The sequence below is a fragment of the Podarcis melisellensis genome (genome assembly GCF_964234715.1).
Source record: "Podarcis melisellensis genome assembly, chromosome: 17".
Taxonomy (NCBI): Eukaryota; Metazoa; Chordata; class Lepidosauria; order Squamata; family Lacertidae; genus Podarcis; species Podarcis melisellensis.
The window spans coordinates 32,030,431-32,266,574 of NC_138534.1; the positions used below are offsets into that span (position 1 = coordinate 32,030,431).

The 236,144-nt window shown below is 45.3% G+C and overlaps 6 protein-coding genes and 2 long non-coding RNA genes across 15 annotated transcripts; 3 read left to right on the forward strand and 5 right to left on the reverse strand.

Moving 5' to 3' along the window:
* Positions 1 to 6,708: 6,708 nt before the first annotated feature.
* ZYX (zyxin) lies at positions 6,709 to 36,568 on the forward strand. Of its 2 annotated transcripts, XM_081894090.1 has the most exons (10): positions 6,709 to 7,087; positions 14,928 to 15,209; positions 26,532 to 26,719; positions 29,277 to 29,375; positions 30,309 to 30,821; positions 32,306 to 32,456; positions 33,035 to 33,204; positions 35,553 to 35,731; positions 35,873 to 35,993; positions 36,091 to 36,568. In XM_081894090.1, the coding sequence occupies exons 1-10, from the start codon at positions 6,724 to 6,726 to the stop codon at positions 36,199 to 36,201; spliced, it is 2,178 nt and encodes a 725-aa protein (XP_081750216.1). In that variant the 5' UTR covers positions 6,709 to 6,723; the 3' UTR covers positions 36,202 to 36,568. The 2 variants fall into 2 exon arrangements, with proteins under 2 accessions (XP_081750216.1, XP_081750217.1); XM_081894091.1 differs by lacking the exon at positions 29,277 to 29,375.
* Positions 36,569 to 41,925: 5,357 nt separating this feature from the next.
* Positions 41,926 to 123,673, reverse strand: EPHA1 (EPH receptor A1). Its single transcript, XM_081893917.1, has 18 exons — positions 123,328 to 123,673; positions 110,906 to 110,973; positions 82,560 to 82,835; positions 76,014 to 76,404; positions 64,303 to 64,458; positions 62,918 to 63,256; positions 60,416 to 60,540; positions 59,413 to 59,572; positions 56,060 to 56,153; positions 55,889 to 55,944; positions 54,155 to 54,277; positions 53,874 to 54,059; positions 51,923 to 51,984; positions 50,700 to 50,909; positions 48,989 to 49,138; positions 47,341 to 47,534; positions 45,807 to 45,962; positions 41,926 to 42,862 (listed from the first exon to the last, which is right to left on the reverse strand). Exons 1-18 carry the CDS (start codon positions 123,422 to 123,424, stop codon positions 42,784 to 42,786), a joined length of 2,922 nt encoding a protein of 973 aa, XP_081750043.1. The 5' UTR covers positions 123,425 to 123,673; the 3' UTR covers positions 41,926 to 42,783.
* On the reverse strand, positions 63,395 to 177,502 carry LOC309360063 (olfactory receptor 6V1-like). Of its 3 annotated transcripts, none has more exons than XR_014163934.1 (2): positions 149,296 to 152,023; positions 63,395 to 63,551 (listed from the first exon to the last, which is right to left on the reverse strand). XR_014163934.1 is itself a non-coding variant. In XM_081894617.1 (2 exons), the coding sequence occupies exon 2, from the start codon at positions 150,303 to 150,305 to the stop codon at positions 149,361 to 149,363; it is 945 nt and encodes a 314-aa protein (XP_081750743.1). In that variant the 5' UTR covers positions 150,306 to 150,330; positions 176,885 to 177,502; the 3' UTR covers positions 148,880 to 149,360. The 3 variants fall into 3 exon arrangements, 2 of the variants coding, with proteins under 2 accessions (XP_081750743.1, XP_081750742.1); XM_081894617.1 differs by lacking the exon at positions 63,395 to 63,551 and adding an exon at positions 176,885 to 177,502 and having other exon boundaries at positions 148,880 to 150,330; XM_081894616.1 differs by lacking the exon at positions 63,395 to 63,551 and adding an exon at positions 153,919 to 154,221 and having other exon boundaries at positions 148,880 to 150,330.
* Positions 115,595 to 121,116, forward strand: LOC309360384. Its single transcript, XR_014164082.1, has 3 exons — positions 115,595 to 118,535; positions 118,739 to 118,994; positions 120,743 to 121,116. It is a non-coding gene; the product is annotated as an uncharacterized lncRNA (long non-coding RNA).
* Positions 125,175 to 132,246, reverse strand: LOC309360273 (uncharacterized protein). Its single transcript, XM_081894953.1, has 4 exons — positions 131,935 to 132,246; positions 128,864 to 128,916; positions 125,402 to 125,797; positions 125,175 to 125,301 (listed from the first exon to the last, which is right to left on the reverse strand). The coding sequence occupies exons 2-4, from the start codon at positions 128,865 to 128,867 to the stop codon at positions 125,279 to 125,281; spliced, it is 423 nt and encodes a 140-aa protein (XP_081751079.1). The 5' UTR covers positions 128,868 to 128,916; positions 131,935 to 132,246; the 3' UTR covers positions 125,175 to 125,278.
* LOC309360096 (olfactory receptor 10AC1-like) lies at positions 135,105 to 142,934 on the reverse strand. Its single transcript, XM_081894679.1, has 2 exons — positions 142,607 to 142,934; positions 135,105 to 136,201 (listed from the first exon to the last, which is right to left on the reverse strand). Exon 2 carries the CDS (start codon positions 136,181 to 136,183, stop codon positions 135,206 to 135,208), a length of 978 nt encoding a protein of 325 aa, XP_081750805.1. The 5' UTR covers positions 136,184 to 136,201; positions 142,607 to 142,934; the 3' UTR covers positions 135,105 to 135,205.
* Positions 177,503 to 183,842: 6,340 nt separating the features above from the next.
* Positions 183,843 to 207,682, forward strand: KEL (Kell metallo-endopeptidase (Kell blood group)). 5 transcript variants are annotated; one of them, XM_081894098.1, is made up of 19 exons: positions 183,843 to 184,000; positions 184,295 to 184,441; positions 186,388 to 186,520; positions 186,910 to 187,113; positions 188,754 to 188,878; positions 189,734 to 189,880; positions 190,919 to 190,984; positions 193,107 to 193,295; positions 194,888 to 195,033; positions 195,392 to 195,521; positions 196,103 to 196,213; positions 198,395 to 198,493; positions 199,715 to 199,792; positions 201,263 to 201,366; positions 202,387 to 202,497; positions 202,843 to 202,910; positions 204,508 to 204,674; positions 205,976 to 206,071; positions 207,069 to 207,682. In XM_081894098.1, exons 2-19 carry the CDS (start codon positions 184,424 to 184,426, stop codon positions 207,243 to 207,245), a joined length of 2,169 nt encoding a protein of 722 aa, XP_081750224.1. In that variant the 5' UTR covers positions 183,843 to 184,000; positions 184,295 to 184,423; the 3' UTR covers positions 207,246 to 207,682. The 5 variants fall into 5 exon arrangements, with proteins under 5 accessions (XP_081750224.1, XP_081750228.1, XP_081750227.1 ...); XM_081894102.1 differs by having other exon boundaries at positions 193,128 to 193,295; XM_081894101.1 differs by having other exon boundaries at positions 188,757 to 188,878.
* Positions 207,683 to 209,919: 2,237 nt separating this feature from the next.
* LOC309360321 lies at positions 209,920 to 212,754 on the reverse strand. The gene is made up of 2 exons (XR_014163980.1): positions 212,298 to 212,754; positions 209,920 to 210,267 (listed from the first exon to the last, which is right to left on the reverse strand). It is a non-coding gene; the product is annotated as an uncharacterized lncRNA (long non-coding RNA).
* Positions 212,755 to 236,144: the final 23,390 nt, after the last annotated feature.

Genomic DNA, 236,144 nt, shown 5'->3' on the forward strand with positions numbered 1-236,144 from the left:
AACCTAGCAATTCGAAAGCATGCCAAAAAGTGCAAGTAGATAAATAGGTACCACTCCGGCGGGAAGTTAAATGGCGTTTCCTCACGCTGCTCTGGTTTTGATGTTCTGTTGCACCAGAAGCAACTTAGTAATGCTGGCCACATGACCAGGAAAAATTGTCTGCGGACAAACACCAGCTCCCTCAGCCTGTAAAGCGAGATGAGCGCTGCAACCCCAGAATCGTCTGCAACTGGACTTAACTGTCAGGGGTCCTTTACCTTTACCTTTTACAATGGGCACAGTCCTTTGAAAGTGGGTATTTTGGAGAGCTTATTTGTTTATTGCGATGCACGAGTCATTCTCTTGAAATACAGGCATGGGAAAATATGGGAGAATCGTACGTTGAAAAGGTTGTCTATAAGACTAAAAGAAAATTATTATAAATTAGTTTGGAGATGGTATTTAACACCAGTCAGATTTAATCAAATATACAAGGACTATACTGTGTTGGAGGAGATGCCAGGTAACTGGAATTATGTTCACATGTGGTGTGGATGTAAATATGTACAATTTTTCTGGCAAAGGGTGTTTAAGGAGATAACAGAAACCACTGGGTTAAAGATGACCGAAAGTCCAGAGGTAGCATTATTATCAATTTACAATGGGGTGGAAGGTTCGCAGGCTATGAAGGACTTGCTCACATTTTTTTTGACAGCTGCATGAATTACGATAGCTAGGAAGTGGAAGGGGCAAGGCGAATATAAAATGGAAGAATGGTATAAAGAGGTGTGGGATATAGCTATTAATGATGAATTAGAGTGTGCCATTAAGGCAAGACGGGGAATACGCAGGAGAAATTATTTTGAGGAGATATGGAAGGTGTTTGCAGAATTTGTACTGTTAAAACAGAAAGGGGTCAAACCATCGAAAGAGGTGTTGAAATTCTGGGAGGTTAGATAGTTACAATGGAATGGGCTGCACATTTTTATTCTTATTTTTTTTTTATTATTATTACTTTGTCAAAATAAAAAGGGGGGAAATACAGGCATATGCTGTAACACATAATTTGGGAATTATTGCTGTGCAGGATAGTGTGCATTGCAGCGATAGCCAATGTGGTGCCTGTCAGACAAATGGTAGACTACAACTCCCACCAGCCTCAGTCAGCATGGCCAATCGGCAGGGATGATGGGAGTTGTAGTCCAAAACCTAGGGAGGGCACTACCTTGGCTACACATGGTGTAAAGAATTCTGCTTTTATTCAGAACTGTTTGCCATCACACTATGGCAGCTGACCTTAACTGGGGAGGTGGTATGCTGCAAAGCATGGTTTGCGATCCTTCACTAATGGCTAAGGTGCTTTAGGAGGCAGCAGGCATGGCGCTTTGCTGACAGAACGCAAGGTTTGCTGGCGCCATAAGAAATACGCTGGTGGAACAGCACAGACAGGGCCGAGTTGCAGGTGGGAAGACCAAGGGAGGGGCACATTTATGCCACATCCGATACCCCTTCAGTCAGCACCTCCGCTGCTAATTCAACCCCAGTCCCAGCACAACAAATTTCTCTCCCATTGATTTCAACAGAAAGGGGATTAAAAGAAGAGGAAGCCCCACAACTGACTCACGTCATCACCACAGAGCATAAGATATGACACAACACCCACTTGCAGCACACCACTATAGACCCCACACAGAGAGGGCAGAACTTAGATGATAGAGCGCATAATAATAATAAAATTATTATTTGTATCCCGCCCTCCCCAGCCCCGAAGCTGGGCTCAGAGCAGCTAACAACAATAAAATGATACAACATTCTAAAACCATTTCATTATAAAATCAGTTCAGATCAGATTAATGGCAACCATTGGGCTCTGTGAGGATTGCCAAAGGAGGTTGTGCCCTGGCCAAAGGCTGGTGGAACAGCTCTGTCTTGCAGGCCTTGCGGAAAGATGTCACGTCCTGCAGGGTCCTAGTCTCTTGTGACAGAGCGTTCCACCAGATCGGAGCCATAGCCGGAAAAACCCTGGCTCTGGTTGAGGCCAGCCTAACCTCTCTGTGGCCCGGGACCTCCAAGATGTTTTTGTTTTAAGACGGTAAGGTCCTCCATGGCAGACTTCCTCAACCTCAGCCTTCCAGAGGTTTTGAGACTACAATTCCCATCATCCCTGACCACTGGTCCTGCTAGCTAGGGATCATGGGAGTTGTAGACCAAAAACATCTGGAGGACCAAGGTTGAGGAAGCCTGCTCCATGGGACATACCATAGGTACGAGGGTCCTAGGCCATATAGGGCTTTAAAGGTTAAAACCAGCACCTTAAACCTGATCCTGTACTCCACCGGGAGCCAGTGCAGTTGGTATAATACCGGCATAAAGCTGAATGACATAAAGCTGCATATCTCTCTGACATCTCTCAGGTTGCACAGACTCAGAGCTCATGGGGTGAGGAGGCTGCGGAGAAGGGACACTATGGAGAAAGGACTTTGCATGAAACAACATGGCCTCAGAACATACCTGAGCACATTGCTAACCCTCTGCTGCCTAGAACCCTAACAGGCACCTCGCTTTGGACTCCAGACACAAACATCCAGCACCAAATTCCGTTCCCAAGCGCTGAGGGTTCCTGGGAGGAGTACGCAGAGAAGTAAACAAGGGAAGGGGAGGGACACACTTTATTCCGCTCTAGTTTGATACTGATATCCCTGCCAAGCTGTTGCACAGGATTCCAGAGGTCTTGGCCCTCAACCAGGGTCTGTGCTCCTTTGGAGAATTGAGATACGGCGGAGGCTGTTGTAGCTTTAAGAAATATGTTTTAATTACACACATTTCCACTTTCAGTCTTCATGGAGGGAGTCCAGATCTTACAGCATGGTCATCTCAAGAGGGGCTTGTTTTCCCCAGCAGTTCAGTGCTGGAATCCAAGGCATCTCTCCCAGCCAGCCTTCAGCCAGCCTGCCCAAGATGGATCCCAGTCCTTCTTCTTCCCAGCAACTCTTGCTCAAGACTCTCTTTTCCTGTCACCTCACACTCAGTTACCCCGACAAACTTCCAACCCGCCAGACTTTGTTCACATCTCAGGACAAGGGGGGGGGGGAGGACAGTTCTCTTGCACTGCCAATGGCCTCAATGGCCCTGGATTGTTTCTTAATGGTCCAAGCTTGGCCAGGTCGTTTTACATAGGCTAGCCCATGAATTCCTCTGCAGCTTGTATCTCTCCCTTCACATAATCAATATCCTAAAGGTAAAGGGACCCCTGACCATTAGGTCCAGTCCTGACCGACTCTGGGGTTGCAGCACTCATCTTGTTTTATTGGCTGAGGGAGCCAGTGTACAGCTTCCAGGTCATGTGGCCAGCATGACTAAGCCGCTTCTGGTGAACCAGAGCAGTGCACGGAAACGCCGTTTACCTTCCCGCCAGAATGGTACCTATTTATCTACTTGCACTTTGACATGCTTTCGAACTGCTAGGTTGGCAGGAGCAGGGACCAAGCAACGGGAGCTCACCCCATCACGGGGATTCGAACCGCCGACCTTCTAATCGGCAAGTCCTACCATTTATTAATTTATAGGGATTTGGGGGATCCCTGCAAACCTATAAGAATGTGATTTTAAGAGTGGAGGGATGCAGTCCAGGGTCCTTTCTCTCTCTGGCCACTCAGGTTTTCTAGATTGCGATGGGATAGGCCTCTGGGGGTGATGCTGCCCCCAGAGGCCGTGTAGGGAGGAGAGGGACAATGAGGGAAGGATACCATAGGGGAATGGCATTTGGTGGGATCATGCTGCCTAGCAGGGCTGGCCTATGAAACCACAGAGCAGGGGAGGTGGACTGGTCACATGAGCTGTCATGGGGGGCCAGCAGGGCTAGTTATTGGCCTATGCAGCAGTTTTGCTGACTGCATCAGGTGTCCCCATTGTGGTGGTGGGGGGGGCAATGCCTGATTTAGGACAGTGCAGGAAGTTCCCCTGCACAGGGCCCCGAGCCAAGAGGGTACAAAACAAGAAGAAGCAGCCTATATTTATACGGGTACCTACTGAGATCTATAAAAAGCAACGGTATCTATGGGAATTATTGTGAAAACAAGAAATTTTTAGGGGGGTGCATGTCAAATTTTGGTGTGTCCAATTACCAAAGGGCCTCACCTCTTTCCTGTTGTGGATTTGAAATAGCAACATGGCGGCATCATCCAGATGTTGTTGGATGCCAATTCCCATCAGTCCCAGCCAGCGTGGCCAGCGGTCAGAGATTATGAGAGTTGCAGCCCACAACATCTAGAAGGGACCACATTGGCTATGGCTGCTGTGAAACATAAGCTGCTCCACCCACCTAGAGATTCTTTCGCAACCCCTGCAGAAGATCCTCAGGGTGTGTTTTGATCTCTGTGTGCTGCTGTGGCGGAGTGGAGCTTGCGGTGCCCCAGGAGGAGATCACCTTCTTTTGCCCTTGATGGGACTGTTCTTTGCAAGGCATTTAATAGGGGGCATTTCTTCCCTTTCCCCGGTGGAGGCTTCCAAGTCCTGCTTCCCAGCCCCAGGCAGAAGGCCACTGGAAGTCCATGTAGTCCATGTGTGTTGGTAGGCTGCTCTCCTTGCCTCTCTTGCCCCCCCACTTCCTTGGGCCGCTTGCCATGACTGTCGTTCCCACTCCCAAGTGGCTTTTGAACCCTTGTCCCAGGAGGACTGGCTTCCTTTTGCCCTGGAAGCCACGTGGGTGCCATGTTGTACCGGCTCCCCTTTAGATGTTGTGCTCAAAAATGGCAGGGATTGGTGTCAAGGGATTTGAGCCAAATCACTTACTAGCTGTGCCGGTGGGAGCATGAGGATTTCTGCATGTTGTGGCAATTCTGAGGACATGTCCCTATTACTCAGTTCACTGGCTGCCACTGTGTCCACACGACATGTTGACACAGAGGCAGTCTGGGCTGGGTGTGTTGGTTATTTCCCCATTTCTATATATTTTCTTGGTGTTGCATTTCCCCTCCCTCACTGAGCAGGTATTGGGAGTCTTTTGTCTCTTGTAAATCACATAGAAGTCTTTAATTTGTGTAGACACTGTAACTTTATTTATTTTATTTTATTTTGCTTGCATAGCAGTGTTGTATCTCCAGCACAAGCTAGGAACAGGATTTCTCGGTCTTTATTAGTCACCTGAATCGTGCAAGACAGACAAGGTTGTACAGTGGTACCTCGGGTTACATATGCTTCAGGTTACAGACTCCACTAACCCAGAGAATAGTACCTTGGGTTAAGAACTTTGCTTCAGGATGAGAACAGAAATCGTGCTCTGGCGGCAGCAGGAGGCCCCATTAGCTAAAGTGGTACTTCAGGTTAAGAACAGTTTCAGCTTAAGAACGGACCTCTGGAACGAATTAAGTACCTAACCCGAGGTACCACTGCAGACCTCACAGACTCCATCAGCTAAAATTAAAGAGACAGCATTGCATAGGTGAATTCTTCGTAGGGGAAAAAATGAATCTATACCTAAGGGGGTCCCAGAAGCAAACCACAAATAGGGAATGGGAAAGAGACGACGTCTTGTGGGCTGCAGTCCAGGACGGAGAAATACCACAGATATATTTGGAGAACTGTATCCCTCCCACCCCACCCCCCTTTGTGGCCCTCATGTCAGGAGACCTCCATCATTCCTGATGCTTCTGAATGGCGCCATTCAAGTTAGGAAGGGAGTTCCTATTGTACCCTGAACTCGAACTCCAGGCTAGAGAGGACAAAAAGAACACACACACACACAAACAAACAAAAAAAAAAAAAACCCCATGTTGGGTCATGATAACACTGGGTTTTTTGTATGTGGAAAGAACAAACTTCCTCACAGTTTTCTAAGAGGAAATTCTGAGTCAGATGCTAGCCTTGCAGCTGGTTGGGGCAGGGAGGGGAGGGAGTGGGTGGGTGGTTGGAGTAGAAGCCAAGGCAGACCCTGACTCATCAAGAACAGCTTTTTGGAAGGGGGGCGCGCGCCTCCAAAGGAAATGAAGTCATTCCTAGAGGGAGAAAGGGAGTGAGGCTGCAGGAGGCGAACTCAAGATGTGCATTAAGGGGGGGGGGGAAACACACCCAGAGTCAAGGTGGTTTTGGAGAAGGGGTGAGGGGAAGAGATCAGCAAAAGTATGAAGGAAACCATAAACCTCACCAGGGCCTTGAGCTGAAGGCCGTGGGGGGGGGGGACAGGGGCCACGAAAAGGGCTGGGGGAGGAATGAAACACCTAAGGCTGGCCAGAGAAACGGAGGTGCATTAACCTGTGAGCGGCCGCCTTTCCCATTCCTTCCGGACTGCAATCTTAACGCATCCTTAAACTACTGAACTCTTGTCTCGAGGCTTCCTTCTCAGCAGTTTCTTAGGCTTGGGGCGCTAACGTGGCGAACTTTCACCTACTGGGAAAAACACTGAACAGATCCTCAATGGGGGATCGAGCAGAACACCAGGCCTATGGCCACTTTACTGGGGGCTAGTGAACTCGGGGAGGCGGGCGCCGCTTACTTCCGAGGAAGCCCAAGGAGGAGGGCGTTGCGCACGCGGTTAGTCTTAGGAGGCGGCCCCCACACCGCATCGGGCCGCCGGGCCCCACAGAGCAAAAACATGCCCAGGCTCGGACGCATCGAGGGGCTGCAGCCTTTTGGGAGGGGAGGAAGCCCCCTCCTCCTTTTCTGCGTGGTCGCCGTCAGCCTCCCCTCCTTGCCACATTCCCCGATGAGTGAGCTCAGCTGTTCGCTCCGAGCAGCCTCTCTCCTTTTATGGTCAAACAGCTTGGGCAGAGCGAGGCTCCCTTAAAAAAAAAGAAAAGAAAAAGTTGCGATCAGCTCGGAAGTGTCGGGGCTACAGCAGCTCCTTTTTCCTCCGCCCCCTCCGAGCTTCTTCAACACCCCTTCTTGGCCAAGGCAGCTTCAGAAAGTTGCGCGCGGGCCAGGCGAGCACAACCCTCCTGGCCGCGGGGAGGAGTCGCGAGGAGAGGCTGCGATCCTCAGCTGCTGCAGCAGCAGCGCGCACAGTCCTCGTTCAGGTCCCCCGGGGATCCGAGGGCAGCTCCCTTTCTCTGCGCCCTAAAGCTGCGCCACCCGCCGCCGCCGCTCCTGCTGGGACCAGACCATTGCCCTCTAGGTAAGGCTGCCTTCTCCTTGGAGAAACCTTCCGGGCTTCCCTCCACCTCCCCACCCTCCGGAAACTCTACTGTTGTTTTAAGAGCTTTTAAAACGTGTGCCTGGTGCTCGAAGGGAGGGCTAGGTGCCCCTACCTCCTCGGAGGCGCAGGCGGGCCGGATGGATTCTCGCGCGGGCCACTTTTGCGCACATCCCCGGGCTTGGCTGAGTGCGCGTAAAAGTTTACGCGCGCGTAAAGTTGCAGCGCCGGAGGCATTTGGGAAAAGAGCGAGAAACTAGGGGCGCGTTTTCTCGAAAGTGCCTTGGATCGCGGGGCCGGGGGGGGGTTTACTCTCGAGGAAGTCTAGGATCGCGATAGGGTGGTGGTGGGGAAAACGCTCCCGTGGGCGAGAGATTTGCAGGATTGCCAAGCGCCCCTCCTCCTCCTCCTCCTCCTCGGGGGAAACCGTGACGAGGCGCGCCGCGCCGTTGCCGTCCGGTCTCTCTGGCGAGCCCCCTCCCCTCCTGAAGGGAAATACCTCCGGCAGTCTCCTCCTTTCTCTTGTTAAAGGGTTGGCAGCGGCTGAAAGCGGAGAAGCGGCCTGGGAGTTGCTCCCTGCCTGCTTTGGAGCTGCAGGAAGGGGTGTGCGCCCGCCGCGGCCCGGAGCATTTTTCCAGATGTTTTGAGTCGAAGTAGCGGGAAGAGTCCGCCAGGTTCGGCAGCGGGGAGTGGGCGACGCAACTGGTGCGATATGTCCGCGCCCTTTACAGGGGGTCTGGCTGGCTGGCTGGATCAAGACTTCCAGTCCACTTCTTTTCGGCCAGACTTTTCCCCTACTTTCAGCAAATAAAAGGGGTGTGGACGTGTCAGCCGCTTGCACTAGACTGAGTATAGGCCGCACTGTTACTTCTATACACGCGCGTTCGCCAGCTTATTACGGTCTACAAAAGAAAGTACTTTTTACTGCTTTTTGATCACATAGCAGAAAAGAAGCGCTGAGATCTCTAGAAACAAGTGGATCCCTGCAGGCGCGGGGGTGGGGAGAGGGAAGGAATGATATAGCAGGAATCTTGCATCCTGTTCCTGAGCTGGTTGGGTGTTTGCCAAGCTAGCACTGGAGAACCTCTCTGTTCAGAAGCAGTCTACCTTTAAATGCCAAATGGTGTGCACAGCCCACAGGAGAAGGCTGGTGCATTTATTCACGCCCTAAAGAACTTAATTCAGCGGCCCCTGCTTCAGAGAGGACGCTGGAGGAAACTTGGTTTGATCCGGCAAAAGAGACTCTTGCCTTTGGGTGATCCTGGACAACATTACTGGTTTAAAAGCTCAACCAGTGAGTTTGCACATTATGGGAGAAGGAGGGAACTGAAGTTATTTTGAGCAGCCATCACAGCCTTTGGAAAACAGAACTGAGAGTTTGCTGTGTTAATTTCTCAAAGTTCTGGTATGACTCTCCATATATATGTGTGTGAGATGGTTGGACAGTGTTCTCGAAGCTGCGAACATGAGTTTGACCAAACTGTGGGAGGCATTGGAAGACAGGAGTGCCTGGCATGCTCTGGTCCATGGGGTCACGAAGAGACGGACATGACTACACAACAGATATTTTCTACATCAGTGGAAGATCATGTCAACCTTTTCACTGGACAGACACAGAAATGATACGCAGTGGGTTTTCCTTCAGAACAATCAGTATGCAATAACAGAAAGGGGTGTGGTCTAGGGTTGGGAGAGATGTTGCGGGCTGACTTTTAACGGTGCTACAACTAGCTAGTTTCACTTCCCTGCTGGCCATAGTTCATGAGCTGCCTTTATGCCTCAAATGCTAAAATGCTGGGCCGTGTTAAACAGACCTGCTAAATTCAGAATGTGTGTGGGCTGCGTCTCTTTAGGGTTAGATGAATGCACAAATCTGTGCAGTTCATCATCTGATTCTAGGGTAGGCCTGCTATTATTTAAGACACATTTAAGACACACCAGCCAAGCTGCTAGACCACAACCGAACAGGAAACTCCTGACTCCACCCAGATGCTTTAATTAAGCCCAGTGCCACCTAGTGACTAAACTATATGATGGCACATACACGCACATACCTGCCTAACCTGTGACCCACCAATCGTAGCACAACACACAAGCCATTATTTGTGGTTTATGGGCTTATAGAAATTAGAAGGGAACTTGGTGTTCTCTACTCCAACCCTGCTCAAGGCAGGATCTGAGATCTTATGATGAAGGGCAAGGCAGACATTTCTTGTGTATTTCCAGAGCCTGATTGGGAATGGCAGAAGCCAAAAGATCTATATGGCCATTATATACAGTCAGCAAAACCAAACGATAAAGCTTTTTGCAGGACTGTGAAACTTAACGCACTGCAGGTAGTACGATGGCATTTCTGAATTCCTCCTAAGAAAACCCTCCTGCACTTAGACAGCTAGCACAGAAGGGAAGGCTAGGCTGAGCACAGCTGTTTTTCTAGGCTTAGAGCGCTGCCATCAAAGAACATTCATTCTTCACCCACTGCCTGAAATGGTGCAGTCCATGAAAAGCTTCACCGTTTGTCTCTGCTCAGTGTATAAACTGGCTCCCGGTCAACGTTCCTCCCCTCTGTCAGAATTCACTCTGCACCAGCTCACACGAGCCTGGTGCTAATCCCTTTATTGAGAGGCCTACAAAAGCCAGATTATATCATAATTTGTATTTAACAGGGCTCGTCCATCATGCCACTGATTGCATAGTCCCTAAAAAGTTTCTGCAGGAAATCTCGCACTTAATAGGCAACAGCTTATTTGCTAAAATTGTTCCTTATCCTACATGGATGCAGCACTACAGTTCCTAACTGTTGTTTTCCCGTTGGCTATTTAATTGCAGAAGGTTCAGTGGGTGGGTGCCAGTTGATTTGACTGCGTGCCTAAATCGTCAAGAGATGCACTGTGATAACTGCATGCAACATTAATGTCTTGCAACCAATGAAACTGATCTGTAGAAAACACAACTTGAAAAAAGATTGCACGTATTTTTGTAAACTAAGAAATATTTAATAATAATTAAAAAAGAAATGCACAATGAGATTATAGTTAACTGGCAGAAACTGTGGTGGGCAATATTATCAGACTTCCTGCCCTGCAACACCCCAGGCAGAAATACTTGGATTGTGAACATATCATGAGTGTTTTATTTAAAATGTGTTTTAACGTTTCCAGCAGCTCCTAGTGACCACCACCGACAATAAACAATATACAGTGGTACCTCAGGTTACATACGCTTCAGGTTACAGACTGACTCCGCTAACCCAGAAATAGTGCTTCAGGTTAAGAACTTTGCTTCAGGATGAGAACAGAAATCGTGCTCCAGCGGTGCGGCGGTAGCAGGAGGCCCCATTAGCTAAAGTGGTGCTTCAGGTTAAGAACAGTTTCAGGTTAAGAACAGACCTCTGGAACAAATTAAGTACTTAACCCGAGGTTATCACTGTATATGCTTTCCTTTCAGAGGCTCTCAGGGTGACTTACACATAAGAGCTATAAAAGCAATCTGACATTTCACGTTAAATACTGCACGTACACCTACAAACAGGTATTCCCTTTACAATGGGCCAAGGAACACCTGTTTTAACTGGTCTTCAAATCCTTGCAATAGAAATGGTCTGGTGTGGTTCCCTGTGAATAGAATTCTCTAAGGAAGGTGCCACCACTAAGAAAGCCCCGCTCTTTGCAGCTGCCACCGGCCTCTAATGCAGAAATCTGAAGGGTTTCACTTGTATCTTTGGGAAGTGTGAGAACATGACCATAGGAATAAATGTTTCTTGAGTATAGGCTGCTTAAGAATGATTCTCTCCCTAAAGCAGCCTTCCCCAACCTGGTGCCCTCTAGATCCTGTTAGACTACAGTTCCCATCAGCCCTGATCACTGGCCGTGCCTACTGGGGCTGATGGGAGTTGGAGTCCAGCCAGCATCTGAAAGGCACTAGGCTGTTGTCCCAAAAACATTGTCAGGGCCATCTCTGCTTATTGGCAACAGCTTGGCTGCTTTACACCCCAATCCCTCTCAAATAACTGCAAGATGAGGTAGTGCCAGAGCTGTCCTGGAGTCCAGGAACATCTTCTTCCCTCTGGGCAAACTTGAAAACTCGTTGGGGCATGCCCCAGTCTTTCCTGTCCATGTGAACAGTGGGTGTGTTGACTGCACCTCATAGCTCTCCCATTTGGTTTCTGATATGCGATACACATGTCTTGAGTTGTGTCCAAGTGTTTCTCAATGGCTCCCATATCTGGATTCTTTGAAACCCTGTTCGGCTCCCTTTTCATCTGCGGACACTCCATTTCAAGTGTCACTTAAGGAACTGGCTGCAAATCATAAGAAGGAGTGTTGACTTCTCTTGGGTTGGAGCTGGGGATGAGCTCACTAGCAAGGGAGAGAAAGAGTAAGATGAGCAGGGCAGCTGCTTGAGAGCAAGTGGGGAAACTGCGTTGTCCTGAGGTTGAGGAGATGGGAACAGCTGCCCGGTCTCTGCAATTCAGTGTCTCCATGGGGCGGCTGACTCTCTTGCCTTCGAAACTATGTTGTGCTCTTCCATTTTTTCCTCCTTTTGGTTAATGCACCGAATACAAGCTGCAAATTTAAGAGAACCAAAACCTTTTGCCTTTAAACCAGCAAAGGGATTTTAAAAAAATCACTTGAGATTGAGGTGAACTGGCCTTAACTCTTGCCAAGGGCAGAATGTAGCAGGAAGCTGCTGAATGCTGGGAAAGTCAGAAGGCCTAATGGGAAAGTCCTGTGTGGGAAACAAGGTATCTTGGTGCATTTCTTTGCAATGGGATTTTATGCTGGAGAGATTTGGCAGGCTCCAGAGTAGGCTGGTTCCAGTCTTGCCACATGTAGAAGATGCCCGTGAACTCATCAGTAAATTCTGCCTTCTGTCCAAGCGGAAGCTTTCAGTGATGTCGTTCGAGGCCTTGGCTCTGCCTTCTCACAACTTGGTGCCCTGCAGATGTCGTTGGACTACAAATCCCATCATCCCTGAGCAGTGGCCGCCCTGACTGGGGATGATGGGAGTTGGGCACCAAGTGTGTTGGTTTATTTATAACATTATTGACACACCCATATCATAAAATATTTTTTGGGAGGGTATTAAAGGGGGGGGGGAGAAGTAAAGCACAATTAGAAACAATAGAGACAATCATAAAAGTGACCAGCAAATTAAACAGCTGCAAAGGGACACCTGAAAATCTGAAAGGAGGGTGCCCGCTGTCTCTCTGCTGGAAGTGTGTTCCACAGCTTGGGCCTGGCGACATGAAAAACTTACAGAACTCACTCTCACAGAATCATAAAGTTGGAAGGAATCCCAAGGATCATCTAGTCCAACCCCCTGCAATGTAGGAATATGCAGCTGTCCCATATAGGGATTGGACTTTGGTAATAGCAGCACCGTGCTCTAACCAACTGAGCTATGTCTTGTAGTGGAGGCCAGTTGGGCCTTGGGACAGCTCAGTCGGTAGAGCATGAGACTCTTAATTTCAGGGTTGTGAGTTTGAGCCCCATATCGGGCAAAAGATCCCTGCATTGCAGTGGGTTGTACCACTAGATCAGGCATCCCCAAACTCTGCCCTCTAGATGTTTTGGGCCTACAACTCCCATCATCCCTAGCTAACAGGACCAGTGGTCAGGGCTGATGGGAATTGTAGTCCCAAAACATCTGGAGGGCCGAGTTTGGCAATGCCTGCACTAGATGAAGCTTGTGGCCCTTCCAACTTGGCAATTCTGTGAATCATGAATGACTGTGAATCTCAGTGATTCAACTGGCAGGTTATAGAGAAGGACTGCATTGGAGGAGGTCAGGAAGGGTCTTGTATGATGTTGGGACACCCCCCCCCACCAGGCGGCGATAGACTTCCTGTTCCATTTTGTTTGGGGGTCAACTTTGAAGCACATTGGAAGTTGATGGGTGCCATTGGCAAGCTTGAATTGCTCAGTCAGCAAGAACCTTGGAAATGGGTCCCAAGGTTGGGGTGGGCTGTGCTGACCCTCCCAATACCTCTGTTTACTTTGAGGGGAATGTCAGTGGCAGAGGACTCGTTTTGCTGGACTGCTCTCTCAACCTTTGTAGAGCCCAGCGTGTTGTGGAAGTACCAGTAGAACAAGATATTTGCAATCCTTGGTGGGTAAAATTCTCTCTCTCTGTGTGTGGGTGGTTGGTGGCAAGGTGGGAATGGAGACCATGCCGAGGCCTCTTGAAATATGCTAACGAAAGTAAAATCATAACACGCAACGGAAAGAATGCATACCATTTATTGTTGACTGTGCGTGTATGCTGACGTTCAAAAGAAACATATACAGTGGTACCTCGGGTTAAGTACTTAATTCGTTCTGGAGGTCCGTTCTTAACCTGAAACTGTTCTTAACCTGAAGCACCACTTTAGCTAATGGGGCCTGCTGCTGCCGCCGCGCCGCTGGAACACGATTTCTATTCTCATCCTGAAGCAAAGTTCTTAACCTGAACCACTATTTCTGGCTTAGTGGAGTGTGTAACCTGAAGCATATGTAACCTGAAGTGTATGTAACGCGAGGTACCACTGTATAAGGCACATGCCTCCAGTGTTGGAGATAGTGGGGCAAAGTGTCTTATCTAGGATTTTGCATTTTGTTTCTATATTCTTGTATTGCTAGGACTCTCTTTTTTTGCCTGTTTGTACAATTCCGGGGATTCTGGGCTGCCCTTTCCCAAGTCAGCTTCTCTTTTAATAAAGCGCCACTTTATTAAGTGCCTAGAAGGGGTCTTTTATTTTTTTGCTCCCCCCTCCTGTGCTGTGCCTCTGGTTGCCCCTGCGAAAAATGGGCGGTCTCTCTCGCCTGTGTGTGTGTAGCTGGAGCTGGGAAAGGAGGCGGGTGACTCCAGGAACGTGTCAGCGAGCCTGGCTGAATCCTGGAGTTGCTTCCTGTGCAAGTGGGAGGGAGAGAGGGATGGAGGCGGCACAGCAGAGCAGGCAGAGATGCTGAACGGAGATGCTTGTCTCTGGCCACAGTGACAGAAGAAAAGGGGACAAACCTCTGGCAGGAGGAGGGTGTGTGTGTGTGTGTGTGTGTGTGTGTGTGTGTGTGTTTGTGCGTGCGTGTGCGCACACCAAGGGGCTCCCTCGCTGAAGACACCGCCATGGCATGGGTTCCATCGCCAGGTTTCCTTTTGTTCTGCTCCAGCTGCAAACGGTCCGCGTTGACCAGCCGGGGCCAGGGGCCTTGAGGTAACACAAAAGCAGAGGTGAGGGGGGTTAGACGGAGATGTTTTAAGGGGCGGGGTATGCATGTGTGTGTCTGCTAGCCTGTGAGCGAACCGTAGCCATGCTGAAAGCTCTGTGTAGCAGACCACCCCCTCCCCAGTTGCTTTGCAAAGTCGAAAAGGAATGCTCCGGAGTCGCTCTTATTTTTATTTTTGAAACGCGGCCTTGGAACGGCTGTTTTGGCTACTGAGAATTCTGTCCCCTTTCCATCTCCGGCGCTGTGGGTTTCTTTTCTCCTGTAATGTGTCTCTCTCCCCCCACCCTTAGATCCTCTTCTCTCTTTCTCCTCTGCCGCTCCCAAAATAGAGCTTGCATTGCTCCAAAGTGTACACAGGGAAGAAGTTGGGGCCTGGCCTGTATTTTGCCATTTATTGCCCCAGAGGGAGGAGGAGATTTTCCAGGTCTTTGGATCCAGGTTTTTAATATATGCTCCGTGCTTGCTTGCAAGAATGCATGCATGCACAATCCCCCCTACACACACACACAAAATGCCCCTTTGCCACCACCTTTACAGGCTCTCCACAAAAGATCCTGCCCTGTTTTCATCTCTCCCACTTGCCTGCTCTTCTCTGACGGCACTCTTCCTTTCCATAGGTCCCGATCCACTCCGCGGCAGGATGGCCTCGTCGGGGGCCCCGGGGACTCGCATGACATCCACAGTCAGCATAAACATCTCCACCCCGAGCTTCTACAGCCCTCAGAAGAAATTTGCACCCGTTGTTGCCCCTAAGCCCAAAGTGAACCCCTTCAAGGCTGGCGGATCGGCTCCGGAAAATGCTTCTGAGCAGACGTTTCCGCCCCCTCCGCCGGGGGCTTGTGCCCAGATAGGGAAAGTGGGGGAGATCCCTGCAGCTGTGACTCTTTCCCTCTGTGAAGGTAAGTGCTCCTTCAGTTCCACTTGGGACTGGGGAAAAGAAAAAGCTGTGCCCGAGACCAGCGTCGGAAAGACAGAGGTTCTCCTTGGGATTCTAGTTAGTTTGTGCCTGCTGGACCAGCTCAGTCCTGCACAAAGCCCTTAATCTTAAGGTTGTGGGTTCAAGCCCCATATTGGGTAAAATATTCCTGCATTGCAGGGGGTTGGACTTGATGACCCTCAAGGTCCCTTCCAACTCTTATGATTCTGTAAAATGGGCATTTGTGTAGAATTCTGGTCCTGCTCAGTATAAACAAATGCAATGATCTCTGTGTTATGTGGGGCTGTCAGAATGCTTTCACCCCTGGGAGGGATTAAAAAGCACTTCCAGCGAAGGGGTTTGTCTTCTTGCGCCCTGGTAATTGACTTGAATTCAATTGTAACTGGGCCTTCTAGAATGCCACATGGCTCAGTGGAGCCGCTCGCGATTTGTGTGAGGAGTTCTTCGGCTGCATAAAAGTTCCTTGTTAGCAATAAGGACTAGCTTTTTGGCCTGGAACTCAAATAAGTACCCTTAAGCAAGCAAGCCAAACTGTCTTTAGCCTGGGTGTGCCTCCTCTTGCAGCAATGGAAGTGTGCAGGTACAGGCAGGAACTGGGCAATGATGTAAATTTAGTGGTGGCTTGGAGTTCCAGCATAAATTAGCTTTACCAAACTTCATATGTATTTATTTTTGGCACTCTGTGTTAGATTGCTATCAAGGGACATAGAGACAAGGCTTAGTTTTTAACGTGGGAGGTGTCGGGGCAGAGGCCTGTATGTAGGATCCCTGAAGGAAGCCTTGTTACTTAATTTTAAATATGAGGCTGGATTGCAGTGGCTCACCATGAGGTGGAAGGCTCTCTGTACATGTTCAGAGGTACTACTTGTGTTAGAATTTATATTTGAAAACGGTGGAGGGACTTAAATCCTGTGGGATATTTTCCCACTTAACTTCTCCCTTTAAATGTGTAATGCCACATCTGCATTGCACATTTAAAGCAAACTGTTTTATCCCTTTAAGCAGTTGTGGTTTCTCCCAAAGAATCCTGGGAACTATAGTTAACTGTTAAGGGTGCTGAGAGTTTTCAGGAGACTCCATATTTCCCTCACAATTCCAGAGTGGTTTAAAAATGGATTCCTCCTCCCAGGGAATTGTAGCTCTGTGGCAGTTCTCAAATGACAGTTCCCAGGATCCTTTGGGAGGAAGCCATGATTGTTTAAAGTAGCAGGATACTGCTTTATATGTATGGTGCAGATGTGACCTTAGTTTTGGACCAAGTGCTTAGTTGGTCTGTCTTTTTGTCTGTGTGTTTTTAAAAATTGCATTTAACCAGAGAGAGAGAGAGAAAGAGGGAGTCTTCTTTGTTCTTTTGCTCCCAGAGCTCCCAAAGACATAGCTTTAATATTTTCACCCTGTTACAGCTGGCTGCTATTCAAGGACTCCACGGTGTCCTTGACTTCACAGCAGAGCTGTCAGAATGTTACAGCGCTTCCCTCTCAAGATATAAAGAGGAAGTGTGCATACATTTTTTAAAAATCTCCTTTGAGGTAAACCCAAGAAAATGTGTCTCAGATAAAAGCCCTGTGTCTCCGTCTGCCCAGCTATGAGGAAATTATTTTGAGGTCCTGGAGCCATTTTCAAGGCCGGATCCCAACTTTGCATTACACTGACATCACACTGGAGCCAATTCTATTGGGGATGGATCAATTAGAGCAGCATTCTCCAACCTGATTGTTCTTGCGATGTTGTGGTCCATTTGGAACTATAGTCCAAACCATCTCAAGGGCACCAGGTTGTGGAAGACTGATATCAGAGAATAATCGTGTTGCTTCTGGCTTCATAAGTTTACCTAGTCCCTTAACTGAATTTTAGCAGCCTGATCATTGAACTTCAGCTAGCATTGAGACTGACTTCTCCATGACAGAAAGTGAACTTCCTTCTTTCTAGCCCAGTAGTTCCGCAATTTTCCCCACCCCAGGGCAGTTTTTCTGCCTGCTGTAATTGTAACGCGCCATGCTAGATGCTGTGTGATTTTAAAATGGTATTTTGTAATCACTTCTTTCATTTCATATTTATCTATCGCGTTACAACTTGCATTGCGTGGAATTCAGATCATAATGCAATACAGTGGTACCTCAGGTTACATATGCTTCAGGTTACAGACTCCGCTAACCCAGAAATAGTGCTTCAGGTTAATAACTTTGCTTCAGGATGAGAACAGAAATCGTGCTCTGGCGGCAGCAGGAGGCCCCATTAGCTAAAGTGGTGCTTCAGGTTAAGATCAGTTTCAGGTTAAGAATGGACCTCGGGAACGAAATAAGTACTTAACCCGAGGTACCACTGTAATAAAATACAGTGCAAGTAATAAAAGAAGCGAAAACAATACAGTCAAAATCGCTAAGAAGGTTTAATGCAATGGAGCCTCATTTGCAGCTACCCCGTCCACAGACACTCAGGCAGTGAAGCTTGCAAACCGCTGGTGGCTTGCAGACCACAGTTAGGGAAGCCCTCCTCTTTCTTGCTGTGCCAATTTTCCAGCAATGGCTGTTACTTCAGAGTAGGTTGCTCCTGGCTTTTTTTTTTTAACCATCCAGATACTTCTTCGAGTGCCGTTCTGCAGGGCTCACGTACGCAGAGTAGCTCTGAGCTTTCCAGCTTTGGGGACCCCAGATGTTCTTGAACGCCCATCATCCCTGACCATTGGCTAAGCTGGCTGGGGATTATGGGAGTTTTACTCCCAACAGAGAGAGTAACAGAGAGAGCCAGTGTGGTGTAGTGGTTAAGAGCGGTAGTCTCATAATCTGGGGAACAGGGTTCGCTTCCCCGCTCTTCCACATGCAGCTGCTGGGTGACCTTGGGCCAGTCACACTTCTCTGAAGTCTCTCATCTCCACTCACCTCACAGAGTGTTTGTTGTGGGGGAGGAAGGGAAAGGAGATTGTTAGCCGCTTTGAGACTCCTTCGGGTAGTGATAAAGCAGGATATCAAATCCAAACTCTTCCCTGGGGAGCCAGGGTTCACATACATTGGAGTAGGGCGTGGCAGTGCCACCCTGGAAATTCAGATAAGTCCTCTCCCTGCCCTTGCCAGCTTGCTGCCATCCTCACGGGTGCAAGGTTTCCCAGCCAAGCTGCTCAGGCTTGTTCTTCCCATAGGCTTGTTCTTCCTAGGCCTTTACGTGTCCTATTTCTTGCTCTCTCTTTTCTGGTACCCACCTAAATAGAGGAGGAGGAGGAGGGGAGTTTTTGGAAGGGAAGGCCTGGTTTGGAATGACTTGCCTGACCGCACTATCGCCCCACTGGGTCCCTGGGCTTTGCTGGATGCCCTGTTCTCTTTGGGAAACTGTGGTGTACCTACAGTTTCCGCACTGCATGTTACTTGCTCTTGACACCACTGTTTATAATTCTTTCCCTCTGTGTGCATAATACCCAGTTGGTATCCTCCTCCTCCTCCTCCTGCTGCTGCGAAGGATTATTTTACATGCGCCTAAGCTCTGATGTAATTGTTACAGGCCGGGCTTTTGCCAGGGATTATTTTACATACATTTAAGCTCTGATGTAATTGCTGCAGACTTGTGTGCTTGTTTGTTTTTGGATCCCATTGCCATCTAACTCCACATTATACATTCCCACCCGTCTCCTTTATACACGGGGGTGGGCTGGGCTTTTTCAACCTAAGGGCCGCATTCTATCCCATGCATTCTTCTGGGGGCCACTTGCCAGGGGTCCGGGGAGGTGGAGGCAAAAGTGAACAGGGCCATGGGTGGGACTCCTTCCTTTTGTAATCCAAGCCACTCCGAAGTCAGAGCTTTGTATGTACATCCTTAGTGTCGCCATCCTCCATCCAGGCAGTACCTTAAATGCAGTGGCGTAGCGTGGGGGTGCAGGGGAGGGCCCGGCCGCACCGGGCGCAACTTCTGGGGGTTAGGGGGCGCAAATTACTCGCCTTGCCCCGGGTGCTGACAACCCACGCTACGCCACTGCTTAAATGCACATGCTTGCTAGGCAAATGCGCCTGAGGTGGACATACAGCAGGGATGAAGAGAGAGGTGGGGGGCCCAGAGGGGCCAGGAGGGGTACATTAGCCCTTCCCCTGACCCCTGCTTTGTTCCCATGGGCAAATGGATATTTGGCAACTGTAGATCACACTCTGTGCATCTAATGCAGTGGGCTCTAAACCATGAGAACTTACGCCAACACCATAAAATAATTTGTTGGTCTTTAAGGTGCTAGAGACAAGGGACGTGGGTGGCGCTGTGGGTTAAACCACAGAGCCTAGGGCTTGCCGATCAGAAGGTCGGCGGTTTGAGTCCCCGCAACGGGGTGAGCTCCTGTTGCTCAGTCCCTGCTCCTGCCAACCTAGCAGTTCGAAAGCACAAAGTGCAAGTAGATAAATAGGTACCACTCCGGTGGGAAGGTAAGCGGCGTTTCCGTGCGCTGCTCTGGTTCGCCAGAAGTGGCTTAGTCATGCTGGCCACATGACTCGGAAGCTGTCTGCGGACAAACGCCGGCTCCCTCAGCCAGTAAAGCGAGATGAGCGCCACAATGCCAAAGTTGGTCACGACTGGACCTAATGGTCAGGGGTCCCTTTACCCTTACCTTTAAGGTGCTAGAGGACTCTTGGTTGGTTTTGGTGCAACAGCCTAGCACAACTTCTTTGAAGTTCTCATCCTTGGACGCATTATACTGCCTTAGGACCTTTTAGTCATTTAGGGATCACAGAATTTTGGTTTTGTTACAGCCACCCTTTTGGCGCTCTGTTCATTCTACCTCTACCTTTCCTGTGAGTAGGAAGAGTTTTTAAAAGATGGAGAGGAGGGAAGCGTTCAAACATGATCTTACCCGCTTGCATTAAATGGCGCAGTCCAGAAAGGCTGGGTCACATGGTACTTCTTAGTGTAATTTGGCTCACGATGGAGGGACTTGGTAAGCCTTTTTTTTTGCGTTGTTTCCTAATAAATCTTTTAAACAACCTGAAACGTTAAACTCTGAAGTATCAAAAGTCTTAATGTTGCTCGTTGAAACTGATGAATGGAGGAAGAAATAAAATGGTAGTATAATCCTATGAATGTCCCAAGATTAGTAATCAGGGAGGGAATGCCTCCTCCTCACCCTGTAATGAATACAGGACCTTTTTGATTCATATCTCAGGGCTAGGCTGCACACACGACAGATCAGGTGAGGAAACTGTTCCTGGGCTGCATCAGTTGAGACGGCAAGGTGACTTCATGGCTGAATGCTCTTGGTGTTCTGATGACTACAGAAGGGTTTAGTCTAGCCTACTTCCTGACCTGCAAGGTTTCTAAGAGCAGATCCACCCCCCCCTGCCCTGTGTGGGAGCCATTCAGATTTCTGTCCCCTGCTCCAGAGTGGCACATTCCAAGAACACTTGTACCATGTGCCCTGTTCTCTACTTTGGCCATACAGGAGATTGAAAGGGTCCGACATCTCTTCTTCCATCAGGATGCATGAGTAAAATTGCAATGCACATAAATTGCTTTGCCTCCCGATGGGTAGGGCTATAATCCTAAACTCCGTCTCAAGCAAGGCTCCTCTTGAGACATGGTTCCTGGTCAATAAATATAGAACTCTACTATTTAAATATTATTATTATTATCATTTGTTATTGTTGTACTTTCATTGTGTTGGAACTTTTTTAATTTAAAAAAACAACCTTTGCTTGGAACGGTTTTAGTGCCGCAACGTGCAAAGTATCTGCTTCAGTGTGTTGTTCTTCCATCACTCAGCACCCACGTTAGACAAAAAAATAGCTGTTCCTGTTCCTATGTTCCTCCCTGCCACCTGCCATCCATGAGGGAAAAACATTGGTATAAAATCCAACTAATTCAGTAACATGCTTCCAGCACCTTCACTGTTTCCTGTATCGATGCTCGTGGCTTGTACGTTCAAGGACTTGCTCGGACGCAGAATATACCGTATTTTTCGCCCCATAGGGTGCACCGGCCCATAGGGCGCATCTAGTTTTTTGGGGGGGAAATAAAGGGAAAAAAACACCCCCGGGGCGCGGGTCTGGGGCGGGGGAAGCCCGAGCTTCCCCAGCCCCCAGAACAGGCTGCTATCCGCAAGCCTAGGGAGCCCGGCGGGAACTCCCGTGGGCTCCCAAGGCTTGCGGATAACTTCCTGAAGCCTAGAGAGCTCTCCAGGCTTCAGGGAAAGCCTGCATTCTCCCCATAGGATGCACACACATTTCCCCTTCATTTTTGGAGGGGGAAAAGTGCATCCTATAGGGCGAAAAATACGGTAACTTGATTCTTGGCCAGCTGTTCACTTGGACAGTGGTGTTGGGATCCTCAAGAGAACACTGTTCCAAGCATTTTTGTGTTTTGTGAGAATTTGTAGGATTAGCTGGGAACTGCTAGACAGTAAATGGGAAGCATCACTTAACTCTTGGATTTCCTGTTGGTCCTGCAAAACATTGCAGTGGATTCCCCAGTGTGTTCTCCAGTCCATCCCATGTTGCAGTGCTCTCTCTGTGTCTCCTTGTTTATACTTCTCTCCCTCTTCCCCTTTGTATGTACCTGTGGATTCTGCAACTGCCTCTTTCCTCTGCCATGCATCCCAGTTCTGTTGCTGTGCATGTGTTCCTTGGTTGTTGTTGTTCAGAATTCATGTATATTCCAGCTGCCCCTTCTTCTTCTTCTTCTTCTTCTTCTTCTTCTTCTTCTTCTTCTTCTTCTTCTTCTTCTTCTTCTTCTCATTTCCCCCCATCACCCACTCTCAAGGCTGTGGCTTGGCTGAGACAGAGCCTTGCTGGGCTGCATGTATGTTTACACTCTCTCCCTTCTCTCAGTCTGTGTTTTATGCCTGTGGAGTCTTCACAATTATGTGTGCCTGGTAACTTTATTTTTTAAAATTGCATACTTTTATGTTCCTCAGAGGGATGCGGCTGGTGCCTAGGACAGAGCCTAGGACTTGCCGATCAGAAGATCGGCGGTTCGAATCTCTGCGATGGGGTGAGCTCCCGTTGCTCGGTCCCTGCTCCTGCCAACCTAGCAGTTCGAAAGCATGTCAAAGTGCAAGTAGATAAATAGGTACTGCTCCGGCGGGAAGGTAAACGGCGTTTCCATGTGCTGGTCTGGTTCGCCAGAAGCGGCTTAGTCATGCTGGCCACATGACATGGAAGCTGTACGCTGGCTCCCTCGACCAACAAAGCGAGATGAGCACTGCAACCCCAGAGTTGGTCACAACTGGACCTAATGGTCAGGGGTCCCTTCACCTTTACCACGTTCCTCAGAGTGGCCTGGTTGGGCTCTGAATGGCCAAATGAACCTTGCCTCACATCACTCACCTGCAAGGTGAAAATTGTGTCACATCTGTGGAACCTAAAGCTTTGTGACTCATTCTGAGGACTTTGGAAGGCAGTTGGTGAAACATAAATCTCTTTTTTTTTCCCCCAGAAAAGAAATGAGAAAAAGAGTGAGGACTGGTAAACCCAAGGATTGTTTTTTTTGGGGGGGAGGGGGGCATTTTGGGAACCTAGGCTTGTGTGTTTTGATCTTATCAGTTTGCAGGGATGATAAAAGCTGTCGCTAGTATGGTTGCACCAACCACTCACAAACATGTGTCCTTCACACCTTGGTCAAACAAAGCTGGGAAACTTCCATTTGTCTTGGAGTGTTAGCCGAAGGAGCCCTCACATCTGAGCAGGACAGCAAGGCCAAGAAGCTTTGCATTAGTCCCTTCCCCCCAAAAAGAAGAGGGCTGCTGTCATTTCTGGCAGACATAGTCCTCTGCCTGCTCACTTCCGCTGTCCTCATTCCCTGACTCTCAACTCCAATGGAGGGATTTATAGCCTGAGGGTTGTGTTAGCAGCCATCGCAATCTCCAGTCCCATGGACTCCTCCTCCTGGCTCTGCTTTTTCTCCTGAGAGTTGATGCACGGACAAAGGCATTTTTAACACCCCACCCGCTTCTACCTTGGCGCTCACGCTCCTTTTAATGGCTGTATTGTTTAGTGAGGCTTTTCAGAGGGGAAAGGAGGGGTTTAAAAGAGCCCTCTCTGCTTGCCTGAGTGGATGTGAATGCATCAAGTTGATCTTGTTGGCTTATCTGCCCCCCCCCCCCCCGTTCAAATCAGAATGCTTATTTTTAAGGAGACATGCAAAATTCTAGTCACCAGGGGCTTTAATGGTTCTTGTAGAAAATATTAGGGATGCCTTCATACCATACATTTAAAGCCATGGCTTTCCCCAAGGAATGACCGTATTTTTCGCTCTATAGGACTCACCGGACCATAGGATGCACCGGACCATAGGAGGGGGAGAACAGGGGATTTTTTTTCTCTTGTTCTCTCCCTCAAAAACAAGGTGCGTTCAAGGTGCATTCAAGAGCAGGTCACGGAAGCAGCGCAAAGGCAGCGCTGCGCTCCCCGGGCTTCGGGCTGCAGACTGCTATCTGCAAGCCTTGAGAGCCCGTCGAGCCCGGCTTGCAGATAGCTTCCTGAAGCCTGCATTCGCTCCATAGGATGCACACACATTTCCCCTTCATTTTTGGAGGGGAATAAGTGCATCCTATAGAGCAAAAAATACATGTCTATATAAGGGCAGGCACACCTTTGTTCTCGGTCCTCCGTCCTCCTGCGTGTGGGGGGAGCACCCTGTTGCAACAGCTTTAACAAAGATCAGGCTTACTAGCTGCTTTGTTTCTCAATATGCTCTGACTGGCCTCTGTTGTTTTCTCCTACCAATAGGGAACCCATGTAAGGACTCTATACGGGCTCTTGGATACCCCATAAGGGAAAAAGGTCAGATTTTGTTTACAACAAAGTCTGTATCACAATATCGGTTTCATAGCTTTTGACCTGGCAATATATTGTGAATCATGATGTGTGTGTGTGTGTGTGTGTGTGTGTGTGTGTGTGTGTGTGTGTGTGTTATGCAACAATCACAATGCAGGGAAAACTATGAAGCCAGCCAATGCCTCTGCGTAGCTCCATCCTTATTTCAGACATCCTGATCGATCTGCATATCAGGATGTTTAGCTGGTGATATATTGCAGTGTTGAAATCCAGATATCGCCCAGCGCTACTCCCGGCAATTAATTGTTGGGGGTTTCCGGTTGGTTGCTTCTGTCACCCTGAAACTCTGTTCTGCAACTTTGCACCGATCCTGCATGGGATAACTCCTTCACGGATCATTCCACGCAAGGGCTCCAGAACACAGCATGCAACCGGTGGCCGTGCCACAGATGATGCCAATCAGGTTAATAGTGCCAGGTGCAAAACGATCTAAGCCACATGGCCACAACAAAAGCCAAAGGTAGTTTTAGTATCTTTTAACTAGATGAAGAAAGCTCTGTTTTTTCCTCCCTCTTAATTTCTTGCCTCCGATAACAAAAATGTTCCTCAAGGTGAAAGGAAATATTTTTTAAAAGATACGATGGAACGGCAGAAATGCTGCTGTGCTGTATTCCAGTTTTCTGTAGGATAAGGCTTGAAATTACATCAGCTTCTAATCAGCTTTTTCTAACTGTAGGAATTTTAACACCCTGTCTGGGAGCCTGGCCGTAAAATGCCTTAAAAAAAAAATATCCCCCCTGCAACTGCCATAGTATGCCCAAGTGTATGCATTCATACACACACACACACACACACACACACACGCACACACACACACGTATCTCACACTTCTTTGCCCAAGGATGAACTTATAGTTGCTGCTTGGTCAACCTGAGGTTAACTCTTGTCATGCCCTTTTCTCCCCAGCAAAAATACAAGTCAGGGGAACATGAGAGTTGGTGTAGTTTAGTGGCCTAGAGGTGTGAGCCAGGAAGCTCTGGGGTTAAACTTGGCCTCAGTCACAAACTCGATAGGTAGCCTATAGGCCAGGCATCCCCAAACTCTGCCCTCCAGGTGTTTTGGGACTACAACTCCCATCATCCCTAGCTAACAGGGCCAGTGGTCAGGGATGATGGGGATTGTAGTCCCAAAACATCTGGAGGACCAAGTTTGAGGATGCCTGCTATAGGCAAACCAACGTTCTCTTTGCATTTCATCAGCAATATAGGAATGAATGCTTTACAGTGTTCCTGAAAGGATTTCTGAAACAATGTATATGAACACTCTGAATACGCTATGTTAATGTTGTTGTTTCTTTGGTTTTGCATGATGAGGGAGAGTGGGAGAGAGCAAGGGGGATCTGTTGTTGTTGTTGCGGCCCAGATTCTTACATGGATAGAGTGCCTTCCCTCTGTCTGTATGGCTGTAATCCTTTGAGAGTAGGCAGGGTCAGTATTTGTCCCCAAAGGCCAAATGCTGAGGTCCCCCCCCTTCCTCCCAGGATGATACAGGAATGCAGCAGGTCTTGTTTTGTGCTGCTGGCGCGGTCAGCAAAGGATATGCTGCTGGCTTCTTGTTCTTGAGTGTGTGACTTGGTTTCCTCTTTCAGATTTCAAACTAGGTATGCCTAGTTACCATTTTGGGGCCAGACGGCTCGAAGGTCGTATTTTTCCAATACTGTGTGACTTTTGGGTCCCTTGAAATTCATCCTAATTGTGCAGAGAAAATATAACTAAGCCCTCCAGCTGTTTTGGGACTACAATTCCCATCATCCCTGGCCACTGGTCCCGTCCTGTTAGCTAGGGATGGTGGGAGTTGTAGTCCCATAACTGCTGGAGGGCCGAGTTTGGAGATGCCTGATATAGCAGATAAAATTCTACAGGATGTGTTGACCTTTAAAGCCCTAAACGGCCTCGGTCCAGTATATCTGAAGGAGCGTCTCCACCCCCATCATTCTGCCTGAGGTCCAACGCCAAGGGCCTTCTGGCGGTTCCCTCACTACGAGAAGCCAAGTTACAGGGAACCAGGCAGAGGGCCTTCTCGGTAGTGGTACCTTCCCTGTGGAACGCCCTCCCACCAGATGTCAAAGAGAACAACAACTACCAGACTTTTAGAAGACATCTGAAGGCAGCCCTGTTTAGGGAAGCTTTTAATGTTTGATGCATTACTGTATTTTAATATTTTGTTGGAAGCCTCACAGAGTGGCTGGGGAAGCCCAGCCAGATGGGCGGGGTATAAAAAATATTATTAATAGTGAAAACAGTTCAGATCCAAGGATTCCCTAGGCATGCGCCTCCAGATGGTGGAGACATCGGGCGCCATCCTGACACCTGGGCATCTTCACTTGGTCACAAGTGGCCGATAGCCAGTTGCAAATGGCGCCTGGAGATTTTCAAATGCTGGTTTTAACAGGGTGTGTTCAAGGGGCGCTGTGACGGAAATAATAATAATAATAATAATAATAATAATAATAATAATAATACATGCCCGTTTGTTGTTCCCTGCAGAACTTCCACCCCCTCCGCCTCCCCCTCCTGGGGAAGAGATGGTTGTCTCCTCAAACAGCGCATTCCCTCCCCCGCCTCCCCCATTCGAGGAGCCGTTTCCCCCAGCGCCAGAAGACGTCTTCCCTTCGCCTCCTCCACCAATGCTGGAGGAGGAACCCGTGGCTTTGAGTGGGCTACCTGCCCCCCAGGTGAGTATTCATATAGGTTAATGCTGTCAAGGTGGGCAAATGGCAGTGGTTGGGGGGGAGTGGAAGGTTTATTGGGAAAGCCCTGTTTTGCCATAGTTGTCCTGCATGGGCGTAGCTGGGGGGACGACGACAGGTGCTCTCCCCCCGATCAAGTAAAACAATAGAAATACAGTCGTACCTTGGATCCTGAACGCCTTGTGAGTCAAATGTTGTGGTTCCCGAATGCCGCAAACCCAGAAGTGAGTGTTCTGGTTTGTGAACCTTCTTTGGAACCCAAACGTCTTCCGTGGCTTCTGATTGGCTGCAGGAACTTCCTGCAGCCAATCGGAAGCCGTGCCTTGGTTTCCAAACGTTTTGGAAGTCGAACAAACTTCTGGAACGGATTCTGTTCGACTTCCAAGGTACCACTGTACTTAACTAACTGACCAATCATGTTGGTTCTGCCCCCCTTAACAAAAGTCCAGCCCCCTCAACTAAGTCCAGCCCCCTCCTCCAAGAAAAACCCTGCCTACGCCCATGTTCTCCTGTTCCCATGATGTTTGGATGTGTGGCCCATAGCGGTGCTGAGGTGTGGTCTAGACCAGTGTTTCCCAACCTTGGGCCTCCAGATGTTTTTGGCCTACAACTCCCATCATCCCTAGCTAGCAAGACCAGTGGTCAGGGATGATGGGAATTGTAGTTCAAAAACAGCTGGAGGCCCAAGGTTGGGAAACACTGGTCTAGACTGCATGATAAGCAAGCGATCAGGTGGTCCCAAGAATGGGATGGTGGTGAGAAAACTGCCGCCTCCTTCTGGCCTTCTCCAGGATTGCAGGTGTCCTTCACATTCTTCGTTAGATTAAAACTTCGCACCAAGAGATGGGGAAATAACAGTGGTACCTTGGCTCTTGAATGGCTTAATAGTTGAACAAATCAGCTCCCAAACGCCGTAAACCTGGAAGTAAGTGTTCCAGTTTGCGAACATTTTTCGGAAGCTAAACGTCTGATGCAGCTTTCGTGGCTTCCGATTGAGTGCAGGAAGCTCCTGCAGCCAATCGGAAGCCGCACCTTGGTTTTCGGGAGTCAAACGAACTCCCGGAACGGATTAAGTTTGAGAACCAAGGCACCACTGTAAGTAAGCCATACAAATGAAATGATGTTGCACACCAATCCAGAAAAATGGGTATATGGTTGAAGAGGGGTTAAGGGATATTTTCAAAAAAATGTTTTATAAGTTCTCCTTGTTTCTCAATTGGATCCTTTTGCATGGTTTTGCGGTATTTTATGCATTGTGACTTGCCGCTATTTTTATTGATTATAGTTTCCTTATTCTTTATTGTAATTGGTAAATGTAAACTGCTTAATTCTTATCTGCTGATATTTAATTTTACTGTTTACTATTATATTCCAATGGATTGTTGAATATTGCTTTATTTAAGTTGTTTATTTTGAAGTTGTGACTTCTTTGTATTGGATCAGATTGTGTGTGAGAGAGATCTTTGCTGACGATTTAGTTGTTTCTTCAGCTGGTTAACCACCTTGTTTATAGTAATATAGAAAGGCAGTGTACAAATTAAAAGTGAAATGAACTGAAATGGGAACATAGGGAGCTGCCTTATACAAAACTGGTCTAGTACAAATCAGAGGTTGGATGGCCATCAGTCATGGATGTTTCAGTTGAGATTCCTGCATTGCAGGGGGTTGGACTAAATGACCCTCGTGGGTCCCAAATCCACAATTCTGTGATTCTTTGACTGGCTTATCTGACTCAGCATTGTTGACAACATCTCCCAGGGCTTTAGACAGGGATGATCTCCCTGGAATTTCCTGGAGATGCTAGGAATTTAACTGGGACTCTTTACCTCCCCAGCACACTGAGCTATGGCTCTTACTTGGAACATAATTCTGCAATATATGCTGCAATATATATATGATATATTTTATACTTCACTGTGTTGCACATTTCTGATTCAGTGGCTCGGGGAGGAGCAAAGGTTTATGTTTTGCATGCGCTGAGCAGTGGCGATACATCTTAAGCCAATCATCTGGCTTCTGAGATTTCACCAGGCGTTGCTCACACACTTCTGAGCAGTGTTCGAAATTAGCCAGGGGCCAGGCGCATTTTGCACCTGACTATTGGCTACTTGCAACCAAGCGAAGATGCCTGGGTGCCAGGATACACGCCTGACATCTCCACCATCTGGCTGGCTAGTGCACAGCAATGTTTTTTTGCTGCTATGCTATGGCGTGAGTCAACTTTAGCCACAGCTGACAATATACACAATTCATTTTCAGCCTTGCAATCTTGCAAAAATAAGGGGGAAAGGCGAATAGCTTTTCTATCTCAAAGTGCATCCTGGCGGCTAGAAGCTCCCTTTTTGAAAACACAAACCACAGCAGCCAAGATTCTCCCACAATTCAAAGTTCCAGCCCTTTGCTCTGCGCCCTTCCGACACGTTGCTCTCCTACTAAGTGCACTAACCAACGGATGTGAAAGGCTGTTGTTGACGGACAGCCTTCAGGACGGGCTTGGTAACCCTCTCTAACATGTAACTTCCTTTCTTCTCCGTGACGGAAGGGGCAGGCCCGTGGAAAGATGAGCAGCATTGATTTGGAGATTGATACTCTGTCCTCAATGCTGGATGACATGGAGAAGAATGACCCCTTCAAACCGCGGGTGAGCTGCAATAACAGGGTAGCATGTCCAAGGCCTCGTTCTCACTGAGGGGGCCAGCCTGTGCCTGGTCACTTCAGGCTACAGCTGACGGCGCCAAGGACTGAAGAGCCCCTTCCCCATGCAAAAAGTTCTTGAAGGTATATCCATTGCTATTTTTCTAGAAAAAGAGGTGCCAGAACTCACCATTGTTCTCTTAGAATGGCAATTCACAAGAACTGAATTCTGGATGGGAAAAAAGCCCTGGGTATATCTATATTTTAAAATATTAGCATGTTAAGAAGACTTGAGTGATATTCAGCTAAGTTTCACTTGGAGGAATAAACCCACTGAAATTAACAGACCTAACTTTGTCATGTTCATTCACTTCATGGGTCATCTTTGAGTAAAACTTAGCTCAATGCCACTATAGGACCCTTTTGCCTGACATGCTAGCTTTCTGTGTGAAGAGAACTTTTTTATCTTTTAAAAAAACAGAGCACTCGGCCAGGCAAGCCCCCACTGGCAGCCGCAAGTGGTGCAGCCCAGTGATAGGTTGACCCCCTCAGTGAGTACTGGGGACCAACTATGGTTTCTCCAGGAGAGACAGAGGCTGGAGCCAGGCTCACCATGCTTGGATTTGGGATCCAAAGCCTGCTTTTGTTAAGGACAAAGCTAGTCTCTGGACAAGTTACTCTCCGGTGAGCTTTCTCACCCTGGAGTAGCCAAGCCTCTGTATCTGCTTGCCAAGGGATAAGGAGGATTTTACCACGCTGTGGGGTGCAGGTGTGTGGACAAATGTCTGGCTGCAACAACCCCCTCTTTCCTGTACTCCCCCCAAATCTCCTCTCTGTTCCTCTTCTCCACACTGAGAGCAGATTGGACCAAGATGGGTCTGGTTTGGATGCTACGTTGTTGGCCTCTTCTCCCCTTTGATAACCATGTTTATTTCTGCAGGTATCTCCGGGTTCCATGGCTCACGTAGGCCTGGCTTCTGGACCCAAAGCTTCCCCAGAAACCATCGCTCCACCTAAGGATGTTTCAGCTCCTGTTTCCTTCCCTTCCAACGCTGCGTCCAGCCCCAGCGCAGGCTACGTGCCCAAAGCGCCGAGAGAAACGGCTTCTGTTCCTCCACCGTGGGTGAAGCAGAATAGAGACTCGCCATCGACACAGCTTCCAGGACCACCGGCTCCTCCTCCTCCTCCTCCAGCTCCATCAGCCCCCAAATACACTCCACCCCCCGTTGCCGTGGCCCCCAGATTTGTACCCAAAGCAGCTGCAGGAATCCCATCCGGCTTCCCGCGCCAGGCGGCCGCCACCCCTCCGCAGCCTCGATTCCCACCCGCTTCTGGCACAGGACCAGCCCCGAGGCCACAGCCGCCTGCTTTCACCTATGCACAACAGCGAGAAAAGCCACAGGTTCAGGAGAAGCCACGTCCTGTTGGACAACCGCCTGCCCCGCGAGACGTGGTGAGTGGGGAATAAATCTCAACTTGGGGGGCGGTGGAGAAACAAGAGAAGTGTGCAATGCTGGATGGACTTTTCATTCAGGATTTATATATAGGCAGATAAATGAGTAGAGTAGAGTAGAGTAGAGTAGAGTACAGTGGTACCTCGGGTTAAGTACTTAATTCGTTCCGGAAGTCCATTCTTAACCTGAAACTGTTCTTAACCTGAAGCACCACTTTAGCTAATGGGGTCTCCCGCTGCTGCCGCACCACCGGAGGACAATTTCTGTTCTCATCCTGAAGCAAAGTTCTTAACCTGAGGTACTACTTCTGGGTTAGCGGAGTCTGTAACCTGAAGCAAATGTAACCTGAAGCGTATGTAACCCGAGGTACCACTGTAGAATTATAGAGTTGGAAGGGACAGCGAGAGTCATCTAGATCAGGGGTCAGCAAACTTTTTCAGCAGGGGGCTGGTCCACTGTCCCTCAGACCTTGTGGGGGGCTGGACTATATTTTGAAAAAAAAAATAATGAACGAATTCCTATGCCCCACAAATAACCCAGAGATGTGTTTTAAATAAAAGCACACATTCTACTCATGTAAAAACTCCAGGCAGGCCCCACAAATAACCCAGAGATGCATTTTAAATAGAAGGACACATTCTACTCATGTAAAAACACGCTGATTCCCAGACCGTCTGTGGGCTGGATTTAGAAGATGATTGGACCTGTTCCGGCCCCGGACCTTAGTTTGCCTACCCATGATCTAGATCTTTTGCCAAATGTGGGGCTGGAACCCCACGACCCTGAGATTGAGAGTCTCATGTTCTGCCGACTGAGCTATCCCAGTCAGCAATAAATCAAATCTGGCTGGATCCCACATCTGTTGCTGTAGTTCCTAGCGGCCATTTTAAAAGAGAGGCCTCAGTAAGATTTGTGGGTCGGTGGGCTCCCAGAAGGATGAAGCTACATTCTTTCTCTTCCTCTGTGCTTGTATTGGTAAGAGAGATTTCCCCTCTGCCAGCTTAACAACTAAGCCCGTTATATTAAGGACAGTTGCAAAAGAGCACTGGGCACATGTACTTTTTTCTCTCACTAGTTTTATAGAAGAAGGAATTTAAAAACAAACAAACAAACCCAGAGGTAAAATGGTGTCTGTTGAATCTTTCAATTCAACAAAACCATTGCAAAGCAAATGGAGGACAGAAGTTCCTCAAAAGGAAGTTTCTTCATCAATACAGTTATTACAGGAAAAGGAAACTTTTCAAAATCTTGTGAGCTGCAAGGTGGTGTCTCAGCAGGGAGAAGGAAGGGTACAGGCTAGATAACGGGGAAAAAACCATGTGTGGACAGGCAGAGGAATATCTGCATTGCAGAACAATGTTAAAGGATGGCTTGGCCATACTAAGCGATCTTGAGCGTATATCTGTTCCCTGGAATATGTGGCGTCTGAGAGGCTAGCAGGAGGGACGTTCCGGTCTCAGTGACTCTTGATTTCTTTGTCCAGCGTAACCCAGCGCCCTTTGCGAACACTGGATCAGACCCTCCCAGGGGCAACTCTGTCCTGACCATGAAAGAGGTTGAGGAGCTGGAGATGTTGACCCAGAAGCTCATGAAGGACATGGACCAGCCTCCTCATGCAGAGGCCACCAATTCTGGTGTGTGTGTACATTAAATATTTTGCATGTGGCGGTGATGGAGAGTGAATGGGATTTCGGTCTACTGTTACCACCCCCCCTCCTTTCTCTCTGCTACGGTGCCTTCATCAGAAACCAGACGCACAGAGGTTTGGGGGTGGGTGGGCTGACGTGTTTCCCTCCACTCAGCTCTCTGCCGCTGAATGCTACAATCTTCTTCTTATGGAGATGGTAGCTGTGTTCAGAGAGCCAGTGTGGTGTAGTGGTTAAGAGCTGTAGACTTGTAATCTGGTGAACCGGGTTCGATTCCCCGCTCCTCCACGTGCAGCTGCTGGGTGACCTTGGGCCAGTCACACTGCTTTGAAGTCTCTCAGCCCCGCTCACCTCACAGAGTGTTTGTTGTGGCGGAGAAAGGGAAAGGAGAATGTTAGCTGCTTTGAGACTCCTTAAGGGGAATGAAAGGCGGGATATCAAATCCAAACTCTTCTTCTTCTTCCCCTTTCTTGCCTGGAGGCGTAGATACGTATGGCGTGGAGATATGACCTGCCAGCAGCCTCTCACGGTCCTCTTTTCTCTCCCCCTTCTCCCTGCCACTGCAGAGTTGTGTGGCCTGTGCCACAAAGCCCTGTCGCGGACGCAGCCGGCTGTCCGCGCCCTAGACAAGCTCTTCCACGTGGAGTGTTTCACCTGCTTCAAGTGTGAGAAGCAGCTGCAGGGACAGCAGTTCTACAATGTGGACGAAAAGCCCTTCTGCGAGGAGTGCTATGCGGTGAGTGAAATGCAGAGGGGCAAGGGCGCCGCCTTGAATAAAATATGGAGGGGGCGGGACACAGGTAAGCTCCGCCCCACCTAATTTTTTTTTAAAAAAATGATATTTATTGAAGTTTTCAGGCAAAAGAAAGTTACAGAATAAGAAAAGAAAAAGAAAAAAATACAAAGAAAAATACAAAATACATGGAAAATAAAAAAACAGTTAAAAACAGATCAATCTTTTTGTGTCTTATATTTCATTTACTTGTTTCCTGACCTCTTCACACCTCCCTTTTTTGCATTCCAGTTCACATAGTTGATTCAGCAAATCCTTTCCCTCTTTGTTTTTATCTTAATTCTATGTCTTAACATATTAAAACTTCGTATCTTCATCTGATTATCAATCCATTTTTACATATTCTTTTTAGCTTTGTTGCTAAAGCCATTTCATTTCAATCCAACATCATTTTAACATTCATTAATTTTACAATATTTCTGTAGATAGTTTTTAAATTTCTTCCAATCTTCTTCCACCAACTCTTCTCCCTGGTCTCCGCCCCACCTAATCAATCACATGTCACAGTGAACACACACCATTTCAGTGGTACTGCCTATCAATGTTTGTGGGGGGGGGAGCAAATACTTTGTTGTGGGGGGTCCGAAGAGACCTCAGCCCCTAGGAGTTGGCTCCTATGCAGGGTGGCCAATCACAATCATCAGGGCATTTTGGAAGGAGCCATGCTCTGGCATTACCTCAGCAACAGAGGGCTTGTTTTCCCCAAGCGAATTTTGGAATGTCTTAAAATGGCCGCCACATCTTGCTTCGGCAACCAGCTAGAGTTCTTCATCTTTTTTCTCTTTTAATTCGTCTGGTCGGAATTTCATTATTTGGGCTAGTTTCCCGAACGAAAAAGTTGCCCTATTTCCTATACTGACATTGTTCAGAAGAAACCATTCAGAAGTTCATTATGAAAGGAAGCAACTTTCATTAAAAACAGCCGTTCTTCACGTGTTCAGGTACCTCAGATATTAGTCCATTTGTTGGGTCAGGTGGTCAAGGTGGGGTCAATTCATCTTGAGATGCTGGTATTTTTGAACACCACAACCTCTTGACTCCAGTCTCCTAGTGTGGGAATAAATCATAATTATTTGTTCACTTAATATACCACCCTTTATCCAAAGAGCCCAGGGCGGTGAAGTTGCCAAGCTCACGGTGGAGTCTTGGTCTGCATTACCAGGTCAACCCAGTGTGGATCTGTGCCACGCAACAATGGCTCTGTGCCACAAAAGTTACATCTGAACTGGCTTCAACAGTCTCTTTCGGTGGCGTCGCAAACATACCACCGTGTGCTTGTACACTGTGGGTGTGACCAGGCATTTGCCTGAACATGCAGAAGCTCAAAGTGTGGACGGGGGCTTATGCATGCAAGCAAGCCCCCCCTTCAGTGTCCTTACACTTGTCGTGCTCTCTGCCTCAGCTTCTGAAGACACCCAGTTCATGGCTGGTGTAAGATTTGATTAAGGCTGCCTTCTTCACAGATTTCTTGTTTGCTAAGCTGCCCAATCTTGGTCTGCTCAACATTGTTAAAGGGCAATTGATGGGTTTCAAAAGAGATCTTGAGTATGCGATCCTGGAGAGACATTATGCTCTGTATTGTTTTGGGAGATTGGGAGGTTGGATGAGAATTGTTTAAATTTGCCTGTTTTCTCCCATTTACATCCTTAAGATATCAATGGCTTCCCTTCTTCTCTTTCCATGGTTAACTATACCAATCACTATTCCATTATTGCATCCATCAAAACTTATTTACACTGTTGAATTTATCTTAACGCTGCCAGCTTTTTCAGCTGTGCACAATTATTTCCCATATATTTAGTAAACGTTTTCCAAACCTCTTTAAACCTATGTTCTTCTTGTTCTCTTATTCTGTATGTTAAGCCTGCAAGTTGTGCATATTCTGTCAACTTAGGTTTGCGTTATTCTTTAGTTGGGACCTCACTCATTTTCCATTTTTGGGCTAACAAAACACAGGCTGCAGTAGTAGCATACCGAAATAACCTTTTTTGACACCTGGGAATTTCAGTCTGAATTATCCCCAACAGAAAGGACTCTGGGTTTTTTTGGGAATGTACATTAAAACATCCCCCCCTCAATTCATTATGGATCATTTCCCCATACATTGATATCTGTTCTGTACGTTTGTCAGTGTCACACCTTAAAGTAGGGAACATTCATGAGGCAGCCTGTGCCCCACAGCTCAGGGACTGAGTGCACCCTATAATCTCTTCCTCTGACATGTCTCTACAAATGGTTCCGTTTCTGGAGGGCCGGCCTCCTTCATTTCTGACCCTGTTTTTGTTCTTCAGGGCACCCTGGAGAAGTGTTGTGTGTGCAAGCAAACGATCACAGACAGAATGCTGCGAGCCACGGGCAATTCCTACCACCCTCAGTGCTTCACCTGTGTGGTGTGCCACAAAGCCCTCGAGGGAGCTTCCTTCATTGTGGACAAAGCCAACCAGCCACATTGCGTGGACGACTATCACAGGTGGGTGACCTCCTCCTTCATTTCCTGCGTCGTCTTCCTCCCACTTCACCTGGGACCTTCGTGACTTGACCGGAGCAAGTCTGGCCTAGGAGTTTGAAACCGAAAGTTCGAGCCCTCATACCGCCTCTTCTGTGCTTGCAGAAAATATGCCCCACGATGCTCTGTGTGTGCTGAGCCCATCATGCCAGAGCCCGGAAAGGATGAGACCGTCCGCGTGGTAGCCCTGGAGAAGAACTTCCACATGAAATGTTACCGCTGTGAGGTGAGCCAATTCCCTTCTCCCCTTCCCGCCAGTCCCTCGTTGACATTTCTGCCGCCTCAGTGGCGTTGATTCTCCCTTTTCTTCCTCACTTTTTCAGGATTGTGGGAAGCCCCTTTCCATCGAAGCAGATGACAATGGCTGTTTCCCCCTGGACGGGCACGTGCTGTGTAGAAAATGCCACACCACACGCGCCAAAGCTGCGGTCTAAGGACCTTGGATCAGGATGTGTCCTTGATGTGCTTCCCCGTCCCCACCCAGCCCAGTCAGTGGGCCTGATTTTCCTCTGTGCTGTCTCTGGTCATTCCTCTCCCCCACTCCCCTCAAAACCCACAATGCATTTTTACTTAGAAAGAGTCTGTCTGGCAATATCTTCTTCCACCTAAGGACTCTTCCCACTTCCCATCTGTGTTTCCTTTTTCCTTTTAACCTGCCCCTTCCAAGACTGGGTGTTCCTTAACTCCTCGCCTAGTCTGGCCACAGTATATTATTCTAGACTTTGCAGAAAGTGAGGTGGAATTGCTATAAGCCCTGCAGTCCTTTTACTTACTAAATAATAAAGTAATCTTAGAGGAAAAGTCTGGATCCTTACAACCTGCTATGTCCCCTGGCCCTGCAAAATGCTGTCCTCTGTTCAGGTATCGAACACGACCCAACTAATGGGATTATTTTTTTAAACCCTTACTTTTGGCGATGGACAGAGTCTGCTCTACAGGATGATGATATAAATGAATCTCCTTCTTCTGTACTGGACTTGTGTGCCTGAATGGTTCTCCTTGCCAGCAAGGAGTTTATGGACCAGTTCCCCCAGACCCCAGAATTATGGTGGCCCCAGTTATTTTTTACCTCTGTGGTGCTTTGGCCTAGCAACCTCTGCATAGCAAACTATCCAAAGGACTACTCCTCTGTTTACAACATGTTTTGTCGAACTGGGAGTGTGGTGTGACCGGGAATGGTCCCGAATTGATGCTGAGAAAGGCACCCTCATCAGAGTTTCTTCGTTTGCAGCCTACATGTGATGGGTGACTTTGCTGGTGTGTGTTTTTGGCACAGTCAATGGAAGAGAGCCTCAATCCCTGGGCTGGACTGAACAAGCATCTTCAATATTGTCTGTCCCAGCCACTGTTTGCATTAATAAAATTTGTGTTGGGTCCCCCCCCCCATTATAACTTCAGCCTTTCTGTGGTGTGTGTTGTGGCTGGGGTGGGTCAGAGAGAGATCATTGCTAAACTACCCAGCAGTGAATCCATTCTCCCTCCATCTCATTTCAGCGGGTTGGACTAGATGACTCTCAAGGTCCCTTCCAATTCTATGGTTCTCTGATTTTCTTTCCTAATGATTCCTAGCATGGATCTTGCCACTGCACACTGGGTTGACATCTTCATCAAACTATCTACCATGACTCCAAGATCTCATTCCTGGTCTTGTCACTTCCAGTTCAGCTCAATAGTATATGTGAAGTTAAGATTTTTTTTGCCCCAACATCACTCAACCCTTGTTTACATTAACTTCCATTTGCCTTTTTACTCTCCATTCATTCTGTTTGGAGTGGTCCTTCTGGAGTTCTGCAATCCTTTTTTTTTTGCCTCTGTATCCAATTAGATGCATCATTTGGCAGAGAGAAAATTGATGCCTCTTGCTAAGCTTTTCTCCTGCTACTGCTCTTCCTCAGTTTGTTGGCAGTGTTCTCAGTGGTGTTTCCTGTCTATACAGTGGTACCTCGGGTTAAGTACTTAATTCGTTCTGGAGGTTCGTTCTTAACCTGAAACTGTTCTTAACCTGAAGCACCACTTTAGCTAATGGGGCCTCCTGCTGCTGCCACGCCGCCAGCACGTGATTTCTGTTCTCATCCTGAAGCAAAGTTCTTAACCTGAAGCACTATTTCTGGGCTAGCAGAGTCTGTAACCTGAAGCATATGTAACCTGAAGCGTATGTAACCCAAGGTACCACTGTATATTCTTTTCTTCATCTTCAAAAGAAGTCATCATTTTGTGGATCTCAGCTGCATCTCATCCCCTACTCTCATTGAGTAATACAGTGGTACCTCAGCTTACAGACGCTTCAGGTTTACAGACGCTTCAGGTTACAGACTCCGCTAACCCAGAAATAGTACCTCGGGTTAAGAACTTTGCTTCAGGGTGAGAACAGAAATTGTTCTCCGGCGGCACGGTGACAGCGAGAGGCCCCATTAGCTAAAGTGGTGCTTCAGGATTTTCAGCCGCTGTGATTGACGTCCACGTCCAGCCCTCTGAAGCATTGCTGGGCTAGAAAAGCAGGTTAGCTTTGCTGAGTGGCACATGTGGCCAGGACTGCAACCCCAGGGCCACTCCCTCTTCTGAGAGAGGGAAGTTAAACACCAAATTACTATTGGTAATGTCTGGACACTAGTTGAATGAATACAGACTGAATAGTCATGGGCTTAAAGATAAGGAAGGCAAAAAATGTCATTACCTTTTTTAAAAAGCAATGCCTTTGGTGATAACCAAGTCCCAGGATAGCTCAGTTGGTAGAGCTTGAGACTCCTGGTCTTGGGTCATGGATTTGAGCTCTACGTTGGGCAAGATTCCTGCATTGCAGGGGGCATTGAACTAGATGGACTTTCATCAATAGAAATGTGAATTATGCCGATTTGTAGTACAGTAGATCTACTTGGAATATGACTCGTGAGTTGATACTTTTAAATCAGTGGACTTGAGTGACTGAGTGTGCTATAGTTTGAGATCGCCCATTTACATATTCTTTAAAAATTGGGGCGGTTAAGTATCCTTGTTTTGATGAGGGCTATTAACATGCATGACCCTACAAAGCGGAACTCCAGCAGTGCAGAGTAGCTCACCAGTGGCTCTTGGTTTTTGTTTTAAAAAAAACCTGTTTCTGCTGCTGACCTAGGACTACATTTGCTTGCCTTCTCCACAGAGGCTTTAAGAATCCTGTAATAGTATATGTTGTTAAACTGTGGGCTCTAGTGTAGCACTGATTTTAGCCAGGGCAATGTTTATTCCGCCCCACCACCACCCTGTTTTCCCCCCCGCCATTTGTGCAGAAAACACACAGCTTGCAGAATTGGGCTTTCTGCGAGGACCCAGTTTATTTTAAAAGAAAAACAGGTTTCTAAATCTCCTGACGTTGATGCCAGAGTAATATGCAGGCTCAGAAACTCAAAAAAAGCCAAACTCTGCACTCTGTAGGCATATTTTGCATGTTTGCAGACATCTATTGAATTTAAGATATACGTCCAAGCACACACAGCCCTCGTAATTTTTTCTGTCTTTGGTACTGGATCTGGGTACAAGAAGTTTAAGAGTTAAAAGGCTGTGCTCTAGCCCAAAGCCACGCACCACCTTCTGCATGTACTTGACATCTAACACAAATAGCAAAAGTCCAAAGTGGAGGAGCCTGGCAAATGTTTGCACAGTGTTTAGCTTGTTTGTTCAGGTGAAGTTCAGTTTCGTTCAGCAGCCCCTTGATCTCTTTGTTTCTTAGCTGCCTGCGTCTTGGGAGCTGAAGAGACCCTTCAGATAACTTGACTTTAATGCACTGAGCCTGTGTCCCGACTGAAGGCTGCTGCGGGAGACAGCTCTCTGCAGGGGTGAGATTACTCTCCCCAGCTCTTTTAAGGCTCCTTGGCTCACACCACCAGGCTCTTCCAACTTTGCTTTGAGATGGAGGTTTCTTCCATGGTCCTCCCATTCTTTGGGCAGCTCATTATACCTCTGCTTAATCTGGAGTCCTTCAGCATAGATAACTCTGAAGGTTACAAGAAAAGAAACCATACAGCCAATAAAAAATAAAATATGGTAGCTTGGAGGAAATGAATGTTCGTATTGAAGGACAAGTTTCTTGTTTTGGAGGCTGGGAAGGGAATTGGTAACAGAAGCCATCTGCTGAGTGGGAGGCCTAATGCTGCTAACACTTAACCAGCTGAACTTTGCTCTCTGACATGATCTTTTGAGAAGGAAAGATCCCTAGGCCTGATCCCTGGAGGCATTTTCATACTTCTGCTTCAGGTCCTGTTAGTAGGTGTAGTTTTGGAAGAGTTATGCAGATGGTAAACATGCTTAACAATAGTTTTTGTACTGATGGATAGTACTTGTTTCAAGTTGACTCCAGCAGAAGCTTTTGATGATTCCCTAAGCTGTAGGTGGTGGTGGGTAGACACACTGTTTCAGTAAGACCTTTCTAGTTCAACTGCACTGGGTATGTTACATTGGGCTGATCTGGTTTCTGCAATCTTTCTTAATTGACATCAATATATAAAAAATGTCCCAAACTTGCCCGGCCTAGTGTTCAAAGTTCACAGACTTGTGGAGGAGTTCAGTAGGTGGAAAACTCATTTTTCTGTAGGTCCAACAATGTAGGGCATAATGTTTATGGACAAGGTGATGAGAAACCAGTTCTATGGTACAAAATGTTACCCTTAGGCTGCTGCTTGAGTCTTGCAGTTTGATTAGTACCACATCTTAAAAGCAGTGAATGCATTTCAGGATTCAAGCAATGGACATTGGAGTGCCCATGGGGCATGGGCATTGCCACTCCTTGCCAGATCAGTGCCCAGTCCGTAAGAGTGCCTACTGAAAAGCTACAGTACCATATTGGGATGGCTTGCATTTCTAAAGTGATAGAACTATAGTCCTTTATATACTACCCTTGTTAAAACTAATTCAGTGGGCATGCAATTCTGAGGAACGTGTCATTTTGGACCTGATCCGAAGGCTGGGAGAGGAGGAATGTGACTCAGTTTTCAGCCACATTGTAGGAAGATGCTGCAGGTTACTGTATTTTTTGCTCTATAAGACTCACTTTTCCCCTCCTAAAAAGTAAGGGGAAATGTGTGTGTGTGTGTCTTATGGAGCGAATGCAGGCTGTGCAGCTATCACAGAAGCCAGAACAGCAAGAGGGATTGCTGCTTTCACTGCGCAGTGATCCCTCTTGCTGTTCTGGCTTCTGAGATTCAGAATATATTTTTTCCTGTTTTCCTCCTCCAAAAACTAGGTGCGTCTTGTGGTCTGGTGCGTCTTATAGAGTGAAAAATGTGGTATATGTTCAGTTCAGTAAGTTCCTGTTTGGTAAACGATTATCTACGTTCAACCGGAAATCATTCGCTAGTAGACAGTATTACCCCTCCTCTACCCCTTTCTCTTGTTTTTCCTTGGATGCATAGAGAATAGCTATCCTAATATGACTTTATAGAGTTTGATCCTATAGGTATGGCAGTTACACAGTCTGGTTACTGCTTTGTTAAATTCCCTTCTTATCTTACATACCCTACAAGGCTACTGCTTCGACTGTGCTTTAAATTTCTTCTTTGCAGCTGGAGCTGGTCATTGGCTTCTGAACAACATTAAATACTGTACTGACTGATTTAGGGCTTCAACCTTCAGGACACTGTGTGACTTACTTCTGAGTAAGTACAGAGTTGGTGTCTATGTCAGGTTCTTTATGCTCTTAACATCTCTCTCACACCCTGCACATAACTGGTGCTTTGCATATAAATGGTAACAGTGCCTTTATTTTAAATGTATTTTGACTCCTTTTTACCAGTTCTTCCTTGCCTAGGGGCTGTTGTGTCATGTCTTGGCTGGATGGGGGAAAAGGTCCTGGGCTCTGCACTTTGATTTGCATGACAAACAATGCTGTTAACTTTTTCTCTTCAACACAGCCACTAAAAGGTAAAGGATCCCTGCACTCTTTTTCATCTGATTATCCAAGGTACTCAGATGCTTTTCCTTAACCTTGAATATTTCTTTGAAAAGGAGCAAAGGTAGCTATCATTTTGTTTCGTTTTTAAAAAGCTGTAATCCTATAAGGGTAACTTTATGTTAGAGGTAGTTCTCCCTCCTTTGAGAAGACAGCAAGTCCTGCTTTTAAGTTTTGTGGAACCCAATAGACAGCTGACTTAATAAGGGGCTGATCTGTATATAATAAAAGCAATGGCACAGATTGGATACTTTTATTTACAAAACCATATATACAGCACACAACCCCAGGTCCGGGTTTTCTTTCTCAACTCCCCATCCTGCTATTTTAAATATATATAGGCAACATCCTCAACTTGAGGAAGCAAAGCTCTCTGGAGCATGTGGTGCCTAACTGTAAACAAGCCATTTTTGCTCTTAGGACTGGGCTCCAGGAGAGAAAACAAGACACATAAGCAACAAGGGGAGCAATATAAATTTGATCTAACGCTGTGTGATAAAGGCAAGTCCAGGCCACTGAGCTAAGGTACAAGGTGGGCAGTCTTGGCCCCAGGAACTGTGCAAACAATGGCAAGTCCAGTCCCCTCCCCAATCCCTGAGTCTTCAAACACAACTTTTGCATTTGAAGGGACCCCTTATTGCTAGATAATGGCTTTGCCGGCAGAATGGTTTCAGCTCTGCTTATAATTTTAAGTACACCTTGCTTCCTTAGTCACTATGAAATGCGACGGGCAGAGTGGCTGCTGCGGGAGTAGAAACACAAGAACGAAACGAGAGGTGGCGAGACAGAAAATGAGAGAGAAGCAGGGAGTTTGCAATTTAAGCGCTGGCCACTTCTCTGGCGTTAGTATCTGCAGGGAGCCTCGTGGAGTGTTGCTTTCTGCATTGGGAAGCGCAAGTCCCAACCTGTGCGCTATGGGGCACAAGGAATGCTGGTGGTGCACATGTTGCAGACTCTGCCATCAGCTCTCAGAGCCCCAGGCCAATGCTTGCTGCGCCACTGCAAGATCGCCTCAGTCTGTTCCCCTTCTCTTCTCCTTGTTCTGCTGGGCTCTGTGGCGTTGGGTCCAGTGACAGCTTGGTGATGCGAGACCCCATCACTCTTTGAAGCCTTGGATGCTGCACAGAATACGCTTCTGGTGGCCAGGAAGAGTCACACCCATTTGCTTCAAGTCCCTTGGAAAAAACAGGAGGGGAGAAAGATTAGCTGCCTTGTTTAGCAGGTAAGGGACGTGGGTGGCACTGTGGGTTAAACCACAGAGCCTAGGACTTGCCGATCAGAAGGTCGGCGGTTCGAATCCCTGCGAAGGGGTGAGCTCCTGTTGCTCAGTCCCTGCTCCTGCCAACCTAGCAGTTCAAAAGCATGTCAAGTGCAAGTAGATAAATAGGTACCACTCTGGTGGGAAGGTAAACGGCGTTTCCGTGCGCTGCTCTGGTTTGCCAGAAGCGGCTTAGTCATGCTGGCCACATGACCCGGAAGCTGTACGCCGGCTCCCTCGGTTAGTAAAGCAAGATGAGCGCCACAACCCCAGAGTTGGCCACGACTGGACCTAATGGTCAGGGGTCCCTTTACCCTTTAATTTTACCTTAGCAGGTGAAGAGATTGAGACTGCTAGACAAGCAGAGGGTTTCATAAAGCTGTAGCACCTTACGAAACCTCTGTCCCCTTTCCCCACCACTTGTTGGTTTTTTTATTAATAAATTTTATTAGTATTTTCCACACAGCAACACGAAAAATATTGAAAAATAACAATACACAAAACACAAAGACCAACATACAAAAAACCCACAAATCCATATCTTACAAGTTAATAATATAAACACTAAAAAGAAAAAGAAACATGGTCTTTCCCCACCACCTGTTATGTGTCCTACCAAAGTCCATTCCTAGAAATTCAGCTGAGCTCAAGGCGCAGGCCCAGCTCAGAAATATCACCATTTCCAGTTGCTGTCTCACAAGGTGCATCTGGCAAAACTGTCTGCAAGTTGGGAGTCAGACAACGTATTTTAGAGCGCTTGGAGGTGTTATGACAGATCCCAAAAAAGACATGTTAATTCACTGGGAAGGTGATAAAAGAGCTTCAGGAAGCTGAATTTGTAGGACGGCAAGCACAACGCAAAACTATGGGCAGAACCTGCAAAAGTGTCACTCTGCTAAAACATAGTATTCCATCCGTAAAACTAAATCTACTAAGATGCACAAATACAATCTTACACAATGCAGCAATTCCTTAGCAGTGTGATGGATGCCAGCAGTTATCTTAACTGTCTCATGTGAATTTTGGTATGCTGATGCTAATTCCTTGGTTCCATATGATTATTTTCATATGTGTCCAGTATTTTGGTATGCGTTAGTGATTTTATCTTATGCTCTTAATAGAAGGCCATGCTTATTACTTCTACAAATATTTCTTACATATCCAGCTTGCCAATGAATCCTATGCCTGCTCACTAGGGCGGAGGTCCCATTGAAATCAGTTCTTGAGTAAACCTTTGCTAGGATCTTTTTTATCTTGCTGACGTCTCTGGCCAGCTTTTGCAGATTTTTGATGCCTTACAGAAACCTATACAGTGGTACCTCGAGTTACAGACGCTTCAGGTTACAGACTCCGCTGACCCAAAAATAGTGCCACGGGTTAAGAACTTTGCTTCAGGATGAGAACAGAAATTGTGCAGCGGCAGCAGGAGACCCCATTAGCTAAAGTAGTGATTCAGGTTAAGCACAGTTTCAGGCTAAGAACGGACCTCCAGAACGAATTAAGTTCTTAACCTGAGGTACCACTGTAAAACCTGTTTCACCAGAGTCAATTGTGAGGCAGGAGGGAGTAAATGAATAGGTAAATTGCCCTATTCAAACCACCTTCATTTCTGAAGGCGGGGGGGGGGGGGGGGAGAACCACCCTGCTTGTTTTCAGCCTCACTACCAGCCCACGTACAAATTGAGATTGTGATGGAGATGGCTCTAGCTCAGAGCTGGGGAACCTTTGCCCCCCCCCCATGTTGTTAGACTCTCAACTCCCATCACCCTTGTTGATGCTATCTGGGCCTGACAGCAGCTGGGAGTCTGACAACATCTGGAAGGCCAAAGGTTAACCAGGCCTCTTAACTCACATATTCTCTGCTCTCCAATAAAGCATTACTGTGACTCTTTCTGATTATGCTCTGACTTAAGCTGTTGGTTCTCTGCCTGCTTTTCAACCACAGCAAAAGACTCCGTTGGGCAATCATGAGCTAGATAGAAGGATCTATCTCACTCTTGGTCTTTACAAGCAGCAGGAGAATGTCTGTCTCTCCATCTTCTGGCCAGGATTTTGGCCTTTTATTGGCCCTCCTCTCGTCCTTGAATTATAGCTTAACACAGAGAAAGTGAGCACATGAAACCTTTTCCTGGTCACTCGGCCTCTGCACCAGGAAAGGCTGCGGTATCTGCTCAATGTCTGCACGGAACCCAGCTACAAGAGAGCAGGGTGAGAAAAGAAGCTGTCAACCCTAAGAACAGCTATAATGAGAAGTGCTTGTAGAGGGGCACAAGCTTGGTAGTTAAGGAATCAGCGGACAGGCAGAGAGATAGAGAGATTCTTTTGCTGATCCTGAGCATATGAATTTCTTTGTAAAGGTAAAAGGACTCATGGATGCTTAAGTCCAATCAAAGGCAACTATGGGGTTGTGGTGCTCGTCTCGCTTTCAGGCCGAGGGAGCCGACATTTGTCCACAGACAGCTTTCTGGGTCATGTGGCCAGCATGACTAAACCGCTTCTGGCGCAACGGAACACCGTGACAGAAGCCAGAAAGCACAGAAATGCCATTTACTTTCCCGCCACAACAGTACCTATTTATCTACTTGCACTGGTGTGCTTATGAGCTGCTAGGTTGGCAGGAGCTGGGATGGAGCAACGGGAGCTCACCCCATTGCGGGGATTCAAACCACTGACCTTCTGATAAGGAAGCCCAAAAAGGCTCAGTGGTTTAGACTACAGCACCACCCACGTCCCTGAATGTCTTTGTAAGCTGTAGGGAGGTGCAATAGACACAGTGGCACCTAGCTGCATGTCCTCCCTTCCCTCTCCTCTCTTCTGCCCTGGAAGAGCAGAATCCCAAATTCAGGGTGCCCAATGCTTACTCGGCAGAAAGCTCCAGGACGGATTCCATGGTGTTCAGGCCGGCAGTGCGGAAGTTGATGATGTAGCGCTTCATGCGGATGGATTCCAACCACTCTGGGATAGACCGATAAGGAATCCCATCGGAGCCACTGCAGCTGGGGAGGCGGAGCGTCACCCTGGGGATTGATAGGCATTTTCAGACCTGATGGAACACTTAAAATGAAGACCAGTGCCCCCCCCCCCACTTCTGATGGAGCTGGAGAGAAATGTCTAGCCTTTACCCAGGGCGCGTTTATGGCATCCCATAGACTAGTATGGGGAAGCCGCTGTGGCACTTGACGCAACCCAGGCTGGTACTGATGCCACGAACACATTGAAGGGCAGGGTACAATTCTGCAGAAGTGCTCCAAAAGCACAGAATGCGAGGGGGTGTACAGAATTCAGCATGCAGGGAATAAGGCCAAAACAAAAGAGATTATCCAGCTATGCATAATTGGACCTGGCAACATCTTTATCCAGTTTTAGGTGCCAGGAAAATCCTTTACTCCTGAGCTTTGGCCCCTTAATTTGAAGGGTGGCATTGCCTCTTCTAGTGGGGCGGGACCTCTGGTCCTCCCTTTGTGTTTTTAGGTTTTTAATGTTGGTTTTTAATGAAAGCCACTTTGAATTAACTTGGTAAGAAAAGTGACTAACAAATAATATATATAAATACAGTGGTACCTTGGTTCTCGAACTTAATCTGTTCCAGGAGTCCATTCCACTCCCAAAACTGTTCAAAAACCAAGGCGCGGCTTCCGATTGGCTGCAGGAGCTTCCTGCACTCAAGCAGAAGGAAGCCGCGGCAGATGTTCGGCTTCCGAAAAACGTTTGCAAACCGGAACTCTTACTTCCGGGTTTGCAGTGTTCGGGAACCGATTTGTTCGACAACTAAGCCTTTCAAGAACACTGTAAGACCGCATGCAGAATTTAGCTTTTTTATTTTATTCTTCCCCTGTGTGTGTGTGTGTGCCCGTGTGCATGCACACAAATTTACACAGCTCTGTCCCCTAAGTATTGCCCTGCATATCACTTGTTGTTGTTAGTCGTTTAGTCGTGTCCGCCTCTTCGTGACCCCCTGGACCAGAGCACGCCAGGCACTTCTGTCTTCCACTGCCTCCCGCATTTTGGTCAAACTCATGCTGGTAGCTTCAAGAACACTGTCCAACCATCTCGGCCTCTGTCGTCCCCTTCTCCTTGTGCCCTCCATCTTTCCCAGCATCAGGGTCTTTTCCAGGGAGACTTCTCTTCTCATGAGCTGGCCAAAGTATTGGAGCCTCAGCTTCAGGATCTGTCCTTCCAGTGAGCACTCAGGGCTGATTTCCTTCAGAATGGAGAGGTTTGATCTCCTTGCAGTCTATGGGACTCTCAAGAGTCTCCTCCAGCACCAGAATTCAAAAGCATAAATTCTTCGGCGATCAGCCTTCTTTATGGTCCAGCTCTCACTTCCATACATCACCACTGGGAAAAACATAGCTTTTACTATATGGACCTTTGTTGGCAAGGCATATCACTTACCTGGGGTCAAAGTCGGCTACAGTTCGAAGCAAATGTGGACTGGAGATGAAGTGCTCTAGCTGAGCGAAGATCTCCCGGAAGCGGGGCCTCCGGGTCCGGTCATATGACCAACACACCTTCATGATCTCGTAAAGGACGGATGGGCAGTCCACAGGTGGGGGGAGCCGATACCCATCCTCTATGCTCTTCATCACCTGTTCCAGGTAAAACACAAGATCACTGTGAACAGGGCAAACATTCCTTAGAACACAGCTACCTAAGAAACTGGAGTCGAGGGCCACTTTCTCAGGAGCATAATGTCTAAATATTGGGAAATCCTTTGGAATTAGAACTGCCACATTTAATCCATTTGATTAATTTGTTAAAAACGTATAAGCTAAGGAGGTCACCACATTCTTCTGTTAAGAGTAATTCCGATACAAGTTGAACAGCAAAAGTTATGGATGAGTGGCATCTTAGAAAATGCATCTGTTTCTGCATCTTTGAGAAGGAGAAATACTTCTTAAAGGAGAGATGCTGCTACTGTGATAGATGCACGTCATTTGAAAGCAGTGTGTGAGGTTCCCTTCTAAACTGCTGGGTCGTATCCAAAACTTGAGCTTTGCTGGTAACAAGAGTTTCCTCTTCCTCTCAGAGCTTCACACTTTTTCTTTGCTTTTTCCAGGGACTGTGTCCGAGTACACAATTTTCCTCTGGAGCTCTTTAAAACTCATTCAGAGCAAACAGGAATCCACAGAAAGCCCGAATTGACATTTGCTCCAATTGAGCGCTAAAGAGCAGGCTTTTGAGGTGAAAGCTTGGGGCAAAACAAAACCACACTCAGACACTGAGCTTTTAAGCACGGACCTGTGACTGGAAAGAGCAGAGGGAAAGTAGATAAGCCCCCTGTCCTCTCCAGCCCCTAGTAAAGGTAAAGGGAGCCTGACCGTTAGGTCCAGTCGTGGCCAACTCTGGGGTTGCGGCGCTCATCTCGCTTTATTGGCCGAGGGAGCTGGCGTACAGCTTCTGGGTCATGTGGCCAGCATGACTAAGCCGCTTCTGGCGAACCAGAGCAGCACATGGAAACGCTGTTTACCTTTCCGCCAGAGCGGTACCTATTTATCTACTTGCACTTTGACGTGCTTTCGAACTGCTAGGTTGGCAGGAGCAGGGACTAAGCTACGGGAGCTCACCCCGTTGCGGGGATTCGAACCGCCAACCTTCCGATCGGCAAGTCCTAGGCTCTGTGCTTTAACTCACAGAGCCACCCACGTCCCCACCAGCCCCTGCATGCCCCCAAAATCATCTTCAGGGGGTTGGGAGATCCTCCAAAGTGGATTTGGTAGTGTGTGGAGAAGAGGAAATGGAAGCCCTGCTGCACCCACAGATTTATGCTGGCAGAGCACTGGACGTCAACCCAATGTTTTTTCTCCTATGCAGATTTAATCAAATTGGTTAATGTACTGAAACTCATGACTAATGGATCTCAATTGGGCTGCCCAACTATGGCTGCTCCCTTCAGGAAAGTAGGAAACGGAATTTTGGGCCATGGGGAAATCTGGAAACGTGTTCTTTATTCTTTATTACGATCTATTCTAGTTCAGCTCCAGCTCTGCTAATCCAGGAGGCGGTTTCCTTGCTCAATAAGCGTTTCCCTTGACCCTCTTACCTCCTGATTGGTCATATCCCCATATGGCTTGTCGCCATAGGACAGCACCTCCCACATGACAATGCCAAAACTCCAGATATCACTGGCTGAGGTGAAGATTCGATGGGCAATAGCTTCAGGCGCTGTCCATCGGATAGGGATCTTGCCACCCTGTTGAAAAAGAGGTTGCAACTGTGAAATGGAAACTACGGTTTGGCTATTCAACTGCAATCTAGGAGCCCACAAAGCCACTCTCTGCCTCCTTCCCTGGGGTAGAAAAAATATGTGAAACGCACACACATAAGTAAGCAAGCAAAATGTGGCATTGCCAGGAGCTCAAGCTGGTCTTCCTTGGAACCTTGGATCATAAAGTTTCCATTTTGTTTGAATGTAGCAGGAAGTAATTTATCAAGATGCAGAGGGCAAAATCCAGGTTTGTTGACAAAATTCTCTAATGACATAGAGAAGAGAGTAGCCCCCAACCCAGCTAGACTTGGACCTCCTGAGAAGGCAAATGCCCAAGCTCCCTTGAGGTCCAATATTATCAATTGCCTACTTAATTAAAGAGTAGGATATTAGTAGTACTGGGAAGCATTAAACCTCTTTTAGTTCAAACCTGGAAATCACTCTTCCAACATCATCCTTTCATATCCATCAAGCCCCTCCCTTCTGAAGTCTATAATGTTCCTGGCCCTATTTGAGTCTCCAAGTCCCAGTTCTTTAAAGTATGTTAGATTTCTGGCAGACATCCCAGCCAGGGTCCTGTTGGCTGCTCATCTTCATACCCTTGGACCCTGGTGCCCATTCTCCGACAAAACTGAAAAGGACTGGTGAAGTTCTCCTCCTCTCTGACTACATTTCAGATTTTAATCGTCTTCTTCCTTCTTCCTCTTGACACCAAAGTCATGTTGTACAGCCCCTTCTTCTTCTTTCCCTCTCAGTTCCTGGAAAGTTTTCCACTGTTCAATTACCATTTTTTTGTACTTTAAAAAAATAAAACTTTATTTCTGAGAATGCTCTGACTTGGTCTGTGTTACTCCCTTAAGTACCGTATTTTTCGCTCTGTAAGACGCACCAGACCACAAGACGCACCTAGTTTTTGGAGGAGGAAAACAAGAAAAAAAATATTCTGAATCTCAGAAGCCAGAACAGCAAGAGGGATCGCTGCGCAGTGAAAGCAGCAATCCCTCTTGCTGTTCTGGCTTCTAGGATAGTTCTGGCTTCTGGGATAGCTGCGCAGCCTGCATTCGCTCCATAAGACGCACACACATTTCACCCTTACTTTTTAGGAGGGAAAAAGTGAGTCTTATAGAACAAAAAATACGGTACTTTATATAGGCATTTCACCATACCCAGTCTAAACAATCAGAAAGTTACCTGCCGTTTGGCTCATTGGAGTTCTGAGTAAGTGTGTTAGTTTTGGCCCAGCTCTAGAAGAGAAACAGCAGCCTGTCTTCTGCTGGCACAGAGCCAAGTTCACATGGGGGGAAAAGTTGCCTTAATACAACAACTGACCTAAATGTCCCAGTTATTTGTGCGTCTTGATATATCACCAGCTAAACATTGCTGTGATTATTGTGTAGCACACACACACACACACATCAATATACTACCAGGTGAAAAACTATGAAACCAATATCACGATATGGACTTCAAACCAGTTTTGGATAATATATTGATACATCGCCCAGCCCTACTCCCTACTTTATTTATCTTGTTTTCATAATTTTACCTTCGTTTCGTAAGTTCCCTCCACGTCGTTTTCTAATATCCGAGAAAGACCAAAATCTGAAACCTTGCACTGAAGGTTATGGGACACCAGAATGTTGCGGGCCGCCAGGTCCCGGTGCACATAGTTGCGGTCTGACAGGTAGGTCATTCCTGAGGCAATGCCCTGCAGCATTGTCACAAGCTGCACCGAACTGAACTTGTCCATGTTCTCCTGAAACACAAACACAGGCACAAAGAAAAGTCTTCTCACTGTGCTTAGCCACTTGTTTCACAGTGAAGAATGCAGTTTCGGAATTGTCATGACAATGAAATGTTATAAAGGTAAAGGGACCCCTGACCATTAGGTTCAGTCGTGGCCGACTCTGGGGTTGCGGCGCTCATCTCGCTTTACTGGCCAAAGGAGCCGGCATATAGCTTCTGGGTCACGTGGCCAGCATGACTGAGCCGCTTCTGGCGAACCAGAGCAGCGCATGGAAACGCCGTTTACCTTCCCGCCGGAGTGGTACCTATTTATCTACTTGCACTTGACGTGCTTTCGAACTGCTAGGTTGGCAGGAGCAGGGACCGAGCAACGGGAGCTCACCCCGTCGCGGGGATTTGAACCGCCAACCTTCTGATCAGCAAGTCCTAGGCTCTGTGGCCACCCCAGCCTGTGTCCCACCAAAAAACAAATACAGTGTGCAAAAGTCATGGACTGTGGCTTGCCAGCCCTTTGCTGCTTAGTCCCAGATAGACCACAAAATCTGGGGGGGGGGGGGGTCTGGAGTTCCTGATGGGCTGGTGGATATGGCTGATGGGTCTACATTCAGCCCAGTCAGTTACAACTTATCCAGGCATGACCCAAGATACTCAGTTCCCAAGAATATCCAGCCATTCAAGGTAAGAGATTCCAAGGTGGCTATCAAATTAATCTAAAACAACAACATCAACCCCCAATAATGCTAAAAGAAAGCTGCAGAAAAGAACTCAGGCTCCATCACTTCGTAGTGACATTGGGGAATGACATGGCTAAATACTCCTCCATGCAAAAATAAAAAAGTGTGCATATAGAAAATGATTTGGCATTGGGACAGGTTCTAGCTGACCCTTCTCTCTCCAACGTGCTCATTTTCTTAGGTTGAATTTCCTTTTGCATGGAGTCTCCACCTGCAATCTGAATTAATACAGCTCTGATACAGCTTTACCAACCGGCGATGCCTAAGTGACTGACGAAAAAGGACTCACCCGTAAGAAGGTGTCCAGAGCCCCATTTTCCATGTATTCTGTGATAATCATCATTGGATGTCCTGGGAAGAAAAAAGAAAAGAAAAGAAAATTACTTGTGCTGCCCTCACCTTACTTCCCATCGGCTGGTAGTGGCTCTCTGGGCTTCCCCCCAAAATCCAAATGGAAAAGTCATTTTAACCTTTTGAACACATGAAGCTTCTGGTCGCTCTTGCCCAGTTATTGTCTGCTACGTAGTCCTCCAAGCTCACAGGGCAGGGATGATTTCTATTATTATTATTATTATTATTATTATTATTATTATTATTATTATTATGGAATAAGTATATAAACTTTAGAAGACATCTGAAGGCAGCCCTGCGTAGGAAAGCTTTTTAATGTTGGTGTTTTATTATGTTTTTATGCATGTTGGAAGCCACTCAGAGTGGCTGGGGCAACCCAGTCAGATGGGCAGGGTACAAAAATTATTATTATTATTATTGTCAGGGGTTCAGAAGGAGAGACACAGGAGGGGGAGCAAATGGAGAGTGAGGAGGAGGAGTACGAAGGGGGAGCAGGCAGTGACAGCGGCCAGAGTCACTCCACAAGCCTCTCTAGCGAATCGGAGGACTCACAGAAGGGAGCGCCAATGGCCAGAGCGAGGGGGGTTCCAGGGGGGAAGCCCCAGGAGGGAGGGGCCAGCGGGGAGTCCCTGAGCAGCAGTTGGAAATCAGGACCAACTTCCCCACCAGAGCGCAGTGGGGAGGGGGAGTCCCAGGAGTCGGGACCAGTGCTCTCACCACCAGCGGGAGGAGAGGAGTCAGGTTTGGCAACGCCCACATCAGGAAGCGGGGAAACGGTCAGAAGGAAGGTTACCGGCTGGGCGCGCGCGCCAAGTTCAAATGTACAGGCGAGCGGCACAGCAGGGAGTCCTGACAGGGAGCCAGGTCCTAAAGCCCGCCGGAAGGAAGGGCGAGACTCAGGGGGGTCAGCGTCAGAAGAGTCCAGGAAGGAGGAAACCCCAGGGGGCAGAAGGACCCAGCGAAGAAAGGAGCAGCGCAGGAGGTGGAGCCGGGCTAGGATCTTAAACTGGTGTGGGGTCAGCAGTGAGTCAGAGGGGACTTAGCCGGTCTAGCGTCAAGACGTGGGTCTGCGCGCCCAGAACTTGGAAATAGAGACTAAACTTCAATAAAGACTTTTGTATATAACATCCACTGGGCGTTGGTCCTCTGTGAGCTAGGACTTAGCGGCAGCCCTGACAATTATTATTATTATTCTCATTGGAGATGCCAAGGACTGAATCTGGTAGCTCCCACATGCTGCTCCAGTACCTTCCACAGAAGCCTCACAATCACTGGTGATTCCATGTAGTGCAAACAGTCCCATTCCACCACCAGGCGCTCCTGCCCCATCACGTTACCTTTGAAGGTGACCCGGAAACTACAACTAATCCAGAACGCGGCAGCCAGACTGGTGACTGCGAGCGGCCGCCGAGACCATATAACACCGGTCTTGAAAGACCTACATTGGCTCCCAGTACGTTTCCGAGCACAATTCAAAGTGTTGGTGCTGACCTTTAAAGCCCTAAATGGCCTCGGTCCAGTATATCTGAAGGAGCGTCTCCACCCCCATTGTTCTACCCGGACACTGAGGTCCAGCACCGAGGGCCTTGTGGCAGTTCCCTCACTGCGAGAAGCCAAGTTACAGGGAACCAGGCAGAGGGCCTTCTTGGTAGTGGCGCCCTCCCTGTGGAACGCCCTCCCACCAGATGTCAAAGAGAACAACAACTACCAGGCTTTAGAAGACATCTGAAGGCAGCCCTGTTTAGGGAAGCTTTTAGTGTTTGATGTATTGCAGTATTTTAATATTTTTTTGGAAGCTGCCCAGAGTGGCAGGGGAAGCCCAGCCAGATGGGCGGGGTATAAAAAATAAATTATTATTATTATTATTATTATTATGGCTGAGCCCTTACGTTTTGTAACGACTCCTTCCAAGCGGACAATGTTGGGGTGATTGAACTGGCCCATGATCGTCGCCTCACGCAAGAAGTTCCACCATGTTGAGTCTGAGTAAGTTGACTTCAAGGTCTTGATGGCCACCACGACACGTTCCTTCCCTGGGAAACGCAGGTTCCCACAGTAGACCTCCCCAAACTCGCCTGTGAAGCATTCAGAGGAAAGAAAAAGCGGGTATTAGGGATATAGAAAAAGGGGATCTCCTGACCAGAGAGAGCAGAACCCTCATGATACGCACCTTCACCAATAACAGTCTCCATGGTGACAACAGATGGGTCTAGCTCTTTTGTGAATTCTAGGACTCCCCTGCTGGGATCGTCATAGGGCTGGAGGTCAACGTATGGCTTCAACCAAATCTCATCTGTAATAAAGAGCCATCTGTTAAGTTGTGGGTGAACATATCAGATGACACAGCGATTCTTCAAACAGCTCTTGTTTATTCACAGACCAGAACAGAACTGAACTGAAGGGTTCAGTCAGCCTGCTTATATAGAGCTCCAGTACAACGTAACTGTAACAATTTTCTAAAACTATCCAATCACTGAACGTCACTTTCGATCCCTTATTTGCATAACTATCTACAGTATCCCCCTGCTGGCCCAGGGTGAGAACTTCAGTACATAACACCATCACTGTAAATGATTTCTGCACAAAGGTTTTGCGGCTCTTTCGGTACAGTAAGACACAAGAATTCCCCCAGCCAACATCACAGCGCTAAACGTATTGGCTTGGGAAAGTAAATCTCACTGTGTAAGGTTACAGCCTAAAGCTACTAGAGCAAATGTACTGAAGCTGAAGGAGAACAGGAAAAGTTGCCAAGTTTTAAAAGCACTGAATTTTGCCTGCAAAGGAAGAAACAAAAGCACACTTGGGAGTGTGCTCCTAATTCTTCCTTCGAAGCACCTGCGCCTTGAACTCTCCCATGCCCAATGCCACATGCGACATCAGGTGCTGGAAGGATGAGCATGGATCGCCCAATCTCCTAAGATCTGAGGCCCTAACTAGGCCTGAGTGCTGTGGTTTCCCTATGACCGTGCTAGGAAAAATATAGAAGAGGACTTCAGATGGACAATTGTGGGGGAAACAGAGCCATGGATGAAAAGTAAGGTGGAAATTCGTTCAAGGTTATAGACACAGGGAGAAGTGGGCTGTGGTAGTGGTGGCGGTGGTGAATGAGCAATAATATCCCAGGCTTCTTGCCTGGATATTCAGCTTTAATTTTATTTTAAAGATTTTAGAACAGGGTAGTCCAACAAGCGAGGTCTTATAGTGCGGTCCTCAGCAACATTTGACGCATCCCCAGTCCGTGGCTAGGCTTGGGTAGGAGGCGTGAGGGCTCTGGCAGGATCCTGGAGGGGAGGAGGTAAGTCCTAAGATGCGGAAGACTCTTGTTTGATTCTAAAATTTAATTGTGTTAATTGTGAGATTTATTTTGCAAAACCAGTAAAAATCATTTTTTAAAAAAGAGGGGGCCTGTCGTGTATCGCGTGTGTGTGATGTCACAGTGTGATGTCATGCTGCCTGCAGGAGACCGAGTATTCTGAAGGAGCCAGCTGCTGAAGCTGCAACACGCAATGTGTGTGATGGCACATGCCAGGCCCCCTCAACACTGAGCTGTCCCGGTCTCTTTCCAACAAATATTGAAGAGGCTGAAGACAAAGCGGCCCCTTAGAGTTGGTGGGCCTGAGTGTGAGCTTGTGCTTGGCAATATGTATCTGGACTTCAGACTGAGGGACGTAGCATGGAGGAGGGGAGGAATTTGGAGCAGAAGTACACCTGCTGAGGAAAAGTTAATTATCACTCTCCCTGCACACACAAGCCCCCTAAAAAACCCTGCACTATTGACCATCCCCATCAAAGCGGCTTTTGATATTCTCAAATGCTCGTCTCTTCTCAAATGTTACATGTAGTTTGGGGCTCTGAACTCCTAAGCCTTTCACCTCCTCTGCCTTTCCTGACTCCAGGCACTCACCTCGGTCGTAGCCGGATTGCTTGTGGCATCGCCGGGCTCCGCGTCGGTAAGAGTGCCTAAAACAGATAAGGATAAACTTCAGAACAGAGATGGTATAACCACCCAGAGCACAGAACAAACCAAATAACAATGCCTAGGATTCCCCCCACCCTCGTGAACCGCCATCTCTACCTTCGGCAAACAAGGAGACCGACAACCAGACCGATAAACAGCAGAACTCCAAAGATTATGCTGACAATCACTCCTCCGGAGGGCATCCCAGTGTCTGCAAGAGCAAAACGCAGGTTATAGACACTGGTCCAGCGCCAGGCCACCCTAGCCAGAGCTCACCACTCCTGAAATATATATGGATTTCCATAGGGATTTAGAGTAACTGTATGCATAGGTATGTGAAAGCATGGGATTTGTTTCAACCATATGTAAGGAAAAGTAATGAAGAAGTGCCATTTACGCTTAGAGCCCAATGTCCAATAACGCACCACCTTTGCCTCCGATTTTGCAGAGTACAGACCACAAATTATTTTGTCTATTTTGTGCATATAAATGCTACTTACATGTTTCCTACAATGTATATAAGTGAGATAACCCCATTCCCCCCAGTAGTGATGTATGGAAGTGAAAGCCCCAGTAGTGATGTATGGAGGTGAAAGCTAGACTATAAAGAAGGCTGATTGCCGAAGAATTGATGCTTTTGAATTATGGTGCTGGAGGAGACTCTTGAGAGTCCCATGGACTGCAAGAAGACCAAACCTCTCCATTCTGAAGGAAACCAGCCCTGAGTGCTCACTGGAAGTGTCCACCAGATCATGAATCTGAGGCTGCAATACTTTGGCCACCTCATGAGAGGAGAAGACTCCCTGGAAAAGCCCCTGATGTTGGGAAAGATGGAGGGCACAAGGAGAAGGGGACGACAGAGGATGAGATGGTGGGACAGTGTTCTCAAAGCTACCAGCATGAGTTTGACCAAACTGCGGGAGGCAGTGGAAGACAGGAGTGCCTGGCGTGCTCTGGTCCATGGGGTCACGAAGAGTCGGACACGACAACAACAACAACAACAACAACAACACCATTCCCTAGGCAGGCACGTCAGCCCCAGGCAAACACAATCCTGATACTTTTTGTGCTTTAATATACACAGAAAGTGAATGAGTATTAAACCCCAACGCAAACAGTGAGCACCCTGGATGTTCTCTTGCTGCCCTATTTATCAAAACTCTTTATCTATAAATACCTGATCTGAGAGGTCATTGGAAGGACTTGAGGAGCTGAACTGTTATGAAGTGTATGCTCATGATGTCAATGCCAAATTTATCCCAAATGCTTTCTTCATTATTTACATTGGGTATGGAACCACTAGTAAGTGAGTGGCTTGGCTGGATCCCAATTACACTTTCAGTACTGAGTGCTGTGTGGATAATTTTTTAAAGTGCATTTTGGTCTTTTTTTCGAAACAATGGTTGGCGTTATCCTAAGTTCTGGTTTCCTAAAATGCCTTTGCTGACCTTATTTATCTCATCCAAGGGCCACAGTGGGGAGTGGATGGGTTTCAGAGAAGTTTCATACAGCCATTGTTCTTAGCAGATTTTGTGGCATGTTTATGCCACAGCAAATGTGACAACAGACCCTCTCAGGTGTTAGGACCAGCAGAGAGGGCCCTCTTGGTAGTTCTACTTCCCTCAGAAATTTGGGGGTGTGGTGGCCCAGGATAAAGCATTCTCTGTGACAGCCTCTACATTCCCTGGTCCTGAATGGGGTAACTATGCCCCTGAAGGACCAGGTGCGCAGCCTGGGCGTCATTTTGGACTCACAGCTGTCCATGGAGGCACAGGTTAATTCTGTGTCCAGGGCAGCTGTCTACGAGCTCCACCTGGTACGCAGGCTAAGACCCCACCTGCCCACGGACTGCCTCGCCAGAGTGGTGCATGCTCTAGTTATCTCCCGCTTGGACTACTGCAATGCGCTCTATGCGGGGCTACCTTTGAAGGTGACCCGGAAACTGCAATTAATCCAGAATGCGGCAGCTAGACTGGTGACTGGGAGCAGCCACCGGGACCACATAACACCGGTTCTGAAAGATCTGCATTGGCTCCCAGTACGTTTCCGAGCACAATTCAAAGTGTTGGTGCTGACCTTGAAAGCCCTAAACGGCCTCAGTCCTGTATACCTGAAGGAGCGTCTCCACCCCCATCGTTCAGCCCGGACACTGAGATCCAGCGCCGAGGGCCTTCTGGCGGTTCCCTCATTGCGAGAAGTGAGGGAACCAGACAAAGGGCCTGTTCCACAGGCACCATGCCCACCCTGTGGAACACCCTCCCTTCAGATGTGAAGGAAACAAGCAGCTATCCTATCTTGAAAAGACATCTGAAGGCAGCCCTGTTTCAAGGAAGTTCAAGGAAGTATTTAATGCTGTACTGTTTTTAACACTTGATTGGAAGCCACCCAGAGTGGCTGGGGAAACTCAGCCAGATGGGCAGGGTATATATAATAAATTATTATTATTATTATTATTATTATTATTATTATTATTATTATTATTACATTGTGGAATTCTCTCCCCACAAGAGGTGTGTCTAGCTTCTTTACAGCTTTGGGTGGATGCTGTCAATGTGCCTCTTTATCCTGGCCTCTGATATCTTATCAGCACCCAACCTATTCTTGTGACTTGTCTTAACTGTTTTTTTCTTATGAATTTTAAGTTGTTGTAACCTGCTCTGGGACCTATGGGTGAAGAGAAAGTAATAAATATAGCAACAAGAGACACTAGAAAGCCACAGTAAGAAGGGTTTGCAGGTTCATTTCTCCAGGAGTTTAGGCACATAGACTTGCCCCACACAGTTTATGCATTCATTGCAGAAAGCTGGTGTAACGAAGAGGGGAGCAAATACGACTGCTGCATGAAACAGCTCTCAGTCTCCAAAGGGAAGTTGTTTGCATTTAGTTTTACAATGCAGATCTGAAAGCATTTCTAATTACCATGCCGAAAAACCAAACAGTATATTAGTAAAACAATTTAAAAAGGAAGCTGCGACAGTATCTGGATGCCTCCTAGAAACTTATATATTGAGCACCCATCCTGATTTGTTTGTACAGAGACTATAAGTAAACTGTTATCCTACACTTTATAATGCATTTCCACATCACTTTCCTAACAGAAAAAAGTATGATCTCAAGTGTTTTAGAGCCCATTGAGTAAAAAAGATTGCTACCATATAATGCCTGGAAAAGTTGCAAGCAAGTGTGCGTATGTATGTATGTATGTATGTATGTATGTGTAAGTTTGTTCCATTTTCCTTATCTTCCTTATGAAAATCCACATATACCAGTGGTGTAATGGTAGGTAATGTCACAAACAGCAACTTCAGGGATGGGGTGATTTCCTTTAGAAAAACAGCTTGTAGTGGGTGGAAAATTACCGTAGCTTCCTACACTTGCAACACTGAATTGTTCCTTGCATCTAGTTTAGTCCCAAATCCATTAGCAAGATTCCCTCCTTTACAAACAAAGTGGGGCATCAAGGGGTCTACCTTGTGGAAGAGTGCGGAATTCCTGTTCCTGGGAATATGGCCCAGCTACAGAGTCTGTGATGGAGCGCACGCGCATCAGGTAAGCTGTGTCAGGCTGCAGATTTGCCAAAGTTACTTGGGGTTCCTGGAGGTGCTGGACAGTGTAGTGCTTCTCTTCTCCCTGCAAAACAATTACGCTGTGCTATAGCAAGGGTTAGGGACGTGGGTGGCGCTGTGGGTTAAACCACAGAGCCTAGGACTTGCCGATCAGAAGGTCGGCGGTTCGAATCCCCGCGATGGGGTGAGCTCCTGTTGCTCGGTCCCTGCTCCTGCCAACCTAGCAGTTCGAAAGCATGTCAAAGTGCAAGTAGATAAATAGGTACCACTCCAGCGGGAAGGTAAACGGCGTTTCCATGCGCTGCTCTGGTTCGCCAGAAGTGGCTTAGTCATGCTGACCACATGACCCGGAAGCTGGACGCCGGCTCCCTCGGCCAATAAAGCGAGATGAGCGCCGCAACCCCAGAGTCGGCCACGACTGGACCTAATGGTCAGGGGTCCCTTTACCTTTATAGCAAGGGTTGGGAACCTTTCTGGCCCAGGAGTCAAGATCTTTAGCACCCACCTGTCCATCACCTGAATTCATAATAATGGCATCAGGTGTCTGACAGGTAGGTTATCCCACCCACCTGCCAAAGTTGGTCCATGGGGGTGCGGGGAGAGGTAACAGCCAAGCAGGTCTCAACTCCCCGTGCTTCAGCTGATGTGCAGGGAAGGGAGTTCAATGGTGCTTTCTGAAGGGACCACCTGGGTGAGCAGCTGATCCACCCACATCTCTACCTGCCCCACACCTAACGTCACATATGACATCAGGTGTGGTTTTGGGGGAAACAGCCTGGCAGGCAAAACTGAATCCATGGGCCAGAGGTTCCAAACCCATACGCTATAGGACTTGAACAACTTGTGAAATGGAAGGAGAACATTGATGAAGTTTGCAGGTGTTGAGCAAAGGAAGAGCATCTCTCACCTTCTCAAAGTACATAACCTCGTAGTTCACGGAGCTACGGCTGCGATGTCGTGTCGGTGACCAAGTCACAGAGAGGCTGCTGTCATTTCGCCTTGCCAGGATGAGATCAGTCACCTTGCCAGGGACTGTACATAAAGAGAGGAGAGATGGTCAAAGTGTAACCTGCTCTTTGCAATTCATCCCACACCCCCATTCCCTTAGTGAAAGCTCTGGATCTCATTGCTTTTCCTGACTCTGCCCAGTTAGCAGCAGATTGGCTAAACCTAACAAATTCTGCACAGAGCTTGCCCTTCTCTGAGCCAAAGTAAGGCAGCTGTCTCTAGGGCCACATTTGGGCTGCCATTAGAGCAGCAGACCAGGAGACCCATGGGGCAGAACTTGCTAGCATCCTTCACACATACTTTCGCTCCTATTTGACTTCACTTCCTTCCACTTTTTGGATACTGCTTCTTGTGCACAGAAATGCATTTCTAAGAATGACACAACGCTTAAAGGCATCTTGAGGCACAAGGGTGTGAATTTCCAACATCACTTTTGTTTCTGGGAAGCCCACAGACTTCAGAGAAGAAACCATAATGCTATCTGTGCCACAACCTGCCTTAGATACGTACTGGATTAACTCTGCATTCAAAAAGACCACCTCTCTTTATAAGTTGCTTTCTGCAGCATAAAAATCTGACTCTAAAAACACACACACGTGCACACACACACACACGGTAGAAGGAGCAGTTCATGTGTTTATGATGGCACCAGGGAACTCAAAACAAATTTTGCCATTTTGCCTGGCAACTCTTAGACTGAAGAATCAACTTTCCTTTCACTGATGAATCCACAACAAAGGTTTTGCAGATTAAATACAGTGGTACCTCGGGTTAAGAACTTAATTCGTTCCGGAGGTCCGTTCTTAACCTGAAACTGTTCTTAACCTGAAGCACCACTTTAGCTAATGGGGCCTTCCGCTGCTGCCGTGCCGCCAGCGCGCAATTTCTGTTCTCATTCTGAGGTAAAGTTCTTAACCCGAGGTACTACTTCCGGGTTAGTAACCCAAAGTGTTTGTAACCTGAGGTACCACTGTACACGGTTTGTGATAGTGGCCACCAATGGGGATGGAAAGGCCTGACAGGGATATGGGAAATGATTTTGTTAGCTTGGGTGAACACAAATAAGCTTCTAATTCTGTTGCCTTCATAAAGCAAACAGAACGATAAGAGTTCTGCCAAGAGTGACTAGGATGCATAAGAGGCTGAAGAGCATCTACGTTACAATAATCTGTTTATTAAATTAGTTTTCAGACCAGCGCAACAGGCTTGCTACATCTGCCAAACTTCTCTAGAGACCAGCATTCCACCCCCACCCTAGACAATAAACCACTGAGCTTTAAATACTGGACAAATGTCATATCCGGTACAACAGAGAAATTGTGTTGACAAAATACAGCACCCTGCTCAGCAATTACGTATCTCTCCCCTGAGCACTGCAAATGCTTTACAGTCATTACCTCAACATTCCTTTCACCGGAGGTGGGGAGCCTGTGATAAGATGTTGATGGACTACAACTCCCATCATTCCTGGCTGTTGGCTAAGCTTTCTGGGACTGACTGGAGCCGGAGAGCAGCAGCAATTGGAGCCCCCCCCCATTCTGCCGTACACCAGCCCTTTAAAGCAGGACTATGATTCCCATACTGTCGTGTGGGTAGGGAGCTGAGGCTGACAAAGAGAGTGGGAAGCCTTAGTGCTGCCTAATGTAGACCCTTCAACATTTCTCCGATGAAAATAGGGATGTCCTGTTCCATAACAATAATAACAACCCATCTGACTGGGTTGACCCAGGCACTCTGGGCGGTTTCCAGCATACACAAAAACATAATAAAACATTAAACATTTAAAAACCTCCCTGTACAAGACTGCTTTCAGATGTCTTCTAAAGGTTGTATAATTACTTATCTCCTTAGCTCAGGGGTTGCACAACTCCCATACCCTCCAACATTTCTCTGATGAAAATAGAGGTGTCCCGAGGAAAAGCGGGACATTCTGGGATCAAATCAGAAACCAGGATGGCTTCTGCAAATCTGGGACTGTCTCTGAAAAATAAGGACACTTGCGGAGGGTCTGCTAAAAAGTTCATGGCTGGAACATGAAGAAAGTCAAGGACTCCCTTGCTCACAGCTCATACTTTTAGCCCCTACAGTACCTCAGATTTCGTCAGGATCCAAGCATCTAAGACAGTTATGGCCAAACGGCCTTCCAGCTGTTTTGGGACTTCAATTCCCATCATCCCTGACCACTGGTCCTGTTAGCTAGGGATGATGGGAGTTGTAGGCCAAAAAACAAAGGTTTGGCCATCACTGATCTAAGAACTGTAAATTTGACCCCTGCACACACTCATTTGCAATTAACTAATCAGTGCAGTGTAAGGGGAAATGCAGCTCGGCTGCTGCTACAACTTTTATTTGCTTTGGCTGTGCTCACTTCCTCTTCCCCATATACGTCGCAGCGACTCACCTGCGTGGCCCACCAAAACCCGGACAGGAGAGCTGGTGCTGCTGCTGTGCAAGGTAGGGCTGAGCTCTGACACACCATTATGAGCCCGAACAACGAAGCTGTAATTGGTGAAAGCCTCCAGGCCGCTCACAACCACACTCTGCTGGGTGAGGTCTAGGGCGCCGGGAGAAAAAGTCACGCTGCTCTCGCAAGGTCTGCACTTTGGGGAACTGCAACGCTGGCAGGAGACGCTGTAGGAGAGGTCTTGGCGCCCACCCTGATCCGTGGGTGCCTGCCACGAAAGGGTGACCTCAGTCCCCTCAATAAGCACAGTGACATTGTGAGGAGCCGAAGGGGGGCCTGGAAAGGCAAAAGGAGGCAGCGTGTTAAAAGTACAATCCTGCAAAGAGATTCTAACCCTATCTGTACCTACCGTATTTTTTGCTCTATAAGTCTCACTTTTTCTCTCCTAAAAAGTAAGGGGAAATGTGTGTGCGTCTTACGGAGCGAATACAGGCTGCACAGCTATCCCAGAAGCCAGAACAGCAAGAGGGATTGCTTCTGAGATTCAGAATTTTTTTTTCTTGTTTTCCTCCTCCAAAAACTAGGTGCGTCTTGTGGTCTGGTGCGTCTTATAGAGCAAAAAATACAGTACCTTAAAGCTTATAAATATAGTGCGCTGTAGGGGTCTATCTAGATTTCATTTTCTTTCCTTGCAACTGGGGACAGGTACAGTGGATATAAATATCTTCATTCCAACTTATTATTATTATTTCCATTTCTATACTGCTTTATGTTTTAAATTTTAAAAATCTCAAAGTGGTTTTACAGCACATTAAAACATCAAATGAAACAATCCAGAATAAAACCATTTCAGGCTTCAAGGGAAATGTTTCAGATCCTTCTCTTAAGTGACATTTTGCTTTTCCCATATTTATTTACTTACTTAATGTTTACGGCTGTCCCATGGCAGAAATACTCTAGGAAGGCAGTGTGGTGTAGTGGTTAGTGTGTCGGACTAGGACCGGGGAGATCAGGGTTCAAAATCCCGCTCAGTCATGCAGGTCACTGGGCAGTTCGGAACCTCCAGATCAGTTTGGTCCACAAGGCCGTTTTGGGCAGGCTGCAGCTATCCTGCCATTTGCATGACATCAGGTGCAGGACAGGTAAAGCCACAGCTGCAAAAGAACAACCAGGAGCCTTTGCATGCACTCTTAATTGTTCCTTTACAGCTGCAGCTTGCATTCAGCGCCACTAAAATTTAGAACCGAATGCCACTTGCTCTCCTTTTGGCAGGAATCAGAACCACTCTGGAGCTTTCCTATTTGTTGAGTAGGTGCATTTTTCAAGTAGGTGCGTTCCACCTGCTCATCTGGGGGGCCACAGGACTCCCACCCAGGACTTACGAGTACAAGGAGCAGTTTCGTCCTCAGCGGGAGTCCGAAAGAAGTTTTCGAGGCAGGGGCAGCTTGTGGCAGCAGGAGAACTGGAGAAGCTGTTTGGAGGGCATTTGAGGCACTGGTCGGTCTTCAGCGAGTGACGATAGAACCCTGGCTGACAGGCTGTGGAAAGGAGAAGCAGATTAAGTCCCAAGCAGCTAACTTAAGCGGATGCAAATAACCATACATTTTGGCTATACCCATTTCTTTTAAAATCCAGTTTAGGAATGCAATTATTTAGGAATACAAGCACCCAGCAAGAGGTGCAGAACCTCATCCCTCAAGATGTCACCATACATGGGACATATCTTGTTTCTAACTTCACAGAGGAGTTGGAGATCTTCATTTCTTGTCAAGGAATAACATCATCTCATACTTAAGTCCCCTTTGGATAATTTTCAATATCTATTCACCACCACTTCTCTGCTCTCCCCATACTCTCTTCTTCATGCCTATATTCTCACCAACACCACCCAAAATGGATGGTCTGTCTCCTGCTACACTTTTACCCACCCAATTCTGGCTAGGTTTACACTTGGCTTTGTGCGTTGAGGTAGCAATGGGCTGCCGCTGGGAATTCTCAGCAGGAAGCGGAGCTCTGATTGGCTGGGTGTTGTGCACCAGGAGCCATGTCGGCTTGAGCCAAGCAGGAAGTTGTGGCTTTTAAGTGTCCGGGGGCTCAGGATGCCGTTCCATCAGTAGGTGAGAAACATAGGGAAACTCAGCGTTGGTGGCAAAAATTTGGGCTCCGTTTATGCTACAATTCTGCTGGAGTGCCGGAAAAGCATATAATATGGTACTAGAGGCTAACTAGAGGGCCAAACTAGAAGGGGTTTGTCCTGTAGTTATTGTCAGGAGCTCAGCCTACACTGACAGGGACACATATCCGACTGGCATGTTCGCTCCCTCCTGGTTGATCGTTTGGGAGCTTCAAAAGATTTATTCAGCCCAAACATCACAGAGACCGATGCCAACTGACACCGGCACACTTAAGGATCCACAGAGTTTGCGCATCATGCGTAACAAACCTCAGCAACTCAGCATTTAGGCTAATCTACTTTATTTACATATAAACACACACGGAGCATTGCAACATGGCTCCCTCTCTCTCTAGCATCAGACAGCAAAGAGAATGAACAAAGGACAATAGTCCCACTTCACGGAACACAATAACACAAACATCCTGTTTCCGTCACTTCTCACTCTGTGGAGTCAAAACATATACAGTCACATGATAGATAACAATCCCATGACTGCAATCACAGAGCAGGAATTTTAACAGTTATCCCCTGATGTGCATTTTGAAAATAAAAACAAACACCTTGTGTCTGGTGAGCCACCAAAACAGAACCATCAAGTGTATGCCTGCAACTTTAACAATTTGCCCTTGCCATGGTCTCAGATAGAATTGGGAGTCTCTGCATCTTCCATTTGTAATGGGGATTAGAATTCTTACGGCTGCAAGTACATGCTTGGAAGTTTATGGGTAACGAAACTGCTGAAATCTTAGAAGCCACAGTAGTGGCTGAAAACAATGTCCATTGATTTGGAGGAGTTCTGTTGGAAGCTGGGTTATACCAAATGCAGAGGAAATGAGTAGTGGCACTGACACTTTTCTTGAGGTGATAGATTTAGGATGGATATGGCATTAATCTTGTCTTTGAATCGTGTGCTTAGGATTCTCGCCCCCCCCCCTTTAAAAAGTAAGTGTTGTTAAAGAAGAGGAGAATGATCCATAACAGGACTTCAACCCACCTTACGTCTCTGTGGGAAAGAGGTGGGCTACAAACAGTGTTCAAAACTCCCATTGTTCTAGGTGCATTTTGCGACTGGGGATTTCATTAGCGCGAGCAGTTTCTGAGTTCTGGGTGCAGTACTGCCCCTAAGATTTCAGATTAAAATTGCAGAGTGGAAGGAAAGGAGGACCTTTTTCTGCCTCTCCACTTCCAGCTACTCTCTCAAGACTGGAGAAGAGACCCTCTAAAGAATATTAGGGGGATGGACAGGGGAAGGACCAGACCATCTGAAAAATGAACACAAAATTTTAGCTGCAGTTCATTCATTTCCAGCTTTGTATTCTTGTTATAAAAAGTGTGCCTAGACATTCCGCTTTGCACCCATAACCTAGGTTTAAGGTGCCATTTAGCTCCTAGCTTTCATATCTCAGTTTCTAACACTGGCTACAAATATAATGAAATAAATACAATAATGCTGTATTGGTGCAAGGTACTTTTAAGTATATTGTAGGGCAGCAGTAGCCAAGATGTCACCCTCCAAACGTTTTTGGACTACAACTCCCATCCTCTCTTGACTATTGATCATGGTGGCTTGGGCTGATGGGAGCTGGAGTCTAGCTACATCTGGAAGACAGCACATTGGCGATCACTGCTGTAAGGATCCCTTCGGAGTATAAAAACATTCAGCGAAATGCTGAAAAGCAGCTATTCATTTATACAGAAAAGAGGTTCCCCTTGGGGACACACCTCTGAGATTTGAGGTTAAAAGTTGCTCTTTTCCCTAGTGACTACAGTCCCTGCATCTCAAACCTGCTCCTGCATCTTCACAGTCCCATCCGGCTCTTGGTCACACTAAAGTGTGACAAAACATTCAGAACTGAATTTCATATATCAACACTGATCCCCCCCCCCGAAAGCAGCTCTGTGCAGGAAGAATCAGGTACCCAGTCTCTTTAAAGCAATTAAAATCAGCATGTGTCCTCGCATGAACATCAATGCGAGTTCCAGTGGAACAGACCCCCCCCCCCGGGAGGTGGTGGACTCTCATTCCTTGGAGGTTATTTTAAGCAGAGGTTGGAGGGCCATCTGTCAAGTAGGATCTAGCTGAGATTCCTGCATTGCAGGGGGCTGGACTAGATGACCTGGGGGGGTCCCTTCCAACTCCAAGAATCATACTTTTGTCTCCACCTCACTTTCCCCAGTGCTTTGCCCAGTCCGTGCCCATAATTAGGAGGTCACCTCTCTGCAGCCTCATTTTTCTGGGGCACTTTTCCTTACCCTAAATTCCCCAATGTGTTTCTCTGCCACTGTGCATGGCAGAGAACTGGTTCTTACTTCCGCAGACATGAAAACAGGGCGGGAAATTGTGTGGGTGTCACAAAGGGAGTGCTGCCGACCTGGGGAAGGAGCAAAGGTGAACTAGGAATGCAGGCAACAGGCGCCAACAGGATTATGTCACCACAGGGAGGGAATGGAATGGAAATCGGGCAAGAATTTGTTTTTTAAAAAACAACAAAAACTATAAGGTAAACAGCAGGTGGCAGCACCCACTGTTCTATGAAAGCAGATGCTCCCTTCAGAGCCCTTTGTCTTCTCCAGAGTGACATAAATATACCCATTTTTCCCCCAAGCCGCACTCAACGAATTTGCCAAGGTATTCTGATATTGGGTTAATTATTCCCCACCCTAATGGAATGCAGATTCACCACATGGTGGCAACCAATTGAAGCTAGATCGTCCGGCGCCAAGTGTAAAGCTGTCTCGGGAGGACTATACCACTTCGGAATGCGGTTGGGAGATTCCACAGGGTTGAATACTCCCTCACAAAGAAAGTAGGATTCCTGCACATTAAAAACAACAAGACTGCCAGCAAACTCCAACTTCTCCATATTTTTCCTTTGCACCCATATATACCTGCGGACTGAGGATTACATCAGATGAAGTAGACTACAGTCCACAAAACCTTACGCCATAATCTTTAAAGTGCCACAGCGCCTTATGTCATTTTTGCTGCAACGGACTAACGCGGCTGTGACGTTACCAGATATGAGAGAGTGCTGGAGGGGAAATAGCTAAATAGGTTGCACAGACAGGACCCAGAGGGGTGGAGTCAGTGGGTCTATAAAGGAGTTCTGGGAGTTAGTTCATTGGGAGCTGTGGGTGGGTAGTTGGTTGGTTTGAGTGGGTTGGCTGGTTGGGAAAGGCAGTTGGTAATAGAGAGACAGGGCAGTTGGTCCTTGAGTGTGGGGTGGTAACAGAGAGAGAGGAACATAAGACTTAGAAAGTAAAGAGGAACACTGTTTGGAATGCTATAATACAGTGGTACCTCGCAAGACGAATGCCTCGTAAGACGAAAAACTCGCAAGACGAAAGAGTTTTCGTTTTTTGAGTTGCTTCGCAAGACGAATTTCCCTATGGGCTTGTTTCGCAAGACGAAAACGTCTTGCGAGTTTGTTTCCTTTTTCTTAAAACTGTTAATACCAGGGTGCATCCGTGCTTCGCAAGACGAAAAATTCGCAAGACGAAGAAACTCGCAGAATGAATTAATTTCGTCTTGCGAGGTACCACTGTAGTTTTAAGTCTGAAATAAAATACACTCTTCTTTATGAATTGAAAAGCTGACTGAGACTGAAGTGATTTTACCAGGGAGGACCTGGTTGGTGGCAGCGGATTAGTGGTGTACGGGTCAATAGTCCGTGAGACGACCGGGGTCTCCGTACAAACGCCACAGCGGTTAGCCCCTCTGGAAATCTTATCCTCCTCCCTGACCTGCTAGCTTTCCACACAGAAATTTATTTTCTGCTGGACCGTCGAGCATTTGGCTGTGTAAGCCCTCGTTCGCTGTCTGAAGCGGTATAGTTCAGACAACAGACAAAGGTTTATCGCCTCAGCGAAAACAAGATCTGAGGGATTCCTTTCTCATATGCAATGAATGCAGATGACTATACACTTTGAACCTACAGGAAAAGCGGAAGCATGCTATGTGCTGGAGGCCATCTGTAGTTCAACTCCTCCTCCAATGCCACCCACCTCTCCACCCCCAACCCCAGTTTCTGGGATTGTTCTACCTTGGAATACAGGAGCTAATTACTTCTGATTAAACTGGGATGGATTAATTCAGAGCAGACAGGTTTATTTCCTCGGAGGAACACATAAATTGCTGGGTGTTGTGCCTATGCTCAGTCAGTTTGCCCTGAGGTGAGCATTGCCTCTTACAAATAAGGCGCTCGGGTGTGTTTTGTGCATTATGCAGTGACCAACTCAGGTTTCCCACAGAAAGTACACCTGACAACAACAGTGTCGTCTGGGGTTTAGTGTCAGGTGTGACAAATAAGACCAAATTCCCCACATGGCAAGACTCCGTCAGAGGAACCCCTTCACAGAGTGTCACAGGGAGCCTTAGCCTATCAATGTTTTTCACCAGGGTTTTCCCCACCAGCCATAACTCATGGGACCTCAGTTCCAGCACCTCTCAGGTGGGCGCTGTTGCCATTACAGACCCTCCAAGTGTCCTTATTTCCCAGGGACAGTCCCAGATTTGCAGAAGCCGTCCTGGATTCTGATTTGATCCTGGAATGTCCGTCTTTTCCTTAGGACAACTCTATTTTCGTCAGAGAAATGTTGGAGGCTATGGAGTTATCTGACCCCCAAGCCATCTGAAGGCAGCTTCCCTGTATAGGGAAGCTTTTTAACGTTTAATGTTTTATTACGCTTTTATATATGTTGGAAGCCACCTACAGTGGCTGGGGCAACCCAGTCAAATGGGCAGGGTAATAATAATAATACAGTGGTACCTCTGGTTGCGAACAGGATCCGTTCTGGAGCCCCATTCGCAAAATGAGCAGAACGCAACCTGCATCTGCATGGGTCACGATTCGCTGCTTCTGCGCATGTGCTAGATGTCATTTTGAGCGTCTGCGCATGCGCGAGTGGCGAAACCTGGAAGTAACCCTTTCCGGCACTTCCGGGTCACCGTGGGACGCAATCTGAAAAGACGTAACCTGAACTGAACGTAACAAGAGGTAGGACTGTAAGAAGAAGAAGGAGGAGGAGGAGGAATAGGGTGTTCCTATTTTTATTGGAGAAATGTTGGAGGGTATGCCATTATAAGAGGACAAGGGAGGCCTTCATGGTGAGTTCCGGCACCTGTTTTTCGAGAAAAATAGCACTGCAAAAACCTACACCGAATAGGGAGGGTCACAGGTTCTTTTTGTTCTGCAGTAGCTGCAGGGACAACTGGGCCCGATCCTGTGGCTTGCCAAGGGACCAAGCTCCTTAGGCAGACAGGCAGACAGGAAATCGGGTGCAACCTGGGAAGGCTAAACATCAGGCAGAGACACCCCTCCCCGGTGTGGGGGTGGCAGACAGTGGCACCAGCTCAACCACCACCACCCAGCAATTATCTTTAACGAGGCCTGTATGGGCTCATTAAATGGAAGGAAGAGAAGGGAGCTTCCCACCTTAGCTCACTTAGAGCAGCAGAGCTAAGGTTCCCCGTTAGGGAAGGGAAGAACTTTTTCTGCCTAACCCCCATGCTGCCTCTGTGCCCCCACAAGCCAGAGGTTCCCACCTCCACTCAGACACGGCGTGTTACGACTCAATTGGTTGGAGCATGGTGCTGATAATGCCAAGGTTGCAGGTTCGATCCGCGTAAGAGACAGCTGCATATTCCTGCGTTTCAGGGGGTTGCACTAGATGATCCTCAGAGTCATTTCCGACCATTCTATGATTCTATATGCAGGGTGGGGAGAATTGACCTTTCCCCTGGGTAGGGAATCTGTTATCAGAGCTAAGCAGGTCTCAGCCTTGTCAATGCTCTGAATTGGGGGACTCCCCATCGCAAGCTGCTCTAACCTTCCCTACAGATAAATAAAGACAAAAATGTAATTACAGTGCTACCTCTGGTTGCGAACGGGATCCGTTCTGGAGCCCCGTTCGCATCATGCGCAGAATGCACGATTCACCGCTTCTGCGCCTGACGTCATTCTGAGTAGCTGCGCATGCGTGAGCGGCGAAACCCGGAAGCAACCCATTCTGTTACTTCCGGGTCGCCGTGGGACACAACCTGAAAAGACGTAACCTGAACCGAACCGTAACAAGAGGTACGACTGTAAATGCTGCATATAAATTCACCTCTTGTCTCACAGTTCCTTATACTCTTTTAGGGGTCAGCACAATCTGCCATTTGAAAAAAGAAAGAAAAAAGAAATTTACATCTGTATCCGAGACCAAAAGACACTCACCCCAAGGAAGGAGTCAACATTCCCTTTTCAAGAGCGACACCACAGAGGCACTGACTCAATCCCTTGTTGTCCTCCCCTGTTCTTTTCTGTACCCACAGAAAAGGCCATGGCTGTGGTTGCATCTATTCTGTATCAAGTACGAAAATGCCACACAATGCGCCAGGGGGCTCCAAATTCAGCTCCCCGAGAACCCCAGACTTCATTTTAAACGAACAAAGGGCACATTTCTAGCGTTTACGCTTGCAAAGAGAAACTTGAAAGCAATACCTCGTGAAACCTCCAAAGTCTAAGGAAGCTTCAATAGAACACCCATCACCGTAACTTTGAGGGGGTCCAATGTGAAACAGCAATAAACCTTAAATAGCAGTAATCTTCAGTTTTAATAAATTGCTAAGCACAATTTTGCCAAGGGTTTGTCAGTTATCCCAGTGCATTAATTGACCAGAGCACCAGAAATCAGGGGCAGATTTATTACTTCACAGAAATATTGCTTATATTTTTTTTTAGCCTGAAAGTAAAAAAGGGTACAGATTTGTTTTTAAATTTTTAAATTGAAGCTGAAAATTCAGAGAAGAGGCTCAGAATACGTCTGAGATTATTAAGGATAGACCTGTAGGTCAAGCCTATGATGAAAGCCTGGCTCAGTATGGCTTTCTGCGTTCAAAAGAAGGGAGTTGTTGCTGTTGCTGTTTTAATTTATATACCACCCTATACCCAGAGGTCTCAGGGCGGTTCATAGAACAAAATCCAAATATAAAACGACAAAATATATAATCAAAATCAAAACAACAACCCAATAACACCCCCCCAAAAAACCCCACATTTTAAAAGGGCATAGGATGTCAATCAAATCAACCAAAGACCTGGTTAAAAAGGTATTCTAGCTCTGAAAAGCTAGATATCTGCCTCTTCCCAATGGTCAAGCTGATGCAAAATAAACTATGCAAATTAAGTTTGCATATAGATTGCATAATTTGGGCAGGTTACACAGAACCCTGTGTCCAACAATTAATTTTTTTAACAAAATGTATATCCTGCCTGAATGTCATAAAACCACTAGGCAGTTTACAAAGAAATATTAAAATTATCAGTAAAAACAGATCAAAACATTTTAAAATAATTAATAATTTAACACGTGTGTGTGTGTGTGTGTGTGTGTGTGTGTGTGTACACACCCTAAAACGATTATGTGTCTGGAATCTCAAGACAGGCTCACTTAAACAAAAATGTTTTAAGTAGGCACTGATAAGAGTACAGCGAAGGCACCTGCCTAATGACTACAGGCAGAGAGTCCTGCCACACTACAAGACCCATTTCATACAACTATGGGATGAGTATTATGTGGCACCAGTAACAATGCCAATTCTGCAGATCGAGGTGGTCAAGTGGACACATGTGGCATAAGGCAGGCATGGCCAAACTTGGCCTTTCAGCTGTTTTGGGACTACAATTCCCATCATCCCTGACCACTGGTCCTCTTAGCTAGGGATGATGGGAGTTGTAGTCCCAAAACAGCTGGAGGGCCAAGTCTGGCATAAGGCAATCCTGCAGGTACACTGTTCTCAAGCTCTTGAGGGCTTTAAATCCCAATAGATACACACCGGATTCATCACAAACTGCAGTTTCCGGGTCAAGCACAAGGAAAGCCGCACATAAGAGTACATTTATGCAAACGTTTTAAAATTTTATTTCTTGAAAGTTCAAGCACAGAACAGACAGCAGCTATGATCACAGCTAGCTAGCCTTATTAGCTAGATCTGCACCTTCCTTTCATACGGAGGCAGCCGTGTGCTCACCCTCCACGGCAACCCAAATTAAAGTCCAAGAATACTTCCCTTAGTATTTCCATCTTCTCCGCCCACCCCAAGTCAGAGCAAAGGTCAGAGCTGTACAACCCCTTCGCGTCCCGTCCCACACTTCAGCTCTTTGTGTGCTCCTGTTTGGAAGTGGCGCCTCCCTGATCCTGGAACAAAGGCCAAAAGGAGTACCTCTGGCACTCTGCCAACACTGGGTGGGTCCAGCAAAAGGTTTGGATCCAGACCTGATCTTAGAAGTGAACACTCAGGTCTAATGCCAGCCTGAGACACCTGGGACAGACGGAGAGAGATACCAGGAGAACAGCCAAATCTGCATGCCTTTTATTGTGAGTCCTTGGGAGCTGGCAAGAACCCTTTCTGAACAAATGAAACCATTTCCCATCACGGCGTGGCGGATGGTTTGAAAAGGCGAATGTGGACAGCATCATGAAGCACCATCTTAAAAACTGTGTACGACTGCTCACACACATGTGCATACATACAAATGTGCGCATGTGTGGGGAAACCCTCTTTTTAGAAAGATGCTAGCTAAATGTCAACCATTGTGATTGACAGCCTATCTGTATAACACAGAGATCGTATGTTGGATTGCCCTGTGCAGAAGCCACATATTGCTGCCCACTATTGGTGGGAGATAAACCACCCACCATTTTGCGCTTTTCAGGGGCAAATAAATATGCAATAGATCTAGATTGTGTGTGGAATAGATGGGGGGGGGGACAAGTACCGTATATTTCGCTCTATAAGACACACTTTCCCTCTCCTAAAAAGTAAGGGGAAATGTGTGTGCGTCTTATGGAGCGAATGCAGGCTGCGCAGCTATCCCAGAAGCCACTGCTTTCACTGCGCAGCGATCCCTCTTGTTGTTCTGGCTTCTGGGATTCAGAATATTTTTTTCTTGTTTTCGTCCTCCAAAAACTAGGTGCGTCTTGTGGTCTGGTGCATCTTATAGAGCGAAAAATACGGTAGTCCATCTCCATTGATTCTAGAATAAAACGCTGTGTGTGCACAGCCTAAAACCGGCTGTTCTCATGTGTCAATTGCCATTGTTCCATGTGCCTTTTCTCTTCAGGAAGGCCTCCATTTTTATTTTGCCCTCCAAGTCCACTAACTCATCCCCACAGGTTTGAGAAACAGGGACAATTCCTTTGTCTTGGCCTGAACTGGGTAAGGGAGTAGCTTGTGTGTCAGCTACTACCTAGGCGGGTGCAGAGAGGACCTGCCTGGGCAGGATGTTTCCCCGTCCCATTCCAAGGGACGGCTCCCAACCCAGGAGGGTGGAATGAAAGCAGTAATGCTAGCAACTAAGTGGAAAAACTGGCTGAGCTGTGGAAGCAGAGGGGCAGGGAAGGGTGGATGTCTGGAAATGTTTCCCAGTTCTTCAGCTAGCAAGACAGAGAAGTGCAAGGACTGCCAGGCCTCAAGCGGTTGCCCTGGAACTTCCTAGTGGTGCAAATTCCTTTTACAGGACAGAGCAGCCTAATGAGAAATCCAAAGAGGAACACCCTGAGGAAATCTTGTCAATATATATTACCTTCCCTACACCTCATCACTGTGAATACTAGCTCTTAGCTGAAATGTTGGGAGAGAGCAGATTGCAGACTAAAGAATTAGGCTTAGGCGGAAGTCATTTTCTGTCGTAAGAGAGGAAGCCGCCTTATAACCAGGTTGGGCTTTTTGTCTGCTTAGCCCAGTAAAGGTAAAGGGAACCCTGACCATTAGGTCCAGTCGTGGCCGACTCTGGGGTTGCGGCGCTCATCTGGTTTTATTGACCGAGGGAGCCGGCGTACAGCTTCCGGGTCATGTGGCCAGCATGACTAAGCCGCTTCTGGCAAACCAGAGCAGCGCACGGAAACGGCGTTTACCTTCCTGCCAGAGCGATACCTATTTATCTACTTGCACTTTGACATGCTTTCGAACTGCTAGGTTGGCAGGAGCAGGAACCGAGCAACGGGAGCTCACCCCGTCACGGGGATTCGAACCGTCCTAGACTCTGTGGTTTAACCCACAGCTCCACCCGTGTCCCTTTTGCTTAGCCCAGTATTGTCTACCAATTGTACTGGCTGGTGGTGGCTCTCTCTGCAGAGCCCCCAGGTCTTGCATGATGCCTGATCCCTTTTTTAAAGTGAAGATGCCATGGTTTGAACAAGGAATCCTATGCATACACTCATCTTCCGAGACATATCCCCTTGACTTAGATGCACTAGTTGGTACTTCAAAAGCAATTTGAGGACCAGCTACATTTTTTACAGCATGCTTGTTGTGTGTGTGTGTTTATAGTAGACTGTTTTGGGCAAACAAATATTTCATTGGCTGCCTTTAAAAGTTTGTGACTGTGTTCCCCTTTGCCGTTTTTCTCATGGCCTCTGGTTGAAACAAGTAGAAAATAAGAAAAATATATCCTACTAGTGCTGGGAAGGAGAGTTGGGATTTCCTGCCTGATCTTCCAAAACGCTTCAGGACGGCCCTGCAGATACAGGTGGCCTATATGGCGATACCACCCTGACCCAACTCCTATGCCCCAGAGGTGCTCAATTTAAAGAACTGGAAGACACTCATCGAGTGAATCAGTCTCAGTCACGCACTTCCACGTCCCAGAAACTGGCTCCAAAACTTGGAAGGAAATAAAAAGCAGGTGGAAGGACAGGTATGTCAAACTAGTCTACTTACTTTATAGTCAGAGGGAGAGTGAAACAGAAAGACAACCTGGGAGTTGCGCTTGACGTATAAACAGCAATGGGAGTCAGATAAGCTGATGCGCCCCAGTGAGTTGCGTGCAATGAGTAAACCTTCCACACCTTCCACCCTGCGAACTCTGGCGTGCTCCTATTCCGAGATCTCCTCAGGTACCCGCCTCCTAGCTTGCGCCATTATGTACTTACCAACACACCTTCCTCCATCCTCCTCGAAGCCAGCGATGCATACGCAGCGGCCCACCAGAACCAGCCACTCCCCATCGGGACTGCAGTGCATCTTTGGCGGAAGCCCTCCGTCCTCGACTGCGTTCTTTAAGCAGACACCAGACACTTCTTCCAGTCCCCCCGAAACAGCTAGCTTCTCTGGGAAGTGGGCCAGTCCGCGCACAATGTCTGAGCAGGTCTTGTAGTAAACTCTCACGGAAACCAAGGCAACGCAAGCCCCCGAGTTCTGAAAGGCCAGGTAGAAGCCGCGTTGCTGCAGGTTGTCTATGTGGCACACTTCCATGTTCAGCTGCATGTCACGCGTCATGATGTCCTGCGCTGTGAAACTCCGGTCTCCTGCCACAGTGTTGATCTGCAGGAGGAGAAAATGGGCATGAAGTTTGTACATGTTCAGCAGAATCAATTTTAAGTGCCAACTTCCCCCTGTAATATACGACTTAGAAGAAGAAGAAGAAGAAGAAGAAGAAGAAGAAGAAGAAGAAGAAGAAGAAGAAGAAGAAGAGGAGGAGGAGTTTGGATTTGATATCCCGCTTTATCACTAGCCGAAGGAGTCTCAAAGCGGCTAACATTCTCCTTTCCCTTCCTCCCCCACAACAAACACTCTGTGAGGTGAGTGGGGCTGAGAGACTTCTGAGAAGTGTGACTAGTCCAAGGTCACCCAGCAGCTGCATGTGGAGGAGCAGGGAATCAAACCTGGTTCCCCAGATTACAAGTCTACTGCTCTTAACTACTACACCACACTGCAGGTGAAGGTTTCACAAATCTCAGTGTTCACCTATATGCAAAAACTCCCACTCTTTGTTTATTATTTATTAAATTAATGTACTGCCCTTCATCCAAGGACCACATGGCAGTTTGCAGTATGAAAAGACAAAAATACATAATATGGTAACAAACTAAAAACAACCCTCTCTCCAGTTTTAAAGACCCAGGGTTTCCCAGATCTCTAGCTGTTGTTGGACTACAATTCCCATCATCCCTAAATACTGGTCGTGCTAGCTAGGTATGATGGGAGTTGTAGTCCAAAAAAAACTGGAGACCCAAGTTTGGGAAACCCCAAATTTGCCCAAAGACTGGGAGAAGGGGAATGTTTTTGCCAAATTGTATTAAATTTAAGTAATTTGGACGTATTTGTAATAATTTGGAAAACTAATTAAAAAAAAATATACAAGCACATCCAGGTTTATTCTAGCCAATGCGTAGGGAGATTTCTGTTTCGTGTGGAAGATCACTCAAATATGCAACAGCAACACTGAAAATGATACACCCCAAATTCACCAGAAATCAAACGATATAAAATGGCTTCTGAACCATACAAAGATAGCTGTATCACCCACACACCTTCCCATTCATAACCATCAGAGTGAGGAATTTGGCTTAACCAGTAAGTATTTCCATCTTTCTAAGGTTCAGCCTGGTTTTTGTGCTAAGCCAGATAGGAGTAATTCATGGTCCTCCAGCTGCTCTTGGGCTACAATTCCAATAAGCGTCTCATGGAATGGTGAGTGGTCAGGGATGATGTGAGTTGTAGTCCAACAACATCAGACAAGCCACAGGTTCCTCATCCCTGGACATTCCCTTCCATTCAGTATGGTTCATAATGGGACTAATGGAAGATTTTTAAAAACTACTTGCTAAATGACTAGAGTATATTAGAGTTGCACAGCAACATTGAATCACATGCACGTATTTGACACAGAAATGAAAGATGGCTAGAGAATGCTAAAAAAATTCCTTGATGCTGCATCTAACTCTGAATTAACTGAAGCGTGATTGACTACTTTCCTACAGCAAGACTACGTAGCGAAACCTGCTGGGAATAAAGAACAATTCATTCAACTGCTATCTCTCTGGTTTGGATGCACTGTATTATATTTACATAAGGATCATAAACGTTTCAGAGTATGAGTCAAAGAAAAACTGGTTTGAAAACTGTATCGCAGGTCAAATGGAATGCAAATAATAATTCATAACATTATCAGCAAGTAGATAATAAGCACACATAGGATATCTGAGCCTATATCATCCTTTAAAAAAAAATCAAGAAAGAAGATCTGAAGTTTACATAATTGGTTTGTCAGACCTGTGTCCGGCAGGTTCTGACAGGTACTTTTAATTATATAATGGAAATATTTAGAAGAAAGACACCAGCAGGATCACTCCAGACGAGTGAGACTTGCCCATACTTGTTGCACTCTAGATTTTATTGGCTAAAATCCAGAGTCCATCAAGTCCAGCGTCCTGTGGTCAGCCAGATTGCCTCCAGGCAATCCACAAGTAGGGCAGGAAGGCAACGTCGCTGGAGTTTGTCCTCCAGCAACTAATATACAAAGATGCACTGCCTCTGAACATTGAGGTTCCATTTAGCTATCATGTCTAATGGTGTGTTCAGTTCTGCACAATCTTCTAGAACAGGCTGATAAACAGCTAAAGCTGCAATCTTACATAAGTAACCTCTGCTGAAAACAAAGAGACTTCCTTCGGAGCAGACATGCATTGGATTGCACTAGGAGGCTGTTCTGACAGGTTTTTTTTAGAGGGAGGAGAGAGGAGGGGGTTGAGTTGCCCTGACAATATACCCAATATGCACAAGCCATACAGAGCCCACTATGAAGCTGTGTGGAATGTGGCTCTTGCACAGGTAAAGGTAAAGGGCCCCCTGACCATTAGGTCCAGTCTTGACCAACTCTGGGGTTGCGGCGCTCATCGCGCTTTATTGGCTGAGGGAGCCGGTGTACAGCTTCCAGGTCATGTGGCCAGCATGACTAAGCCGCTTCTGGTGAGCCAGAGCAGTGCACGGAAACACCGTTTACCTTCCCGCCAGAGCAGTACCTATTTATCTACTTGCACTTTGACGTGCTTTCAAACAGCTAGGTTGGCAGGAGCAGGGACCGAGCAACAGGAGCTCACCCCATCGTGGGGATTCGAACCGCTGACCTTCTGATCAGCAAGTCCTAGGCTTTGTGGTTTAACCCACAGCGCCACCCACGTCCCTTTCCACAACCCAAATACAGGAAAGCGTAACGCTGCAATGAGAGAGGCCCAATGCTTAGATCAGTGTTTCCCAAACTTGGGTCTCCAGCTGTTTTGGGACTACAACTCCCATCATCCCTAGCTAGCATGACCAGTGGTCAGGGATGATGGGAACTGTAGTCCGAAAACAGCCGAAGACCCAAGTTTGGGAAACACTGGCCTAGATCCATCTCCTTAGCTGTGGGGGAACGACCCCAAAATGCTAAAACATGAAGAAGGAGTGTAGGAGGCACCATAACTTGGAAAGAGCTTGCATGGAAATCAAGGCAGAATACTTCCCAGGTGAAGGTGTTTCTAATCAAATTATCAAGCTAACATTGGTCAAAAAGGGGCATCAGAAAAAGTTGTCAGACCCCAGCTCCCAACAGCTTCAATCAGCTTAGCCAATAGTTGGGGGTGGTTGGAATTTGGCTGCAACAACATCTGGAGAGCCACATGCCCCCCTCCCCCACTTCTACTTTAAAGTATTATTTTCACAGAACTGTAATGAAGAGAGACTTGGCTGCACAACCTTCACCAAGACGAAAGGAGCTAAAGTGGTACCTCGGGTTAAGAACTTAATTCATTCTGGAGGTCCGCTCTTAACCTGAAACTGTTCTTAACCTGAGGTACCACTTTAGCTAAGGGGGCTTCCTGCTGCCACCGTGCAATTTCTGTTCTCATCCTGAAGCCACGTTCTTAACCTGAGGTACTATTTCTGGGTTAGCGGAGTCTGTAACCTGAGGTACCACTGTACACAAGAGGACAGTCTTGCTTTTGTACACCACTCCTTCATTTCAGTAGGGCTTGTGCAAAAAAGACTTCCCTACTCCTTTTTAAAGCAGGTGTGCCTAACTTCTGGCCCTCCAGATGTTGTTGGACTACAATTCCCATCATCCCTGGCCATTGACCATGCTATGGCCATTGAACATGTCCTATGCCCTTTAAAAAATGTGGCTCTTTTGGGGGTGGGTTATTGGGTTGTTGTATTTATTTTGATTATATATATTGTGGTTTTTATGTTGATCTTTTCTGTGAACCGCCCTGAGACCTCCGGGTATAGGGCGGTCTATAAATTCAATAAATAATAATAATAATAATAATAATAATAATAATAAGAAGAAGAAGAAGGTAGGGCTTTTTCACACAACTGCAGAGTTGGAAGGGACCACGAGGCTCATCTAGTCCACCCTCTGCAATGCAGGAATCTTTTTGCCCAAGGTGGGGCTCAAGGTGGGAGTCTCACGCTCTACCGACTGAGCTGATGGTAGCTGGGAGTCTAAAGAAATCTGGAAGGCCACAGGTTAGCCACCTCCATTTTAAAGCTCTGCCTGAGCCCCTAGCATAATTTATCTCTTCTCCTTGTTTGGCTTCTGCAGGGTAAGATCTCGCATCTTTCCCACCTTTGCTCTTCAAATCAAATGACGCACTTATTTGCTTCACATTGACCACTAATTTCCTTGCCTGACTGGCTTCTCTTTCCACAATTCTTATGGGCCATCCACCTTCCAGGTGTTGTTCTTTCTTTGATTATAGTGCTGCCTGCAGTGTTAGATAAGTGCTATTTGCTCATTTAACCCATCCACAGGGACAGGTTGGTTGGTTTGTTGTCTTAAAAAACCAAACAAAAAACTAATTATTACGTTTAATCTGAAAAATGCTCCAGGCAGGGAAGGAAAACCTTATCATGGTGTCTTGGGAATCCAGCACATCAGCACTCAGCCAGAGGTGGAACCCAGGGGTGTGTGCCAGCAGCAGTATGCGTCCCAGAGGAGTGCGCTGGCAGCCGGGAGCATCCCAGGGGGGTTGGCCGGCGGTGGCGAGCGTCCCAGAGGGGCACCACCAGCGGTGATGTCACCCCCCCCAAGGATGACATCTGGGGCGCACTGCCCCCACCTTTCTCCGCCTCTGCACTCAGCACAGTCTCTTCTGCTTCAGATTGACAGGACTCGCTCCTTCCAGACTTGATCCTCAAGAGAAGAGGATCTCTTGAGTGAGGAGAAGATTGTACATTTGCCCCAGTTGACAACAGCGGCTCCTGTTTGTAGGAGGGCAAGAGTGGCCTCTTTTCGGAGAGGTATTCCATGCCGCCTTCTATAAAAGGCTTCCCTGTCTTTGTGGAATACCTGACAATCTTGAATTGTGGTCAAATAATATGCAGTCAGAACCAGCCAAATGAAGAACAACTGGTATATTTTCCCTGTCTGAAAACTGTCTGCCTCCAAGACGCATTTCTTTTCTTAATCTGACTGAAGAGCACATTGGTGCAAATAGCTCCCCACTTGTCCATCTGTTTGCAAGGAAGCTGTTAAGAGCATCTGATCACTGCGGTATTTGCACTTTTGGATGCTCTGATTCCCAAGGATTTGGCTTTGCTCCAAGTGTCACTGGAATTCAGGGGTTTCCACACTGAAAATGCTCCTGAAAACCTTGGCTAAGGGCCCCTTCGCATGGCAAGTTTTAAAATGCAAATCTAAGATCTTTTAAATATACACATAGAATGTGACTGTGACAAATTAAAGCGTACAGAAACAGATTATCAAAAGACATAGCCGTCAACTTTCAGATTTGAAAATAAGGGATCAGCAGCCTCACCTGTCCCGGAGACTGTCTACGGGATATCTAACAATTCGGGATAGCAGCGGGAAGCAGGGGGAAACGGTGCTGAAATAAGGGAATTTCCCGCAAAAAAAAGGGGAAGGTTGACAGCTATGTCAAAAAAACCTGTGACTGGCCATAGCTCCTTGCTGTGTACACTCTGTGTCAAACAAAGGTCGACTCATGTGTAATGTGTAAAAAGATCCTCAGGGTTTGTCCATACTTCTGCTTGTCCCAAGCCTATAAAGGATGAGTCCGAGTGGTTTTCTGCTTAATCCACACTTTCTAGGAAGGGTCCAAGTGGTTTCCCCCTTTCCCCTGCTCCTTTTCGACTGTAAACTCCTTTTTGGTGATAAAACATGAATTGCTGATTGCTCCAATTGAGTGCATAAGAGTGGTTCCCCCCGCCTCGCAGGGAAAGCCACAGAACAAGAGGAAATGTGGAAAATGTTGTACCAAGTGTACACAGACAGCATTCCCCACCCCTTTCATTAGAAGGCTCTCCTGTTTGCATCACAGCTGAAAACTGGAGCTTTGGGGAACAGAAATCCAAGGGGCACTGCTACAAGGGCAGTGAGCTCAGTACTGTCTCCAAAGAGTGTATCATTCCTGAGAAAATTTATCTGGGTGGGCCCATATAATGTCTACTTCCACACCCTGTACAAGCTTCACGGCCTTGCTCCACCCTGGGGTTTTTTTTTGGGGGGGGGGGTTGCTTGCTTCCTGCCATATCCCTACCCAAAGCCTTTACTCTTGCAACTCAGCCACCCAAAGGACTCCTGTTCTGCTCATTCTCATCTCTCCTTCCCCTCTGCTGTTGTTTAGACTGGACGTTCCTTCTGCTCTTGAGTAAGCCAAGTTTTGAAAACTTTCTGTAGCTCTGCAACCCCTGCTGACCTTGGTGAAGAGAGCACGGCGGAACTGGATGCCAACATCTTGCTCCGACTCCATGTAGTAGAGGTTGAATGTCTCCTTGCAATTGACCGCCTCTCCTTTGAAGCTCTTGCAGTCCCGGATGGTGAATTTCAGCTCCACGTAGATGCGGGAAAAGGCTTCGGCTCGGAATATCCAGTTGGTCCGCAGCCAATGGTCAGTATCGCCTTCCGAGAGAACGCTGCAGTCTTGATACATGTACATCGGAGTGCCATTTACGATCTCCTGCACCTCACTCCACTATGGGGGAGAGAGAGAGAGAGAATGGGGGAAGAGTCATGTTAGCCGAGAGTTTTATCAGGCTGTCAAAGAACTCATGCTTTTTTGTTAGTCCTATGATGTATGCCAATGGAGTAATGTAAATACAAAGAATGAATTAAAAATATAAGGCAAATAATCTTACAATACTACGCAAGAACCAGTCCACCACACACACCCTGCACTGTTTAGCCTCCCTGCCATCTCCCCCCACCCATGCAGTCAAATTTTAGAATGCAAGTTCCTTCCTGCCATTTTAGAATGCAAGTTCCTTGGGGGCAGGGACCTACCTCTTTGTTGTCATCCTTCTAAACTGTCATGCAGATTAATGGTAAACTATATATGTAAATCAGCAGCAGGTGGATACCAACAGTACAGTGGTACCTCGGGTTACAGACGCTTCAGGTTACAGACTCTGCTAACCCAGAAATAGTACTTTGGGTTAAGAACTTTGCTTCAGGATGAGAACAGAAATCGCACGGCGGTGGCGCAACAGCAGCAGCGGGAGGCCCCATTAGCTAAAGTGGTACCTCAGGTTAAGAACAGTTTCAGGTTAAGAACGAACCTCCGGAACGAATTAAGTTCTTAACCAGAGGTACCAGTGTACTAAAATAAGTACCATGCCCATATAGCAGCAAGAGACAGTCATCAGATCTCTTGGAGTTGTTACTTTGTTACTTGAACATAGCTGGGTGAGTGGGGCAGGGGGGGCTAACAATTTGAGGAGAGCAGCAGCTGCTGAGCAGACCCAGTGCAAGGAGGACAAATGGCAGGTAGTTTAATTCTTTGTTGACAAAGCACACACAGTTGATCCTAGGGTGCACAGAACATGCACACGCACACTTCTGATGACTAAGGAGCTGGCCTCCCCTCCCTAGGTTTGTGCTATGAACTCGATGGTTGGAGCAACAGTGTAACCATGGCTCTACGCATGGGCAGAACCGACATGATTGGTCAATTAGATAAGTATTTCTATTGTTTTACTTGATCTGGGGGGACAGCTGTGGCCCCCTGGCTACGCTCACCCAAACTTAAGAAGGCTCGTCTGATGGGGTGCGTGCAAGCAAGCTGCGACTTCTCCTACACAGAAGTTGCCACTGTGCCTGTCTCTTCAGTAAAAAGGTAAAGGACCCCTGGATGCTTAAGTCCAGTCAAAGGCGACTATGGGGTTGCGGTGCTCATCTCACTTTCAGGCTGAGGGAGATGGCGTTTGTCCACAGACAGCTTTCCGGTTCATGTGGCCAGCATGACTAAACTGCTTCTGGTGCAATGGAACATTGTGACAGAAACCAGAGCACACGGAAACACCGTTTACTTTCCCACCGCAGTGGTACCTATTTATCTACTTGCACTGGCGTGCTTTCGAACTGCTAGGTTGGCAGGAGCTGGGACAGAGCAACGGGAGCTCACCCCGTCGCGGGGATTCGAACCGCCAACCTTCTGATCGGCAAGCCCAAGAGGCTTAGTGATTTAGACCACAGTGCCACCCGCATCCCGTCTCTTCAAGCCCCTCCTGGTCCTGGGGGACAGAGGGGATTCTACCACCTCACTCTCTCAGGACCATCTCTTCCTCCGCTTCTGGCACATCCTGCCCTTCCTCCAGTCCCGGCTCCTGCCCCACATCCTACACCCTGTTCCCCATCTCCTTCTGGCTCAGACTCTTCCCCTCCCTCTAGCCCTGGCTCCTGCCTTGTGGGAAGCACAAAAAAGCACCCCATTCCCCTGGGTGAACCTCTGGCCATGCAGCCTTTGCCGCATTCTCAGCTGTGGTGGCTATTGCTCAGAAGGAAACCGCAGAGAACTCCTGCTTCTCCCCCTTTCACATTTCCAGGCAGGTCATGGCTGCTTCAAGCCGCTTCCTACAACCCCTTTTGGAGGGGCAGGACCCTTTTCCCCTGCAGGCCACAAGCCTATCGCTCACAGCACCTACAACTGGCTCCCTGCCAACAGAAGGGTGTGCATCTAGCGCAACTCTCCAAGCCTTCCAGTTCTGAGGTGCTGGATTGCTAGTCACCCAGCCTGCCCTGCAGGAATCGACAAGGTCTCTTATCTATGAATCACCAGTGCTTTCCTGAATTAAGAAGTTCAGAAAGAGGAAGTTCTTCGCAGGGTGTGGGAAAGAGCGTAAGTTTTATATAGGTTTATGTGGGTGGCTAAGTATATCCTCTTTGTGAATTACTGCATTAATCTAAGCACAGAAAGCAAATTTCATTGAAGAAATGAGTGTTTGTGTATGTGTGTGTTGCAAGTTGAGATACACAGGTTTTCGACTATCTGTATACCAAAGGCACATACTGTGTAGCATTGCTGTTTTTAATTAGAGCTATAGATTTATTAGAAAAGACAAGATCAAGCCTCCTTCTTCTGGGAGAAAATTTTAGTCTAAGTACTGTGTTTAAAGCGGGCATCCATGCGGGGGGAAAATCCATTTAAAATGCAATCGCAGGCAGAAAAAGATACAACAATAACAATAACAGCACAACATATTTATTTCCTGTGTGCCTTCTCCTTCATATTGGCTCCCACTGGAGACAAACAAGTTTATTACGAATGCTAGCATTGCCAAGCCACAGTTGTTGTCCTTGCCAGAAGGAAGAAGCTGGATTCCAGGGCTTATTGCCACTACAGATTCATATTTGTTGGTTATGGCAACCCTGAAAAATCTGGGGGGTTGTAATTCGGGGATTACGAGACTTCTCTGTTAGAACTCACTAGCGCCTCTCGTGCAAATGAAAGGAATTACTATTTAAATAGTCTGAAGAGTGTAAGGTAAATGTAGCTGTCTGCATATTACTTTGCCACAGTGATAGAAGCTGCTTCAATATAAGACAATGGGCCAAGTTATAATTTTGTATTCTTCCGAGACCTTTGAGAGAACCCTACTTCAGATTGAAGTAATCAAGCAAAGGCACTCCCTTGAAAATTACTTCTCTGGTTCTATTTCAAAAGAGCTTGTGATTTAAGACCACCACCCGCTATCAGGAATTTTGTAATTTTGGCACAGCCCCTAAAGGGTTATTTTAAAAGGGAGCATTAGGCAAATGAACTCTAAATTGTGCAATTGCTGTCTTTTGATGAACTTCTCCCTGCATGCAGAGACAACATCTGTGGTGTTTGGGGGGCCTGCTAACAGACAGATGAGCCGTGGTGACTCTGTGGAGTCACTTCTGGATATTACACCTCACTTGTCTTTCTTCCACAATCCCAGTCTAGAGTGAGAGCACACTGCTTCTCTTAGGTAACACAAAAGCAAGGCAAATGATACCTGATAGGGTTGATAAAGTTATGGATGACACGTCAAGGGAAGCTGGAGAAGAATTTGTTGGCAGGATAAGAAACAGATTAACCAGGTTGGTTATCCCACTCAACTCACTCAATATGAGCTCATTTGCTTAGCTGCTTCCTGTAGAAAGAATCACCTGCCCTTAATGGCTAAGGCTGAAGCATTAGATTGATTCATATCAGAATGCACAGCAAGGCAGGGCTTATAATCTGGCAGCAGAGCACATCCTGAACATATAGATGGCGCCAGATGAAATCACAGGTATTTCTAAGTATAGCCTTTCAGGTAGGAAGGCTGGGAAAGAAGTTTGCAGCACACCTTGGATTTACAAAGTGCCTTTTCCAGGAAAAGGATTTAACGATCATTTCCAGGAAAAGGATTTAATATATTTGTAATGGTTATAGGGGTTGCTCGTGCGTAAGTTGCCGCCACTCCTGGCCAGGTTACCTGGTTGAACCCTTTCTGTCTGGACAGCCCTTCCCTTCGTGGCTGTCTCAGTCGCTGGCAGAATCCGTCAGTGGGCGTTTCTTGAACTTCTTCCAGCAAATAAGTTCTTTGACGCCAAGTCTCCTCCTACTCCCCCTGCGCGGAAGTCTTCTGCGCAGGGAGGGTGTGGGCAGCGGAGCACCCGTGCTCTCTCCACTGGTCTCCGGTGAAGAGTCCTGGAGCCTTCTCTCCGATTCCCCCATCTGCCCCCCTTCTCCACTGGTGTTACGCTGATTTCCTTCCCCAACAGATAGCCTGCCTCTCTCCCTGCTGGGACCCTCTCTGGCATCCCTCTGGAGCCTTCCCTCCGCCTCTAGCTCCGATGTCAGTTCCCTGACAATATTTATCGTTTATTTTTATTTAAAGTATTTTTAATAGCATCCTCCAATAAAATTCCCAGGACAGTTTACAAGAATGAATGAAAGAATTGAACTGTAGACACAAAGGGCTATAGTAGGCTTATAAAACTTATAAAAGCGGCACAAAACAATACTCAGTATTAAAATCTGATGGTAAAATAAAAAGGCATTTGCTAGACACGAAAGAGACAACAAGGAAGATGCCAAGCAAGTCTTTCTAGGCATATCTTTCCATAACTGGGCCACCAAAACTCAGTAGCCCATCTAAGAGCCACCCATCTCTACTCAGATGGCAGGGGCACCCATAGGAGAACCTAGATTAAAGTCCTTTGTGTAGGACAGTGGTTCTCAAACTTTTTATCTGGGCCACACTTTCAGATTAAAAATTTGCTCGTGCTAGAGAGAATTTTTTTACTGATAGGAAATACATTGAAAAAAAAGAAGAAGCAATTCCCAGCAGTGCTTGACTTATAACATAGAACACATCAGGCCTCAACAATTCACCCAACAGCTCAGGACCAGACAGAATTACGGACATTTCCACAGACTGATCTATTTCAATTGTTGCATCCATAGAATAGCGGGTATGAGTGATTTTTTCCTTCTTCAAAGTGTTTTGCAAACATGTCATATCAGAGAGCCTCAGAGGGTTCCTTAACATCAACAGATGGACCAGATTCCAAAAGCTTTTGGAAAAGCTTAGCTGGGGCTCCTGCAATGCAGTAGCACCAGAGTGTGGTTAAGACTCAGGAATTTCCCTAGTAGAAATCTCACCCTGGTCATTCTCTTAGGTCCTGCTTTGAGACTTCCCACATGCATCTGGTTGGTCAAATGTGAGAACAGGATGCCCAACCAGATGGACCACTTGGTCTTATGTTCTAAATCTTAAAAAAACTGAGTGGCCTTAGACAGCCACTCATCTACAGTAATGCAAGTACAGAACTGCCTGCCTTACAGTGCTAAGAATTTCCTAGGTGATGTTTTTGAATTTGAATACTCTCTCTGCATAAGCATAATGATGCTTTCCTGCAAGTGATAGTTATCCTTTCAAGTGCAGTCATAACTAGGGCTGCAAGCTGCAATTCATTTAATCAAGAGATTAATCAACCCAAGGCTTAGCGGCTTGATCAGTGGGAGCCAATTTCAATTGACGAGGGAAATTTTAATTGATGGATCTGCAGGTTTGAGGAACATATCTCTTGTCACGTCACGCCCCCAACTCCTTTTGAGGCCCCTCTTGTGTTACTGTTGTGTTACTGTAAAAGGGAATGAGAATTTAAAATGTAACGATGACCCTTCCTTCTAACAGTGAGATTTTATTCATTAAATTGCTAGTTATTTTACATTTCGTTCAATATCTCAAAAGGCTCCTACACTGAAATAGTGGCAATATGCATGCTTTTAAAAAAAAGTAACTGATGAATCATTTATTAATTTTAAATCAACTAAATATTATTTAATTGGTTGACAACATTAGTAATAACTGCCAAGGTGCACAAAAGAGTTAATATGTGTCTTATGGATCATGCATATGAAAACCACATCCTGTTACGGTGGTGCCTCGCAAGACGAAAATAATCCGTTCCGCAAGTCTCTTCGTCTAGCGGTTTTTTCGTCTTGCGAAGCAACCCTATTAGCGTCTTAGCGGATTAGCGCTATTAGCGGTTTAGTGGCTATTAAAGGCTTAGCGGCTTAGAAAAAAAGGGGGGGAATCGCAAGACTCACAAGACATTTTCGTCTTGCGAAGCAAGCCCATAGGGAAATTCGTCTTACGAAGTGCATCGAAAGACGGAAAACCCTTTCGTCTAGCGGGTTTTTCGTCTTGCGAGGCATTCGTCTTGCGGGGCACCACTGTACTATTTATTTACAGTATCTAGAATTCCAACAACTAAAAACAATTACTACTGGGTGTTAATGTAAAGACTGCTTACGCTGTATCACTGCCTCCAACGGTGGCCTAGCAGATGTTCTTGGAAAGCACAAAAGCAGAGCATGAAAAGGAAATTATTGTAAGTATTGATGAATGCCATAAGAAATGATATTAAAATAAAAAGTATCTCATTAGGGGGATTTATGAATCATGTCATAAGGAAATCATTATATAAAACAAGGACAAAATATAAGGATCTTCTAGAACCGAAAACACCATGGGGGGAATCACCTCTAGAAGCAATTACAATAAAAAAAGGAAAACATGGAATTAGAATGGGCCACATATAAAGATCTGATCAGGGGGAAAGACAATAAATTGGCAATTAAAGATTATGAGGAAATTAAACAACACCTTACGGGTCGGATCCTATACCATCAATTGCATGAAGTGTTCAGGACAGATAAGAAAAAAGGTTTCTCAAACGAACCTTCATTATTAGAAAAAGTGTTATTTCAAAAGAAAACCAAGTTAATATAAAAAATGTATGATACCTTATTAGAGTGGGAGATCAAAGACGAAGAGGTCAAGGAGATAATGATCAAGTGGGCTTTAGATATTGGGAAAACCATTAACTTAACAGCATGGGAAGAACTATGGAGAAAGAACTGGAAATTTACAGCCTGTGAAGTATTGAGGGAAAACCTAACATGTTTTATAGATGGTACTTAATACCTACCAAAGTAGCTAAAAAGTATAAGACAAAAACAAATCTGTGCTGGAGGTGTGGTAAAACAGAGGGGACATTTATACATGTTTGGTGGACCTGTAAAAAATTCAAAAGCTTCTGGAACACAGTGTATGATGAGATTAAAAAAATGTTTAAGTATAACTTTATGAAAATACAGAAGCTTTTCTACTAGGGATAACGGACACTGGTATAGCAAGAGAAGATCAGAAAATATTCCTCTATGCCACAGAAGCGGCAAGGATCCTAATTGCTAAAAACTAGAAAAAAGAAACTGTGCCAACAAAAAAGGAATGGCAAGACAAACTGTTGGAGTATATTGAACTGGCTAGATTAACAGAGGCAATTAGAGATCACACTAGACAAGAGTTTCAAAAAGCATGGGGGAAATGCAGAGAATACTTCGCAAAACAGTGCCCTAAAATACATACCTGGACTTGTTTCGATTAATGTCTGCAGGAGACTTTGTGGATATTTAAGTTATAATTAGAAAAATCTTAATAATTATTCATAAAGGAAACAGTTTCTAATAAGTAAATAAGGAGGCCAGATAAAGGATAAAGGAAGTCTTTTATTTGGTTGTTTGTATTGTTGTATGTTATGTTCACTGTATGTTATGTTCACGTTTAATGAGGGTGGATTTGTGTATTGGGGGTGGGGGGTTTGTGTTATGTTGTAAATAAAATTCCAATAAAAATTTAAAAAAGAAAAGGAAAGCACAAAAGCAGAGCATTAAAAGGAAAAAGGAAAGCTATCTCAGGTCGCTCCTCCCTGTTAACTGGTATTCCAAAGTAGTGTGCTTCTGAACATAGCTGACACATGAGTTAAGACACTAGCAGAATCCACAACCTATATGGAAGCTAATGATGTGGAATGAAACCACACTAGAGGAGGAATGTAGAATAAGCCCCCTCATCCCCCCCCCCATTTTATTTAGGAATCTGAGATTGCTAAGCAATCAGCTCAGGTCCTTAGAGCCTGCCAAATTGCATTGCACTCCTTGTTGATTTGGTGACCTGCCCGGAATACAATGGGTGAGGCTTGGCTTGCTTACTTTGAACTTCCAGCCTTTCCTGCTTCTCAAGTGTACAGCAGAACAACGATGCAAGCCAAACCTGCTGAGCTATTAAAGTCTGGAGTATCTAAATTGAATAATGCATGTCCCGAAAACAGGGCCATTAAACTGGTAAGTTACAGTGATGACAAAGTAATAACCCCAACTAGTCAATCTCTTGACTTATCTACATAGCTGTTATCCTGTCCCTAAAACACCATCATCTGGCACACACAACACTGTCTGCGAATGCTGAAGTAGTTACTCCTGACTTGGTGGAGACACGTTTTCTGCTTCTCAGTATTTTGGTTCAAGCCCCCGGGTGGGATCCTCTGCCAGAAGGAAAGAAGCTGCATGGGGAGTCCACAGCTGTGTGCCAGAGAGCACACCTTGCACACATAAGAACTGGTGTGGTGGTGAAGCGATTACAGATTCAAACCCAGTTTCAAATCCACACTCAGCTGGGAAGCTTTGGCCAGCCACTGTCTCTTGGCTTAATCTATTTCACAGAATTGTTGAGAAAATAAAACAGGGCTGGAGGAGAACCATGAAAGTCACTCTGTTCTTCTTGGGGGGACAGGGCGGGATTAAAATGTACAAAGATCCCATGTTCAAACCCTGGCATTTCCAGTCAAGAAGGATCTCGACTAGCAGTCCAGAGAATGAGCTCTTTCCCTGAAGACTTAAGAGAGATGCAACTAAAGGCTGCATTGATCCTTGGCATGCACTCTGGGGAAGGCCTACCAGAAATGGATGTAGCCAGGGCTTTTTTTTCCAGCTAGAATTCGCCAGAACTCAGTTCCAGCACCTCTCAGGTAGGTACATTGCCATTTTAAGAGAACAAGGGAGGTGTTCATGGCGAGTCCTAGCACCTCTTTCCCTAGAAAAACAGCAATGAGTGTGGCAGAAAGTGTGTCTGAACACCCCACATTCTTGCACTCAAGCATGTTCCGGTACACGCCTCCTCCTCAGGTGATCTGTGTTATCATCCCCTTTCCCACTCATCAAAGGATATATGAATAGGGGGTGGGCGATTTGCATCTCTATCAGGGTGCTGGGTTGTTAAATATCACTGCCCACTCCTGAGTGGTGCCTCTTTAATTTTTTTGTTGTTTCTCTTAAAGGTAAAGGTAAAAGGACCCCTGACAATTAAGTCCAGTCGTGACTGACTCTGGGGTTGCGGCGCTCATCTCACTTTATTGGACTGGGAGCCGGTGTACAGCTTCCGGGCCATGTGGCCAGCATGACTAAGCCGCTTCTGGCGAACCAGAGCAGCGCACTGAAACGCCGTTTATCTTCCCGCCGGAGTGGTACCTATTTATCTACTTGCACTTTGACGTGCTTTCGAACTGCTAGGTTGGCAGGAGCAGGGACCCAGCAACGGGAGCTCACCCCATCACGGGGATTCGAACCGCCGACCTTCTGATCGGCAAGCCCTAGGCTCTGTGGTTTAACCCACAGCGCCACCCGTGTCCCTCGTTGTTTCTCTTAGCATAGGGTAAATTGGTAGGACAGGGGAGGAGGCCAGAAAAATTGCTTTGAGGGGCTGAATCAGGCCCCCAGACTGGGGGTTAGCCACCCCTGCAGTAGGAGCAGGATTCTGACCACTGGGGCAGGTGGGGCGGAGGGCAGGGCAGCCAACTGCAGGTAGAGGTAGTGGTAGCACTAAGTCGCAATTGGAAGAGCAATTACACAGACACAGAGTTTAAGCAGAGAGGGAGAGACTGGGGAAACAGAGGTTATGGGGGAAAAGACTAATGGGTCTGGGGGAGTGTTGTGCTGCAATAAAGGAAGTCTTTTTTATCAGCACAGAAACCAAAGCATCTCGCCCTTCTCCTTCTTTAAACTAAAGAAACACAACCTGATTGGTGTTGCTTCCCTCTGTCTCTCTCCCAACAGAACAGCAATGTGGCTAGTTCAGAGCATCCTGAATACATGCTGATTTGGCCCAAGGCTGCCAACAAGAGTAAAATGAGGGAGAATATCCTAAATACGTGCCATGGATTAGTCTTGGGTGTTGATCTAGAACTAACCACTTGCTGGAACTTCAGCAAGTATACCTACGTGATGCTGATTAGCTAGGTATTTGCAAACTCAATAAAATAAGGTTATCTGAAGGACCAGTAAATCTTGTCATCCTACGTGAACTGCCTCTTTTTATATAGGAAATTGCTTCCAAAAAAATCTGGATTTTCTAATGTTCAAAGTATCTGGATGGGAGGGCCACAACTGTACATTATGGGCAGGCATCTAAGAGTGTTGGGAGTTTAGACTCCACACACATACACACATCAAACACTCAAATTATTAATACAGTATCTGTACAACACAATCACTGTGCATGATGATGCTGTACTGCAGAATAAAAGAGCAAACAAACATGAAGAAATATTGAAGCACGCCTATAATTTCAAAGGATGAGTGACTGTATTGAAACAAACAAACAAATGGAATGGTGCCTTTAGAAATTCCACAGAAATTTCCTGTAGGAGAAAACTATTTAAGTCAATTACCAATTGCTAAATATAAAATTTGCAAAAGAGATGATGACTGTGTTATGTTTGGCAGAAGCTCGATTGAGAAAATGCATCTCTTCTACTGTAGGTGAATCATCTTCAGATGAGACGAAATTAAACATTGTCATGTTCTAGCCCAAACCTGTTTACCTGTTCTGGCAGCTGTGAACTTCCCCCGTGTCAATCTTGGGCCTCCGCAAAGCACCCTAAATGTACCCTTATCCCAAACCTTACAGGCGTACCCTCTGCCTGGAGTCAGAGATCTCACAAATCAAAACACTTATCTACTTGATGATAAACAGATGTTACTTTAATAGTGTGATTAGTAACCATGGCTGTTCTTTTTTAAAAAAATAAATATTAGGTATTTGCAGGAGTGGGTGGTTTATTGTGTCTGCAGCACATGAGGAGAGGCAGTTTAAACTAAAAAAAAATTGCCCCATCCCCATGCACCAATTAGACACAGGGGGGGGAGGTGATTCCCATTGGTATCAATGGGATTTCTACATGCGTGTGTGTATTTGGAAATAATTGTTTCCTGAGGTCATATGTAGATCTCAATGAACTTGGAATAATTGGAAAGAATTTGACTATTTGTGCAGAAAGCTTTATCTGTGGCCAGGAAGGTGGAGGGAGGAATGTAATGAAAAATAGGTGTGTCCCCTGCCTTTTTGCAAAGAGGAGCTGGAACAGAGTTGTGGAGCGAGAGAAGATTAGGAATAGTCTCCCCCACTGTTGGGGAGGGTGACAAGAGGACATTTTGGTTGCACAGCATAGTGGCAAAGAAGGCAAGTTCTAGGCAATTCGGGCAGAGGTTGTGGCTCTGGAATCTATTCTCCCTAACTTGAAGGGTACAGGATGCTGTTTCAGTGATGAAGTAAAAGGCATTTTGCATATCCTCAAAGACAAATTTTAAGTCCCACTGATTTCAGTAGGTCTAAGCGTGACTAAATTATGACTAAACACAACTAAATACTTGGTTGGAATTCCTACATGGTCTGTGCATGTGCAGAGTTCAAGTTTCAGCAAATCTTTTATTCCATCTTTTGGCTAAATTACCATTTGAATAAAGGAAGGGAAGGGTAAGGAGTATATTTTAAAATAGGGTTAGATTTAAAACGAAAAGAGAAACTCAGCAATTCAAGTTTTCACCAAAACCAGCATTAGAAGTTGGTCAAATTAAATTTCTGTTAACTCAGTTCTAAGGGATCATGTCTCCTGCAGCAAAGGGAGTACTGTTTTCTTTATGTACAGGAAATTGGGGTGCAGGTCTCTACAGTGGTACCTCGGGTTACATATGCTTCAGGTTACAGACTCCGCTAACCCAGAAATATTACCTTGGGTTAAGAACTTTGCTTCAGGATAAGAACAGAAATCATGCTCCGGCGGCACAGCAGCAGCAGGAGGCCCCATTAGCTAAAGTGGTACTTCAGGTTAAGAACAGTTTCAGGTTAAGAACAGACCACCAGAACGAATTAAGTACTTAACCTGAGGTACCACTGTATTAAAAAATGTGGGCTATCATTATTTTGTGTGCTCCCTCTCTGGTCATTTGCGGAACATTTCACAAGGTAAAGGTAAAGGGACCCCTGACCATTAGGTCCAGTCGTGACAAACTCTGGGGTTGCGGCGCTCATCTCGCTTTATTGGCTGAGGGAGCCGGCGTACAGCTTCCAGGTCATGTGACCAGCATGACTAAGCCGCTTCTGGCGAACCAGAGCAGCGCATGGAAACGCCGTTTACCTTCCCGCTGGAGTGGTACCTATTTATCTACTTGCACTTTGACATGCTTTTGAACTGCTAGGTTGGCAGGAGCAGGGACCGAGCAACAGGAGCTCACCCCGTGGTTTAACCCACAGCACCACCGGCGTCCTTAATCCCTTAAGCAATTCCTTAATTTTTATTTTTTAAAAAAACATCTGGTTGTGTCCTACCTAGTGCATCACAGGACCGAAACAACCTCTGTAGAATTCTACACCAATCCCTTTCTCCCAGGCAGCTGCACAAAGCTGTCCCTTCCTCAAGGACGCCTCCTGGAGCTACTAAGGCCCACTGTTCTTTGCAAAAAATGAAGCAATGGGGCAAACAAACCCACTGGGAGCACTTCCTCCTGTCCCATGCACACATTGCGCAGACAACCATTCTTGTCTGCTTGCTCTTTTTGCAGGCTGATTCCTAAGGAGTTATCCAAAGCTTGCCAAAATGACTTTGTGGCACCCACACTGCAGCTGCTCTTGTTGTTCTCCAAAGTAAAGAGGTGAGTAAGGTGAATGAGACAAAAGGAGGTAATGACTGCCCTTACATGCAAAGCAAGCAAGGTTAGTTGAAGCTGTAATTGCGTGAGTCACAGGCTGCATTCGGGTTTGGGGATCACATGTCCCTCTCTGTACAAAGGGAGCTGCGATGGATCACCTGAAACAAGCCTCTGTGGGATTGCCCTCATGATGGTACATGTCGCCCAGATGCGGGTATTCTTGCAGAGTCTGTCACCTATAAACCTCTTTTGTATAGAGCCAAGCCATGCAATCTGCAGCTTGACATGACAAATCCTTTGCTGTTGACTGTACTTCAGATTGCAAGTGAGAGGTTGACTATTTGAGCGCTCCCACACATTAAAAAAAAACAAAAACAACTCTCCAGACATATAAAACTAGTGTGTCAGGGAGAGCATTCTCGCCCACCTTCTTGCTTGAGCAACAGCTTTTGTTATGAGGGATTAAAAATAAAATAAAACAGAAATGGGGAACTTTTGAAACATTCAGTTCCTCACCTGCAATCTGAAATGTGGCAGCCTGGAAATTGATGCACCATGGGAGGCAGCTGCACATGTGTCTCTTAGTGTGGTGGCCTCTGTTCACATTACAATTCCTTTGTACAGTGGTACCTCGGGTTAAGTACTTAATTCGTTCCGGAGGTCCGTTCTTAACCTGAAGTACCACTTTAGCTAATGGGGCCTCCTGCTGCCTCCGCGCTGCCAGAGCACGATTTTTGTTCTCACCCTGAAGCAAAGTTCTTAGCCTGAAGCACTATTTCTGGGTTAGCAGAGTCTGTAACCTAAAGCGTATGTAACCTGAAGCGTATGTAACCTGAGGTACCACTGTATGTCCTGGGATATCCTTACCACCAACTCAGATACCATTGGTGAACATGTGGAGTTAAGATTTTTTGCCCCAATATGCATCAGTATACATTTCTTTACACTGAACTACAACTGCAATTTTAATGCCCACTCGTCCGCAAAAAAAGATATTTTGAGCTATTCTTGCACAATCCTTTTTTGTTTTGTTTTTACCACTCTAAATAATTTGGTGTCATCAGTAAAGTTAGGCACTTCACTGCACATTATTAAATCCAGATAATTTATGAGCAAATTAGAAAAAAAACGGGTCCCATGGGGCCTCACTTTTTATATCTCTCCATTGTGAGAATGGGCACTTATTCCCACTTTTCTGCTTCCTGTTCTTTAATCTGTTACCGATCCACAAGAGGACCTGTCCTCTTATCCCATGGCTGCTAAGTTTACCCAGGAGTCTTTGCTGAGGAATTTTAGCCAAAGCTTTTCGAAAGTCCAAGGAGACAATTTCTACAGGATCACTGTTGTCCATGTGGTTAATGACACTTTCATAGAATTGTAAAAGGTCAGTCAGGCTTTCCAGAAGCTTTGTTGGTTTTTCTATTGCAAGATTCGTTCTTGATAATTTACCTTTAATCATGCTTTCCACCAGTTTACGCAGAACAGCTTGTAAACCAGATGAACATTTATTAAGAAACAACATTAGTGATAACTGCTAAGAACTAACGCTGGAAGGAGAAAAGCCAAATCTGTCTCTGTGGATCGCTGACTTCAGGGAAAACAATGATATATTAAAGTGCAGCCCTGCCAAAGTACCAGGTGTCCTCATACTTGGTTACATTGGCAAGAGCTGCGTCTCAGTTGTATGTACTTTGCCTATATATGGTCCTGGTACAACTTCTGACACCCCCAGTTGAACTAGTAGGGATTACTATTATTTATGAGATTTCCTACCCACCCTCCCCATTCCAGGGTGGGTTACATCAATGTAAACATACAGTATTAAAATAGTTTAAACAATATATAATCGAAAGAACAGGGTGCGTCCTAAAAACATATATATCAAGTATCAAGAGTCAAGGTAGAGGTGTGTCATCAGCATTATGACTAAACCTACACAATGAACGTGCCTGATTTTCCCTCTGTGGGGAGGGATTTCCACAGCTTAGTGGCTCCATAAATAATGCCCTGTCCTGGCTGCCACCCCTCCAAGCCAACTTCTGAAGGTGGTGAAAGTACCAGGAGGGCCTCCTCTGTCAATACAAGGCTGGGTAATACCACTCTCCCTGGCAGGGTTGACAGACTGGGATACAGAGATCCTGCCTGATTGTTTGAAATGTCCAAAACAGTGAAAGAGAATGCATTCACTGAGTCTCCAGTCCCATTCCTCTGACAGTTCCTGCATCCTCTTTCACCTTCCTAATGTAGCAGTCAGGATTCCTGCTTCCCGAAAGCAACAGATCAAGAAGAAGTGACTAGTGGAAGATCAGTCGGGTACAATTCCCCATGAATTCTTAAAGGAATGGGCACTATCTCTAGGTTGGAATCTGGCAACCCATGTGTCTTCATGTCCCAGGTACCAAAGGAGGTTTATGTGGGTCCAGCTGAGATAGAGCAGTTGGGTGACTGCAGGAGCCAGGGCCCAGGAACCCAGCTGATAGGTAACCAGTAAGCCCTGGCAAAAGCTGAGAAGGCAGGAACAAGAACCTTCTACTGTCAAAGGAATACCAGTTGCTGGAAACAGCAGGAGCAGTTCCCATCTGGTTGGCCACTGTAGGAACAGGGTGCTGGACTCAACTGGCCAGAGCCATCAGGCTCTTATTACATTCTCGCAAAAGGTTCCCATTGCAATTCAAAGGGAGGACCAGAAGTTTCTGAGGAAGCAAAGGCTTCGGGCAGCCAGGCTAACAAGGACTGAACACGTAGTGCCAGTTGCAATAGTGTGCTTGCAGACCTTACCTAAAAGTCTAAGATTGCAGAACCACCATCCTGACACCCATGTCACTCTGACTTATCTGGACCTAAGCTGGGGCAGAGTGGCAGCAAAGTTGAGGTTCAGCAGTTGCACTGACAACTGCGCCCCTGCTAATCTGGCACTTCCATCAGTACAGCCATGCAACCATGACCCCACTACTGCTTCGCTTTACCCCTGGTAGGCAGCAGCTTCAAAGTTTCACACACACCCCATGTGCTACAACTCAAAACAGGGCCAGCCCCAAAGGAGGGGGCCCATTTACAAGACCCCTCCAGGACCCATTCCCCCCCTTCATCACGGCAGCCTACTTGTTCACGCACCGCTTGCTCAGGGTCAGGCAATGTTGGTGGTGAGAAGTCTTGGAACTTATGCGCAGCTTAACATGTAAGCTTGGAATATGAATTGTGGTGAAATTGTTATGTGCACAAAGATGGAAAGATATAGCCCTACTATGGAGGAATGGCTGATAAAATTATTAGACTTAGCTGGGATGGCAAAGTTAATGTGTTTAATTGGAGAAAAACAATTATTGTCATTTTTTAAAGGATTGGAATCTTCTTATGGACTTTTTGCGTGAAAGGGATTTGAAGACGGAAAAATTATTGGCTTATAGAAAATGGAATGGTTGGATGTTAATGAGTGGTACTATATTTAGCTGACAGAGAACTAGAAGTGTTTTATCTTTTCCCATTTCTTTCTCTTTATTCTTTTCTTTCCCCTTCTCTTTTCTTTTGCTCTTTTTTTAGATTAGATTTTAAAAGTGTAGTATAAAAAAATACTCTGTATTGGGTATAAACTTTTGTATATATTTTGATAAGTATAAAAAAGTAGGCCTAAAAATAGGATTTGAACTGAGTACTGAATGGTTGCTGGATAAGCACACCTAGCCCTTGGCCATAACTGAGACTCTGCGTTCAGGAAAATAAAAATGCTAACTTTATTAAAGGGAAGACATATTTGATAGGAAGGTTCCTAGTTCTAACAACGAGCCATGCCTGCCCTTTGGTATCAGCAGGAGACACAAACAGAGATGTATCTTCTCCCAAGGCTAGGAGGAAGAAGGAAATATGCAACTCAGAAAGTATCAGCCTAGCACCTGAAGCAAGGTCAGGACAGGTTAAAGGACAGTCTAGGGAAGTTCCTCTCTCATGCTACTTTATCCAGCGAAAACCCACAAGTCTTCAGTACAAGCTGAGTTGCATCCCAACACCTCCAACAACAAGAAGGAGCAGGAGACGCCATTGCCAATGCCACTTTGCTCACCGGCAAGCAAGTGGGTGGCGCTGTGGGTTAAACCACATAGCCTAGGACTTGCCGAGCAGAAGGTCGGTGGTTCGAATCCCCACGACGGGGTGAGCTCCCGTTGCTTGGTCCTTGGTCCTGCCAACCTAGCAGTTTGAAAGCACGACAAAGTGCAAGTAGATAAATAGGTACTGCCCCGGCGGGAAGGTAAACGGCGTTTCCGTGTGCTGCTCTGGTTCACCAGAAGAGGCTTAGTCATGCTGGCCACATGACCCGGAAGCTGTACGCCGGCTCCCTCGGCCAATAAAGCGAGATGAGCGCCGCAACCCCAGAGTCAGCCACGACTGGACCTAATGGTCAGGGGTCCTTTTACCTTTAAGCAAGTGGGTAGTAGCAATCATGAGGAAAAGGGGCTGCAGTAGTTGGTGACAATGGTGGTGAAGAGGTAGACTCGCTGAAGGAGGACTAACTGAAGGAGGGGTGCCCAGGAAATATGTCTTATTACAGCTCAAGGGTCTTCCATACATGGAGACTGCACCCAACAAGAATAAAACCTGCATTGTACAAAATAGACATTTGCAATACAGATGCCTCAGTTCCACCTTCTGTTCCACACCAACCATGAGCAGAGGCACAGAGGACCTTTAAGCCTTGTGTACGAAACACTTTTAGATAAGCAATCCAAGGCCGACACTTAAGACTATCTGATAATGAGGGCAGGAGATGTACCCTGTGTCCACAAAAAACATAAACTCCATGCTAAAATCCTTACACCATAATGTGCTGCTTTGGGCAGCTATTGAGTAATGACTGTGAAAACGGTGTTCAAAGGGTCACAGAGTTCATTGCCACCCAAGGGAAACATCTGCATTAAATTCCTTTCCACAGCATCAGGTGGCCACTCTGACTACTTATCAGGAACACACCAGCCCCAAGTCTCAGTGGGACGTGAAACTTGATTTTGTTTACGAATTCGAAAATTTCACAAATTTGAATTCTGAACTACGGTAATCAAAGAAGCCACTTTTGAGGTCCAAGATCACAGAGGTGATAAAATAGATCCACTATTTGTGAAATAGTGTGCCAGAAGGTATTGCAACCCCTTCAGCAGCTTACAGAGGTTAATGTATTTGCATACATAGAACCATAGAATTGAGGAGTTGGAAGGTCCCCTGCAATGCAACCCAAAAGATTTGCATGTAATACTTTATAATTTGGAATTAATGTATATATATTTACTCTCTATAAGCCTTTGGAGGGGCTGCAACTCCTGCTACACTATTTCACATAAGGGAACATGAGCATAGCCGGGGGGGCAGCTGCCCCCCTAAATCAAATAAATAAATAAAAATACTTAACTAACTGACTGATCACATCACAGATAGCTCGGTTCTGCCCTCCCCCATCCCTCCATGTAAGGGAGTTCTGTATTATGGCCTTAGTGTCATCAGATCTTGTCTTTTTCGGTCCCATAATGATGGAACTACGGTATTTCTTTGGTTAGTGCAGTACACTCAGTGCTGGTTTAATACTGGAAAACTGAAAGCACACTGGAAAACTTTGATCTTGTGAACCAACCTGAGATCTTCGGATGAAGGCAGTACAGTTGTACTTTGGTTTTCATCACAAACCCAGAAGTGTTCCAGTTTGCGAACTATTTTGGGAAGCTGAACGTCTGATGGGGCTTACGCAGCTTTCAATTGGCTGCAGGAGCCGCACTTTGGTTTCCGAACGTTTTGGAAGTCAAACGGACTTCCAGAACAGATTCTGTTCGACTTCCAAGGTATGACTATATATAAATTTAATTAGTTAGCAGCAGCAGCAACAGCAACAACAGAAAGCTATGCAACAATAGCTGCTGGTTACTTGAGGCTGTGGCTTGGAGGGCAGTGAGGAAAAACTCGTCCATAAAATCCTGCTCTCATGTAGGAGGATTGCCATACCTGATAAATCTAACTAATTGATATCCATTTGTCTCTCATATTGAAAATACATCTTATTCAACCAGCTGTAAAAGATAAGAACATAAGAAGAACTGGATCAGGCCAATGGCTTATCTCGTCCAGCATCCTGTTCTCACAGAGGCCAACCAGATTCCTGTGGGAAACCCACAGTCAGGACCCAAAAACAAGGGCCCTCCCCTGCTAGTGGTTTCTTGTTGGTCTACCTGTTTTTTTGTGATACTTAACATAACAATTATTCCTATGCCTGCTTCTCCATTTGTATTCTTCAACATATAATTAGTTTGTTTTTCAGCGGTAGGCATTTCTGTTTCGGAAGCATTTTAATTTTGAAACAGTAAACATGGAAATCTTTGGAAAGATTTTCTGAGCTGTGAATTTGGCACCGAACGCAACACGAAATGCTGGAAACGCGCTGCAGATTTAACATTTTGGATGAATTTAAGCCATATTCCGAACTGCATTTGAGAAATGGTTGGTGACTGAACATGAGAATTATAAGACAGATGTAATTAAATCCATCCCATCACGTAAGGCGGGGCAGAAATTTCCCAGAACATTTTCTGCTGCTATATGTTTCCACAGAAAATGTCCTTTTAAAATATGTGTTGCTCCATAAAATTAATTAGCAGCATAATTAATGGATACGGTTATCGGTTAAATGGAGTGGTTCTAAAGTTGTAATTAACTTTTTCAGGTGACTGACCCTAAGAAACATGTAAATATAAATCCATAGTTATTGATGTGTGTCAGTAGCATCTGAACATATTTCTTTCTCCTTCTTTTACACAATTTTTGTTATTTCATTAAACATTACAAACAACAAATAAAACCACAAAAAATTATTTCAGTTACAAGTTTGTACGTAGCCAAGCATAGTACAAAAGCAAGGAAAGTATTCACCAGTGTAATATTATGAGAACTCTGCTCTCATGCATTTAGAGATTTGTTTTGTTGGATCCTGTGCCTTATGCCTCAATGGAGGATATAGAGTACAGTCATACCTCGCGTTATGAACGCTGCGGATTGCACATTTTCGGGTAGCAGACCACGCCGAACCCAGAAGTACCGGAATGGGTTACTTCCGGGTTTCGGTGTTCGTGCATGCACAGAAACGCAAAATGATGTCACGCGCATAAGCATAAACACCAGATATTCCCAAATATGGAACACTCTGTGGAACTGTCCCATCAACAAATATACTAAATACAAATCAAACAAGCATACATCCTAAATCAGATCCTAAGCAGCTGAGCTCCCTGGGCTTTTTGAAAGATTTTACGTAATTGAACCAGAAGAAGGAATGAAAAACCTGCTGTACACTCCGAGGTCTACACAACTCAGTTAAACCAGACAAGCCCCACTCTGCAGGAGAAGGCTGAGAAAACTTCAACACAAAGCAGACACACCGTAACAAAGCAAAGATCTCTTGAGGAACATTTCCCCCAGCCAGAAATGCCTGGAGTAATAGGTACTGAGCATGAATAGGGATTGCCAAGTATCAAGGCCAGCCCAAGAGAGATTTTGCTGCCCAAGGTGGAGCAGCAAATAGTAGTCCTAACCACGAACAGAACTTGCCTTAAATAAATGTTTTCTTTCATTTCAGAAAATAAACCAAACAAAATCTGCACCAATATTCTGCCTGCCTCCCATGCATGTGGAACCTTACTTTGCAGCACAGTGGGCGGAGCCTGGAGGCACTTTGTGATTTATTTATTTTTTTAAAAGTACAGATTTCAAGCATCTTCTCTCTTATCTCCAGTGCTGATTCATTCCCTCTCTATTCCTCATGTGTGCCCAGATACATTGCCTATGCCAGTTTCAGTAGTGTTCTCCTTGCTGTTGCTCTCTTCCACAGAAAAAGAGCAAAAAAAATACCAACACCAAAAAATAAAAATAAAAATAAAAATAAAACCTGTTGTAAAAAGAAAGTGGTTCATTTTTTTAAGCACTGGAAGAGAAGGCTGAGAGGAAGTCCTGCAGAAAACAATTTGCCTTTTTGAACCCACCTTCTTACCCTGAGATTTAGCTACTTTTCCTGGAGAACCCAAAGGAAGCAGAAAACAACAACCCTGAAACATTCGGTCAAAATCTGAATTTTGGCCATTTTGGAGCAAAATCCAGCTACAATATCTCATTAGGGAAACTTTACTGAGTTCACCTTTACCCAGTATCTATTACCGTTTCTGAGAAATAGCTAGCTAACAAGAAATGTGTATGTAAATGGGTGGGCCCTTCCCACTTCCCTGATCTCTTTCCCAACCGCTCACTCTTGGTGATTGCTAAATTACGAGAGAGGTGCCAAGAGGTTTACCATCTCAGTGAGAATTGATTACATTCAGATTTTTCTGGCAACATTTCACAGCACGTTCATTTTCATGTTTTAACCGCAGGCATCTTTGAGTCATTTTAAAAACTCTCTATTTTCCTCGATATAGTTATACTCACATCTAGGAAGCCTAACTATACACAGGGGAGAGCCTACAGCTCAGAAGAATATCGCAGGCTTTTAGGATGGCAATGCATCCTACTTTACAGAGGTTAGCCCTCGGTTTGAAGGTGTCTCCTCTTTGAGGGCTGCCCAGTCCAATGGTCAGTTCCTCCGTCTGACTGTATGGCTTTGCTCCTTTCAGGGTGGCATCAGATGGTCACAGTTGCCCTTCCTCTTTTCCCCCTGAAAGGGCAGCTCCGGGTTACAAGTGCCCTAGCCTTTACCCTTTACTCACGCCAAGGCCAGTCGACGACGTGTAAACAGGCACACAAATATCAAAGGCTAACGTCAGGCCATGGACTCTTTCTCTTTGTCTGCAAGGAAATAATTGACAAAATTTGCGATTGGGGCATGCCTGAGGCTTCAGAGCCAGCTAGAATAACGGGGCAAAGAAGCATATTGCGCAATGTTTGTTGAGATGGTTGCCTGGCTACAATAGCCAGTAATTACATGAATGGCTAGATAGTGACCCTAACGCACCAGGAACCACATTGGCTGTCAGTCGCTCCCTGTTGCAAAATAATGCTTAATGTTGATTCATCATAGCGCTATGAAGCATACATGAGAAAGCCTTGCCGCTGTCAAGAGTGGCCTAGCTGAGAGAACTACTCCATTGCCTGCCCATCGCTCTGAAGGCTAAATTTAAGATGTTGCTTGTGTTAAAAAATTCTTACATAATTTGGGGACTAGGACACCTTAGGAAATACTTCCTCTGATATGAACCTGCTGAATTTAAGTCATCTAATACAGTACAGTGTTTTTCAACCTTTTTTGGGCAAAGGCACACTTGTTTCATGAAAAAAATCACGAGGCACACCACCATTAGAAAATATTTAATATTTTTTTCTTTAATGGCAAACAAAAACGTTGCGGACCGTTCTCTGCTCAGCAGGGATCAATCCGCTGATCCCCGCTGAGCCGGCGGGTGACAGCTCCGTCTCCGCACTGTGTGCGGAGAGGGAGATGTCAGAGCCCCGCTGCTCTCTATGGGGAATCGGATGAGAGCGGACCGCCTGTCCGCTCTCATCCGATCCCATCCGATCTGATCCCCACCCAGCACAGATGGAAAATAGGGTGGACACAGTCCGGTGCCCGCCTAGTGGGCGAAAATTTGACATTTTTTTTAAAAAAAAAATCTTTCGGATTTTTCAATTTTTCCCACGGCACACCAGGCAACAACTCGCGGCACACTAGTGTGCCGCGGAACAGTGGTTGAAAAACACTGATCTAATAAAGCTCTGTACCAAGTGTGGTTTGTGACTAAACCAAATCTGACACCTACAAGGAGCAGGGCTTTCACTGTGGTGGCACCACAGGTAGAAAACCTGCTCTGTTGAAACATGCCTTGCTAGCTCCTTTCTGGGCTTCAGAAACCTGATGAAACTTTGTACATTCCACCAGGCCTTTGGGGATTGCAACCACCCCATTTTCTGTTCCATAATCATCTTGATGTATAAAATATTATTTTGATGTATAAAATATCGTCGTGATTAGACACACTGAAGACCCAAAGTTGGTTATAACATGGTAGAGTGAGGCCTATGGTTCTTCTAGCCCTAAACTGCTGATTACTCCCTAACTCAATAAACTAGAATACTCTCCAGGTGTCCCCATTTTCCAGAGACAGTTCCAGGATTACAAAAGCCACCTCAGCTTCTGATTTGATCCCAGAATGCCCCTGTTTTCTCTTCCAGCACCACTGTTGTAGAGCTTGGATATGCGCATGAGCCTGTGATTGCCCTGAGTGACAGTGGTGGCAGAGGCAGCTGTGAGGGAGCATTTCGTTGCCTCCCCATGGCTGCTGCTGCCGACTTCCTTCCTTGGCAGCAACGTCTAGGCAATACAATGACCATGTACATACGCAATAGACAATCTTTATAGAATTCCTTCAAACCATAACAAATACGAAATGAAATCTTTAGTCTCAAAGTCTCTGTAAATCTTTAAATGAAGTGAGCTACCAGACTGTGTACGGATATTGACTACATGAGCACTGTTCCACAGCATTTGATATTTTCATTTACATACATTCATTCGAAATAAGATGGGTTTATGAAGCAATTCCATATCTTCCCACCACGCTGACAAAGAATTCTACGAAACAGTAGTCAATATCCGGAATCACTGTTCAGTGTTGGACATCATATTTGATGAATACACAAAGCTTCATAGCTTGTGAATCAGGCTAGCCAGAGGAAAACAGAGACCGGCTACTATTCCTTTGGTGTTACGGACCCAATATTAGGCTAGCACTGCCCATCTGTGTGCCTGCAATGCATGTACCCATGCTGCTCAACCTCTCAGTTATAGTTGTAAATAAAAAAGGAATTACAAAATCACCATAAGTCTCCAGAATGCTCTTGAAACTAACCCCATAAAGCACACTCATGTAAAAAGAAAGACTTTGGGATTATTGCTCATGGGAACTGTATGCATCGACCCCTTCCTCACCCTTTTCCATAGGTTGAGGGCAGGGCCAGATTTAGCTTTGAAGAGGCCCTAAGCTACTGAAGGTAATGGGGCCATAGCTGTCAACCTTCCCATTTTTTGCAGGAAATTCCCTTATTCCAGTGCTGTTTCCTGCTGCTATCCTGGATTGTTAGATATCCTGTAGACTGTCCCTGGGACAGGTGAGGCTGCTGATCCCTTATTTTCGAGGCTGCTGATCCCTTATTTTCAAATCTGACAGCTATGAATGGAGCGCTGTATATGTCCAGCTGTCCTTTGTCAACAACAAATTGTTGCTGTTTTTTGTGTTGAATATATGCTACATGGTAATTTATGGACAAATTGTTGCTGTTTTTTGTGTTGAATATATGCTACATGGTAATTTATGGACCTAATAGGTATCTAAAGCCATTTGCACATAACAAAATATGTATTTTATCAAAGTAATTGTTGAATTGAAATACATTTAAGAAGAAGTATATTAATAGTGCCTGGTGTGCTCTGGTCCATGGGGGTCACGAAGAGTCGGACACGACTAAATAACAAATATTAATAGTGAAACACTGTTGCTGTGTGTAGGTTTTATTTTATTTGTTTTTTATCTTATATTTTGGAAATGTACCTCCAGGTTTTTTCCTTTAATTTTTTTGGGGGCCCCCAAGAGAGTGGGGCCCTAAGCTATAGTTTGTTTAGTTTATACGTAAATTCGGTACTGTTTGGGTGGCACACACACACACAAACCCTCCACACTAAACTGGGAGCAAGTGGTAGCAATTTGGAATGCTCAAGGTTAGCACGCTGCGTTGCAGGAACATCAAAAGGGAAGCTGAAATGTATGTGACAATCCCCGGGGGCAATGGAGATTTACAGTGCATTCCAAAGAATGTTATAACCAGGTAGTCTTCCACAAACTTTAAAAAAGAAAAGAAAAAAGGCTGTGATCTGCTCAAAAATTTCATTTGGGAAAATCTCTTTAACAGAAACTGTGTAACATTTCCAGGGTGTTACATTATAGGTTTCGGAACTAAAAAGATAAAAACTCAAGGCTTTGAACAATTAACATAATTAATTAACATAAAAGGGGTTGTGTGTTTTCCCCCCATCCCCACACCCCCCACTGAATCCAAAAAGGATAAAGAAATACAAAAAGCAAAGCTTCTTAAAGAAGAAAACCAGAAAACACAAAACAAATAACAAATACTAATAGCCAGTGGTTTTTTTTCCTGGAAAAAAAAGATGGGGGAACTCATCAATCAATCAATCAATCAATCAATCAATCAATGTCTATATAGATAGAGAGATTGCGGGCCCAGTTGCCATGCCACCCCCAGGCAGTGGCGAAATGTAAGATATTATTAATAAACCCAAGCAGACAATGATCTAGGTTAGAAATGGCCACAACTTTATTGATTACAGTGGACACTTGGGTTGTGAACGTGATCCGGGAGGGAAGCACGTTCACAACCTACAGCGTCTGCAACACGCAGGGCCGCAACACGCAGTGCCGTGTCTGTGCACAAACGGATTGCGATTTGGCACTTCTGCGCATGCGCAAAGCACGATTTAGTGCTTCTGTGCAGGCGCGACCGCCGAAACCCGGAAGTAAGCCATTCCGGTACTTCCGGATTTCGGCGCGTCCGTAACCTGAAAAAACACAACCTCAAGCGTCTGTAACCTGAGGTATGACTGTAGAGATGCAGACAGATTTTTGGCTTGGACATTGGGTATATGTTTATCTGTTTATCTGTTCCAGCCGCCGCCGCCCCCCCAAATAATTTTAAAAATTATTGTGCTAAAAAACTACAACCCTGCTTCCTAGTAAACATGGCTAGGCTTGCACTGTGACTTCAGATTCCCAGTACACACCCTTCGTTAGGTGTCTGTTCCCCTGCTTCTTCCACCTTTGCTGAAACCTACAATCCTAGACTGAAACCTACAATCCTAAATTGACTCTGACTTAAGTCCCACTGGAGTGTGTGGGATTTACTTCTGAGAAGACATGGTGAGGATTGCGGACAGTGTCCTGACATAACTCCCTGTCCCCTTCTCATTCATCCCATTCTTGGTTTTGTCTCAAGCCCCAACCAATTTACTCAGAACAGTGGGCCAAAATAATTATTAATGGCAATATCTCGGAGGAGTGTAACATTAGTAAGGGAACCAGGCAAGGATGCCCCTTATCCCCCCTTATTTTCATTATGGTAATGGAGGTATTGAACAATCAAATTCGGGAAGATCAATCAGTCAAAGGCACCATCCTGGGCAACAAAACATACAAGCTCAAAGCCTTTGCCGATGACCTGATTATTATGAGTGAAAACCTTAAAGAAAGCTTGATAAGAGTGCTAGAAGTGATTAAATACTTTGGAGAGGTGGCAGGTTTCGAGTTGAATACTACCAAAACACAATTATTAGTTAAAAACGTATCGAAACAAGAAAAAATTGAATTAGAAGAAACACTGGGATTGCGGATCTGCCAGAAAGCGAAATATTTGGGTATTTGGATCACCCCTAAAAATATTAATTTATTCCAGGACAACTATACAAAAACTTGGCTAGGAACTAAAAGGAATCTTGAAACCTGGAGCAGATTGAGACTAACATTCCTGGGAAGGATTTCAATCATTAAGATGAACGTACTCCCAAAACCAGTTTTTTTATTTCAAATGATTCCAATACTAGGAGACGCAGACTTTACAGTTTATGGATTATGAAATTTACATTAATTCTTTATGTAGGGCGTGACTGACGGTATTCTTATTATGGTGTAATTTGTCTTTTTTTGTTAGGTGTTGAGCAAATAAAATAAAATAAACATTTAAATAAATAAATAAATCCTTGATAGAGTTCTCTCCCATTTTTGAGGCAATCCTAACTTTTGAATGTGTTTAGTTTTCTGCCCACAGAGTTGCTTTAAAAGAGAAGTGAAGGAATTTGGAAGTGTCTTTGCAGTGCAGAAAAGCTGACTTGCTGTCTTGAGAAGTCCAGAGGAGGAGGAGAGAGAGAAAGCTGGGAGTGGAGTTGGAAGTGGAGCTGCCTGAGAATGGGAGATGATCAGGAACTGTGACAGATGAGCTATAAAAGCCAAGTAAGAGCCATGTCTGTGGGTTAAACCACAGAGCCTAGGACTTGCTGACCAGAAGGTCGGCGGTTCGAATCCCCGTGACAGGGTGAGCTCCCGTTGCTTGGTCCCTGCTCCTGCCAACCTAGCAGTTCGAAAGCACATCAAAGTGCAAGTAGATAAATAGGTACCACTCCGGCGGGAAGGTAAACGCCGTTTCCGTGTGCTGCTCTGGTTCCCCAGAAGTGGCTTAGTCATGCTGGCCGCATGGCTCCCTCGGCCAATAAAGCGAGATGAGCGCCACAACCCCAGAGCCAGCCACGACTGGACCTACCTTTAAGAGCCATGTGTAGAAAACTCAGGCCTGGAATATAAGGCTGGGCTGATGTCTGGTTACAAAGTGAAGCTACCATTCTGCATCAAAAGCATGCAGCCCTAGATCTGACGGGTTATTTCAGGTCCAAATATCACCTTCAGCTTTCCTCACATCCGTAGCTCTTGTCCATTTCCTCCCAGCTTTCCTTTCTTTGTCAACCCCCACCTTTTTCTCTTCATCACCTCCCCACCAGTAGACCTTCAGATCCTCCTGTCCCAGCCACAAATCATTGCTTCCTTTGACTTGTTTTCTCAACTCACCCCTACGTAGGGTGGCCACACAACCTATTTTACAGAGGACAATCCTTGCTCCCAAATGGCTGTCAGTACAGTGGTACCTCAGGTTAAGAACTTAATTCGTTCTGGAGGTCTGTTCTGAACCTGAAACTGTCCTTAACCCGAGGTACCACTTTAGCTAATGGGGCCTCCTGCTGCTGCAGCGCCACCGGAGCACGATTTCTGTTCTCATCCTGTAGCAAAGTTCTTAACCTGAGGTACTATTTCTGGGTTAGTGGAGTCTGTAACCTGAAGCGTCTGTAAACTGAAGCGTCTGTAACCTGAGGTAACACTGTAGTCAGTCCTATATTTGAAGGTGCCCTCTGTGTGAGGGATGTCCATTCCAGTCTAAGTCTGGTTTAAAGCTCAGGAACGGAAAAAAATGAGAAGTTGCCCATCAATAGTCAGCAGACTGAACAGGCATCCAAGTCACCTGGCATCTTCCCCACTATTGTGAGATGTTTTGCATTTCTATTTAAATTCTAGCAGTTATTTCTACATTTGTGCATACATATGAATACATATACGCATAAATTATCATGCATAGAGTTTATGCAAATTTATGTCTTTTTTTTGGTCTGCCAATTTTTTTTGGCAAAGCATAACGGGCTATCTTAGCTCACCTGATCTTTCCTAAGGCCTCTGTCTCTTCTGCCTCTCATTCTCTGTAGACCTTTACCTGCATTGCCCCTCTCTGACATCAGAGAACCTCAGCCAATGGGAACCTATTACAGCCAGAGGTATCACTACCACAGCCACAAAACACCTCCATGCATTTCAATATAAAAGTAGATTGCTTCCAGTTCTCTTTCTGAACATGAACTGACTACTCACCCCGTTTTCTTGAGGATGTGGCAACCAACCCAACTCATTCTGAGCAATGCTTGTGTCAAGAAGGTTCACTGAAAATCAGAAAACAAAAATTAGGACATGCAGCAAAATATCGGATTTCAAGTCACCATGTAATGGGTCCTTACTGTACAGGCTATCCTTTATGCCAAAAGAAGGCAGCTTCATTGAAAGTCACTAGTGGAATCATAAAGGTATGAAGGGACCTCCTGATAGCTCAGTTGGTAGAGCATGAGACTCTTCATCTCAGGGTTGTAGGTTTGAGCCCCACGTTGGGTGAAAGATTCCTGCATTGCAGGGGGTTGGAACAGATGATTCTCATGGTCCCTTTCAACTCTACAGTTCTGTGATTCTGTGACCTTGAGAATCATATGGTCCCAGAGAGCCAATCCTGTGCTGCCACTTGCTATACAGCACCAAGATCTCCTGTTGTTCCTCTACTTCTCACAGGTAGATGCACATGTGTCCTACTTTACCGAATCATAGAATTGTGAGCTGGGAGGGACCCCAAGATTCATCTAGTCCAACCTTCTGCAATGTAGGAATCTCAACTAAAGCATCCATGACGGATGGCCATCCAACGGCTGCTTGGAAACCTCCAAGGAAGGCAGAGTCCTCTATTTGAATGTGTCCTCTATTTGAGAGGTGTGCAGATCAAGAAAGGTCTGAAGATCCCCCATCAATACATAGCAACACCTGCACAGCAGACTGGGAAGACACACGTCACCTGGTGCCAGTGGCGTAGTGTGGGTTGTCAGCACCCGGGGCAAGGCAAGTAATTTGCACCCCCTAACCCGTGGATTTGCGCCCCCTAACCCTAACCCCCAGATGTTGCGCCCGGTGCAGCCGGCCCCCCTGCACCCCCACGCTACGCCACTGCCTGGTGCTTTACCCACTGTGGAGAGACGTATTGCACATCTGTTTAAATTTTGCCAATTGCACCTATACTACACTTATAACTTCTCATACTCAAATGGATGTCCTCTTTTTTGGTTGATGCAAATTATCACCTTTGGGGATGCATGACTGCCACCCTACATAGGGACTGGACCAGGGGTCAGCAACCTTTTTCAGCCATGGGTCAGTCCACCGTCCCTCAGACCATGTGGTGGGCTGGACTATATTTTGGGAAAAAAGTATGAACCAATTCCTATGCCCCAGAAATAACCCAGAGATGCATTTTAAATAAAAGGACACATTCTACTCATGTAAAAACACGCTGATTCCTGGACTGTGTGCAGGCCAGATTGAGAAGGCGATTGGGCCGCATCCGGCCCACAGGCCTTAGGTTGCCTACCCGTGGACTGGACCTTACCAGTCTTTGGGACACCTGGGCACCTGGAAGCTGTACCACAAAATAAAACACATCCATTTTAAAGAGAGACTGGTAGTGAGATGTGGACAATGTAAACAAGGAATGGGGAATCTCAGGCCATGTGCCAAATGTGGTACCCCAGGCCTCTCTGGCTCACGACAGGATTCATCCCTATACTTCACACTGTCCTCTGGTTCCTTTACATGGCTGAAAGGTCTCCCTTCCTCTTTCCACACAATTTCATTTTTAAAAAATTGGGGGGGGGAGCACAGAAGAGGAGCCCTTGTCCTTTCTGTATTCCATCCATTTTGCAAGCAATAAAATGTCTGAGCCAACAGTTAATGGATCTCAGCCACACCAACCTGATTTCTGAAACCTACATCTTAAATCACAGAACTTGCAGCAGCTGAGCTGAGAGAATTACTGACTCATACTTCAAGTTCCTCTCATGAACAAATGACTCCCAGAAGAAGTCACCATGATTTGTCTACTGCTGTGGCAAGTAAAGTGGCGAAAAAGAGCCGTAACATTATCTGGGGTTTATTAGAATGGGAAAGGGGTGCCTTGACACTTGCAGTCATCTCTTCAGCACAGAGGAGCTTGACCTAACAAAAGGATGAAAAGTGACAGGGACAAATTACCAGAACAAAAGATCAATTAGTGTTGCCTCAGGGAACTAACCAGAGACAGGAATGACAGGCCAGGGGATCATGGGAGTCAAAGATGCACATGCAGTCACTTTTTTGAATAAAACTGTTTAACAGTTATGTGATCCCCATTTTGGGCTACTGTATGTACAGTGGTACCTTGGGTTAAGTACTTAATTTGTTCCGGAGGTCCGTACTTAACCTGAAACTGTTCTTAACCTGAAGCACCACTTTAGCTAATGGGGCCTCCTACTGCTGCTGTGCCGCCAGAGCACAATTTCTGTTCTCATCCTGAAGCAAAGTTCAGGACTATTTCTGGGTTAGCGGAGTTTGTAACTTGAAGCGTATGTAACCCGAGGTACCACTGTACTGATATGACACATATGACATATGACACATAAGAAAGACTGAATGTCTGTTAAACAAAACCCCCAACCTCCAGTTGGCAATCTTATTTTTGGCCTGATGCAAACGTAAGATTGGTTAGGGGATTAGAGCACCTTATGTGCCCCACACTCTCCTTCCACACCCACCTCGCCTCTCGTATGGGCATGCTTTCCGTTTCGGGGCTATAATTAGAGTCAAGGGCTGCACCTGTGCTTTCCCTAATCTTAGCCAGCATCAGACCACAGTTTGGAACCATGATTAGAAGTGGATTTGCAAGCTGTGGTTTGGGCTGACTATGGCACACGTTAGACATTACAGCCTCCCGGTGGAAGCTGCTTTCCCACAGGTTCATGCCAACAGCACGGCTACAGCTTCTAAAGCCCCACAATTATGTGGGTGAGGCCAATTGTGCAGGTCTTTCCTATTCTGTAAACCTCATCCCTCGTTCCCTACAGCTCATCTTCCTTCTCCTCTCTCCCTGCCCTGGTTGTGAGAGGTTGGGTTTTTTGTTGCTTCCTAGTTCTCTTTCCCAACTCCTCCTTCAAATTTCATTCTGTTGATTCTCTAACTCCTTTTAAGCCCTTTTGTGTGCATCAGCCCATTATTTACTCCTGATCTTTTAATATCTTGAATTGTGCTTTCACTCCTTTCTCCTTCTCCTTTAATCTCTCTCCTTTTTCCTGTGTGTATCTACCAATTAGTAACGTTTCGTGAATCTGATGACATCTACTCTAGTGACTAGTCCATGAAAGCTTATCCCATAATAAATTTGTTTGTCTTTAAAGGGCTACAATACTTTTGTTATTTATGCCACTATCACATTCACTTTTTTTATCTTACATATTTCTTTACTGCTTTTCAGCCAAATGGCACTCAGGGTCGTTAACAGAGATAAAAAGAATACAGGCAACTCCCAATTTACATGGGGGCTATGTTCCAAGGTCCATTCTGAAGGAAATCAGCCCTGAGTGCTCACTGGAAGGACAGATCCTGAAGCTGAGGCTCCAAGACTTTGGCCACCTCATGAGAAGAGAAGACTCCCTGGAAAAGACCCTGATGTTGGGAAAGATGGAGGGCACAAGGAGAAGGGGACAACAGAGGACGAGATGGTTGGACAGTATTCTTGAAGCTACTAGGATGAGTTTGACCAAACTGCGGGAGGCAGTGGAAGACAGGAGTGCCTGGCGTGCTCTGGTCCATGGGGTCACGAAGAGTCGGACACGACTAAACGACTAAACAACAACATGTTCCAAGGCACTGTGTGTTTAAGTGAAATCGTGTATATTTGAAACACCATTGAAAAAGCCTGTTCAACCACTGTTATTTTCTGTGACGTTTTTGGGTCACTTCCGGGTTTGGCGTGATGTGCGCATGCGCAATCATGCCTAAAATGCTCACTGCCTGTATATAAATGTTGTTATTAATTTAAAAAGCATTACATGCACACATCTGTGTTACTGTGATGACATTGTGCTTTTTCTTATTACCACCCAAGCCCTGCTTTCACTATCTCCACAAATCAGTGAAGTCTGTAAATCAGAGCATGTAGTAAGCGCATGAGAGAAAATCCCCAATGAAGTAACCTCCTGCAGTCTCTTCTTCTGTCCTGTCTGAAGAATCCTTATCTACTCCTCTAATGAAGACCTAGGGTGATAATAAAGTGCTCTTTTAAGTTTGGAGCATCACTGACCCACACAGTAGTAACATCTAACAGATAAGAAGTGGAACACTCTTGTGCACTTTTAGCACCAGTGCTATCACAGCAAGGATCACTACCGGAGGCCTCCAAGTGTTAAACATCGCTTAAAGGCTCTTCTCAGCTGCTTTGCAATAGCCCACCCATCACTGATTTAAAACACCATTGTCCTATAATATGATACTAGTATAGTTAAAGCTATGGTTTTCCCAATAGTGATGTATAGAAGTGAGAGCTGGACCATAAAGAAGGCTGATCGCCGAAGAATTGATGCTTTTGAATTATGGTGCTGGAGGAGACTCTTGAGAGTCCCATGGACTGCAAGAAGACCAAACCTCTCCATTCTTAAGGAAATCAGCCCTGAGTGCTCACTGGAAGGACAGATCCTGAAGCTGAGGCTCCAAGACTTTGGCCAGCTCATGAGAAGAGAAGACTCCCTGGAAAAGACCCTGATGCTGGGAAAGATGGAGGGCAGAAGGAGAAGGGGATGACAGAGGACAAGATGGTGGGACAGTGTTCTTGAAGCTACCAGCGTGAGTTTGACCAAGCTGTGGGAAGCAGTGGAAGACAGGAGTGCATGGCGTGCTCTGGTCCAGGGGGTACGAAGAGTCGGACACGACTAAACGACTAAACAACAACAACAAACAGTTTAATCTGAATGTCGCCGCCTGAAGTGTGTGAAAAGAGCTTCTGCCTATGAGGTGCTTCAATGTTAATGAGCTTGCATTCAGTGTGCATGTGCACTACGGTGAAGATGCATACACCCTGCACTCTGAGATTTAACTTCTACAGCTGGCTTCCCCAACCTGGTGCCCTCCAGATACTTTTCCTTGGAGTAGAGCAACAATGCTTGCAATTAGTTACATGAACTGGGCAGAGAGGGCAGTGTTTATAGGCCAAAAAGGCAATCTGTTCTTGCCTCACACACTCTTTTCTAGGAAGTCCTTTTTGGTAAAGCAGATTACTTCTGTTCAGGCTTCTACTTCCTTCCTCCTTCGCCAAGTTAGTCCAGGTTAGCGACAGATTGAGTTAGCATGCGGTTGTAATGCTCACGTATTGGCTCCATCTTGGCCACGTGCAAAACAGGTGCTTAGCATGGCCTTGTTTGCTGTGAGTAATAAACCTTAAGTCTTCTTTATTCTTTCAACTTGAAGTCTTACCAGACCGTTTACCTGTGCAAACCACTGCAAAATATTTACCCGACTCCCAACCACATCGGATTAGAACTACCACCGATTTCAGCCAGCCAACCGAGAGGTGGTGCCGGAAACCAGAAGATAGGGAAAAGGAGCAACTCACAACTCTGTTTTAAAGCTGCTTCCGAAGGGCAACACAAGGGAGTGTTTTACTATGGCCAGGAACAAAAAGTGAAGGAAAGTAGGGACAGCGGGAATAGATTTTTGCTCATATAAAACATTTAGACTCTGCTTCTTAACTACAGGAAGTCTCCTTAACAACTCTTACTGACGGCGGTTCTCCATGTTTGCAGACTACAAGATAATAGCATCAGGGGCACCATCGGGGTCATCCAGTCTACCCCCCCTATAATGCAGGAATAGTTTGCTCAACATTGGGCTCGAACCACACCCCTGAGATTAAGAGGCTCAGGCTCCACCAAATGAGCTGTCTCAAGCCCAGCCCTGCTGCTGGAGATCCTTGTAACTGGAAATACCAGGACCTGAAAATTGAACCTTCCAATTCTGCCCAATATTGCCTATTGCCCTGATACGGATGTTCAGCAGGGCCTACAAACCTCTGGGTAGGCTATGCCTAGGGTGAGTGGATCTGGGGAGGCTTTCCTTGCTACTCTTCTCCCTGGATGACTGCTTGCATTTTGGCATGTGCTGAGGATCTGATCTGTACCGCCCATAATGTTAATTTATCCATGTTGGGTAGAGGGGAGGCCTATGTCTGAAGGATCCTTTTCTTTCATAAGTTTTCATGGAGTAGGGGAATGGGTCTGCAGGTACAGAAGAACGCACAAGAAACCCGCTTTGAAATTTCCAAGATGAGCAAGTTGTTTTTCTTGCTACATTACCCACAGTTTGTTCCACTTTCTTCATTCTGACACATCTCAAATGGATTTCTGTATTGTGCTGCAGACTAATAAGAGGCTAGAATGACCATTAAGGCCACAGTGACTCATTTTCAACTCGGTGCTTAATAATTTAAGCTGCCGTGCTGAAAATTTCTTCTGCGGGTTAAAACAAACAAACATTCTCCATCAATTAATGAGATGGAAAAGGCATTAGAAACTTTTCAAAGGGGAGAGAAAGATTTGAAGGGCTGAAACTCTCATGGTAGGGTTTTTGTTGGGCTTATCTTACTTTTGAGGTGGCCAGAGTGTGTTTTGGTTCCTCAGTGTCTTTTATTTCATTCTAGAAATCCTCTCAGCTGGCACTTTGCAGCCTTCCCAGGTGCCCATGTGTCAGTTAAAGCCCAGGGGAAAACATCATGAGGTAACTCCTTCCATGGGCCTTTTTAATATCATGGTCAGCTGGGGAGGCTGCAAATTGCTGGGTAGATGTTTACAGGAACAGGTAGCACATGTGCCACCCTTGGCCATCTCATGATGATAAAATAAGCTCAAAACCCCACAACCACTCATATTTTAAAGAAATTCTAAAACAGCCTGAGAATGTGAGAGAAAAACGGGAACCCTTTTGCTGAGGAGGAAAAGGTTTGAGAAACTGGGGGGAGAAGTATCGGCACTAATTAAAACAGTGGGACTTGATAGCTTCCCAAACCATCTCCTATGACATCCACTAATACAAAAAAAATCTGGATTGTCCAGATCTGGTCTCGAACGTTGTCCTGCTGGCCCAGGTGTCACTTTAGACGGCTTTAAAATGGCTGCTGTTGTTTTTCAATTGAAACGTGTGATTGGAATTTGTGGTTCTTTTAGGTAAGCTGCCCTGTGAAAGCTCTGCTCCAAAATGTGACCTATTTCACATTTTCAAGAAATATTTCAAGAAGAAACGAAATGAAATCTTGCCACACTAATGCTGCAGGCTGAGCACAGCTCACAAGAGGGGTTCATAATATATTTGCTGGAATTGAGAGGGTAGGAGACATTGCCCCCCCCCCAGCTGCACTATGCATTCAAATCAGTATCATACCACTTTAAACAGTGATGGTTTCCTGACAAGGATTCTGGAAAATGCATTTTTAAGGGTGCTGAGAGCTGTGCGGAGAACCACCAACACCCCCCATTCCCTAGACAGAGCTGCAATTCATATATTGATTTAACCGTCACTCCCTCTTCCCAGGGAACTCTGAAAATGGTTTCTCTGTGAAGGGAATAAGGGTCTCAGCACTCTTAACAAACTACAGTTCCTGGGATTTTGGGGGGGAGAAAGCTGTGATTGTTTAAAATGGCACGGCTCTGCTCTGAATGTATAGTGCGTTGCCAGAAGTGGGCAGAATACAACTCAATAAATCACCCACTCAAAAAAATGCTTCAGTGAGTCCGACTCAAGCAAACCCCCATGTCTGACACAGAGTTTCTTTTCTGGGTGCTATTCACTGGTACCCTCGATCTAAATCAATCCAGGGGGGTGGGTGTTGCCAGTGGCGTAGCGTGGGTTGTCAGCACCCGGGGCAAGGCAAGTAATTTGCGTCCCCTAACCCAGGTAGGGGCAGAGAGCTGCGAGTGCGAGCGCGCCCCCCCAGATGTTGCGCCCGGTGTGGCCGGCCCCCCCTGCACCCCCCACACTACGCCACTGGGTGTTGCAGAGAGAGAGAGAGAGAGAGAGAGAGAGAGAGAGAGAGAGAGAGAGAGAGAGAAGTAAAATGTATTTGGCATAAAGTTATACGGAAATGAAGGGTTACAAAGCATAGCAACACTTGTCATCTGCAGCCAGCACAGTAGCAATAGGATATGTTGTGAAGCGACGTCCTTCTTGCCAGACCTGCAAGCTATTCACTAATTAGACCTATCATTTCATTCCCACAGGAGATTAAATTCAATTTAAAAGATTTCTTTCGCACTTCTCCTTCTCCAAGAAAATTCTGGGCAGAATCTTCAGAGTAAGTTTTCTTGAAGAAGAGAGAACCAGAGGCATAGGGTGATGTAATAATGTGCTCATTTATGGCCATTCCTTCTTTTCTCCCTTCATGTGTGTAACATGTAAAGTGGGATCAAGCAATGGGGTTAAAGTAATCAGGTTCTGGACAGCTACACACCTTGACAGCTTGGTTTGATGCAGGCCAACTTGCCCATGGAAATGCAGAACATCGGCTCCAAATACATTTTGATACTAGTTAAAAGCAGATTATCGGGACGCGGGTGGCGCTGTGGGTTAAACCACAGAGCCTAGGGCTTGCCGATCAGAAGGTCGGCGGCTTGAATCCCCGTGACGGGGTGAGCTCCCATTGCTCGGTCCCTGCTCCTGCAAACCTAGCAGTTCGAAAGCATGTCAAAGTGCAAGTAGATAAATAGGTACCACTCCAGTGGGAAGGTAAACGGTGTTTCCGTGCGCTGCTCTGGTTCGCCAGAAGCGGCTTAGTCATGCTGGCCACATGACCCGGAAGCTGTACGCCGGCTCCCTCGGCCAATAAAGCGAGATGAGCGCCGCAACCCCAGAGTCGTCCGCAACTGGACCTAACGCTCAGGGGTCCCTTTACCTTAAAAGCAGATTAAGAGTTTCGGATAAGGGCACCCATCTTATAATAAAAACAACTACTATAAGCAATTCATACAAGGAGCCCGTTATTCGAAACCTTCATCAGTATCACTGAGTTAGATAAGGAGAAGGTGCCAGCCAGACAGAGCTAGAGGCCAAAGAGGAAGGGCATAAAGGCCGTCAGGGTTTTCATGAGATGTTGAAATACTGAAATCAATATTTGAAGAGCACTTATATACGTTCAGCTTCGAAGTTCTCATGAGTTTTGTGAACTCTGCACCTGCAGTGTGCAGAGCAAATATATTTATCACTTTATAAATTCCCCATTTGCTAATGTCACTCTAACCCAGTAATTTCACCCATTGGTTATGCCATATTTCCGTAATTCAGGTTTAGAGATTGTTCTGATATAATATATCAGACACGATGATGTAAACTTGCTTGGTCTGCTGACAAACTGGTGAGACTAAAGTATTCTGATTGAGTGATTTTAATCGCAGTCATTTTGACTTACAATGTCAATTATTACCAAGACTTCCCTTCCCTTCACACTAATCACCTGTGAAGTCTCTGGGCCATATTTACATCACACCATAGTCTTAAGTTGGTTTAAATGTCCTGGGACCTATAGCTGTGACAAGTGAAGTAAAGAGTGGATTGGCAGGGATGGATCCCTAGGAAAGAATTCACAGTACCATCATCAATCCTGCTATGGTCTCAGTCAGGATAGGTGTACAGCAAGCATCAGAGCATTGATGCGGCATAATGCTTTTCTTCTGGTATCATCTCCTCCTCCTGTCTTTCTCATTTTCCCTGTGCCAAATTTTCCTTTCCTTACAACTTCAAAAATACAAGTAGAAATTATATGGGGGAATGTGTGGATAAAAAGCATCAAAGGTCATGTGATTTTTGTACGCTGAAAGAAAACTATATGAAAATGATGTACCAGTGGTATTTGACTCCTACTAAATTATCTAAAGTGTACAAGACAAGTTGAAATATCTGCTGGAAGTGTAAAGAAAAGGAGGGTACATGTGGTAGACATGTAAGATAACAAAATCCTTCTGGGAAATGGTATATAACGAACTTTTAAAAAATTGTTTAAAATAACTTTTGTCAAAAAACCAGAAGCGTTTTTACTAGGAATTCTAGGTACCGAGATTCCAAAAGATCAGAAAAGACTTTTTATGTATGCGACAACAGCTGCACGGATGTTATTAGCCCAAAGATGGAAAGAAGCGTCAATCCTAACAAGGGAAGAATGGCAAGCCAAAATGCTAGACTATGCTGAAACAGCAAAACTAACAGGGAGATTCAGGAATCAAGTAGACAAGGACATTAAAAAAATGGGGGAAATTTATAACTTACCTAAGAGACCATTGTAATCAAATTAAAACCCTAGCTAAACTCTAAGATACACTTGTAAAGTAACAAAGATTACAGATAATTTGGAAAAATGAAAATTATGGACAACATACTGATATGTAGTTTTAAACTCTGTTTTAAGGACCCATGTAGGCGATGGGGAAAAGAGAATCTCACAAAATGATTACCGGTACACAAACTGTTTGAATGTAAATTTTTAATGATAAAAATAAATGTTAACAAATTCCAAAAAGGCCCAAAAATGGAAGCAAGAAGAATTACCAACGATGGAAGAATGGAGGATGAAATTAATGGATTATGTGGAACTCTACAAACTAACGGGAAGGATCCGAAACCAGTGCGACCAGAAATTTACCGAAGACTGGAGTAAATTTGCGGATTATTTGAAAAGTATATGTGATGATCAGACGACGTTTGTAGGTTTGCAAGAAGTTCTGTGAGGGATAACATTGGAAATATTTCAGTTACAGATAGGTAGCCGTGTTGGTCTGCCATAGTCAAAACAAAAAAAATTCCTTCCCGTAGCACCTTAAAGACCAACTAAGTCAGTTCTTGGTATGAGCTTTTGTGTGCATGCACACTTCTTCAGATATTAGAAATATTGTAAAAATGGAGAAGGAGAGATGATATGTTATGAGATCTAAAGGCAATATTAAGTTAGGAAATGCAGAAAAAGCGTTTAAGACGGAGGATTATCAGAGGTGCTGAAGGAAGTCCAATAATGAATGTATTTGTGATAAATTGTGTGGTATGTTTTATAATTTTGTATTTTAAAAACCAATAAAAATATTTAAAACAAATAAATAAAAAATTCCAAAAATGTCATGTGATTTATATAGTGCTAGCTATTCAAACATTATTATGTATTTCCCTCTTTTCATGTTGGAATAATCAGGAAAGCTTGGTGGAATGCCAGATGGTAGCATGCTAGGAGGCTTAGCAAGGGCAGCTGGTTAGACAGGAAGGGGGAAATCATTGAAACTTCTCAGTGACTCCATGCCACAGAAGCTCATTCAGCTGGCTGAAGGCTGGGGTTGGGAATCAATAGATATATACCCTTGGGACAGCAATAGGCAGAAATTTTATTTATTTTTAATGTCTATTTCATTAAGCATTCTGTCTTGCTTAATGAGAACTTTGAATTTCAGCAGTTATCCTTAAAGGTCCATAAACATTCTCGACCTTCCTCATTGTTTATTATTTACTCCGTACAGGGATGAGTTCAGAGAAAACTACTGCTTTGTTTGCTTTTTACGTCTTGCATGTAATCTGCCTGATTATAATTTTTATTCTTTTGTAGTACTGTGTCAGGGTGGGTAGGAGAGGCATAGTATTGAGAACCATCTCCAGGCACAGAAATTACAAGCTACAGACTGTCTGCTCCATGTAAGCGGAATATATGTGTGATTCAGGTTAGCACTAAGGTTTTAAAGTAATATGCTCTATAAAGTTCTTGGAGTCGTATCATTTGCCTACAGCTCGCTTATCAGGGCATTTCACTGTTCCTAATATATTTTTATTTTTCAAAAAAGAAAGGTTTTTTTAAAAAAACAAAACACCAAGACCTGGAAACCTAAGTAAAAACAAAGACCCTCTTTTTCAAGCAAAAAAAACTAGAGCTTAAGACTAAGCATATGTTATTTTAAGAGATTTTTCACGTATTGGGGATGCCACTCTTCACTTCAATGCTACTTTCCAGGTAAGTAAAGCCAGCCTCATGACGGGCAGAGATGGTTCAGTGAGCTTGCCAATCAAGGCCTTTTTAAGCATCTCTTTACCACCTAGGGCTGTTTCACACACAACACAGCAGTAATTCCAAGTTTGCCACTTGGTGCCACAGCCAACCCAGCGCTAAGCACACCTGTACGAACACAGGTCCACCACATTCATGCTTTACATTCTTAGGTGCACACTTAAAAATCACAAATGCGTTAGGAGGCTCTTTCCTAATTTCTCTTCTGCCAGAACTCAACACACATTGCAACTTTTTTTTTAATAAGCTGTTCCTAACCCACAGTGGCGCAGCGTGGGTTATCAGCACCCAGGGCAAGGCAAGTAATTTGCGCCCTCTAACCCATGGATTTGCGCCCCCTAACCCGTGGATTTGCGCCCCCTAACCTGTGGATTTCCCTAACCCCCAGATGTTGCGCCCCGGTGCGGCCGGGCCCCATGCACCCCCCTGCTAACCCTGCTATGCCACTGCTAACCCAAGACTCCCTATAAAATGCTCCAGCAGTTTTCTTTTTGCAGTTTTTGCCTGGAAAACGAAGCTTCCGCTCCTTGGTACCTTCCAAGGAGTTTGTCCAGTTTAACCGAAAACTCCACGCCCATCTTTCCCAAAGTGCCCTTACCTTCTTTACTGAACACCTCAGGAGGAAGAGAAGCCCAGTGCAGGAAAAGGAGCTCAAAGGAGAGAACTGCCTTTGACACAGTACATCTCAGATCCATATTCCCTGTGGAGGCACTTCTGACTCTTTGCAGCACTCCTCCTCAGCTCTGGCAGCCTGCAGCTCTCTTAGTTCCTTCTCCAGAGGCCTTACACATCTGGGCAACAGCGTGGTGCCCTTTGCACGAGGCTCTCTCTAGAGCCAGATGACGGACTGGGGCTCGTGCATTGCAAAATCTGCCTGCCTGGCCCTGAGTTATGATGAAAGACTCAGGCAGAGGAGTGGTGAAACCAGTTCTCTCCCAATCAACTCCCTTGCTTTACTAGCTTGAAAGGGGCTGTCCCAGGACTTCCCATCTGGCAGACAAATAAACTCACCTTAAAGGTAGCTACCTTTTCCTGGGATCCTCCCTCTGTCTTTTCCGTCACTTACACCCTGTGTATAGCTTCAGGGTGCCACCTGGTGGGTCGGTGCTGACATTTTTGGTCTTCTTCCAGTTAGGCTTTCCACAGAAGTTAGGCTTTCTGTGTTTGTGGACTCCAGAGCTGAAAGAAGCCACTTGGATTAGTTCTTTTGCAAGATTCCTCCTGCTCTGGAGGGTAGGATGCAAACCAATGGCTTCAAGTTACACGGAAGGAGATTCCACATAAACATCAGGAATAACTTTCTGGCAGTAAGAGCTGTTTGACCGTGGAACAATCTTCCTTGGGAGGTTGTAGACTCTCATTCCTTGGAAGTTTTAAAGCAGATATGATGATGATGATATTAATAATAATATATTATTTATTATTTATACCCCGCCCATCTGGCTGCGTTGTTTATTGCCTTCTGCACATATGCTTCTAGGCAATGCACAAAACGCAATAAAAAAGCTAAAGATCAGTTTAAAAACAGTACAGAAAATATCAGCGGGTCAGTTTTAAAACAATGCTTAGTAGACTTCCATGGAAGAGAACTATTAATCCAGCTGAGACAGCTTGGTGGAACCAAAATGTCTTCAATTATTTCCAGAAAGTGCAGAAAGTGGGTGTCTGTCATATCTTGACAGGAATGCTGTTGCACAGAGCAGGGACACAGGGACAACCTCCCTAAAAGTCCTACCCCGAGTTATCTTCATTGCTGAGCAGGGATTCAAATTCACCTCTATCTCTTCCCAGTCCCATACTCTAGCACAGCACATGGGCTCCTTTACATGCTTCTATGGTTAACAGCACAGTGTGCTCACCCAGCACAGAATTATGAGAGGGGTGATCTCATTGACAAAGTCAGGAATTAATGCAGGATTTGTAAACATTTTTTCCTCTGTGGCTGGGCTGGCTGGGGATGATGAAAACTGTGGTCCAAAACATCTGGATGTGTCCTTTCCCAGAGCCATAAATAAATGCAATAAGATGGCTCATGGGGCTGCAAAACTAGTGTATTGGGTAGCGAATAAAGCTGGGGGACCAACGAGCAGAGAGGAGAGAGAAAAAAGTTGATGGCAGCTGTCAATATGATGAAGAGGTTATGGTTAAATAATTTGGTACAAACAATAATTGCTATACTCCGAGATTTAAAAACAAAACGCAAAGCAAGTAAGACAATCAGTTTTGTTTGATTTATGTTGATGTTTAGTATTTGTTAAATTTCCTTACTTCGGACACATGGTATGCAAGAATCTGGTCAATTGCATTAGCAGAAAAATTGACTCATCAAGTTAGAGCTGCTAAAGGCAAGTCAAATCCCTTTCCTTTTACAACACCTGGCTGGCCAACCATTTATTAATTACATGAAAATAGAAGACAGTGAAAGAACACCACCACGCTCTCATCTGAATTTTTGGAATGATTTATTGAACGGAGGCAATACAGATGTTGGTAACTTTTATTCTTGTAGAAGGTTGTGAAGCCCAATATGTTGTGATGTTCTTTGTTGGTTATACTATGCTGATCTGTTGACCTAAACGTGAATAAAAACATTTTGTTAAAGCCTTGGCTAAGCTTCCATATTACACAGAAGAATTCATGTAGCAGAATGGGGGAAAATAGCTAATTCTCACTGTTGGCAGGTGGTTCAAATTTGCAGTAGTTTCTTTCAGCAGCACCTTCTTGGTGTATCCCCCTTTCTTCAACTATCCAAGTGCAATCCAGTGGAGTTGTACATGTAGCAACATAACCATCCACCTTCCTTCGCACGGTAATGTTATAAAGTCTCCACCCCCAGCTTCCCAACTGGTGAGTGATCATATTCCAGCTGGTCACCGTATTTACTTTCTTTTTAGCTTTTGGGCCAACGTCTGTGGTGGCAATGCTGGACCAAAGCCATTGCAACCAGAAGAAAACCACGTTGCCATCCAGCAGTTTGTATATTGGCCTGGCACTGACTGCAACCGTGACATCGTCGTAACCCTGGTTGTGGACCAGGATAGTCAAGTCATTCGTTTTCGCTTCCAGCTCTGAAAAAACAACAACAGGTAAATACAGATGATATTATTCATTTTCCTTAAATTTCCAGAGCACTGCAAAGAAGGCAAAGGGCAATGCTAAGCTGAGGATTTGGTGCTTATTAGCCCGACTTTTCCCTGTGCCTACTGCTACTACGTTGGCTTCTTTAATTTTTTGTTTTGTTTAACAGCCAGCCTGTTGTACAGTATAATAATAAGAAATCAATGTACGCTATAAAACGCATAGGGAAAGGCCTTTTCTCTTAATGCTGTCTTCACCCATTTCCTGACCAGCAGTAATTTCTCATCGTGATCTGATGTACAATGGCCTCATCTCTCTCATGATCCTCTACAACACAAAACACCCTCAGGATGAAACATAATTAGCAACACCCTTGTGGTCCTGGGTCCTAAGGAAGTTAGATTAGCTTCAACCAGAGCCAGGGCCTTTTTAGCACTGGCCCCGGCCTGGTGAAACGCTCTGCCTCATGAGACCAGGGCCCTGCAGGATCTGATTTCTTTCCGCAGGGCCTGTAAGACAGAGTTGTTCCACCTGGCCTTTGGCTTGGAGCCAATTTGATTCCCTCCCCCTCTTTCTTTTCTTTTTCCTTTCTCCTCCTGTGATGAGGCTGCATTTTAATATTTTAATGTTTCATTATTTTAATTGTTGTATTTTAATCTTGTTTTTAAGTTGTATTCATTCAACTTGTTTTTATTATTGCTTGTTAGCCGCCCTGAGCCCGGCCTTGGCTGGGGAGGGTAGGGTATAAATAATAATAATAATAATAATAATAATAATAATAATAATAATAATAATAGTAATAATAATAATAACCCCTTAGTGCATGCATCAAGTTTTACTCTATGGTTTTTATCATTTGTAAATGTGTTAAAATGTTTCCCCAACAATAAACTTTTTAGGCCATTGCGTAACATGTTCCCCTACCCCACCTCACCCTGGAACTATGTCCTAGTTATATAGGACAGTCACATCCAACGCCCAAGAGACTACAATCTAATCCCAGTATTAAAAAAACTGGCAGTGATCTACCCTTTGGGGGGGGTAGGCCAGAGTTCTTGAGCTTTTTTTAGGGGGGCCAGGCAAGAGTTGTTGACCATTCTTTAGGGGGGGAGACACCAGAGTTATAGAGCTTTTTAGGGGGGCAGGCCAAAGTTGTTGAACTTTTTTTTTAAAGGGGACAGAGCATAAATTGCTCACCATAGACAGAAGCAAGCAGCAATTACTCCAAATTTTGTCTTCCCAATTGTCTGCAGAAGACGGCAAAAGAACCACCATTTTGCAAGACAGAAAAACACAGCGAGGGGGCCAGGGTTGGATACATTCATTCAACAGCTCCCCCCTGCCCCCGATCACAAATGAACCCAAGATCGACCACGATCGACTGCTATCACCAGGGGATCTACCTGTCGATCACGGTCGACTGGTTGGACATCCCTGATATAGGCTGTTTCAAATCCTATATATATTTGCTTGTGGTTAAGTGCCACACTGAATTTGCATAGAATCAGAATCAGATCTCCAATGTACCAGAGTGATTTGTACTGAATGCTAAAATTTTGATTTCCCATACCAACTATTCTGATAAATGTGTTCCTAATATACAACCTGAGTACACTTCTAGGCAGAACGGAACTTTTCTCTGAAGAGGAATTTGTGATAGTGCAGAGAGAATATGCTTAACTCTTTTGAGGACCTCACTTCCTCCTGTTTAATAGCATTCCCACCTAACCATTTCGGTGGTCATGTGCACATTCCTTCATTTCACAACAGCTGGGCTGAGGAATTCAGTATTGAGTTAACTAGTATTTGAGTGGGCAGACTGACAATCTGAAACACAGGTTCATTCATTTGAAATATTTATACGTTTGAAATATCAAGTGTGAACTTAGCTGGAAGAAGCCCCAGCATGTTCCAACATGTTCATCACCGTTTAGCTCACTTGCAGGGCTTTTCCTTGAAAAGCGTTGTAGAAGAATTTGTGGCTTCACAACATCCCTGATATTTCCAACTCTACAAATTCTATGATTCATTGATACTGTCTTCTTTCTTATACAGGGGTACCTAATCTCCACATGTTTTTGGAATACAACTCCCATCTTCCCTTGCTGTTCGCCACACTGGTTGCATCTGACAGGAGTCAGCATACAGTGGTACCTCAGGTTAAGAACTTAATTCGTTCTGTAGGTCCGTTCTTAACCTGAAACTGTTCTTAACCTGAAGCACCACTTTAGCTAATGGGGCCTGCCACTGCCACCGCGCCACCGGAGCACGATTTCTGTTCTCATCCTGAAGCAAAGTTCTTAACCCGAGGTACTATTTCTGGGTTAGCGGAGTCTGTAACCTGAAGCGTATGTAACCTGAGGTACCACTGTAGTTCAACAATATCTGGAAGGCTTCAGGTTACCTACCCCTTGTTTTTACAGATAGTACATCTCTAATTCTTAGCAAGTTAGAACAGCCCATTTTAAAAAATGTCAGAACAGAAAGACTGGTGTTTGAAACATGTTGAGAATTAAGAATCCTTTGGGGAATAAAAATATGTAAATATATGTACAAGGACTGGGTAAATTAAAGATGGTTGCAGAACCTGCAGCCCTTCTGCTCTTGCTTGGCTACAACTTTCACCATCCCTGACCATTCACCATGCTGTCTGAGGCTGAGGAGAGTCTAGCAACATCATAGAGGACCACACAGTTTCCCAAATCTTGTTTTAGAACATACAGTGGTACCTCGGGTTACATACACTTTAGGTTACATACACTTCAGGTTACAGACTCCCCTAACCCAGAAATATTACCTCGGGTTAAGAACTTTGCTTCAGGATGAGAACAGAAATTGCGCAGCAGCGGCACGGCAGCAGCGGGAGGCCCCATTAGCTAAAGTGGTGCATCAGGTTAAGTACAGTTTCAGGTTAAGAACAGACCTCCAGAACGAATTAAGTTGTTAAACCTGAGGTACCATTGTACTCCAAAGTCCTCTTCAGCACCCATGAGTTCCCCGGAGGCAGAATGTTTTAAAATCAAGACATTTAGAAAGTGCAACATGAGATCATATACCCATTTTCTGAGGGATATTTCTTCTCAAACACCGGCAAGTCGCTGGCAAAGATCTGAAAAAGAGAGAAACGTATCTTTTTCAGAACATAAAGGATCTTTCCACTGCACCACACCTCTGTGTCCAAATAATGCTCCAAAAACTTGTACATTGACAATGGCCTCTCCGGGTATTCCTCCTCTCTAAAGAATATGCCTCCTTTGTGCTCTTAACAGGGATGCAATCTACATCCCATCTGCAAGATAACTTTAAAGTAGTATCACACAATTTTAAGTGGCAATGACTTCTCTCAAAGAATCCTGAAAGCTGCAATTTGTTAAGGACCCTGAGAGTTGTTAGGAGACCCCCCCTATTCCCAGAGTGGCTTAACAATCAATCCCTCTTCCCAGGGAGCTCTGGTAATTGTAGCTGTGAAGAGAACAGTAGTCTTCTAATAACACTCAGCATCCTTAAACTGTGGTACATGGGATTCCTTGGGGAAAGCCGTAACTGTTTAAAGTGGTGTGATACTGCTTCAAATGTACAGTGGTAACTCGGGTTACATACGCTTCAGGTTACATACACTTCAGGTTACAGACTCCGCTAACCCAGAAATGGTGCTTCAGGTTAAGAACTTTGCTTCAGGATGAGAACAGAAATCGTGCTCTGGCGGCGCAGTGGCAGCAGGAGGCCCCATTAGCACCAAAGTGGTGCTTCAGGTTAAGAACGGTTTCAGGTTAAGAACAGACCTCCAGAATGAATTAAGTTCTTAACCCGAGGTACCACTGTATAGTGCAGATGGGACCTAAACCAGGAATAAGGGCACGTTTTCTTAAATGTGGTATGATTACCATTTATCGGCGTGTGTTGGCACTGTTCTCTCTGTGTGTCCTATCTTACAGTGTTGAATACCACCAGCCACAATGAAAGGACTCCAAAGGCGTACAAAGAGAAACCATGTTTCTCTTTTATTCTGTGGGATTTGTGTGTTCCTGTTAATGCTCAAGTCACTAGAATCTGTTTATACTTTCCATTACTGTTTCTCTGTTTCGGCAGCGCTTGACACAACAAGAAATCTGTTTTGCACCTAGTAGAGTCTAATTTAATTACCGTAAGTCTGCCTAATGCCTCCAGCATTCTCTGTTCAGGGCCAAATTAAACGTGTCACCACCATTCATGCAACCAGCAATTATTATTGACTAAACAACATGTGTGAGGCCCCCAATCCGGATCAGGGCCTTGGGGGAAGGCTAAGCAGATGTTAGCCTTTGTTTCGTCACCTCATCTGGATTGAAAGGAAACCTCCATTGCCACCAATCTGGTGGAATGCAATGAGTGTGTGGGGTTTTTTGGGGGGTGGGGTGGTCTAAAGCACCCCCAATCCCCCCTGCCAGGGTACTGATCCATAATGCACTCCATGCCTGATATTCTCTGTAAAAATAATTCACGGAGTTGCCGATTGTGTGAATGGCATTACACCTAGTTTTGCCCTAATATGTTTACAAACCGCAGACTTTGGGGCTTTCCGAGTTTCCCACCACCACCGCCCTCTTCCCCTTTCTCTGTCTTGATTGTTAATGTTTGCGCAGATCGAGTCGGAACGAGTTTAAACTTGTGAGGAGCTACAAAAGGATTCCAGCAAACGGAGCGAATGTGTGGCAAAACAGCAGCAGCAACTATCATTACTATTACTATTATTATTATTAAGTTTCTTTCCCTCCCTTCACCAGCAGGTCCCAGGGCAGGTAATTGGTAGGGCGGGTAGAATAGTATAACTTATCTCTACAGAAATGCAGAAATACCAGCACGCTAATGGCATCAGACACAAAAACCATTTCCTTATACCATCCCAGAGCTAATGGCGTACCTGGGAGAATAAAGAGATGCTTTGAAAGCCCTCAGAGTTTGCAAATAAGCAAAGGGCACTGTGGGAATAAAAGTTATCACAAGGGGTATCCTCTGCTAACACTCTTAATAATAATAATAATAATAATAATAATAATAATAATAATAATAATAATTTATTATTTGTACCCCGCCCATCTGGCTGGGTCTCCCCAGCCACTCAGGGCGGCTTCCAACAAAGATGAAAGATACACTAAAATGTCACATATTAAAAACTTCACTGAACAGGGCTGCCTTCAGATGTCTTCTGAATGTCAGGTAGATGTTTATCGCTTTGACATCTGATGGGAGGGCGTTCCACAGGGCGGGCGCCACTACCGAGAAGGCCCTCTGCCTGGTTCCCTGTAACTTGGCCTCTTTGTGAGGAATATCACTTTTGGGCAGAGGACACAACATTACAGACTGTGAACAGTCCATCCCTTTAAAGCACATTCAGGGCACTTTTTTCTCCTCAAAGAATTATGGGCACTGTAGTTTATCCCTCAGAGAGTGACAATTCCCAGCAACTCATAATGAACTACAGTGCCCAGAAGTCTTTGAGGGGAATTATGTGCTTCAAATGTGCTTTAAAGGTAGCGTACACAGCCAGAGATTGTGCCCCTCCATCAACCAACCACTTTTCCCTCTTCCCCACAGCTGCTGCCACCTTCATTTCTCTGCCTCTCTCTCCCACGTTCCCTCTTTCTTTTACCTCTGCCTTAGCAGCGATGGCACTGGTAGTTTGTTCCCTTCCTCTAAGGAAGTGTCAAAGGGGTCCTGTCAACCAAAATGAGACCAATCACCTGTCCAGCACTCTATGTTTGAGACAAGAGGCATCTTAGTTCTGTTTCTTTCTGGTTTCTGCCTGCCAAATTTTTTCATGCCATGTTTCCATTATGATTTTCTGTATTGTGCGATTTAATAAGCTGTGAGCTAGTTTCATTTTAATTACGGGCAGTTCCACTGATGCAGTATTAAAAACATTTTTAATTTACATATTTGCCCATTTAGCATCACATAATTATCTCTTCATTGAAGTTTTCTGCAGTTCTTAGGGTGTGTGCCTTTTGTAATTAAATAGTGATAATTTAATTTTAGGCAGTTATCTAGAGGAGTTAAGACAGCACATTTGATTGTTTCAGTGTTATTTAACTATCACACTCCATCTGTTACTATGACAGCTGCACCCCATAAAAACAATGTCACTTACCAATCTTAGTCAGTTCTCCTTAACAGCAAAACGAAGTTGAATGAAACTAAAGCTGAAGTAGGGCAGGTCAGATAAAGGGAGGAAATCTTAAAGAAAAGAATCTGGAGAAATGAAACTGAAACTGTTGCCATTTTTAGTAAACGAAATGCAAATGAACAGAATTTGTATTCAGAAAAGTGGCTTTTGTGTGCCTCCTTGTGGACTTCTACTGACATTTCCTGTTTTCAATGGATTCCTGCAGATTCTGTAACTTCCACATCTGCATGGACAGAATAGGTTGGGCTTCGTGCATGAAAATAGGCAGCTGCGTTGCAATTTATGTGGGGGTTATTCAAACTCTGCACCTTCTGTCTGCATTGTCACATGCAGAACAAGCCAACACTCCCTTTCCTGCATTATATGTGTGAAATTATGATATCTGAAGGTCATATGATAATTACCTTAGGAGTTTATTTCTGAAGATGTTTTCTTTCTGTTTCTGTATGTCAATGCTGGGGTCTATGTTCCTGGGCTAATAAGCCCAGATAATGTACATTTCCTTTTTTACTTTTCCTAGGCGAGTAGCTGCATCATACTTTGAGAGGTCTGCCAACAACTAAATCATCAATGAGTGAGAACTCCTCCCCACCCCCACCCCAATGCCTGGTTTTATATAGACTTCCATGTAATTCTGTTACTGGGATTCAGCAAAGAAAAAACACTTTATATGCATTGTTTATGCATTCTAACACTGTGACACCAGATGGCGCTGTGGAGTTCCACTTTTCCTAACCCAATTTCTCATATAGAGTTTGCAACACGTTTAACTGAAACAAGTCTTTGATGGGTCTAGATCCAGCCCTGGTTTCTAGTTAGTTAAGCCACAGGCATATGAAATCTCTCCTAGGTGGCTAGTTGCCAAATAATTTCTCTTTTTGCTGAAATTCAAATGGTTTTTGCTTTTTTAAAAATGAAAATTCAGGGGGTTCCCATTTTGGCTCATAAATAGAGCTTCAGACTCTTATCTTGGAATGTGATTGGTATAGATTCACCACAATATGCTTCCAGGCAGTTTGGGTCATTCTGCACTTAGCTAAGTGTTTCTGTGTCCAGCAATACTGCTGCCATGGGCTCCTTTGGGAGGGTGGGTGAGAAATAAATTTATTTTTTAATAATCATCATCAGTGCTTTTTTTCTGGGGGGACGCAGGGGTACGCATACCCCTAAACATTTTGTGACTCTAAGTTTGGCCACATTGAGGGGCATTATTTCAATATGAGTAAGAAAATGAGAGTAAAAAGGTAAAGGTAAAGGGACCCCTGACCATTAGGTCCAGTCATGGCCGACTCTGGGGTTGCGGCGCTCATCTCGCTTTATTGGCCGAGGGAGCCAGCGTACAGCTTCCAGGTCATGTGGCCAGCATGACTAAGCCACTTCTGGCAAACCAGAGCAGTGCATGGAAATGCCATTTACCTTCCCACCAGAGCGGTACCTACTTATCTACTTGCACTCCGATGTGCTTTCGAACTGCTAGGTTGGCAAGAGCTGGGACCAAGCAACAGGAGCTCACCCCATCACGGGGATTTGAACCGCCAACCTTCTGATCGGCAAGTCCTAGGCTCTGTGGTTTAACCCACAGCACCACCCCTGTAGGTCACAATATGTGCAGGGCCCCTCAAGAGTGCAGTATGCAACAAATGTTTCCTATTAGAATAACTGGAATCCTAGACATGCCTACTTGGAAGTAAGCCCCCTTAGGTTCAGTGGAAGTGACTCCCAGATTTGTGTGTATAGGACTGCAGCTTAAGTGGCTGGAGACGGAAAATAGTTTTTTAAGAAGGGTGGAAGCGGCTCAAGATGGGCACCACTTCTCACAGTGTGCATTTTTATTTCTTCTGTCCCGTTGTGCCAAATAGGTTTGACAGATTTGGGAAAGGAAAAACAAAAACCTGCAAGAACAACAATAACAATAACAATATTTATTACAGCCGTAGGCCCATACCGGTAAAAACAACACATAAATAACAGCTTGAGCACGTGGGGGGAAAAAACAGCCGCTAAAACACCACTATAACAATAAAATACTATAAGGTAGAATGGCATACTACGCCTTAGTTAGCTTGTAGTGCTCCTTGGCGTCGCTTTTGGGTAAGGACAGCGACCAGGAACCTAGCCACTTTCAGGGTCGTATGAGTATCCTTATCCTGCAAGATTTGGGCAAGGTGGAATTTTGGTGGGGTACCCTCTAGTTTCTGTATGACTGATCCCAACAAATTTGCCCGTGGCACGTTGAACAGGGGGCAAGTGAACATAATGTGCTGGAGCGACTCCGGCGTCTCCTTATCACATTCGCACATGGCGGGGGCTTGGCCCTTTGAGAATCTATGTCTCAGGACGTTGGAGGGAAAAACGTTGAACCTCGCTTTGGTAAAGGCCAGTCTATGGGCAACAGTCGAAAGGGAGGAGAGGTATGATGGAACGCAGTAAGTTAAAGTGATACCAATGTTCTGGGGCGGAACCTGCAAGGACTGTTCACCAGAGAGAAAAATTGGGTGATAGCTAGAGACCAGTGAAGGTCTTGCAAGTACTGGCAAGGCATGTTCCCACTGACCGGTCACCACCTGGTAGCTGCATTTTGAATGAATTAAACTTTCCAAAATACAGTGGTACCTCTGGTTAAGAACTTAATTCGTTCCGGAGGTCCGTTCTTAACCTGAAACTGTTCTTAATCTGAGGTACCACTTAAACTAATGGGGCCTCCCGCTGCTGCCGCGCCGCTGAAGCACGATTTCTGTTCTCATCCTGAAGCAAAGTTCTTAACCTGAAGCACTATTTCTGGGTTAGCGGAGTCTGTAACCTGAAGCGTCTGTAACCCGAGGTACCACTGTACAGCCCTACACATAACACATTACAGCGGTCAATTCTAGACATCACAGCATGTATAACTGTTGCTAGTAGGAGCCTTCAGCTTTCTGGTAAAACTCTTGTCTCTCTTTAGCTGTTTATTATTATTATTATTATTATTATTATTATTATTATTATTATTGCTTTTTCCCCTAAGAAATATGTTTAGGGATACTCTAATTTAGAGGGGAAGGTGGGAAGGTGAGGATCTTCTGTCCTTGCAACTGCCTCATCCGAGCAAGACCTCCTGGGAAGAGTTGCAGCGATCAGTAGGCCTGAGCTGTTTTGGTTTCCTTGAATAAAGAGTTCACTTCACTGATACTGGCTGCTTCATTGCTGACCTGCGCCTCAATCCAGCTCCTGACAATACAGCTGCATGGCCTACAAATTACGCAGGCCTGCCCTTGAAGGTGTTGCAGTGTGGCTGAGCTAACGTTTTCTGCAGCAGCTTCCTCACAGCTCCTTTAATTTCTTTGTTCCTGAGACTGTAAATCAGAGGGTAAAGCAAGGGGGTGATGTTGGTGTAGACAAGAGACACCATCTTGTCCCGGTCTGGTATGTAGCTGGACTTGGGCCGGACGTACATGAAGGTGGCACAGCCATAGTGTAAGACTGTGACGGCCAGGTGTGAGGCGCAAGTGGAGAAGGCTTTGCCCCGGCCAGCTGAGTCCCGGATGCGCATCACAGCCATTGAGATGCACATGTAGGACGTGAGGATAAGAAGGAAGGGGAACAGGAGGAGGATCACGCAGGCTGCAAGGAGGGGTAGCTCACTGACGTAGCTCTTTGTGCAGGCCAGGTGGAGCATGGCAGGGACATCACAAAAGAAATGGTCAATGCGGCGGGAGTTGCAGAAAGGCAGGCAGAAGACAGCCACGGTGAGGCCCAGTGAGACCACAAAGCCCCCGAGGCAGCAGACGATAGCAAGCTGAAGGCAGACACCCTGGGTCATCATTGTCATGTAGTGCAGGGGCCGGCAGATGGCCACGTAGCGATCGTACGACATGGCTGCAAGGAGGAAGCATTCAGCGCCACCCAGGGCCACAAAGAAATGCATTTGGGTCGCGCACCCCACAAAGGAAATGGTGCTCGCCCCTGGGCTGGGCAGGTCAGCCAACGTCTTGGGAACAATGACGAGGGTGTAACAGAGCTCGATGGCAGAGAGCTGGCAAAGGAAACAGAGCATAGGAGGGCGGGAGGGTTCGGCAGCCACTGCCAGGAGGATGAGGAGATTTCCTGCAAGGGTGACCACATGCACCATGAGGAAGACGTAAAAGAGGAAGGTCCTCAGCAGGAGCAAGTCAGAGAATCCGAGGAGCAGGAATTCCATAGTTCCGCCAGATGAAGTATGGTTACTCCTCTCCATGCAGTTTCCACATTATACCTGCAGCAAAAGGAATGAGAAGCCAGAGCACAAAACCTAAGACGAGAGAAGCCAACAGCTACTGCCTTGTCCTGTTTGCAGTAAACAAACCCGTATGTTGCAAAGAGAACATCAGCAATGTCTAGGCAACAGGATGACAATGTACATACAGAATAGACAATCTTTATAGAATTCCTTCAACCCATAACAAGTACAAAATGAGCAGTGACTACATTATTACATGAGCACTGTTCCACAGCATTTGAAATTTTCAATTACATACATTTATTTGAAATACAGTGGTACCTCGGGTTACATACGCTTCAGGTTACATGCACTTCAGGTTACAGACTCCGCTAACCCAGAAATAGTGCTTCAGGTTAAGAACTTTGCTTCAGAGCCAGTGTGGTGTAGTGGTTAAGAGCAGTAGTCTCGTAATCTGGGGAACCGGGTTTGCGTCTCCACTCCTCCACATGCAGCTGCTGGGTGACCTTGGGCCAGTCACACTTCTCTGAAGTCTCTCAGCCCCACTCACCTCACAGAGTGTTTGTTGTGGGGAAGGGAAAGGAGAATGTTAGCCGCTTTGAGACTCCTTAAAGGGAGTGAAAGGCGGGATATCAAATCCAAACTCCTCCTCCTCCTCCTCCTCCAGGATGAGAACAGAAATCGTGCTCCGGCGGTAGCGGGAGGCCCCATTAGCTAAAGTGGTGCTTTAGGTTAAGAACAGTTTCAGGTTAAGTACGGACCTCCGGAATGAATTAAGTACTTAACCCAAGGTACCACTGTAAGATGGGTTTACGAAGCAATTCTATATCCTCCTACCAGGCTGACGAAGAATTCTACAAATCAGTAGTCAATATCCGGAATCACTGTTCAGTGTTGGACATTGTATTTGCTGAATACACAAAGCTTCACAGCTTGTCTTTCATCGTACAAAGTCTGGTACCTCGCTTCATTTAAAGATTTTCAGAGACTTTGAGACTAAAGATTTCATTTTGTACTTGTTATGGTTTGAAGGAATTCTATAAAGATTGTCTATTGCGTATGTACATGGTCATCGTGTTGCCTAGACATTGCTGATGTTGTCCTGTTTGCAGCCAATGGACCCTTTCTGTTGCCAACAGTTGTTGTCCATGAAACCCCCTTTTGCGTCGGCTCAGTTGTGTCCTCAGTGAGAGCAGTTGCCATGATTCCCAGGTAAATGTCACATGACATTCAAGGACAGTCTAAATTTCTTTAAACTGGGCAATGCTTTTGACTCTAGAGAAGAGATGGGCATTGAAATTCTACTCAATATTTATCCAGAGCAGATTCCAGTGTATAGTAAGCAGAGTAAAAACTTAAACACGTTGCAGGATTCCCCAAAAATAGACCAGAGGCATTTCATCCAGCAGAGCTTTACTGCTACTGAAGGCAAATGGGCATAATGGTCACAAATCCAATGCATTCAGGATTGGCAATGTCCAGTTGCAGAAGACTTAACAAACTCACAGTAACTTATAACAAGTCTAAACCTTAACACTACACCAGAAAGAAAAGAGAAAGAGAGAGATGGAAACCCAGGCTCCTTCTGGCCTCACTATTATAGTCAGTATGACTTTGACACAAAGAGATAACAGAACCAGTTTAAACCAGCTGTGCTCAGCTTCTCTGAAGGAATAACCCAAACATCATGTAACCTTCTTTCACACAGAGGAGCTTCCAGAACCCTCTTGAATTAAGTAGAATAGGAAAGATCTCTACATATCAGATCAATACTTTCTGTACTAAGAAATGCAAACTGACACTATTGGCAACCAATGGCAGCATCTAGCCTCTGAAACAACCTAACACGTTCCTACCAACTGTTAATTTTCATATAGGAAAAGATTTTGCCCAATTCCCTTTGTAAGGAAAGGAAGTACAGTAATGAGAACCCATACTATTTTGAAGAAATGTTTTGTTGTTATTACCTCACAGGTATTACAGAAAGGCAACAGGCCATGGCCATGGGGCCTCTTCAGAAGGTCTTTCAGGAAGACCAGGACTGTCTCAAATTAAAAAATGCCAGTTCATAGATTGGCTGTTTTGCTTTCATTATATTCATATATTATTTGTGGGGCGAGGCTAAATTATTTTGCAGGAGGAGACTCTGAATGGCTGCCACTGTGTTCTTCCAAGAAAGTCCTGTTCTGAGGTGCTTTTTGAGCATCGGGGAAATAAAAAATGTCTGTCACTCATCTACACTTGTCTCCTGCCTAGAAATCATGGGTCTGAGAGGTGTTCTGCTAATCCCATGCTTTCTAGGCATGGGTCTGAGTGGTTTTCTGTTTCTCCCATTGCTTTCCCCAAGAAAACCTGCTCTTTACTGCTGAATTGGAGCAAATGTCAGTCCATGGAAAACCCAATGGACATTTGCTTCGACTGAGTGGTAAACAGCAGGTTTTTCCAGGTGAAAGTGGCAGGGCAAGTGGAGGCATGGACAAGCCCTATTATTGAGGTACACTATTATATTGGACAGCAGTTCAATCTACACATAAAATAGGGTAAAACTCCCGAAAACTGCAATCTTAATGCCTATCTACTCATAAGCCTTTGAGATCAGTGGTGAGACTTAACTCCTAATTAAACATGCTGATGAATCAGTGGAATTATTCAGCAAAACAACACTGGGGACAATGTGGGAGGAGATAATTGCATGAAAACATTTCTACCCATTAATTTCTGGGTAGATTTCAAGAATGTTGGCTGAATCGTTGTTTTTCAGAGTTTTTAGAAGCACATTTGTTCCTCAGCCTCCTGTCAATTGATGAAATCATACCATCAAAGCACATATGCTTTGATCTTGTTTCTAGCTTTAGGACTAATATAGTGGCTTCCAAATTTTAAATCCCTGGTCTAGAGGTCGCACGTAGCGTATTAAATTTACCTGTGAATGGGAACATACTCAAAAATATTGCACAGCAAAACCATAACAATATCACAGGTAAGGTATTACTGTATTCAATGAACCCAAAATTTAAAAGGATTAAAAACTGCAGAGTTTCACTTTTTAAAAGAAAAGCAGAACTAACTAAACAAAAATTGCCCCCTCCCAAATTCTCCACACTACTTATGGGTGTTGAAATGGTGAAGGGGATTTCACGGAATATTCTCTAGAAAAGGACTGACATTCTCTTTGTTTATTATTATTTATTAATTTTTATTAAGTACAAATTAGAAAACATACATATTTACAACAAAAGAAAACACAAAAGAAAAAGAAAATATATATAACCAAGGAAAAAAATTAGAAAATACTTTGTCTCTTTTCATATTTACAGTTATTTATAACTCTATAAAATGCTATTCACAATAAAGGAGTGAAATGAAAGATAAGATATCAGAAAAAAGAACAAAGAAAAAATAAAGAAGTAAAATAAAAGGATCATAGGTTAATTATATATATATATTTAAATTAACCTATGGACTGACATTCTCAAGCAGTTCAAGTGTAAGTGTGTGTGTGTAATATATAGAATGATGTTCTAACAAATCTCTTATTAGTAACACAGGAAACCAGCCCAGCAGCCTTCAACATCACAACATCCCCATGTAGAGATGGATCAATCTGCCAATTTTGATTCCTCTTAGGTTCTAATTTTTTAATCTTAAATTTGGTTTGTCTCTTATCCACATCAGGTTGCCATTTAAAAAAAAACTTCTCACAAAAAAATTGCCAGCATTTTAGTGTTCATTTATCCTAATATAAACATATTAAAGTTTGGGTATGTGCCTATTTGTGTACTGACATGTTCTTGTATGTTATTTTCACCAACCTCGCTCAATATATGGATTTTTGTACACATTTTTGGGTTGGGGGATCCCATCACAAAATTTGGAGAAGTATGAATTTCGAAGTCTCTCTGTGTTTTGGGGGGGGGGTGTGTGTGTGGGATGTATGAATGAGAAGGGTTTCCATTAAATTGTTAACTGAACCAAATTACTTCCCCATCCCTATGTCACAATCTCCCTCTTATTCCCTGACATATAAACTTTAGACATAGTCAAATGTTCATAGAAACAACTTCCATGTTGGGATTCTCAGGGTGCACAATATGGCTATACAACATCGCGTTTGAATTAAGTGCTTTGCCTGTCAAACACTGACAGACATTTAAACAAAAGATACCTGTATCTAATAAAGCTAGTAATTATACACATATTCAAACCCTCTTCATTGTCTCAGTGTCAGTTTCTCTTCCCATGGGGGAGGCATGGCTTTAATCACTAGTCTCCTTTTAAAAATCATGTTTATAATGATATAAGGCAGATGGGAAGGATACAAGGATACCACAGCAATTAAAGCTCTCCCTGCTTCATAGGAACTGACATAAGGGCAATGTAGGGGTTATTCATAAACAACCTTCCAGGTTCAATTGGTTAGAAAAAAATAAAATGGCCAGTAGGACCTGCAAACAGGAAACTTTTAATGCATATTTGCTTAGGTAAAGGTACCCCTGCCCGTACGGGCCAGTCTTGACAGACTCTAGGGTTGTGTGCTCATCTCACTCTAGAGGCTGGGAGCCAGCGCTGTCCGGAGACACTTCTGGGTCACGTGGCCAGCGTGATGAAGCTGCTCTGGCGAGCCGGCACCAGCGCAGCACATGGAAATGCCGTTTACCTTCCCGCTATAAAGCGGTACCTATTTATCTACTTGCACTTAAGGGTGCTTTCGAACTGCTAGGTGGGCAGGAGCTGGGACCGAACGACGGGAGCTCACCCCGCCGCGGGGATTCGAACCGCCGACCATGTGATCGGCAAGTTCTAGGCACTGAGGTTTTACCCACAGCACCACCCGCATCCCTGCATATTTGCTTAGTGGGATGTATTTATGAGTGCAAAGATTATAGAAGAATCCTGGCCATGAGCAAGGATATTGATATAACACTATATTAAGTGCTGTTTGAAATCTTCAGTTTGATTCCACTTTCAGCTAGTTAAAGAAAAGCCACACCTTAGCAGAGTTAACGGGGTTTTGTGTAGCAGCAACCTAAACTGGTCCTGGTGAAGAGATTAATCTGGCTCTACATGCATTGGGTTTTCTGTAATAAGCTTTGTTTTCTATCTGTCACCCACTTCTGTTTTGAGTCCCATTCTGCTACGTTTGGTAAACGGTAACCAACCAGTTCCTAACTGTGGGGTGATAGATTTTTAGATAGGCATAGCAGCATACTATCCCAAACTGGTCCTGATGAAAAATTTACTCTCGCTCTGCATGCGTTATTGGGTTTTCTGTAGAATTGCAGAGTTGAAAGTGACCGCAAGGTTTATCTAGTCCAAACCCCTGCAATGCAGGAATTTTTTGCCCAACATGGGGCTTGAAGCTACGACTCTTAAGAGACTCATGTTTTACTGACCGAGCAATAGGCTGTAATAAGCTTTGTTTTCTATCTTTGTTTTCTAACTTGCGGGTGTCAGATTTTGAGAGAGGCTTAGTAGCAGACTATTTAAAGGAGAATGGTGGCCAGTCCAAATATGGCGGAGCAGCCATGTGCATAGGACATGACGCACTCTCTTTGGTGCCATGGAACCACACTCCTGACACAAGTTTTGATGATGCCTAGATGGGGCTAGAGCAGGTTTTGGGCAAGCTCAAAGTCAGTATGACTGCATCACTGCCAACCCCTTGCTCCAGGGGTCAGCAAACTTTTTCAGCAGGGGCCTAGTCCACTGTCCCTCAGACCTTGTGGGGGGCCGGACTATATTTTGGAAAAAAGAAAGAGCGAATTCCTATGCCCCACAAATAACCCAGAGATGCATTTTAAATAAAAGGATGCATTGTACTCATGTAAAAACATGCTGATTCCCAGACCATCCGCGGGCTGGATTTAGAAGGCGATTGGGCCGGATCCGGCCCCCGGGCCTTAGTTTGCCTACCCCTGCCTTGCTCCCATTGGTGCAACATGTGGCCCTGACCTTGCTGCTGCCCCATCCAGGTAAACCAGCAGCAAAGAGCAGCGTCGGAAGGGCAGCTCTGCAGCACTTTCCCTTCATGCATGCCAGTACTGCTCACATCATCTCTGACCATCGGCCATGCTGGAGGGAACTGTTGAGAGGACCACAGGTCCTTAATTTTGATGGGAATTATCCGAATCCCTTGTCTGCGTAACTAATTCTTCAGGTAAGAAAAACAGTGCAGGCAAGAACACTCAATGGGAAAACAAGGGAGCTAAGTGGCAACTTCTGCCCAGTTCAAAAATTACGTGTAATACAGAAATCTTGTTATAATATCTCAGCTTCTGTTTTGCCTATGAAGAGCAGCTGCAGAGGGGGGCAGTGATTTTCAGTAGAGAAGCAGTAACTGTGATTTGTGGAGGGTTGTCTTAATCTTTCCCCACCTACTGCCTTTTTCGCTGAAACTCCCGCTATCCAGGTCCCAGATGTATTTTGTGTTTTTGGCCTTACCTTAATCATATCTCATATGCTTTTCATTCAGTTGTGCTGAGAAGGTTTGGGTCCACAACCTTGACCCCTTTCTCCTCCCGTAGTTTCATCAGCAGAAATATTATTCTTTCCACAGCAGCAGCCACACCTTTCTTATTACTCTTACTTTCGCCTTATATCCAGTGTGCAAAAGAGGACCTTCCTTCCCCGTTCCCCTGCTTTTCCTGCCCTCCCCTGAGAACCCCCAGAAGAACTGCAAAGCTACTTCAAAGTATTACAAGTTCCTTGTAATAAGCTATGAGGCCAAAAAAGTTATTGAGAGACCCAGTTTTTCAGCCAGTGGAGATTGTGCTCCGTCTTCATTAAAAAAATAAGTAAATCTGAGCTGAGGCTGTCCTCCTGACTCCTGCTAATTTGGATAAAAACGCCTATTTTTGTGTACCGTGGTGGTTGTTTTTAAGCTTGAAATGAATGAAGCGAAAAACTGTTTTTATTTAACATCCACTATTTTTAAAAATGTTTATTAGAAACTGATAATCAGTTCACACAAAGCATGAAGTGCACACCAAGATTTTCAATAAAAATATCAAGAGTTAAAAACAGGTTGACGTAAAAAAATAACTCAAGTATACATAAAATCAGCAGTTCAAAATATACATTATTTTAAGAAGAGAAATTGCCTTATTTGTTTACAGGTATTCCTGATTTGCTGGCAGGGTATTTACATGTATTCGTGTTAGTCATTAATTTGTGCCACACTTTTCAATTGCCCATTTTTAACAAGTGGATTTGTTTTGATTTATTCATTTTTAAATTGAGGTGTGCCCAGTGATGTCATGGGAAGAATCAATCTTGGTTGCTGTGTATTACAGTAGTTTCTGAGGAAATAGCAAAACAAAAAAATATTCCAGAGTTTTCATCAATATTGACTTGACTACCGCCCGGAATTTGTATATAAACTCCCCTGATGTATGGTATTTGTTAACTTCATTTATTCATTTCACTGATATCAGTACCAATTTCTACTGATATATAGTGTCCATTTAACCCTTGGGACACATGAAATTTATTTATTGATATACAACCTTTGCATTGTTTATTACTTATGTCACTTACTGTTTAGTGCCTCCATTATATATAGCTTTCATATTGGTTATTGGCACTTAGTCCTGTACTGTTTTGTAACTTCATTGATGCATTGGTTGTCACAAATATTTGCATTACACTATAACACATTGTCTTGGGGGTTTTAGTCATCCATTTTATAAGTATCACAATATTAATTTTATATTATAATCTTTAAATTTATTGGTCTGTGAAATAATAATAATAATAATAACAATAATTTATTTCTTCCCCAGCCACTCTGGGCGGCTTTCAACAGAACATTAAAAACACAATAAAACTTCAAACATTAAAAACTTCCCTAATCAGAACTGTCTTCAAATGTCTTCTAAAAGTCGGGTAGTTGTTTATTTCCTTGACATCTGGTGGGAGGGTGTTCCATAGGGTGGGTGCCACTACCGAGAAGGCCCTCTGCCTGGTTTGATTACCTTGTTTGTATTACTGATGGAACCCACACTCTGATTTTGCTATAATTATTTCAAGGCACATAAATTACAAATGCATTCAGAGTTTAAAACTGTCTTCCTAGTCCTATCCTGGCAGTCTAAAGAACATGTGAGGGCACAAACTATGCAGGGATCATGAGACCATGTGCACTTGCCCTCACCCCCAGTTTCCCTATTCCTCAGATGAGAATAGGGACATTTCTCACTTCCTCCAGTTGACTCTCCTTGACCCCCCATTTTTCCTCCCCCTGCCCACAGAGCATTTCCTATCAGAAGGCTGAGTGCCACCACCAGTGCACCAATGGGACAAAGCACAAACTGTTATGTACTGAAGTTCTCACCCTGGGCCAGCAGGGGGATACTGTAGATTGTTTTCACTCAGGTCCACATATGCAAATAAGGGATTGAAAGTGACGTTCAGTGATTGGATAGTTACAGAAAGTGTTACAGTTGCATTGTAGTGGAGCTCTATATAAGCAGGCTGGCTGAACCCTTCAGTTCCGTTCTGTTCTGGCCTGTGAATAAACAAGAGCTGTTTGAAGAATTGCTGTGTCGTCTGATATGTTCACCCACAACTTAACACAAACCCTCCAGCATCCTGAGAAAAACCCTTGATCTTGATCTTATTTTATTTTATTCTTTGGCAGATTTACCAAAGAAAAGAAAAACACACACCAATGAACAAATTTTTAGAAAGGGGCAAGATTAGATGTGGACCCACAAAGGTTTTTTTTTTAATAATAATAATTATTATTATTATTATTTATTTATTTGTATCCTGAACTCCCTGGCTGAGGCCGGGCTCAGAGTGGCTAACATCATAAAAACAACACAATAAGCATAAAAACAGGCATCACTTAATTAAAATACACCTTAAAATTAATTCAGACAAGTTGAAATCCGGGCAGGTGGCAATTATCAGGGTGGAAATGAGAGTGGTTAATAGCTGCCAGGACCAAGTGTTTCCACTGACTCCTTGTGCTCTGCTCCCCCTTTCTTTCCGCCCAGGGCGCTCTGCCATCTCCCTGCCCCTCAGAGCTGGTGCGTCACTTGGGGCTAGGACTTGGTGGTGGCAGTCTCTCCTTCTCCTTGTCTGCTCTCCAGCAGCTGCTATAATAAATAATAATTAATGTTATATCCCCCCCATCCCTGGCCAAATCCGGGCTCAGGGCGGCTAACACCAGTAAAATTACAATAGAAACATAATAGGAGGGGGGACAACAACCCCAATTTAAAATACTAGTTAAAATGCAATTTAAAATGCGGCCTCATTTTAAAAGTAGCCCATAGATCAAAACCGTAAGGGGAGGGAAGACATAAGGGTCAGACTGAGTCCAAACCAAAGGCCAGGCGGAACAGCTCTGTCTTGCAGGCCCTGCGGAAAGATGTCAAGTCCCGCAGGGTCCTAGTCTCTTGTGACAAGAGCGTTCCACCAAGTCGGGGCCAGTACTGAAAAGGCCCTGGCCCTAGTTGAGACCAATCTAACCACCTTGCGACTTGGGACCTCCAAGCTGTTGTCATTTGTGGACCTTAAGGTCCTCCGCGGGGCATATCAGGACAGGCGGTCCCATAGATGCCCAAGGGAGGAGGCCGACAGCAGTGGCCCTGGGGAGGCATCGAGATACTCCCTTGCTATCACCACTGCTCAGGACAAGCACTGGCTCATCCTCCTCCGTGGCAGCACTGGCATAGGAAATAGGGACATTCTGGGATCAAATCAGAAACTGGAATGGCTTTCGTGATTCTGGGCATGTCTCTGGAAAATTGGGGAACTTGGGATATATACTCCACCTCCTGACTTTCCTACATCAGATGCAGAGGTCTGAAGCGAGTTTCGGCTGAATGCGCTTAGAATCCTCCCTGTGATAGGGAACTGAACACAGAAACGAAAAAAAAATGCATGTACAATAATCCTTCGACCTTCCTACCCAATGCAGGAAGGTTGGGTGTGGGGGCAGCCAGGGCCAACACACATGGGGACATTCTGGGCAGCCACACAGGTCTGGCACAAGGCCCCTGCACCCCCTACACAGTTTGTTCCCCATTGATAAGATCTATAGATAAATATGAACTAGAGGAGTGACAGTGTCATTGCTCAGAATCATGTGTGGTTTGTGGATACTTACCTGTCAACTGTCCTGCTTAGAGCGGGACATCCTGGAATTACAGATGGCACCCTGGCTTCTGACTGTACTGTTCTGGCTTCTGCAAGAACGTGAGCCCGAAATATATGTGCCCTGATTTCCCTCTGCGGCATGTTGGTGGAGCCTGGCGGGTCCAGTGATAAGCTCAAGAGCAAACAATATTTGACAAGCAGTAGCAGAAGAGAAGACTCCCTGGAAAAGACCCTGATGTTGGGAAAGATTGAGGGCACAAGGAGAAGGGGGTGACAGAGGACGAGATGGTTGGACAGTGTGTGGAAGACAGGAGTGCCTGGCGTGCTCTGGTCCAGGGGGTCACGAAGAGTCAGACACGACTAAACGACTAAACAAGAACAGCAGCAGGTGGAGCGGCATAGGTGGGGCTGCACTACTGACCTGACCTCCTTCCTAATGCCACATATCACTGCCAGTTACTGGATGGGGCAAGGCAGCAGGGAGCTTGCCATCGTGCTGGCATGACAGTGGAGCCAGCATCAAATTGAACTCCCACTGCCTTCTCCTCCCCACATCCTCAGCAACCTTCAGTGACATGCACAGACCCTCCAAGTGTACCTATTTTCCAGGATCAGTCCCAGATTTACAGAAGCCATCTTGGTTTCTGATTTGATCCTGGAATGTCCCGCTTTTCCTTAGGACATCCTGATTTTTGTCAGACAAGTGTTGGAGGGTGTGACCCCTCAGCCAAGGACATAACTAATAATATAACTTTTAGAAAACATCTGAAAGTGGCCCTGTATAGCTTGATTATGTTTTTATATCTGTTGGAAGCCGCCCAGAGTGGCAGGGTCTAGATATGATGATGAGGCTGATGGAATAGGACGTCCCTGTTTTCATTGGACGCAGGTGGCACTGTGGGTTAAACCACAGAGCCTAGGGCTTGCCGATCAGAAGGTGGGTGGTTCGAATCCCCGCGATGGGGTGAGCTCCCGTTGCTCGGTCCCTGCTCCTGCCAACCTAGCAGTTCGAAAGCATGTCAAAGTGCAAGTAGATAAATAGGTACCGCTCTGACGGGAAAGTAAACGGCGTTTCCGTGCGCTGCTCTGGTTCGCCAGAGGCGGCTTAGTCATGCTGGCCACATGACCCGGAAGCTGTACGCCGGCTCCCTTGGCCAATAAAGCGATATGAGCGCCACAACCCCTGAGTTGGCCACAACTGGACCTAATGGTCAGGGGTCCCTTTACCTTATTTTCATTGGAGAAGTGTTGGAGGGTATGTATGCCACAGTGGGAAGCCAGGTCAGCAATACAGCTCTGCCTGTGCAGTCTGCTACTGCTACACGTTATATATGTTAACCATCTGATTCATGTTGCTTGCCAGAATGTGCTTTTCACAGGACAGAGCAGTGAATTACTGGCTGATTGGGGTCATAGCGCCACATGTCCATATTTCAGCCTAAAAATGGCTTGCTTCCTGCCCCCACCTCCCCAAGCTAGGCTAGTGTAGTTTGTCATTTAGTTTGTTATTAATCTGCCCAATAGTGACTATTTTGGGCCTGGATGTTGTGCTGGAATGATGACAATGAGCCCAGAATTCTCCAGCGGGTGTCGCCAGTATTTCAAAAGGTTGCCATTAGCTCAGATGTGCCTGGTGAAATTATTTTTAAAAGGGACCAACCGAGATCAATTAAGAAAATGTCATAAAGTCCTTCTGGGTCTCATTAAAAAGTTTGTCTATTAAAACAAAATGGTAATTGCAAATTAAGGGCTCGATTTGGATAAGTACCAAGTCTTTTGTAGTCCTCACTGAATTGGCAACCGCTAAGCTGCTTCACTTCCAGGATGGAAGGCTCCAGGGTCTTGTTTAGAGCAATTGAAGTTGAAGTCTACAAATGGTACATTAAACCACTAGCCCTTCCTCTTCTCCCAGTATGGCTATTGTCGGGGGAGCCTCAATCTAAACTTTGCTTTCAGGAAGTCGCTGTGGATACTGCACTGAAAGCATCAGCCCAGTGTATCCACTTCTGATCTATTATCTATTTTCAGGTGGGATTCAGTCAGGAATCGGCAAATTCAGGCTGTGCAACTATAGCTGACTGGGGGTCTTGCACAACAAACCTGCTTCCTCAAAAGATCAGACTTTTTTGCAATAAGGAAAATGATGGGAAGGTGCCCTAGAAAGTGTGAGATAACACTTGCTTTGACACAACATGGTCTAACCTTCCTGCAAGCAAACAGAAATCCCAAGGAGTTCTTTCCCACTCTGCTTCAATTTTAAAAATTCATTCTGACTGGCAAGAGTGGCTGGGGAAACCCAGCCAGATGGGTGGGGTATAAATAATTAAATTATAACAAAAAAAAAATTCCTTCCAGTAGCACCTTAAAGACCAACTAAGTCAGTTCTTGGTATGAGCTTTCGTGTGCATGCACACTTCTTCAGATACCAATTCCTATCTGAAGAAGTGTGCATGCACACGAAAGCTCATACCAAGAACTGACTTAGTTGGTCTTTAAGGTGCTACTGGAAGGAATTTTGTTTTGTTTTGACTATGGCAGACCAACACGGCTACCTATCTGTAATAAAATTATAATTATTCTAAGACCAGAAGCCTCCAAGGTGTGCATTTCCACCAAGGGGCTCTCTGTTGGAAGCCCAGAAAAGACTACAAAGTCTATACTCATCCAGCCTTTATTGGTATGATTTGGATAATAAAAATCATAAAATATAAAAAGTATATAAAAGACAAAGCAGGATTTTTATGTGACGAAGTTGGTCTGTGTGCCAAAGACGGCATTCGGTACAACAGGCTAAAAATATTAAAAGAAGCAAATATCCATAGGCCAGTTGACTATCCCCAGAGGTGCAGAGAAATTCTGAAACCTGTCGCTATCTCTGCCAACTGCTATAAGCCATGATAGCTACAATGAATTTCCATATACATCTGAACACCAGGTGCTGTGGAGGACAATAAATAATGGTCAGCATTTTCATGCTCTCTTTCTGAGTGTCCAGAGAATCCTTACTGGATACTGTTAAATACTTTGCTAGACCAGATGGACCTTGGTCTGAACCAGAAATGCAGTCCTTTTTTATGATTCTCACCAATCACAGTTTTGTTCTCTGTAAACCTCTTAAATTCCCCAACCAGTCACTGAAGACCTCCTTGACCTTCTGATTCCTCAAAGTGAAAATGAAGGGATTTAGGAATGGGGTCACTACAGCCGTCAAGAGGGCTACCATTTTGTTCATATCTGTGGAGTGGCTCTTGCCAGGCCTCACGTAGATGAAGATAACAGTGCCATAACCGATGCCCACCACAGCGAGATGTGAGGTGCAGGTTGAGAAGGTCTTCTGCCGACCAGTGTTAGAGGGGATCTTCAGAACGGTGGAGATGATAGCGACGTAGGATGCTATTATGACAACAAAAGAGCTTAAAACAAACAGAATCGCAAGGAGGAAGTCCCCGAGCTCAATGAGGCGGGTGTCCGAGCAGGAGAGTTTGAGCAAGGGTGCGTTATCGCAGAAGAAGTGGTCAATCTGGTTAGAGCTGCAAAAGGATAGCAGGGACCTTAATATGGTTGGGGGAATCATGAAAAGAAAGGGAATCGCCCAGGATCCAAGGGCAAGCTGGATGCAAACTCTGCCGCTCAGGATGACAGAGTAATGCAGAGGATGGCAAATGGCCACGTAGCGGTCAATTGACATTACAGCCAGCAGAAGGAAGGTTGTGGATCCCAGTGAAAAATAGAAGTAAAACTGAGCCAGGCACCCTCCAAAGGATATAGCGCTTCTTTCCACCATTAGGCCTGCCAACATTCTGGGGACGACAGTGGATGTGACCAGAGTCTCTGCCACAGAGAAATTACACAGGAAGAAATACATAGGTGTGTGAAGACGAGGATCCAGACAGGCCATTGTAACAATAGCAGTGTTTCCACCTAACAAAACCAGGTAGAACGCCAGGCATGGTGCAAACAGAACATTCTGCAACCACATTGTTGTTGAGAAGCCTATCAGGATGAATTCTGCAGTGTGTGTTTGGTTTCTCATCACCCAGTTTTTTCCACTCTTCTCTCTGAAGGACAAGTAAAATAAGCAGATTAGTCTTTGCTGGATAAAGGGGTGGTGGTGGCATCTCCCCCCCTCCCCAGCTTTCTCCTTGTGTAGGCCATTGTCACGTTGCCTCATAATCATGCACAACCTATTGAGAGAACGAAAAGGGCAGTGGGGAGAACAAGCACATTACCAACCCCCAAAAGAAGGGTAATCTGAAGATAAAACACTTGCGCAGACAGAGAACCAGAAAGGTTAACCCCATTCATAGGTAAGAAGACAATAACAAAGCTTCAGAGCAGGGGGTCACCATATGTTGCTGTGCTATAATTCCTATTATCCCTGACTATTTGCCATGATGGTCGGGGCAACATGAGCTACTCTCTGTCCTAGCGCTACTGAAGGAACGAAGAACTCACTGCGATCAATATGGAGTTGAAGATTTTCATGATGTCTGTCGTTTTTAGTTTTGATGCCCCACTTGTATCCCAAAGGGGTCAGGAAAAGGCTACCCTGTTAAGTAATATTGTTTAGTTTACTGAAATGGGAATGGCTATGTGTATTAATGATTGTTGCTAACACGGGGATTTTCCATGCGGCTGTATTGAAAGCTGGGGCAAGCACTTTTGAGTTCTTGCTAACTGATTGTTGTTTCTCTGGTAGCTAACATGTGAGTGGTGTAACCTTAGATCATGTGATAAAGGTATTGGGTTGCTTTTGAGTCGTTTCAGACTCAGTGAAGATGTAAAATAAGCTCCTCAGAAGGGAGAGCAAACCGTCTGGAGGCTGGAATGTAGGCTGTGAATAGGGAGACCTTTGCTTATAGGTCTGTTTGGATTATTTCATATTTTGTAAGATGATGAGCCTGGCTAGACAGTGTGCCAGGGCTCTCACTCGCCCGGCAGGCTTCTATCCCAGCTTCCCTTTTAGAATCAAGAACCACCAAATTAGATGGGAGCCACCCCCTCCCCACCCAAAGCACACTGTGATTTATTTGCCAGTGCATTCGTACCCTGCCAAAAAAGCTCTCAACGCAGCTTACAAAAACCAGTTCTTCAGTGGCTCCCATCCTCAGGCTCACAATCTAAAAAGACATGACACACAAGAAAAGAATGAAAGGGAGGGAGGAGGGAAAAGCAAGCTCAGGCCCAAGTCTTTGAGTTACAGTTCTGGAAGGTACAGCAGGTGTCAGTGGTGGTTCTGGCTTTCTTGTCCTTGATAAAGAACAGTCCCTCCCTCCTCTCTTCTCCCCAAATCATATCTTGGAGCAGAACTGCTGACTAATCCATAACCATATTTTTTATTAGCTCAGGAGGGCTACACTCCTTCGTTACCCAACACTTTCTTTTTAACCGATTATCTTTTAAATGCCTTTCCCCTGAACACTCCATAGCAGGTCCCCTCTTCATTCTCTCTGCTGCATCCCTCATATCATCTTGCCTCTCCCCTTAGTACTTTCTTCCCTCTCTGCATCCCATATCACATTTTTGTTCCTAAATTCACAAGTCTTTCTCTACCTTCTCTTTCTATGTTCCACAGTTGTCTTTGCTCTCCATTTGAATGTAAGAAAAGATTTTCTTAAAATCAGATGTTTCATCTAGACCAGCCTGCTGTTTCCAACACTGGCCAGTCAGATGTCTCGGAATAAGGAAGCTCACAAGCTAAGGATAGATAAATTACCCTATTTCCACTTCATGACAGTTTTGAATGGTCTGTCCCATCCACTTTTTCTAGATAAAAAAGTAAAAAAAAACCCCACACTTCTAAATTGTATGTATTTTATACACATTTTGTATACGTTCTTCTCCTTAAAGGCACCTTTGTGTAAGATTTTCAATTCATTTCCCCTTTAAAAATGTGCTTTGTGCATACTGCACAAAATATGCATATTTGGGTTGCATTTTTTGAACCGAAATCACATTGTGGTGTCACGTTGTTTTGGAAAACACAATCAGGTGTCCAGGATTTCAGAACGATGCTAATAAGGTAACACTGGAGATCTATCACAGAACAACCAAAAAAAGAGCAGACTGATGTCCAGTATAAATCTGCCACTAACACACCATTGTTGTGTCAATGATATGTTGCAAAATACAGACACAAAAAAACCACTTGTCTGGAGAGACCCTCTGAAACTTGAATAGGATTTTTGTAAGCATCCTCATTCACTCCAATAAGCATAAAAAGGTAAAGGTAAAGGGACCCCTGACCATTAGGTCCAGTCATGGCCGACTCTGGGGTTGCGGCACTCATCTCACTTTATTGGCCGAGGGAGCCGGAGTACAGCTTCCGGGTCATGTGGCCAGCAGGACTAAGCCGCTTCTGGTGAACCAGAGCAGCGCACGGAAACGCCAGAGCGGTACCTATTTATCTACTTGCACTTTGACGTGCACTTTCGAATTGCTAGGTTGGCAGGAGCAGGGACCGAGCAACGGGAGCTCACTCCGTCGCGGGGATTTGAACCGCCAACCTTCTGATCGGCAAGTCCTAGGCTCTATGGTTTAACCTACAGCGCCACCCGCGTCCCAACAAGCATATATGGTACTTATTTATTGAGAAGACGAGCTTGTTTTGGCCTGCAGAACATCTGTCCCCCCCCAACCCATCCCAACCTCCCTTTTTTTAAGTGAACCCATTTGCTTGAGAAATGTAAGGTGATTTTGCACAAACTCCCCCACCCAGAAGCTAACAATGGGCATTACTAACTCCTGTGGGAATGAGATCCATAGTATTAATAAGTATTTGTTGAGTGGGGCCTCTATGAGTGTCTGGTTGCTAAAAAAAAATCCTGCCCTGAGTGCACCTTTGTCACTTTGTATTTTTATGTTGCTCCTATTTACTATGCATGTTCTTGACAAGGCATATTCTTTTTTTATTGCCTGAGTAACTTGCATTACATTGAAAACTTTCAACAAATATGTAGAATTTTAAAGATTTGGGCTTCCTGGTTTTGCACAAGCTTGGTTTTTTTAACCAATCTCATCTTTTAATTTAAGCTGCCCCCTTCTATTTTTTACCCAATTTAGCAAAACAGCTCAAGGAAATCACAGAAGTTTTAAGGGTGGGGAAACGGTGGGCACCAGTTGGAGAGGCTTCATGTAATGTATCCCCCCCCCCAGGTCACTTTATTATCCAAATGTGGTCCAGGGGCTTCTCTACATATTTTGGGTTACCTAGGGTTGCCATATTTAAAAAAGTAAAATTCCTGACACCAGCAACAGGACATGTCAGGAGTTTTCCTGATGTATAGTAAGCCTAGAGTTGCCTGACCTTATAATAAAAGTCTCTAAGTGCCACCCATTGAGAAATTCCATGCAGGACCCAAAGGAAATGTAACATTATTGGGTTGAATAATGTGATGTTTGAAAGCAATTTTCTTTTTTCTTTTGCCTTACAAGTGAAACTATGAGTAATGCATTTTAAACACGCCGTAATTAAAGTTCGATTGGGACAGTGTGAGCCAAGCAAAATAGGTTCAGGAGCTGGATCCAACCCACAAGCTTCCTGTTGGTGTGGTACCTCTTGTTTCAGGGCAGGTAGTAAGACTGGAGGGCCCCAGAGCATCCAGTGGAATAAATCAATGGGAGAGTAATCTTAGGAAATTACTTACAGTGCTGTGAGTCTTTGGAACACAGGCTAGATACGAAAGCAAAAGATTCTTCCATGTGTAGAGAAGTGAGGCAGGCAGCTTAGGGTTGGATTCACACAGAGAAAGCAATTTAAATGCCTGCTTGTTTTGATCTCCTCAACATCTATTTCTCTCTAAGATCTCTCCCCCCCCCCCCCGTTTTTAATGAGCACAGTCATGCCTTCTTTTCTCTGGTACAAGATCCAGAAAAACCCAGAAGTGTGCATTGATCTAGAAAGAGCATCTTAGTATTTTCCAGACAACTGCATTTGGAAGAGATTCTCTGTTCCTGATTTCTTCCACATTCAGAGTGCTGTATGTGATCAAGTACTTTTATAATAAAAGTTTTATTTGCAGCCTGTCTTATGCTCCCAGGAGACTGAAAGAGCTTCAAGGTGGGTGGGGTGGAGCGGGAGGGAGCTGTGATCCACAGGGGTGCTGAGAGTAACATCAGAATCTTGCTCTGCGCCGTCTCTTTTTGAGAAGGCGCTCTGAAAATCCACGTCTGGGGAGAAAAGACATCTCTCTGCAAGGCCTGTTCCCACCTTCACTTCTCAGCCACGTGGTCTCCTTCCACCTGCTGCAGAAAGAATAAATCATCTATGCTTATTGCAGAATGTGGAAGGAGCAAGGCAAGCGATTTGACAGTGTCTTAATTGCTCTGTGTGGTCCATGGGACCAATGTGAGGGAACTGAGCACCTTATTCCTGACCGACATGTGGTGACCATCCTCCTCTTCCACTGGGTGTATTTTGTATCAGGGAAGGAAGCAGCCTTCCAAACTGTGCTTTTCGTTTCACAACTATGTGCCTTAAGTCTGAAAGTGTGTACAGTGGTACCTCGGGTTACTGACGCTTCAGGTTACAAACTCCACTAACCCAGAAATAGTGCCTCGGGTTAAGAACTTTACCTCAGGATGAGAACAGAAATCGCTCAGTGGCAGCAGGAGGCCCCATTAGCTAAAGTGGTACCTCAGGTTAAGACCAGTTTCAGATTAAGAACAGACCTCCAGAATTAATTAAGTTCTTAACCCAAGGTACCACTGTACACATTAGTTAGCGCTTTGAAACACCAGGAGGTGGTTTCTCCCTGCTTTTTATTGTTGCCGTTCATATCAGAAAGGGAGCAGGGATGTTCCTCATCTGATGCCCATTTCGTGATTTGTTTCCCTGCACTGAACTTAATGAATTCAATGAAGCTGTTATCTGCACATGCACAAGAGCTGAATGCACACACCTCCTCTTAACAGCAGCGTCTGCTTTCTAACTGGAGGGAAGCTGGTTGGAGGGAAAGTGTGTCAAGAAGGAGTATTTCTCAAGAAGCGACAGGATACCTATGGATCGGGGCTAATGTCATGTGCATTCAGCTACAAACACCACCAGTGGGGGAGCACTGGAGCCAGAGTAAGCAGTAACGTTCACACATAATGAGTGTCCTCACACATCAGAAATTGCAGGCCCAGACATTGTGCCCCCAGACCCCAACCCCCATAGAATTAGAAGACCGCTGAGATTGGTTTGTATTGAAACAGGCCACAACTTAATTGAAGGAGGTTTGGTTTGGGCATGGGGCAATCAAAGAATACTTCCGGTCCGTCTGCTGGAAGTATTGCGTAGGTAAATCCGGGCAGGGGTTCTTAGGACTTACATCAAATAGGGTGACCCCCACAGGAACTGCGGTCTGGGGGGGAGTGTCATTGACCCTGGACCCCAGCTGGGTATGAGGACAGGACAATTCCTCGTGGATCCCTTTAACAGGATACCCCAGTGTTTGGAGGGACAGGCGGTGTTAGAATTCCTGCTCCATGATTGCAGTCACGGGACTTTTGTCTTTCACATGACGGTATGTGTTTTGACTCCATCGAGTGGGAAGTGACGGAGACAGGATGTTTGTGTTACTGTGTTCCATGAAGTGGGATTATTGTCCTTTGTTCTTTTTCTCTTTGCTGTCTGATGCTAGAGGGAGAGGGAGCCATGTTGCAGTGCTCCGTGTGTGTTTAGATGTAAATAAAGTAGATTAGCCAAAATGCTGAGTTGCTGAGGTCTGTCATGCATGATGCACAAACTCTGAGTATCCCTAAGTGTGCCAGTGTTGGTTGGCATGGGTCGCTGTGATGTTCAGGCTGAAGAAAGCTTTTGAAGCTCCCGAACAAAAGACCAGGAGGGAGAGAACATGCCAGTCGGGCATGTGTCTCTGCCAGGGTCCTACTCGAGTGTAGGCTGAACTCCTGACAGGCGGAGACTACAACCTCTCCTCCATCCAAGACAAGACATTGCCCCAATGCCTAACCAAGCTGTGACAATTGCTATGAGGTAGCCAAAACCACCAGGCTGGAGCCAATATGCCTGGTGGACAAATTCCTACCCGGCCCCAGAATACAGCGACCACTGTAGCTACAGCAAGGTCATTGACCATCAGCTTGAACCAAGGGTTGGTGGGTGGGGAACCCGGCGAAGGAAAAACAGGTAGCTTCCTGCTCTGTTGGCTCCACCGCCCGGCCCAGCCCATGACCAAACCTGCACCCCCATTTACCAGTCCTGGGTGCAGGCTCGGATCCAGCTCCTGATAGGCATAAGCCAGTGCCACCTATCCCGACAGGACACTGATGCTGCAATTTCCTCATCAGGGCCTTAAGGGAACCTCTGCCGTCCCACAGTGCTGCCACACCAAGAGGGTGAGCAGACTTAGAAGAAGGAAATTTTCAATCAAAGAATAAATTATTATTATTATTATTATTATTATTATTATTATTATTATTATTATTACAACAATAACAACAATTTATTATTTATACCCCGCCCATCTGGCTGGGTTTCCCCAGCTACTCTGGGTGGCTTCTAACAAAGTATTAAAATACAGTGGTCTGTTAAACATTAAAAGCTTCCCTAAACAGGGCTTCCTTCAGATGTCTTCTAAAAGTCTGGTAGTTGTTCTTCTCTTTGACATCTGGTGGGAGGGCGTTGCACAGGGCGGGTGCCACTACCAAGAAGGCCCTCTGCCTGGTTCCCTGTAACTTGGCTTCTTGCAGTGAGGGAACCACCAGAAGGCCCTCGGTGCTAGACCTCCCTATACTGCCTTTAGTGCTGGTATCTCTCCCCACCCCCACCCCATTAAGTGCTAATGTTCCGCTGTCCCACATACCTGCTAAAACAAAAATTTCTGGGAGGTCCACCCAACTTCCTTTTTGAAACAAGATACCACGGGACTGAAATCTTACAGCATCTTTTGCATTAAGGTCTAAATTATTCCATCAAACCCATGATTAGCAAGATATTAATATGCAAACTCAAACCGACAATTGGACAGATATGTGGAAGGCAGTTACTTTGACAGGTAAGTGTCAGTTATATGATTTGTGCACACAAAAACAGAAGGCTGTGTTGGCAGATTGTGAACAAGTACTCTCGTTTGCAAAGGCTGGACCTTTTTCGAGGAGAGAATGTGGACTTACATTTTAAACCCCTAATAAGTTTTCTACTTGAAGCAGCCAGGCTAATAATAGCTAGATTTTGGAAGAACCTTCAGGGAGCATCTCCAACAAATTGGTACAATAAAGTCTGGCAGACTGTGCTTATTGAACAGTTGACCAATAATTTGAAGTTGGCATGTTGGAAAGGAACACAGGGACTCATTTCCCATCTGCCTTCGAGATCTTTTGGTTAGTCTGAACATGGAATTTTTCTTTATTTATGAGCCATCTGGAATGAGAACAAGCAGTGGTTATTGACTTGAATTTTTACGGCATGCTGCATCTTGAGAGGAGTTGTCCAGGTGGCTCAGGGAACTTCCTTTGTAAATCTCAATCAATCAATCAATCAATCAATCAATCAATCAACCAATGCTATTTTAAAAATCCACTCTCACGTGAGAAAATAATAATAATAATAATAATAATAATAATAATAATAATAATAATAATAATAATAATAATATATTTGTACCCCGCCCATCTGGCTGAGTTTCCCCAGCCACTTTGGGCAGCTTCCAACAAAGATGAAAAATACACTAAAATGTCACATATTAAAAACTTCCCTGAACAGGGCTGCCTTCAGATGTCTTCTAAAAGTCTGGTAGTTGTTGTTCTTCTTGACATCTAGTGGGAGGGCGTTCCACAGGGAGGGCGCCACTACCGAGAAGGCCCTCTGCCTGGTTCCCTGTAACTTGGCCTCTCGCAGTGAGGGAACCGCCAGAAGGCCCTCGGAGCTGGACCAAAGGTGATGCCAGGAACTCTAAGACCAATTTGCACGCACACAAAAAATGCAAAGTGTGTGTGGGGGGGGGGAGCACTTCCTGGGAGGAATTCAACATTGGGCTAAGTTCTCCCTGCAAAAAAATAATAATCATTGGGCTATGTTGAATGTTCTGTTAGAACCAGAATGAACACACATACCCTGGCTCCTCCTTGCATGCTTCTAGGAGTTCTCCCGTGCCCAAGTCATTTGCGGGATGTGGCATGGGGGCACACAGTGGGCAGGGGTGGGGGGAAAGCCCTGTTGTAGAAGCAGGCGACCTTGTGGAAGGCTTCCACTGACAGGACTACGTGAATCCTACCCTCACCTTTCCGTGCTCATAATTATATGGACGATCAGCAGTGAGGGTAAAAAGACAGTCACCTCAGAAGACGCAACTTCAATCCTCTTTAAGCAACGTATGAAATTTTATGGAAGCGGCAATAAAATGGCAAAATAGGAATATCTATACCTCCCTCCCTCTGGTGGCTATAACAAACATGGTTATTCAGCCAACAATTTTCCCCAGTGTCAATATAGCCATTGAGAAGTCAATGCCACCGACATTGTTCTTTGAGCTCAAGCCACACAGGAAGGGATTGAATAGGTGCAATACGTTCATTTTTACTGCTGAGATGGGACCTAACCATGTGAAATGAATGCCTTTCCACCATTTCTGAAGCCAGCCATCCCTGGGGCTTTCAGTCTTTTCAGCTTTTTGATAACCTGCTGCATTTCCTCTTTATCTACTGGACCATTAAGAAACACCATGTGTTCATGAGTCTTACCAGTGCTGCATAAACAATAATTGTCCTGACTCCCAGTGGATGATGAAGATTTCAAATTCAGAGTACAGTTTCTGCCCAAACTCTTTAATGCTCAGATCCAGTATGGTTCATAGACAAAACAGGGTTCAAACGCACAACAGATGCTGTGCATGGCAAACTAAGCTGAGATTTTGATCCAACAAATGACACATTTCCTTATGTCCCATTATATTGTAATGGGGCAGGCAAGTTGACTATCACCATCTTTGGTGTGCGGTTAAAATATTACTGCACTCCAAGGAAACACGATTACAGTTTAAACTTGAGAGTCGCCTGCATAAGATTATAGATAATTCTTGATTAATGTGGAGTCTTGGTATAGACAATAATAATAATAATAAAGGTACCCCTGCCCGTACGGGCCAGTCGTGTCCGACTCTAGGGTTGTGCGCTCATCTCGCTCAAGAGGCCGGGAGCCAGCGCCATCCGAAGACACTTCCGGGTCACGTGGCCAGCGTGACGAAGCTGCTCTGGCGAGCCGGCACCAGCGCAGCACACGGAAACGCCGTTTACCTTCTCGCTATAAAGCGGTACCTATTTATCTACTTGCACTTAAGGGTGCTTTCGAACTGCTAGGTGGGCAGGAGCGGGGACCGAACGACGGGAGCAAGTCCTAGGGACTGAGGTTTTACCCACAGCACCACCCGCATCCCTTTAATAATAATAATACATAGGTCTATATTATAATTTCATTGGCAATGTTACAGGGATTATTTTCCTTTGGAGGAAAGAGCGCTGGAAACTTGTGTCATCTTTGTGACATTTGCTTTATTTACAAATATGCAAGCAGAGCATAGTGAATAGATGATTTGTGTATGCGGGGACACATCATGGGTCTCAAGAAAATACTCTCCCCCACCCCCACAGAATCCTGAAACATATATCAGGAAATTGAACAAGATTAATCGGAGCGTTTTTTAAAAAAAATGTGATCAATGCCGTAGTTCATCACAACAAGCTGAATAATATTTGAGATGTTGCAGCTATTTCTGAAGCCAATTGCTGGCTCACAAATACATATGAGGAGTTATTAGAAATTGGACAAGCTGACAATAATTAGGGAATGCTCTCTTGAAGCCTCCGTGGAGCTAATTAAAAAGTTTCTGTTTGGAAAACGTAACTTGTAGACATGAGCCTGATTTAGATGGATGCTGAGTTTCTCTAGCTTGTATTAAATTTGAAGGGCACCAGCTCATTTCTTCCACTTCCAGGATGAAACCCTGAAGACTCCAGGGCCTTGTTTATAGCTATGGATGTTGAAAGCCTTGATGTGATGCGTTACACCATTAGCTTCTTAAGCAGCTCCCAGTGCAGGCTTGCCAAGGGAGCCTCTGAACTCTGAGAAAACACTGTTTTGTACCCTGAAGACATCATCTCGACACAAAACAGCATTCAGCAAGGGGTGCAGAAGGTATAAGATTCCTCAGAAAGTGAGTGAAGATGGGGGGGAACACATCATCCTCTCCCCGCCCCCCGCAAAGAGTGGATTGATATATTGAAGTCTGTGGGTTTTCTTACATCCCATCTTGAAAGAGTATAGATGAAATGGGAAAAAAAAGCAAACCAGGGCAGATTGCAGGGACACATGCGGGTTGCTTAAGAGGTTGGTGCAAAGGGACATCAGCAAAGAGAAGAAGGCTGTGAAGATGACTTACTAGTGATGGGATGTTGTTGTTGTTGTTTAGTCATGTCCGACTCTTCGTGACCCCCTGGACCAGAGCACGCCAGGCACTCCTGTCTTCCACTGCCTCCCGCAGTTTGGTCAAACTCATGCTGGTAGCTTCGAGAACACTGTCTAACCATCTCGTCCTCTGTCGTCCCCTTCTCCTTGTGCCCTCAATCTTTCCCAACAATAGGGTCTTTTCCAGGGAGTCTTCTCCTCTCATGAGGTGGCCAAAGTCTTGGAGCCTCAGGATGTAGACCATGTCATTCATGTACTAGAAAAATTATAGATTGCTTTTCTTCATGAGGTTACCCAATGTGCTGAATCCTACGTCAGTGCTAGGAACTGGGCACTGCACTGATCCTGAAGGAGATCAGCAGGATAATTATAAAGGTGGACAGCAAAGGACACGGCACACAGCTGAGCAGCACCACTGCCTCCTAGCATATGCTGCCTGAGGCAGTCAGCTCACCCTGCCTAATGGTAGGAGCAGCCCTGGGTAAACTACAATACCCAGAATTCTTTGAGAGAAAGAACGTGCCTTATAGGTTTAGCGTATTCTGGGTGACACCCAGGTGGTTGTGTCTTCACAAGCAAAACTGGCCCTATCTTTTTGGCAGCCCTGACTACGTTTGTAGATGCAGATCTTGAGGGGGAAAGGCAGGGAAGATTTCTGTTTGAATCCAAGGCTGCAGCTGTGGGAGAAACAAGACCCTCTTGGGGTGTTAATGCTGCAAACCCCTTCATCATAGGTTCAGGTTGTATATATGTGTGTAGATAAACCGTATATCATAAAGGCACCACAGTCTCTGCTGTGCCCCATTTCTGAAAGAAAACGTGACTCCTGGGTGAACGCCTGGAACCTCTGGAATCTCGCACCACTCAAAGATTGGAGTGGAGTGCAACAATATTCTAGACTCAGGGTTATTGTGTGGTTCAAGTGTATCTACAATTTATTTATACGCAAGCTTGGAATTAGGGGTCCCCCCCTATTTGCTGGGAGGAAGTCTTGGAAAAGCTCACATGCTTGTCCCCCAATCTAGCAAGCCCAGTATGTGGAACTAGACTTTGACGTATGCATCCCTGTCTTGAACCAGTTCCCCCATGCAGAAAAAGCTGCTCTGTGCAGGGAATGATAACTAGCAGCCAAGAGTGCACAGAAATAGCTCCTTATCAAGTTGGGCCTGGAAGGACACCCAGTGAAATAGATAGCTGTAGCTGTTAGAGCGGATCCCTTATCTGGGGACTCCAGTTCCATTTTCCATTTCCAGTTTCCTTTCCAATGAGTGGCAGTTTTGGCTTTCATTTCAGTGCCAAGATCCCTGCACACAGCATGGCTCAGTGCTGCATATATGAAACCAGCTGCCTTTTGGCCCCTCCCATTCCATTCACGCTGGTCATTGTAAGTTTAAGTATCTGATTAAGAACTGGTGTCTAATCTGCTTGTTTTTCCTCTACCCTTTCTGTTCCATTTTCCTTTTGTGTCATGTCACTCAGATTCTAAGTGTACTTCTGTGGTGTTCGTACGGAGCCCCTGGTCATCTCACAGACTATTGACCCGTACACCACTAATCCGCAGCCATCAACCTGGTCCTCCCCGGTAAATCACTTCGTCTCAGTCAGGTTCTGAAGTTAACAATGAAGATTGTAGTTTATTTATTGCAAACACAAATAAACTTTAAATGCATTCGAAACACTGTTACCCTTTACCCTCTTAGTTTGACAGTGGTACCTTGGGTTACATACGCTTCAGGTTACATACGCTTCAGGTTACAGACTCTGCTAACCCAGAAATAGTACCTCGAGTTAAGAACTTTGCTTCAGGATGAGAACAGAAATTGTGCGGCGGTGGCGCAGCAGCAGTGGGAGGCCCCATTAGCTAAAGTGGTGCTTCAGGTTAAGAACTGTTTCAGGTTAAGAACGGATCTCCGGAATGAATTAAGTATGTAACCAGAGGTACCACTGTATTTTATTCTGTCTCTAACTCTTCTACCTCCCCTCACACAAGAACCAACTGCACTGTCTCTCTATTTCCATCTGTCTGTCTGCCAACTGCTTTCCCAACTGCCTTTCCCCAACTAAACCTCGGGCTAAGCCCTTTTATAAACAGGTAGGCTCCGCCTCTGACTTTTCTATTGGTCTACCAATTAACTCTTTCTCTCCCCATGTACAGACATTTTCAAAAGAATGGGCAAATGCTACAACTTCTTTTTAAACTCACAAACCCTCATCATAGCCCTGATACAGAGAAATAGTTTTTTTAGCCTGGAAAAGAGGAGATTAAGAGAAGAGAGGATAGCCACCTTCAAATATCTGAAGGGCTGTCATATGGAGCAAGCTTGTTTTCTTATGCTCTGGAGGGCAGGACACGAACCAATGGCTTCAAGTTACAAGGCAGGAGATTCCAACTAAACATCAGGAAGAACTTTCTGACAGTAAGAGCTGTTTGACAGCAGAACAGACTCCCATGAGAGGTGGGGGCCTCTCCTTCCTTGGAGGTTTCAAAGCAAAGGTTGGATGGCTATCTGTCATGTATGATTTTTTTGAGATTCCTAGATGACCCTTGGAGTCCCTTCCAACTCTATTATTCTTTTTCTTTCTGCTGCAACCCACTATTTTTTTTTAATTAGACGTTAAAAAAATTAGAGAGTTGTGGTCAGACGGATGCCAACAAACAACAGCATCAACAATAACAACAACAGAGATTGGTGGTCTTCCCAGCAGAGGTGAGTTTTTGAAAGCTGCAAGGAGGAAAGAGAATAAATTTGTGCATAAGTGAATGAACATGCCTGCCCAGGTCACAACCACTGCTAGCCAATTCCTCACCTGGCAAAGAAGAAGAAGAAGAAGAAGAAGAAGAAGAAGAAGAAGAAGAAGAAGAAGAAGAAGAAGAAGAAGAGAAGAGTTTGGATTTGATATCCCGGGAAAGGAGAATGTTAGCCGCTTTGAGACTTCCCTTCCACCCCCACAACAAACACTCTGTGTGGTGAGTGGGGCTGAGAGATTTCAGAGAAGTCATGTTCAAATATATAAAAGGATGTCACATAGAGGAGGGAGAAAGGTTGTTTTCTGCTGCTCCAGAGAAGCGTACACGGAGCAATGGATCCAAACTACAAGAAAGAAGATTCCACCTAAACATTAGGAAGAACTTCCTGACAGTAAGAGCTGTTCGACAGTGGAATTTGCTGCCAAGGAGTGTGGTGGAGTCTCCTTCTTTGGAGGTCTTTAAGCAGAGGCTTGACAACCATATGTCAGGAGTGCTCTGATGGTGTTTCCTGCTTGGCAGGGGGTTGGACTCGATGGCCCTTGTGGTCTCTTCCAACTCTATGATTCTATGATTCTAAGTGTGACTAGCAGCTGCATGTGGAGGAGCGGGGACACGAACTGGTTCACCAGATTACGAGTCTACCGCTCTTAACCACTACAACACACTGGCTCAAAGGTTGCCCATCCCCTGTTAGGCAAGACTAGCCTGACAACTTCTCCTCATGCGTCTCTTCACAGCACTCAGACTGACCAAAGACAAAGTGAGCATTTTGTTCCAGTGACTTGTGTTATAGCTACTGCAACTCCAGCCTCCTTGATGGCTCTTCATGCCATGAAATTCTACTCAATATTTATCCAGAGCAGATTCCAACGTATAGTTAGCAGAGTAAAAACTTAAACACGTTGCAGGATTCCCCAAAAATAGACCAGAGGCAATTACTATGTCATCCAGCAGAGCTTTACTGCTACTGAAGGCAAATGAGCATAATGGTCACAAATCCAATACATTCAGGATTTGCACTGTCCATAAGAAATCCAGTTGCAGCAGACTTAACTTAAATTTACGGTACAATAATTTATAATATGACTAAACCTTAACACTAAGCATGCTATGTACAGAAACCACACCAGAAAGAAAAGAGATAGAAAGCAAAAGTGAAACCCAGGCTCCTTCTGGCCCTTCTTTTATAGTCAGCATGACCTTGACAGAAGACATAAGAGAACCAGTTTAAGCCAGCTGTGCTCAGCTTCTCTGAAGGAATAACCCAAACATCATGCACCTTCTGCTTGTTTCACACAGAGAAGCTTCCAGAACCTCTTGAATTAATTAGAATAGGAAACACCAGATCAATACTTTCTGCACTAAGAAATGCAAACTGACACTTCAGCTCCGTGAAATCTACTGTGATTATGAATGTATCTTCAGTTCTTTACACTGCACAAGGCAAACAATTGTAACCCAATTCCAGGAGCCAAGATGCCAACATATAACAAACACATTTACACCCTTCTCTGAACCTGAGCCCCTTCTAGGAATTCATTGGGAAAGAAGCTGATGGATTTATCTGTCTATCCACCTTCCTGGCAGGAGCCCCAGTACTCTGTCAAAAAGAAATCCGCAGATCATTACCTGTAACCCTGAATGAAATCACTATTTGGAATCTCTGCCTCTTCTCGGTGATGCCAGAACTCTTTAATTACCTGCAGATGGCCCCATCACTGCATCGATTTGGATTTGAAGGAAGCGTACAACTTGGTGCACATTTGGAAAAAAGGAGGCAGGGCTGGCAAATAGAAAAGTCCTTAAAACATGATATAGCCTTGTCCTTCTTTCTCTGCAGTGCTCTGGTAGTCTTTCAAGACTTTACGAACGGCATGTTCCAAGACGTGCAAGATCAATTCATAATCATCTACTGGGATAACATCTTGATCTACCCTGAGATATTCCAGCAACATAAAGAAGCCGTCCATTGGGTCTCGCAGTGGTACCTCGGGTTACAGGCGCTTCAGGTTACAGACGCTTCAGGTTACAGACTCCACTAACCCAGAAGTAGTACCTCGGGTTAAGAACTTTGCTTCAGGATGGGAACAGAAATCATGCAGCGGTGGTGCAGCCCCATTAGCTAAAGTGGTGCTTCAGGTTAAGAACAGTTTCAGGTTAAGAACGGACCTCCAGAATGAATTAAGTTCTTAACCCGAGGTACCACTGTATATGCCAAATTGAAGAAATGCACATTTGATTTGGTCACAGTCAAATGCCTTAGCCTTGTGTTTTCCCCCCACACCCCATCTCCCATGCATGAACCTTGTTGGACTGGCAGATACCATAGATACAGAAAGATCTGCAGTGGTTTCTAAGTTCCACCAATTATTACCATTACTTTCTTTAAAACTTTCTCCACTGTTGCACCACTCTTGAGAGCTCTCCTGAAAACCGGCCAGCCAATCCCATGAGGCCTTATTACTGCATTAAGGATTAGCAGGGCAGAACAACAGGTGCTTGCTCAGGAAAACTCAATGTTCATTTAAAATTTTCTTTATCTCTTGGGTTTTTCTTCTTCTCAAAAATTAGTAAATAAGAACCACACACAGTAACTCAACTCCTAAACCAAAGTTAATTGCAAGGCACTGTTAGTTACTAATATGAGACTAGTAAGAGTTGCTTTCACAGTTACTTCAGTCTTTAGCTGCTGGCTTCACTGAGGGCGTTCACTCTTCCTTGCTGCAGACCCTCCAAGTGTCCCTATTTTCCAGGGACAGTTCTGGATTTACAGAAGCTGTCTTGGTTTCTGATTTGATCCCGGAATGTCCTGCTTTTCCTTAAGATGTTCCAATTTTCACTGGAGAAATGTTGGAGGGCATGGAGTTATGCAACCCCTGAGCCAAGGAGGTAAGTAACTAGTCATACCTTGGAAGCCCAATGCCTTACAAGTCGAACATTTTGGCTCCTGAACACCACAAACCTGGAAGTAAATGTTCTGGGCGGCTTCCACAGAGTAAATGGAAGTAAATGTTCTGGTACACTGGGCGGCTTCCACAGAGACCAAAAACACACTAAAATGTCACCCATTAAAAACTTCCCTGAACAGGGCTGCCTTGAGATGTCTTCTGAATGTCAGGTAGTTGTTTATCACTTTGACATCTAATGGGAGGGCGTTCCACAGGGCGGGCGCCACTACCGAGAAGGCCCTCTGCCTGGTTCCCTGTAACCTCACTTCTCACAGGGAGGGAACCGTGAGAAGGCCCTCGGAGCTGGACCTCAGTGTCTGGGCAGAATGGTGGGGGTGGAGACGCTCCTTCAAGAACTGGTTAATTTCCACTACCCACAGTGCAAAAGCCTAAGGCTGCTGAACTTGGGGGCTAAATGAATAACTTCCGGTTCACCTATTCCCCAAACTCAGCAATTTTCTACTGTTTAGCACAATAGCCCAATAAAGCTGACGGCTGAGGTTTGAGGCTGGGTTAGCAGAGATCCAATTCTGATTGTCTGAGTCTGGTGCAGGAGGGTATTTACTTCCTTCTCCTCCATCCTATGCTGCAGTGAAAGCTGGGGGGATAGTTAAGGTCTGACACATCTCAGGTGTATCTTCTGATTCTATTTTCACCTCTCTCATTCCAGAATACTTCTAGCTACGTGGGGCTTGATGAGGCCACTTCTCTCCTCCTATTCCTTTTTCTTTATTTACCTGTATAAACACCATACATTTAATGCATCTGCCAGGAATCCTGGGAGCTGTACCTCACCCCTCACAAAGCTACAATTCCCAGAACTCTGAATAAACTTCAGTTTCCAGGATTATTTGGGGTGAGTCATGCACTTTAAAGGACTTCAAATATATGGTACGTGTACAGAGCCAAAGTTCTTCAGTTGATGTTTAGCTGTTCTCAGTGTTGCATGCTCAGTCCTCCACAAGCTGTTTGGGTCCACTGCTCCATTATAATTTTTTTACATTTACAAGCTAATATTTTTCTACATACCTGGGTGCCCCTTAAATATATGCAACCCCCTACCTTTCTTGCTTGTAAGGTGCCCCATTTGACTGCATTTGATAGGCATAGGACTATCAAGTTTAGTATGAGGTAAATGATGATGATGATGAGGATGTCATAGGAAACATCCACTGGGTGGCAGCACAGCTCTGTAATATCAGAAACAGAAAAATGGCAAGACAGCCTTCGCTACAGGTCAATAACTAAGAAAGCATGCTTGTCCTGTTTCAGAGGTGAACAGGGCCAAATAATGGCACAGGTGCGTGTTATCAACAGTTCAACATGGAAAAGTGGGAGGCATCTACAGAAACTGGTGTGGCTGCATAAGGAGCTTACAGATGAGCTGAGATTTAAGATGGGCATGTATAAGAAATGGGGAAATCCCAAAGGAAGAGTATACATAAGTAGCCAACAGTTGCAGGGAGAAGATCAGGTGGGCCAAAGCTCAGAATGAGCTCAGGCTTGCAAGAGAGGTCAAACATAATTTTAAAAAGGTTTCTTCGGCTATGTTCAAAGCAAGAGGATGAACAAGCAAGTAGGAGGTCCTTGGCACGGAGAAGACTAAGAAATGCTACTGGGTGACAAAGAAAAATCAGAACTGCTCAACACCTACTTTGCCCCTGTCTTCACCCAAGATAAGAAAACAGGTAGGTAGGGAACACTTAAAGGTAAAGGGACCCCTGACCATTAGGTCCAGTCGTGGCCGACTCTGGGGTTGCGGCGCTCATCTCGCTTTATTGGCCGAGGGAGCCGGCGTACAGCTTCCAGGTCATGTGGCCAGCATGACTAAGCCGCTTCTGGAGAACCAGAGCAGCGCATGGAAACGCCATTTACCTTCCCGCCGGAGCGGTACCTATTTATCTACTTGCACTGGTGTGCTTTCAAACTGCTAGGTGGGCAGGAGCAGGGACTGAGCAACGGGAGCTCACCCTGTCGTGGGGATTTGAACCGCCGACCTTCTGATCAGCAAGTCCTAGGCTCTGTGATTTAACCCACAGCGCCACCCGCGTCCCTAAGGGAACACTTAGCTACTTTAAATGAATTCAACTCTCCAAGACCTGATGAGCTGCACCCAAGGGTACTAAAGGAGCTTGCGGGTGTAGTCTCAGAGCCTCTGTCTATAATCTTTGAGAATTCTTGGAGAACAGCTGAGATCCCCGCAGACTGGAGGCAGGCAAATGCTGCCCCCACCTTCAAAAAGGCGGGAAATAAGACCCAGGTATCTACTAACTGCTGAGCTTGACATCAATACCAGGAAAGGTCCTAGAACAGATAATTCAACAGTCAGTCTGTGAACTTAGAAAAGAACGCTGTGATTACTAAGACTCAGCATGTGAAACGGATCTAAGGATTTTAGCAGAACACAAACATAACACGAGAAAACAGTGTGATACTATTTAAAAACTATTGCTGTTCAAGGCTGCATCAACAGTAGTGTCCCCGATCAAGGGAAGTAATTGTACCGCTCTATTCAGCCTTGGTCAGACCATACCTGGGGTACTGTGTCCAGTTCTGGGCGCCACAATTTAAGCAGGGTATTGACAAGCTGGAATGTGCACAGAGGAGAACGACTACGATGATAAAGGGATATGTGCCAGATACTTCTAATCTGTTAATTAAGCCAAGTTTTAAAAGCTAATCGTGAGTTAGAAGCTTAGGGTAGGCAGTGGAGAAGCAGGTAAACAGGAGGTGCAGCGCAATGGCTGATGTCTGTTTGAATCCAGGGATGCAGCTATGGGAGAAGGCAAGAGACCCTCTTGGAATGCGATGCTGGGAACCGGCTCAAGTTGTAAAAAGGTAAAGGTAAAGGGACCCCTGACCGTTAGGTCCAGTCGTGGCCTACTCTGTGGTTGCGGTGCTCATCTGGCTTTATTGGCCGAGGGAGCCGGCGTACAGCTTCCGGATCATGTGGCCAGCATGACTCAGCCGCTTCTGGCGAACCAGAGCAGCGCACGGAAACACGGTTTACCTTCCCGCCAGAGTGGTACCTATTTATCTACTTGCACTTTGAGGTGCTTTCGAACTGCTAGGTTGGCAGGAGCAGGGAGCAAGCAACGGGAGCTCACTCCATGGCGGGGATTTGAACCGCTGACCTGATCAGCAAGTCCTAGTTGTAGATACATGTAAATAAACCATATATAGTAAAGACACCACAGTCTCCCACTGTGTCTCATTTTCCAAAAGGAAACACTAACTGAGTAAGTGTACCTGGAACTCCCTGGAATCTTGTACTGCTCAGAAATTGGGGGTGGCATGCAACAATATTGTGGTGACCAGTTCTGATTTTTTATGACTAGCATAAATATTTTAGCAGTATTTAAATAAAATAAATTATGGACACACTTATAAAAGCTAAAGTCAGTATCTTATATTCTGAGGCCCTTGGGAGCTTTTAGGGCCAAACTGTATGTGATGTCCCATCACATGTTTTAAAAAAGAACAACTGGTTGTTTTTATTTTGGAGGGGAGAAAGAACTGGAGAACCTTTAATCTGGAATGTGCTCCTGATCTAAGTAGACCCTGCACTGGTTTTATGTTAGAAATCACCTCCTACCTGACTGCTATTTGCCCATAAATGTGCTGTTATTTTCATAAGAAGGTTATATAGAAAAGAGTTGGACTGTGCCCAAAATCCGAACAAAATTTAGGGAATGATTAGATAAGCTTTCTTGGGGGCAGGGAACCGTTGCCTAAAGACAAACACATTTCATCTATGTCATAAATTGCCTCTGGAAGAGCAATCTCTCTCACCACTGTGCTGGCATGCAAGCATTCAACAGGATGGCACATGATTAAATTAGGATTGATTGGCAAGAATTTGAAACTGTTGCCTGCAGCATAACAGCTCAATTAACTTTCATTTTTGTATGGAGTGAGCAGCTGCATGAGGAATACAAGATGTGCTTCAAAATCAGCGGACGTTGTTATTCTCCTTTTGAGTGTAATTTATCAGGAAGTTTTCTCTGGGTAAACCCTGTCCATGGATTGTATTGGCATTGTTTAGAGCACCTGTGGGTTGCGACCCCTTTGGGGATCAAATGACCTTTTCACAGGGGTCGCCTTAGACCAGGGGTCAGCAAGCTTTTGGGGGAGTGGGCTCCTCTGTCGCCAACAACCTCTGCCACTCGCAAGGGCAGGCACAGGAGCCGTGCTTAGCTGAGTGGCAGCGACACGGGTGGTGGCAGCACAAGCGGTGGCAGCAAACAGCTTGCTCCGATGAGGGACTGCTGGAAATGCGATCGGCCAGCTCAGCCCAGCCCCCTTCCTCCTCTTGGCCACGCGCAGTCGCCGCTCGCCCATTGGCCAGGGCCTCAAACCTTGGCAGGCGATTGGCTACACTGGAGGAGGGGGAGGTTCTGCTGCGAGGAGGGAGAGGAGGGAAAATGTCAGCGGGGGGGGGGGGGACAGTGCCTGTGCCACAAAAAAACAACAACCATGGATTCCCTCGTCAATCCACGGACCCGGCCATGGGCTAGTTCCGGGAGGCTCAAGGGCCGTATCCGGCCCATGGGCCTTAGGTTGCCGACCTCTGCCTAAGACCATTGGAAAACACATATTTCCAATGGTCTTAGGTACAGAGGCATCGCTCCTCTATCCGTCTCCAGGCGGGTCCACCCACAGGCAGATACGCCCACAACCGAGTACCCAGCGTGATAACATCATCATAGCTGTCAATGTTTCCTTTTTTTAAGGGAAATTTCCTTATTCCGAATAGGATTCCTTGCAAGAAAAGGGAAAAGTTGACAGCTATGGACATCACCATGCCAACCCCATCACATACACCCCGTACAAATACGGGTGTATGTGATAGGATTGGCGCCATAATGTACTTCTGCGGACCCGTCACAGCTACTGTGTAGAACAGCTACTGAGAACAGCTACTGTGCAGAGAGCAGCTGCTGTGTTGAAAGCAGCTACAGAGGTACCTCAGGTTACATATGCTTCAGATTACAGACTCCGCTAACCCAGAAATATTACCTCAGGTTAAGAACTTTGCTTCAGGATGAGAACAGAAATCATGCATCTTTGTCATCTTGAATGAGTTAAATTTATCACTGCAAGGACCAAATTCAACATGCCTCGATTTGTCTGAAAAGATCTGATCATTCCAAATGAAACTCCAGCTTTGGCAAAAAATAATAATGGATGAAAATAAAATTAAATGTTGCCTACCTTATCTGCTTTCTTTGAGGAACATGACATTGAACCAGACAAAAGGATTACGGTGATAATTTCTGTGAAAGAACACTTGCACATGCTTGCAGGCAAAATTTCATTGAACGTTCCAAATTTACCTGACACCCCATTTGCATTTGTCAGAAGCCCATTCACAGTCAAAGTTGAAGGTGTTCCTGAGACAGTACAAGAGGAGATCATTGAACTTATTAACAGTGATGCAGTGAGAACTGATTTCTCTACAATGCCAGTTACAAAATTCAAGTGTTTGCAGTCATATCCTGTTCTGTCTGAGACTGTGTTGCGCCTCCTTCCATTTCCAACAACATATCTTTGTGAAACAGGGTTTTCCAGCTTGTTGGTTATCAAGTCTAAATACAGAAGTAGACTTGTTGTGGAAGATGATCTTTGTTGTGCTCTTGCAAAGATTGCCCTGAGAATTTCTGATCTGGTGAGAAAGAAGCAATCTCAACCTTTGTACTGACGTTGGCTTTTTACGCATACTGTCACAAAATGTAGCAATGTAGTTTACTGTTGTTATATTAAGACTGTTACCCATGCTACACCATGCTTCAAGACAAATTTTCATTTATTTGTAATTAGAAATAAATATTTCACAATTTATAATTACATATTGTTTTTGTGATTAATCACTATGCTTTAATTATGTTCAATTTGTAACGATGAAAATACATCCTGCATATCAGATATTTACATTACGATTCATAACAGTAGCAAGGGCAGATTTGAGGGTAAACCATATACAGCACGGGTCTGTCCTTGTGGCTCGTTGGAAGTTGAAACTGCTTCACATGTTCTATTACGTTGCTGTCTTTATGAGGATATACGTTTGACTTTTATTACACCTGTTTTGCAAAAGTCCAGGAAAGAATCGGAATACCGTAGTTTAAAACTACTGCTAGAGGACAAGAATCCCAAGACTACACTAAATGTAGCTAAATTCTGTGCGTCTGCAATCAATCGCAGGAAGCAAGTGGTATCCCATAATGCATAAACCCCTAATTGCTAATTACAGGGGGCATGCTAACAATTAATTTTAATTTTTATATTTAAATCCTTGCTATATTCATATTGTCCCTTGTATTTCTGATATTTTTTATGATCTGTAATATTGTGTGTGTTGACGCTGGTCTGTGACTGTATTAATAAATTCATTCATTCATAACAGTAGCAAAATTACAGTTATGAAGTTGCAACGAAAATAATTTTATGGTTGGGGGATCACCACAACATGAGGAACTGTATTAAAGGGTTGCGGCATTAGGAAGGCTGATAACCACTGGTTTAGAGAAACACAAACAGTGCCGTCATATGCATGTTCATACAAACTATGTACCATGGAGATTATTCCCAGGTGAGTGCACATTGGATTGTGGCGAAAGGTGCAATCATATGCACACTTACTTGGCAGAAAATTCAGTGGGACTTAACTACTAAGGGGGGAAATGCACAGGTCTCCATGAAATACATTTCAGTCTCTCTTGTTCTTTTTTATTTAATAGAGGAAAGAATTCAGAATAGTAATCAAATATCTGCTGTTGGCAGTCAATGTCAGGTTTACATTTGTATTGGCGGCTTATATAATGCAAAATCAATATACCTAGAAGGGGGATGAGCTGGAGAACATAAAATTCACTGCATCCTTGATGTTTTATCCCTCTTTTATTTAGTAATCACCTCCTAGGGTGTTGTTTTTTTAAAAAAACACACACCCTAGGAGGTGGTGTTTTTTTTAAAAAACACACCACATGTATTTCTTGAACCTGAGCTCTTTTATTTAGGAACGTAATACAGTTTGTTGCTCAGATGGAATACGTATTATTCTTCACTGGACTGAATCAAATGGGCCTTTTCAAGTTCTACAAGGAAATAGTTGGGATTGAATCTGGGATCCTTTGCAAAAGCAAATCACATGTTCTCCTACTGAGCGATAGCACGTACTGCTGTTAGAACATCTTCTCTAGCAATTAAATGTCCAAAATTATTTAATGTTGGCTATGTCAACTGATGACTATGGCCACCTATGGGCTAGCTTCAGCAAGTTTCCCCTTATATTGACAGATGCTGATTTCATTGGCCTTCCCACCCACCAATATATTGTTACAAAAGTTGAGTACCACCCCTGCTCTCTGCTGAGAGGTAGGAAGATTCCAGGGGGTTCCAGGCACTCAGCCAGGGCCTGTGCTCCTTTGGAGAACTGAAGGCGAGACAGAGACTTCTCATAGCTTTAAGAAATAGGATTTATTCACATCTTTGCACCTTCAGCCTGCATGGAGGGAGTCCCAGATCCTACAGCATGGTCATTTCAAGAGGGGCTTGTTCCCCACAGAAGTGCAACACTCAATCTCTAAGGCATCTCTCCTGATTTCTGCTGTTTCTAACAACTAAGCCTGCTTCATTCAGTTGCATTTTAAAGGCCAGTCCTTTTGATGCTTTGCAGTACTAATAGTTAATCTCCCCAGGTCCTCATTGAAAAAAGGAGTTCCGGACTTCATCAACACTTGTTGATTGACTAGGATTAAAGACTGGTACACACTCAAGACATTTGCCTAGGTTAAGTAACTCTTCCCATGCTAATTGCTGATCCTCAGAAGTAGGTCCAGACATTCCAATGCACATGGATCTTGTTAACATTCTCAAGGTCTGACACACAGTCTTCACACATCAACACGAATTAAACACCTCACACCCCTTGCATAACTCCCTTTCTAATACACATAGAGACTGTCTTATAACGTATCCCAGTTATACAAGTTCTAATTGAATCCTAATGTTTACTAAACCTAAACATTTAGCACAATATATCCATTATATCATCGTTCCATTTTTAAATGTTGTAACCTGCCCCTGGGACTTTAAGATGAAAGGTGGGTAGTGAATAATAACAATAAGAATAATTCTAGAATCTAAACCTTTTGAGGACTGAGTTTTCTTGCAATATTTGCTCAAAGGGTATAAGTTGTCTAAGAGCATTTAGTATTTTATAAGTAACAAACTTGATGTACATTCAGCCAATTTATCTGTATTCCTTGGAATGGACCCCAATTCTTATGTTCTTGTTCTTGGTTTTGCAGCTGGCTAAAAATCTGACATTATCTATCTATACATGCAAACATAGCACTAAATCTTCTGCAGCGTGGAAAGTCCATTGCCTTTCCACTTGTCATTTATAGCAGAGGAGTCAGGATTGGGTAACATTAAGAGGTGCTTGCCAGGAAGAACCCCATCTCTTCTCAGTGCCATCCCAGGACATATTGCTGCCTGGAATGGAGCCCAAATGGCTAGAGGCACTACTAGAGGCACTACTGTCAAAAGTGTCTTTGCACCTTTCAGATTTCAGCACCTGCCTTCATGTATCTCCCCCCTCCCCCAATGATTCTGCCTGAAGCAGGTTACTTGCTTCACATTCTGCAGCATAGCAGTGCTGGCCATGCCTGTCTTGGGAGCTTGAAAAGACCCTAAGCCACCACGCAAAAGAGCTGCCATCTGCAGTTTACTGATAAAGACTAAGTCAGCTGATAACAGTTTTTGTGACGTCTCTTTCACTGCTATACCTCTGGTCCTCTCAGTGGCTAATAAAAATTCCCAGGGGGAAATAAGCTTCTAATTTGGATTTGCAAGCATTGCATATTCTGTTACCCATTATTATCAACTCCAGACCATGGCAAGATGATTTGCAACTGGAGACCATATATTGTTTAAGGCATGCAGCGGCTATCCATTCTACATCCTGTTTTAGTTAAGGCAACAATAAGGAAATGTTTCAACTCCCTTCCTGCTTAAAAGTTAAAACTTACAGAAGAACAAGTAGCTGTTAAGTACATTTGGCGGGAACCAAAACACACAATAAGGCAATACTTTTATCAGGGTCAACTGAACTGCCACAAAATAGTGAGCAAGTTTTCAAGTTCTCCAGAGCCCTTCATTAGGTAGAATGTTAAAAAGCAAGGAGCTAGGAGGGGTGCAGTCGCTTTGAAGCCTGCAGTTTATAAGCATATTAAACTGGAATACAGATCTTTTGCAGTCATAATTGGATTTGCCTCTTAAGGTGCATTGTAGAGTGTAAGGACATCCTGGGCTACTGGGACAAAAAATAAAATAAAATAGATCCTCTGTTTTTAAGAGCCTAAAAGATAGTGGCTATTTGGTCCTGGAAGTGCAGAATTATATTACAGTGGTACCTCGGGTTACATACGCTTCAGGTTACATACGCTTCAGGTTACAGACTCCGCTAACCCAGAAATAGTGCTTCAGGTTAAGAACTTTGCTTCAGGATGAGAACAGAAACAGTTTCAGGTTAAGAACAGACCTCCGGAACAAATTAAGTACTTAACCCAAGGTACCACTGTAGTAAGTTGTATGAATGGATCACATGGGTGAATCATTCTTTGAGACATTATACGGACACATGACACTCAATTTTAAATGGCAGGAAAGAACTGTATGCCAGTACACTGTCCCAAATTTTGTCAATGCAGGATTTGGTGTAAACTGTACTAGTTGATCACAAGATATACCGTAGCTTGGGGAACAACCCGGTGTGACTGCATAATCAGTAACAGTTCCCACCATTCACTCCTGTTTCTGTTCATTGTCTTAGTCTGAACCACTTCATATTTCTTTTGCCTTAAGAAACAGATGTATTTGTATTTTTGCATCAAAGCATGAACTAGGTAAAGATATGTTCTCTGGGTTTTTTGCACAAATAAAACTTTTTTTCTTTTACAGAACGTCAGTCACTCAGTTCTAACCCCAATATATGAGGAAGACAGGATGGGAAAGAGAGATTGACCAAATGTTTGATTAAGGGCTTAACCACATTTCCTAGAAAGCATGGGCCTGAGTGGTTCTGCCTTTGTCCCGCTGCCTTCCCCTGTAAAACCGCTCTTTAGCGATAAATCAGAATAAGCAGCAATCTGCAGGAAACCTTATTGCTGTTCACTCCAATTCACTGCTAAACCATGGGTTTCCCTGGGGGAAAGCAGGGATGTCATTAAGCCACACATCATTGCCAATGACGTCAGACAGGTAACCTGAACATAAGTGCTGTTTGGATGCCATATCACCCTTCCACCTATAGCCTCTCCTTTGCACCCGATTGTGTGGTTAACCTTGTTGATTTTTGAGGGAGCTGGGATATCCCACCACTGACATCTCTCCAATAGTTTGGAGCAGCAGACGGTCATTTGGGGGGTAAAATCCATTAAGAGAGCCCAGTTCTGCAACGATGGCCCAGATGAGGCCTATGCCCTTCCTAGGACCAAGGTCATTCTCACCTTTCTGGATGACTAAGAGATCAGGTGGACTGGATGCCTTGATTTTGGATGGCAAGAGTGGCATCAGCTGCTCCCATCGCATACCCCTGCATCTGAACCATGTAATCTGGACATCTGAAGGCAAACTGAGTCCATGGCCTCGGGAGGAGAATGAAACATGGGCCCTTGCCCAGTGAACGATCCTGTGGCTGCGTATCCAACTTCTTTTGGGTGCCATACCTGAAAGTGAAGAAGTCAACAGGACATACTGAGTGATGGAAGGGGAGTGTGAATGTATTGCCTGTTGGATTCAGAGAGCCACCTGCCCAAAGCGTTAATTTCATCCCCTGGCAATCCGTGAGTGGATGCTATTGTTGCAGCACTGATTCTGAAGGAGTGGGGGGCAAAGTTGGCAGGAGGGAGGCTGCAAGCTGCTATGGCTTTACTGAGGATCCGAGAGAATTGGTGCCCGGCCAGTAGGGCCGTTGTCAAATTCTCTCTTTACCATCCTCACTTTCTCCTGACTGGCCATTTCTCCTTCCTGCCATGATTAGATGATGACTCGATGCTCTGTCTGTCACAAACGGATGCACAATATTCATGAATATTTTGCAGAATATGGATGCCCATCAAAGCAATGGTTTACACGGATATGGACCAATAGGTGCTGCATGTTTGCAAGGAATCTCGGTAGTAGGAGGACTGGATTGCAGCAGGGGTAAACAAGCCCTTACACCACATTAGTTTGTCAGGCTTTCCAGAAGATATAACATTAGCAGGAACATGAAAGATACTGCTAAAGGAAAGGGCAGGGACATGCAGATTGTTTTTCTTTTCCAAAATGTGTGTTACTCAAGGGCAACCATTGCCACAGTAACCAAAAAAACAAACAAACAGCCATTTAAAAACTATATAGCTACAAGACAGCTAACTTTAGTCATAATTAAGTGCACTTGGTGGTTGGGCAGTGTTCTCGAAGCTACAATCATGAGTCTGACCAAACTGCGGGAAGCAGTGGAAGACAGAAGTGCCTGGCGTGCTCTGGTCCATGGGGTCATGAAGAGTCGGACATGACTAAACGACTAAACAACAACAAAGCGCACTTGGAAATCATAAAACTTAAAGTTACAGTGGTACCTCGGGTTACAGACTCCGCTAACCCAGAAATAGTACCTCGGGTTAAGAACTTTGCTTCAGGATGAGAACAGAAATTGTGCAGCAGCAGCAGGAGGCCCCATTAGCTAAAGTGGTGCTTCGGGTTAAGGACAGTTTCAGGTTAAGAACGGACCTCCGGAACGAATTAGTACTTGCAACTAACTTGTTTTTGTGGGACCCAGTGATGGAGGCAAATGCTGGGAGGTTGGTTTTTCAGAAGCATTCTAGCAGCAATAGTTCCTGACTAGAAGTGTGTGAAAATAGCTCCTAGGTTGTGTTACTCTGGGGGTGGCTTCTGCGTTGATCATTTAATATAATATTTGAACTTTCATATATAAATCAGTCTTCCCAACCTGATGCCATCCAGATGTTTTGGGCTACAATTCTCAGCTGCCCCTGTTAACATTTATATATGTAAAAAAATGTATTCTTTTTGCTTCTTAAAGGCATTTCTGTTTTGTCTCAAGCTTCAAGAATTCCTGCTTTATCTCGAAGATCAGCCCGCATAATTTGTCAGTTTACTTCTTCAGGAGGCTTGAGTTCCAAATCCACATAAAGGTTGCTGGAGCTGTTCTGCTTTTTTCTTTTTTTATTAATATCTATTCGAACAGTGAATATATTATTGATTTTAAGTTGTCCTTTGACTAGTTTTCCTTTCTGTGTTAGGTTTTTTTGCCATTGCTAAGATACACAATTTTGAATGCTATTGTCAACTGTTGTTCCTTTAAAATCTTTCCAAAGCCTTGATATGATTAAGCTTGCTGTTGTCAACATATGATTAATTCTTTAATTTGGATATCATAAGTATTTATCAAACTGGTGATAAATAATACATTTTGTGAAGTAGTTTTCTTTCCTGAAACACCTTTTCCTCAAAATAAATAAACATTTGGACACAGCCATCATATGTGGTAACAGGTACTGCTGTTATACTCACACATCCAAAAATAAGGAGTTATTTATATAGGAAAACTCCTGCATTATACCACCTGTGGATGCATTTTAAATATTGTTTTTCATGTAGGTAAATAAATTTAAAATATTTATTGTCCCAGATTGTTTTCCAGTCTTTTGCGCTAATTTCAGTTTCTAGATCCAAGTCCCCTTTTTTAGACTTTCCAGTGTACCTGTGTGTGGTATCTATGTTTAGATATTTGTCTTTCTTCCAGTACAGTAAGTTGAGTTGCTTATCAACTTGCTCAATTATGTATACCCTTGTATTACATAAAAACCATGGGTGATAATTCAGTGTTAGAGTAAATCCATTGAAATAAATGGATTTGAGACACACAATTCAAGGGGAGGAGCCATAGCTCAGTTGTAGACCATGCGCCTTGCATGCAAAAGTCCCCAGGTTCAATTCCTGACATCTGCAGGGAGAGAATCCTGTCTGAAACCCTGGAGGGCTGATGCCAGTCAGTATCATTGGCACTGAGCTAGTCGGACCAATGGTCTGACTCAATATAAGGGAGCTTCCTGTGTTCTTAACACCACAATGGTTGTTAACCTTAAAAAAAACAACAATCAGGAAAATAATTCTGGCCTGCATACTGTTTTCACTTGCAGTTTTCTCAGTAAGTTATATGATCCATGCTCATCTCTATTTTTAGCAGTCTATGCTAGGGGTGTGTGCTGGCTGCAAGATTCAACTTGCTTTGGGAAACGGCCTAGTTTGTTTCTTAGCTGCTCTGTGCCCAATTCAGTTTGTTAATAGGGACTAACTGCATTAGAGCTGTTAAGAATTTAGCTCTGTTCCCTCCCCATTCTTTATAATGGGGAGTCTAAAAGCAGTTATATATATTTTTCCTTTTCAGATAAATTTTTGATATTTGAGGGGATAGCAGCAGAGGCAAAGTCTGTATTTCATTTTCTACCAGAATTTGATGCAATTTGCAGTCATTGTAACCCTTTCTGGGGGAATATTCATGCATATCAAATTTCAGAATGATGGATGCAGTGGTCCCTAGGGAAGAACTCTGCTACCCCCCAGAGGGCCCCTAGGTGGCGCATCGGAAGATGGCTGACAATAACATCTCTCCGACCCACACAAGGTAATTTGGAGGCTATGATGGGGGTAATTAGCCTCCTTAACCCCCCCCCAGGATTGTGGGGGGGATGGCCCTTGCCTGCTGTGCCCTATACCACCCCCGAATTTGTGGGGGTGGGGGCACTAGGCACAAAGCCCTTCTGTGGGATTCCGGCACTCCTGGACGCCGTCCCTGATCCGCGCCACTAGTTGTAAGAATCTTCAAAAGAAACAATTTGGACGAGATAAATTGCACATACTTCACGGAAAAAGGGGGAGTAAAGACTGCTGACAGAAGAGATCTCTGATAACAAGACAAGAATAAAATATGAGAAGATACGTCAAGATACGGTACGACAAATGACTGAGGGGGGAGGGGGAAAATCTGCCTTTCCTTTTTTTATGTGATTAAACAAGAATCCCCTCCCCTAATGAGTTAGAAAAGGACTTAAGCTGTGGATTTAAGGCTGTGTGGAGATAAACTTTCGAACCAAAGCAATGTTTCAAGACGAAGCTGGTAAGCTAAGAGTTTTGGAATGACGCAGTTAAAAATGCCGTCACCATTTTGGGAGGCATTGTTGGAGCTCTTGGGTCTGGGAGGAGAAAGACAGAAATAGAGTTGTTTACATATCGTGGATCAACTCCTCGGTGGGGCTTAAGAGTGACAAATGCCTAATTTATGATGGAAAGAGCGATGTTATCTACGAAGGAGATATATGGAAACCATCTGGACTTAGATTGGAGGAACGGGAAATTCACACAGGATTATTATATTTGCTTATCGGCTTAAGGAGACTAACGGAAGAGATCGTAAAGGAAAAAGAGAAATTATATGAACAAGATATGATGGGGAAACACCAAGATAAGACTGGATAGAATTATGAACTTTGTCTGGACTGATTGGGACTGATTTGGACATTAACGCAGTAATAAGAAGATGATCTGAATCCCCCTTTGGATCTTGAAGTATGGGTTCCCCCAACAAAATTTAAAAAATTGGCTTTGTAATTTGGAATTTATGTGATGTGATTTACTTTGATGTGATTGGCCAGTTAATAAAAATTATTTTTTTTTAAAAAAGAACTCTGCTACTCTCAAATCATTGGTGAGAGTGTGCTTCTCTCACTTGCCCCCCCAAACATATTTTTGGGGTATACAGGCTGGGAGAGAGAGCTGTCTCTTTTGATTTGCATAGCAGGAGAAAGTGGTGGAAAAATTGCATAAATCCTCAGGAAAGACAGGTGGGAAAAATATAATTCCATTGACTTGTACAGGAGAAGGCACAGATCCACAGAAAAACATAGTTGTTAATCCCTGGACCTGTCATGTTTTTAGGCTAGACCTGATCCTCGAAACAAAAGATCCCCCCTGTCTCACGATTCCCTTCCTCTTGAGCTCTAGTCATCTTGGTCTTGCTTCTCAGGCTTCACAAGAATATTTGCATACTGAAAATCTTGAAAAACCTATCCTGCACATAGAACAGTAGCCCATCAGGGAGAAGAGATCAGTCTGACCTCCCTCAGTGTGTTATTCTTCTTTATTCAGGGAGTATTCCCCCCCCCCAAGAGGTATTCAAATAGACCACTTCCCCAGAGATGCTGTTTTTTGTGAACTGGCCTGTATTTTAGGGACTCTGAGGGAAAACACAAGGATTTAATGGGGCAAAAAGAGAACGACACCTGAGTTTCAACAATTTCATGGTGCAGGGTGAGGGTTTGCATAATTGAATAGCCCTCCATTAAAATAATAATAGTCCAAAACCAAACTCCTTTCTCTGTCAGAAGATCAGATTCCATCTAGTTTTCTATGTACAGTAATGTGATTTTTGTGTGTGGAAAAGCATTCAGCCCCAAGAGTTTCCAGCTGCCTTCTGAAGTGGTATTGCCAAGACAGTTTTACTGCTTCAGTCACAGCTACAAATGCCTGACTTAACCAATTTCCCCTGTGCTATCCTGCAAAGGTGCCTCAAGCTCTCACAGCTAAAGAAACAACAACAGCAGCCTTTCTGAAGGTTATGCTCAGCATAGCAGACAACTGCCTGTATTTAATAGTAATCCTTATCTCGTAACCATAAAAGCCCAAGTTTCCATGTGCACTTCGAGGATAAGCACGTACTGAGAGGTTTGGAGGTGTGACCTACAACTTCTGCAGAAAACAGTTAAATATAATCCTGTGCTTATTTGCTTCCGTGGAAGAGGTTGCTGTCAGAGATGCTGCATTTGCCAGACCATCCAAGCTCAGGGGAAAGAGTATACAACTCGACGCCTTCCTCAGGTTTAGGACTCCCAGAAGCCTTCAGTGTATTTACTGGTTCCAGCAACAGGTCTTATGAGCCTCTTTCCATTGCAAATAAGTGGATTCACCCCCACCAGTAAAACAAAACCCACTCATAATGCTTTCAAAATGATCTTCAGAGAAGGAAAAGTACAGAGAGAGGCTACCCAAATGCTGGATTTAATATTGTTTTTGGACAGTAAAGGTGGTGCTGTGGGTTAAACCACAGGGCTTAGGACTTGCCGATCAGAAGGTCGGTGGTTCGAATCCCCGTGACGGGGTGAGCTCCCGTTGCTCGGTCCCAGCTCCTGCCAACTTAGCAGTTTGAAAGCATGTCAAAGTGCAAGTAGATAAATAGGTACCGCTCTGGCGGGAAGGTGGGACGCGGGTGGCGCTATGGGTAAAAGCCTCAGCGCCTAGGGCTTGCCGATCGAAAGGTCGGCGGTTCGAATCCCCGCGGCGGGGTGCGCTCCCGTCTTTCGGTCCCAGCGCCTGCCAACCTAGCAGTTCGAAAGCACCCTCGGGTGCAAGTAGATAAATAGGGACCGCTTTCTAGCGGGAAGGTAAACGGCGTTTCCGTGTGCAGCTCTGGCTCGCCAGAGCAGCGATGTCACGCTGGCCACGTGACCCGGAAGTGTCTTCGGACAGCGCTGGCCCCTGGCCTCTTGAGTGAGATGGGCGCACAACCCCAGAGTCTGGCAAGACTGGCCCATACGGGCAGGGGTACCTTTACCTTTACCTTTACTGGCGGGAAGGTAAACGGCGTTTCTGTGCGCTGCTCTGGTTCACCAGAAGCGGCTTAGTCATGCTGGCCACATGACCCAGAAGCTGTACGCCGGCTCCCTCGGCCAATAAAGCGGGATGAGCGCCGCAACCCCAGAGTTGGTCACGACTGGACCTAATGGTCAGGGGTCCCTTTACCTTTACCTTTGGACAGTATGCATACCCTCGAACATTTCTCCGATGGAAATAGGGACATCCTATTCAATCATCATCATTGTCTTTATTCCCCGCCCATCTACTTGGTTGTCCCAGCCACTCTGTGCGTCTTCCAACATATATAAAAACATAGTAAAACGTTAAATGTTAAAAAACTTCCCTACACAGGTCTGCCTTCAGATGTCTTCTAAAGGTTAAATAGCTACTTATCTCCTTGGCTCTGGGATTGCATAACTTCATACATGAGCCAGGATTTTTTTTAGGAGAGCAGAACCTCAGTTTGCTATGTATCTTTATTGATTTTTATGGATTTAGCTGCCCCTCCCTGCCCCCTTTGGCTACGCCCATGACTCCATACCCTCCGACATTTCTTCAATGAAAATAGGGACATCCTAAGGGAAAGTGGGACATTCTGGGATCAAATCAGAAACCAGGGCGGCTTCTGTAAATCCAGAACTGTGCCTGGAAAATAGGGACGCTTGGAAGGTCTGGGTGATTGCATTTAGCTAATTACCCCTGCTTCTAGGGGGAGTGGAGGAGAAAAGAAGGATCAATGGAATCCACACCTCCCATTTATTCCTACTTTGATTATTAAAAGAGGCCTGAGGGCCCCATTGTAGCAGGTTGAAACAAGCAGCGTGCAGCAGCCCGTATATCAGACCGAAGCAGGCGCATGAAGCTGCTGCATGATGGGCAGGACTCGAGAGGCAGCAGAAGGATAGCGTGAGCCACGGGCTGCCAAGGTATGAACGTCGAATGTTTGTGACCCACAAGATAATTGTGGACGGGAAGGAGAGAGGCAGGCAGGCAAAGGCTGCATGCAGTGTTGAATCCATCCTCACACAATGGAGTTATGCTGCAGGAAGAGGAAGGAAATGGTGGGCAGGGAAAATAAAGTGGCTATGACCTGCTGTATGTTCCAGGAGGAAAGGGTGTTATAAAGGGAGGGTTGGCAGAGAAGCTTCCAAGTTCTGCTGCTTTGAAGGATGTTATTTTGACCAACCCTCTCTGCCTCTCCTCCTCCCTTGTGCCTCCAGCTAGGGAAGGAAAGGAAGGCTTTGTCTCTGATCTGGAATGATATTCTTTGCAAGCCCTTGAGGGGAAGGTGGAAGGAAGGAAGAAATCTTCAGGAGCACACATTTCGCTAAAGACTCTGCAGTGAAATCATGAGGACTCCACAGCAGGTAGTACAGAAGCCAGCTTTTCTCTCTTTCTGTGCTTTTATTGTTTTTACCCATTTGCTTTTCCTCTTCTGTTTGTGTATCATTCCCAGCTAGTACATGTCTACGTGCTCCAAAATAACTTGGGTCAGGGGTTAAAATGGCCTTTCCTAGACTTCTGACGTTAAGATTTTACGTTGCGAGTTTTGGAATGCAGAATCTGAAATTTCAAAACAGTATTTGTTTTCAGCATCCCGATCCACAGGTCAATAATGAGTTTTGTGTGCCAGGCCCAACTTTTTAGGACAGATTAATGAATGATTAAGATGGTAGTGCATTTGAGCATGTACAGAATGCCTGCCGTTCCATACCCCTGGATCATCTACAACCATACTAGGCCAGAGGCCTCTCTTTTTAGAAATTAAGCAATGGGTATTCTTAGAATAGTTTTGCTCCAAGAGATATATGAATGCAATGTTTTCTTTACTTTTTAAAAAATTTGCCACTTTTTGTTGATGCACCTGTGCAGTCATTATAGAGTACAGTGGTACCTCAGGTTACATACGCTTCAGGTTACATACGCTTCAGGTTACAGACTCCGCTAACCCAGAAATAGTGCTTTAGGTTAAGAACTTTGCTTCAGGATGAGAACAGAAATCGTGCTCTGGTGGCGCGGCGGCAGCGGGAGGCCCCATTAGCTAAAGTGGTGCTTCAGGTTAAGAACAGTTTCAGGTTAAGAACGGACCTCCGGAACGAATTAAGTACTTAACCCAAGTCTATTAAGTTTCTTTATATCCTAGTTTTCCAAAGATTTGATTTATGTCAAAGATACACTCCAACTGTCCCTGTTTATCTTGTTTCCTGGTACCAGTCTCTTGTAGAAGGCTATAACTCTTTTTCCGTTTGGGAAGATGCCAGAAATACCTTTTAACAATTTTGTTAGCAGGCACACACATGCACTTGAGTTTTTCAGGTTTAGCCTGCTTTCCCAGGTTCCCTGATGTTAGATATTTGAGTGGTGGGAGAGATGCATCTTGACTCTGTACATGTTCTCACACATACATGGTTACAAATTTCCAGTTTCCTGCCTCCCACCCTACTAAGAAGGGCCTTGTCTGGACAGTAAATATTGTTGCTTTTTATATGGTATTGCCAGATGATCCACGGTGGATTGTATTGGATATTAAATAGTGCATTAAATGCCTTTGCATTTTAAAATGCAACTTTCAGAATACAGGATGGAAATTCCAAAATGCGCAATTGCAGGTGTGAGAGAGAGAGCTCAGGCAGCGACCCTTGGGTATGAGAATGGGGTTTTAGAGATTCATAAGGGTATCCATATTTTCTTCTTTGGAAATGTTGCAGGGCGAGTATGAAAAAACTGCAAGTTGCAACCCAAGGTAAGTTCTGGAAGTCTTGAAATCATTCAGATCTCTGTTGGGGCTGTTTGCAGTGCACTTGGGCATTGCTGATATTCCGGAGCTATTTATTTCTCCAAACGAGTGAAGGTACAGAATGGGTCACATACGGGAAACATAATTTTTACATGAATTTGGACTTTTCTTCCTTAAATAATAAGAATGTAAGAATGTCACTGTGCATCCCTCCCCCGTAGTGCCTTATCACAATTCTGGATTTGCATGAAATCAAGGAAGGGGTGGGGAGGAAAAATCAAAGCAGTTTGCACAACAACAATTGCATGGGAATGAGAAGAAAAGACCTTAAGAGGGGGAAAGTGATTGTTAAAAACAACGGCAGAAGTTTGAATGAAGCAGAGGTGATGATGATGATGATAATAATGATAATATATTGTTCTAAAAAGTGATGTTCCAAACCCTGTAAGCATTCATGTAAGCATTTTCATGAATACATTCTATGTGATGTGAAGAGAAGAGCACAACTACATCCCCTAAGTGAGTGAGAAGAGGTGATGGCTCTGTTTTCACATACTTTTTTTCTTGTAATTTCAGGCCTATGAGGACTCAGGAGAGGTCGTGAAAAGACATCAGAAAGCCAAAATCATGTTCCTTTGTGCTCTGCTGTTCATTGCTTTCCTTGGCCTCCTGCTAGTCGTTATCTTCACTGCTGTTACACGTAACCTAGGTACTAGAATACTCCTTCCCTCTGCCTTAACTCATTTCTTGTCCATACGAGGGATTTCCCCTTATCACTTGTTCACTCCCTTTGAAATGTAGGCAGCCAGTGGCTGGGACCAGTGGCTGTGTCCACATGTAATGCTAAACCATAGTTTTAGCACAGCGTTGGGGAAGCTGAAGCCATCCAGAAGTCATTGGACTACAACACCCATCCCACCTGACCATTGGCCCTGCTGGCTGGGGCTGATGGAAATTGGAGTGTAACTGCATAGTTCCTCTACCCTGATTTAGTGCTGTGTTGACAAGCCTGAGCAAAACATCGATTTTGCACACTCCCCTGTCCTGCCGACGGCCATCACCTATTCTCTGCTAAACGTTGTCTCTACATTTCTCCAGAAACATGCAACACTACAACATGCCTTGCGTTCCTGCTGAGGTTGCTGAATTCCCACAACACCACCATTGATCCCTGTGACGACTTCTACAGCTACACTTGTGGCAACTGGGAAGCTAACCATACGCGGGGGCTAAACATGCCGTTGGTGAATGTTTTTGATGTGCTCTTGGAAGAAAACCAGCTGATCATGAGGCGGCTCTTAGGTAAGGAGAAGAGACAGATGGTGGCTGCTGTGTTCAGAATCCTTTACTATTGTGGCAGCGGGGGGGACGGACCTATTCCAATAAGACTGTAATTGGACGTGTCAAGACATCATCCATCACAAGAACACATATGCACCACTAGCACTAATAATGTTCACCCTATGCCATCATAAGAAGGTTTATCCAACTGGTGCATCTATCCATCATTAAAAGAACCATACCTTGCGCAGAACCATTTCAGATGTTAACTTTTGATGTTGTAATGCCACCACTAGGTAACATTTTCCTGCTGTTTCAATGTGCTAAGCCAAAATGTACTTTAAGGGGAAGGAGGGTTGTTTTTAATACCGTATTTTTCGCTCTATAAGGCGCACCAGACCACAAGACGCACCTAGTTTTTGGAGGAGGAAAACAAGAAAAAAATATTCTGAATCTCAGAAGCCAGAACAACAAGAGGGATTGCTGCGCAGCAAAAGCAGCGATCTCTCTTGCTGTTCTGGCTTCTGGGATAGCTGCGCAGCCTGCATTCTCTCCATAAGACGCACACACATTTCCCCTTACTTTTTAGGAAGGAAAAAGTGAGTCTTATAGAGCAAAAAATACGGTATATACTGAGCCTAAGCACATGTGACTATACATGCCCATATATCCATTCCTTTTAATTCCTGCTTATATTGATTCCTCTTGCCCCCTTCTCTCCCCGTGATGTCTTCCTCACTGTCAAAAGTTACATTGCATGTTTTGCAGTTTAGGGACTTGTCCTTTCTTAATCATGGAACTGTGCAAAGTGTTGGCCACGTTGATTGCACTATTCTAAGTAAACAGCTAGAATTCTTATAGTTAATAAGAAATAGCTAATTAGTTCTATGCCAGATTTGAAATTCAGCCCCATCATTACCACCCACTGTGTTCTGGTTCTCGTTGCCCTTTCAGCACCGTCAGGTCACAAAACTACAGGGACAGTAGAAGCCACAACTGGCAAAATTCCCCATCAGGGTCTAGACTTCAGAACTAGCAATGACACGTCCCCATACCTTCCTACTGCCTTCTTGCCAGTGTAGTACGCAGCCCATCTTGGCTATGTATGCTATATAAAGGTAAAGGGACCCCTGACCAGTCGTAGCCGACTCTGGAGTTGCGGCGCTCATCTTGCTTTATTGGCCGAGGGAGCCGGCGTACAGCTTCCGGGTCATGTGGCCAGCATGACTAAGCCGCTTCTGGCGAACCAGAGCAGCGCACAGAAACGCCGTTTACCTTCCCGCTGGAGCGGTACCTATTTATCTACTTGCACTTTGACGTGCTTTCGAACTGCTAAGTTGGCAGGAGCAGGGACTGAGCAACGGGAGCTCACCCCATTACGGGGATTCGAACCACCGACCTTCTGATCGGCAAGTCCTAGGCTCTGTGGTTTAATCCACAGCGCCACCCGGGTCCCTCCTATGTATACTATATAGACAGAGGCAAAAGAGAGACTGGCCAAGAAGCAGGACGACTAAGAGCGGCATTGGTTCTGCCTCTTGATCAGACTGCCAGCATTGCTGTTTCACTGTGCATTTTATCTTCTGCCATCTCCAGGTTAATTTGCTCTGCTTATTAACTTCCAACCATTTTTTGTGTGTTACCTGCCTTCTCTTCCTCAGAAGAGCCACACCTGGGGTTTAACAGCTCAGCAAAGGAGAAAGCCGTACAGTTTTACACCTCTTGCATGAATACAGAACAGATTGAAGCTCAAGGTGCTCAGCCTTTGGAGGAGCTCATAGATAAGGTGATGACTGCACACAGATGTGTATATATACCCCCCACCCTTGCACAGATACGTCCTTGAACATATCCAGGCCCATCCTCTTCCTACCAGCAGTAGAATAAAACAATAAGTAAGTTGGATAAGCTCAACTCATAAACAACCTGCATCTCACGTCACTAATGAGCTGGTGATTGTTTGGTAGGTTGTATCAATACAGTAGTACCTCGGGTTACAAACTTAATTCATTCCAAAGGTCCATTCTTAACCTGAAACTGTTCTTAACCCGATGCATGCTTTTGCTAATGGGGCCTCCTGCTGCCGCTACACTGCCTGTGCATGATTTCTGTTCTCACCCTGGGGCAAAGTTCTCAGCCCAACGTACAACTTCCAGGTTAGCGAAGTTTGTAACCTGAAGTGTTTGTAACCCAAAGCATTTGCAACCCGAGGTACCACTGTATTCGTTTTTGGCATGTATCCATAAAACACCAGCATTCCTTACAATGTGCCCTATCCTATCTTTCTACCCTTATTTCCTGTTATATCTCAAGTTGAGGCTAATACACCTTTTGGCTTTTGCTCTCATTTGTCCTTGTTACCTTTATCTCTTCCCCTCCTTCAGCGCCTCCCACTACTGAAATTTAGATTGCAAGACCTTTGGGAAAGGATTTCTCAAGTTTGGGTTTTTGCTAATCTGCAAAGTGCCATGCATATTGATGGTGCTATAGTAATCACAAATCTTACTCTCTTTTTCTGTAACTGAGAAAGTGATCATAACATTCACATCAGTCAAACATTGATTCCTCATATATAACTCAGGGGAATTTATTCAAAATTTTGAAAAACAAAACCCAACTCTCTCATTTTGTCTTTGCACAGATTGGTGGCTGGAATATCACAGGAACCTGGAAGGAGACAGATTTTAACCAGACTCTTCAGATACTCATGGGAAAATACAATACGTTCCCTTTTTTCAAAGCCTATGTGGGACCCAATGCCTCTGATCCAAGCACCAATATTATCCAGGTAGAGAATATAATAATAATAATAATTTATTATTTGTACCCCGCCCATCTGGCTGGGTCTCCCCAGCCACTCTGGGTGGCTTCCAACAAAGATGAAAGATACACTAAAATGTCACATATTAAAAACTTCCCTGAACAGGGCTGCCTTCAGATGTCTTCTGAATGTCAGGTAGATGTTTATCGCTTTGACATCTGATGGGAGGGCGTTCCACAGGGCGGGCGCCACTACCGAGAAGGCCCTCTGCCTGGTTCCCTGTAACTTGGCCTCTCGCAGTGAGGCAAAAGTTAATTGTCAGAGTTGGATCATGAGAAATGCAGTCATACAGGGGAACATTTTAAGAAAGCCTGCTGCCTGAAATCCTGCAGAGATGCTGCCAGTCAGTGCATGCTGTGGGTGGGCAGCGTTCTGGATCTGTTTTGTGTTTTAGAGAAACCACAAATCTACCAAACTGAGCCAAGTGCAAAAGACACAGAGCTAGAATTAAAGAACAAGGCACCACTGACTGGTCACATTCAGAGTCTAGCTCTTTGTTTTTAGTACCCAAGTTGAACTGAGCCCACAAGCCTTTCACTCAACACTCTACTCCTGCCTTCATTTCAGCAGCCTTTAAACAACTGCGAATCAGAAACCAATGAGCAGGTCCAGAGCTGTCTTCCTTTTGGCGCTGTCCAATACACAGCCAAGCATGCAGAGCACTGGGAAAGTACACGTTGTGGTACAATTTGGACTTGAGTTGATAAGGGAGCACTGGGGCAGATCCCACTGTATATGTGTGTGCAATGTGCATACATATCAAATGGCCACCTGTGCAAATGCAATTAAAAACAGCATGCGCTGACATGGTAGACATTTGCTGCGGGCCATGCTGTTTCCATTCAAGGGATTTCCATAGAGTTCAATATTCACCGTATTCCCCTCCCCTTATGAGTTGCAACTCTGGCATCATTAAACCCCCACAATCTTCTGGCTATTGGTTTTTTTTGTTACCCCATCTATAATGACATTCATATTTATTCTGTCCATGTCTTCCTATTTCAGATTGACCATCCAGAGTTTGAGCTGCCTCCAGAAACACAGTTCAAGAAAAAAGGGACTTATTCCCAGGTAAAAAGTCCTACATGACAGTTGGGTCACTGGTGGAGTATTTCCACAGCCAGCCTTCATTGGTGTTGTATGAGAAACCACTGTTTGGAAAGTTATGGAACTGCTGAGAATTGAGGAAGTGTATTTGCATGTGCAAACATATCCTGTGGGCATGGACGTAGCCAGGATTATTTTTTTTGGGGGGGGACAGGCCTTTTGTTATGGGGGGCAGAACCTCAGGAGGAGCGCCTCCACCCCCATCGTTCAGCCCAGACACTGAGGTCCAGCTCTGAGGGCCTTCTGGTGGTTCCCTTACTGCGAGAAGTGGGGTTACAGGGAACCAGGCAGAGGGCCTTCTTGGTAGTGGCACCCTCACTGTGGAACACCCTCCCATCAGATGTCAAGGAAATAATGAGCACAAAACTTTTAGAAGACATCTGAAGGCAGCCCTGTTTAGGGAAGTTTTTAGTGCTTGATGTTTTATCGTGTTTTTAATATTTTGTTGGGAGCCACCCAATATTATTATTATTGATTTAGGGGGGCAGCTGCCCCTCCCTGCTCCCCTTGGCTATGCCCATGCCTGTATGCCAGGGCTGCTAGTCTGGAGGTAAATAGAAATTCAAAAAGCAGCACATATGGGGAAATCAGGCCAGAGTCAGTTTGGCCTTTACAGGGCCAAATAGAACTGGATTGGCTGGGGGGTGTCACCTGAGCTTGGTGGATCTTGTACCTTCAGTGCCATCTTCTGGCCATCAGCTGTGGCAGTGCTTGAAGAGCAGGAGGTGGCAGGCTAGCTGCTCGTCATTTAACAGGTTGACCTTGTGGCACAGAAGATAAGCTGCTGGGGTCCCACTGCCAGGAACTTGGTTTCAGACCCCAGGCGACATATGCTATATTAGTATCTATTTATTTTTACCCTGACGGGACTCAAGGCAATCTACAGATATAAACAAGATAGAAAAATCCATCGTTAAAACGCAATTAAACACTGGCAGAATTTAAACTATATACATCTATAAAATCTGTTTAAAACATAGCAATAGTGACAATTAAAAACAACACAGCACTCGCCCTGGAATTAAATGCAGCCAATTCTCAAAAGTCTGGTGGAACAAGGAAGTCTCTTCGCCTGTCTAGCTTCTCTAGGGAGGGAGTTCCAAATTCTGGGAGCAGCTATGTTCCCTCTCTTGTGACCCCCCCCAAAGCATGTCTGGGAGGGTTGCGGGACCAAGAGAGCGGCCTCCCCTGAAGATCTCAAAACCTAGGTAGCTTTGTATGTAGGAATATGGTCTTTCAGGTAGCTTGGAACTAAGCTGTGTAGGACTTCATAGGTCACAACCTTCCCTTTGAATTGCGCCCGGAAACAGATCGGTAGCCAGTGAAGCTGTTCTCACAAGGGAGTCGGATGCTCCCTAGAACCAGCCCCGTCCAACAATCTGACTGCAGCTCTTTGCACTGGTTGAAGTTTCTGAGCACTTTTCAAGGGCAGCCCCACATAGAGCACATTACAGTAATCCAAACATGGTGTAACTAAAAGGCATGTGTCACCTTCCAATGTCTGCATTGATTCAAATAATCTTGGCCAGAGAAACCTACATTATATTTAAAAGTGCTTAATCTTAAGTATAAGGGATGCAGGTGGCGCTGTGGGTTAAACCACAAAGCCTAGGACTTGCCGATCAGAAGGTCGGCAGTTCAAATCCCTGCGATGGGGTGAGCTCCCGTTGCTCGGTCCCTGCTCCTGCCAACGTAGCATTTCGAAAGCACGTCAAAGTGCAAGTAGATAAATAGGTACCACTCCGGCGGGAAGGTAAACGGCGTTTCCGTGCGCTGCTCTGGTTCGCCAGAAGCGGCTTAGTCATGCTGGCCACATGACCCGGAAGCTGTTTGCCGGCTCCCTCGGCCAGTAAAGCGAGATGAGCGCCTCAACCCCAGAGTCGGTCACAACTGGACCTAATGGTCAGGGGTCCCTTTACCTTTAATCTTAAGTATGGGTTGAGTTCAAGGATAGTGGATAGTAAAGGTGGATAGTAAAGGGGCCTAGGGAGGGGTAGGAGGTATCTGAAGAGTTTTATACTTTGGTCTAATGGATCAAATGCCTCAGAGATGGAGATTCTGTTTGACAGCAAGGTTTCGTTTACAGGTTCTGCGTTTGTACTTCCAGTACCTCACAAAGCTAGGACACCTGATGGGAGGGCGTACAGACGTTACCACCACTTACATTGCCTTGGCATTCTCCTTTATCTCCAACCTCCAGAAGGCAGTTACGCCCTTGAAGATGCGAAAGGAAAAACGGATGCTATTTTACTCCACTACCATCAAGGAGCTGCAGGTATATATACATCCTGCAGCCATACATGGCGCTGTGGTCCAAACCACTGAGCCTCTTGGGCTTGCCGATCAGAAGGTCGGCGGTTCGAATCCCCGCGACGGGGTGAGCTCTGTCCCAGCTCCTACCAACCTAGCAGTTCGAAAGCACGCCAGTGCAAGTAGACAAATAGGTACCACTGCAGCGGGAAGGTAGACAGCATTTCCGTGCACTCTGGCTTCCTCCACAGTGTCCCATTGTGCCAGAAGTGGTTTAGTCATGCTGGCCACATGACCCAGAAAGCTGTCTGTGGACAAACGCTGGCTCCCTTGGCCTGAAAGCGAGATGAGCACCGCACCCTATAGTCTCCTTTGACTGGACTTAACCGTCCTTTACCTTTTACCTTTTAGTGGAGAATAACAAATATGTCAGGTGGTATTCACCTAACAAGTCCCATCAACAGATACTGTACCCTGGACAAGAATGTCTGGTTGCACAATGCGACTTTCTCTTCATGTATCCCAGTGCCCCCCAAACTGGCTTGCTGTATGTGTGTCCGGAGAACTCCAGAACAGTACGTGGGGGGAGAGGGCAACATTCAATCTGGCAAGCTGAATTTCTAATGGCACATTCAGCACAGTGTGTTGTTGAATCCCTCCCATTCAGTTCATCATGGAGATCTGATGAAGGCTGCCCTTACAGGACGTACTGGTCTTTCCCCCCCTGAAATGGTTCATTTTTTTGTTGTTCATGAGTAATCTACCATATTTTTTGCTCCATAGGACGCACCTTGTTTTAGAGGGGGAGAACAAGGGGGAAAAAAATCTCCCCCTCTCTGCTCAGTGAAGCGGCAGGAGAAACGGAGCCCCTTCCATTTCTCCTCCCGCTTGGCTGAAGGGGCGCTGCACATCTCTCCCTCTCTGCTGAAGCCAGGAGAGTCTTGGTCTCCTGGCTTCAGCGAAACGAACCTGAAGCCTCCGGAGCGCAGCGGGAACTCGCGCTGCGCTCCGAAGGCTTCAGGCGGCTATCTCTGAAGGCTGGAGAGCGAGAGGGGTTGGTGTGCATGGGGGTGGGAAGTGGGCAGGGTTCTGGGGAAAAATGACATTGGTAATCATGCCTGCCATTGAACCCAGTGGGTTTTGACTATATGTGATTTTGGCTTTAGGCCCAATCCTTGGAGGCTAACCCTGGCATAAGTTATAGACCTACAGCATCTTACTGAGACACTTCCCAATAAGATTTTCATGTTCCAGTTGTGAGGGTTGGGTGGGTGCTTTCTATTTTATGGGCTTCATCCAACTAAATTCTACTTACAATAGAGTAGACCCATTAATGGGCTTAAGTTCATCATGTCCATGCACTTCATGGGTCTACTCTGAGTAGATTTCCGTTTACCTCTCCCATTTGCCCCTACAAGGAAGAATGCACTATTGAACGTTCACATGAACACGGGCATAGGATCTGATTGCGCATTCCAGTGCATGGTATGTTCTTCATTCATCCATCCACAGTGTGAGCCTTTCACTTCAACAACCATTACGAAGCAATGCTTACTGGGCATTTTGTAATTCTTTCCCCCCGTAAAATCATTTAATTCTGTTTGAAACTCTTTTAAGGAAAAGGCTCCAGCCATTGATTGGCTGTTGTGCCTCCAGGCTGCTTTCTACCCGGTGCAGCTGAACATGTCTCAACCAGTTGCTGTGCATGACATGGAATATTTGAAAGGGATGTCGCAACTAATTGGAGAATGGCGGCACAAAAGGTGAGGAGCTGGTGTGTGGTACTACACAGTGGTGTGCAGTGATTTTTTTTTTGGTAAGGGAATAGTTAGGGCCAGAAGTACTATTGGATAACTTAAAACCCATTCTCTTAGGGTTCTGTAAACCTCATACCCAATTCTATTTTTTTGGAAAAAGAGGTGCTGGAGCTCACCAAGAACTTCTCCCTTGTTCTCTTAGAATGGCAATGGCACCCACCTGAGAGGTGCTGGACCTGAGCTCCTGTGAGCACTGGCTGAAAAAAGCTCTGCTCATACCTGTGCCTTCTTATTCTTGCACATTTGAAATGCACCTGTGATGAAGTGAACCGCTCACGTTCTATTTTATTATATTTTTTTGCAGGGATGTACTACAGATCTACATGATACTCTATCTGGTTAGGAATCTGTCCCCAGCTCTGGACAGACAATTCGAGGAAGCTCATCAGGAACTGACAGACAAGTTGAATAGTAGGGCAACAAACTCAGAAACGGTGAGCTTAGTTCCCTTATCTCCCACATTTTAACAGTGAGATGGAAGTTCCGCTTAGAAACTTCCACTTGGGCATTAGGGGGCATTGGCGCTCAAGGAAGGGACGAAAGGCTTAGCCACACTTCCTGTTGTCCCACTGCTTTCCCCCAGGGAAAACTGCTCTTTAGTGCTCAGTTGGAGCAAACAGCAATTTCGGTTTTCCAAGATAGATGTTTGCTCCAGTTAGCACCAAGGAGCAGGTTTTTGCTCAGAAAGGGGCAGGGCAAGGGGAAAACTGCTTGGACTGTGTGTGTGTGTGTGCGCGCATACATACAAGGGGGGGGGCATTTTTAATTCAGCATTTGCTCTCATTTTCCCAAGCTAGATATTTTAATGTCAGCGTTGTAGGGCGCATGGACAGCTGCAGCAGACTCTTGCGTAGCTCTTATTCATCTTTGGACTTATTCAGGAGAGCTTCTCCGTGGATTGTGCCATGTGTCATCTTTCTTTCTTTCTTTCTTTCTTTCTTTCTTTCTTTCTTTCTTTCTTTCTTTCTTTCTTTCTTTCTTTCTTTCTTTCTTTCTTTCTTTCTTTCCATTTTAGGTAAGAGCTGAGCGTTGGAGAAAATGCCTACATGAGACCAGCATGTTCTTTGGCCCTATACTTGGGAAGATGGTTGTGCAGGAGATTTTCCCCCAGAAGGCCAAGGATCTCGTAGGTATTCAACAATGCCAGACATAGATTCACTTTCCTTTATCCTGCTGCCCTTCTCGCCTAATATTCCACCTAAGTGCAATGGCTGCTCTTTACTCTTGACTGGTCTGGGGAGAATAGATTCTAGCAGGGGGAATACCACTGGAGAGTAAGGAATTCACATCCACTACTGTATGCCAAGCATGGCTTAGGGTCACCTTGCTCCCAGGCATCTACATCTCCCAGTCTTGTTTTTACAGCATTTCCTTCTCCTTTCCCCCCTGCTTCATATCTATTCTTTATTTCTAGCTGAGCTTCTACAATCTCTCCATCTCCTGGCTGTTTCACCCAGGTTTTGAAAATCTGCCTGGTTTTCTCTGCCCACTCGCAAATCCCTCCGTGCATCTCTTATTGCTTGTTCTGGTGGTTCCTGTATAACTGATGCAGGAAATCTATGTCTAGATAAAATATCTGTCCACCGCAACGTTATCCTGATGTGAGTCAGCTGTGCTACCTTTATGAGGACAAAGGGAAGTGCACAGTGGGGTCTGCCATTGTTTGTGGCTCTGGAAGGTTTTAACATTGTGTGGTATGCCAGGCCGTGTGGGCTGATATAGTACAGTATGATGTTGAATGATACTGAATTGATGAGGCAGGTTAATGAGCTCAGTAAAACAGGGTTCATTCCCCTACAGCAGTAGAAAGATTCTATGCATATGAGAACATTTTATTCTTTTGCTGGTTATGCTGTTTCAAATGTTCCTTTTATATTTGACTTCACTCAGTAATGCTTTCTTTTGAAAGGTTTAAGATAATTTTTTTGTTAACTTTGCTCTGCTAAATGGGCATTCTACAATTGACCTCCTCTGTCGTGGTTTTTAACAAACCTTTAGGGTATTTTAGTTTCCTGTTAATTATGTTTGAATTGTCTTTAAATGTATACTTTAAATTTGACTTTCCTCAGTAATGCTTTGTTCTGGATTGTTTTATTTTGATGTTTTAATGTAGGTTATAGACTGCTTAGAGATTGCACCCCCCAAAAAATATATATATAAAGCAGCATAGAAATTAAATTAATAATAATAATGCCAGTAACACAGCATTTCTATGGCAATGGCTTTGGTTGAACCATAGTTTAGGGTTATGTGCAATGGGGAGCCTCAGAATTATGGCTCCCCATTTCCTCTTCCTGTCCAGCATCAAGCGTTTGCTTCCATTTTGACTAACCACCATTTTTTCTTATGTATGAACCCTAAACTGATGTTAATATTAACTATGGCTTAGGGAAACCAGACAGGATCAGAAATGTTTGGCGCTAGTCAACTTAGTTTTATTTAGAGTAGACCTGTTGGAATTAAGAGCACTAAGTTAGTCATGTTCATTTATTTCCCTGGGTCTGCTCTGAATAAAACTTAATTGAATATGATTTAAAGTTAGCTTCCCTCTCCCCCAGAAGATTAACCACAATTTGTCCAGGTCTGTAAATAATTATAGTTATAATTATAGTGTTTTTATTATTTATACCCCACCCATTTGACTGGGTTTCCCCAGCCACTCTGGGCAGTTTACGGAATATATAAAACAAATAGCAGTTACATGAAAACTGAAGTAAAATCTTCCAGGCCTTTCCTCGCAGCTGCATGGGAGGCTCGTAAACCTGATGTTTGTGTTGGAAAACAAGCCTTCTTCGGGAGAGACTGGCTCCTCTCCCAGGCTCCCGGCTTGCTTACCGGTGACCTCCTTGGCTGCAATCCCCGCAAGCCCAGGATAGGTCTCAATAGGCGACATCTTCCAGCGTGGGAAAATGCACACCCCCTCCCTCCTTGCTTCCCAACAGGGAAAGGAGATAGCCAGGTATCTATTTACATCGCTTTATTTCTGACTTTGCAGCACTACATAAAACATGTCCAATCACTTCAGACTCCTTCCGGCAAGAGACAGAGACTTCCTGTACATACGCAAGAGGAAGGTCTCATATTACACTCTGAGCAAATTCCGGTGAATTGCCCTGTGAACTGACTGTAACACTGTTTCCCACAGACAGCCCCATCATGTGATGTTTTCAAGCTGGCTGTTTGCAGCTGCGTTGCTCTCATATTGTAACAGCTTGTTCATGTAACACTAAACTATGGTGTAGCATTATGTCTAAATGCAACTGATGTGTTTCCTTAATCGTGCGATTTCCGTACTTTCTCTGGCCAGGCTGAGCAGATGTTCTCTGAGATCCGAGATGCCATCCACAGCCATCTGGATCAAGTGGAGTGGATGGGAAGTCAGGCCCGCCAAGAGGCCAAGGAGAAAGTATGTATGTGTGCCTGGATGGCTATCAGGACTAAGGTGTGGGTATGTGGCTTCACGAGAATCCAAATCTGGAGAACAACCATGTTCTCCAGCTCAATGTCCTTAAGATCAGTGTTTGGGCCACAGATGGATCCATGAATGTAGCAGGCAGAAGGGTTAATTTACTGACAAGTCAAGAGCTGATCAGGCTCCTAGTATTTATACTAGTCCTCACTAGATGTCTGCTAGTCACAGGGACTGATATTACAGTACATATTTCCTTTTCTTCAGTATCTGAGCTTGAAGCTACATAGCCCTAGATTGCTCACCAGCCTAAGTCCCAGCAATGGACTCTTAAGGTCTTTGGTCCAAGCCCCACAGTCCTTGACAGAGGTCTGCGTACCTCTGAGCTTGCATTATCCACCTTAGGGGAGGGATATGGGAGGTGTATTCTGGAGCAGGCCTTGAGTAATAGTCACATATATAAATCTCAGGAGGAAGAATTTGTTTACATTCCACATTCATTGTCAGGGACTGGACTGAAGAGGAGGAGGAATGGTGGAGATCGCTCTCCCCTTCTCTTGTAGCTTCCAGAGAAGGGGAAAGCAGTATCAAATTACAGTAGGGCTCTGAGGAAGATCACAGCTCAGACACAAGCGAACAGCAGAGTTATGAGGTGTTAGGAGAAGGGGAAGGCAGAGCAGCCAGCTGACACGTCACTGGAAAGCATAACTGACGCCCCCTTCTCCCAGAACGCAACATCCAGCATGACTGGATTTCTTTGTTTCTCACCGTGATGACTGAATAAACTCATCAGTGTTAAGTTGTGGGTGAACATATCAGACAACACAGCGATTCTTCAAACAGCTCTTGTTTATTCACAGGCCAGAACAGAACTGAACTGAAGGGTTCAGCCAGCCTGCTTATATAGAGCTCCACTAGAACGCAACAGTAACCATTTTCTATAACTATCCAATCACTGAGCGTCACTTTCAATCCCTTATTTGCATATGTGGACCTGAGTGAAAACTATCTACCGTATCCCCCTGCTGGCCCAGGGTGAGAACTTCAGTACATAACAATTAGGAAGGACTATCTTTGTTTCCTCCCTGCTTCTTGCTTCCACTGGGGGAGGGAGAGAATTCCCCAAGCCTGACATTAATGTATATAATTTAAAAGGTGCCCCTGGATGATGAAAGCAAAACAACATCAGTCCTCCTGATAATTTTCTTGTATTTTTAGATTTATAGCCTCCAGGTGGAGATTGGCTACCCAGAGAGCATCCTCCAAACAGATGAAGTTAACAATGACTACCAAGAGGTGGGTGGATCAAACATTGCTTTCAGTTCCCTGTTATTGCCTCCTGAAAGATGGTTCCTGTGGTACAGGAAGGTTTCAGTTTCACTGCCCTGGAACTCTGTTTCATGCTTCTCCAGTTACATTTGAATCCAGCCTGTGGCTACTATCTCATTGGCTCCTTCCCAAGAGAGATGAGTTTGACATTTTCCTCAAATACTCCTCAAACATTTTTTACGGCGTCTGCCGTACCTTCCCACCCACATATACACAGTAGGATGCTAGCTCTGGGACACTGGGGCTGTGTGCAAAATGGTGGCCAGACTGCCAACACAATTAGGGGAAAAGAAAGAAGCTATGCTGCTGCCACTGCTAATGGCGAGAGGTCCTCTAGTTAAAGTTTCAAATCATCCAGCGCAAGAAAAACAGGAAGTAAGCATATTTTGTTCATGTGTGGCTGGATACTCCAGGAATTTACAGTGGATTTTTGGAAACTTCAACTACAGCATGTTTTTTGCTTAGATCCTAACAGTCTGGTGATTGGAGGATTTTCTCACAGTATTTGCTTAAATCAGATGTACATGAAACCATATTCTGACTAGCCTGCCTGATACACTGCATACTCAGGTTCCACACTGGAGCAGCTAATCTGCTTATTAATATTTGCCTTATGAGTGAAACATGTTTGTCAGTTTACAAAGCAATCCAAACCTGTGCAGGGTGGGAGTTGGACAAGGCAGTGGTGTGTGTGGGTGTGTCTACTACCATGGAACACCTGACTGTGCCCATCTAAACTACAGTGGTACCTCGGGTTAAGTACTTAATTCGTTCCGGAGGTCTGTTCTTAACCTGAAGCACCACTTTAGCTAATGGGGCCTCCTGCTGCCGCCGCGCCACCGGAGCACGATTTCTGTTCTTATCCTGAAGCAAAGTTCTTAACCTAAAGCACTATTTCTGGGTTAGCAGAGACTGTAACCTGAAGCGTATGTAACCCGAGGTACCACTGTATTTGATTGAAGCTACTGCAGGTGATATTCCCACTAGCATATACTCTGAAAATGGAGTGTTGAGGGGGGTGGGCTAGTCAAGGATCTGCTGAATCCAAAGTCAGCCCAGCTGCCTGCAAGTTGTGGAAATGGGCCCAGTCCAAGCCTCTTCATTGCACCAACCTGCAGCAAGAGCTGCAAACCAGAGTTTTCATCCACTTTGCAAGCTCCCACCAGGGTTTGGGATTGTGCCCTTGGGGTGCTATTAATCCACATCATGTTGTTTTGTCCTTCTTCTGCCTGTCTTTCAGTCACTATTATATTTTATTATTGCGTTCCATAGTTTTATATTTTGCCATATTTTAAAATGACTTGTCTACAATATATTCAATAAACTTTTAGTGCGTTTTTAATGCACCTGACTTTTACATTTTGTCTGTATATTAAGAGTGCCCATAAATTTTGTTCCGTCTCCCCTTCTAATCTTATTGCATGATTTTTCCTTCAGCTGGAGATTTATGAAGATCACTTCTTCCATAATGTAGTTGCCTGCCTGAAGTCTCTGAGGAAGAGATTCTCCCTGAGACTCATCAATCCCCATCTACCAGATAAGTATGTTCTTCTTGTACGATGAAGGAGAGATTATGTGAATGCAAGGCAGACAGTGGTTCATAACAAGGAGAAGTGACTTTGCTCCATTCAGTCCCTTCACTGTTTTGTTTATTTACTCCCATTCTACGTGTCTTGTTTTAATATGGGGAGTTTCAAAAATTAATTGCAGGACTGGCACATCACAATTTGCTACAGCATTACTGTAATTATGAATCTTTGCACTAATCCACTAGCACATATATGTGGCAGCATCGAGATCTTTTTTACACTGTAATCGAACCAATGTACATGTGCGGTAGCCGGCAAAATCTTAGTTCATGCTCTGTGGTCTGAAGAAAGTCCAGCAGATTGCGAACTCAGTAGTGCAAGATCAAATAATTTGGAACTTCCAAAAGCAGCAAAGTCGTTCAGAGAGGGCTCATTTTAGAAACATCCCTGAATCAGATTACTTAATGACTTAACATTTGTTGGCAGGAAGGGGAATAGGAGAGAGGACTTCAATGAAAAATTGTTGCATATGAGATAATTTCCAGTGATATGAAAGCTCCCATGATAGCTCATTCACAATTGCAACTCATCCCTTGGTGTTTTGGCTATAATGTAATGAGTGCATCTCTTTTTGAACCAGTACAGTGGTACCTCGGGGAGCGAACAGGATCTGTTCTGGAGCCCCGTTTGCATCCTGAACGCAACGTAAGACGCGGCGGCGCATCTGTGCGTGCGCGGGTCGCATTTTGCCGCTTCCGCACATGCGCATGACATCATTTTGAGCGTCTGCGCATGCGCGAGCGGCGAAACCCGGAAGTAATGCACTCCGTTACTTCCGGGTTGCCGCGGAGTGCAACTCGAACGTGCTCAACCCGAAGCACATTGAACCCGAGGTATGGCTGTACTACAGTGTTACTACAAAGGTGAGGCCCGTTGAGTAGATCAGGAGGAACGAGATATGGAATAAAAATCATGGCCCAAGTCATTCCTCCCTTCAACGTCATCTTTTTTTAAAAAAATGTTCTATTCCAGTTGGGAAGTTCCCCCGTGGTCTGTTCATTCATACTATTCACTGAGGCGACACGCTGTCGTTTTCCCTGCTGGAATGTTCCGCAACCCTTTCTTCCATACCGAATTTCCCAGGTAAGGACTAAGTGGCGCAGAATTGCTCACAGAACTGCTGCCCTTCCATTGCACTATGCTGCAAACAGCTTTTTTTAAAAATAAAATAAAAATAAAAACCTGCCAAAGCAGTTTGATCAGAAAGTCTAGTGAGACAGAAATGTGGGCACAAATAATGATGGCTCTCCCATGCTTATCTTCAACAATCTGAAAAAAACTGCAACCTCACTTAGAATATGGAGTCCATGGGGAGGGAAAAAAAAGCCTGCAGCCCTTTGCTGATGTTTTGCAGGCTTCTCACAGAGACAACCTGTAGATTTCAAGCCATAGAGGTTTCGCTAAGCCCTTGTCTTGTGTGTTTTTCAGCGCTGTGAACTTTGGAGCCATGGGGTTTTTCATGGCGCACGAATTGCTGCACTCCTTCTACGATTATGGTATGTAGTGGGAGGCATTATAGATAATCTCCTGCACCTTCCGTTATTTGAACTTGTGGGGTCTTACTTCCCTAAGTGCCAGAACAACTCATTATTATCCAGCTGTTCTGTGTGCTGAGACCCAAGGCACCAATTTCTCAACTGCAAAGTGGCTTTGGAAGGAGGCAGTTTTCATTCGAGAAGTAACAGGCAGGAGGGAGGTGCTTAACCCTTCTCCCAGCAACGCACCCTCAGGTTTTATCTGCCCCTTCCACCTGCCCACAGCCTCCTTTCCTCCAGCCATGTTTATTTCTTCACCAATGTGGATCTGGAAGCCTAGCAGTGGGGAAAATGGCTAGGAGAGGGAAGGGGAGAAAGCAGCTTTCTCCTGGCCATCGCACATTGCCCCTTCCCAGTGCTGCTTTGCAAAGGAGAAGCAGTAGCCGAGGCTTAAGTACATTGGGTAGCTAGCCAGTTAGCAATTCTTAACCAAAAGTGTAAAATGCAAACTGAAGTTAAGACAGAACTTAAGAATTAAGACTGAAAAACCTAGCAAGTTCTGTATTGACTCCTTTGCTTCCCTTTTAGTTGAAACCCCTCAATAATAATAATAATAATAATAATAATTTATTTATACCCTGCCCACTCTGGGTGGTTTCCAACAAAATATTAAAATACATCAAATACATCAAGTAATGCATCAAACATTAAAAGCTTCCCTAAACAGGGCTGCCTTCAGATGTCTTCTAAAAGTCTGGTAGTTGTTGCTCTCTTTGACATCTGGTGGGAGGGCGTTCCACAGGGCAGGTGCCACTACCGAGAAGGCCCTCTGCCTGGTTCCCTGTAACTTGGCTTCTCGCAGGGAGGGAACTGCCAGAAGGCCCTCGGCACTGGACCTCGGTGTCCGGGTAGAAGCAATCCAGCTCATGTCCCAATCCTTAACCCATCCTAAGGCACATTTAAAGCTGCCCTATTTTGGTACTCACAACCACCTCAATTAAATGGAGGAACAAAAATAGGATGAATGAAATCCTCACCCCCCTCAGCATCTTCCATTTTTGATGATGTCATAATAACTGAGCTCTGAGTGGTAAATGGTTTTCGTAGACTCTATATTTGCATAGGCCCACGGAGAATCAAAGTCTGGCCTTGACTTGTTTGTAACCACATAGATGATACAGTCCCCCCCCGCCCCCCTTTTTAGGGACTGTAGAGTACAGAGCTTATACATGTGGGCCTTGCTTTACCAACATTCACTATGAAAAAAATCACTTAATCCAAACATCAGCAGTTAGTACCCAAAGTACACTCCACATTCAGATAACCAAGCAGGGAGCCTTTTTTCCTTGTTTGCCTTTTGCTGGTTGACTGAGGAACAGAGGGAGGGGGAGCAATCAAACAAATCAGAGAGCATTTATTCTGGGCTTTGCTGGTTTATTTTGGCTTCTGGAGGGCAAAATTCCATGGTCAGGTACGCATTAATAGTTTCCCCATAGGAATTAATGGAAATCATGGACTCATTATGTGAACTCTAGCCTAGTGAACGATTTCCAAGGAACACATTGCTGGTGATCACCACTTGGGACTTAACCACCCTGGATTTCCTTTCGGTTCACAGTGTTACCCGAGAACTGTCTTGCCTGTGATATGGAAACACTGGCACAACGTATAGACTGTCTTGTGAAACAGTACGAGAGCTACTCCTTGAAGGGCCACAGCATCAATGGCTCTTTCACCCTCCTGGAGAATGCAGCTGATACTGGGGGACTTGCCATGGCTTACCAGGTACCAAAATCTGATAATCATCAGAGCTTGCAGGTACTCCTCAGTCCTCACTTGCAGCCACCATGCTGTTTTCCCTCTCCACGTATCCTTGTTGCCACTGTCTCTTAGGTGGTCCTCTTCACATCACCCCACTGTGGTCCGCCTCGTTTCTTCTTTTATATCTTCTTGCTAAATCCATTTGAACTTACCGTATTTTTCGCCCTATAGGACGCACCGGCCCATAGGACGCACCTAGTTTTCTTGGGGGGAAATAAAGGGGGGGAAATTATTTTCCCCCCCAGCCGCGGCTTCAGCGCGCCCCGCGCTCCGGGCAGCAGGCTGCTATCCACAGGGCTCCCCAGGCTTGCTGATAGCTTCCTGAAGCCTGGAGAGCTAGAGGGGTCGGTGTGCACTGACCCCTCTCTCTCTCCAGGCTTCAGCGAAAGCCTGCATTCGCCCCATAGGACGCACACACATTTCCCCTTCATTTTTTGGAGGGGAAAAAGTGCGTCCAGGCTTCAGGAAGCTCTCCACAAGCCGTGGGAGCTCGGCGCGAAGTTGCGCCGGTCTCCCAAGGCTTCTGGAGAGCTGCCTGCATCCCGAAGCCCAGGGCGCGCTGAGAAGCGCGCTCCAGGCTTCGGGCAGCTCTCTGCAAACCTGGGGAGACTGACGCGACTTCCCGTGGGCTCCCTAGGCTTGTGGATAGCAGCCTGTTCTGGGGGCTGGGGTCGGGGGAAGCTCGGGCTTCCCCCACCCTAGCCCCGCGTCTAGGGGGGAAATAATTTTTTTTCTTTATTTCCCCCCCAAAACTAGGTGCTCCCTATGGGCTGATGCGCCCTATAGGGCGAAAAATACGGTAAACCTGTAAGACTTACCAAACAGAGGGCTGTTTCTCACTCTGCCGATGGGCACTCTCTCCCTTGGGGAATGAGAGGTCATAACAAGGGGCTCTGCAATGATGCTGGGACCTCAGATCTTCCATTTCCCACTGGGCATCTTCCAGCCAGACCAGGGAAGAGCAGAGTGCAACTCAGAAGATCCGGTGCCTTTCTGTTTACGGCAGGTGCTCCCTCCATAAAAGTCCCTCCTGCTGCAACAGGTAGGGGAGGACGACAACCAGAAGGATCGAGGAAAGAAGAGGCAGGAGTAAACCCCTGCAGAGTTTCTTAGTGCATTTCTCAGTAACCACTGAAGTTTTCTGGGTGTCCCAGTGCAAAGGAGGTTTCTCATTCAGAGGATGCTGTTGGAAAGTTATGCTTGAAATAGGGAAATGTATTTTGAGATTTGTAATGGATATTTCTTTTCTCCCTTGTTGCCCACAGGCATATAAGAACTGGTTGGAAAAACACAGAGAGGTGAAGAAGTTACCTTGGCCTGAGGTCTCACACCACCAGCTCTTCTTCATCAGCTTTGCCCATGTAATGTACCCTTTGCTACCTTTTCTTCTTTCCTCTGTTTTGCTCTAGCTGGCTTTTAGCTACATCAGTCCCATCTCAGCTCTCACATCCTTACGCACTGGCTCCATTCTTTATGGAAGTGAGTGCAAAACTATTTTTTTGTAGGGCAACAGCAGTCGCTCTGGGCTTTTAAAGCTGATTTTGCTTCCGATGTAGTTTGAGAACAATTAGAAGAGGCTGTATTTTATATGATAAAAATAATTTTTTAAAAATAGTACAACACACTAAAGTCAGAAAGGAATTAATTTCACTTGCTTTCCATCTCTTTACTTATTTGAGAGTCACTGCATCAAATGTAGTGGGGTTTACTTCTGAGTAGATCTGCATGGGATTGGGAATTCTAATCTGAGGTAGTTATTGTGAAAACTGAAGCAGGCTAATCTTTATTCCAGATTAGTTAATGTAATGCAGAAAACATTTTGTCTGCCCATTGTCAACTCTCGCCCTTCCCACCACTTGCATGAAGCTCCCCACAGATTACCCTTGGAAAAAAAATTGGGAGGCCAGTTTCATGCAAGTTCTTATGAAAGGGGAGAGGGAGTCAGACTGAACCCCGACCAAAGGCCTGGCAGAACAGAGTAATGTTTGAAGCCTGACGAAAACTTGTTTCTTTGACAAGAGACCATGGTGGAGCAGATAACTAAAACGAACATGGACAATTGCTCCTGTATAATATCACCTCAAAGAGTTGACAATTATTTGGGTGCTTCTCTCAAGGCTAGACTTTCCATGTAATGTAAAAGACCTTCATTCATGCAGCTATCAGGACGTAAAGGTCCTACTTTACGTTACATGGAAATTCCACAAGCCAATTTGCTCTAGAATATGTGTGGTTCCGCTGCCCCCAAACTTTCTATCCCACAACGAAAGCTGGGTGGAAACGTGACATAAACATGGAGGAGAAATGACTCACTTGTTAACCACAGGTCAATTATTCACACCCCTGTCTTCTCTGCAGGCAATGTGTGGGCACCAGAGCCCCAGAGGACTGCAAAGCTTCTTGCACAGAGATCCACACAGCCCCCCGCCACTCCGTGTCCTTGGGTCCCTAAGCAACAGCGAGGATTTCTCCAGGCACTTCCACTGTCCAAGTAAATCACCAGTGAATCCAGCTGTGAAGTGCCACATCTGGTAAAAAAAAAGATGCTAAAGAGCATGTGGGACTATTGGTGCAAAAGGATGGAGAGACACTGAGAGCTCATGCGGATTCAGTGGTGTCAGCGATGTGCACAGCAGCCACTTACCCCATTCCTTCCATGTGCAATGTCCCTTCTTCCTCCGTTACGTCCATCCAAGTGGTCAAGGTGGAAGAAGATTCCCTCCTTCCATCAAGAAGGAAGAGAATACAGAGAAGATACTGTGTTGCAGAAATTTGCTACTTCATAAAAATAATAATACCCTCAACGGCCTTATGGACAACTTGGAACTGAGGAACTGAAGATCAGTTGACAAGTCTCTGGTGACTGTGTTTAGTGGCTCTTTTCCAATCAAAGATGAAAAGAACAGTGAGAGACTTTCTGAATAGTATAACCCGTGCTATTTTTCTAGAAAAAGAAGTGTCGGAACCGTGAACGCCTCCTTTGTTCTCTTATAATGGCTATGGCGTCCACCTGAGAGGTGCTGGAACTGAGTTCTGCCAAGTTCTGGCTTAAAAAAAAAGCCCTGACTATAACCACATGGAACAATGAGACACTAAGAATCAATTCATGTCAAACATGGCTAACCGTAGTTTAGACACAAACCATGACCTAGTTCTTGGTGCCACAGGACTTGTTGTTTTTGCTGTGATAGACTGTCTACCCCTCTCATTAAGGTGGTAAATCTGTGTCTGTACTACTTCAGAATGCAAGCAAGGGTTCAAATTTATTTCCATATAGAAAACCAGAACAGAGTTCCATCTTGCCTTCTCCTTTACACGCTAGTTTCACAAATTCTGGGATTATTCTATATTAAAGAGTATTCCATCATCGAAGTCTGAAGTCGTACACTCAACACACAAGTTGACCACTTCATTGAGAACTAGGCCTGCCATGGTTTGATCTTCTAAATCCCCAAAGGCAAGCCATAGTTTAAAGTTGCTTATTTGCTTTTGTCTCCACAGCTTCATATGTCTTCCTCCACTTCCATGGTGTAGTAACCAAAAATGGTGATAGCTATGGTTTTGTGAATTTAGACTGTGCTAAACTATAGTTAGGGAACACCATGGTTTCCAAATCCTCTTCAAACCATGGTTTCTAACTCTGGTTTGCTGACTGTTAATAAATTATCATCTGTCAATTTAGACATCGCACCAAAACCATGAAAAGTTAAGGTTTGGTGTGATGTTTGACTTGAACCTAGATGAATGTACATTGTTTCCTAAATGTGTTTTTATTTTATACTTTATATATATACGAGATACAGCCTTAAGATTTTGTATGTGTCAAAGGGAGTGAAATTGTGTTGTCTTTATTCCATCATCTGGAGGCCTAATCAACAGGTTGTCACCTGGCCTGTGGTCCATTAAAGATCTAGCAAATTTTAATCAAGTTCAAACAAACAAAAGGCTCACAGTTTCACTTAAAGGGAAAAATAGTCTTCATGTATATTTCATATGGATTCTATTGCATTGCAAACTCATGTTCATTCTGGGGAAAGGGATGAAATTGTTGCTAATTTGCCTTCAAGGCATTCTTTTAGGGAGCAAATTATTTATTCAGCACCACAGCCAATGAACATCTGCTCTCCAAACACCTGTGTTCAATACTGCTAGATGGCTGCAACTATATTGTGGAACTTGCTGGGCATGGAGCATGAAACTCATGGGATGCAATCACAATAATGTCTGGTAACTCAGGTGGAGTCAAGGGGGGACAGAACCTAGTAGTGGTGAAGGCAGAGGATGGCCCCAGGCAGTTCAAGAGAAGAGCCTCTTTGTGCCAGGAATGGAGCAGGTGGCAAAAAGCTATCTCAAAATAGTCTGCTCATGTGATTTGGCTTTTCACACTGGCCAGGATAGGGGGCTGTCAGACATGAGGAGGCAGTTTAGCCCTTCCCTAAAAGCGTAATGGTTCCAACAAAAACCACCTCTCTGAAGCTGCTGTTTCTCCCCATCTAGTTTGGCTCTGACCTGAATTCTGAGAATTGTCTCCTGAGGACTGAAGAAAGATGGAGGAGCTTACCTCTAACTAATAATGAGAGTGAAGGAGATGTGACAGGCTGGTAGCAGGCCTCTCCCTTTTGTTTTCTACTGTGATCTCACTTAGCTCTAAGAACCTCTGGAGATGGCCATAGTAGCTGAGATTAGACATCTCCCGCCTCCTCAGTATAACTTCAAGGCAAGCTCCTCCAGGCAACTTCCCTTAGCAGTCAGGAGGGAGCCTTCTGAATTCTTAAAAGACTGAGCAAAGCTGCTTTTCAAATGGTGAGGCTTACATGGAGCCAAACTATCTTCTCTTCAGAACTTAACACATTGTGGTGAAACTATGGGAAGTGTCCCACTTCAGATTATAGGTGGGCGATTGCATGACTGAAAACTCCTCCTCCAAAAATAAACATCAAACCCTTCTGTGCATAGAAAACTAGGATATCTGTGAGGAGGCTATGCTGGAATTCTCTTGGACGTTTGGTTTTCTACGTGCAGGGGGAAGATTTAAAAAACAAATCTGAGGTATTTTCCATCATGCAGTATCTTGCCTGCAATCGAACCGTTTTATCTCATGATTAGGTAGATCTTTCTAGAAAGCTTTCAAAGCCCAAGAGCCTGTGGCAAGGTGTCACCAAGGGGAGGATCAAAAGGCACACTTCTCACTTAGAACAAACTCTACAAGTTTTGGTCAGAGGTTTTATTGTTCTCAGGGGGCCATGAATGTGGAGGTGTGTGTAGCTGGTACAAAAGCCCCTGTTCTCCGGTGGAGCCCCAAAAGTCCCTGGACACGAGCGATGAAGCCACAGCTGCTTCTCAGAAGGCTATCATGAAGCACAAGTAGATGTTCATGTTGTCCTCATCCATTACCATTGCTAAGACTTCGGGCTCTATGTCACGCATAAAAAAAACAGCATGACACTGGCTGTGTTCAGAGAGACGGCTAAGTCCAGCAACATGTCCTTCACGGCCGCGTTCCCCAGCAGTTGGGAGTCCTCGCTCTCAGCCATGTCGATCACCTCCATGCCTTCCCCTGTTGATGAAGCCACAAATGTTTCTTCCATCTTCCCCCCGCCTTAAACATAAAGGGAATCAAAAATCTATTTTCTATGATTCTCACTCTTTCATTCACTGCTGACACTCCATTCTGCCCCTTCCCCTGAATTGTGTTTACATTCCCCTCTTAGGCTAAATCTAGACATATAGTTTAAAAACCGGTGTGAAAATGCTTTTTAAAGAAACGTTCTAAAATATATATTGAATTTCCCATTCCCATCGCCAACTAGTGTCACATTTGTATCGTGCACTTAAAACACCCTTAAAACATTATATTCGAGTCCCTTCGTTTATCCTGACACTACCTCTAGCAAATTTGCATTGAGTTTTCATGAGAACCAGGTTTTCCTGAGAAAGTGGTTGTTTCAAGAGGAATGGAAATGTTTTGCAACACACGCACATGCATGCTACTTTTGGTGCATTTGATATGGCTATTTGCAGACGTGTCTCTCAGACTGTTGCTGCTTCACCGCTGGAGGCTGATGTTGAGGAAATAATTCTCCCTGCTGTGCCACATTGTACTGGCAGTTTCATTGCTCTCCCGCACTGCACAGAAAGCCTTTTGTCCAATCCAGCTGCAGTCAATGCACATGTATGCATGCCTATCTGAAAGCAATGCAGTGTGCGCTGATGGCACCCATGGTTCAATGCACAAGGTGAATGCGCTCCCTCTTCCCCACCACATTGAAACCTCTCCAAACAATTTTGTGCCCCCTTGCAAACAGCCGTGAAAAAAATTATTTTATGGACACAAAAATTGCACCGCACCCTACTTCTGCCTATTTAGTTTTCTATGCATTCTAGCAATTGCCAGTTACTGAGGAACCACTGAATGCATCTCACAAAATCCTGGGGCACAGGAGAAATTCTGGGGCACAGAGTTCATACTTCACAATGGCTGCCCATTTCTAGGTAACGGGTGAGCAATCTGTCTTTAACGAAAGCATGACTGCCACAATCAATCTCCTGGAGGATTTATGGACAAGCCTGGGGTTCTCATAGATAGATCCTGGCTTTTGAAACCCACTGCCCGGGAAACAAGCCTGCACAACTTGTGACTCACATACCCTCCAACATTCCTCAGATGAAAATAGGGACATTTCTCACTCCCCTGCAACTGACCCTTCTCGATCCCCCAATTTTTGCCGTTCCCCCCACAGAGGATTTCCTATCAGAAGAAGGGCAAGTGCCACCATCACTAGGCCAACAGGACACAGCACACACACCCTCCAACATCCTGAGAAAATCCCTTCATCCCAATTTTATTCCCAGGGCAGAGTTCCCTGGGAGGAGGGATTGTGAATCGCATCGGGGTCTCCTAGCAACTCTCAGCACACTTAACAAACTGGGGTTCCAGGATTCTTTGAGGAATCCACGACTGTTTAAAGAGATATGACCCTGCTTTAACAGCACATCCTGCTTCCAGGTTCAGCACAGGGCAAGCTATTGCAGATGGTGGGTGGCGCTGTGGTCTAAACCACTGAGCCTCTTGGGCTTGCCGATCAGAAGGTCGGCGGTTCGAATCCCCGCGACAGGGTGAGCTCCCGTTGCTCAGTCCCAGTTCCTGCCAACCTAGCAGTTCGAAAGCACACCAGTGCACGTAGATAAATAGGTACCACTGTGGCGGGAAGGTAAACAGCGTTTCTGTGCACTCTGGCTTCTGTCACAGTGTCCCGTTGCACCAGAAGCAGTTTAGTCATGCTGGCCACATGACCCTGAAAGCTGTCTGTGGACAAGCGCTGGCTCCTTCAGCCTGAAAGCGAGATGAGTCACCTTTGACTGGACTTAACTGTCCAGGGGTCCTTTACCTATTAATATATGAAGACAGCTGGTGGGGGGAGGGGGACATTCCACATTCGTGGTGTGGGGTTTTTAGGCACAGGTTTTCACTCTCACTGTTGCCATCTTCCTACTGCTATGTCACCACCTTCTGTCTGTTTTGCCTCCGTTCCTGACACCACTGATTTCTCAGGTTGCTATGCCCTGTGGCTCTATCATATTACTTACCTCCTCCCTGTCTCTTGTCCATGGTTGCTTGGAGGACAGCTTGACTGATGAAGCCATCAGAGTAAACCAGGAAGTGGGTTGTGAAGAGCACAGCCAACAGGCCGATGGTACCCTCCAGGGACACCATTGGGACCAGATCACCCTTTCTCCACCTCTACCATTTGAAAGGACAGGAGACACCCCTCCTCATGGACCCCCTTGAGTTAATGAAGCACTGTGTCAGGTTTCTCACTCCTGAACAGGGCTCATGACATCACCAGACCTTTGTGACATAATACGAGCTCACACACTTCTTCTGCATGCCTCCGGTGAGCAGGATCACAAAGGGAAGGGGACAACAAATAATGAAAACGCAGTTGTCTTTGAACAGAGAAAATCTCAGAACAAAGAATGGGGCTGAGGTTTGGGCCAGGAAGACAACTGGCTGATGTTTATTATATGTAGATACCAATCCAACAGGAAGAGATCCAACATTTCTCTGACGAAAATAGGGGCACCCTATTCAATTGATATTAATATTATTATAAATAGCCTGTCCATCTGACTGGGTTGCCCAACAGATTGGGTGGCTTCCAACAGATATAAAAACATAATAAAGCATTAAACATTAAAAAACATCCCTATACAGGGCTGCCTTCAGATGTCTAAAGGTTGTGTAGATACTTATCTCCTTGGTTCGGGGGTGGCATAACTCCATACCTTCCAGCATTTCACTGATGAAAATAGAGATGTCCTGAGGAAAAGTGCGGCATTCCAGGATCAAACCAGGAACTGGGATGGCTTCTGTAAATCCAGGACTGTCCCTGGAAAATAGGGACACTTGGAGGGTCTGCGTTCTTATTAAATTTTCAAAAACATGGAACTACAGCTGAACAACGGCACACATCTTGTTGATGCAGCTCCTGAAATCTCATAGAAAACTTAATGTAATCATTCTGCTTCTCATGTCAGGAAGGTCATCCCTCTACTAAATATGGCCACAACTAGAAGGCAGGGTTGCTCCCTGTAGTATTGCCATCTCTCAAAATTAAATAATCTGGGGAGGTGGCGGTGGCGGTGGCAGCTGTTCGTTTCCATGGGACTTGTGGAGGAAAGCATCTAGTTAGATGGTACCCATCGGGACTTTGAAAGACAAACACTTATTCACTAAGATAGCCTCCAGATGGTGCTCTAACATAGTAGATATGTCAGCCCTGGGAAAGGAGACTATCAGCAAGTGAATCAATACAGTACTGCTTTTTATTTACGTCTGACAGGCACCTCCTCTGTGATGCCTTGTTGCAGAGCATCATCTTTATTTTTTTCGTGTCATCCCAGGCGGAAAAAGATCTTGCATGATCTAGCCTAGGTCCTCTACTAAGCCTGTAGCCTAGGAAGGACTACATAGCTCAGAGGTAGAGCATCTGCTTTGCATGTAGAAGGCCAGGGTTCAATCCCTCAGCAACCTCAGTTAGGGCTGGGGAATTCCTCCCCCCCCCCGAAACGCAGACAATCCACTGTGAACCAGTGTAGACTAGACAATACTGAGCCAAACAACCAATAGACAGGAGCCGCAAGGTACACTTTGACAAAATTAGTTGAAAAACCCTCAAGACCACAAACAGGGTGGGAAGCTTCTCCAAGAGCCCATTTTTGGGCTAACAAACACTAGCCACAGTAGTTGTTGTTGTTTAGTCATTTAGTGGTGTCCGACTCTTCGTGACCCCCTGGACCAGAGCACGCCAGGCACTCCTGTCTTACACTGCCTCCCGCAGTTTGGTCAAACTCATGCTGGTAGCTTCAAGAACACTGTCCAACCATCTCGTCCTCTGGCGTCCTCTTCTCCTTGTGCCCTCCATCTTTCCCAACATCAGGGTCTTTTCCAGGGAGTCTTCTCATGAGGTGGCCTCATTGGAGTCTCAGCTTCAGGATCTGTCCTTCCAGTGAGCACTCAGGGCTGTTTTCCTTCAGAATGGATAGGTTGGATCTTCTTGCAGTCCATGGGACTCTCAAGAGTCTCCTCCAGCACCATAATTCAAAAGCATACATAAATAACCTTTTTTTTTTTTTGACACCTGGTGATTCCCAAGTCAATACTCATAGCTTCTGAAAAATGCAAGCCTTCTTCCTTCAGTTGTGGTAACATTAACCTTGCAGTTTCAAGCATATTAGCATTTTACTTGGTTGACATGACACCAGGTCTCTGGCTGACAGCTGCCCATCTCTGGAGGCTTCTCATACAACTCCTGTAAACAGGAGCAACATTGGAAGGGGCAGGGTAATTTTGAGTATCCCTCACACCAACTATTAGTTCCTTCCATTCCTGTCACATTCATAGTACAATATGGAGCAGGGGTGCCAATTTGAATAAAAAAAAATTGGGGGGGGCAGGTAAACCCCATCCTGCATAATTGATCACAAGATACAGTGTGCACACACTATTTGAATGGGAATGCCCATCAACTTTTGGGGAGGCAGCCCCCTCAAATATTTTATTGGGGAGATGGTGAAGGCACCTTGGCCACTATGATATGGAGCCAGGTGGCACAAGTCCGTATTCCAAAAAACTCTTAACTTCCTTTCAGTAGGGAAAAAAATAGTGAAATGAGGGTATCTTAAAATGGAGGACAAGCAAGGATCCCTTGACCAGAAAGGATTTGTGCGGTAGGTTACTCAGTGCTCTAGGGGAGAGGGAAATTGTATTGGTTGGCTAAAATACAGCTCAGCTAACAGGAATATTTCGCTTCCAATTCCTAATTCAACCCCATATTTTCTAAAAATCCACAGGGTTTTTGCAGTTTGGTTTTCTGGCTTCCCCAAAAGACATCAGGCAGACATCACCTGGGTTGATTTAGGAGGACTCTGAGAGACATAAATATCAGAAAGAGACTATTCGGGTGATCTGGAAATCCTGATCTGGCTATCCAGATATCAAGGAACACAGAGGCCAGGAGAGTATCCGACACAGATGTTGCTGATTACAATTCCCATTATCCTAGACCTTTGGCAATGCTGGCTGGAGCTAATGGGACTTATAGTCCAAAGGATGGAAAGCACCACTGTTGGTTATAGGCTTATTAGCTGCACAGGAGGACGGGATTCTTGTGCCTTTAATAGCAGAGAAAATGGAGACGATTTTAGCAAGGGGAGGAAGAGTTTGGATTTCATATCCCACTTTATCACTACCTGAAGGAGTCTTAAAGCGGCTAACGTTCTCCTTTCCCTTCCTCCCCCACAACAAACACTCTGTGAGGTGAGTGAGGCTTAGAGACTTCAGAGAAGTGTGACTAGCCCAAGGTCACCCAGCAGCTGCATGTGGAGGAGCGGAGACGCGAGCCTGGTTCACCAGATTACGAGTCTACTGCTCTTAACCACGACACCACACTGGCTCTCCAATTCCACTGGAATTGGTCTCATCCCTTCAAAACAGGCACAGGCAAACTCTGGCCCTCCAGATGTTTTGGACTATTCCCATCACCCCTAGCCAACAGGACCAGTAGTCAGGGATGATGGGAATTGTAGTCCCAAACATCTGGAGGGCTGGAGTTTGCCTATGCCTGCTCCAAAACAACCTGCAGATGCTACAGTTCCCTCTTCTGTTCAACTATAAAAGGCATAGGAGCCTAGTTTTCATTTGAAGGTGGCCACTTTGCAAGCAATCCTGTTTGGCTTCTAGAACTTCTCCAGATTTCAGGGCCAGCTTTTTCCCTCTTAATATCCGAAATGAGGTGTGTGCAGATGAGGCAGATGGGTTAATGCTCCCCCCGCCAGGACAAACAAGGAGTCACATGAGCCTGTCGCCTAACGCAGTTCTCCGGTCCAGCGGAGCACAGAAGAGGTTATCGGCGTCCGCATCAAAACACTGTCCCCATAGAGCTCCTTGGGTGTAAGCTCATTCCCAAGAGTGGGCGTGAAGACCCCCAGGCAAGAAGGAGCCAGTGAAGGGAAGAAGCAATTTGGAATGAAAGATCCTAATCAGCCTGCTTGCTAATCGGTGCCCAAGACTTGGCTCCTCACAAAGGAGGAGGGGATTAGGCCAAGGAAAGACCTTTTCCACTTGCAGGGCAGGACTTGGGCAGAGAAGAGCATGGAGGACAAAGGAAGGGCAGGCAGAGAATTGCAGAGTTGGAAGGGATTCAATCATCTAGTCCAACCCCTTGCAACCCAGCGCTGGGACAAAAGAGATCGTAGAAAAATCACAGGCAAAGCTATTCTGTGACTAAAGATAAAGGAAAAGGAGCCCTGGATGGCTGAGTCCAGTCAAAGGCAACTATGGGGTTGCGGCACTCATCTCGCTTTCAGGCCGAGGGAGCTGGCTAAACCACTTCTGGCGCAATGGGACACCATGACAGAAACCAGAGCGTACGGAAACACCGTTTACCTTCCCGCTGCAGCGGTACCTATTTATCTACTTGTACTGGTGTGCTTTTGAACTGCTAGGTTGGCAGGAGCTGGGACAGAGCAATGAGAGCTCACCCCGTCATGGGGATTCAAACCGCTGACTTTCTAATCAGCAAGCCCAAGAGGCTCAATGGTTTAGACCACAGCGCCACCCGTATCTCTGTAAACTTCACCTGTGACTACAGGTTTACAGGACAGGTTTAACAGCCTCCCTAAATCCAGGAAAGCAATGTTCTGATGAACAGGGCAAGCCAGAGGTAGCAGCGCCTGGTTCCTTTGTTAAACTGGGATGGCGGAGGAGCAGGTGGGCTCCACTCCACAATGCAGGTATTATTTGATTGGAGTCCCCAGTGCAAATACCCAATTGGGTACTGTTCACATGATCTTCCCCTGCTTTTTGAGTGGGAAGAATCACCCACAACGGGCTTCCATGTGGCTTTCGTATCATTCCTGCACATCATGCTGTTGAAGTGTGCTGCCGCAGCTGAATGTACAAACCCAGGCCCCAGCAAGGAACTGTTGTCAGTCGGAAAAAGCAAAAGTTGTGTATTGTCAGGATGGATGATAGTGCGGACATGCTTAGAATTCCCCCAGCAAAAGAAATTAGAATAGCCGAAGCAGAGGAACCTTCAGCGAGTTGCCCCAAGGCTGCGAAATGAGCTGCCAAAACAGATACAATCTCTGTCAGTCTCTTTAACACACTCGAAAAACGTATTTGCTTTTAACCTTTATAAATTGCCTTTCGACTGATTGTATCCAAGGCAGTAGAGAACAGCAGCGTGAAAACAGCTTGATAGTTTAAAATGGCAGCATGTCAGAACAATTCGTTAGAATAAATATTGCAACTGAATGAAAATCTGTAAATGGAAAGGTTAGTGTTCACCACATGCTTGGAAATGTACAAAGTAGGGCACAGGTGGGCTTTTTATTTTTAAAGGGGAGCCTGTTTGCTGAGATGGTTTTGGTCTACTTTCTACCCAAATGGATCAAGCGTGCAACCTTAGTGGTTGGGGCAACCCAGTTAGATGGGTGGGGTATATAATAATAATAATAATAATAATAATAATAATAATAATAATAATAGGATAGGACACCCCTGTTTTCATAGGAGAAATGTTGGCGTGTATGCAGGAGTGGCCTGGGGTAGGGAAGGGTACACAGACATGGGCTGCTGCTGAAAATGTAATGATTTGTAGCGATTCGGCTGTTTTCTGCAATTGCCACCAAACTTACCACAACGTTCTGGAAAAAAGTACAGCACAGATAACTGGGAGTGGTGAGAGGTGCTGCCCCGCAGCATTGCGGCCGTTCTCATGTCACTGAGTACACTTTGAGGTCTCTGCGGTCATTCTTCCTGAGGCAGGCAGTCCTTCACATTTCTGCGTCTTGCTTATTACTATTATCAAGGTGTTACACACACTGTACTGCCAGAATCTATTTTTAATACCTGACCTGTGCATTCTAAGCCTTGCCAAACAGCCTGACTATTCCTTGTCTTGAGCAGAGAGCTTCGCCCCCTCCAGGCCATTGCAACATTAATGCTCTTCTTGGAGGAGGTTTGAGTTGCAGTTTAGTTGCCAAGTTTCCCTTATTTTATGCCAGAGATTACCACCTTGTATGTCCTCAGCAGGGGACGCGTGTGGTGCAGTGGGTTAAACCACAAAGCCTAGGACTTGCCAATCAGAAGGTCGGCGGTTCGAATCCCTGCGACGGGGTGAGCTCCCGTTGCTCAGTCCCTGTTCCTGCCAACCTAGCAGTTCGAAAGCACGTGAAAGTGCAAGTAGATAAATAGGTACCGCTCCGGCAGGAAGGTAAATGGCGTTTCCATGTGCTGCTCTGGTTCGCCAGAAGCGGCTTAGTCATGCTGGCCACATGACCCAGAAGCTGTACACTGGCTCCCTCGGCCAGTAAAGCAAGATGAGCGCCGCAACCCCAGAGTCGGCCACGACTGGACCTAATGGTCAGGGATCCCTTTACCTTTACCTATGTCCTCAGCAAACACTCTAATCTGCATAAAACCATTGGGGGGCTAAGAGTAATCAAGTTCTGCAAGTTAGGTTGGAGTCTATAGTAGTAAGGGGTTCTGGAGCACACAAATATATGCATGAAATCCAAACAAGAGCTGTAACACTGAAGCGTAGACTATCTCTGTTTCCAAGGCTTCAAATCTTTCCTAATAGGGAAATCACAGGCCAATGCTTTACAACACATTGATTATAATTGACAGAACCTCCAAGAACCTGATGAATTCACTTCGGGGCTGGATCTGGCCTGTAAGCAGTGCTATTCCCCCACTCCCCCCCCCAAAAAAATAGGTGCTGGTATTCTGCCCTTGTTCTCTTATATTGGCAATGGTGCTCACCTGAGAGGTGCCTTAACTGAGTTCCGGCAAGTTCCAGCTGAGAAAACCCCGCGTAGAATGTCCCTTGTTTGTTCTGTGGGATTTCTGAAGTTATGCAACCCCCGAGCCAAGGAGATAAGTAACTCGACAACCTTTAGAAAACATCTGAAGGCAGCCCTGTAGAGGGAAGTTTTTAAATGTTTAATGTTTTATTATGTTTTTATGTGTGTTGGAAGCCGCCCAGAGTGGATATGGCAACCCAGTCAGATGTGCAGGATGATGATGATGATAATAATAATAATAATAATAATAATAATAATAATAATAATAATAATAATGGACTTCCACATTTTCATTAGAAGCCCAATTCATTCTCACTCGCTCTCTTTCACATACATACACACAATTGGCCTGTCAGTATGATGTGAAGATTTATTTGTTCTACTTTACCTTTTTTGTTTTGTTTTAGTCCTGGCCCTCATCGCTCCCCGTTTGCTGTTTCTACATCTGAATTGGCTTTTACTGCTAGCTGATTCAAATTTTATTATGCAGCTTGACCATCCATGAGGTCTTCAATTTCTTCTGGCCTCAGATTAACATTGAGATGGTTATAATGGCCCTGAAAGAGAAAGTACTTGGCAATGCCGCCTCCTCCAAAACACTAATGCATGAAATCAACAAGAAATCACATCTGAGACCTCTCTCCTCGGCTGAGGCTGTGTGGTCGTTAATATATATTGAACAGGCAAAAGTGTACAAAATACGCTCCATTTTTCAAACGTAATATTTCTTCTAAATACCCTCTAGCCCTGGGGTCAGCAAACTTTTTCAGCAGGGGGCCGGTCCACTGTCCCTCAGGCCTTGTGGGGGGCCGGACTATATTTTGAAAAAAATAATGAATTCCTGTACCCCACAAATAACCCCGAGATGCATTTTAAATAAAAGGACACATTTTACTCATGTAAAAACACACTGATTCCTGGACTGTCCACAGGCTGGATTTAGAAGGCGATTGGACCGGATCCGACCCCCGGGCCTTAGGTTGCCTACCCATGCTTAGCCTAAGAGTTACACTGCTGTACCACAAAGGGCAATAAATATGAATTCTATGCATTGCTAAGCCTATTGCTCAATGTGACTCCCCTGACCATTGTGTTCTTAGGAATGTTAAGGCCCATTGGCCCTATCTAATCTGATCTAGCCTTTCTAGAATTTTATCCCTCACTCATCACAACAGTGCCTCTGTTTGGCTTTGTGCTGAGATCATTTGCCTGAGAGTCTTGCTCCAGGAAACAACATAATCTAGACGGGTTATTTTGCTGCTGCTTCATTCCAACGGTGATGACAGAATCCAAAAAAGGTGAAGTTTAGCTGGGAAATCAGAGGTCAGCCAGTTCTTGGCCTTGTTGGCCTCAGATCTTGCCGCCATGTTAACACAGAAGCTTAAGATGGCCGAAAAGAAAAAGAAATATGGGAGGAAATGCACATCGAGGAAAGAAGATGACACAGAAAGATGACACAGAACTATGCAACGAAAGTTGCATAGGCTAGCTTATATGTGCATGTGGAAATGAAGAAATGGTTACTATAATTTTAATGGAAATTCAGTTCGTCTCAAAATAAGGTGGAAGGCTCTGACCAGGCTCTGTGGTTCAGGTGATGACTGTCGATGGGCAACTTCAAGGCCTCTGCTCTCCTTACGGTTCTCTTTCTTTAAACAGGAATTGGACCAAACAGTCCACCAAATAGAGGACTTGTTCAAACAAGAAGGCTGTCCTCTGACAAATTTTGAAAAAAGGGAACTATCTGCAGAGGCATAGCAAGGTCATGTGGTAACCGGTGTGGAAATTTTTTTGTCATCCCCCAAATCGATGGCTCGGGAGTCGTGGGCGCCCAGTGCACCGAGTTTCACCCCCCTCAGCGATAACACCCCAGGGGTCCGCCCCCCGCCCCATGGAGCGATTCAGGGCTTGACATTTTGCTGTCCTGAGTCCCCGCAAGTCTCCTTCTGCTACCTTCAGGAATCTCCCCTTTACGTAACACCCTTCTTTGCTCTAAACATAGAAGGGGGGACGACGTAAGGATATAACAGAACCACACATATCTCACGATCGCCCCCCCAAAACTTGATTAAAAAGCTCTCCTCGGTGCCTCCCCCTCCCGGATGCTACTTTGGAGAGCCCCCACCACTCCATTTCGTTTATATGCTGCTTGCACATGCACCTCGACCAGAGTTGCTATAAGCTGCCATAGCTGCAACTTCTGTCTGTACCATCCTGCGATGGAAAGCAAAACCTCCTCCCCAGGGTGGGGACCGCGCTGTGCCTCCTGTCAAGCGAGGTGAGTTCGCTGGCGGCGCGAGAATATGACCTAAGGCAGAAGAAACAGAAGGCAGGTTCCGGGTGCCAAAGAGGTCACACGGAATTTCCTCCCCGGAGGTGTCTGGCTGACAAATCCGTCAAGGGAGGAAAAGGGCTGCACGGTCGAGTTTCGCTGCAAAACTGAGCGCGCAAAAATTGCATGTGCAAGCGGCAACCTGCTCCGTGTCCGCTGCCGAGTGGAGCCTCCTTCTCTCTCTTTTTCTCTCCCCAACCCCATCAAGCTGCTGCGCTCATGTTACAGAGCAGACTCGAAAGGAAAAGGGAAAAAGCATCTCCGGCACTTGACATGTCTGGCTGAACACCCAGTTCTCCGGGCACCACTGGCCAGAGGTGGAGCTACCTGCTCCGGCACCTGGAGCAGCGCACATGCTGTGCACCCAGTGGGGGCTAGCCGCCTGTGGCAAGCAACCCGGGGGGCAGTGGGGTGATATCACCCCCCTCAGGGGTGACACCTGGGGAGGACCGCATCCTCCACACACCCCTTACTCCACCAGTGACTATCTGACCCCAGAGCCATCTGAAGACAAGTTTTTATATACAGTCGTACCTTGGAAGTCAAATGGAATCCGTTCTGGAAGTCCATTTGACTTCCAAAACGTTTGGAAACCAAATTGCGGCTTCGGATTGGAAGCCGTGGAAATCCCGCCGGATGTTTGGGTTCCAAAAGAATGTTCGCAAACCGGAACAATCACTTCCAGGTTTGTGGTGTTCAGGAGCCAAAACATCCAGGTACCAAGGCGTTTGGGATCCAAGGTACAACTGTATGTTGGAAGCTGCCCAGAGTGCTGGGGCAACCCAGTAGTAAAATTATCATTATGGAATGGGACGCCCCTATTTTCCTCAGAGAAATGTTAGAGGGCATGGAACTGCTGCTCTCTGTAAAGCAGCAAACATGACTTCCCTAATCTCCCTAATCTTCATTATATATATATATTAGGCATCAGACAAAAACATTCCTCTTCAACCAGGCCTTTGCCTGATTCACATCCTACAGCCTTTTAAAATCTGTCTGTGGAAAGGGGAGTTTTTATTTTGATGTTTTGGTTTAGAAATTATTTACTTTTGTTTTAGCTTGTATTTTATTTTGTGAACCACCCTGAAATATTTTCATGAAGGGAGGTATCTAAATTTAATAAGCTAGCAAGCAAGCAAATTTTACCCAATTTTTAAAAAAAACCAAAAGCAGCTACAGACACCTGCATTTGAAGGGAAGGGAGGGTGGAAGACAGAAGAACAGCTGCTTAAGATAATGAGCACCTTGAATTAGGTGCAGAAACCAGTTGGCAACCAGTGCAGCTGTTTTAAAACAGGGGTTTATATGATATTTAAAAGGAAACCCCAGCCACTAATCTGGCTGCTGCATTTTAGACTTAAGGGGAATGTGGAGAAGAGACTGTATGAAATTTCAGGTTGGGATAGGATCCTGAGGCATGGGATGCCTTCATTTACCCTTTCGCAGTGGCGTAGCGTGGGTTGTCAGCACCCGGGGCAAGGCAAGATAGTCCCTTGCTCTCTCTCCACACCGCACCACATGCCTGGGACCCCCCCCCTCCACAGTGGGCGGTGACCCGGCGGCTCGGATCGGATTCGCACAGCCAGCACTGCAGTGAGAGAGAGTGAGCGAGCCAGGTAGGGGCAGAGAGCTGCGAGTGTGAGCGCCCCCCCCCAGATGTTGCGCCCGGTGTGGCCGGCCCCCCTGCAACCCCCACGCTACGCCACTGCCCTTGCGTTAGCCACGAGCTGGGCTGTTTAGCAGATGAACTTTGTTGATCAACACTAGGACCTCACTAACTCACAATTTGATATTTTTAAAAAAGGGCTGCAGTTTTCTTTGTACAATAAGTCAGTATGCATTGTTTTGTGGGGTGTGTGTGTGTGTGTGTGAGAGAGAGAGAGAGAGAGAGAGAGAGAGAGAGAGAGAGAGAGAGAGAGAGAGAGAGAGAGATCCTGCTCCATTCCTCTCCATTTGCCAGTGCTGGACTGTTGCTCTAGTCCACAGTTCCTTGCATAGTTAAGCAGTTTGTATGCAGCCAGCTGATGCAAGCATCCCTACATGTTTACCTATGCAACACATTATTGGCGCTGGCTTGGGGCCCCAGGGCAAGTTCTGAGAGAGGTGTGCGTGTGTTCCAAGTTCAAAACATCTGAGAAACACAGCTTTCAGCAGAACTGGGTGATAACTCTGCATGCCAGCCATTGGTTCTTCTGACTAGGTGGGGCAAGGTGGGCTGGCTGTGAAGTTGCTGACCATGTTGCGCAGGATAAACTCAGTGACACCAAAGGGTTTAGTGTGGAAAATGCCTTTGGGTCATCTGAGGATGCTCAAATGGAAACAACTACCCCCTATTATTTCTCTGCTAGGCACTGTTCCAGCCGTAGACCCTGGTGAACGTCTGATGTGACCTTGTCCACCTATTTCTGCACAGTTCGTTCGTTCGAGGTTTAGGCTCTATAGGTCTCCTCTCCCTTTAACCCTCGCATAAAAGAGACACATCTTTTCTCAAAGACCTGCATCCCTTCTATGCATTTTATCACCCTAGCTGCTCTGAGTTGGGGTCCTGTCAACAAAACGCAGAATGTGCAGTCTCAGTGAACTATAAATACAAGGTGTGACCGGAAAGTTCGGTGAATGGTCACAGAAATCGGACAGCAAGAAATATTTGAACACACATGCCTTACAGGCCCCCCCTGTAAGTACTTAATTTGTTCCGGAGATCCATACTTAACCTGAAACTGTTCTTAACCTGAAGCACCACTTTAGCTAATGGGGCCTCCTGCTGCTGCCGTGCCGCCGGAGCACGATTTCTGTTCTCATCCTGAAGCAAAGTACTTAACCCGAGGTAATATTTCTGGGTTAGAGGAGTCTGTAAACTGAAGCATATGTAACCTGAAGCGTATGTAACCTGAGGTACCACTGTACAATGCACCATTGACAACATTCGTAGAACTGTTGGTAACCTCTGGAGAAGTCCTCTTTTCACGCTGCTTTCAGTTCCCTCGTCACAGCAGCTTGGATGTGTGAAATGTGGGAAAATATGTGTCCTTTCAGTGCAGATTTCAGTTTTGGAAAAAGAAAGAAATCCTGTGGGGCCAGATGGGGAGAATATGGAGGATGGGACAACTCAGTAACCTCAGTAATGATTTCATGCAGAATATGCAATTCTTCCGCCATCATTCGGATGGACAAACGCCGATCCCGCACCAGTAACTCACAAACTCTGTTGACATTTGCCACCGTTCTGCTCATCTGCGGTCTGCCAGACTGAGGGTCATCTTCGATGGTTTGCCGCCCTTCACGGAAACACTTAAACTACTTACACACTGTCTTTTGAGTTGCAGCTTCACCTCCGTACACAATTGTGAGCATTTTGTGGGTTTCCGATGCCGATTGTACTTTGGAATTTTTCTCGCTGTCTGATTTCTGTGACCATTCACCGAACTTTCTGGTCACACCTTGTAGACAACTACAACAGCAGCAAAAAAAGTCATCAAAATGAAACTTTGATGGGTTTTCAAAAGTAAGCACGTTCAAACCCCAAGTATTCAGCAGCAGAAAGAAAGCGGGGAGGGAGAAGTTAATAAATCCTATTGATCTTGCCTGTTGTCTTTGTCCCTGGAGTTTTCTTGGCAGGGATACTGGAGTGGCTTGCCGGTTCCTGCTCCAGGTGGATCACGTTTGGTCAAAACTCTCCACTATGACCTGCCCATCTTGGGTGCCCTGCACGGCATAGCTCATAGCTTCTCTGAGTTATTCTGATCTTACTCTGAGTTACTCTGATCGCCAAAAAATTGATGCTTTTGAATTATGGTGCTGGAGGAGAATCTTGAGAGTCCCATGGACTGCAAGAAGATCAAACGCATCCATTCTGAAGGAAAACAGCCCTGAGTGCTCACTGGAAGGACAGATCCTGAAGCTGAGGCTCCAATACTTTGGCCACCTCATGAGAAGAGAAGACTCCCTGGAAAAGACCCTGATGTTGAGAAAGATGGAGGGCACAAGGAGAAGGGGACGACAGAGGACGAGATGGTTGGACAGTGTTCTCGAAGCTACCAGCATGAGTTTGACCAAACTGTGGGAGGCAGTGGAAGACAGGAGTGCCTGGCGTGCTCTGGTCCATGGGGTCATGAAGAGTCGGACACGACTAAACGACTAAACAACAACAACTAATAGTCAATAGTGAGACAGATGGACCAATTGTCTGACGATATAAAGCAACTTCCTGTGTCCCTAGTCCTATGTTTATTTCTCCAAATGAGTCTTTCAAGATCAGCAAACAATTTGCACACGGATTATGGTACTGTAAGTTTGTTAACTTGGCTATATCACGAAGACCAAGATGACAAACTTGATGGTATTGATAAAAGATCCAAATTTGGAATCTTTTAAAGAAGACTGGAAACCCCTTCTGGTCCGTATAAAAAGTTGCTTCCCATACGTGAAGATCACAGTGGGGTCCGAAGTGTATGAAAATAGCAGAATATATTAAGAAACATTTTAAAGAGGATGAAATTAGATAAGGCGGAACCTTAACCTGCAATTGTATGTAATTTGATTTATGAACATCAATTTTTGTGTTAAGTTGTGGGTGAACATATCAGACCAACACAGTGATTCTTCAAACTGCTCTTGTTTATTCCGAGGCCAGAACAGAACTGAACTGAAGAGCTCAGTCAGCCTGCTTATATAGAGCTCTAGTACAACGTTACTGTAGCAACTTTCTAAAACTATCCAATCACTGAACGTCTCTTTCGATCCTTCATTTGCATAACTATCTACAGTATCCCCCTGCATGTCCAGGATGAGAACTTCAGTACATAAGTTTGCTGAGAAGGAAGTCACTAGTTGTTGTTGAATTGGAATACAATTGTTGAGTAAACAACTTTCTATACAACGAAAATAATAAAATACTATTACAAAAAAGGAAGACCAAAATAGGTATTTATTTCAGGGAGAAGACAAAACATAATCCGAGCCTTGCTGGGCGCTAGTGTGTTGAGTAAAAAACAAAAGCCTCTTGCTTTTTAAAGCCTTGTTGTTTTGATTAGGAGAAAATGACAAATACCTGGCTTGCTCCACAAGAGGGCAGCAGTCCCCCTCTTGATGTGCTGAGTGGCTTTGTCCCACAGGACCAGAATAGTGGCATTTTGCAGGGCTGCATTCTCCAGAAACAAAACCACCTTAGAGCTGTGATCTTGTCAGTTCTCATAAGCAGGGTCAAGTAGGGGCACTTGTGTCAGAGGCACCCAGCAGTGATCTAAAAGCAGAAGGAAAATGGTGGCAATCAAACCAGCCACTAATTAGCAATTAAATTGTTCAATTTGGTTGTGTGCTTTTTGAAGTTTTATTATTTATAACTGCTTTTATGTTTGTAGTTATGTTTTTTTTCATACATTGTAAGCTGCCTTGAGCATAGTTTTCACTTTGGAAAGGCGACATACAAATAAAATGTTTGATTGATTGAATGACACATCTTGTGATGTAGTCATACCTCCGGTTAAATGTGCTTCAGGTTGAATGTTTTCAGGTTACGCTCCACAGCGACCCAGAAGTAACGTAGCATGTTACTTCCGGGTTTCGCTGCTTGCACATGCGTAGATGCTCAAAATGATGTCATAAGCATGTGCGGAAGTGGCGAATCGCAACCGCGCAGGCGCAGGCGCAGGTTGCGTTCGCTTCAGGATGTGAACGGGGCTCCAGAATGGGTCCCATTCGCTTCCAGAGGTACCACTGTACAGGGGAGAGAGGACAGCATTTACCAAACCCAGGCCACGCGTTCCCCACCCTGGATTAAAACTGGAAAGATACAAGCACACACACACCCTATGTAAACATAAAATAAGTATTTCTATTTTCTCACGTGCCGGAACAACGAGCAGGCATCCTTCTTGCAAACATCAGGACAGCCAAGTTAATGTTGTCTCCCAGCAATCCACTCTTCCATTTGCCCAGTCATTTGGGGCTCAGGAATAGGACCTTCCTTCCTTCCTTCCTTCCTTCCTTCCTTCCTTCCTTCCTTCCTTCCTTCCTTCCTTCCTTCCTTCCTTCCTTCCTTTGTAAGCTTATATCCAGGCAGCCTTTTTAAGGCACAAATCCCACATGGCAGGGTTTTTTTTTTTTAACATATAATAAAAAACACAGTCCAATAAGAAAAAAAAACAATTTAGATAGTAGCAATGCAATGTCATTTTTAAAAAAGCACAGGGCAGTTAAATATGAAGCAGCAACATAGGTTCCAGTAGAAGAAAAGGGCATACATTCTAAAACCGTTCTCTAATTTAATCTTGTTTTTTAAAAAGTCTGAAGTAGGAAAAAGCAAACGGATGGTCTGCATAACACCCCTGCTTAAAGATTTGTAGAGCCTCTCTCAGACTAATGGCAATGCTTTTCATTGTGCCCATAACTGAGAAGAGTTAAGTCACTGTTTCCCCCTAGGGCTGTGGTCTCAATGAATGAATGAATTTATTGGTCTAGTCAACAGATCTCACAATAAAACTTTTACATCAGTTCATGGGTAAAACTGGATACAAAAATATTAAATACCATTGTTATCATATAGGAAAACATTACCATATTTATTCGGGTTATTTTTTTACACGTATCTTGATTGCTATTAACAGGAATGTAGCACCACTTTTTTGTAATAACCTTATTTTTTAATCATCTTATCAGAGAGAGAGAGAAATGTAATATTCAGATGATCCTCCAGCATACAAAATGCTTACTGGATCAATCAACTCCTTCCTGAGATCTTAATAAAAGTTACAAAATAATAAGGTGCAGTTTGAGGCTTCAGTTACCTGTAAATCACAGGACCTTCACCAACTAAAATAAGATATTTCCCTAAGTCACCCATCTGAAAGAGCTGAAGGCATTGTCTTGAAACATACAACAGGGAATACTCAAGATTGGGGGCGGGGGGTCAGCCCCGTCCCCACATACTTGGGGGGGGGGGCTGAGCTGTCCAGCTCCATAGAGTTGGTGTCTATGGACACTAGCATTTGTCCTTAAGAAACTTGATTCTTCTGGTGTGATTGTGACTGGGGAGGAAAGGAAGAACGCCACTCCCCTCTGTGTGTGTCCCATTCTGCGGTCCCCATGAAACCTGCTCCTCACTGCATCTTTAAGTCTGGCCCTGTGGTCAGTCAGTCAAAGATTTATTGTTAAGCCAGTTAAATTATTACCCAACCACATCATCATTACAAGTAAATAAAAAGGAAGATTAAGTGAAACGTACACCTGCAGTCAAAATAAACATGGTTCATGTGAACACTCGGCTGATGTTTTCAGTGAACGGTCCCACTGCAAACCAGTTCAGACCTCATCACCGCCTTTGTGAAGCTGAGGCTGTTCTTATTTTCTTGTCGCCTGTTCAGCCAGTTTACAGAGATCCTTTGGGAGCGTTTAAAACAGTCTGCTTAGCTTTCATCGTGATACATAATTTGATGACCTCCACAATCTTGGCTACTTCACCCATTTGCCAATATTTAAGAAGAAGGTGGACATTCTTACTAGAGAAGCTTGCCCCCATTTATTACATTTAGATAGATTATATGATTGGTGTTGGATCAGGGCTGCCTCAAGGCCTTTTGCTGCCAGAGATGGAGCAACAAGTTGCACCCCACCACCAGGCCGAGATATACAGACTCCCCAAGCTGAGTCAAGTTATTCTCGCATCAGAGTAGGGATTAGCAAATCTGGAGAGCCAGTGTGGTGTAGTGGTTAAGAGCGGTAGTCTCGTAATCTGGGGAACCGGGTTCGTGTCTCCGCTCCTCCACATGCAGCTGCTGGGTGACCTTGGGCCAGTCACACTTCTCTGAAGTCTCTCAGCCCCACTCACCTCACAGAGTGTTTGTTGTGGGGGAGGAAGGGAAAGGAGAATGTTAGCCGTGTTGAGACTCCTTAAAGGGAGTGAAAGGCGGGATATCAAATCCAAACTCTTCTTCTCTTCTTCTTCTTCTGTCAAATTTGGTTTCTCTCCATTTCTCACCTTTCCAGTCTTAAGTTCAGTTCTCCACATTTCAGTCTGAGATTTTATTTGAAACCCTCTTTCCCCTTCAAAAAGTACAACATATCGAAGTCTAGTATAGTGGTTGTTTTGTGCCAAGACTCCATGACCTAGCAGCTCCCTTTGTAATGAAATAATTGGACCAGACAGCAGCATTTAGAGTGTTTGGGTTCAAATAGGCCACAACCTTATTGGCTACAGATGTGAGGTTTTGGCATAGGCATTGGGTGAAGCCATTTATTTAATTCCAGCCCAGCTGCTGGGAGTATATCACACCAATGGGGGGAAGAGGTCCTCTGCCTTGCATCAAATAGGGGTGCCCTTTGAGGGGTCCTTGCTGGAGGAGTTCTATGGCCCTAGCCCCTGTCTGGGCATCGGACAGAAGCAACTCCTCATGGATCACTTCATAAGGATACCCTTAACCAAGGAGGGACAGGCAGACCCCTGACCATTAGGTCCAGTCATGGCCGACTCTGAGGTTGCAGCACTCATCTCGCTTTATTGGCCAAGGGAGCTGGCGTACAGCTTCCGGGTCATGTGGCCAGCATGACTAAGCCGCTTCTGGTGAATCAGAGCAGCGCATGGAAACGCCATTTACCTTTCCGCCGGAGAGGTACCTATTTATCTACTTGCCCTTAGATGTGCTTTCGAACTCAATGCCTAATCCATGGGTAGGCAAACTAAGGCCTGGGGGCCGGATCCGGCCCAATCACCTTCTAAATCTGGCCCGTGGATGGTCCGGGAATCAGCGTGTTTTTACATGAGTAGAATGTGTGCTTTTATTTAAAATGCATCTCTTGGTTATTTGTGGGGCATAGGAATTTCCCCCTCCAAAATATAGTCCGCCCCCCCCCACAAGGTGTGAGGGACAGTGGACTGGCCCCCTGTTGAAAAAGTTTGCTGAGCCCTGAACCTCACAAAGTTGTGATGATTGCTATGAGGTAGGTGAAAACCAAGTGGCCAGTGACAATTTGCCAAGTGGAAAAATCCCTGCCGAGCCCCAAATATGGCAGCCAACAATGTCTACTGCAAGGTCTACCATGAAAGGAGGAGGAGTGCTGGGCTGGCCTCAATTTATTCCCCCGGGGGCAGACCAAAGCAATGCTTATTGGCTGGTTGGTATCGCCTCCTGGAGAAGCCCTGTACCTGCCATTAGCCTGACCAATTAAGGTAAGTGGACTTACTGTTTTGTACAATATGTACATCATGGCTTTCCCAAATATTCCTAGGAAATGCAGTTCGGTGAGGGTGCCGACTAATTACTAACCCCCACCACAGAAAGGGTGTTCTCAGGATTCCTGAGGGGCAGAGGATGGCTGTTAATTCTGCTTTAAGTTTGGCATTGGATGTTGCTGTGGTCTCTGGTTCCATCATTACCTCCCTTACATTTGCAGCTGCAGGCCTGGTGTGCTTGCTGATTCCATATCACCTGTGCAGCTATTCCAAGGGAAGAGGTTCTCAAGCTGCCCCTTTTGGAGGTGGCTGAGTTTTGACTGCCGGTCAAATGACCCCTGTGCACTCACCTGGTGCTCCAGTTAGATCTCCCAAGGTAACAATTTCTGAAGAGAGGTCAGGTAGCACCACTTGTTGTTTGACATTCCTGGGATCTTGATGCTGTGTGTTTGCTTTGCGGTCATCTCTCTTTCTAAAGGCAGTTTTTGCAGGAACTGGCTTGCTTGGTGGAATACAACTTACACAGTGGGCAGCCGTCTCTGGATTTTGACAACAGCTAAAGTCACAGGTTTCAGGCAACTTGCTTTCGGAATAGTCTTGCCAAGTCTATAGGATTGTTGAGAATTAGGGATGCGGGAGATTTGTCTGGTTTGCATTTGTACTAGCAGCTGAATGCTATAGCCACTCAACCAGCAGACCTTCAGCAGAGGATAATGCCCTATATATCTATACCATATTTTTCGCTCTATAAGACGCACCAGACCACAAGACGCACCTAGTTTTTTGAGGAGGAAAACAAGAAAAAAAAATATTCTGAATCTCAGAAGCCAGAACAGCAAGAGGGATTGCTGCGCAGTGAAAGCAGCAATCCCTCTTGCTGTTCTGGCTTCTGGGATAGCTGTGCAGCCTGCATTCGCTCCATAAGACGCACACACATTTCCCCTTACTTTTTAGGAGGGAAAAAATGAGTCTTATAGAGCAAAAAATACGGTATATCTGCTGGGGACTGGCTGGCTGAAGAGGAGTGGTGGGAGGTGACAGCTGGGGAGCCCCCTTGGGAATCCTCAGAAGGCCCAGATTCAGGGGATAGTGACGACAGGCCAGAGAGTTAAGGAGGGGGTAGGAATGGTTGGAGGCTGAAGACACAGCAGGCATGACATCAGTGAGCAAGAAGAACCAGGTGCAGAAAGCAAGGCAGTTTCACAGATGAAGCAGGGGAGGAGAGGACGGAGTCAGTGGATGCAGTCCAGGAGCTTGCCGTTCCTACTGGACTGAGCTCCCCTCTTCTCCTTGACTCCGAGGCCACGGAGAGCTTTGTATGTAGCAGAACAAAGGGCACAGAGAGTCCTCCATCATTGTAGTTTATGGCTGCTAGGGAAACGTCCAGCTGGGGAATACGAGGGTCTTAGGGAGTCATAGAGGGCGCCGACCTTCAGTCCTGGCAACTGCTCAATGGAAGCAAGTTCCATCTAAGCAGTGCTCAGCTGTAAGCCATGTTCTTGAATAAAAAATTAAAATACACTGCTGAACTCCACATCTTGTGTGCGGAGCTGCATTGGAGTCAGTGCCAACAATATAATCATATAGAAATTTTCCTTCACACCCGTGGAACACAGCAAGGGGATGGTATCAACAATATACAAAATACTGCTCTAGGATCCCACAAACCCCCTTGACATAATAAAAAAACAATGGGAGGACATAGGCTATGAAATTAACCCCACCCAATGGACTAGAATGTGGTCTAAACCTCCCTTTAAATCCATCTCAGCTAAAAGAAAAGAGCTCACCCTGAAACTCACTTACAGATTATGCCTAGCACCATGGAAACTAGCGCTGATATGCCCAGGAACCTCACCAAAATGCTGGACAGGATGCACCTCCACAGGCACATACCTCCACATGTGGTGGGAATGTCCCCAAATCCAACGCTTCTGGACATCAGTCATACAAGAAATATGCAGAATAACTAAGCAAGTATTAGAAGTCACCCCACAACTCGCCTTACTGAATGAACATCTTCCAAAATAATATTGCCCACTCACATTACAAAGAGCTCATAACCCACCTACTCTCAGCAGCCAGAAACATCATAGTCAGACTCTGGAGAGACTTGTCAGGACAGAACATGGACCAATGGTATCAAATGGTATGGGAAACAGCCTTACTAAAAAACTAACCAATAAATTGAAACTGACACGGGGACAAATAGAAGAAGACACCTTCATCCCGGTATGGTTCTGCTTTATCACATACATAGCCCAACAAGACAACAAGAAGAATCCACTGACAGCATATGAATCAATATGGCTAACCTGACCCAAAAACTACCCCTTGCACACATAAACAAATCTCACTACAGGCAACCAAAGACAAGCAACCACACCCTAGGCCACCCCCAACCTCTCTCACCACCAAGGAAATACAACAAGTGAATAGAAAGAACCCACACAAGTGACGCTGACACAAAACCCGACACATACACCAACAAGAAAACTAGAAGCTTTACCACCCTGCCCCACACATCACCCCTGCCCCTCTTTCCGCCTCTTTCCTTCCCAACCTCGGGTTACAAACACTTCGGTTACAGACTCTGCTAACCCGGAAGTAGTACCTTCCCCAGGATGAGAAGAGAAATTGTGCCGCAGCAGCAGCGGGAGGCCTCATTAGCTAAAGTGGTACCTCAGGTTAAGAACAGACCTCCAGAACGAATTAAGTTCTTAACCAGAGGTACCACTGTACTGCATGCAACACTTACGTCCTACAACAAATGAAACTGATCCATAGAAAACACAACTTGGAAAAAAGAGACAATGCAGGTATTTTTGTAAACTTAGAAATCTTTAATAAAAAATATTTTTTAAAAATAAAAATCAGCGAGGCTTAATTGTTTCACAACAAACTCTCCTGTTGATCCCAAAAGTATGTAAGTGCTGTTTTGTGATGGGGCCTCTTTGGGAAAAGTTTAAAAACCCGTATTAAAGACACATTTCAAATTAGATGGTTGAATGCCAGTTACAAACATCTGTAAATACCTTTCTCCAATAGGTCACAGGTGGTAACAGAAAAATGCTTAATCTCAGAGTTTCCTTCAGTGCATTCCTGAGTGGTGGATATTATTGCATATTAAATTATTTTGACCCTAGAGGCTTGAGAACACTTGGTCCTGAACACCAGCTGCTTGAAATTCTGGATAGTTAGCATTGCATGATGTGCAGTTACCATCTAAGAGTTTTCCTCCTGCCTGTTTTAATTGATAACTGCTTCCTGCTTTGAATCAAGGCAGCCTGGCATCTCTCTCTTTCACACGCTCCTGAATTCTCTGGTTGCTTCTGAGTAAGTCAAAGGAGATTACTATTTGATTATGACGGTGTCTTTTAATGCCAGGCATGCACAAAGTGGTTATATCCTTCTACCCAGCAGCTTCCCCCTGCTCCTGGTTTGTGATTGCAGCACCATAAACTCAGGAAACAATACAGAGAGTGTGCTAGATTCCCCCTCCCCCCCCCCGGATTTCCTGTTGGTTACAACTATGTCTGTGCCACTAGGGATGGCAAATGTGTCACTTTCAGTTTCTCTCTGTTTCCCAATCTTAATTTATTATTCTTATTATTTATTGAAATTTATATACTGCCCTATACCTGGAGGTCCCAGGGCGGTTCAAAGAAAAGATCACAGCATATATAATTAGAATAAAAACAACAACCCAATAGTCACATTTTAAAAGGGTTTGCTGTTGTTGTTGTTTAGTCATTTAGTGGTGTCCGACTCTTCGTGACCCCATGGACCAGAGCACGCCAGGCACTCCTGTCTTCCACTGCCTCCTGCAGTTTGGTCAAACTCATGCTGGTAGCTTTGAGAACACTGTCCCACCATCTCATCCTCTGTCGTCCCCTTCTCCTTGTGCCCTCAATCTTTCCCAACATCAGGGTCTTTTCCAGGGAGTCCTCTCTTCTCATGAGGTGGCCAAAGTATTGGAGCCTCAGCTTCACGATCTGTCCTTCCAGTGAGCACTCAGGGCTGATTTCCTTAAGAATGGAAAGGTTGGATCTTCTTGCAGTCCATGGGACTCTCAAGAGTCTCCTCCAGCACCATAATTCAAAAGCATCAATTCTTCGGCGATCAATCTTCTTTATGGTCCAGCTCTCAGTTCCATACATCACTACTGGGAAAACCATAGCTTTTACTATACAAACCTTTGTTGGCAAGGTCAGCTAATATAAATGTGTGCAATTTTGCCTAGTATGAAAATCATTGCAAATCTCACTATGTGCACCTCTGTACACTTTACTAGCCAAATTCAGAGAGGTGCAAATGTCAAAAGGATGACTGTGTTATGGTTCATCTCCTTTTCCATCTCCTGGTAGCTGCACTTGTCTACCAAGGTGAGTTTTCTTCTCTTACAGATGAGGCCACTGGCAGAGGGGGAATTGTGCCCCAAGATGAGTATCCTATAAAACCCAACCCTACACAGGGCGTTCGAGGATTTTAAACGGATTTCTCAAACGTGCTCAATTCATTTTTACATTTCAATCTTTATTTTCTTTTTAAATCTTTTCTATACATACCTGTCAGGCTTCAGGGAATCCGACCCCTCCCATGGTGGCAGCCAAGAAGCAGATAAACAAGAAGAATTCTTACTAGTCTTTTATTCAATATTCACAGAGATGTAGAAATGCCATCTCTCCTAGATAATGGTGTTGCTCAGAGTAAATTCCCCCCCCCCCGTCTCTCCTATTCTACGTCATCCCTGCATTGGTTGATCTGTGCTTCCTTTTTAAAAAAATTTTTTTTATCCAAAATTAAAACAAGACATATTATCCAAAAACATATCATCACCATCGCTATGGTGACTCTCATTTTAAATGCCCCTACTATATGTAGGCTATAGAAGCTGTGATATATTGCTAGGAGCAATGTTCTTAACTTTCAACAACAACAAAATAAATAATAATAATAAATAATAATAATACATATTGCTCCCTCACTTGCCACATAAAAGTATTTGGGCTCATGATCACATCTTTGTGAACATAAGTGTGCACAGAACAATTATTTAAACAATTTAACATGTACATATGGACTCTTCTTAAGAGCAGGGGGAAGTTAACTCCTTCTGCAAGAACTTGTAGCTGAGCCCGTGTCCTTTTAGTTCAGCCACAAGAAAAGAGATTTATACAGTATGTTTACTGTGTAATATTACTGTAATAAAACAAACAAAAATCCCTGGACATTTTGCCAAATTTTAAAAATCTGCCTGGACGGATATTTTAATTCTGAAAAAGAGGATGTGTCCAGGGAAAAGAGGACATATGGCAACCCTAGCTGATTATGTTTAAGATGAGCAGCTTTTTGCCCAGTCTCTACCACCCCCTCAAGTCTGAAGTGATGCAGTCCACCAGCCTACCATCTTATTCTGTGCAAGGTATAGCTCAGCTGTTACTCATGACACCGGGAGTTAAATCCCACATCTGCCAGGAAGCAATTTCCAGTAACTTCTGTTGTGAAGGAACTTCCTGCTGTGGTCAAACCTCTTTATTATTTATGCTGCAAGTCTTCCTATATC

What these genes read in the sequence shown, in the direction of transcription:
- ZYX (XM_081894090.1), top strand. Translation starts at nt 6,724, where the DNA reads ATGGTCAAACAGCTTGGGCAGAGCGAGGCTCCCTTAAAAAAAAAGAAA. An exon ending in GACTCTTTCCCTCTGTGAAG is followed by an intron (nt 15,210 to 26,531) that starts GTAAGTGCTCCT and finishes TGTTCCCTGCAG; the next exon opens with AACTTCCACCCCCTCCGCCT. An exon ending in TGCAGAGGCCACCAATTCTG is followed by an intron (nt 32,457 to 33,034) that starts GTGTGTGTGTAC and finishes CTGCCACTGCAG; the next exon opens with AGTTGTGTGGCCTGTGCCAC.
- EPHA1 (XM_081893917.1), bottom strand. Translation starts at nt 123,424, where the DNA reads ATGGATCTGAGATGTACTGTGTCAAAGGCAGTTCTCTCCTTTGAGCTC. An exon ending in GGTCTCCTTGTTTGCCGAAG is followed by an intron (nt 55,945 to 56,059) that starts GTAGAGATGGCG and finishes TATCTGTTTTAG; the next exon opens with GCACTCTTACCGACGCGGAG. An exon ending in GTCCTGGAGCTTTCTGCCGA is followed by an intron (nt 42,863 to 45,806) that starts GTAAGCATTGGG and finishes GTTTTTTCCAAG; the next exon opens with GGACTTGAAGCAAATGGGTG.
- LOC309360273 (XM_081894953.1), bottom strand. An exon ending in ATTTGAACCACCTGCCAACA is followed by an intron (nt 125,302 to 125,401) that starts GTGAGAATTAGC and finishes ATTCACGTTTAG; the next exon opens with GTCAACAGATCAGCATAGTA.
- LOC309360096 (XM_081894679.1), bottom strand. Translation starts at nt 136,183, where the DNA reads ATGGAGAGGAGTAACCATACTTCATCTGGCGGAACTATGGAATTCCTG.
- LOC309360063 (XM_081894617.1), bottom strand. Translation starts at nt 150,305, where the DNA reads ATGAGAAACCAAACACACACTGCAGAATTCATCCTGATAGGCTTCTCA.
- KEL (XM_081894098.1), top strand. An exon ending in AAAAAGGGACTTATTCCCAG is followed by an intron (nt 190,985 to 193,106) that starts GTAAAAAGTCCT and finishes TTTCGTTTACAG; the next exon opens with GTTCTGCGTTTGTACTTCCA. An exon ending in TCTTCATCAGCTTTGCCCAT is followed by an intron (nt 206,072 to 207,068) that starts GTAATGTACCCT and finishes TCTTCTCTGCAG; the next exon opens with GCAATGTGTGGGCACCAGAG.